Source organism: Erythrolamprus reginae, chromosome 8, assembly GCF_031021105.1.
Source record: "Erythrolamprus reginae isolate rEryReg1 chromosome 8, rEryReg1.hap1, whole genome shotgun sequence".
In the NCBI taxonomy this organism is placed as follows: domain Eukaryota; kingdom Metazoa; phylum Chordata; class Lepidosauria; order Squamata; family Dipsadidae; genus Erythrolamprus; species Erythrolamprus reginae.
This window is the reverse complement of record NC_091957.1, coordinates 47,596,834-47,885,191: the sequence shown is the minus strand read 5'-3', so window position 1 is coordinate 47,885,191 and position 288,358 is coordinate 47,596,834.

Below are 288,358 nucleotides of genomic sequence, written 5' to 3'. Positions count from 1 at the left end.
CACATCCCTGTTCTATCTCAACTAGTTATAGATTTTTTTCACTGCCTTAGTGCTGAAATGTGTATTTTTATTCTCAGAACACAAGGTGGAAAATAGTAAAAAAATAATATAACCTGCTCTCTTCAATCACCCAAAGAGTTTGATGCTTTCTAAGCAGAGGTGGATTTCAGCAGGTTTTGACCAGTTCTGGAGAACCTGTAGTGGAGATTTTGAGTAGTTGGAGAACTGATAATACCACCTCTGACTGGCCCCACCCTCATCTATTCTCGGTCCCCTGAGTCCCAGCTGATATGGTGGAAATGGGAATTTTGCAGTAACCTTCTCCTGGAGTGGGGTGGGAATGGAGATTGTACAGTACAGATGTACAGAACATCCTACAAAAATAGACTAACAACCCTGGGCCTAGAAAGCCTAGAACTACGCCACCTAAAACACGATTTGAGTATTGCCCACAAGGTCATATGCTGTAATGTCCTACCGGTCAATGACTACTTCAGCTTCAACCGCAATAACACAAGAGCATGCAACAGATTCAAACTCAATACGAACCACTCCAAACTTGACTGTAAAAAATATGATTTCAACAACCGAGTTATCGAAGCGTGGAACTCATTACCGGACTCCAATTGTGTCAACCCCTAACCCCCAACACTTCTCCCTTAGACTCTCCACAATTGACCTCTCCAGGTTCCTAAGAGGCCAGTAAGGGGCGTACATAAGTGCACTGGTGTGCCTTTCGTCCCCTGTCCAATTGTCTTTCCTTTCTTCCACCTATCTTATATATGCTCTTGCTTTCATATATCCTCTCCTCCAAGTTCACTCTCACCCTCATTTATATTATCACATGTCTATCTTTCTTCCTATGTATTTGTGTATTGGACAAATGAATAAATAAAATAAAAATAAAGTATCCTGGGACCCACCTCGAAAAGGAAGATGACCTGAGAGCAGATTTTTTGGTACAAGAGGGGAACACCTTTCTCTTGACCTTAGATTTTACCACTATGGGGTCTAGTGTAGCCCCAACATTGATTGACCTGAAATGGGGGCAGATGTGGCAGCCACCACATTGACTGAGCAAACCCAAGCAGACCAATCCTTGAATACAGCTCATCTGTCTGGAATCCACACCACATTTCAAACATAAATACATTAGAAAGCATCCAAAGATACACTTTACGAGAAGAGTCCTCCACTCGTCCACTCGCCACAGAATACCATACACAACCAGACTCAAAATCCTAGGCTTAAAAAGCCTAGAGCTTTGCTGCCTTAAACACAACCTATGCATAACCCATGAAATCATCTGCTACAACATCCTCCCTGTCATTGACTACTTCAGCTTCAACCACAACAATACACAAGAGCATAACAGATACAAACTCAGAATTAACTGCTCCAAATTCGACTGTAGAAAATATGACTTCAGCAACCGAGTTGTTAATGCATGGAACTCACTACCGGACTCTATTGTTTCATCACCAAACTCCCAAAACATTACCCTTAGACTATCCACCGTTGACCTCACCCGATTCCTAAAAGGTCAGTAAAGGGTGTGCATAACTGCACCAGCGTGCCTACCATCCCTGTCCTAGTTTCTCTCTTATTAGTACCAATATTATGTATATAAACAATGTTATTTCTTTGTATACTACCAATAGGTAATTGACAAGATAGATAGATAGATAGATAGATAGATAGATAGATAGATAGATAGATAGATAGATAGATAGATAGATAGTTGTTTTCGTAAATTTTCACAGGTATATGTATGTAGATTGTTCTGGGTTTTGCCCCATGTAATATTTTGAATGTCTATGCGACATTTCGGTGAAATCACATTCACCATCATCAGGCTGAAGTTGTTAGCTTCGTGCTGCTGTAAATCTAGATAGATTAGATAGATAGATAGATAGATAGATAGATAGATAGATAGATAGATAGATAGATAGATAGATAGATAGATGGAAAACAACATCTAGATGACATTTTAAGAAAGGGCTACGTCAGTGGGTCCAGCTATTTATCAAAACATGTCACCTGATATTTATGCAAATATTTGGACTATTTGTAGGAAGTTAATTAGTTAATTAGTATTATTATTCATGAATTTCTGAAGTATTTGTAATTCTTCTATCTCTTCCCTTATCCTGTTCCCCTTCTTTTTCTCTTTCTGTTCAGCCACGGTGACGTAGTGGTTACGGTGCAGTACTGCAGGCTACTTCTACTGCCTGCTGGCTGCCTACAATTTGGCAGTTCGAATCTCACCAGCCTCAGGGCTGGTTCAGCCTTCCATCTTTGGAGGTGAGTAAAATGAGGACCCAGATTGTTGGGAGCAATAGGTTGACTCTATAAACCACTTAGAGAAGGTTGTAAAGCACTGTAAAGTGGTATATAAGTGCTATTGCTGTTGCTCTTCAGCTTTTTCCTGCAGTTCCAATACAGTTCATGCTTGCCATCTCCGAGGAGATCTTTTCTAGTTCTGTCAACTGACAATATCTCTAGCATAATATAGCTAGCTTTTATAGGTTAGATTATTCAGAATCTTTGAAAGCCGGATGAATGCAGGCGTTGACTCGTATGTGTGTTGCATTCATTAATAAGCAATAGGTGCTCCAACATTTGTGGATAATTCCGTATTATGTTGACAAATACGCTAAACGTGAATACTATTTGGCATCTGCTTGTAATTAGCACTACCTACAGTCAGATTTGAAATATGGAATTGTTATGCTAAGTGGGTACGGTATTGTGCAGTGACGGCAGTATGCAGGCAATAAATGGAACTGTTTGACAAGATAGGCCTTCAAAAGGAGAGATTTATACTTTATGCCCGTGAATTTATCAGTCAGAATGCTTAGCTGAAATTTGTTCATGGAAATCTGCAGCCAGGAGGACTGGACAAAGACATATGCTGCTAAAGTATCTGCTGATAATTTATTGCCACTTGTTGAAGTGGTTTGTTTCTCGCTCTGTCCTGTATTGTTTATTTTTATTTATTTTTTATTTATTTATTTTATCCAATACACCATACACATTGAAGAGAATAAACGTGTAGTAATATATATCAAGGAAGGGATAGAAGAAAAGATTGAAGAATAGAGAAGGAGATATATGAAAGGAAGAAAAGATACATGAGATATAGGAAAGACAAATGGACAGGGGACGGAAGGCACACTAGTGCACTTATGCACGCCCCTTACTGACCTCTTAGGAACCTGGAGAGGTCAATCATGGATAGTCTAAGGGGAAAATGTTGGGGGTTAGGGGCTGACACTACGGTGTCCGGTAATGAATTCCACGCTTTTCCAACTCGATTGCTAAAGTCGTATTTTTTATATATTCCTCTGACTGTGGAAAATGGTGGAAAAAGAAATAAATAAAAATGCGCCAACTCAGGAAGTTCAAACTGGCCAAGGAGCTGCTGATACATTTCTACAGAGGAATTACTGAGTATGTCATCTGCGCTTAACTGTCTGGTTTGGTTCTGGAACCCAACAAGACAGACACAGACTTTAGAGGATAAAGTAAGACCTCACCTATCGCGGGTGTTATGTTCCAGACCCGGCCGCGATAGGTGAAATCCGCGATGGGGAATTTATCCTCCTTCCCACCAGCTCCGGATGCCTGGAGGCGAGCAACGGATAACCTTTCCCCCCCACTACTACTTACTTTGAGCCTGAGGAAAAGAAAGGGAGGGGGGCAAAAGAATCGCGGCCCCCGAGCATTCCCGACCCACTGCTCTTCTTTACAGCAGTTCGGCCAAACGTTGTCTTTTTTGCCTTGCCCCGGCTGGAAAGTCCCTGGTGACTGGTTCTTTTTCTCTCTCTCTTTTCTTTTTTTCCCCCTCCACCCGCCCAGCACTTCCTCTTCCGCCCTCGAGCCCAGTCTGGAAATCCCTGCCGCATCGCGTTCCTTTCTTTGCTCGCGCTCGCTCATTCGCGCGCTGCCGGGAGCTCTTTCTACAACCCCAAGCACACCGCCGCCGCCAGCACTAAGTGCGCCTCCAAAGACTGCCTTCTTGGCACTGGCGAGGCGGGTTGAACGAGGGGACGGGCCTCCGCCGGAGCTCAGTCCCCGCCCCGCTCATCATTCGGGAGTCCCGCTGGAATTATTCTAGCGCTTGTTTGTGTGGTGAAATGATTCAAATGAAGCTTCTCTCTGAGCATGAGCTGAGCGCTTGTCCTGCCCTTCCAAACTTCTAAGCGCCGTATCTGTGCAAACGCTGACTTCAAAACCCGCGATGAAGTGAAGCCGCGGTAGGTGAAGCGCGATATAGCGAGGGACTACTGTAATTAGAACTGCAGGGGAAAAAATAAACCAACCTGCCTTCCATTGAGGACTTGTATACTGCACGAGTCAAAAGGAGGGCTGTGAAAATATTTATAGATACTCACATCCTGGACACAAACTGCTTCAACTCCTACCCTCAAAACAATGCTGTAGAGCACTGCATATCAGAGCAACTCGACACAATAACAGATTCCCCCCCCCCAAACACCATTACTCTGCTAAACAAATACAGTGGTACCTTGGTTCTCAAACGCCTTGGTTTTCATACATTTCGGATTTCAAACAAAATTTTCTGCAAAAATTTGCTTCGGTATCCAAACAAAAATTCGGATACTGAACAGAAAATTTTGTTTACTATCCGAAATGTAAGATCTGAGGGGACGAGGTCAGAGGGAATGGGAGTCGGAATCCCGACACACCCCTCCTGGCCGCCCTCTTAACAGCCTCCCAGTCTCTACCTTGTAACTGCTCCAAGCTGCAGGAAAGGTAGGGCTGGCTGCAATACCGGCAGCTTCGGGGGGCTCCTTTCCTCAGCGGTTCAGTTCGGTACCTCCAGGCAGCTGCACCAACTTTTTCCTTCCCGGCGGCGGCGGCTCCGGCGGCTTCCCTACGAGGAGGAGCAGCGTCAGGAACGTCATGTGATGAAGGTAAGCCTCGGAGCCGTCGCTGCCGGGAAGGAAAAAGTTGGTGCAGCTGCCTGGAGGTACCGAACTGAACCGCTGAGGAAAGGAGCCCCCCAAAACTGCTGGTATTGCAGCCAGCCCTACCCTTCCTGCAGCTTGGAGCAGTTACAAGGTAGAGACTGGGAGGCTGTTAAGAGGGTGGCCAGGAGGGGCATGTCGGGATTCCGACTCCCATTTCCTCTCACCCGGTCCCCTCAGATCCTTATCCCATAGGAAACAGAGGAAATACTGTAGATTTAATTGGTTCCCAGCAAGTCAATGGGCTGGGAACCAATTAAATCCATTTCCATTATTTCCTATGGGATAAATTAATTCGGTTCTCAACCAAATCGGTTCTCAACCACACTTCTGGAACGGATTGTGGTCGAGAACCGAGGTACCACTGTAATTCCCTCAACACTGTCAAACTATTTACTAAATCTGCATTACTATTAATCTTCTCATTGTTCCCATCACCCATTTCCTCCAACAAATGATTGTAACGTTGTTGCTTATATGCTTACAATTTATATTGATTGGTTCTTAATATGATTTGATTAATTATTTGTACCCTATGACTACCATTAAGTGTTGTACCTTATGATTCTTGATGAACATAGCTTTTCTTTATGTACACAGAGCATATGCACCAAGACAAATTCCTTGTGTGTCCAATCACACCTGTCCAACAAAATTCTATTCTATTCTATTCTATTCGTCTAGTCTAGTCTAGTCATTAGGAAATCAGGAGATTGCCAAGAAGAGGAAATGTCATTTGGGTTGTTGAGACCGCAGGGAGAAATGGCATGATTGACATTCCAGTATCACATCAAGTTCATTAGTTCTGATGACTCATACTCTGCATTTCCCCCTGAGATGGAAAACTGACAGTTGCTGAATTTACACTGTATCTTTTGATCTGAACGTAGCTTTAGGCTACTTCTGAGGAATGATATTGGTTCTTTGGAAAATAGAGAAGGTGACTAATTAAATTGATGAAGGATGTGGATTTTTCCAAATGAAATGTCTCCCAAGGACTGAGTTCAAAGCTTCTCCTGCAGCCAAGGAAAAATTATGCTGGGCTTCTTCCCCTGAAGCTGAAAGGCAGAGTGAAGGAAAATTCAATGTTTGTATGTTTATAAGATAAGAGGCATTCATAAGTGCACCAGAGTGCCTTCCGTCCCCTGTCCTAATGTTTCTCTTTTACTAGCATCCTGTATATAAATATTGTTATATGTTTTCGTAGATTTTCACGGGTATATGTATGTAGATTGTTCTGAGTTCGGGTTTTGCCCCGTGTAATATTTTGAGTGTCTATGCGACGTTTCGGTGAAATCACATTCACCATCATCAGGCTGAAGTTGTAAGCTTCGTGCTACTGTAGATATAGTTTATATATCTATAAACTATATCTATAAACTATATTTACAGCAGCACGAAGCTTACAACTTCAGCCTGATGATGGTGAATGTGATTTCACCGAAACGTCACATAGACACTCAAAATATTACACGGGGCAAAACCCGAACTCAGAACAATCTACATATTGTTATATCTTTGTGCACCACCAATACATACTTGGCAAAACAAACAAACAAACAAACAAATAAATCTACCAGACAGATTGCAACGTTCCCTTCAAGTTAGAAAAATCATACCAGTTATTACATCCTACACTTATGGCATAGCTGGGTCATTGATCCCAGTGGTCAATGAAAGGAAAAGAGGAATTCATCTAGGCATAGCATGTTCTGAAGTAGATAAGAATATTCTATCCCTTGCAATCTTCTTTAAAATATGGTGGTGGTGCTGCACAGGGGTGTACTTCAAAAATTTTAACAACAGGTTCTCTGCCCAGTTGCTGGGTGGGCGTGGCCTACTCATCCTCCTGCACTACAGCGGGTGTCATGCCCACATGGTGCTGGAGGAAACGAACTTCCAAGGTCTCACCTCGAGGCCTCACCTCGAGGCTTGACTACTGTAACGCTCTCTACATGGGGCTACCTTTGAAAAGTGTTCGGAAACTTCAGATCATGCAGAATGCAGCTGCGAGAGCAATCATGGGCTTTCCCAAATATGCCCATGTTACTCCAACACTCCGCAGTCTGCATTGGTTGCCGATCAGTTTCCGGTCACAATTCAAAGTGTTGGTTATGACCTATAAAACTCTTCATGGCACCGTGCCAGAATATCTCAGGGACTGCCTTCTGCCGCACGAATCCCAGCGACCAGTTAGGTCCCACAGAGTGGGTCTTCTCCGGGTCCCATCAACCAAACAATGTCGCTTGGCAGGACCCACAAGAAGAGCCTTCTCTGTGGCGGCCCCGACCCTCTGGAACCAACTCCCCCCAGAGATTAGAATTGCCCCCACCCACCTTGCTTTTCATAAGCTGCTTAAAACCCAGGCATGGGGGAACTAAGATACACTTTCCCCCTAAGCCTTCACAAATTTATGTATGGTATGTTTGTATGTATGATTGGTTTTTATATAATGGGTTTTTAACTGGTTTTTTTTAGTATTGGATTTTGTTGTACTGTTTTACTGCTGTTGTTAGCTGCCCTGAATCTGCGGAGAGGGGCGGCATACAAATCCAATTAATAATAATAATAATAATAATAATAATAATAATAATAATAATAAGTCCCACAGAGTGGATCTTCTCCGGGTCCCGTCAACTAAGCAATGTCGCCTGGCGGGACCCAGGGGAAGAGCCTTCTCTGTGGCGGCCCCAGCCCTCTGGAACCAACTCCCCCCAGAGATTAGAACGGCCCCCACCCTCCTTGCCTTTCGTAAACAACTTAAAACCCACCTCTGCCACCAGGCATGGGGGAATTGAGATCCTCTTTCCCCCTAGGCCTTTACAATTCTATGCATGGTATGTATGTATGTATGTATGTATGTATGTATGTTTGGTTTTTATATTAATTGATTTTTAATCATCAATACCAAATTACTATTGTACACTGTTTTATTGTCGCTGTTAGCCGCCCCGAGTCTCTGGAGAGGGGCGGCATACAAATCCAATAAATAAATAAATAAATAAATAAATAAATAAATAAATAGTAGTAGTAGTTTGGGGCAAGAGGCTGATTCTGTAAACGGCTTAGAGAGGGCTGTAAAGCACTGTGTAGCATTTAGACTAAGCATTTAGACTTATATACCGCTTCAGTGTTTCTACAGCTCTCTCTAAGCGGTTTACAGAATCAGCCTCTTGCCCCCAACAATCTGGCTCCTCATTTCACCCACCTCAGAAGGAGGGAAGGCTGAGTCAACCTTGGTGAGATTTGAACTGCTGAACTACAGGTAGCAGTTAACTGAAGTAGCCTGCAGTGCTACACTCTAACCACTGCGGCACCTTGGATTATATAAGTCTAAGTGCTGTTGCTCTTTGCATTAAAAGTTTTAATTCATTTTAACTATGAACAGTATTCCAGTAAAAAAAAAAATGGAAGTTTTACAAAGAACCCAAGAGCAACCAACAGCATAATAGCAAGTAAAAGAAGCAAACAAAAAGAAAAGGCAAAGTTTAGAAAGAAAGAATAAAAAGAAATAGGAAAAAAAAGCTTCTGATATCTTTGCTTGGAGCAAATACAAGTACAAATTACAACATCTTCCTTTACTATAACCAATGCATTGGAAGGAAGGAGGATAACAGATAAGATAGATAACCAAGAGTAGAAACTGGCCATTTGTGATTTCAGGGAAGAAGAAAAAAGAACAATTTGTGATAGCTGTGCTTACTCAAGGGAAAAATTGTCCCCTACTGTACCACATCTACCAATTACTCTTTGAGTTTTCCTAATAAGAGGCTATGCAGATGATGTCTGCAACCAACTTGATAAAAGTGTTTGAGTATTTGCTTGCAATTTGGTCTTTTCTTGAAAGAAGGGAGGGAGGGGGGGAGGGAAGGAAGGAAGGAAGGAAGGAATAGGTTCTCAGGGAGTAGACTTCTTAATGAAGTGTTCTATACATAATAAAGAATCATTTATGAAGTTGATGATCCCATATAGGAACACTGAGACTTGTCAGGGCATAGACAATTTTAGTGAAACCTGCCTTACATTTCTTCGAATTTTCTCCCCCTGGGAAGGATGTTTCTGCCTTTTCCTGTTCTTCCCAAGGGATTCTTAAGAGCCATTTCTCTTGGCGTTGCTTTTGAGCTTCCTTTCTTGCTGGCTATATCGGAGGGTGCTTTTGCTATTGTTGTTGCTGTTGGTGTGTTTGTTTTGCGACACAAGTTTCTATCACACTGAAGACTCCCCGACAGACTATATTTCCCAATCTCAAAAAAGCCAGGGTTTAAAATACTTACAATGTAATGAAAATAGGAGAAGCTGAGATTCACGCAGACTGCTGGAGAGACGATTGTGCTATGAAAAACAGGACATCCACACACTCTGTAGAGTGCAAGAATATCGTACTCGCAGTCCCCGAGAATGATTTCAAAATGATCTCCTGCTTTGAAAGGTATTAAGGGGACCAAACAAAGAAAAACACAAACAGGTTTTCTGAGCCTCTGCGAAAGAGGAATTCTGAGTTTGCCACTTAAGAGCACATCTCTGTCAATCTTGTTTTCCTTCTCCAGGCATATAAAATTTCATGTTCTTTTTCATTTATATTAGAAATGTGTCGGATGGGCATGTTCTAATCCAAAAAAAGAACTGAGGAATCATGGCTGTCCTTAGGCTATATGGTCAACTAAACCAAGATGCTAGTGACTGTTGTGATTCAGCCTGAGGCTGCTCAGGGACCGGCTGTGTCTCTGCTGGCTCCATGCCCGGAGGAGGATGACAGCGAAGAGGAGGGGGCTGAACAGTCGGACGGGGGAGAGGAGAGTCAGGAATGGGATGAAGGAGAACAGCATGAGAGCCCCGGGGGGGGGGCTCTCCCCAGCCAGTAGCTTGGAGTCATTAGGTGATGATACACAAGCTGTCATTGACATGAGACAGAGACGTTCAGAGCAACGAAAGGAGCAGTTAAAGAAATATTTTCACCATTGAATTAGAAACAGCTGGGTTTGGGTGTGGTCCTCATCAGCAGGGTTTAAAAGGCAGGCAAGGCCTTGAAGCCATGTGGAGTGTTATCAATTGGAGTTGCTGTTTTGATTCTCAGCATCTCTGATCTTGGCTTGTGGCCTCGCAGTCTGGAAGACTCGTGGGAGGCGTCTGTTTGCTATCTACAGCTTCGTCTTGGCAGCAAAAATCTGGTATTGCTTCAGCGTTTTTCCTGTTTGTAAGGACATTTTCTGTTACCTGTGTTTTCCTTGAATTATATAAACTGCCTTTGCCTTTTACCAATGTGTCTGGCTTCTCTTTTTGGGTTGGTATTAGCTTCTGGAGTGACCCAGACAGAACGGTGACAATGATGCAATCAAACCTCCAGCCATCAAGATTGGACTATGTGAGTGAGAGTGAACCTATGGCACGGGTGCCACAGGTGGCATGCGGAGCCATATCTGCTGGCAAGCGAGCCGTTGTCCTAGCTCAACTCCAACATGCATGTGTGTGCCAGCCAGCTGATTTTTGGCTCACACAGAGGCTCTGGGAGGGCATTTTTTGCTTCCAGGGAGCCTCTGGGGGGATGGGAGATGGTGTTTTTACCTTCCCCTGGGCCCAGGGAAGCCTTTGCAGCCTGGGGAGGATGAAACAGGAGCCTACTGAGCCCACCAGAAGTTGGGAAACAGGTCGTTTCCAGCCTTGAAACAGGTCGTTTCCAGCACATGCTCAGAAGCAAAAACCGTCAAAATCTCATTGACATGTGCATCTCCTCGTAAGAAATCTCACTGGGATGTATGCGTGCACACATAACACACACAAAGCTGCACACGCAGCTCAATTTTAATACCGGTGCAGCGCCCTTTACCTTTACGGTAGCAACCCGCTACTGGTTCCCCGCCTTCCCAAACATCCGGTAGGCCTGGTTTTCGCCCTACCTGAGCCTCTATGCACACCCTGCACTTACCTGCATCCAAAATGGGCCACGTGGGGACTCCCGGGAGGGGCAGTGAGGGCGGGGTGGGCAGAGCAGGGCAGGGCAGGAGTGGCATTTGGGGGTTCTCCGAACGGCACAAAATCTTAGCTATAGGATCTCACAAATCCCTGCGAACAGTCCATCCCTGAGTACAGACCATAGCAATAACAGCTAGACTTCATACTGCTTTGCAGGTTTTCAGAATCATTGTATTTCCCCCCAATGAAATCTGGGCCCTCATTTTACTAACCTTGGAAGGATGGAAGACTGTGCTTCCATCTTTCAGCTGCTCAGGGTAGAACTCCTGGTTGTGAGCGGAGTTAACCTGCAACCACTGCACCGCCAGGGCTCTTTAAGAGTAATAATGTCTGTGATTGAATGGGTTCTTTGGTTTCTAACTATTGTGGGGGGTTTTATATTTCATACTTTTTTTTTGTTTTTCATTTCAACTTTTTAGAAACAAGTTTTTTTGTCCACAAATATTAAAGATGTTAAGACAGAAGGCTCCTAAGGTGCTTTTCAATCATTTCCACTGAGGTCAACAGGACAAAACAAGTCCTTCCTTTTTCCATATCTAAAGTGAAGTTGCATTTTAAAAATAATTCATTCATTCATTCATTCATTCATTCATTCATTCATTCATTCATTCATTCATTCATTTGATTTTTATGCCGCCCTTCTCCTTAGACTCAGGGCGGCTTACAACCTGTTAACAATAGCACTTTTTAACAGAGCCAGCATATTGCCCCCACAATCCGGGTCCTCATTTAAATAGTTTTGTCCTATGTTTCCGAGTAATATGCAGATCAGACTCTTTTCAACAGAATTGTGAGATCATAATGATGGGCCGAGGTGGCGCAGTGGGTAGAGTGCGGTACTGCTGACCACTAAAGCTGACTGCTAGATCTGCAGGTCAGCGATTGAAATCTCATCACCGGCTCAAGGTTGACTCAGCCTTCCATTCTTCCGAGGTGGGTAAAATGAGGACCCGGATTGTGGGGGCAATAGGCTGGCTCTGTTAAAAAGTGCTATTGCTAACAGGTTGTAAGCCGCCCTGAGTCTAAACAGAAGGGCAGCATAAAAATTGAATGAATGAATGAATGAATGAATGAATGAATGAATGAATGAATAAATAAATAATTTTGATGCAGACCCTTTTAACTGAGTGCCTTTTTGATCATTTTGGGGAAAGGTCTCTTGATCCAGGGTCTAAAAAAGATGGTCAAAGATAACTAGAAGAGCAGAATTGCAGAGAATAAAGATTGCCCAACAAGTTCAGATTTCTCTGAACCTGGGAGATTTGGGAGCTTAACACCGTGGCTTAACATTGCACCAGCTTTAGCCTTTCTACAGTTTAATCTCTCTGTGCGAATGTTGCCTACAGAACATTTGGAACAAACCTTTGGGGAACAAAGTGGGTTCTTTTCTGCCTTTGTAAAGAAAGGACATAAAAAGTAGGAAAGCAGTAAAACTTCATGAAACAAAGCTATACATCTAAACAAGACACAAAATAAAAGACGCTCAGAAGTCTTGGTGCAGAGCTGTGTTAGCAATTAGGCAAGATAGATTTCACACCAGATGCTTAGCTTAAGTCAGATTTAAGTGAAAGAGAAAACCCAGCGTTACCCAAAATTCTATATCCTGTGTGCAGAAATTCCCCAAGCTAAATTATTCCTGTGTTAGAGGAAGTTCAAACTTTGTTTAAATTCTGTATCCAATCCAAGAGATTGGACAGCCATCCGTCAAAAGAGAGGGATTTAGGGGTAGTGGTTTCTGACAGTCTCAAAATGGGTGAGCAGTGTAGTTGGGCGGTAGGAAAAGCAAGTAGGATGCTTGGCTGCATAGCTAGATATATAACAAGCAGGAAGAGGGAGATTGTGATCCCACTGTAGAGAGTGCTGGTGAGACCACATTTGGAATACTGTGTTCAGTTCTGGAGACCTCACCTACAAAAAGATATTGACAAAATTGAACGGGTCCAAAGACGCGCTTCAAGAATGGTGGAAGGTCTTAAGCATAAAACGTATCAGGAAAGACTTCATGAACTCAATCTGTATAGTCTGGAGGACAGAAGGAAAAGTGGGGACATGATCGAAACATTTAAATATGTCAAAGAGTTAAATAAGGTCCAGGGGGAAGTGTTTTTAATAGGAAAGTGAACACAAGAACAAGGGGACACAATCTGAAGTTAGTTGGGGGAAAGATCAAAAGCAACATGAGAAAATATTATTTTACTGAAAGAGTAGTAGATCCTTGGAACAAACTTCCAGCAGACGTGGTTGGTAAATCCACAGTAACTGAATTTAAACATGCCTGGGATAAACATATATCCATCCTAAGATAAAATGGAAAAATAGTATAAGGGCAGACTAGATGGACCATGAGGTCTTTTTCTGCCGTCAGTCTTCTATGTTTCTATGTTTCTATCCAATATTTCAGGGGCTGCCACAGAGAGGAGAAGGCCAACCTATTCTCCAAAGTGTCTGAAAGTCAGACAAGGAAAATGGATGGAAATTGAATAAGCAGAGATTCAACCTGGAAATAAGGAGAAATGGCAGCGAGAACCACCAACCAATGGAACAGAAGTTGCCTTCAGACGTTATGGGAGTCTCATCACTGGAGACTTTCGAGAAGAGATTGGACAGCCATCTGTCAGAAATAGTGTAGGGGAGTGATGGCGAACCTATGGCGAACCTATGGCACAGGTGTGAGCCAGGCAGCTGATTTTTGGCTCATTCAGAGGCTCTGGGAGGGCGTTTTTGGCTTCCAGAGAGCCTCCGGGCAGATTGGGGGAGGTCCTTTTTACCCTCCCCTGTCTCCAGGGAAGCCTTTGAAGCCTTGGGAGAGTGTAACACAAGCCTACTGGGTCCACCAGAAGTTGGGAAACAGGCCGTTTCCTGTCTCCAGAAGGCCTCTGAACTAAATGAACTACAGTAATTGTCTCCTGCAAACTCCACTCCCCTTTTGCGTCCATTTATGCTCTATGGGAGGTGCCATTCTGTGTCCCCTGAGTCAACCTCTGTTCCTTAATTGTTCCCTTCTCCTGACAGCTCAGCGTATGTGCACATAGTTGTTCTTCAGCCCCACTTATCTCTGACTCCAAAGGTAGCGGATAACTGTCAGACAGCCCTGGCTCCATCTCTGCCTCCAACACAGAACACTCATCAGACTTCCCCAGACTCCAGGACTAGCCCATGTTCCTCCCCAACCTCCTCATTGTGCAAGTCTGCCACCAGCTCTGCCTGCAGGCCATAACATCATTGCAGTAGTTGTCATTTCTAATAATCAACGTAGCTTACCACAGTCCAATCTATTTTGAATAGAATAGAATAGAATTTTTATTGGCCAAGTGTGATTGTACACACAAGGAATTTGTCTTGGTGCATATGCTCTCAGCGTACATAAAATATAAATATACATTTGTCAAGAATCATGTGGTACAACACTTAATGATTGTCATGGGGGTCAAATAAGCAATGGAGAAGCAATATTAATAAAAATCTTAGGATATAAGCAACAAGTTACAGTCATACAGTCAACATGGGAGGAAATGGGTGAAAGGAATGATGAGGAAAAACTAGTAGAATCGAAGTGCAGATTTAGTAGAAAGTCTGACAGTGTTGAGGGAATTATGTGTTTAGTAGAGTGATGGCGTTCGGAAAAAAACTGTTCTTGTGTCTAGTTGTCTTGGTGTGCAGTGCTCTGTAGCGACGTTTTGAAGGTAGTAGTTGAAACAATTTGTGTCCAGGATGTGAGGGGTCAGTAAATATTTTCCCCGCCTTCTTTTTGACTTTTTGTAGGTTAAACTTGGAATTTCGCAGTTAGTGGCTATCCAAGGTAACTATGCAAATTTGCTTTGCAAATTTCATGGTGATAGTGGATCAATGTTTTGTTGGTTTGGTTTCAAAACTTGTATTTTATGATGGCATGGGCAATTACAATTTGAACCTCTTTGAAAGTAAACCACAGTTTGTTCTGTCTGGGTCCCCCCAGATGCCAACACCAACCAAAAAGAGTATCCAGACACACTGGTAAAAAGCAAAGGCAGTTTATATAATTGAAAGCAAACACAGGTAACAAAAACTGTTCTTACAGACAGGAACACTATGAAGCTTCACAGAGGTTTCACGAAGGCCAGGCAATAAAACAGGATTCTTCCTGGCAAAAACAACGCTGGAGATAATAAAACCCACGCCTCCCCCAAGTCTTCCAGACTTCTAGGCCACAAGCCAAGATCAGAGACGCCAAGAATCGAAGCAAGGTCACAGGACTCCCAGTTGATAACTCTCCACAAGACTGTAAAGGCGGGCCTGCCTTTTCAACCCTGCTGAGGAGAACCACACCCAAAACCAGCTGTTGCCAATTCAGGGATGGAAATACCTTTCTAATTGGCCCCGTCTTTGAGCTGCACGTCTCTGCCTCATGTCTATTATAGCCTGTGCGTCTTCATCCAAGGAATCCAGGCTACTAGCTGGGGAGAGCCCCCCCCCCCGGGGGGTCTCAGGCTGCTCTCCCTCCTCCTCTTCCTGACGTTCCTCTCCCCCGTCTGCCTGATCCTCCCCCTCCTGTTCACTGTCCTCCTCTGGGCATGGATCCGGCAGAGCTCCAGCCGGTCCCTGAGGAGCCTCAGGCTGAATCACAACACAGTTTAAACACAAGGCTTGTTTATGAATAATAGAGTGTATAATATATATCTTCCTTTGTGGGGTAGTTTACTTTCCCTTCCAAGACTCTTGCTGAGTTCCCACATTTCAGAATATACTACGACACTGCTAACATTCAGGAATTCCTTTGGGAAAACACTAACTGCTTAGGGGAAACCAGCCAGCAGTAAAATGTTGGCTAACATTTTGGCTTATGCAAGGGAAAAGTTAAGGCAATTGTGATGATTATGCTATTCAGACAAGGAATGTCAAAATTAAAGGACAGGTGAGAAATGAAGCTTGAAGCCATAAAGAAAGGATGAAGAGGTTGGTTATTACCTTTAAAACCTTACATGGCTTAGGGCCAGACTATCTTCAGGACTGCCTTCTACCATATAGCTCCCAGCGACCGATAAGGGGCCAGTGTCAGCTGGCGGGGTTGCGGGGCAGAACCTTCTCTGTGGTGGCTCCGACACTCTGGAACCAGCTACCTCCTGAGATTCAGACTGCCCCAATCTACTAGCCTTCCAGAAAGCTGTAAAGACCTGGGCTTTTCCAGCAGGATTGGGACTGTTGATTGGATGTTGTACCATCAAAATCTGGCCATAACTGGCAAGTGGAATTTTTTGTTATTGTTGGTCTTAAATTGTTTTTTTTAATTGCTTTTTAAAATGTCCTAATACAGTGGTACCTCTACTTAAGATCTTTTCTAGATAAGAACTGGGTGTTCAAGAGTTTTTTGCCTCTACTTAAGAACCATTTTCTACTTATGAACCCGAGCCCGGAAAAATTTCCCAGGAAATTTGAGAGCAGCACGAAGGCCCAGCCAGTTTCCTGCCATTGTGTGTACTTTGAATATCTCACATAAATTTGTGTGTGAGTGTGTCCACCCATAGATCTACGAATCACAGGAATCGAACATATTTCATCCCATGCTTCTTTTTCTTGCTGTGTCGGCTCCTTAAGAAGTTGAGTGCATCTTTGATAAAAGGACCCATAACCTTCAAGAGGTTTCCCATCTGTTTCTTGATGAACTTTTACACAGAAGCTAGTAAATTCGGAAAAAATCCATGTTCAGTTTGCCACTGCAGTTTTTAAAATGCGCTTTGATGACTTGTTCAGATTGCAAGCGGGGAAAAAAAAGAGTGTGCGATACAATAAAAACAAAAAGAAACAAAGAAAATCAATGTGCTTCTTAATTAAAGCAGGGCACAAACGGCTTCTTCAAATTCTTTGGAAGTTGGGCCAGAAAGGTTAGGTAGACGGTTTCTCAGAATTTTTACAAGGGAAGAAAAAATTTCCCACGTTGCAGCAGAGTTTTCACAGTGGTGGTAGAACTGCAACAAACTTTTAAAAAAGAATACTTTAGAGCAGAGGTCCCCAACCGCCGGTCCGCGGACCAGGACCGGGCCGTTGGGGGTTTTCAGCCGGTCCGCGGCGGCGCTGCCCTCCCGGCAGAGAACATTATGCAGGACGGGGTGGGGCGTCGGGCGGTGACGCAGCCCTCCACACTTCTCCACAGGGCGGGGAGAATCAGGAGGTTCCTTTGGCGGCTGGGGGCTGCCTGGCTTTGTGATTTTGGCTGGGGGGGGAGTTAGGAAGGTCCTACTTCTCCCCCCCCAGCCAAAAATTCAAAGCCTATCTGCTGGATATGGGCGATGAGTGGGACAGAGTGGCGCGGAAGCCTCTTGCAGCAGCTGCCACAGCCACCGGCTTCGGCACCGTTCGTCCCGCCCATCGCCCGTATCCAGCAGAAGCTGCTGCCCGAGTGCTCTTGGCCGGCGGGATTCAAAGTGCTGGGGTGGGGGTGTCCTGACAGCCCCCCCACCTCAGTGCTTCGCCTCCCGCTGGGACACCCCCCACCCCAGCACTTTAAATCCCGCCGGCCAAGAGCACTCGGGCAGCAGCTTCTGCTGGATACGGGCGATGGGCGGGACGAACGGCGCCGAAGCCGGTGGCTGTGGCAGCTGCTGCAAGAGGCTTCCGCGCCGCTCTGTCCCACTCATCGCCCGTATCCAGCAGATAGGCTTTGAATTTTTGGCTGGGGGGGGAGAAGTAGGACCTTCCTAACTCCCCCCCCCAGCCAAAATCACAAAGCCAGGCAGCCCCCAGCCGCCAAAGGAGCCTCCTGATTCTCCCCGCCCTGTGGAGAAGTGTGGAAGGCTGTGTCACTAAGCTCCACCCCTCCATAACCCCACCCCCATATGACCAAAGCCCCCCCCCCACACCGGGCCGTGGAAAACTCGTCTAACTTAAAGCCGGTCCCTGGTGCTAAAAAGGTTGGGGACCTCTGCTTTAGAGAATAGGTGGGGCCAGGGCCAGCCAGAGGTGATTGAATGCTGAACTATTCAAAATTTCCACTACCGGTTTGACAGAACCAATCAGAACCGGCTGAATAAAGTGTTTGTGTTGATGGGAAACATTGAAAGAATACTGTGGTTATGCTCTTCAACGGTGAAGGGTTGCAAAAATTTTTACTACCACACTATTTGTGTTGATGGGAAACATTGAAAGAATACTGTGGTTGTGCTCTTCAACAGTGAAGGGTTGCAAAAAAAATTTACTACCACACTATGGGCATAGCTTATTTTGTGGGTGTGGCATGCCAGCAATGTGAGCAGGTGGGAGTGGTTTGATGATCATGTGACCGGGAGATGGATTAAAAGCAGCAGTGGGCTATGAGCCAGAACACTAAACTGAGCTAGCCACCGCGGCTCATAACCACACACGGAAGCAAAAAAAACCTCACTGAAACACGGGCACACCTGCGGTTCTATGCGCAATTTTGTTTCCTCCATGGGTACAGCAGCAAAATTGCGCTGGTCCCGCAAGAAGCTACAATACAATTCAATTCAATTAAATTTATTAGATTTGTATGCCGCCCCTCTCCGAAGACTCGGGGTGGCTCACAACAATAATAAAAACTATTCCAGCGAAAAACAAATCTAATATTAAAAAGCACATAAAACCCTATCATATTTTAAAAAGCAAACAACATATACATACCCAAACATAAATATAAAAAAAAGCCTGGGGGAAAGGTGTCTCAACTCCCCCATGCCTGGCGGTCTAGATGGGTCTTGAGTAATTTACGAAAGACAAGGAGGGTGGGGGAAGTTCTAATCTCCGGGGGGAGTTGATTCCAGAGGGCCGGGGCTGCCACAGAGAAGGCTCTTCCCCTGGGGCCCACCAAACGACATTTTTTGGTCGACAGGCCCCAGAGAAGGCCAACTCTGTGGGAACTTATTGGTCGCTGGGATCTGTGCGGTAGCAGGCAGTTCCGGAGGTACTCTGGTCAAAGCCGCAGCGGCGAGCACAATTTAATGTTCCGGCTCATAGCCTACTGCTGCTTAAAGGTCATATGAATGGCTTAAAGGTGGCCAACTTGACGTCATTCACGTCAAAGTTTTGGGTTAGGGTGCCTGGTCTCTCCTCACCTCAAAAAGTTACAATTTCCCTATCTATTTACCATTACTGAACATCCAAAATATACTATTTAATTCTATGTACGTATGCCGTATGTGTATATACATATTACACACAGGCACACAAAAATATACATTATCTCCTATATAAACTGTATGTGTATATACATACACACGCACGCACACACAGATCTTCTAAAATTATACACATTCAACCTCATTTACTGCGATAGGAAAAACATACCCAGAGCCCAGAAGGGAATTTTTGAAAAAAATCATTTCCCCCCCTACCGGTTCTGCATACCTGACCGTACCCGAAGGAGCCCTCACTGCTCTGCACCCTCAATTGGCCCACTGGGAAATCACCTTGAAAGATCTCATCTTTTGCCTCATTGCAGCCAAGTGAAGAAATAAGAAGCTGGGATCCTTGTCTAACAGGTTTTGCAATTTGTCCCAGGTAAATCCTAATAACAAGTTTTATCTTCCCACACCGTGACATATTTTATGTTGCTTTTTGTACGGAGAAGCGTATCTTCAGGGTTCCCAAAATGTGTTATTTTTTTACTCTTATCTAAGGTTGCTTTTACCTATAAAACACCAAGCGAAGGCTCTATGCTGTTTGTAGCACCACAGGAAGCTACACTCAAGAGCGATTAACTAGGGAAAAAAATATATATATATTTAATCTTCATCTCAGGTAAATCACTGTTTTATATCGCCACCTTTATTTTTAACTTGAGCACGGGGATTCTTTTTTTTAAAGTAACCCTTCTGTTAGTTTGAGATAAGGCTGAGGTCTGAGATTAACCAAGTTTGCTCAAGGTGCTTATTGGGTTTGCAAAAAATACTTGTTATGGAATTAAGTAGAGAATTTTCTGGGTTTAAATAGCAATAGCATTTAGACTTATATACCGCTTCACAGTGCTTTACAGCCCTCCCTATAAAGCACTGTGAAGTGCAGAGAGCCAGCATTATCGCCCCCCAAAATCTGGGTCCTCAGTTTACCGATCTTGGAAGGATGAGTCAACCTTGAGCCTACTGAGATTCAATCTGCGAAATTTGCAGGCAGCCGGTGATCAGCAGAAGTAGCCTGCAGTACTGCACTCTAACCACTGCACCACCGAGGCTCTTGAACTAGTAGTGGGTTGCCCCTGGTTTGGACCGGTTCTTAGAACTGGTAGAGCCAATGATGGGAGGCTCCGCCCACCTGCCTGGGACACTTTCGCACATGCGCAGAACACGTGTATGCGAACCAGTGGCAAAATAATTTACAACCCGCCAGTGGTTTGCACGAAGGTCTGAATGATCAACAAGGCAGATTCCTGCTGGTTAAACCAAGTGAAAAAATATTAACAATAGCCACGCTTTGCATGCTGTAGGAAATAAAGTTCAGGCTTCAGCTCACCCTACCTGCGGGTTACCAGTTAGCTGAGGTTACCCCAAAGCTGTGAGTTTGTGAACGGAGTCAATTTATAAGTGGGAACTGCAAGTCCTCAGCCTATGAAAAATCTGTCTGCAAAGTCTGGGATATTTTAAAAATTTCCACTACTCTGTAACATGTATCTGATTAATGTTTTATAATCACAAACAGTATCTTATCGACAGTGTGTCCAAGACAACCCATACCTGGTGCAGTAAATTAGAACTCCCTTCCCTTCTTCTCCCCTCCCTGCTTCAGACTCTCTTTTGCCACTCCACTGCCTTGCCCTCTCCTCTCCTTTGTCCCTCATCTCTTCCTTCCCCTTTCTCGTCTCCTTTTCTCTCCCCTTCCCTCTTTCTTCCCTTCTTTCTTTCTCTCTCTTCCTTCCTTCCTTTCTTTCTTTCTTTAATTTCTAAACCGCTCAACCCCTTGCGGACTCAGGGCGGCATACAACAGTTTAAAAGAATCAAAACATTAAAACTCCAGAATAGAAAAGAAACATTCATTCTACTTGGGCGGAGCGAGATGATACAGCTCAACGGCTTCAGGCCTGCCAGCAAAGCCAGATCTTTACGGCTTTCCTAAAGGCTGGGGGGGTGGGGGGGTGTTCTCCTAGCCTTCCTCTCCCCGCTTTTGTCTCTCCCTTTCCTTTGCCTCTCCCCTTCTCCCCTTCCTCTCTCCTCTCTTGTCCCATCTCTCTCCTTTCCACTTCCCCTCCCCTCTTCCCTCCTCTCCCTTCCTCGCGTCTCATTTCTTTCCTTCTCTCTTTCCTCTCCCCTGTCATGTCTCACCTCTCCCCTCCCCTCCCCTACGCTATTAACTATCTCTCTCTATATATATCTATCTATCTATCTATCTATCTATCTATCGCTATCTATCTATCTATCTATCTATCTATCTATCTATCTATCTATCTATCCGATTTTTATGTCGCCCTTCTCCTTAGACTCAGGGTGGCTTACATGTTAGCAATAGAACTTTTCAACAGTCAGCATATTGCCCCCACAATCCGGGTCCTCATTACAATGCTATGCTATGCTATGCTATCCCCTCTTTCAATTCTCCTCTGCCTCTCTCCTCCTTTTCCCTTTTCCCCTCCCTTAGCCTTTCCTCTTCTCTCCCCTCCCCTGCTTTATCCTTTAATATTTTGTTATCACAAACATCTCCTTTCCAACAGCATAACTAAGACATCCATACCTTGTGCATGTAAATAAGAAATCTTCAGTTACTTCCATCAGTAACTGCACATATATTTATATACATTTTTAGAAATCATTTAGTTTACAATCTTCTGCAAAGATTTATAAATGTCTTAATAAAGTTTCAACGATGCAATTTCAAAATAATAATAATAATAATCCCTTCCCTTTCCCTCCCCTCCCCTGCCTTTCCCTCCCCTGTGAAAATGAGTCCATTTGTGGGGAAACGTAGAGGATCTCAAGACTCTCATCCTTCTCTAGCCCTGTTCCAAGATTCCCCCCCCTTCTATTTTAACTGCAACACAAATATCAGAGGCTCAGAATGGTCAAATAAGACACTCGCAAATCTATTTTGCACTTTTTTACCCTTTGCAATACCTTGAACAAATTTATTCTTTCCCAAATAGCCCTAGTGGAGCACTGCGGAAGGGGGAAATGCATAAATGTACACCAAACAGTATCTAATGTTTGGGTATCTTTGGCCAAAAGTGTCCTCTTTGTGTGTGTGTGTGTGTGTGTGTGTCTGTGTGTCTGTGTATGTGCGCACATGTCATAAATATTTAAAAGCACAAGTATATCGACTGATCTCCCACGCTCCTACAGAATTCTATTTGGTCAGGTATTGTATGCAACATATGTCTTTGAAGTTACATCTTTCACCTGAATAACTTGCTCATGTTGTTTCTGAAAGCAGTGGTGGGTATATTAATGCAGAGAGTCCAAATATAGCATTTGGAGAGACACGGTTGAATATTCTGCAATGTGTAATCGTGTCAATGCTGGGAGTCAGGAAGCTTTTTCCGGCCATCCCTGGTGTTTCAATTAGGACGTTGCAAAGACAGTCCTATTTTCACTGGAGAATTTGTTAGAGATGGTAGAGAAGCATTTTAGATAACAAAACCAACCCACCCCCACAAAACAACAGGTAGACATTCTTTGGTATATTTCTCTATGCAAGATCAAGTCAAAATTCATCATATTTTTATGATGGGAGCTTGAGTTAAATTTTATAATATCACCGACACAAAATTGCTTTATTGCAGACTCTTTTTTGTGTGTGTTTTTAGCCATTTCCAATCTATTCATCTTTCAGTGGGCTGGGTTTGTTTAAAAAGCAAAATATAGCAAGACTTTAGGGGGAAAAAACAAGCTTGGCTTTTACTTTTCATTTGGATTTTCCTTTTGTAACAATACATATTTTGTTGTGTGTCATGGGACTCCAGTTTTGTCTCCAGGCCCAAAACTTGGGTCTTGTCTGCATTTTCATTCTCAGGAATAATGAAATGTAAACGTCAACAACGATTTGTTTTCCATTGAACTTTCTTTTCTTTTTATTTGCATTAAAGAGAGTTGTTGATATTGATGCTGGTAACATTTTATATCTTATCCGGTTCCCCTGAGACATTAATTTGGCCAACTTATTTTCTTGCTTTACTTTCTTGTTAGGTTCATCTCAGCACTGGGTTCAGTGGTAGAATTGTGTACACAGTATATGTCTGCTTTCTTACCAGAGATCTGATTATCTTTTAATTTCCTTACATAGTTCCCTATTGGGGATCAATTTACTTTTAAATTGCTTCCAGTTTCCATGGTTTTCAAATGGCTCATGCTAAGAAACACATGATTTGAATTATTTTATGCTGGATTTGTCTTACTATGCAGTTATTTGTTCTCTTTCTTCTTCCTCCAGTTCCCCCTCCTCCTTTTCTTGTTCTTCTTCCTCCTCTTCTCCTCCTCCTCCTTCTTAACTTTCTCCTTGTTCTTCTTTCTTCTCCCCCTTCTCTTCTTCCTCCACCTTTTCCTTGTTGTTTTTCTTCCTCCTCCTCCTCCTCTTTCTCTTCCTTCTTCCTCTTCCTCCTCCTCCATGATATGTGAACTTCCTTTTCTCCTTTCAAAAGTTTTGACTTTTTAGAAGATGTTCTGTTGGGCTCTCTGGTACACTCCTCACAAAAATTCACAGGTACAAATTTCAGACACACACACGTTTGAAAATTCAAAACAATGTTCTTTATAATGAAAATTCACTTAACCTAAGCCCTCTTTTGGTATAGCAAAGAGCACTCGTCTCCAAACAAACTGGTAATTTGTACAAGTCCCTTATCAGTTCTGTGATACTTAGCTTGCAGCTGTGAGGCAATTCACAGTCCTTCTTCTTTCACAAAGTGACACACACTTTGCTCTGGTTTAGTTTCAAAGCGGGGAAAAATCAGCACACAAAAAGTCAAAGTCAATAAAGCAGTCATGAAACACAACAATCAGATAATCCTCCACAATGGCCAAACCCACAGGCTGCAATTTATAGCAGCCTCACTAATTACCACAGCCCCACCCAACCACAGGTGGCCTCATTTTCTTTGATAATCTCTCAGTTGTTGTTGCCTATGCATCGCTCTCTGCATGCGTGGCTGTATCATTAACTCTTGTTCTGAACCCAAGGAGAAGCTAGATAATTGATCTCCTTCTGAGCTGTCTGCCACACTCTCCTCCTCCCTGTCACTCATGTCTTCTTGGTCAGAGGAGCCTTCATCAGCAGATTCGACCGGGGGCAATACAGGCCTGCAGCATGTGGATGTCTCCCCCACATCCACAGTCCTTGGGGCAGGAGCTGGGCCAGAGCTAACCACAACAGAAGATACTACATCTTCTATTTCGCTCTACCCTAAGCAGAAGATTATACCAACGTAAAGAGATTAAATTGTTTTGATAACGAATGGAAAATATTTATACGTTTGAAATATGGTTGATAATTGCACAGAGTAAAAACAGTGCTTCTTCGTTTTTCTCGAACAAATCTGCCTATTACCAACCCCACCCCATTTCATCCGTTGAAAGGCATTCCAGGAGTGACTATTTTAAAGGAGAGAGACGTAACTTTGCTCCTTTTGAAGATAGCATGATGATATTCAATGGTTCATTTTAATGTTTCCCCTCTCCCAGGCTGGCTTAGAGGTAGATATGTTAAAACCTTTGTGAAAGATTAGGAAATGAAGGCATGTTGGTGAATGAGACTGTGCCGAATGTCTGACGAACAGACACAAGAGCTGTTGAATGAGCCTTATTATAACAGCATAAAATATTTAAGCTTAATGTTGTAATTTCAGTTATTGCTTGGTTCCATATGCCGGAGCATACATTGTAATTTTATTTTATAACTTTGTTTCCTTTTCTGAAATTGTTTCTTTTAATAGACGAAAGTAGAAACTGATCACAGGTAGTCCTCGACTTACAACAGTTCACTCAACGGCCATTCAAAGTTAACAACGGCGCAGGAAAAAAGTGGGACTTGGGACCATTTATTTCACAGTGACCACCTTTGTGGCATACCCACAGTGCCATGATCAAATTTTAGACGCTTGGCAACCGGTTCATACTCACGACTGTTGCCTTGTTTCCCAAGTGTCACGTGGTCCCAAAGTCAATGGGGGAAGCCAAATTCACTTAACAACCGATCAGGAGTGGGGGACTCTTCTCATGAAATATCTCTGGACTCAACTCAATTGTATTAATGTCCGATATGCAGTGTGGGTTCCAGAGAGATGAGCTGTATTCAAGAATTGGTCTAGCAAAAGTTTTGCAGGCCCTAGTTTGCAATGCAGAATTACCGGAGAAGAAGCTACACAAGATTAGGTTAACAACTTTTAACGCCTTTTTGGCAATGTTGTTACAGCGGACTCTGGGAATCTCGTCAGGGAGATAGATGCCTCTTCTTTGAAAGCTGCTGCTTGAGTGGGGAGTTTTTAAGAGAAGGAAGAAGGAAAGAAAGAAAAAGAAAGAAAATAAAAAAGATAAAGAAAGCAAATCCTGCTAGTAGACTAGATTAGATTTATTGGATTTATATGCCGCCCCTCTCCGCAGATTCAGGGCGGTTCACAACAATGGTGAAGAACAATACATAGTAACAAATCTAATATTTAAAAATCTAGGTTACAGTTTTAGATTAAAAGTCCAAACAAAGAAACCCCAATATATAAAAAACAACACACAATCAAATCATACCCAAAATCTACATGGGCAAAGGGGAGATGTTTCAATTCCCCCATGCCTGATGGCAGAGGTGGGTTTTAAGAAGTCTACAAAAGGCAAGGAGGGTGGGGGCAATCCTAATCTCTGGGGGGAGATGGTTCCAGAGGGTCGGAGCCACCACAGAGAAGGCTCTTCCCCTAGGTCCCGCCAGACGACATTGTTTAGTCGACGGGACCCGTAGAAGGCCAACTCTGTGGGACCTAACCGGTCGCTGGGATTCGTGCGGCAGAAGGCGGTCTCGCAGGTATCCTGGTCTGATGCCATGAAGGGCTTTATAGGTCATAACCAACACTTTGAATTGTGACCGGAAACTGATCGGCAGCCAATGCAGACTGCGGAGTGTTGGAGTAATGGACGGACAAATGGAGTTGTCCTTGGGAGGCAAAACCCACAGCCACTCCGTCTTATCAGGGTTGAGTTTGAGTCTGTTGACACCCATCCAGGCCCCAACAGCCTCCAGGCACAGTCACAAAGTAGACAAATGTTTGTTTATTTATTTATGTTTATGTTTATTTAGATTTGTATGCCGCCCCTCTCCGCAGGTGGGTAGGTGGGTACCATTACCCACATTCAGTATTGGGTTCTTACCTGGGCAAGGTGGGAGGGGTTGCACCGGTAGCAGAAACAGAGCTCTGGGTGACTGGGGTGCACTTCGGAGCATGATTTGGCATCTGTGCACACACAAGAAGCAAAATTTCATGAGGATGTACGCGAGAGAGAGATTTCAGTGTTTTTCAGTGATTTTTTGCATGCGCGGAAGCAAGAAAACCACCAAAATCTTCAGTGCCCACGTGTCTTCTCGCAAGATTTGCTTCCTGCTCATGCGTATAAGCCATGTATCACTCTGACATGCGCAGGCACATTCCTCTCATCTGGAACTGCACGCATCAGGACCAATAGCGGCGGTAAGTTGGAACCCCTGTCTGCCCACATTCCTCTTTTCTGTCTCACCTTTCACCGTTCCAGGTCCACCTCCAAATTGTACATGAATTAGATAGGTTTCACTCGAGAGAAAATATTTGGGACTCAGAAAGTTGGGAGAGAAAGAGCTCACTTCTGTGGACTCCCCATCATGTAGATTAGATTAGATTAGATTTATTGGATTTATATGCCGCCCCTCTCCGCAAACTCGGGGCGGCTCACAACAAGGTAAAAACAATACATAATAACAAATCCAATACCCACCAATCGAATTACAATTTTAAACTAAAAAATTCATAGAAAACAACCCCAAAAGATTAAAAACACGCATACAGTCAATCTAACACCAAAACAACATGGGCAAGGGGGAGATGTTTCAGTTCCCCCATGCCTGACGGCAGAGGTGGGTTTTAAGGAGTTTGCGAAAGGCAAGGAGGGTGGGGGCAATCCTAATCTCAGGGGGGAGCTGGTTCCAGAGGGTCGGAGCCACCACAGAAAAGGCTCTTCCCCTGGGTCCCGCCAGACGACATTGTTTAGTCGACGGGACCCGGAGAAGGCCAACTCTGTGGGACCAAACCGGTCGCTGGGATTCGTGCGGCAGAAGGCGGTCCCGGAGATATTCTGGTCCGGTGCCATGAAGGGCTTTATAGGTCATAACCAACACTTTGAATTGTGACCGGAAACTGATCGGCAACCAATGCATACTGCGGAGTGTTGGAGTGATATGGGCATACTTAGAGCAGCCCATAATTGCTCTCGCAGCTGCATGTCCAGTATTCGATTTGTTTCTGTGCAGTTTTAAAATCATACCAGCTCACTTAGGGTCAGAGATTGGTAAGCAAAATGTGCAATTACAATTGGCATCATGGGACATAATTTAAGTCACTCCTAAGTTGAATAATATTAATATTCAGAATGAAGCTTCTCCTAAAATTGAAAACCTCTGCTCATACCATGACTCTCCCAGGAAATGTATAGCCGTGTGATTTTTAAAATCTAAATGCTACAAGACAGTTTCCAACTGGTATCAGTAATGCTAGATGGTCTATATCAAAAATTCAAAACTCGCGTCAGTTTGACGACTGACCTTGCTTTTGATCAGCTATGTTCGGGGTAGAATGAGAAATCTGAATGTGGGGAAAATCCATGGGGGTAGAGGACATGTTCAGGGATCTCTGAAGACAAAAATATAACACTAGAAAGAAAAACATAGCCCTACATTTGGTCCCATAGAGCAGAGCTTCTTAAAGTGTGGTTGCTCAATGCTCTCCCAAGGTCAGTGAAATCAAATTTGTCTAATTTTGATGAGGCTTGCAAAAAAATGAGAATAATGTCCCTCTTCTCATTACTATTTATAAAAAATAAAATAAAATATATTTATTAAAATATTGAGATTTTTGTTTATGAAAAATGTTTTATTTATGTTAGTGTATAATAGGTTTAGATATTGTTGTTTTTCTAGGATTCTATAAATATTTGATGAAGACATCAATTTTAATTTTTAATATGATAAATATTGAAAATATAAGCCATACAAACAAAGAGCTCTTTTGTACCTTCCATAATTTTTAAAAGAGGGAAGGAGTTCTAAAACATTTAAGAAACTGCAGTTGTCAAAATCTTTCATTGCTTCTGGTCTACATAGAGATACAGTGATCCCTCGATTATCGCGAGGGTTCCGTTCCAAGACCCCTCGCGATAATCGATTTTTCGCGATGTAGGGTTGCGGAAGTAAAAACACCATCTGCGCATGCACGCCCTTTTTTTCATGGCCGCGCATGCGCAGATGGTGGAGTTTGCGTGGGCGGCGGGGAAGACCCAGGGAAGGTTCCTTCCGCCGCCCAGCAGCTGATCTGCTCGGTAGCGCAGCAGCAGCGAGCAGACGAAGATCGGGGTTTCCCCGCCGCCCACGCAAAGGGGAAACCCCGATTCGGCTCCTCGCTGCTGCTGCGCTACCGAGCAGATCAGCTGCTGGGCAGCCGAAGGAACCTTCCCTGGGTCTTCCTCGCTGATGCCCCCGCTCGCCCGCCCGCTCGCCCGCCCGCTCGCCCGCCCGCTGCCCGCCACCCGCCAGCAAGAGGGGGAGAGATAGAGAAAGAGAGAGAAGGAAAGAAAGAGATGAGAGAGGGAGGAAGAGAGTGTGAGAGAGGAAGAAGCAAGATAGAGAAAGAGAGAGAGAAAGAAAGATGAGAAAGGAAGGAAGAGAGTGACGTCATCGGCTGGGAAAAATCGTGATATAGCGTTTTGCGAAGAACGAGATCGCGAAAATCGAGGGATCACTGTAAACCATATTTACACACCGTTCAAAAGACACCATTGAAAAGCTAAGAAGGGAACAAAAAGACCAGATCATTACCTTTCCCTCAGTCTAGAGCCAGATAAGTAGTGATTAACACCAGACAAACAATCAGGAAGAAAAAAATACCCAAATCGAAAAATTACCAGCATTACGAACCCGGAAGTTCGGCAAAAGTTCGGGGTTCGGAAGGTTGCTGGGAAGCCCCCCAGCCCGACTGTGACCTTTTGAAACAGCCGGGCGGCTTCCCAGCAGCTTCCCGAAGCCGAACGCCAAACCCGAACTTCCGCGTTCAGCGTTCGAAGGCTGCTGGGAAGCCGAGCGGGTGTTTTAAAAGGTCACAGCCAGGCTGGGGGGCTTCCCAGCAACCTCTCAAACCCCGAACCCGGAAGTTCGGCAAAAGTTCAGGGTTCGGGAGGCTGCTGGGAAGCCCCCCAGCCCGGGTGTCACCTTTTAAAACAGCCGGGCGGCTTCCCAGCAGCCTCCCGAAGCCGAACGCCAAACCTGAACTTCCGCGTTTGGCGTTCGGAGGCTGTTGGGAAGCCCCGCCGCCCGGCTGTCACCTTTTAAAACAGCCTGGGGGCTTCTCAGCGGCCTCCCGAACGTTTGGCGTTCGGGAGGTCGCTGAGAAGCCCCCAGGCTGTTTTAAAAGGTGACAGCCGGGCGGCAGCGGTTTTTTGGCGGGTTTTCTTTTTGGTTGCACGGATTAATTGACTTTACATTGTTTCCTATGGGAAACAATGTTTCGTCTTACGAACCTTTCGTCTTACGAACCTCCCCCTGGAACCAATTAGGTTTGTAAGACGAGGTATGACTGTATTATAAACTGGTAGCAATCCCATTGATAATCTTTGCTACTTGGGTAATGCAAGCAAACAATCAAACTCAGAGGGCACTACAAACTTTACAGGGTTATACAGTTTTGTAGTAGATTCCCAGGAGTTCAGAATGAATCATTTTCAGAATCTACATGAGCTACTGCCGATTAAAAGTATGCATGCAACCTTATGCAGTATCACTAGTCCAGTTACATTCCGCTAGGTTAGACATATATATAAAGATGTTTTCTAAATTCATGAGGGCCCTCTTAAAATAACTCTATTAATTACAGGAGGATCCAAATCACTCTAGCCATCAAACCAAAATCAAATCCTTCCGTAAAATGCCATAAAAGTGATAAATGCTTTTAAGTTACCCGTTGTTCCAGCAGATCATAGGAGGCGACACGCTTAAATTGATGACTCAGTCATTACACTTATCGCGGTGTGTTGGGTTGGTAATGAATGGATGTTACGTTAACAATTGCAGTGCATAAAATGTCTTCAATAGTTGATGATCAGTCATGGTAAGATGAATTCACTACTTATATTTCTTTTTAAAAAGTGGCCGCCAAATATGCTGAGAAAGGAAAATAAAATGCTCAAGTAATAATAAGAGGTTGCTGGTAGGTATAATGGTGTCTCAAGAGTTTAGCTATTGCACAGATTTTGCCATTATTCTCCAAATATTCCTATTCAGCTCTAATGACTCAAAACATCAGGTTAAGCATCATTTTCTTTTGATTATGCTTCCTTAAACTATAAAAGAAAAAAAAATCTACAACTTTGTCTACAACTTTCAGAGGAAAATCTCCAATTCCTTCTTAGCTCTTCCAGGCTGAATCCTCTCCCAAATGGACTTTTGTATGGTATCGCAGGGTGAGGCACCTTACGAATGATTTAAGTTGGCCCAGATACTGGGCGAGGAGCAATACAATTATCCTGCAGATCTTCTTGGCAGGCTGGTTAAACCATATGGCCACTCATCTTTGCCAATCTTTATGGAAATAGGGCTTCAAGATCATGCCATTCTGGCTGAGCACGATAATAATAATAATAATAATAATAATAATAATAATAATAATAATTTATTGGATTTGTATGCCGCCCCTCTCCGCAGACTCGGGGCGGCTAACAACAATAATAAACACAACATGTACAATCCAATAATAAAAAACAACTAAAAAACCCCTACTATAAAATCAAACATACACACAAACATACCATGCATAACTTGTAATGGCCTATGGGGAAGAGCTATCTCAGCTCCCCCATGCCTGGCGGTATAAATGAGTCTTGAGTAGTTTACGAAAGACAGGGAGGGTGGGGGAAGTTCTAATCTCCGGGGGGAGTTGGTTCCAGAAGGCTGGGGCCGTCACAGAGAAGGCTCTTCCCCTGGGGCCCACCAAACAACATTGTTTAGTTGACGGGACCCGGAGAAGGCCAACTCTGTGGGACCTTATCGGTCGCTGGGATTCATGCGGCAGAAGGCGGTCCCTGAGATAAGACCATCACACCAAAATTGCACATGTAGGGCTTTAAAGGTCATGACCAACACTTTGAATTGTGACCGGAAACTGATCGGCAGCCAATGCAAGCCACGGAGTGTTGAAGAAACGTGGGCAAATCTTGGAAGCCCCACGATGGCTCTCGCGGCTGCGTTCTGCACGATCTGAAGTTTCCGAACACTTTTCAAAGGTAGCCCCATGTAGAGAGCGTTGCAGTAATCGAACCTCGAGGTGATGCCTGCTTAGAACACTCCCGGAAGAGAAAATGGCCTCCCCCCCTCCTCTCCCTCTTTCCCCCTCTCTTCTCCCTCTCTCTTGCCTCTCCCTATCTCCCACTCTTCTTTTTCTCTCTCTCTCTTTCTCTCTCTCTCTTCTCTTTCATCCTCCTCCCTCTCTCTCATCCATTCTGAAAATTATGCACTATGAAAATGCATGTCCAGAAATAGAAGAAAACCTGAGTTAAGAGCATACAAAATGACTCCGCCTGGATATAAAATAAACTATGTTACATTTATTTTATTTATTATTTATTAATCAGATTTGTATGCCGCCCCTCTCCGCAGACTCGGGGCGGCTCACAGCAATCGCCATACAATGTAAACAAATCCAATATTTAAATTAATTTTAAAACACCACAAGTTAAAACCAATCATACACACTAGCATACCATACATAAATTTTATAAGCCTAGGGGGGAAGGAACATGTCAATTCCCCCATGCCTGACGACATGCTCTCCATTGGGAATAATCAATTAATGGTTGTTACAAAATGAATGCTCAAGTCCACCAGGTTATCCTACCATTGATGTCCCTCCTTTTCCTTCAACTCTGCAGAACTGCAGACTTTCACAGGGCTTTGGGACTAAATTAGATAGGTCCATGAAAATATGCATGACAAGATTTGGAAAGGAATAGGGCTATTTTTCTCTGGTTAATCTAGAATGTGCAAATTAGGATAGGTTGTGTAAATCATGTAGAAAAAATGATTTGTTCAGGATTGTGGTAAAGTATTTATTGATCTCCAGAGGAGAGATTCTTGGTTGACCTAAAAAGCTTAAAATGGTCATTTTGAATGATTCATTTATTCTTTTGCTAACCTCCTAAGTGCCAAACATTGTAATTCAGTGAAAGAAGATAGTCGCAAGAGGGAGGGAGAGACAGAAAAAGGAGAGAGAGAGGGAAAGGAGGAGGAGGAGAAGAGGAAAAAGAAGAAGAGGAAGAAAGAGAAGAGGAGGAGGAGGAGGAGGAGGAGGAGGATAAGGAGGAGGAGGAGGAGGAGAAAGACAACAATGACTAAAGTGTTATTCCTGCAATTGTTGGCTAGATCTACAATATGGTTTGATTTCCAGACTGCACATCTGGAAAACATTTACTCATATATAAACACATATCTATCATTTTCTCCGGAGCATGTTCCTTTCTTGACCCATACAAATGGAAGATGTGTTAACGCTGCTAAAAGCTTATTTCAATTTTCATGAAGCCATGTTTTTACTTGTTGTGCAAAAGCCCGAAAGAAAGAGCCATGCACTTTAGAAATATGTAGGAAAGCTCCTTTGGAATCTTGACCAGTAATGTCATTCATGTACATCTGTGTGTCAAATGTGAAGGCTTGTTGGAAGTCAATGAATGATCCCCTGATTTTAAAAAGAAATGAAATAAAACTGAAATGCAGCCAAGGGAAATTGTGCTTCCAGAACTGAAATGGCTCAATGGAAGAATGCTTTATTTTTTTTTCCCTTACTCCCCGCCACCCTGGGTTTTTTTAGAAAACTGACTCTTCATTCTCTTTTTGAACCAGGAAATATATTTATTTCTTGTGATGGATTTATATGGCCCCACAACTGGCAAGAGCCACGGTGGTTCAGTGGTTAGACTGCAGTACTGCAGCGTAATTCTGCTGATTTCCAGCTGCCAGCAGTTTGGCAGATCGAATCTCACCAGGCTCAAGGTTGACTCAGCCTTCCATCCTTCCGAGGTGGGTAAAATGAGGACCCAGATTGTTGGAGGGAATATATGCTGACTCTGTAACCTACTTAGAGTGGACTTTAAAGCACTGTGAAGCAGCGTATACATCTAAATTCTATTGCTAAAAGTGACTCATTACTGAAAGCTTTCAAGAAGAGAGTGGACTGCCATCTGTCAAAAATGATGTAGGGTCTTCTGGGTGAGGAGTTGGTTTAATTTTTTTTAATTTCTTTTTAAGCATATGGTTAATTTTACGAGAATGTTATAGCTTACATCCTATGTAACTACTAATTGTTATTCGCAATGCCTTTCAAGAAATTTAATGACACTGCTTCTAGAATTTGGGGAATAATTGACCATTGCCAGAGCTGATGGCAATGTATATTTATGCGTTGTGTAAAAAAATTAAGTTGGCTAATATGTCCTAAATAATCATAAGGAACACATCGCAGTTAGGACATTTGACTGGCATCACAGAGATTTGCGTTGATGTCCATCTTGAATCAATTCACATTGGCTTTGGCCTTTGGATCAGTCTGTGTTGACCCAGATCATGGCGCTAAGATAACACAAACAGCTGGCAGTTCAAACTGGCCCTTTTAGTGTTCCAAATCTCCCCCAAACAAACCTCAAACAGCCTCTGGTTGCAATTAATCCAGCCTAGCTTTGTCTGCCCCTATATAGAGGGCATTGCAGTAATCAACCCAGGGTTGGGTTCCTGCTGCTTTGGACCAGATCGCTCGAACTGGCAGTCCTGATGGTTTCACGGATCCAGTTCAGTCAATGCCAGTCCATGGGCACCACCATCAGTGGTGAAGATAAGTGGAACCCATACCTCCTTTCCCAGTTTCCTCCAAGATCTATGGAGCTGCCCTCTCACTCGCTATTAGTTCTTGTTCTAGCTCATCTTCCACCGCAGAGACCGATTTTGTCCAGGGCCTGACACAGTCACCCTTTCTCACACTAACCTACCTCACTATATATATATATATATATATATATATATATATATATATATATATATATATATATATATATATATATATATTTATTCCTGGGGGCGTGGGAGAATGAACCACTAGAACTGTCAAGCCGGTGCAAAATTAACAGCTTGCCACACTACCTATAGAAGGCCTGGTGTGAGTGGTTCAAGGCCATCCCATGTCCACCCACCTAGGTGGAAGCGGAAGGAGGACTTGCCACACTGGCATAATCTGAGTGGGCAACATGAGAAATTTGTGGGTGGGGGACAAGGGATGTGAGCTTTCAACTGAGTGGGAAATTCAGATATGGTTTTCCCGGTGTAAGTGCCAGGATGGCTCCGGCAATACATTGGAACTTTGAGAAGGACTTTGATTTGGACTCTGATATAACAACAACAACAGAGTTGGAAGAGGCCTTGGAGGTCTTCTAGTCCAACCCGCCACTTAGGTAGGAAACCCTACACGGATGGTTATCCAACATCTTCTTAAAAACTTCCAGTGTTGGAGCATTCACAACTTCTGGAGGCAAGCTGTTCCACTGGTTAATTGTTCTACCTGTCAGGAAATTTCTCATTAATTCTAAGTTGAAGTTTTAGTTTCGTTTGGATGCTACCTGGAACCTTGACAAGAACTGGTTTCTGGACAAAAGAAGGATTGTAAAGCTAACCAACAAATGGACAAATAACCATGCCAATTCATCATCCCTTTCTTTGATTATCAGAAAGCTCCAACTTTGATCTGCTTCAGTAGCATGTTTAAAACATCTCTTCCTGACTAATGTGACACTTCATTAGCACTGTTGGTGATGGTCTTTTTTATACATTTCATCAAGGTTCCTTTGGGGGGAAAATGAGAAACGTTTCATCTTGCTAATAATGATTATTAGCCACGATGTTTATGATTAAAATTGATTAATTAACCATTGTGACATTAAACACTTGAGATCTGAAGCGTTTCATGCACGGGAATGTTTTGCTCGGTGAAAACGAGACAAGGCTTTTCAATGCAGGTACAGTTGGTTGAAAAGGATCAGTTTAAAGTCTGGATATGCATCTAGCAACCCACAGAAGAAAGGGCACAGCTGGAATATAATCTTCAGATCTGTATAAAGCCTGTGAGTGCAAAGAAAAGGATGAGTTTGTTTTCCCCATCACGACAGTACAAAAAAAGGAAGAAGCATCCTTTTTCCTGTTATTGTTCTCCGTATATTTGAAACCTTCTCTCTTGCCTGTTTTTGGTCCCTTCTCCATTTCCCCCCCTACTTATTATTCTGTTTGCTTTTGCCAATGAAAAAGCCACGCAGACCTTTCTACAGTGCCTTTACAACTCTCCAAACAAAACCTCACATTTTATCCTGGCTTTATGTAAGGTGGTTTTTTTTATCCTTCCCAGGAACACCAGCTTAAAGCATCTTTCATTAATTGAATCTCTCCACAAAAGCAAGGGGGGGGAGGTGGGGGTGGAAGAAAAGGAAACCAAATCTTCTTTTTTTTCCCCCAATCTCCGAACTTGTCTGAATCTCCAGATTTATTAGAGCAGAGAAGAGTTTATTGAATGCTACAGCTGTTCCTTGTATGATACTTTGTGTTTGGGTGCTGGTAGGTATTTATAGCTAATTAGTGAAGTTTACACACCATCAAACTGTAGGGGAAAGGAAAGCTAAACCTTATGGAGTTACAAGCTGCCAAAATTTCACAATAGAAGTGGCTTCGGTTCAAGAGTGCAGCATGGGACGCTCATTATCCAACCTGTTAACTATATCTGGATATATATTTTTTTTACTTCCCCTGTACAAATTAGAAGGCTAAAAACACAAAGAACTTCACCTGTTACATCTTGAGCAAAACCTGGATAATTTCATGGTATTTATTGTTGCAGGTTTGTCCTGGGAATCAAGCTGTGTTTAAGTTAAGAGGAAGTAATATTTGACTTGCTAATGGCTAGCTGTTAAAACTTTCAGGTTGATTTAAAAAATAATAATAAGTATATAGATATTAGAGGCAAAATTGCAGGTTAGAAATGGGTTGCGGGCCATATATAAGAAGGACATCGATGATACTTTCTCAAACTCCAATACCATAAAATTGGACCCCAAAACTCCATGTCAACTGCTGGTGTCGATCCACTACATGTGTATTTCTGAACATTTCTCATGATGCTGTAGAGACACGTTACACATTTTGTACACGATTCTTCCAGGCAATTCTCTTTTTTCAAACATAATGTACTTTAGATTCAATTTTCTTCAACATAGGCACTGATGCAAATTTTCTTCCTTCCACCCTTTTGCCCCCAATTGCAAGCAGAACAATAAAATCCTTGTCATACGGCTGCGCTTGAGAATCCAGAAAGGGTAAGTTATATTGTGTGTGTGTGTGTGTGTGTGTGTGTGTGTGTGTATGTGTGTATGTATGTATGAGTCTACGGAGAGGGGCGGCATATAAATCTAATAAATAAGTAAGTAAGTAAGTAAGTAAGTAAGTAAGTAAGTAAGTAAGTAAGTAAGTAAGTAAATAAATAAATAAAATCTATGTATGTATGTGTAACCCTACTTAGAGGAGCACAAAGCCAATAATTTCAGCCTGAAGATGGTGAATGTAATTTTGCCAAAACATCGCAAAGACGCTCAAAATATTCCATGGGAAAAAAACTGAACTCACAACAATGTACATACATATAACCATGAAAATCTATGAAAACAAACTAGATAGACAGATGATAGATAGATAGGTAGGTAGGTAGGTAGGTAGGTAGATAGATAAGGTAGGTAGGTAGGTAGGTAGGTAGGTAGGTAGGTAGATAGATAGATAGATAGATAGATAGATAGATAGATAGATAGATAGATAGATAGATAGATAGATATGCTGTACACAGATGACACCTGCTATATAGTAGGTGAACTATGAATTTTTACACTTGTAGAGCTACACAGCAGAAGTTCTTAGTTTCTAACAATGGGACGATGGGAATGAATTCAGCCATAGCCCAAACCTATTTTTACACCTTGGTTTATCTATAAAGAAAGGATTGCCTTCTTTTGTTCCTTGTATTCATCACTTCTCCTTTAGGATTCATCACCTCTGCAGAGGTCAAGTTTTCACGGTGTAGCTCAACGCTTTCGGTTCTGACGTACCATAATTGATTCACCTTTCCAAATGGAAGGGATTGTTTGGCTGACCTAGATTTTCTTAAGTTCAGGCAGGTGCAAATATCTCTTTATTCATTCGGGTGATGGAAGTCCTTCTTTTTTTTGCCATAATATGCAATAGGACTAGACAGTTGTTGCCAGCTAAAGAGGTCAACCGAGTTATCTTACTCAATGGCCCTTTGTGTTGCTCATCTGGCCTTGGTTACAGCAAAGCATCACTTTATCATTGTGGATTCCACCAGGATTATATCTGCCTGCCCTCTAAAGCATTTCATTGCCCATAGTACTACTTTCTTTTGGTTTTCTGATGTATGTCAGGAAGTGAATACCTAGGCAGGAATAAGGACTTCATCACCCCCAGTGAGTTTCAGATGGCAACTGACTACATGAAAGATAATCACAGCTCTTGCATATTTACAGAAATCTTTTCAGCTTTCAGGATTTGCCATTTGTCATTTGCAATGTTTTTCTTTTAATTTCTCTCCCTCTCTTGTTTACTGTTTGAAATTCTCTGGGCTCAGGGGCTAGGTGGGTTCTAATTGTTTTTATTATTACCAGTTCTATGGGTGTGACCTATTTTGTGGGTGTGGCTTTAGGGTCATGTGATTGGGTGGGTGTGGCCAACTCAATGTCACTCATTTTTACCGAGTCACATGAGCCCCCTCCAGCCACTCCTACTCAGGTTTTGTAGCTCTCAGTGTTTTCTTGTAGGTCTCTCTCTCTCTCTCTCTCTCTCTCCCTCTCCCTCATGTCTCTCTTTTGCTCTCTTTCTCCCTCTCTCTCTCTACCTCATTCTCTCCCATCTCTTTCTCTCCCCTCTCCCATCTCTTTCTCCCTCCCTCTCTCCCTTATCTCTTTCTCTCCCCTTCCCTCCCTCTCCCCATCTTTCTCCCTCTCTTTCATCCTCCCTCTTTCTTTCTCTCCCTCTCTTCTTTCATTCCCCCCTTCTCTCTCTTTCATCTTAAAGACACTCATTATTCACATAGTAACTATTACCTCCAGGCATAATCATGAAAAATCATAGGAGTTGTATTTTATCCTTTATAGAAAGCATCATAAATTAGTTTTAAGATTGGATTTGTATCATATTGTATTTTGTTCCTGTTGTGAGTGGCTCCAAATCCTCGGAGAGGGGCGGTAATAATAATAATAATAATAATAATAATAATAATAATAATAATAACAACAACAACAACAACAACAACAACAATAATAATAACAACAATAATAACAACAGTTACTATTACTATTACTATTACTATTACTATTACTATTACTATTACTATTATTAATAATATTAATATTATTATTATCATGGAGTATGGGAGAAAGTATTCTAATGTAAAATGCCAAATTAAGAATAAATAGTAAGATACAGATTGTTGTATCAGGATTTGGGGGGGGGGATTTTCTCTCTCTCTCTCTCTCTCTCTCTCTCTCCCTCCCACCCTCCTCCTCCTGCTTCTACCCATCCTCCTCCTCCTCTATCATTCCTGTGTAGACATGAGACAGAGGAGGGGATAGAAGCAGAGAAAAAGAAGCATGGCTAGGCAAAGCAATAGAAAACAGCTGCAGGATCAACAAAAGCTGTCAGGCCCTGAAAGGATAGAAAACTGAGTCAACCTTGAACCAGTGAGGGTCAAACTGCTGACAGTCGGCAGAATTATCCTGCAACAGTTCAGTACATTCTAACCACTGGGCCACCGCAGCTCAGATATTGGACATGTCCTCAGAGCACAAGTAGCGTCAGCAAGCTTGGAATGGTAGAATTTGTTAATGTAAGACATTATATTGGGCATCGCCTTTGACAACTGCATTAGATTATTTCATGGAGTATTGATGCTTGCTAGTTCTGGTGGCTATGAATTGCCTTGTTAGAGGCAACGCACGTCTGAAAATCTGTATTGATATATATGAATACAAATAAGGAGGTGATATCCTGCCTGTGGGCTTTTCAGAGCTACACTGTTATTGACCAAGACAACATAGATCCATCAAGAGACGTAATATGTCCACAAGCTCCTGTTGTTACCTGGCTAAATGGCAAAACGTGTACATAATGGAAACTTAAGACGGATAGAGAATTGCAAAGCAACACCACAACTGTATAGAAAAAAAATCCGTCCCCATTGCAAGTAAGAAACATTGACTTAAGTACTCGTCAACATGTATTATGAAGGAACGGCTTACCCTGTTATGGGGGAATTCAAAAATTTTCTACCGTGTTTCCCCGAAAGTAAGACAGTGTCTTACTTTCTTTTTACCCCAAAAGCCCCACTACGTCTTACTTTCGGGGTATGTCTTACATTGGGAAAAAATTGAAAGGGTCGCGTTCCCGAAGGCATCTCCCCAGAGTCCAGAAGGGCACGCGTGGAGCCGCAGACGCGTGTCGGGGAAGCGTGTGTCTGGAGGGGAGGAGCCGCTCTGCACAGTTGGGCAGCCCCACCTGCTTGCCGGAAAGGAGGCGGGCGCAGCTCCGGCCGCTCGCCTCGGAGCCGGTCGGCCTCGCTGGCCGCTTGCAGCCGAGCCTCGGCAGGGGAAGAGGCGGTGGCGCCGTGGCGAGGCGAAGGCGAGGGGCGCACGGGGAGCTTGGAAGCGACGTCATTGGGCTCCCCCCTGGCAATACCCCCGTGTTTCCCCGAAAGTAAGACATATGTCTTACTTTCGGGGTACGGCTTATATTAGCCGACCCCCCTGAAACCCCCGATACGTCTTACAATCGGGGGTGTCTTACTATCGGGGAAACAGGGTATAACTCATTGAAAACATGAATCAAAGGGTGGCAGTGATCCAATGAACGGTTTATTTATTTCCAGAAAGTATTGAGGAAAATGTGTATACCACAGTGTGAAATCCTGTTTATCTGCAATCAGAATGCTGTGTGTGCAAGCCTTATTTTATCAAGATGGATTTGAAATAATTGGAAAGGAATGTAAAGGGTAACTGAAAAGGTCAGGGCATAAACTTGTTTCCTTCACAGGAGAGCTTAGAAGATTTGACTTTGTCACTCTGGGGGAGAGAGGAAAAAATGACATGAAGTCATTCATTCAAGGCAGGTGACCGCATTGGTGAGGCCAGATTCAATTTTCTAGAGAAAAAAGAATCCTACACCTCTGACTCTTGTGAGTTATCTTTCTAGGAACCCTTTAGCTCCCCTTAGACATGGTATTCTTGCATTTACAAATATATTTATATTTATCTCTATATAAGTGTGGTTGCTAGCTCTAAACATCAAAAACATCATCAAAAAAGCACAACAAAGAATGTTCTTTCTGCACCAGCTCAGGAAGCTCAAACTGCCCAAGGAGCTGCTGATACAGTTCTACAGAGGAATCATTGAGTCTGTCATCTGCACCTCTATAACTGTCTGGTTTGGTGCTGCAACCCAACAGGACCGACACAGACTTCAGAGGAGAATCAGAACTGCAGAAAAAACAATTGCTGCCAACCTGCCTTCCATTGAGGACCTGTATACTGCACGAGTCAAAAAGAGGACGGGGAAAATATTTACTGACCCCTCACATCCTGGACACAAATTGTTTCAATTCCTACCCTCAAAACGTTGCTACAGAGCACTGCACACCAAGACAACTAGACACAAGAACAGTTTTTTTCCGAACGCCATCACTCTACTAAACAAATAATTCCCTCAACACTGTCAGACTTTCTACTAAATCTGCACTTCTATTCTACTAGTTTTTCTCATCATTCCTTTCATCCATTTCATCCCATGTTGACTGTATGACTGTAACTTGTTGCTTATATCCTAAGATTTTTATTAATATTGCTTCTTCATTGCTTATTTGACCCCTATGACAATCATTAAGTGTTGTACCACATGATTCTTGACAAATGTATATTTTATTTTATGTACGCTGAGAGCATATGCACCAAGACAAATTCCTTGTGTGTCCAATCACACTTGGCCAATAAAAATTCTATTCTATTCTATTCTAAACACCTTGCTTTACTTCCTACGTTCAAAGTGTGACTGTTTTAATCAGCTTTTCTTCAAGGTTGGATCTTGAATTTTCAGAGTTCTTACTGAAGGAGAGCCTCCGTGGATAGAAGATGTTCTGTGATGGAGCCAACTTCTATGTATGGAAAAAGGTTCAAATAGGACTAATGAACTTCTCCTAACTCTCTTTCACTTTCCTAAATACTGAAGGAGGGCTTTTTTATTCAGGTAGACTATTACCTCTAGGTGTTCAATATTGTCTATGCCATCAACATGACTCCAAAGTTTCAGCCACCATTCCTTATTTGTTCCATATCTTAGACAACCTTGACTGATATTGAAAGATGAAGCAAAGTTGAATCAAGTTAGTGTTTGAAAAGAAGAACCAGAAAATTCCAAAATTGTAGACCGGATTGGGAAGCTTCCAAAACCCCCCAAGAGAATGCAGTGACTATCTTGGACCTGGGCAACCTAGAACTATGCCACCTACAGTCTGACCTTAGTACACAAAATTGTCTGCTACAACATCCAACCGGTTAATGACTACTTCATCTTCAACCATGATAATACATGGGCAAACAATAGATACAAACTCAAAGTAAACCGCTCCAAACTTGATTGAAGAAAATACGACTTCAGCAATAGAGTGGTCAATGCCTGGAATAAACTACCTGGCTCTTGTTACATCCTCAATCCCCCCAAACTTTAACCTTAGATTGCCTACAGTAGACCTCACCCCATTCCTAAGATGTCTGTAAGGGGGCATGACTAAGTGCCTTTCGTAAGCTACTTAAAACCCACCTCTGCCGTCAGGCATGGGGGAACTGAGATACTCTTTCCCCCTAGGCCTTTACAATTTTATGCATGGTATGTCTGAATGTATGTTTGGTTTTTACTTTAATGGGTTTTTAATTGTTTTTACTATTGGATTATTGTGTATATTGTTCTATTATTGTTGTTAGCCACCCCAGTCTCCGGAGAGGGGCGGCATACAAATCCAATCAATCAATCAATCAAGTGCCTACTGTCCCTGTTCTACTGTTCCCATTATTCATTTCTTATGCATATACGTTACCTGTTTATACTTATATGTTTATATGTTATGTCCATACGTATAATCATTTTCTCATACATGCTTGGCAAACTAAGCAAACAAACAATCTTCATCTCATAATCATTGGAAGAAATAAGAGACATTAAATTATAGATCCTTCCTGAATCCCTGCATATGTTTGCCACTTTGAAGTTTGTCTTATTACTCCTGACTTCGACACTGTAAAGGCAATGCTGGATTCTGCCAATACTTAACCTTATCTGCAGGTTGACTCTAGATTAAAAAGGAGCAACGTCTAGGATTCCATGTTTCCTAGTAGTCTCATAGAGCTATATTAAAACAGAGATGCCTATTTTCAAAGCTTAGTGAAAATGAACAAAGCAACATCCAATTTTTTAGATTTCTTCATCTCCCAAATGCTTTTTTTTGGGCAGCATATACAACATTAGCTTAACTAAATCAAATACCCAAGAAATAAACACAAACCAACCGATAAAGAACTACTGAACTATATTAACCAGTGTGGCCCAGGCCAGATGGTCCAAATGCTATGGAGAACAACCAGGTCTTTAATACCTTATGGAAGGCTAACAAGGTTGGATCCATCTTATTCTATCAGGAAGGAGCTGCCACAAAGAAGGCATGATTCTGGGATTCAAGATGATGATGATGTTCAATGTCACTGAAGAGACTTGGAGCGCATGTCCTCTCTGCTAGATCTAGAGATAGGTAATCCTGCAAATATCTAGCAGTGTTGCCTATCCCTGCTTATCATATGTCTTGATGAAATTCAAACTCACCCTAATCTTGCTCTTCTTCACAGTTATTTGACGTATTTTCCACTGGTGGGGTTGTTAAATTCTCAAGATTTTATCCCAAATACAACAGAGGTTGTTGCCAAAAAAGCACAGAAACCATTTTCCTGCAGAGGAAATTCTTGTTTTCAGCTTTGTCTGTCTGTCCTCCACTCCCTCACTTACAATTCAGGAAGTAAAATATGCAATATTCTTCACATGTCCTGTTATTTATTGAATATATATACAGTGGTACCTCTACCTGAACGCTTCTACTTATGAACTTTTCTAGATAAGAACTGGGTGTTCAAGATGTGTTTGCCTCTTCTCAAGAGGCAAAACCTGAGCCTCCAAAACTGTAATCAGAAAAGGCAGGGAGAAGCCTCTGTGGGGCCTCTCTAGGAATCCCCGGGAGGAATCAGGGCCAGAAAAGGTAGGAAGAAGCCTCTGTGGGGCCTCTCTAGGAATCTCCTGGGAGGAAATAGGGCCTCTACCCTCCCTGTGGTTTTCCCAATCGCACACATTATTTGCTTTTACATTGATGCCTATGGGAAAAATTGTTTCTCCTTATAAACTTTTCTATTTAAGAACCTGGTCACAGAACAAATTAAGTTCATAAGTGGAGGTACCACTGTAGTTGTGTTAAGCCCAGCTAATGTGAAACTAACCTTTAGATGACCTTAACTATTAACTTCAACTAATTTGGAGAGAAACTTAGATCCTTCATATTTGGGTGGGCTATTTCAAGTATTATGATTGATTGAGGCCCTGTGGACCCAGATTATAAATTACAGGGATTTGCCTGTTGTTCCTCAGTCAATAAATGCTGTTGTATCTATGCTGGTCTGTTCTTGCCTATTGCAGCCTATTACACAACACGTGCTATTGATATTTTGGTTATTTATATTCTTTCCTTGTTTCTCTCTCCTCCCTTGCTGTATTTTTCAAAAAGCTTGGGGAAAGAGTAAATGTTTCTTCCCTTGAAATGGGAGAGCAGAGGTGGGTGTTAATTTAGATAGAACACATTGGCAAACAATATAATGCTACTAGCATTGCAGTAAATAGAAATCTGTTCTACATCTTGGATAACAGAGTGCCAGCATTAAATAGATTGAGCAGTTTGCTAAGAAAAGATCCAAACCACTTTGAGGAGGGCTCTTGCTCAATTGGCAATCATTCTACAGGCAGTTGCTACTGATTTAGCACCAGGTAGTCAATCAGAATTCATAATTCCAAACAACTGTGAAATGCAGCTGAGACACTGGCTTTTTCTACTTGATTGTGCTTGTGTGTGTGTGTGTGTGTGTGTGTGTGTGTGTGTGTTTGCCTTTGCATGTGTGCATCTGTGTTTTCCTTAGGGGGGGAAAAAGATCAAGAATGTTGGAAGAAATAAGAAAATCTCATTAGAGGAAAATGTGTTGCATTTGTCTTCTTTCACCAAAATATGGTTTTGATATGCTCATCAACACTCGTTCTTTGCAATAAAGGAGCTACACGTGAGCTGCTTAGTGAGGATCAGAGCAAAAACGAATCTCAATTCCACTTTTTGATGAACAGAGCTGCAACTGACATTGAACGAGGCTGCTTTAGATTGGTTGGCTCTATATTGTCTGATATATTTACAGATAATGGTATGTAGCTTCCTGTGCAATCACATCCTGGAACAATTTATAAAAATAAATAAAAAAACTTAAACCAATATTTAAAACCTGCATACATGGAAAGAAGGCAGGGGCTAAGCAAAACAGAGCCAAGCTATTCAACTAATAGTAATACAGTGGTCCCTCAATTTTCGCGGGTTTGAACTTCGCAAAACGGCTATGCCACGGTTTTTCAAAAATATTAATTAAAAAAATACTTTGCTGTTTTTTCCCCTTTACCACGGTTTTTCCCGCCCGATGACATCATACATCATCGCCAAACTTTAGCCCTCCTTTAATAAATATTTTTTTTAATAAAATTTAATAAATAAACATGGTGAGTAATAATCTAAATGGTTGCTAAGGGAATGAGAAATTGCAGTTTACGGGTTTAAAGTGTTACGGGAAGGCTTGTGATACTGTTCATAGCCAAAAATAGTGTATTTACTTCCGCATCTCTACTTCGCGGAAATTCGACTTTCGCGGGCGGTCTCGGAACGCATCCCCCACGAAAATCGAGGGAACACTGTATAAGGAAAGTCTGAGTGTTCCAGGGATGAAATCAAGCAAGTTTTGACAGGTTCTGGAGAACGAGTAGCCGAAAGTTTGAATAGTTTGGAGAACCAGCAAATACCACCTTTGGCTGGCCCCAGGGTGGGGTGGGAAAGGAGATTTCACAGTTTCCTTCCCCTGCCATGCCCACCAAGCCACGCCACGCCCACCAAGTCTCACAGAACCAGTAATAAAAAAAATGGATTTCACCACTGGAGTATAAGCCCAATTCCCCCATTGTATAAAACATTTTTTTTAAAGTAGAGAAATTGACTAAAAGCTATGAATACTACAAACCTTGTCATCTCTTCAAAAGGTGGTGAAAACTACAATAGCGGTTCTTTACACGCCAAACTACACCTGAAAACTATGAAGTCAGGTGCTGAGACTCAATTCTTCGAGAGAACCAGGCTTCCTTATTTATCCATCCTAAAAGAGAGCTTAACTTGGTATTTCTTCCCTGTCTCTCTTTAGTAATGCCCAGTTGTCATTTATGAATGTCATCAAAAACTATAATTCCAGAAAATATCCAGGCCTGATTTAATGGGGAAATGTTTGCTTTGGGAACAAAAGATTCCAAATTCAATCATTCGCCTAACCAAAAAGTTATCAGGAGGCCTCCAATTCCAAATTGAAGAGTGAGTGCCAATCAGAAGAGACAACTGGTCACCGGACACCTTCCTCTTCCTCTTCCAGATATGTATAATGATGAATAGGCAGTGACTATTGAATCAATTATTGTTCAGAGGCAACACGTGTGCTAAGCAGAAGTGTCCCATGACCTCTCAATGATTCCTGTCTATGTTTCTTTCCGGTCTTCTTCTGGTAGCACCTGAATGACAGGGCAATATTTATATGAGGAATATCCCAAGTTTCAACAATAGGATTGAAGAAAATCTCACTTGAAATCCTGGATGGAAGAACAGATGGAAAGATGAAAAAGGTAGGAAATGATCAATGAAGAAGAGATTTCAAAGTTCAGAGACATTAAGAACTGGTAGAAGTTTCCATGTTTGTAAATAAAAAGTGATGCTGTATTCTCAAATCATTCCACTAAGAAATATAGTCCATTACAAGGACTTCAAGGCAGGTAATGGAGATTCAGATCACGCATCATGTTTCTTCAGTGTCTCTCAATGAGCAATATCCTTTCTTTTTGCTCCCTACCTAGGCATTACAATAATCAAACAAACTACACTGCTTTCATAATAAAGCTGAAATATGTAAGTTTATGCCACACGCCAGTTCTTCCTTTTTCATTTCTTGTTTTCCATCAGAAGTAGAAATAAATTGAAACTTTTTCAAAAGACTATAAAGGAGTAAACCATATTTTATCACACTGCTGAGATTAAAAAGTATGTGTTCATTAAAAAAACTGAACATATGTCCAATCTGTTCTTCAGGAAGTTCAAAGAAAAGATTTGTTTGCTTCCTTATCCTTATATATCACATATACTATAAGAATTGCTGACTGAAGATTCTTCAAAAGAACTTGGAAATATCCTTTTTGGTTGGTCGGCTTGTTTCTGGATGAAGCAACTGATCGGACACTCTTCTTGATGAGATATTTCAGAAGCCACAAGTTTGTCAACAGCATGTTTAGTAATTCTCCTTCCTTAGCAAATTGGAATGACTTCTGTTCTCCCTCTATCCTTCCATTCTCTTGTGTTGTTTGGTAAGATTCAAGGTAATGGTGTTGAAGTGAGGCTACAGATAATATGTACTTCCAGGGAGAAGCTGCTGGGGGTTCAGAAAAACCTCTCGCTAAAATTCAGTGCATGTTGTAGTTGGCTTCAGGCCAGTTCCTGTAGCTGGGGATTTTGATGTGGAACAGTGGGAGTCATCTGTTTATAGAAGACTAGTGTGGGTGTAGCCAGATGTCTCAGACAATAAAGTCGAATCACAGGCAAAGGAAGGCAGTGAGGAGGAAGAGACAGACAGGGGAATGGGTGCAGCCAGCCCACCAGCTAGCTCCCCAGGTAGAGGGTCCTCGGACTCAGAAAAGGAAGACATCATGAATAACCCTATCATGAATCCCTGTGTGCGCAGGATCTTGGGAAGGCCGGAACAGCTGCGCAAGCGTAGAAACAGATACTGGAGTGCAGCTGTTCAGAGTTTAATTACGCCGCTGAAACCCTGATAAATAAGGGAGGGTTGGAGTGCTGGGCGTTTATCGTTGGCATTTTGAAAGAAGATTGTGCAGCGTGGTTTGCATTCTGTTTTGGTTTCTGTGAACTCTGTCTTTATTGGCTCATCAATCACTCCTTGGCTCTGGCACAAGACTAAGCGGGTCAGGTGAACTTTTGTGTGAGTAACTCTAAACTCTTGGGACTCGTAAAACAGTAACTGGTTTTGCATTCAAGCAGGCATTTAGCCTTTGTACACAAAAGAGACTTTTTTGATTCAACGGGCCTCCTGTCGTGTGTTTGACTTAATTCTGGGCTCGTGGGTGGCTAATTGCATTAGCCATGCAGAACAGTACAGTTTGGAGAAACCCAAATCCCACTCTGTGGTGGCCCTGCCCAACCCACCCTGTCCCTTCAGGAGTCTCCACGCAACCTATTTTGGATGCAGGTCAGTGAAGGGCAAGGTTGAGCTACGCACTCAACCTCCACTGCTGGTGCGGTTGAGCGCACATGTCTGGGTGATTGGCAAGCACACGCCAGCATCCAGTGGACGCGTGCATGCGTTGCAGTGAGATTTGGCTTCTGCGCATGTGCAGGAAGCAATTATTACGAGAAGACCACGGGCATGTGAGATTTTGGTGAAAAGGGGCCGAAAAATAGCCGAAATCTCTCTCTCGCACATCCTCTCGCAAGATTTTACTTCCTGAATATATGCAGAAACCAAATCTTGCTTTGACGTGCACACCCACCCACTGGTCACCTGGAGCTGTGCGTGCAGTTCGATTTCTGCTACCAGCGCACCACCACCAGGTAGGAACCCAGTACTGAAGGGCATGCATGAAAGCTCAGGAAGGCAAAAACCAGGCCTTCAGGAAGTTTAGGAAGGCCAGGCCTGTTTTCGGCCTCCAGAGGGCTTTCAGAATCTGGGGAGGCAATTTTTGTCCTTCTGGAGGCTTGAGGAAAGCCTCAGAAGCCCAGGGAGGGGGAAATGGACTCCCTCGCCATGATGCAGGAGGCTGATTAGGCCATGCCCACCATAGCTATGCCTACCCAGCAACCAGGCAGAGAAGCCCACCCATTTATTTCCCTATCTGCAAGGTAAAAAATAAAGGAGTGAATTGTGAGTGCAAGGTGTGGAAAAATCAACTAACAGAAAAGTAGATTTTATTGCACAGTCTGGCACCCAAGAGCAAATCTTCCTTTTGTCACTGTTTTATAATCTGTCACATGATACAATGACCAGGTAATAAATCATAATTGTGTGCCAAGAAGCAAGGTTGGGGAGAAAAGCTTTAGTGTCTGCAGCCGTCTCTTTTGTTAATCTAATCTAATATTCAAAAGCTGACTATAAAAGCAACAAGCAGAGCACACCAAAGATGTTACTAGAAGAACATAATTTTTGATAAGGGTAAAATGAGCATTTGCTATGAGAATGAACGTGAGATCGTGAACAAACATCAAACCCAGTTTAAGAGCTGTGACAACCCTCAGAGACTATACAATGTCTAGATCTTGTGCTCTACCAGATCTCCTTTAAACTGCATTAATGGAGAGTTGAAAAATATGTTTTTTTCTTTCTTTATCAAAGAATGATCTCATAGAAACATAGAAACATAGAAGACTGACGGCAGAAAAAGACCTCATGGTCCATCTAGTCTGCCCTTATACTATTTCCTGTATTTTATCTTACAATGGATATATGTTTATCCCAGGTATGTTTAAATTCGGTTACTGTGGATTTACCAACCACGTCTGCTGGAAGTTTGTTCCAAGGATCTACTACTCTTTCAGTAAAATAATATTTTCTCATGTTGCCTTTGATCTTTCCCCCAACTAACTTCAGATTGTGTCCCCTTGTTCTTGTGTTCACTTTCCTATTAAAAACACTTCCCTCCTGAACCCTATTTAACCCTTTAACATATTTAAATGTTTCGATCATGTCCCCCCTTTTCCTTCTGTCTTCCAGACTATACAGATTGAGTTCATTAAGTCTTTCCTGATACGTTTTATACTTAAGACCTTCCACCATTCTTGTAGCCCGTCTTTGGACCCGTTCAATTTTGTCAATATCTTTTTGTAGGTGAGGTCTCCAGAACTGAACACAGTACTCCAAATGTGGTCTCACCAGCGCTCTATATAAGGGGATCACAATCTCCCTCTTCCTGCTTGTTATACCTCTAGCTATGCAGCCAAGCATCCTACTTGCCTTTCCTACCGCCCGACCACACTGCTCACCCATTTTGAGACTGTCAGAAATCACTACCCCTAAATCCTTCTCTTCTGAAGTTTTTGCTAACACAGAACTGCCAATGCAATACTCAGATTGAGGATTCCTTTTCCCCAAGTGCATTATTTTACATTTGGAAACATTAAACTGCAGTTTCCATTGCTTTGACCATTTATCTAGTAACGCTAAATCATTTACCATATTACAGACCCCTCCAGGAATATGAACCCTATTGCACACTTTAGAGTCATCAGCAAATAGGCAAACCTTCCCTACCAAACCTTCCCCTATGTCACTCACAAACATATTGAAAAGAATAGGACCCAGAACAGACCCTTGTGGCACACCGCTTGTAACCTGTCTCTGCTCAGAATACTCGCCATTAACAATAACTCTCTGATGTCTATGCTTCAGCCAGCTTGAAATCCACTGAACTATCCAGGGATTAAGTCCAATCTTCACTAATTTATCTATCAGCTCTTTATGTGAAACCGTATCAAAGGCTTTGCTGAAGTCCAGATAGGCAATATCCACGGCACCACCTTGATCCAACACCTTTGTGACATAATCAAAGGACTCAGTGAGATTAGTCTGACACGATTTGCCTTCAGTAAAGCCATGCTGATTTGGGTCCAATAAGTTATTGTTTTTTAGATGCTGATTTATCCTCTTTTTGAGTAGAGTCTCCATCATTTTAACTACAACTGATGTCAAGCTAACTGGCCTGTAGTTACCAGCTTCTTCTCTACTGCCCTTCTTGTGGATAGGCACAACACTGGCCATTCTCCAATCCTCAGGAACATCTCCTGTTAACAGGGATTGGTTAAACAAATCAGTCAGGGGGGTAGCAATGACAGATCTGAGTTCTTTAAGAACTCTGGGGTGGATGCCATCTGGACCCATTGCCTTATTTATCTTTAATCTTTCAAGTTCTTCTAAGACATCGGCTTCTAAGATCACTGGAGCTGAATCTGTACAGCTGGAAGCAATGCTATATCCCTCTATAGTATTATTTTGTAAGGTGTCTTTTGAGAAAACTGAATAAGGTCCAGATAACGGTATGGTTACCAATCTTCATTTGCGGGTGGGCGGGGGGGGGGGGGGCAGTTTCCAGTCTTTTCCATCAAGAGAATGCAAATAGCTATAATTCCACTCTTTTTCAGCTCAATTGGGTGAAAATTGCAGGCAAACGGGAACATCTGATGAATGACATAGGGTATCTTCCATGGAAGTCAGCATAGGAATTCTGCTTCAATTACATTTCTAATTTTGCGGGACAAAACGCAATGGATCGTGCACTCCTGAACTTCTTGCCAGAGGGAGCATCATTTTCCTGTCTACCTTACTCATGGCTCTAAGTCCTTCAATAATACATATATCCATTTCATTATAACTCCATGTAAAATAGATGGAGATTTAATGCAAGGACATTTAAAAAATAATTGCTTTAGGAATAATTACAGATGCATGCTCTTTCATGGGGAAAATCATCATATTTTTCTTATTTGGCAGCATTAAAGAAAATGTGAATGCACAAAGCTAATGAAAACAAAATTAGTGTGTCCAGCTGTCTAACAGAGTATCAATGCTAGATATCATTTTGCACGTAGAATAGTCTCATAGAAGGAAGGAAAGGAAAATATTTATTATAGAATCTAGGAATAGAATGCTACACCATCTGAACACTCATGCCCTTATCACCTCATGGTTAGATTACTGCAACACGCTCTACATGGGGCTACCTTTGAAGAGCATTCACAGACCACAACTTGTCCAGAATTCAGCCGCATGAGCTGTTGTGGGCACCTAGGTGCACCCATATTACACCAATTTTCTGTGGACTGCACTGGCTCCCGATTGGTCTTCGGGCGCAATTCAAGGAGTTAGTAATAATAATAATAATTTATTAGATTTGTATGCCGCCCCTCTCCGAAGACTCGGGGCGGCTCACAACAACGATAAAAACAATATTATAATGGCACAAATCTAATATTAAAAAACTAAAAACCCTATCATAATTAAAAACTAAACAGCACATACATACCAAACATAAATTATAATAAGCCTGGGGGAAAGATGTCTCAAATCCCCCATGCCTGGCGGTATAGGTGGGTCTTAAGTAGTTTACGGAAGACAAGGAGGGTGGGAGCAGTTCTAATCTCCGGGGAGAGTTGATTCCAGAGGGCCGGGGCTGCCACAGAGAAGGCTCTTCCCCTGGGGCCCGCCAGACGACATTGTTTAGTCGACGGGACCCGGAGAAGGCCAACTCTGTGGGACGTTATCGGCCGCTGGGATTCGTGTGGTAGCAGGCGGTTCCGGAGGTACTCTGGTCCAATGCCATGGTCATTACCTTTAGAACCCTACATGGTCTATGACCAGACTATCTTTGAGACCGCCTTCTAGCTACATAGCTCCCAGCAACCGATAAGGGGCCAAAGAGTTGGTCTTATCTGGGTCTCATCAGCTAAACAATGTCAGCTGGCAGGTCCCACAGGGCTGCTCCGAATCAGCTACCTCCTGAGATCCAGACAAGTTAGAAAGAGTGCAGAGGAGAGCAACAATGAAGATTAGGGGACTGGAGGGCTAAAACATGTAAAGAACAGTGGCTGGAAGTGGGTATGTTTAGTCTGATGAAAAGAAGGACTAGAGTGACATGGTATCTCAGGAGCTGCCACAAAGAAGAGAGAGTCAAGCTATTCCAGGGGACTGGAAACTACAAAATATGAAGAAGAGTTGTGTGAACTGGGTGTGGCCAGTCTAGCGAAGAGAAGTGTTCTGGTATAAGCTCAACTTTTCCCAGTCAGATAACTCAGCACAATAAGGTATCACAGATCATTTTATTACAGGCATTCTCACAATAACTCAGTTATGATGCGATTCTTCTGCAGTATACTCTTTCCCATTGTGCAGATAAAAAGAGGTTGAATTGACCCCGGCTCTAGGTGTAGCATCTACATGCTGGCTGGCTTAGTGAGTGAAGACAAAAGACCCACTGGAATGTTCTCTCCAATTACTCCTCATCCCGAGTCAGAGCCAATAGGAATACACAAATGTGGTCACATGTAAAACTACATTACCCATAGTGCAATTTCACTACATTTCCCCTAAGGCAATATCTTAAAGAAACATGCCTAAATACAGTCCAACTATCTCTGTCTCTGGGGACAGCACAAGAAGGACCAGGGGAGACATGATAGCAATGTTCCAATACTTGAGGGGCTGCCAAGGAGAGGAGGGGGTCCAAGGCACCAGAAGGCCAGACAAGGAATAATGGATGGAAATTGGAAATCTGGAAATAAGGAGAAACTTTCAGGCACTGACAGTGAGAGCAATCAACCAATAGAACAGCTTGCCTGCCGAGGTTGTTATACCTCCAACACTTGAGACTTTCAAGAGGAGATTGGACTGCCATTTGTCTGAGATGGATTTTTGGCTTGCACAGAGGCTCTGGGAGGGCATTTTTGGCTTCCAGAAAGCCTCCAGGGGGGATGGGGAGGACGTTTTTACTCTCCCCGAGTTCCAGGGAAGCTTTTGGAGCCTGGGGAGGGTGAAACACAAGCCTACTGGGCCCACCAGAAGTTGGGAAAGAGGCCATTTCCAGCCTTAAGAGGGCCTCTGGGAGTTGGGGCAAGCTGTTTTCATCTTCCACAGGCATTGAATTATGGGTGTGGGCACTCGCATATGCACGATACTGTGCGCCCATACTCTTTAGGCGCCTGCGGGAAAAAAACGTTTGCCATCACTGGTGTAGGGACTCGTGCTTAAGCGGGGGGGGGGGGTGAGGTGAGGGGGGCTTCCAACTCTAATAATCTAATTTAATCTATTCTCCCAAGCACCTGAGGGCAGGACATTTATTTATTTATTTATTTGTTTGTTTGTTTATTGTTAGAGTTGAAAGGGACCATGAAGGCCATCGAGTTCAACCCCCTGCCCAAGCAGGAACCCTATAGCACACCAGCCAAGTGGCAGTTCAATCTTCTCTTAAAAATGTCCAGAGTGTTAGAGTTCACAACGTCCGCTGGTAGGTTGTTCCATTGGTTGATCGCTCTGACCGTCAGGAAGTTCCTCCTTATCTCCATGTTGAATCTCTCCTTGGTCAGCTTCCAGCCGTTGTTCCTAGTCCGGCCCTCTGGTGCCCTGGAGAATAAAGTGATCCCCTCCTCTCTGTGCCATCCCCTCGTATACTTGTAGACTGCTATCATGTTCGCTCTGGCCCTCCTTTTCTCTAGGCTATCCATGCCCAGTTCCCTCAGTCTCTCTTCGTAAGTCTTGGTTTCCAATCCCTTAATCATCTTGGTTGCTCTTTTTTGCACCTTCTCCAGAGTTTCAATGTCTCTTTTGAAGTGTGGTGACCAGAACTGAATACAGTACTCCAGGTGTGGTCGGACTAGGGCGTAGTAGAGTGGTATTAAGACTTCCCTGGTCTTGGAGTGTATTCCCCTGTTGATGCAGCTTAGGATTGTGTTCGCTCTTTTAGCTGCTGCTGCACATTGTTGAAGCAAAGGGGGGGGAGCTAAACAAGGAGAGGAAGCATCTTTGAACTAAGGAGAAATTTCCCAACAGTATGAACAATTAACCAGTGGAACAGCTTGCCTCTGTAAGTTGTGAATGCTCCAGCACTGGAAATTTTAAAGAAGAGATTGGACAGCCATCTGCTTATCTTCCTGTCTGTCTGTCCTGTCATACATTGCATGTATGAGGAAAAAAATAGGGTTGGTGCACATTCTGTCTATTAAAAGTTCATTCTTCTGGTTCTGTTTTCCTTTTTCCCATCCCAGACTCTGACCTTCCACATGGCCTAAATAATATAAGGGAGAGCTAATGGCAAACCGCTTCCTTAGAGACCGGCAGCAACATTTGTTAAAAGCTCGGCTTAAAGCTTAAATTTGCTTCATCCTGTGAAAGTTGTCCCGCATGTTTATAGCATAACTTCAAACCTTGATCCTGTCTAAATCTGCTTCATCTCTTTTTTGCTTCTGCTGGAACATCTCCGCTGTTTATCTGCTGCAAATCCTGGCAATTTCACTACATTTGAGCAGCCCTACTACTGTGCTTGGTTTCCCTCCGTCCTTATGTTGAAATTCTTGAAAGTCATACACAACCTCCCTTTTGAATTCTATTCTCCTTCCAGAGGCGAAAACTGAATATCAAGAGCCCTACAAAACAAGATACACTCCTTGGGTTTTGTCAATTGCATTCCAAACCGCATGTCTATTGTCTAAGCTTGTACATAAAGCATGCTAAGAACTATTATATGCATCGCGTGTTTTATTATTGGCACACAGATAGCAAATCCCCTCTTCGGCACCGCAAGCCACAGTACAGATCTGAATAGTTGCAAATAGATACGGATATTGAATGAACACAGTCGACTTTTGTAGTGTAAATTCGTACCTGAATCACGACATGATAGCTGTGTTTTCTGCTCTTGGCTGTACTGTATGCAACCAGTTTGAAACCATCACAGTATCTTATTTGAATTTTGCTAACGCATTTATTTGTTAGACTTGTATGCCACCCAACTGGTCTAGAGGTGACTCTGGGCAACTTGCAAACATTAAATAAGGTGTCTCCTTCTACATTCCATTTTAAGGATCCTACCGTAGCTTTGAAGATTTCTTGGCTTTAACACCAGTTAATTAGACTGTCCTCCCTCTCATATTTATCTCATGGAGAAAGATTAAACTTTCAGAACAACATTTTTGGGAGTGAACTTTGAATTGACTTCTATCTATCTATCTATCTATCTATCTATCTATCTATCTATCATCCGTCTATCTATCTGTCTATTTTCTACTGTATTTTTCAGAGTAGAAGACACACCTTTTTCCTCCCTAAAAGAGGCTGAAAATTTGGATGCGAATGTAGCCTTTTCGAAGCTTTTTTTCTCAGCCCTAACTAGGTTCTAACCATCTTCCAGGCTTCCTACTGCCTCCGAAGGTTTGTTCCAGCCCTAAGTCTCTGCAGGCTTGTTTTCATTCCTACTCCCTCTGAAAAAAGGCTATCTATCACCTATCATCATCTAACCTCTATCATCCATCCATCCATCCCTGTCTGTCTGTCTGTCTGTCTGTCTATCTAACTATTCATCCATCTGTCTATAATTATATTGGAGTTTTTTTCTTTAAAGTCTTTTAGTCATATTAATTGGATTTTAAATGTATTTGCTATGTTATTTTAATATGTTGTGAGCCACTCGGAGTCCTCGGAGAGGGGCGATATACAAATCCAATTAATAAATACGGTAATAATAAATAAATAAATAAATAAATAAATAAATAAATAAATAAATAAATAAATAAATAAATAAATAGCTATCTAGCTACCTATCTTTCTATCTATTATCTGCCACCTATCATCATCTAACCTCTTTCATCTATCCATCCATCCACCCACCTACCAACCCACCCACTTACCCATTCCTCTCTGCCTGCCTGTCAGTCGGCTGATTGGTCAATCTAGTGATCTAGCTATATAGCTAGCTAGAGAGAGAGAGAGGGAGGGAGGGAGGTAGAGAGAGAGATGATAGATAGATAGATAGATAGATAGATAGATAGATAGATAGATATCTATAATCTATCACTTATCATCATCTAACCTCTATCATCCATCCATCCATCCATCCATGTCTGTCATTCTGTCTGTCTGTCTGTCTTTCATTCAAAGATCACCCTGAACATTTAATCTTTCTCCCCGTATCCCAATTTCTAGTTAAATTCTCAGGGGAAGCCTGTTATGTGCTTCCTGGCTCCAAATAAGCTCATCAGAAACCACCAGTGAAAGAAAGGACACTAAGAAAATGTCAGTCTACTTTTTTGGGGGCTTCATCTCAGAACAAGAGACATTCATTCTACTAGATCAATGATATCTCTTTTCCTCCTTAACAATCATCGCCAAATCTGCCAGGCTGCGTTCTAGACATGCAGTGTGTCTTCAAAGGATTTCTCTGCAGTTTTCAACATTGTTTTGGAGTTCTTCCACCTGTGTGCTTTCATCTGAAAAAGTCGATCTTCTCGCCAGCTCCACCAACTACTTTGTTCTGTCATGTTATTTGGGCTGAACATGGGACTTCCTCCTGGATCTGATTGTGTCGTGCTTTGGAAAAACGAAAGCGTACCAGAGGAACACAATGTCAAAATGCAAAGTTAAAAGATGAAGGAATGAAGGGAAACAGTGTAAACAAAGACTGTAATGAGGAGGTTTAAGGATGCATCTGCTTTCATCTGAAAGAATGTCATCTTCCATTTATTTATTTATTTATTTATTTATTTATTTATTTATTTATTTATTTATTTATTTATTTATTTATTTAAACAAGCATAGGATTGTAGTTTCTATAAGCATAACATAAGTAATGATAAAAGAAGACGACAGTAGGACAGGGGGTGTAAGCACAATGGTGCGCTTAAGCACGCCCCTTACAAACCTCTGTAAGTCAATAAAACTATAAAACTCTGAGGTCAACTGTAGACAATCTGAGGTTAAAGATTTTGGGGTTGGGGGAAGAAACCACAGTCAGGTAATGAATTCCAGGCATTGATCACTCTATTGCTGAAGTCGTATTTTCTGCAATCTGGTTTGGAGATTGAGTGAATGGCAGATTGGAGTCTTTATGGATGGCAAACATAAAATCAGTGGTAATTTGGTTTCTTTGACGGACTGTCATTCCAAAGTCTTTTATTGAAGATTGGTCATATAAAAAAAAAAATACAATGTGACCTCTATAGAATACTACTTTGTGTTTTCAGGTTCCTTTCCTAGAACATTTTCATATTGTTCCATATTTCAAGGTCTCGCCTAGGATAGATGATTATTGATTCAGAATTTTTGACTTCTGCTAGGAGTCTTTTCATTCAGATATATATATATATATATATATATACACTGTATATATATTCTCTTACAACCTAGTGTCAAACTATTTGAAAAGAATTGGTGCTCATTGTTGCTGTTGTTTTTCAGTTCAAACCAGTGCTTTAAATAAATCCTGCTATTATGACAAACATTACAATTACATCCATTCTAAACCTGTTGTTGTTGTTGTTGTTGTTGTTGTTTTTGTTGCTATATCAGTCTCATTTGTGGGGCCAAAGTATCTCTTGCTTCCCTGCATTGATTTAGCAAGAGTTAGTACCTCTGGTTTCAACTTTACTGCTGTATGCTCTATTTATAGTAAAAGAAAGAAAGGATAATGTTTTCTGCAACGTGAAAATGTCTCCAAGCTCATCTCTTTGCATAAATACAGTAAGCTGAACGTTAAAGTGAGGTATGAACAGAAGTAAATTGACAACCCCTATACACTTGAAATTTGGGGCTACCTTTACGGATTTCATTAATGGTGTATCAATATAAAAATGTCAAAGACTGTAAGACAGAAATGAACAGGCCCGCCACTGTTGCTATGGGAACTTTCAGTTCATATGCTGACTTTTCACATTGACTAGTACTAGACAAATCAGCAGAGTGGATGTGTCATTGTGAGGTTTATTGAGCAGCAAAAGAAAAAAAGTGAGCTTTAAAAAAGAAAAGACAAGAAAAAGAAAAACCTGAAGCAGGAAAGAGAAAAATCCCAAAGCTGAAGACTTTCCAATTTTCAAGTTTAGAACAGATTGAATGTTCTGAAGATCTTTGAACAGAACCTGCTGCAATTTTGTTAATGTAAAGAGGGGACATTAAGGAAAGGTCCCGGGCTTCAATCTGTGTTAAAAATTAAACATTCAGGATACAACGCAACATTAAGATGGAGGATATGGCAAAGGAAATGGAAGCCGAAATAGTATGTTTCAGATACTTAGGTTGAATTATTGCACTGCCTGAAAACTAGGAAAGTTGTGTCAAAGGATTTATGGAAAAGGTAAATGATGGGGGAGAGCTGCAAACAGATATGACAGTAAGGTCGAAAGAGATCAGGGTGCTTTTTTATACACACATACAGTCTAGGTCAATAAAAGCCATTTATTAGCTGCTAAATAGCAGTATTGATCTCTCCCTGACTGAAAATACCCACTAGATGTAACCTTTTAAAGTTTTCGGACGCACACTGCTTTGTTGTTAAGTACAGTAGAAACCAAGTCTCCCCTGTCTGCCTAATGGGAGATTGTCACACTTTTACACACATCCTCTTGTATACAACAGCTCAGCAGGAATTTTGTGAGCTGTAGCAAACCTCTTGCCTGGGAATATTGGCTGGATATTGTTTTGTGACCACAAAAGAAAAGTTGGTGGAGAATTGCAGTGGCCTTAATGAAAAGACTCAAAATCCTTTTGCCGTTTCCTAGAAATTGTGCCCAACTACAATAATTCTTGCCTTCTGCAAACAAACAAACATATCATACCTATTATGCATGTTCCATGGTCATAATAGCCTGTATCTGTCTTCAACGGTGAAAGGACACAAGGCAACCAAGATGGCTCCAAAACCATTGGCACTACTCAAATGACCCTAAGGACCCAGATAAAATTTCACATAGCCTCAATCTCTCTAAAACAATGCAAATGACCAGCTGTCTGCAAGGAATATAAATCCTTCCATTCCCCACTATCCTATCAGAGCTGAAGAGGCCTCTTGGTTGAGAAGTGAAATGTCTAATTCTATATATTGTAACAGCTGCAAGAATTGTTTATGCACAAAAATGGAAAGACCCACTGACTCCTGGTGATAAGGGGATAATTTAAAAAATATATATGAATGTGCAGAAATGGACTGATTAAGTATGGAATCAAATGATCAAAGGGACTCAGATTATTACTCAAACCTGGACAAAGTAGTATAAATGGACAAAAATAAAGAAATGCAAATTCACAGTAAGAGATGGAATATTATAAAGCATTATATGTACAAATGTATAAATATATAACATATCAGTATAAATGTAAATAAGGTGACCAATCCTCCTCCTTTAGGGAGTCTAATCCTTCTTTTGTAGGTTCTGTCCTTCCTTGAAAAGTGTTCTCTTACCCACCCTCCTTTTCAATATTTTAAAACTAATCTATTAATCTCTGTATTCAGAGATGCTGCGCCGAACTGTTATGCATCATATGATGGTACAGTTCAGAAAGACGCAATTATGAAACGCATGCCCAGGGCACAGGAGAACTTCATGTGTCTAGCACTTGTCTCCCACCATTGTCTCTATATTATACTTCGTGTTTACTTCTAACAGAAATACAAAATTATTTCTTTCTCAGTGAATATTATACTCAGGAAAGTACAATTCATTTTTTATTAATTCATTAATTCAATGTGCTCAACCTAAGTGTAAAAGGAGAAGAGTAGCATACAAATCTAATAAATAATAATAATAATAATAATAGTAGTCGTAGTAGTAGTAGTAGTAGTAGTAAAGTTTTATCGCTTTTGTTGTACAAATCTAATGAATACATAAATAAAATTAAAGTTTTAGTTTTAATTATTAATTTTATTTATTCATAATGACATAAATGTTTCATTACGATGTACTTTTTTCTTAATTTTTTCCATCCCTTTTCATTGTAAAATAATTGGTCACCTTAAGGTAAATATGGATGTTGACCCAAGTCAAAGTACAAAGATGTAAATATTTTAAAAAATCAATTAAAAATATGACCAAAAAAAAGGCATTTTTGGAACGCTGAAAGTGCTTTTTCCCACCCCATCTAGAAACTAATTTTTACAAAGATCTAGGTAGCATATGAGCGAAGCTAACTGATAAAGATGACTTTGTATACAGAATTCTTCATGTTAGGAGGAGATGGCCTTTCTGATTAGACTGAGGATTCCTTTAAGCTCTACACTAGTCTAGCAGCCAATGATAGAAATACCGTATTGTAACCAAAGTACATCTGGCAATGGTGGTTTGTTCAGACAATAATACAAGTCAACATGTAGCAAAAGGTATCATTTATGAGATATACAATATCTCCATAATCTTACAGAGTAATTATAATACAGTCCATCTTCTTCAAACAAAGCAGGTACATATAGCATTACATATCTCCTTAGTATGGTATTACATATATTATCTCATTCGCACACAGCAGATATAATAAATATAGCACTTAGCATTAGCACACAGCTTGTTCTCTTGTTAATACCCCATATAATACAATCCTAACACATAGTAGGTGCTAGACCAAGTAGCACAGAGCTTAGTCTATTCTACATAGTATCTTGCATACAGCTCAGATATTAATACTAACCAGTAACTAACATTACAAGATAAGGCAGCAAAAACAACACAATGTAACAAGAGCTCAATAAAATGTAACAAGGGAATGTAACAGAGAGCAATACCTCTGTCTCCCTTATATGACTAAATTGCAGCCTAGCTCATAATTGCCACCTAGCTCTTAAAGTACAGTAATGCCACTATTTTCTCCTACCATACAATGCTGGTTTATCTCCATATATTGGAAACCGAACCAATATAGTAGGTGGTACTGACAAGCCTCCTTTAGGCAGTATGTCAGCTGGCCAGGGTATTGCCACCGTGTCTTAGGCCACAGCGAAAAAGGCTCCCTTCAGGAGCTCAGCTACTCTATTTTGCAATGCCTGCCATTCACGCCAAAATGGTTCTGCTCTCTTACCTGCTCACCGGGGCTGCCCTTTCCGCAATCCACAAAGCTCCTTGCTATAGCCGAAAATCTTCCCTTGGAGCCTCCGAGATCTTCAGAGAACCATCTGCTCTCCTCATAGGACGAGAGGCCATTTTGAATGAAGAGGTAAGACCCATGGCCATTTTGAATACATTAACTCCCATGCCATGTGGCCGACGGCCATTTTGGATGTACCAGGAAGTTGTGGTGGCCATTTTGGAGGTGTTAATAAGGGCAGAGGCCATTTTGAGCTGCCTCTCTAGGCCAAGAGCAGCCAGTTTGGATGCATTTGTATGGGCGGCCATTTTGAATGTAACTAACATATGGCGGCGGCCATCTTGGCAGCCATTTGGGATGCACTTGTGTTGACGGCCATTTTGACTGTACCTGACTTATGGCGGCAGCCATCTTGGAAGCCATTTTGGATATACATGTATGGGTGGCCATTTTGAAGGGATCTGACTTATGGCTGCGGCCATTTTAAACGTACCATCTTATTTTTTAAAAAAAAAGAAGACAAAGGGGAAATGGAAAATAGTACAGAAAAATAAATTAACATGTGATAAAATAATATAAAATTATGCAAAAATAAGGAGAAATTAGGAAAAAATTCACCGAGCACTGGGATAGTGTTAAAGCATTGGGCCAAGAATTTCCTTGCTACGCACTGCAAAGAACTGTCTTCAAATGCCATGCACCTGCATTTAATTCTGACTATCATTAAGGTGACCCAATGCAACGCAGTGCGAATGCAACTCTGCAGATTTGCAATGCAGGACATTGCAACATAGCAAGTCATATGTCGCAATGCACCATACTTCTGTGCAAACCTTACAATCATGCAAACGCTGAAATGAACTGAAATGCATTGCAATGTCTTTCTCATTACTGATACCTAATATTTTCAACTAGAAATTTGATGCATTGAAATCTGAGAATTTCCTGGAAGCCATATATTCTGGGTTTATTCTATTGAATCTTTACACATCAGGCGTATTTATATGGCCTTCATTCTGCTGAATTTTCAGAGAGTTATTGTCCAACACACTAAGGCAACAGCTAATAATCCAATATACCACTTCAGTACTATATGGCTTCTTAAGGTGCTACTGTAAAAATAGAGTATAAACAAAATTCTATGCCCTTAATATATGTAGTATACTTGCCTAGCAATACAGACCCAGTGAGGTGATTGGTTGTGCCAGGAGGCGGGAGAAACTGGAGCCTCCTATTGGCCAGCTATTGTGGGGGCCGGGTATATAAATATCCTGTCAGTTACCTGTTGTTTTGTTCTTGCATTCTGTGTTCCGACTAATAAACTGCACTTGTTAATTACTCCGACTCCTTCATAACAATTTGGCGACGAGGATTTCTTTTTTCTGTCCATACCTTCTTCCTTACCTAAGGACAGATTAATCGTGAGTAACATGTCCACTCAACTCACGTTCGCCCCATTTGACCCCCAAGCCGAAACTTGGGATTCCTACGTGGCAAGGTTTGACTGTTTTCTTATTTCGAACGGGTACACAGAAATTGGGGGCGACCGGAAGAGGGCATATTTTTTAAGCTTTTGCGGCACGGAAATGTTCGAGACTGCTCGGGCTATTTTTGCCCCAACCCTTATCCACGACGTGCCTTGGGATGTTTTTCTTACTACCCTCCAAGATCATTACGCCCCCGCCCCCTCCCGTTGTGCCCGCCGGTACAAATTTTTCCACCGGAACCAACTGGAGGGCGAGTCTGTGAACGATTTTGTAGCTGCTCTCCGGCGTGCCGCCCTTTACTGCGAATTCATTGATTTAGAGGACTACCTGCTTGACCGTTTGGTCTTTGGCGTAAGGGACGGGCGCCTGAAGCGCCGCCTTCTTGCCATCCAAGATCTGTCTTTCAAAGTCGCCCTCGCTGAGGCGAGGGCTTTCGAAATGTCCTCCCAGTCCTTGGCCGCTATGGATGTGGTTGTCAACGCTACTACCGCGGCCCCAGCTAAGCAGCTCGCTCAATTGCCGCAGGACTTGGAATCGGCTTTGACTCAAGAGGAGGAGGTCTGCCGCCTGTCATCATCTAGGCCCCGTGACGCTCCTCCTGGCCGGCCCCGCCCGCCTCCCTCTCCATGTCGTGGCTGTGGCGGCGATCATTTCCGGGTCGCCTGTCCCTTTGCGGAAGTGACGTGTCGTCGTTGTGGAGGCCGTGGGCATATCGCCCGAGCTTGCCGGGTTCGCCGCCCTTACTCCGCTTCGGCCAATTCCGCCAAGGATCAGTTCCCTTCGGGGTCCAGGGCGCCTCCAAGGGACCAAACGTATAGACGGTATGATTGTAATGTCGTTTTCTCCTCAGCTTCTTCGTCCAGCCGCAGCCGTCCGTCGGGAGCTCCGAGTGAGATTGCCGCTACCGGCCCATCGGGGGAGAAGATCTGCATGTCCGTCGTTGTGGGTCGAACCCCGTGTTCTTTCCAGGTGGACACGGGCTCGGCCCATTCATTGGTGCCATGGTCGACCATCAAGAGATGTTTTCCTCGCCTGGCAAAACGGTCCCTCTCTGCTTTCCCTGTAAATCTTCGGGATTACCAGGGGTCCCAGATTCCGGTTGTTGGGCAGGGCTCATTTCTTGTTCATTTCAAGAAATTTTCGGGTCGACTGCCGCTTATTATTGTGGATGGACCTTACTCTAATTTGCTGGGCCTGGACTGGTTTGGTCCTTTGGGGTTGTCAGTCGCTGGTGTTAATCAGGTGTCCAGGGGGAAGGCGTTCTCTGAGTTAGCATCTCTTTTTCCAGATGTGTTTGATGATAATTTGGGGTGTTATAAGGGGTCCCCTATTTCTTTTGGGCTGGATCAATTGGTTCCCCCGGTCAGAATTAAGCCACGTAGGGTCCCCCTTGCATTACGCCCCAAGGTGGACGCCGAGCTAGACCGCCTCGTAGCCCAGGGCGTTCTCGAGCCAATTGACCAAGCCACCTGGGAGACCCCTATTGTGGTGGCTGTAAAAGCGGGGGGTGGAATACGGATTTGCGGTGACTATAAGTGTACCATCAATAGAGCATTGGGCCACCACTCTTACCCGGTGCCCGTGGTGCAACATCTGTTACACTCTTTGGGGGAGGGTACGATTTTCGCTAAACTCGATCTCTCCCAGGCCTATCTGCAACTCCCTGTGGACCCCCTGGCTGCTGACGCACAGGCAATTTCCACTCATAGGGGGGTATTCCGATGCAAACGATTGCAGTTCGGAGTGTCCACGGCCCCGGGTATTTTTCAAGCACTTATGGAGCGGTTGCTTTATGGCATCCCTGGCACGGTGCCATACTTCGATGATGTCTTGGTCTCCGCCCAGTCCGAGTCCGAACTTTTGACACGGGTCAAAATGGTCCTCTCAAAATTCCATGAATCCGGTCTTAAACTCAAGGCGCACAAATGTATGTTCGGGGTGCCGCAGGTGGAATTTTTGGGATTCATCATAGACAGGAAGGGAATCCATCCCACTCCCGAGAAGACCAGGGCTATTTGGGAGGCCCCTGCCCCACAGTCCAAAGCGGAGCTCCAGGCCTTCCTAGGGTTAGTGAACTTCTACGCGGTATTTATCCCCCATAAAGCGTCTTTGGCCGAGCCCTTACATAGGCTGCTAGACAAAAATCGGAAATGGGAGTGGGGCCCCCGGGAGGCTGATGCTTTTAAGGCGGTAAAGGAAGTCCTCACGTCCAACACGGTTCTAGCGCAGTATTCCCCATACTTACCTTTATTATTAACCTGTGACGCATCCCCTTACGGGGTCGGGGCCGTACTCAGCCATAAGCTGGCTAATGGCTCCGAGGTACCATTGGCTTTCTTCTCGAGGACACTGGCCAAAGCCGAGAGGAATTTCGGTCATATTGATAGGGAAGCCCTGGCCATAATCGCCGGAGTTCGGCGCTTTCATGACTACTTGTACGGCCGACCGTTTGACATCATAACGGATCACCAGCCACTACTCGGCCTCTTGTCGGGCGACCGCCAGAGCCCCCTCATTTTGTCGCCTAGGATGTCCCGTTGGATTGTGTTCTTGGCCAACTACTCCTATCACCTGCGGTACCGGCCCGGTCGCAATATTGCCCATGCGGACGCCCTGAGCCGTTGTCCCTCGCCACAATTGCTGGAAGACCCAGCCCCAGCATCATCCGTATTAGCCATCACGGATCAGCCCTTATCTTTGTCAGCTTCCGTCATTGCCGCTGAGTCCCTTCGGGATCCTTTGTTGTCCACTGTCCTACAGTGGGTCTTAAGGGGGTGGCCCCCAACTGCCCCCTCTGTGGAGTCTACCCCATTTTTTCGTTGTAGGGCTGAACTCACGGTCATCCAAGGGTGTTTGTTGCGGGGTTGCCGAGTGTGCATTCCCCCATGTTTAAAAGAAAGAGTACTTTCCCTGTTGCATAAAGGACATCCTGGAGTGGTGAGAATGAAGGCCTTGGCCAGGGGTTATGTTTGGTGGCCCGGCCTCGATCGGGACGTGGAGCAAAAGGTATCCCAATGTTGGCCCTGTCAAGAACATAGACCTTCCCCGTCCCGGGAAGCCCCGTTAGTTTGGGAACCGCCCGCAGGCCCCTGGGGAAGGGTTCATGTTGACCTAGCGGGACCCTTTATGGGCCAGATGTTCCTTGTCACCGTAGATGCGTACTCTCGCTGGCTAGAAGTCAACATATTGCATTCAACAACTTCCCAGGCAGTTATCCACACCCTTAACACTTTGTTTGCGACTCACGGCTTCCCGGACTTGGTGGTCTCCGACAACGGCCCTCAATTTACTTCAGCCCAATTTGAGGGGTTCTTGGCTAAGGGGGGAATCCGCCACGCCCTCGTAGCTCCCTGGCACCCCGCCTCCAACGGGCAGGCTGAGCGCATGGTGCGCACCACGAAGGAGGCCCTGAAGAAGATGACCCGGGGCACTTGGCAAGAAAGGCTTGCAGAGTTCCTTTTCGCCCAACATACCACTCCAACCGCTCCTACAAACAAGTCACCAGCCGAGATGCTCATGGGCCGTAAGCTAAGAATCGCCTTGGATAGGTTAAACCCCACTTACTCTAGGGAGCCCTCGTGGCCAGCCCCGGGGAGGTCATTTGGCATTAATGCACCCGTTTTTGCTCGGTCTTACAGTGGTGTGGCCCCCTGGGTGGCTGGTAAGGTCACGGGAATCAAGGGACCCAGGTCTTACGAGGTAGAACTCTCCGATGGGAGAGTGTGGCATCGCCATATAGATCAATTAAGGAATCGCTCAGGTACACCTCCCACCAATGGCCCTATCTGCGACCTGGGGCAGAATATAGGGGAGGAGAACGTCCCCGTGCTTCCTCATGCTAGTGAACCGGCCCCCTCAGAGGAGTCCATGCAACAAGATTTCTTGAGCCCTGGGATCCGAAACGAGGGCCTGGAGGGCGTGCATCCCTCAGCAGAAGTTCCACTACCCCGTCGCTCGGAGCGGGTGAGGCGTACCCCCAGTTATTTACAAGATTACGTGGTCTCCAACGTAAGGGGGAAGGGGTGTAGTATACTTGCCTAGCAATACAGACCCAGTGAGGTGATTGGTTGTGCCAGGAGGCGGGAGAAACTGGAGCCTCCTATTGGCCAGCTATTGTGGGGGCCGGGTATATAAATATCCTGTCAGTTACCTGTTGTTTTGTTCTTGCATTCTGTGTTCCGACTAATAAACTGCACTTGTTAATTACTCCGACTCCTTCATAACAATATATTCCCCACTATCTAAAAAATAAAAGCCTTTATATAAGCAGTTATATTTTAGCAAAGGGATTGGGTCTTGTTGTTGTTTATACCATAACATTGTGCACTAGTTACATTTCCATAATTATTTGAAAATTATACTACAATTAGAGATACTGTATTAATAATATTAGCAAAACATACTTTCAAGACATCTAAATATATTTGGGGTGGTTTAAAATTTCAAAATCTCTTAAGCGAATGAAATAGGCTCAATTTGCATTTTGATGTTCAGTCCAAAACTATGTTGCCGTTAGCACAGCCAATTTTTTAGATTAATTAGGCAAAAATATTTTTTTTTCATTAAATAAGGCAGCTTATCCAAATGAACTTTTAGTTCAGGTCACCTTGCAGAGAATTCTTGCATTTCTGCAGGTTTGAAAACATGTCAGAATTATATTTAAAACAAACCTCTACAGTATCTGTCAACCACAAAATGGAATATTTCTTATCAGCTTAAACAGAAGCAGATTTTAAAGTCTATAGAATATTCCACCCACCACAATTTTCAGCCCATACAAATAAAAAACACACACGTAGGTTTTATTATTATTCCTTCCTGCAAACAGGGTAAAAAGACAAAACTTGGTCATCATTATAGATCAGATTTGGTCATTTTTATTGATTCAGTTCTTGACCAACAAGAAAAGCATCATTGATTTATATATTTGGAAGAACCTTTGAGAAAGAAATAGGGAACTCACCTTGGCCATTTCATATAAGGAAAATCTTTATAAGATGTTCTACAGATGGCATTTCCTATGCATGACGTTAGCTAAAACGGGCCCAAATCTCTCACCGATGTGTTGGAAATGCAAAATAATATAAGGGACTTATTACCACATGTGCTGGGAATGTCTGTGGTTTTTTGGAATAGGATAAAACAATGGTTGGAAAAAGTATTAATGTTGAAGATAGAGCTAAAACCCGAACTTTTCCTATTGGGTATTTCTATAGATAAATATGATAAGGGAACAATATACTTAATGTTGCCTATTTGACTGCTGCTAGTTTGGCTTTTGCACAAAAATGAAAGAGCAAAAGAAAACCCCTCAGAGGAAAAGATACTGCATAAAATATTGTCTTGTGCTGGAACCGACAGGCTTACAGTGGAATTAAAAGATAAGAATGAATTGGAATACTTTGAAATCTGGGATAAATTGCAGTTCTGGTGGAATCGAGGAAGACTGCCGTAGTGACAAGTTGAAAATGTATATATTCTTATGTTAGCGAATAGGGAAAAAAATGGATTTAGCCTGCTTTCTAGAGAGTCTCCTAGTTTCTAGCCTGGTATCTTAACCTCTAGATATAACCTCTAGAGCAGTGTTTCCCAACCTTGGCAACTTGAAGATATTTGGACTTCAAAGGGGAATTCTGGGAGTTGAAGTCCAGATATCTTCAAGTTGCCAAGGTTGGGAAACACCAGTCTAGAGGTATAACCTCTAGCTATACAATTTGAGACAAACACTTTTTGAAAGATGTGGAAGTAGGAATGGATTTCCACAGAACAAAATGCAGACTACAGGAACCAGGCGCATTGCTCAGGTGATCCTGAGGACATAGATAAACCTCCAAAGGCAACCCTCTAAAAGGATGCAGATTATCAGCTGTCTTCAAGGAATATAAACCCGTCCATTCCCCACTATCCAGTCAGAGCTGAAGAAGCTGCCTGGATGATAAGCGAAACATCTTCAAAGAAAAAAAACAAGTCCAGTTGTCTCCTGAAAAATCACCTGTGGGACAATCATAACCTGGATGACTAAGAATCTCTACACGCTCTTAACTTCTAGAGCAGTGTTTCCCAACCTTGGCTACTTGAAGATATTTGGACTTCAACTCCCAGAATTCCCCAGCCGGCGAATGCTGGCTGGGGAATTCTGGGAGTTGAAGTCCAGATATCGTCAAGTGGCCAAGGTTGGAAAACACTTTTCTAGACTAAACTAGATCTCCAGTAATGAAGAAATTGCAAATTATGGAAGGATCATGAAATATCCTGGATATTTGTTTGTTCATTTGTTTGTTTTGTCAAGTACATATTGGTAGTGTACAAAGAAACAACACTGTTTATATACATGATATTGGTGCTAATAAGAGAGAAACGTAGGACAGGGATGGTAGGCACTTACGTACGTTTCCGTTGTAAAAAAAAAGTAGCTGTTTAGAAGTGCTCATTCCATAAATCACACTATTTTTAATCCTGTATCTAGGTAAACTCTAACTTGCTTAGAGTTTACAGGTACATAAGAGCAAAGAGACTTCAGCGAATAAACAAATACATGTCAGATCAGATGTCCTTGACTGTTTGATCATTTTCTATGCGATCTTTTACCATTTTTTATTTACAAATGATAAATGCAAATGATGTTGATACTTTTGATCTTTGATCTCTTTCAGAAAGGTGGGAAGAATTTCATTTCAACTGCAATGGGGATTTTTTTTTTGCTCTAAAGTTGATGAAACCAATGTTACCATTTCAAATGCATATCCACGTCATTTACCCACAACTACTATTCACCTGTCATTTTCAGATAGCATATTAGTATCTCATGCTGATTTTTTTTATCCCCCCAAAATGCTCATGGGGTTATCAAATACCTCCAGAAGTTGTGGGTGTTCCAACACTGGAGACTTTTAAGGAAGAGACTGCACAACCATTAGTCTGAAATTTGGGGTTTTAGATAAACTAGATTTAAATTAATTGGATTAGGATGTTGCATTGTTTTTTATATGTTGTAAGCTGCCCCGAGGATCAAATTAAAAGACTTTTAAGGTTCCTCAAAATTCCTTCCAATCCTGTTATTTTGTTATTCTGTGTTTTGTTTTTTTGTTATGTTTTGATGAAGATTTTGTTTTTCTAATGCATACACTCCCACAACCAGGAAAATAATAAAGAGACTGTGATGGACATTTCATCTAAAAACATACTTAATGAACTCAATCTGTATAGTCTGGAGGACAGAAGGAAAAGGGGGGACATGACTGAAACATTTAAATATGTTAAAGGGTTAAATAAGGTTCAGGAGGGAAGCGTTTTTAATAGGAAAGTGAACACAAGAACAAGGGGACACAATCTGAAGTTAGTTGGGGGAAAGATCAAAAGCAACGTGAGAAAATATTATTTTATTGAAAGAGTAGTAGATCCTTGGAACAAACTTCCAGCAGACGTGGTTGGTAAATCCACAGTAACTGAATTTAAACATGCCTGGGATAAACATAGATTCATTGTAAGATGAAATACAGGAAATAGTATAAGGGCAGACTAGATGGACCAGGAGGTCTTTTTCTGCCGTCAGTCTTCTATGTTTCTATACTTGATGATGGTGAAAACAAGAAAGTTTTTGCTTAGTTAGGTGGCCTTTATGTAATGCTGGATAGACACATTTTGTTGGATTTTTTTTTTAAAAAAACCCTTTTTTTAACCAGTTCTCCTTCACTTTGCTGAAAGAAAAATTGCTTTCAATATTTCCCCAAAGGAGAAAAAAGGGGGTTATTATAGTTATTTAGCTTCCAGGTGGCCAAACAATATATGGGCGAATGTCTTGTCTTCCATTAGACCTCAGATCTTCAACAATCTGTAGCTTTCAATTCCAAGGGAAGACACCATGTAGTGGTGTCCGTGTCACCATTAAAGTCTGTTCCTTCTCTTGAGAAATTGTTTCCGTACAGAAATTTGGAGAAATCATCCATTTATCTGCCTACAAATTTCACAGAAGCTATTTGTGCTAAGCACTAGTGTTATCTCTTCACGGTGATGGTGCTTAATGTTATTTCTAATGTGGGCCATTTAAGGGGTCGATAGACTAGCCCAGTGTTTCCCAACCTCGGCAACTTGAAGATATCTGGACTTCAACTCCCAGAATTCCCCAGCCAGCATTTGCTGTTTGGGGAATTCTGGGAGTTATTATTATTATTATTTATTGGATTTGTATGCCGCCCCTCTCCGCAGACTCGGGGCGGCTAACAACAGAATAAAAACAGCATGTAAATCCAATACAAAACAGCTAAAAAACCCTTAATTCTAAAACCAAACATACATACAAACAATCATACCATGCATAAATTGTAAAGGCTTAGGGGGAAAGAATATCTCAATTACCCCATGCCTGATGGCAGAGGTGGGTTTTTAGGAGCTTGCGAAAGGCGAGGAGGGTGGGGGCAATTCTAATCTCTGGGGGGAGTTGGTTTCAGAGGGTCGGGGCTGCCACAGAGAAGGCTCTTCCTGTCTTGTTTTGTTGACGGGACCCGGAGAAGGCCCACTCTGTGGGACCTAACTGGTCGCTGGGATTCGTGCGGCAGAAGGCGGTCTCATAGATACCCTGGTCCGGTGCCATGAAGGGCTTTATAGGTGATGACCAACACTTTGAATTGTGACTGGAAATTGATCGGCAACCAATGCAGACTGAGGAGTGTTGGTGTTACATGGGCATTTCTGGGAAAGCCCATGATTGCTTTCGCAGCTGCATTCTGCACGATCTGAAGTTTCCGAACACTTTTCAGAGGTAGCCCCATGTAGAGAGCATTACAGTAGTCGAGCCTCAAGGTGATGTGGGCATGAGTGACTGTGAGCAGTGACTCCCGGTCCAAATAGGGCCGCAACTGGTGCACCAGGCGAACCTGGGCAAAAGCCCCCCTCGCCACAGCTGAAAGATGTTTCTCTAGTGTGAGCTGTTGAAGTCCAAATATCTTCAAGTTGTCAAGGTTGGGAAACACTGGACTAACCAACCGAGTTCAGAAATGAAAGAGTTCCTCATAAGAGTTTAGCATGGAGCCGGTTCCAAACATACCTTCTAAATATATAGGGCACATATGTGCAAACATATCAAACAATTAATGAGATTCCAGCCATGCTGTACTTCCCCAACCCTGAAATTCTGACTCTTCAGCAAGCTCACTGTAGGCACTCATAAAATTAAATGTTTCCACTCCATCTATTTTTCATAGCATTTGCAATTTACATGCAGCACCCGGTTAACCTCCTGACAAAATAGATTTAGCTTTCATGGCCAATACATTGCTTCTTGATTTCAGGTCAGAAAATTCATCTGTTTAGGTGGGAGAAACCTGGCATTTTTTTCACGCACAAGTATCTGGCTCAGAGTTCCATGTTCTTAATGCTTTCTGCCTCCAATTGTTTCTACTGATTAAACCTTCCAATTTTCCCGAGCTTGAGAAAGATCTTTGACATAGTTATAATCTGCTTTCAGTCTTTCTCCACTTCTTCTTCAACTGCTCGGAAAGTTAAATCTACTTTGATTCCTCTCTTATTCTATAATTAAGACGCCAGACTAGATGGCTAGAACCAAAAAATGCAAAGGAGGTGAAAAAACAACATTCCATTAAAAAAAAAAAAATGAAAAAGACATAGTCCCATAGATTTATATTTTCAGCAGGGTTTTTTTTTGGCAGTAAACGCAAACTATATTTGTAAAAAAAAAATGGCTGCCAAGCCAATTACTCATACGCAAGAATTGGAAATTGATGATGTGTGTTTTAAAGAAGACGTTGGATGAGAAGGGAAATCTCCATTAACTCTTGTATCGGTTTCAAGGTGCGAATCTGTTGGAGATTTGAATTCAGCAGAAGTTCTTGTTGCAAAATATGTTCCTGAAGATAAAGCACAGTGCTGGAAAAAATCTCAGTAATGAATTAGCAGAACATCCCATTAAAGAAGCAAAATGCTCATAATATGTTTATCTTGGATGCAGGCTATGCGATTTAGACAATCAGGCAATGAATGCTAGTAGACGTTTATAATATTTGGAGTAAAAATTAGATTTATGAAAAGAGGAGGGGGGAGGAGAGATCCAGGAAGTCCCCCCCTTTTTTTCTCTTAAATACAGAACTCATTTAATGAATAATAAACCAGGTGAGAATTAAATGTATGCAAAAGCCATTCCCCTCACTTCTTTCTCACCATTTGCCTTGCAAGTCAAAACAGTTCACATGTGTGAAGAAATGTTGCAAACTCCAAGATAACAGTTGTAATTTCCAAGATTATAATTTCATAACACAGACTTTCTACTAATCGTATCCCATGTGTTTGAGATGCTCAGCTATAAACCTCATCCTGAGGTTTATTCATGCACCGAATCCTGAGGATCCTGTGGCAGGATAAGGTGCCCGATGCAGAAGTCCTCTCCATTCCCACCCTGCTGATGAAAGCCCAGATACGCTGGACAGGTCATGTTGCTAGGATGCCAGGCCATTGAATCCTTATTTTATTTTATTATTTTATTATTTTATTATTTTATTATTTTATTATTTTTTTAATTTAATTTAATTTAATTTAATTTAATTTAATTTAGATTTAGATTTAATTTAATTTAATTTAATTTAATTTAATTTAATTTAATTTAATTTAATTTAATTTAATTTAATTTAATTTAATTTAATTTAATTTAATTTAATTTAATTTAATTTAATTTAATTTAATTAATTTAATTTAATTTAATTTAATTTAATTTAATTTAATTTAATTTAATTTAATTTAATTTAATTTAATTTAATTTAATTTAATTTAATTTAATTTAATTTAATTTAATTTAATTTAATGTTATTTTATTTTATTTTATTTTATTTTATTTTATTTTATTTTATTTTATTTTATTTTATATTATATTATATTATATTATTTTATTTTATTTTATTTTATTTTATTTTATTTTATTTATTTTGTCCAATACACAATGAGAGTTTTAGTGGGTATATTTATTACTTAGATTTGTATGCCGCCCCTCTCCGAAGACTCGGAGAGTCACGCACACACACACAGTAAAATACATGATGAAGGTTATAGAGGAGATACTCATAGTAAAATATATCTAAGAAAGAATAGAAAAGAAGATACAGTAATAGAACATATCAATGAAAGAATAGAAGAGATATAGGAATAGAAGAAAGGAATAGGAGATATAGGAGAGCAATAGGACAGGGGACGGAAGGCACTCTAGTGCACTTGTACTTGCCCCTTACTGACCTCTTAGGAATCTGGATAGGTCAACCGTAGATAATCTAAGGGTAAAGTGTTGGGGGTTTGGGGATGACACTATGCAGTCTGGTAATGAGTTCCACACTTCGACAACTCGGTTACTGAAGTCATATTTTTTACAGTCAACTTTGGAGCGGTTAATATTAAGTTTAAATCTGTTGTGTGCTTTTGTGTTGTTGTGGCTGAAGCTGAAGTAGTCGCCGACAGGCAGGACGTTGCAGCATATGATCTTGTGGGCAATACTTAGATCTTGTTTAAGGCGTCTTAGTTCTAAACTTTCGAGGCCCAGAATCGAAAGTCTAGTCTCGCAGGGTATTCTGTTTCGAGTGGAGGAGCGAAGGGCTCTTCTGGTGAAGTATCTTTGGACATTTTCAAGGGTGTTAATGTATGAGATGCGATATGGGTTCCAAACAGATGAGCTGTATTCAAGGATGGGTCTGGCAAAAGTTTTGTAAGCTCTGGTAAGTAGTGTGAGATTGCCAGAGCAAAAGCTACGTAGGATTAGGTTTACAACTCTTGAAGCCTTCTTGGCTATATTGTTGCAGTGGGCTAGGATGCCAGGCCATTGCATCCTCATTTACAATAAACTATTTACTAAGTCTGCACTACTATTACTATTCCTCCCACCAAAATTTTGCGTCCCTGACCGTACCTGTAGGAGTCCATCACTGACTTGCACCATCAATCTATTAATTCCCCTTTCCTCCAGAGGCTTATTTGTTGCGGACACCACTCGGCAGAGAAAGCAGAACCAAGTATTCCTTGAAATAACTCTTTGATAGAAGAAGGCCTGCAGAGAACAAGTATTCGCATTTTAGTTTGGGGCCGTTGCCATTCCCTTTTGAGAGATATGTGGCTTTGTAGGGCGAGCACATGGCTGCCACAGGGAATATGCAGTGATGATAACACCGTATGCGGCAATGATATAAATTTATATCCAAACTGTATGACAATCAAGCAGCATTGTCACCTCATGCCGTGCGGTAAATGAAAAGATCCTTAAAACGTACGAACGAGCCCCCAAACTATTGGTGCCTTATGCAAATGAGGTAAGTTTTGTAATTGCAGGATTTTTTTCAGTGCGGATCAGGCAATATAACCTCTTTTTCCTTGGTTCCCTAGGTGCCTTCTACATTATTAATATTGAGCAAAATGAAAATGCCTTTGTTCGAGAAATGCTGAAGAATAGATTTGAAAAATAAATAAATTCGAGCATACACAATTGTCCTAACCTGTACTGAAAAGCAGGACAGATCCAAACAATCAGGCAAAGGAGAGAGTTACCAAAAGGAAAAAAAAAATTGTCAAGGGTAATTCAGGGCAATTTTCCAACGTTACCATTTATGGAAATATTTAAAAACAATGCTTTAAAATTAATAATAATAATAATAATAATAATAATAATAATAATAATAATAATAATAATTTATTGGATTTGTATGCTGCCCCTCTCTGTAGACTCGGGGCAGCTAACAACAATGATAAAAACAACGTGACAATCCAATAATAAAACAACTAAAACCCCTTATTTATAAAACCAAACATACACACAAACATACCATGCATAACTTGTAATGGCCTAGGGGGAAGGACTATCTCAACTCCCCCATGCCTGGCAGTATAAATGAGTCTTGAGTAGTTTACGAAAGACAGGGAGGGTGGGGGCAATTCTAATCTCCGGGGGGAGTTGGTTCCAGAGGGCCGGGGATGCCACAGAGAAGGCTCTTCCCCTGGGGCCCGCCAAACAACATTGTTTAGTCAACAGGACCCGGAGAAGGCCAACTCTGTGGGACCTTATCGGTCACTGGGGTTCGTGCGGTAGAAGGCGGTTCTGGAGGTAATCTGGTCCAACGCCATGTAGGGCTTTAAAGGTCATGACCAACACTTTGAATTGTGACCGGAAACTGATCAGCAGCCAATGCAAGCCACGGAGTGTTGAAGAAACATGGGCGAATCTTGGAAGCCCCACGATGGCTCTTGCGGCTGAGTTCTGCACGATCTGAAATTTCCGAACACTTTTTCAAAGGTAGCCCCATGTAGAGAGCATTGCAGTAATCGAACCTCGAGGTGATGAGGGCATGAGTGACTGTGAGCAGTGACTCCCTGTCCAAATAGAGCCGCAACTGGTGCACCAGGCGAACCTGGGCAAACGCCCTCCTCGCCACAGCCGAAAGATGCTCTACCCACCGTACACATTCAGCACTACAGCTCAAGACTAAGAATAATGTAGCAGAATAACAGAGTTGAAAGGGATCTTGGAGGTCTTCTAGTCCAACCTCCTTGTCAGGCAGGAAACCTGATATTATTTTAATGAAGGTTAAATGATCATCTAATTTTAATGAAAAGAAGGACCAGGGGAGACATAATAGCAGTGTTCCAATATCTCACGGATTGCCACAAAGAAGAGGGAGTCAACCTATTCTCTAAAGCACCTGAGGGTAGAACAAGAAGCAATGGGCGGAAGTTGAACAAGGAGAGAAGCAACTTAGAACTAAGAAAAAATTTCCTGACAGGTAGAACAATTAACCAGTGGGACAGCTTGCCTCCAGAAGTTGTGAATGCTCCAACACTGGAAGTTTAAAAAAAGATGTTGGATAACCCTTTCTCTGAAGTGATGTAGGGTTTCCTGCCTAATTGGGGGATTGGCATAGAAGACCTCCAAGGTCCCTTCCAACTGTGTTGTTGTTGTTGTTGTTGTTGTTGTTATTATTATTATTATTATTATTATTATTATTATTATTATTATTGTCAATACAACACAGCAAACCAGATCACTATGCTTGATTTCATATTTCATCACCAGTCGGGCGCTTCCCAAGCACCTAGGACTGCGTGATGTAGCGGCGAATTATGTTTGCCGATCCCAGTAAAGCGGCCTTTTGCAATTGACAGATGAAGATTTTGTCAATTCCGATGGTTTTCAAATGTCCGCTGAGATCCTTTGGCACTGCGCCCAGCGTGCCAAGTACCACTGGGACCACTTTCACTGGCTTATGCCAGAGTCGTTGCAGCTCGATTTTTAGATCTTCGTATTTCACTAATTTTTCTAGCTGCTTCTCCTCAATTCTGCTGTCCCCTGGGATTGCGATGTCGATGATCCATACTTTCTTTTTCTCCACAATCAGGATGTCTGGTGTGTTATGCTTCAGAATTCAGTCAGTCGGAAGTCGGAAGTCCCACAGTAGTTTTGCTTGCTCATTTTTGACCACTTTTTCGGGCTTATGACCCCACCAGTTCTTTGCTACTGGTAAATGGTAGTTCTGGCACAAGTTCCAGTGGATCATCTGTGCCACAGCATCATGTCTATGCTTGTAGTCAGTTATTATTATTATTATTATTATTATTATTATTATTATTATTATTATTATTATTATTATTATTATTATTATTATTTCAAGACAAATGGTTGTCCAATCCCTTCTTAAAAGCTTCCAATGTTGGAGCATCCATTCTGGAGGCAGGTTTATTCCACTGATGAATTGTTCTAAATGTCAGGAAATTTCTCCTTAGTTCTAGGTTGGTCTCTGATGCTCGCTGGGCTTAGCGGCTTTCATGCAGAAGTCTCATTACCTAAACTAATAACATCATCAGGAAAGTTTGGGTGATGAAGAAAGCTGGGGTGGCGCAGTGGTTAGATTGCGGCAATGCAGGCCACTTCAGCTAACTGCTAGCTCTAGTTCAGCAGTTCAAATCTCACCACTGGCTCAAGGTTGACTCAGCCTTCCATCATTCCAAGGTCCAAATGAGGACCCAGATTGTTGGGGACAAGGGGCTGGTTCTGTTAACCGCTCGGAGAGGGCTGTAAAAGCACTATGAAGCAGTATATGCTAAAATGCTATTGCTATGAATCATCTGCAAAAAAAACCCAAACACAACCAAGCTCAGATAGAACCAAGGAGTCTACAATAGGTTTAAATGTTTTCCTCCTTATCTAAGATCTCATCCAATGGTGGGATAATGCAACAAAGAAAGTTTTTGGAAGACCAGATATGATCCCCCCTCCCAATCCACTTTTCCTGCCCAATACTGAAGAATAAATAGTTTTAAAAAATGCCTTTGAATGATTCATGTATTATAATAATGAACTATTTGTTAAAAAGACAAATAGCTCCAATGATATTCTTGTAATGCCACCCTTACAATAGCCATCATCTCCAAATCAGTAATGTGCTATTTTTTAATATTAAAAAAGCTTCTGTAGTAGCACAATAAATTACAGCAAAAAACATTATTGCAATGGATTAAATGATTAAATTATAGCGCGCCGATTTATTTTACTCTGAATGTAAGATTTTTCTTCTTCACTGGACTTTGAGCATTTTTTTTTTTTACAGCCCAGTACTTGGCACATCAATTTCAAAGTAATCAATATTGACTTTTTCAGTAATATATTAGTTTAACATTTATTTACTTGTTTTGCATATAGCAGAAATGCTAATATGTTATATAAATAAGCCATATTTTTCCTCCTGCTTCAAGAAATGTTATTAGGATAATCATCTCTGCTCATTCTTCATAGTGAAATAATAACATTTCACTGCGGGCGTCTTCCTTTAGAAAACCGACAAGAAACTTCTTTAAAAATGAATAAATGAATGAGAGTAAAGTTTTGTAAATCCTTGATCTTCATGCAGAGGAGATTAAATTAGTCTGGTACCCCATGGTCACCTGAAAGGGATTCTGGTTCTCCTAGGATCCTATTCTGTACATATGAAGGAATTGAGGTGGCACAGTGGTTAGAGTGCAGAAGTTAGAGTGCAGTACTGCAGGCTATTTTAGCTGACTGCTAACTGCAGTTTGGCAGTTCAAATCTCACCGGCTCAAGTTTGACTCAGCCTTCCATCCTTCCAAGGTGGATACAATGAGGACCCAGATTGTTTGGGGCAAGAGGCTGACTCTGTAAACTGCTTAGTGCTGTGGTTAGCTCTGGCCCTGCTCCTGCCCCAAGGACTGTGGATGTGGGGGAGACATCCACATGCTGCAGGCCTGTTTTGCCCCCGGTGGAATCTGCTGATGAAGGCTCCTCTGACCAAGAAGACATGAGTGACAGGGAGGAGGAGAGTGGGGCAGACAGCTCAGAAGGAGATCAATTATCTAGCTCCTCTTTGGATTCGGAACAAGAGTTAATGATACAGCCACGCATGCGGAGAGCGATGCATAGGCAACAACAACTGAGAGATTATTATAAAAGAAAATGAGGCCACCTGTGGTTGGGTGGGGCTGTGGTCATTAGTGAGGCTGCTATAAATAGCAGCCTGTGGGTTTGGCCATTGTGGAGGATTATCTGATCGTTGTGTTTCATGACTGCTTTGCTGACTTTGACCTTTTGTGTGTGCTGATTTTTCCCCGCTTTGAAACTAAACCAGAGCAAAGTGTGTTTCACTTTGTGAAAGAAGAAGGACTGTGAATTGCTTCACAGCTGCAAGCTAAGTATCACAGAACTGATAAGGGACTTGTACAAATTACCAGTTTGGTTGGACACGAGTGCTCTTTGCTATACCAAAAGAGGGCTTAGTTTAAGTGAATTTTCATTATAAAGAACATTGTTTTGAATTTTCAAACATGTGTGTGTCTGAAATTTGTACCTGTGAATTTTTGGGAGCAGTCTACCAGAGAGCTCGACAGAACACTTAGAGAGGGTTGTAAAAGCATTGTAAAGCGGTATATAAATCTAAGTGTTATTGCTATTGCTAATTCTGCCAACTGCCTGCAGTTTGATCCGGACTGGCTCACAGCTGACTCATCTTTTCATCCTTCCATGGTGGGTAAAATGAGGACCCAGATTGTTAGGGGCAATAAGCTGACTCGGTAAACTGCTTAGCTGCAAAGCACTGTGAAGTGGTGTATAAGTCTAAGTGCTATTTATCTATTCACATTTGCACGCTCTCAAACTGCTAGGTGGACAGGAGCTCACTCCATCACATAGCACTCAGGTCTCAAACCCAAATAGTCAGCGTTCCAGCTGACAAGTTTAGCATGAGCCATGGTGGCACAGTGGTTGGAGTGCAGTACTGCAGGCTACCTCTGCTGCCTACCTGCTGCTTGCAATTTGGCAGTTCAAATCTCACCAGGTTCAAGGTTGACTCAGCATTCTATCTTTCAGAGGTGGATAAAATTAGGAAGCAGATTTCTGGGGGAAATATGGGGACTCTGTAAACTGCTTAGAAAGATCTGTAAAGCACTATGAAACATATACAAATCTAAGTGCTATTGTGCTTGCTTGCTTCCATCTGTCCGTCTTCCCTTCCCTATCCATCCATCCATCCAAGCGCAAGGTTGACTCATCCTTCCAAGGTGGGTAAAATGAACCAGATTTCTGGGGACAATATGCTGACTCTGTTAAACTGCTTAGAGGGGGCTGTAAAAGCACTGTGGAGTGTTTGTTTGTTTCTTTGTTCATCATTCATTCATTCATTCATGCATTTATTCATTCATTCATTAATTTGTTCATTTGTCCATTCGTTTATTTATTTATTGGATTTATATGCCACCCTTCTCCAAGAATTCAGGGCGGCTTACAGCATATCTCTATCTATCTATCTATCTATCTATCTATCTATCTATCTATCTATCTATCTATCTATCTATCTTTCTATCTATCTATCTATCTATCTATCATCTCTCTATCTATCATCTATCTATCTATCTATCTATCTATCTATCTATCTATCATCTGTCTATCTATCATCTATCTATCTATCTATCTATCTATCTATCTATCTATCTATCTATCTATCTATCTATCATCTGTCTGTCTATCATCTATCTATCTATCTATCTATCATCTGTCTGTCTATCATCTATCTATCTATCTATCTATCTATCTATCTATCTATCTATCTATCTATCTAACTAACTATCATCATCTGTCTTTCTGTCTGTCTTTCTGTCTGTCTGTCTATCATCTATCATCTATCTATCTATCTATCTATCTATCTATCTATCTATCTATCTATCTATCTATCTATCATCTGTCTGTCTATCATCTATCTATCTATCTATCTATCTATCTATCTTATATCCATACACACTATAAATATCAAAAAATCCAATTAATTAACTAATTATTCTAAAAAACTCTGATACCATTCAAAATAACTCATTCCCATATAAACCTAAGTGCTATTGCTCCCTTTAACCACTGAGCTGTTGTGCTCCCAATTCTGTAGATTCATGCAAATTTAATGGAGTCTCTAACTAACCTGGCTCAGCACGTTGTGTCAGCCAGCCCATGCCTTTGACCATTGCTTTTGCTCTCTCTCTTCACAAATCCCTTGACAAACCTTTTTATCAATTAATAGCCAATGTTCCTGCAGAGAAGTAGGCCACTGCAAAGTTTCAGCCTTCCCAAGCTTTTGAACTACGGATCTTTTCGGCTTAAGCCATCATGTCCATAATGCTAAGAATTAGCATTAGGTCGGATAGATCTGGAAGGCTCGTAATGGGATAAGCCCTTCAGACTGATCAGCTAAGCAACAATCGCTTGCCATTAGCAATGCTGGCATGGGCTCAAGAATGCGGACAGCAGAAATCTGGGGGGCAACAGATTACCAGCTGTCCAATATAACTCACATGAATGCAGCGCAGTAGCTTAGATATATACATGATTTCCAAACACATATGTAAGGTGCAGAAGTGGGTTCCTTATCTTTTCCTATTTGCAATTTTGCTTCCGCGCATGTGCGGAGGGATGATTTTCCTTCTGTGCATGGTCAGAGAGCCGAAAATTGCAGAAAATTAGGGGGGTGGGAAGCTGACGGCGTGCACAGACTGACAAAGATAGACCATCACACCAAAATTGCACAATTGGTGGGCCATTACTAGAGCGGTGTACTAGACCCACCTTGGGACTGAAGGTTTCCTCCTCTTTGGGGCTACCAATGCGCCCTCTGCAGCTGTCGCGGCCGCGTGTGTATCCAGCAGGCGAACGCATGCCTGTCGACACGAGGTTCAATTTCTGCGCATGCGCAGCAAGCAAAATATCGTGCGAGGGCGCACACAAGAGCGAGATTTCAATGATTTTCGGTGAAAATTGCTGAAATCTCACTCGCACGAGCGTCTTCACATGAAATTTCGCTTGCTGTGCATGGGAAGAAGCCAAATATCACACAGGGGCACACGTGCGTTATGAGCAGTGATGGGCTCCTACAGGTACGGGCAGGTGCGCAATACTGGTAGCAAAATTTTGGTCAGGTACACAGTACCGGTAGCAAAATTTTGAATTTTTTTTCCCCTTCTGGGCTCTGGGTATGTTTTTCCTATTATTATTATTATTATTATTATTATTATTATTATTATTATTATTATTAATTGGATTTGTATGCCGCCCCTCTCCACAGACTCGGGGCGGCTAACAACAGTGGTAAAACAACATGAACAATCCAATTAATAAAAACAACTAAAAAACCCTTATTATAAAAAACCAAACATACACACAAACATACCATACATAACTTGTAATAGCCTAGGGGGAAAGGATAACTTAACTCCCCCATGCCTGGAGACAAAGGTGGGTCTTAAGTAATTTGCGAAAGACAAGGAGGGTGGGGGCCGTTCTAATCTCTGGGGGGAGTTGGTTTCAGAGGGCCGGGGCCGCCACAGAGAAGGCTCTTCCCCTGGGGCCCGCCAAACGACAATGTTTGGTCGACGGGACCCGGAGAAGGCCAACTCTGTGGGACCTTATCGGCTGGGATTCATGCGGTAGAAGGCAGTTCCAGAGGTATTCTGGTCCACTGCCATGTAGGGCTTTAAAAGTCATTACCAACACTTTGAATTGTGACCAGAAACTGATCGGCAACCAATGCAGACTGCGGAGTGTTGGAGTAACATGGGCATATTTAGAGAAGCCCATAATTGCTCTCGCAGCTGCATAAGCAATGCCCACAGTGTGGTAGTAACAATTTGGGTAGCCCATCACTGGTTATGAAGTGCCCACCACTGCACCTCTGGTAAGGTGGCCCCACCTGGAGAAGAAAGCACCTTATTCCATCCATTTAAGCAAAATATCAGAAGGAATCATGACAAAATCCAATCCGGACCATGCCAGTCCAAGAAATATTGTTTTAAAAAAAACACAAGTTGCTTTCTAGATATAAACTTTAATTTTAGAAACTGCATTAAAAAAAACCACCTACAAAAGCATATAGAAATAGTTCAGTAATTTATGTACACCGCCACTCTAATTACCATACATCCGATCCACGTTTATTATTTGATTGTGATTTAAGCAGCAATTTGACATCCCCATATTTTACATGGGCATTCTCATAAATCCGGAAAAGCAGGTCTGAATCTACACTAATACACTAATTCTGCAGGATGAAAACTTAAGCTCCTCAGGTTCACTGGCAGCAGTGTGCGTGGGTGTTATAGATGTGTGTATGTGGCTGTGTGTTTTGTGTTTTAACGAGAAAAATGGAAGCAAGTTATCTTAAGGGGGATAGGAATGAACAAAAACTCCTTAAGTTCTCTCTACAAGTCAAGACTAGATCCAGGAAGCTCGTTTATCTTATTTATTGATCATCTAGATTGATACTCAAATAAGTTTCCAGGACAGCCTACAATAAAATATTTAAAACACCATAAAATTTCATTTAAAGTAGTAACTGTGTCAAATTTGCTTTCCTAGTAAAAAAGGAAAGCAGTGAAAATAGACTGCTACAATTTAAAAAAGCCTTCAACTACTAACATCTCCTGAACAATGATTCCAAACACAAGTATTACTACTGAATAGCTGCTCCTGCTAGTAAATTTGCAACACATTCCTGGATTTTGGAGGTGGGGTGTGGGGTGGGGAGGGGTGGGGAGGACTGAGATTGGGGATGGCACTGCAAAATCTTCTCTTAATAATCTCAAAGAGTGGAGAGGTGTCAGATTGTTCTGTGTTCTAAAAGTTACTGTATACAGTATAATGTTTTGGTCACACAAAGTGATAAGACAGATGCTAATAACATTATACTGAATAAGTAAACACTAGCCCTTTCATTTTAAAAATGAATCTTGCAAATATTATAAGGATAACTCAATAAAATAAAAGTAATATGAAATAAAATAATATTTCATGTTACTTTTGCTCCTACCAATATGGGCAAAAAGGCATTGAAAGTTGCTGGTATATTATATGTGTCTGTGCCTGTATGTGTCTGTGTTTGTATCTGTGCCTGTATGTGTCTGTGTGTGCGTACACACACATATAGATACATACATGCATACATACATGCCTTCTACCGCACGAATCCCAGCGGCCGACAAGGTCCCACAGAGTTGGCCTTCTCCGGGTCCCGTCGACCAAACAATGCCGTTTGGCGGGCCCCAGGGGAAGAGCCTTCTCTGTGGCGGCCCCGACCCTCTGGAATCAACTGCCCCCAGAGATTAGAACGGCCCCCACCCTCCTTGTCTTTCGCAAATTACTCAAGACCCACCTTTGTTGCCAGGCATGGGGGAGTTAGGATATTCCTTCCCCTAGGCCATTACAAGTTATGTATGGTATGTTTGTGTGTATGTTTGGTTTTTATAATAAGGGTTTTTTAGTTGTTTTATTAAATTGGATTGTTACATGTTGTTTTTTTATCATTGTTGTTAGCCGTCCCGAGTTTGCGGAGAGGGGCGGCATACAAATCAAATAAATAAATAAATAAATAAATAAATAAATACATACATACATACATACATACATACATACATAAATTACATACAGTGATGGGTTGCCAAATTTTTTGCTGCCACACTGTGGGCATGACTTATTTTTTGGGTGTGACTTGATGGTCATGTGACTGGGTAGGAGTGGCTTGACAATCATGTGACTGGGTGGTGGCTTAAAGGTCATGTGACTGGGTGGGAGTGGCTTACCGACCAAGATAAATTTTCTAATAGGTGCTTGGACTCTTTTTCAGTTGATTAAGTCCCTTTAGTTGAATAGCCACAAAAAAGGACAAATGATAGACAACATTATTTGTTGAGGAGCACAGCAACATTTTAAAGTTTTGTAGTGAACCCACAACGTTCAGTATGATAACAGATTAGGCAAGTAGCTCAATTTTCTTTAATTGTTATAAAAGTTCAGTTCTAGATAATGATTAAAATGATTAAAACGTTTATGGGTAAAAAGATACTATTTAATTATTTCCAATTTTAAAAGCAATTAAGGATCATACTAAGGTTCTAGAGAAGGAAGGACAATAAAAAAACTATTAAATATTCGATAAATAGTGCATAAATTTACTACCCCTACTGCCCCCTCGCCTCCGTGGGGGCAGCAGCCCATTACTGCTTAAATACATACATACATACATACATACATACATACATACATACATACGTCAACTAAACAATGTCGTTTGGCGGGACCCAGGGGAAGAGCCTTCTCTGTGGCAGCCCCGGCCCTCTGAAACCAATTCCCCCCAGAGATTAGAATAGCCCCCACCCTCCTTGCCTTTTGTAAGCTCCTTAAAACCCACCTCTGCCGTCATGCATGGGGGAACTGAGATATTCTTTCCCCCTAGGCTTCTACAATTTATGCATGGTATGTTTGTATGTATGATTGGTTTTATAACAAGGAATTTTAGCTTTTTTAGTATTGGATTGTCACATGCTGTTTTTACCACTGTTGTTAGCCGCCCCGAGTCCATGGAGACGGGCGGCATACAAATCAGATAGATAGATAGATAGATAGATAGATAGATAGATAGATAGATAGATAGATAGATACATACATACATACATACATACATACATACATACATACATACATACATACAGCAGTGGGTTGCTCCCAGTTCAGCCCGGTTTAAGAACCAGTAGTGCTGGCAATGGGGGGCTCCACCAACCCAACCATGTACATGAACCAGTAGTTAAGGGTTTTAGAACTCAATACTGATATATACATAGAATGACAGGTCTTATAGTTATTGTCCAGTCTCTTCTTGAAAACATCCCATAACTTTCAGAGGTAAGCCATTGTACCAATTAATTGTTACCACTGCAAGTAACTTCTCCTTAGTTCAGCTTCTCTCCTTGATTAATTTCTATCCATTGCTTCTTGTCCTGCTTTCAGGTGCTTCAGAAAATAGGTTGACCCATTCTTCCCTGTGACCGCCCCTCAAGAACTGGTACCTATTATCACATGTGGTGGACGTGCTCAATGGTTAAAAAAAAATGGAAAAAAATTAAGAATATGATAGAGGAAATTATAGGAGGGAAAATATCTCTGAAACCAGAACTCTTCCTCCTTGGAATAATTAGACAGAAATTTACTAAAAACTATAGACATTTAATATTACACATAACGACAGCGGCAAGAATAATATACGCACAAACTTGGAAGCAGGAATCCGTCCCAACAATGTTTAATTTAATAGCAAACATCTACGAAGTAGTAGAAATGACTAAACTCACACATGAATTACAGGACAAGGATATGGAGGACTTTCATAAAACTTGGGACAGATGGTATATCTGGATTGCATTGGTTTCTAAATTGGGTTTTTTTAAATTAACTTAAATATTAGATTTGTTTACATTGTATTATTATTGCTGTGAGCCGCCCCAAGTCTGCGGAGAGGGGCGGCAAACAAATCTGATTAAATAAGAATAATAATAAATAAGAAAAAAACAAACTAAAAGAAAAGAAAAATGGGAACTAAAAAACTAAATTTAGAGAGAAAATTAAATTGATATTAAGAGGAAATGTTATTAATACAAAGCGTTACTATACCATTGAGAAAATGAAACAAAATGGATATACTAACAGGAAAACCAATAGGTTGTATATATATGTAATAACTCTTAAAAGGAAAATATTCCTTTTTTGTACTATGTATGAGTTGCAAACCAATTACGCCACTATTTAGGTGGTGCTGATACTAAACTATGATACCAAATATTCCATGTATAAAGCAAGATGCTTTATTTATTTATTTTGTATGTTATATGTTTATATTGTTGTTTTATTGTCTCTTTGTCATCTTTTTGTTTTAATGTATATATTTAATAAAGTATTTTTTTTAAAAAAAGAACGGGAAGACTGCTATCATATCTCCTCTAGTTCTTTTCTTCATTAGACAAGACATACCTGGTCCCTTCTATCATATGGTTTCGCTTCCAGACCCTTATCATCTCTGTTGCTCTTCCCAACACTCTTTATATAGTCTGTGGCTGGAGTAAAATGAACTTACTCCCCCATTCATTTCTGTTGCGATCCACGTCCTCAGCTCAAGGGCATGATATATGCACAGAAATATTTTCACTCCAGCCAATTTTCACTCCACACATTTTTTTTCCTCCCACGTAACAATCCCAGGATAATATGCATATAGATATTATACCGATAAGGCAGCTAAAACTCACAAGCTTGCCAAAGAGGCTAGTATATCCGCATTTTAAATCTTGCTGGAGTAAAAACTAGGATATTTATATTAATTATTACTATGACATGCTTCAAGTTGACTTACGTTTTGCAGACAATTTTTCAAAGTATGGAACTGCTGGCTCACACGAGTTATTACTCCAACTTTTACAGATTGTTTCCATCCGTCCGTCCTGTTTTCTTTAAAAAATTGAGAAGTTTTGAATGCTCAAAAATTTGAGCACAGGGTTGGGAAAATTTAAAAAAAAATGTATATCCATTTTCAACACTCTCTTGCAAACTACAGCTAAGCTAATCCAGCGATTGTGTCTGAATTGTGGACTTCTCTTAAGTATTGTGTGACTTATAGAAAAACACCTAAGGGCAGGACAAGAAGCCACAGATGGAAACTAATCAAGTGCAGAAGCAACTTAGAACTAAGGAGAAATTTCCTGACAGTGAGAACAATTAATCGGTGGAACTACTTGCCTCCAGAAGTTGTGGATGCTCCAACACTGGAAGTTTTAAAGGACAGCCATTTGCTTGAAATGCTACAAGGTTTCCTGCCTAAGTAGTGTTCTGCCTGACCGGCCTCAAGCAATGATTAATGGTCCAGAAAAGAAGGTCAGACACACACGTGGGGAGTTAGTCAGCAAACCTGTATTAAACAGTAAAGAAAAAAGTCTAAAGCAAATGGTCCTTACTTTCAGGAGTAACAAAGAGGATTCATTGCAAATTCAGTCAGTTACAAACTTCAGTGAAAAGCCAACAAATACACAAGTCACGGAGCATAAATAGTCCAAGAGTCTCTGAATATTCACAGCACAAAAGCAGCAGCTTGTCCCAGAGTGTTCAACTCCCACAACACTGAGTTGAATTACAAGAGCAGGAACTTCAAAGCAGGAACAAACGACCCCACACAAACCACCCAGATAATCAGCCACAGTTTGCCTTGGCCCCGTTCCCTTTTTATGCTGTTAGCCCTCATTAAGGGAACCACACCCAGCCCAGGTGTGCTTATCCTACTTCTTAAAGCGATCCCTTATTTGCAAGGCCCTACGGTTGCGTAAATTGATGTATTGTCCTGCAGACCAGCTGAGAGAGGATAAACTATCTGATGAATTGCCAGCCCCTTCCCCTGAACTGTCTGCCAATTCTTCCTGGCTCTCTGCCCCATCTTCCTTACTGATGGCTACATCTTCCTGGCTGTCAGCTGCATCATCCTGGCTGTCAGCCAGGCTTTCACAGTCACTGTGTGCCATGTCTCCTCCATCTGTGGGGGCAACAGCTGGCCCAGGCCCAAACACAACAAGTAGGGTGTTGGATTAGAAGATCTTCAGGGTTCTTCCAAATCTGTATTTCTAGTCTGTTCTGTTTTTTTATGTACACTGAGAGCTTATGCATCAGTGACAAATTCCTTGTGTGTCCAATCACACTTGGCCAATAAAGAATTCTATTCCATTCCATTCTAATTCCATTCCATTCCATTCGGCAAGAAAAGTTTACACTGAAGGCATGGAATACCAAGTATCTGTTGCACTTCACCAGAAGAGCCCTTCACTCCTCCACTCGAAACAGAATGCCCTACGAAAGCAGACTATCAACCCCTAGGTCTAGAAAGCCTAGAACTACGACACCTAAAACACGATCTAAGTATTGCCCACAAAATCATATGCTGCAATGTCCTGCCTGTCAATGACTACTTCAGCTTCAACCGCAACAACACAAGAGCACGCAACAAATTCAAACTTAATATTAATCGCTCCAAGCTTGACTGTAAAAAATTATGACTTTAGCAATCGAGTTGTCGAAGCGTGGAACTCATTACCCGACTCAGTAGTGTCAACCCCTAACCCCCAACATTTCTCCCTTAGGCTATCCACGATTGACCTCTCCAGGTTCCTAAGAGGTCAGTAAGGGGCGTACATAAGTGCACTAGTGTGCCTTTCGTCCCCTGTCCAATTGTCTCTCCTTATCTCATATATCATATATATTTTCTTCCTTCATATATCTTCTCCTCTATTTTTATATCTTCTCTTTATATATAATACTTCATGTCTATTCTCTTCAATATGTATTGTGTATTGGACAAAATAAATAAATAAATAATTTTTTTTAGGGTAAGAGTAAATAAGCACAATAAGTACAGCAAGTACATAAGAAACAGATAATTTCATTTGCTAAACATCCAGTGTAAGTGACTCGTGCTATCATATTAACCATTGTATTGCTATTTTATTTAATGTCTTATAGACTAAGTCTGGTCCAAGTACTTTAAAAAAATTCAGCTTTATTAATTTACTTCAAGGGGCAGTTACAAGGTAAAATGAACTTAGAAGCAATTCTGTATGCTGAATAAAGAGGAATATGACTACTTTTGTAGACTACGTTCTTCCATACAACCTGATAATTCTTGATGCTACTTATAAATGATTTGAAGGGGTTGGGAAATACAATCAATCTACACCAGAGATTAGAATGGGAGAGGAGGAAAAAAAATACCGTTTAAATCAAATTGCGAAGGAAGATCGGCTTGTTGGATCTCCGTTTCCATGCTTCTAAATCAGATAAAGCCAAAATGCTCCCAGTTCCTTTGTCTGTTAGATAAAATAAAATTTGAAAGAAAAAAGAGGAGGGGGAATGATAAAAAAAAAAGAAACCTACCACCAAGCAGAAGTGGAAATTTTCCAGGGGAAAATCTAACCTGAAAGAATTGCCAGATACCTGTCACTTTCAATCACTTCCTTTCCCTCTAAATAGTTTGAGTTTGTCTTCAATTGTCTCTTTCCAGTTGAGAAAATATATAGCTTCCTGCACTCAACCCAGTGTTTGATTTCAACAAATAAATCGTAAACATTGCAGCTTCTCTAAACGGCGTCCTTATTTACAGTAAATAATTTTAATTTGAAGCAAACCCTCTATAGGGAAAGGAGAATTTTGTCAGTCACCATACGAAAACAGCCTTTTAATCTCAGGAGTCTTTAACGCACTCCTGTTTCTTTTGTTGTTTTTCAAACTGTCTTATTTAGATGAACTGATACTTTTCTTCCATGTTGCTTTCATGAATCACACAGTGCAATATGTTTATTTTTGGGATATATATATGTAGATTGTTCTGAGTTCGGGTTTTGCCCTGTGTAATGTTTTGCATGTCTATGCGACGTTTCGGTGAAATCACATTCACCATCATCAGGCTGGAGTTCCAATCTTTGTGTTTTTGCAAATGAATATTAGCAACTGACATTTCTTCTTAGCATGTAGTGTGGGGGTGGAGATTTGCTTTGAATGTAGCAAATAGATTGGGTGACTATGCTTCCGTGATCTGATTGGTTGGTGTAATCATGGTTATAGAAGGAATGGCATGAAGATTATGAAGTGTTTTGTTTAAGTCTGATTTCCAAATATAAAATTCTAAAATCATAATAATTAAAGGATTGACATATTGATTATAATGAGGTGTTTATTTTGTTTAAGGCTGGTTTCCAAATCTCTGGCAGGCGCGAGGTATCATCCCTTTTATTTAAACAAAAAGATCTTTTTTCAATTTCAATAGCTTCTAGAGAGATTCTTTTATATAAATTCTCTGTTTTGTGGAGTAATTTAGTTTTTTCAAAGTCAATTTCGTGCCCTGTTTTTTTAATGTGCTGGACAAGGGAGGAGGTCTTCTCCTGTTTCTTGACTGCATTCATATGTTCTGCCATGCGCTGGCTCACTCTTCGGTTAGTTTGTCCAATGTATGTGGCTGCACATGTTTTGCAAGGGATTTCATAGATACCTTGGTATTCTAATTGGATTTTATCTTTGGGGCTCCTTAGGATATTAGATATTTTTTGGTTAGTGCAAAATGAGGTTTTGATGTTATGTTTTTGTAGAATTTTACTAATTTTATCCGTGGTGCCTTTGATGTAAGGAAGGATGGTGGTGCCATTGTCCTGTTCTTGATCTTGTTTTTTGGGGGGTGTCTCTTTATTGATTAGGTTTGTTATTGTTTTCTCTTTGAATCCATTAGAAATTAGTACATCTTTGAGTTTGTTCAATTCAGTTTTTAAGTGCTCATGGTCAGCTAAGCGTTTGGTTCTGGTGATGAGAGTTTTGGCCACTGAGGTGATTTGTGCGGGGTGGTGGTGTGAGTGTGCATTTAGATAACGGTTGGTATGGGTTTTCTTTTGGTAGATAGTATGTCCTAGGCTGCCATTGGGTTTTTTATAGACCAGTACATCTAGAAAGGGAAGTTGATCATTGATTTCTGTTTCCATAGTAAACTGTATTTTGGGGTGTAGGCTGTTGAGATGAGTGAGGAAATTGTCTAGTTTTTCTTTACCATGTGGCCAAATTACAAAGGTATCATCAACATATCTCAGCCAAAGTTTGGGTTTGTATTTGGCTTGCTCTAAAGCATTATTTTCGAAATATTCCATATAGAGGTTGGCTATGACAGGTGATAGAGGTGATCCCATGGGGGCTCCCTCTATTTGTTTATATCTTTGTTCATTATAGATGAAGTATGTATTGGTCAGGCAGTGGTTGGTAAGGTCTAGGATATATTTGGGGGGTTTGTGTTTGTCTTGGATAGCTGTCAAGGCTTCTGTAATAGGTATTTGTGTGAACAGGGACACGACATCGAAACTTACAAGTAGGTCATCGGGTTGTAGGTTTTGTTTTTTAATTATTTGTATAAAGTATATATATATATATATATATATATATATATATATATATATATATATTGCTGCACGAATCCCAGCGACCAGTTAGGTCCCACAGAGTGGGTCTTCTCTGGGTCCCATCAACTAAACAACGCCGCTTGGTGGGACCCAGGGGAAGAGCCTTCTCTGTGGCGGCCCCGGGCTTCTGGAACCAACTCCCCCAGAGATTAGAATTGTCCCCCACCCTCCTTGCCTTTCGTAAGCTGCTTAAAACCCACCTCTGCCGCCAGGCATGGGGGAATTGAGATACTCTTTCCCCCTAGGCCTTTACAATTTATGCATGGTATGTCTGTATGTATGTTTGGTTTTTTATAATAATGGGTTTTTAACTGTTTTTATTATTGGATTATTGTTATATGCTGTTTCATGTTGCTGTTAGGTGCCCAGAGTCTCTGGAGAGGTGCGGCATACAAATCCAATAAATGAATGAATGAATGAATGAATGAATGAATGAATGAATGAATGAATAAATAAATAAATATTTTTAAAAGAGGGTTCTTTACTTGATGCTTCAATCAGCAGAGATTTACTGAAGCAACCCTTACTGATTGAACTCTTGAGGGTGCTAAATATGAAACAGTATTTTCTAAATTTCTTAGGAATGGATTAGTATATTTAAAATAAGGGATGGGCTCAATTGCTCAGCAGTTAAAGTCTCTGAGCTTGGAGAATTTGAGAGTCAAGCTCTATGCAACAGAGTAAGCTCGCATTCTTGTCCCAGCTCCTGCCTATCAAGCAGTTCAAACCAGTGGTGAAATCCAATGGTTTTTTTTTTATACTACCGGTTCTGTGGGTGTGGCTTGGTGGGCGTGGTATGACTTGGCAGGCGTGACTTGGTGGGCATGGCAGGGGAAGGATATTGCAAAATCCCCATTCCCTCCCACTCGGTGGGGAAGGATATTGCAAAATCTCCATTCCCATTCTACTCCAGGAGAAGAATATTGTAAAATCTTCATTCCCACCCCACTCTGGGGCCAGCCAGAGTTGGTATTTGCCAGTTCTCCAAACTACTCAAATTTTCCACTGCTGGTTTTTCAGAACCTGTCAGAACCTTATTTATTTAATTTATTTTTATTGGTCAACAAACCTGCTGGATTTTACCTCTGGTTCAAAAGCAGGAAAATGGGAGTAGATTAATAAGTAATTAAAATTGCTTACTTGCAACCTATGACAATCATTAAGTGTTGTACTTAATGATTCTTGACAAATCTATCTTTTCTTTTATGTGCACTGAGAGCATAAGAACCAAAGACAAATTCCTTCTGTGTCCAATCACACTTGGCCAATAAAATTCTATTCTATTCTATTCTATTCTACTCTACTCTACTCTACTCTACTCTACTCTACTCTACTCTACACTATCACTTTGGTGGGAAAACAACAGCTTATAGTGTGCTGGCCATATGCCCACATAAATTTAATCCTGGCTCCCTCGGTCAAGGAATGGAGATGAGCATTATGCCCTAGAGAAGGACACAACTGACAAGGAAATTTTTATATTTAAAATAGTTCCTTCTTTGTGAGGCTTAATCCTATGTATGCTGCTCACAGCCAATAGAATTCCCAATGGATGTGTACAATAGCCGTTACATACAAATCCTCTACAATGGTGATCTTTTAGAGCCAGTTATTATTTACCGTACTTGTTTATCACACTAAATAACATAAATAAGAACTTTCTTTTATGTGACTATTCTATCACAGCTTTATTAAGCAATTACATGTATTAACTCAACCTTGACATTTATCTCAATCACTTGGGAGTTGACTTTTGGACAGTGAAAATGAGTGCATAATCAAAAGACTTATTGTTTGGCATGGAAACAGGAGCATATGGCTCCAACTACTTAGCGATGTGCAGAATTGATGAATACACAGGGTTATTGAAAAAGAACGAACCACAATTTCACGACACACTATTTTATTAAGGAAAAGTAATACAAAACTCCAGCCAAGTCACTAGTATTCTACTCACCATCAACTTTTATTTCCTGTCTTACAAGTGTTCAATGTGGCCACCAACTGCAGCATGAGCCACGCCCACAGTGTGGTAGTAAAAATTTTGGTAGCCCTTCACTGATCCAACCCCTGAAGAGACCACTGTATACCACGATTCTGGACAAATGTCTGTCGAATCCTTTCTTGAAAACGCCCACTGTTGGAGCTTCCACAACATCTGGAGGCAAGCTGTTCCACTGATGAATTGTTCTTGCTGATAGGCAATTTTTCCTTAAGTCTAAGTTGGATCTGTCTGTGATAAACCTCCAATCCATTATTTCTTGCCCTGCGTTCAAATTATTTGAATAATAGGTTGCCCCCCCCCCTTCTCTATGTTTATGTTTATTAGATTTGTATGCCGCCCCTCTCTGTAGACTCGGGGCGGCTCACAACACAATGAAAACAGTTTATAACAAATCTAATAATTCCCACAGCCGACTTACCGGCCGGTGGGGTTTGCGGCGATCGGCAGTGCAGGAGGCCGCCATGTTGGGGGCGGAGTCACGGCACCCACGTTGGGGTGCCGTGATCACGTGGTGCGGTGCGTGGGCACCGATTGGCCGGGCGAGCCAGGCAGCCCTATAAAAGGGGGCTGCCTCGTTGCGCAGCAGTCTCGCCCGGAGCATCGTGAGGCACCCACCCACCCTCCCTCTGTTACAGGGTGCATATGATGGGTCGCCCTCCGGGGGGCCGAGTAGGAATTTTTTGCAGTCGCAGCAGAATTGGACGAGCTGCGATTGTTTTTTCGCCTACTCCACTCTGTGCGTGGGAGTGTGGTTAGGGGGTGGCCCCACCATCTAGTGCCCCCCCCTTAGGGTCACTGGGGGGGAGGGGTGGCCGATAGGGGGCGGAAAATAAAGTAAATAGCAACTGGTGATCTCCTTTAGGGGCACCTCTACTGAGGTGAGGGGCGAGCTCCTTCTCGGATTACAGGGCTCGACCGGCCTGGGTTCGGGGAGTGGGTCGCTCCTGTGGCTTGCTTGCTGGAGTTTAACTTAGACCAGTAGCGAGCCATCCCACACGCCAGGGGTGGCGTAGTAACGGTGCAGGGGGTAGGTGTAGTTTACCATGACCCGCACCCAGTTTCAAGGAGTTTTCGCCCGAGGGTTGCTCTGTCTGAATTGGCTTAAGTTAATTCCGCCCCCATTTGATTTTTGCACCCTGCAGGTCATGTGGGGTTAATGGTTAAATAAGTTAATCGGTTAAGAAGTTAAGTTGTTTGAATAAAAAGTGACCCCGTTATACCCACACCTTGTGTCCGACTATTACTCCGCCTGCGCCGCAATTTACAATTTAAGATATTTTTAAAAACCCCATTATTAAGCAGACATACATACAAGCATACCATACATAAATTGTATAGGCCCAGGGGAGATATTTCAGTTCCCCCATGCCTGACGACAAAGGTGGGTTTTAGGGAGTTTACAAAAGGCAAGGAGGGTAGGGGCAGTTCTAATCTCTGGGGGGAGCTGGTTCCAGAGAGTCGGGGCCACCACAGAGAAGGCTCTTCCTCTGGGACCCGCCAAACGACATTGTTTAGTTGATGGGACCCGTAGAAGGCCCACTCTGTGGGACCTAATCGGTCGCTGGGATTCGTGCGGCAGGAGGCAGTCTCAGAGATATTTTGGTCCAATGCCATGAAGGGCTTTAAAGGTCATAACCAACACTTTGAATTGTGACCGGAAATTGATCGGCAACCAATGCAGACTGCGGAGTGTTGGAGTAACATGGGCATACCTAGGGAAGCCCATGACTGCTCTCGCAGCTGCATTCTGCACGATCTGAAGTTTCCGAACACTTTTCAAAGGTAGCCCCATGTAGAGAGCATTACAGTAGTCGAACCTCGAGGTGATGAGGGCATGAGTGACTGTGAGCAGTGAGTCCCGGTCCAAATAGGGCCGCAACTGGTGCACCAGGCAAACCTCTATGACAGTCCCTCAAATATTTGACTACTATCATGTTATCCCTAGCTCTTCTCTTTGTTAGACTAAACACACCCAGCATCCCTCTCTCCTGGGAATTCAGACTTGTATACTCCATCACAAGTTCATACAAATGTGAACCATCTCCTTGCTCCACTCAACATCTTCAATAGCTTCCTCTGGATTAAGTCATATTTATTATTTAGCCAGTCTTCCAAAAATGTAGCATCTTAGGCGTGATTTATGATTATAACTTAGAAGGACCAGAATTTTCAGCCAACCTGGCTAATACACCTGGGGAAACCTAAATTGAGAAGCCTGCCAGATAGAGTCCATCTATCTCAACACTAGCTAGAGTCTATGTCAGTTGGAGTGGCAGAGAAACACCATAAAACAAAATGAAACAAATGCATGGATTAAGTATTTTATAGAGCCACTCCAATCACAAAATAGATGTGAGCGGCGCAACAAAATCCCTATTTGTAATGCAGGTTGGACTGAAACTGCACAATATAAATTCATTAACTGACATCTATAACAACGAAAAATATACCACCAGCAGCTAAACCCCAATCAAAGCCACTTCAATTCCACAGAGTCTGTTGGAGTAACTAAATCTTCATAGACTTTCTGAATGCCCTCGGGGAAGAGTGCGTTTGAAAGTCTGGAGAGATATTATTCCAAAGGAGCAGAACAGCTGTAGATATATAAAAAGGGAAGGCAAAGAGGAAACAAAAAGTCAAAACAATAATACCAGCTTTAGACTGTAAACGGGAAGCTGGTTGATGGGTTTTGAATCTTTCCTTTCTACCTTCACAGATGCCTGCTTGCAATTCTACAGGATGTAACATCTTGTAGGATTAGGTTTTGCAAGTGAAAGGTGGACAAACTCTTCTTGAGTAAGGAGTTGCCAGGAACAAAAGAGGCAACAGTTGCCTCTGGGCTTGAGTGACAAAAACCAACATAATGATCAAGTCAACTTGTCCATGTTTGTATCACTCAATGGTGCACTAAGCCCATTTTATTTTTTTAAAATCTAATAACATTGTTCCTTTCCTTTCTTGGGGTTTGCTCTTATTCCCAACCTGCTTCTACCTTTAATTTCTGCCAGTGTCACCTGGCATTATTGATATACACTCATCTTCTCTCTCTCTCTCTCTCTCTCTCTCTCTCCCTCCCTCTCTGTGTGGGCAGCTGGGATTGCTATTCCCAGTTGCTACTGATGCGCTGCACATAGCTTGGTTTAGTTTAGTTTAGTTTATTTAGATTTGTATGCCGCCCCTCTCCGAAGACTCAGGGCGGCTAACAACAATGAAGAAAACAATTTATTTATTTATTTATTTATTCTTTGTCCAATATACAATACATATGGAATGAGATAAACATGAAGTAGTATATATAGGGATAGTAAGTAAAAAAGAAGAGGAGTGGATGAGAGGGAGAGAATATATAGGATATATGAGAAAAGGAAAGGTAATTGGACAGGGGACGTTAGGCACATCAGTGCACTTATGTACGCCCCTTACTGGCCTCTTAGGAACCTGGAGAGGTCAATCGTGGAGAGTCTAAGGGAGAAATGTTGGGGGTTGGGAGTAGACACTATAGAGTCCAGTAATGAGTTCCACGCGTCAACGACTCGATTGTTAAAGTCATATTTTTTACAGTCAAGTTTGGAGCGGTTAATATTAAGTTTGAATCTGTTGCATGCTCTTGTGTTGTTACGGTTGAAGGTGAAGTAGTCGTTGACCAGAAGGACATTGCAGCATATGATCTTGTGGGCAATTCTAAGCTTTCAAGACCTAGGATAGTTAGTCTTTTTTTCGTAAGGTATTCTGTTTCGAGTGGAGGAGTGAAGGGCTCTTCTGGTGAAATATCTTTGGACGTTTTCGATAGTGTTGATGTCTGAAATGTGGTGTGGGTTCCAGACAGATGAGCTGTATTCGAGGATGGGTCTGGCATAGGTTTTGTAGGCTCTAGTCAGTAGTGTGAGATTGCCAGAGCAGAAGCTAATATTAAAAAGTACTCTTTTTTTTTTCAATTCCCCCATGCCTGACGACAGAGGTGGGTTTTAAGGAGCTTGCGAAAGGCAAGGAGGGTGGGGGCACCTCTGATATCTGGGGGAGCTGGTTCCAGAGGGTCGGGGCCGCCACAGAGAAGGCTCTTCTCCTGGGTCCCGCCAAACGACATTGTTTAGTCGACGGGACCCGGAGAAGGCCAACTCTGTGGGACCTAACCGGTCGCTGGGATTCGTGCGGCAGAAGGCGGTCCCGGAGATATTCTGGTCCAATGCCATGAAGGGCTTTATAGGTCATAACCAACACTTTGAATTGTGACCGGAAATTGATCGGCAACCAATGCAGACTGCGGAGTGTTGGTGAAACATGGGCATGCCTCATGTCTCATTTGTGTGCATGCCCCCAGCATGCGCCCAAACCTCATGAGGGGACACACACGTGTGCAAGACAGATTTTGGTGTTTGTTTGTTTTGTTTTTTGCTTTTGTGCGTGCGCTTCCTCAGGAGATTTTGCTTCTGTGCATGTCCACAAAGCGAAACATACCAACAAAATTAAAGGGAAAGTATGGTGGTACCCAAAGGATTGTCACCAGAGCAGTCGTGTGCAAATTGGGCAATCTGGCGGCCGCTACCTGTGTTCAGTCTCCTACTGCACCGGTAGTGACCCATTCCTGGTGTGCAGACAACAAGATTGCTCTTTGTTTTCTTTTGTTTTATAGTGGCATTGATTCCAGTGTCTACAATGCAGCGTTTGCTGTTGCCAAAGTATCAGAATGTCAAGTGCTCTGGATGGAAGGACAGATGGACAAATGGATGAGTAGATGAATGCAGCGGTGAAATGCTCCTGGTTTTTTTCATGCCTGTCGGTTGTCGGAGAGACGGTTGTGAATGGAGCACCTGGACCAGTGATGGGCCCCACCCAGTACGGATGGGATCGGCGATCCGTTAGCACTTTTTGATGGGTTCCGGAGGCCGGCCTGACTGCACATGTGCCCAACATGTGTGCGCATGCCTCTGTGCAAGATTTTGCTTATGCGCATGTGCCCGAAGCGAAATCTCATGCCAGGATGCATGTACAGGTGAGATTTCAACAATTTTTCACCTCTTTTTGCTTCTGCGCAAGCAAAATATTGCACGGGGGTACACACACACATGTTGGGTGTGCACACAACCACGCCGGCCTGAGAATCCTGTACCGGTAGGGAAAAGTAAGTGGAGCCCTTCACTGGCCTGGATGCCACCATTTCAGTTATTTTATGTGCTGTGCATGCACCGAACTCTTTGCAAATGCGCAGAGAGTAAAAGACCTGAAATGGTGGCATCCAGGTGGGTGGTGGAGCCTCATGCTCCCTTCGTTGGTTTATGGAATTCACTTCCAGAAGAGGTTGTGACAGCTGTCAGCCTGGATAACTTCAATGTAGGATTAGACAGATTCATGGATGCCAAGTGTACTGGTGGTTATTGAAACGGATGTCCAAGTGCCGCCTCTATGTTGGTTGAGGCAGGCAGGGTTCCTGTTTGTTTGTTTGTTTGTTTGTTTATTTATTTATTCCAATTTATTCCAATATTTTGAGTGTCTATGCGACGTTTCGGTGAAATCACATTCACCATCATCAGGCTGAAGTTTTAAGCTTCGTGCTGCTGTAAATATGTTCCATATTTACATATTTACATATTTCCATACAGAGCTGGAAGGGATCTGATCTGATAGCTCAAACTTCTAATTCTCTGCCTTACAAGGCAGAGTCCACCGGATCAAATCCCAGTAAGGAAGGGTGTGGCTAGCTGATGAGGCCAGAACAAGGCCGAAATGGGACCATCCTAGTCTCCCTTAATTTTAAAATTCCAGCTAAAAAAACATTTGAGAGTTAGCAGTTGAGCCACCGACATAAAAAAAAACACACACACACACACACACATATATATGTATATGCATACATACACATAGTAAAATACATGATGAAGGTTATAGAGGAGATACTCATAGTAAAATATATCTATGAAAGAATAGAAAAAAAGATATAGGAATAGAAAAAAGGAATAGGAGATATAGGAGAGCAATAGGACAGGGGACAGAAGGCACTCTAGTGTACTTGCACTTTGTTGGGGGTCAAGGGAAAGGGAGGGTTTTGCCTTCTCTTTCTGCTCAAGATCCCCAGGGACATTTGGTGGGCCACTGTGTGATGCAGAATGCTGGACTCAATGGGCTTTGTCCCGATTCAGCATGGCTCTTCTTATGTTCTTATGTTCTTCATGACTGGCTGTCTGATGATTGACAGGCACAAGCATTTCACCCCTGGATGGATGGATGGTTGCATGGGATAATGTTCTCACAGGTAAATTCTGGTGTTATTCACTTAAAAGTTGTTCCACATAGTCAAGATTGCTAAATTAGTGGTAGACGACAAAACAATCATCGACTGGATGCTTTCCCAAGTTAGTTGCATGAAGAGTCCCAACAAACACGTAGCTTTGGAAACCGACTTTGCCAAGAAAGAGCTTGTTTTCTTTGTAGCACTTAGTGAAATGAACTCATTCTTTCTCATTTTGCTTCTGTTGCATTACTCCATGGGAAACAAACCTCTCTTTTAGCTCACATGCTGCTAGTAGTACAACTTGCCAAATGTGTTTCCGCGTGTGTGAGGGTAGGCGAGCAGAATAGGCTCAGGTGGTCCTAACTGCAATTTATACATTATACCCTAGATGAGCATTGAAAGTATAATATCCAGATATGCAGATTCCAAACTTCTCTACAATTACCCAACTCCTTCAAGTAGTGCCAAGATAAACAGAAATTAATATGGGTGGAGGGAAAAAACATAAGAAATAGCCATTGACGGTGCCAGATATGTCAATGGCGCCACCAATCCAAAGAGAAGGAGGGTAGAAAAAAAACCCAAGCAGATAGGTAAATATTCAAAGTACCTTCAAAGAAGGCTTTGCAATTATTCACAGCCAGCTAGGTTTGAAAAAATGAGCCGGGATATTTTCGTTTGTCCATGAATTAATTTGCATTGGATCAAAACTGTGTTGTGGTTAGCTCTGGCCCAGCTCCTGCCCCAAGGAATGTGCAGGTGGATGTGGGGGAGACGTCCGCATGCCGCAGGCCTGTTTTGCTCCCAGTGGAATCTGCCGACGAAGTCTCCTCTGACCAAGGAAGTGTGAGTGACAGGGAAGAGGGGAGTTTGGCAGACAGCCCAGGAGGAGATCAATCATCTGTATCATCCCTGGATTCTGAACAAGAATTAATGACACATCCACGCATGCGTAGAGTGATGCATAGGAGACAACAACTGAAGGATTATTACAAGAGAAAATGAGGCCACCTATGGTTGGGTGGGGCTGCTGTAATTAGTGCTACAGATAAAAGCACAATTAAGTTCATAAGTAGAGGTACGGCTGTAGTTGTGTTAAGCTCAGTTAAAGTGAAACTAACCTTTAGATGACCCTAACTCTTAACGTCAACTGTTTTGGAGGGAAACTTAGAACATCCATATTTGGGAGGGCTCTTTTGAGTATTATGATTGGTTAAGGTCAGGAGTAGATTCCTACCGGTGTGGTCAGAGCAGGCATTTTGGTAGCAGCCTGCTGATGATGCAATTTAGGTGTGATGACTCTGGTGCTGTCTTTCCCGGTCTGTGTGGAAAGATAGTAATACTATCTATAGAATAATAGATATAATGTCAGATAGCAGGCAGTGAACTTAGATACCAAAATCAGACATCAGACATCTGCTGCACGAATCCCAGCGACCAGTTAGGTCCCACAGAGTGGGTCTTCTCTGGGTCCCGTCAACCAAACAATGGTGCTTGGCGGGACCCAGGGGAAGAGCCTTCTCTGTGGCAGTCCCGGCCCTCTGGAACCAATTCCCCCCAGAGATTAGAATTGCCCCCACCCTCCTTGCCTTTTGTAAGCTACCGTATTTTCCGGCGTATAAGACGACTTTTTAACCCCTGAAAATCTTTTCCAAAGTGGGGGGTCGTCTTATACGCCGGATACTGATTCCGGATAGCTGGCGAGGCGCCGGCTAGAGGGCTGGATACCACCGCTTTGCCGCCGCTCCCGCCGCCGGCTTTGCTGGGGTTGAGCGCCACGCCCGGCGGCAGGAACTGCCGGGGGGTAGCCGGCGTAACGAGCCCTTGCTGCAGCTATCCGCCGCTTCTTCTCCGCCTCGCCTCTGCTACTCCCGCCGCCGCCTTTGCCTCTTGCCCGGCGGGGAGAGCAAAGGTGGCGGCGGGAGTAGCGGAGGCGAGGCGGAGAAGAAAGAAGCGGCGGATAGCTGCGGCAAGGGCTCGTTAGCCGGAGCGTACGCCGGCTACCCCCCGCAGTTCCTGCCGCATTGCGCTTTCCTTTCTCTTGAGCTCGGCCCGACGGCGCGTGCTTCACCCGTCGAGCCTGCTGGTGATTGATCTCGCTTGTGAAAGCGCCTTTTCCTGGTGCAACATCTGAACCGAAGTCGAAAGGGTAAGACAGCGAGGGGATCTTTTTTTTTAAGGCTGGGCTGTACGGACCCGGGATTTAGTAGTTTTCCACCGACTCTGTACCCAAAGCTCCGCCTTGTACCACTCAGAGCTGCAAAACACGTGCTATTCATTTATTTCATTCATTCATTTATTTATTTGTCAAAACGTGTACAAAAATGTGTATTCAGGTACCAACTTTTCCCTGCTCCCTAGAAGAAACCCGCTGCAACTTATTCACTAGTTTTCATTCATGGATGAGTCGAAAGTGAGCTTAAAGTTTACAATTAGGGAATGCAAACAAAAGAACTACTCATTAGAAAATTGCACCTGCAGGATTTCTATTTATTAAACTTCTTGTAAACAAACAACATCTGATCAGTAGATTTAAAGACCGCTACTTTTTAATTATGCTTAGTGCTGGTTCTCATTTGTGCAAGAAATAAAAGCAGGAGAGTGTAAACTTTGATAGGGGTGGGGTTACACAAAAGCCTATTTGGCTAATTTGTGGCACAATTTATTTATTTATTAGATTTGTATGCCACCCCTTTCTGAAGACTGAGCAGCTCACAAGAGTGTTGTCTGAATTCACTCAATGTATGGGAAAATCAGTGCAATTAGTTAGTCATCAGTGTGGCTATGTGGAAAGAGAAAGAGAAAGCTGGCACCAGGTTGCGTAGTCTTATACGGCGAGTATATCTCAAATTCTATATTTTAACTGGAAAAGTTAGGGGGTCGTCTTATACACCCAGTCGTCTTATACGCCGGAAAATACGGTATTTAAAACCCACCTCTGCCGCCAGGCATGGGGGAATTGAGATATTCTTTCCCCCTAGGCCCTTACTATTTTATGCATGGTATGTCTGTATGTATGTTTGGTTTTTATAATAATGGGTTTTTAATTGTTTTTAGTATTGGATTATTATTGTATGCTGTCTTGTTATTGCTGTTAGCCGCCCCGAGTCTTCGGAGAGGGGCGGCATACAAATCAAATCAAATCAAATCAAATCAAATCAAATCAAATCAAATCAAATCAAATCAAACCAAACCAAACCAAACCAAACCAAACCAAACCAAACCAAACCAAATCAAATCAAATCAAATCAAATCAAATCAAATCAAATCAAAATATTATCTACCCTCTCTCTCAATGTCACTAAATAGTTAAGGGGCACATAGATATCTGAAAGATTGCAACAATCACTTTATGGAACCATGGAATCCATGAGAATAGTGGTGCAAACTTGAACATTAGTTTTGGGGAGAAGCAATGGAATTTTTTAAAAAAATCTAAAATCTGAACACAGAACAGCTGTGGAATGCTTGAATGTCCCATACAGAAAGTTCTCTCCACCCAGCAATCTACATGGAAAATCAGCCGATGGGATTCAAAATTGTAAGGGGGGGGGGGGAGAGAGAAGCAGAACAAAGGAGCATAACAGGGAGAAGACGGTGTAAAACCTTATGAACCATTTTTTTTAAAAAAAATCATCTGGACTACACTGCTGTTGAGGGCTGCACTTGTTTGATTTATGATTAGTGCTTGTGAACTCTTGACATTAGCTGAGGCGGAACAAAGTTTTGTTTCTGTGCTTTTAGTTGAGGAGTTAGAGGTTTACTCAGGGTTGTGAGAGTTCAGAGGATGATGGAAAGCCTGCATACTCTGGCTGAGAGGGTTAGGAATACAAAGATGACTCTCCTTCCAGTCATGAAGTAGTCCAGTTAGTATTCTTCTCACTGGACTGGAGAAAGTTTGCTGTAGATGCCAGAGAGAAGAGTAGAGTAGAGTAGAGTAGAGTAGAGTAGAATAGAAAAGAATAGAATCGAATAGACATGGTGCACCAGTTGCGGCCCTATTTGGACCGGGAGTCACTGCTCACAGTCACTCATGCCCTCATCACCTCGAGGCTCGACTACTGTACATGGGGCTACCTTTGAAAAGTGTTCGGAAACTTCAGATCGTGCAAAATGCAGCTGCGAGAGCTATCATGGGCTTTCCCAAAAATGCCCATGTAACACCAACACTCCGCAGTCTGCATTGGTTGCCGATCAGTTTCCGGTCACAATTCAAAGGGTTGGTTATGACCTATAAAGCCCTTCATGGCACCGGACCAGAATATCTCCGGGACTGCCTTCTGCTGCACGAACCCCAGTGACCAGTTAGGTCCCACAGAGTTGGCCTTCTCCGGGTCCCGTCAACTAAACAATGTCGTTTGGCGGGACCCAGGGGAAGAGCCTTCTCTGTGGCGGCCCCGACCCTTTGGAACCAACTCCCCCCAGATATCAGAGTTGCCTCCACCCTCCTAGCCTTTCGTAAGCTCCTTAAAACCCACCTCTGTCGTCAGGCATAGGGGGAATTGATACTTTCCCTCCCCCTAGGCTTATAAAATTTATGCATGGTATGCTAGTATGTATGATTGGTTTCTAAATTGGGGTTTTAAATTAACTTAAATATTAGATTTGTTTACATTGTATTATTATTGCTGTGAGCCGCCCCGAGTCTGCGGAGAGGGGCGGCATACAAATCTGATTAATAAATAATAAATAATGAATGTATTTATTGACGAAATCATGAGACATGATGCAAATACAACTGTTTTTTGTGAAGACAAAATTTGCATGTAATTAAATTAATTAACAAAGAGTGTCCTGAAGGCGGTTTAAAAAACAACAAGAATAATAGAAAAGATATTGATAACCAAAAAGAACAATAGTGAATGCCAATGATTTCTATTTGCCAGAAAATAACTTGATATTTGATAAGATTGAAACTTTCCTCTCCCCCCAAGAGGATATTGATGAGATTTTCTTTTTATGTTATTTGTAATTTTGTAACTGTTCATGGTGCTTTTTGTTTTGTTTTGTTTTGTTTGTTTCGGTGTGTATGTTTCTTCTTTGTGTGTTTTGCAAATATTGTAAATATATCAATGTATATACTTTTTTGACTATACAGTGATACCTTGTCTTACAAACTTAATTGGTTCCGGGACGAGGTTCTTAAGGTGAAAAGTTTGTAAGACGAAACAATGTTTTCCATAGGAATCAATGGAAAAGCGATTAATGTGTGCAAGCCCAAAATTCACCCCTTTTGCCAGCCGAAACACCCGTTTTTGCGCTGCTGGGATTCCCCTGAGGCTCCCCTCCATGGGAAACCCCACCTCCGGACTTCCGTTGCCAGCGAAGCACCTGTTTTTGCGCTGCTGGGATTCCCCTGCAGCATCATAAAAACACGGAAGTCCGGAGGTGGGGTTTCCCATGGAGGGGAGCCTCAGGGGAATCCCAGCAGTGCACTAACAGGCGCTTCGCTGGCAATGGAAGTCCGGAGGTGGGGCATCCCAGCTGCGGCGGTGGGTTTGTAAGGTGAAAATAGTTTGTAAGAAGAGGCAAAAAAATCTTAAACCCCAGGTTTGTATCTTGAAAAGTTTGTATGACGATGCGTTTGTAAGACGAGGTATCACTGTACCTTTTAAAACAATTTAATACAAAATACTTTTTAAAAAAGAATAGAATAGAATAGAATAGAAAACAGAATGGGAAGGGACCTTGGAGGTCTTCTAGTCCAATCCCCAGGAACTCCTACACCACTTCAGACAAATGGTTACCCAATCTCTTCTTTAAAACTTCCAGTGTTGGAACATTCACAACTTCTGGAGGCAAGCCAGTCAGTCCTAGAGGAGATCAACCCCGGCTGCTCTTTAGAAGGCCAGATCCTGAAGATAAAACTCAAATACTTTGGCCACCTAATGGGAAGGAAGGACTCAATGGAGAAGAGCCTGATGCTGGGAACGATGGAGGGCAAAAGAAGAAGGGGGAAGACGGAGAATGGGGTGAGTGGATGGAGTCACTGAAGTAGCCGGCATGAGCTTAAATGGACTCCAGAGGATGCTAGAGGACAGGAAGGCCTAGAGCAGGGGTAGGCAAAGTGGGCTCTTCTATCACTTGTGCACTTCAACTCCCAGAATTCCTGAGCCAATCACGCTAGCTCAGGAATTCTGGGAGTTGAAGTCCACAAGTCATAAAAGATCCAACTTTGCCAACCCCTGGCCTAGAGGAACATTGTGGGTGGATCAGACATGACTTCGCGACTAATATCAACATTAATTAATTAATGTTCTGTATGCTTCTTGGTCCTCATTTAGAAAAAACTTACTTACTTACTTAACTAATTAATTAATTAATTAATTAAGCTTCTTATAAATGTGGACCGAGAAGCACACAGAACATAGCACATAGTTATTGATATTTTTTTTGTCCTCCAGGTTTGTTACTCATCACATGCCTCCTATTTGCACAGATTATCTCGGAAGTGTTGAAGGGTTCCCAAATAGAAAAGCCGCATTCTTGCACAAAGTTCATCTCGGTGTGGTCTTATGCGACTGACAGTTTTATAAGCAAAGAACTCATTAAAAATGCTACAGAGAGCAGATGACTGATTGTTTTAACTTCATGAATCAAGGGATTTTTAGGCACCTGAGGAGTGATGTTTATTTTTATTTTTTTACACTCCTTGATGGCTACTTCCATCTGGCTGGGGAGGTGTAGGGCTTCCTGCTTGGGCCTGGGGTTGGACTAGATGACCTGCAAGGTCCCTTTCAACTCTAATAAAATAAATAAATAAATAATTTCCCCTTTTTATGGCTCAACAATAGCTCAGCTCATCAGCGAGTCTACAGAGAGGGGCGTCATACAAATCTAATAAATAAATGAATGAATGAATGAACGAACGAACGAACGAACGAACAAATGAACAAACAAACAAACAAACAAACAAACAAATCACATAGAGGGTGGGTTTTGAGTGCTGCCACATTTTCAAGCTGCACACACGCATGTAAATCGCGGAAGGTTGTGTGGACATGCAGATGCTCATATTTTTAGTGCTGGTAGGTAAATTATGTGAATCCCACCAGTGCTGGGCTGTACCCGTTAGGGGCCACATGGCAGTGTGGTAGCAAAATTCATGATGCACATGCAACTGTGCATCCCCTATGTGTGCACCCATGCTCCCCGTGTGAGATTTGGCTTCTGCGCATATACCACAAGTGAAATCCCACATGAGGATGCTTGCGCAGGCAAGATTTTGCCTATTTTTGGCAATTAACTTTTGCTTCTGCGCATGCACGAAAGCAAAGAAATCACCAAAAATAGGCAAAATCTCATGTGCCTCAGCATCCTCATGCAAGATTTCATTTGCGCAAAAGTCGAACCTTGCACTGGCACGCATGTGTGCATGTTCCAACATGCGCACAGGCGCGCTGGTCTCGGAGAGTGCACCAGTACAGTGTTCCCTCGATTTTCGCAGGGGATGCGTTCCGAGACTGCCCGCGAAAGTCGAATTTCCGCGAAGTAGAGATGCGGAAGTAAATACACTATTTTTGGCTATGAACAGTGTCACAAAGCCTTCCCGTAACACTTTAAACCCCTAAATTACCATTTCCCATTCCCTTAGCAACCATTTAGATTATTACTCACCATGTTTATTTATTAAAGTTTATTTTTTTAAAATGTTTTTTAAAGGCAGACCAAAGTTTGACAATGACATATGACGTGATCGGGCGGGAAAAACCGTGGTATAGGGGAAAAAACCACGAAGTATTTTTTAATTAATATTTTTGAAAAACCGTGGTATAGACCTTCCGCAAAGTTCGAACCCGCGAAAATCGACGGAACACTGTACTGCAAAAGACAAGTTGTCCTTCACTGAATCCCACCCTTGATAGACCCCCTACTTAAAAGCTGGAGATGTTTTCAAAAGTCAAAGGCTCAAGCTCGTTCAAGATATTTGTGCAGAAATGAAGGGTCCACCGCCAGGGAAATCTAGACGCTTGGTCATAATTGAAAACACATGTCTGGTGGAGGGACACCTTCTGTCATTAAAAATGCAGAGTTTGCTATCCAACCAGAACAAGCATCAACTTTGGAGGTAGAAAACCTCTTTATGAATTCCTGTGGAATTCAGGCAAATCTCTTAGGTAAAGGCCAACCTTCTGACACTCCCTGGAGTAAGTGGGTTGATTGTGATGTTTTTGGTGCCAGCTGCTAGACAGATAAAAGTCTATAAGCCCTAAGTAACGGGGGCAGCGCTAAAGGGGAACAGCAGGGCTGAGAAAGCAGATGCACACAAACTTTTTGATTCCGCTCATTTGTGGAATGCTCCCCATTTAGAATAGGGAGAAGCTTTTGATACATAATCCATTAGTAAAAAAGATGGCAAGAGAGAGAGAGAGAAAGAGGGAGGGAGAGAGAGAAATCAGGAGAAAAAAATAAAACGTATTTGCTGCCCTAGGCATGTACTAGTTTGCTATCCTGTTCAGGTTGCTTCATTCAGCTGTTTGTATTTGGGGTTTAATAAGAAGGTAAAAAGAGAAAGAAAAAAAAGGAGAAAGGGAAGAGAAGAGAAGAGAAAAAGAGAGTGAAGAAAAGAGAAGGGGGAAAAAACCTTTCCAACATCATTTTTTTTTAAAGTTCCACTTTTTTCCATTGATAATGTAGTTCTCTGAAAAAGAATAATCACAAATACTTTTTTGTTGTTGTCGTTGTTCACTGCTCCTATCAGCCTTCTGCTGCACGAATCCCAGCGACCAGTTAGGTCCCACAGAGTGGGTCTTCTCCGGGTCCCGTCAACTAAACAATGCTTGGCGGGACCCAGGGGAAGAGCCTTCTCTGTGGCGGCCCCGGCCCTCTGGAACCAACTCCCCCCAGAGATTAGAATTGCCCCCACCCTCCTTGCCTTTCGTAAGCTGCTTAAAACCTACCTCTGCCACCAGGCATGGGGGAACTGAGATACTCTTTCCCCCTAGGCCTTTACAATTTTATGCATGGTATATCTGTATGTATGTTTGGTTTTTTATAATAATGGGTTTTTAACTGTTTTTAGTATTGGATTATTATTATATGCTGTTTTATTACTGTTGTTAGCCGCCCCGAATCTGCGGAGAGGGGCGGCATACAAATCCAATAAATAAATAAATAAATAAATAAATAAGTAAGTAAGTAAGTAAGTAAGTAAGTAAGTAAGTAAGTAAATAAATAAATAAATATTTTAATTAAAGTTAAAAAACTTCCCCCGCGAACATTGCCTGCGAGAGCTACATGCTATGTAACCTTACTTTCTGTATAACTCTTGTATAGTGAAAACGACTTGGAATGGATAGCAATGTTATCTTTTTTAAAAAACAAGGGGGACTTACACAGCTTTCTTACCCTGGCTTTAAGACCAATGAAGCAGTTGTGGGTGAATCTCTTATCTGAAAGTTATGGGCCACAATCCACAATTTTGGACCAGTGTGGATTGGTAGATATTTTGAAACGTTTCAGTCTAAGACTGCAAAAGAATGATTTGCCCCAAATCAACCATTCAGCTTCTTGAGCCTAAGGTGAGATTAAAACTGAGTCTCCCACCTTTTAGTCCAACATCTTAATTTGTTAGTTAATTGTTACTATCATCCTACAAATACACACACGCTTAGTATCTACACATCTTCTTGTACATATTTCCTCCCCATAATTGTTTAGCTGCTGGGAGCAATACTAATCATATTTAAAGATAAATAGTGCATTTATTTCAAACAGAACCTTAATTTTTTTGTAAGATAAATTCCTTTAGGAGAAATCTGTTGAGGATCCACCATGGATGGAGCCAGGCCAAGCAATGAATGGAACCAGAATTAACTAGGTGAGGGTCTCATTTGGGGGTTGATATCTCCCTCCCACCCACCATGGTTTTTCCTTCTCTCTGTGAGCTGAGAAAGGGGGCAGATAGCAATGATTGCCTTGCCAAAAAGTTCTGAAGTTTAGCCAAGGACTGCATGAAATTCAATTTGAAATATGCCTGTGGTCGTAGGGAAAGATCTTCCCATGCATAATTTGGAATAACGAGGAAATCTGTAGGGGCTCATCAGAAAATCCTCCTTGCTCCGTTAGTGGGAAGCAGCTGCGTTTTCCCGGGTTTTATGACGCGATCGATCAAAAGAATGGATCTGGGTTGCATCGAAAATACATTCTGAAAGCTCACCGTCTCCTAAAGGTCGCTTTTGAAATGATGAAACATACCAATTCCACGCCCAAAAATAAATAAATTAAATACATCAAAATTGCTCAAGCGACCCCCCAGAACTAAAAGCCGGTTCGCTGAAGCATAGATTCAGAGGGGGTCTTAACAAAGCATGGACTCCAACTCCCAATTAATTGTTAAAATCATTCCAACTTCTGAGATTTAACGTGGGAAGGCAGGAGGCCCCCCAAAAGATATTTATCTTCTCCCAATGTACAAGGCTACATTGTCAACAAAGTCACGAGTCTCCACCTTTCGTCATCGCATCACAACACTTCTTTTTGAAGCCATTTTAAAAAGAAAACTCTAAAATAATGCTTGCTTGCTAACTTACTTACTTCGCACATTTATTTATTTATTTATTTATCAAAATATATACAAGATTTAATTTATTTAATTTATTTGTCTCCCATAGGACTCAGGGCGGCTTATAACAATAAAAAACAACACAATGGTACAATAATTAAAAAGAAGAAAGCCCCATAACTCTAACAAACCCAATTATAACAAACACACACACCAAAAAAACCCCTAACCTAACAAACACCCATACCAAACAAACGTGATTCGGGCACATCTGTTGTTAAAGTTCACGGCCCCCAGGCCTGTCGACAAAGCCAGGTTTTAACAGCTTTTCGAAAAGCCAGTAGAGTGGGAACATGGCATCGGACCAGAATATCTCTGGGACTGCCTTCTGCCGCACGAATCCCAGCGACCAGTTAGGTCCCACAGAGTTGGCCTTCTCTGGGTCCCATCGACTAAATAATGTCACCTGGCGGGACCCAGGGGAAGAGCCTTCTCTGTGGCGGCCCTGACCCTCTGGAACCAGCTCCCCCCGGAGATTAGGATCGCCTCCACCCTCCTTGCCTTTCGTAAACCCCTAAAAACCCACCTCTGCCGTCAGGCATGGGGGAACCTAGACATCTGCCCCAGGCCTATATAGTTTATGTATGGTATGTTGTGTGTATGTCTTTTTAAATTATGAGTTTTTAGATATTTTTAAATATTAGATTTGTTGTACATTGTTTTTATTATTGCTGTGAGCCACCCGTGGCATACCAATCTAATAAATAATAACAATAATAATAACAATAATAATAATAATAACAACAACAACAACAATAACATCAGGGAGGAGTTGGTTCCATAGAGCCGCCGCGGCAACAGAAAAGCCCCTCCCCTGCGGTCCCAGCAACCTACATCATTTAGTTGACGGGACCTGGAGGAGGCCGATTCTGTGCGATCTAATTGTTCTGGTTTCTGGTAGAAGTTTAGTAATTACAAATAACTCTCATTAAATGCATGATTTCATGAATAAAGCAACTCCGTTTATTTCTCTGCTCTCCTGTATTTTCAACACATTCCAGACATCACTCGGTCCGTTATCTCTCTCTTAGCCGCATTTCTCACATTCCTTTTCCTGCTTCACTTAGATAAGATTTATTTCCTAACTACATAGCTTTGAAAAAGACAGAAGCACTGACTAAGTACAATACAAAATACTTGGCTTACTTTAGCGTGGCGAAAACACCTCCATATTTCTTTTCAGCAACGTTGAAACTCCACCCTTCTTCTCCACTAGCCCCGACGTGCCAAATACCTCACTACAATATTTAACCCATTCCTCTCCTTAATATCTTCTTCCAGACCGTTGTTCTCTACGTTTCTGAATCCTTTTGAATTTAGGATTAACCCAGCGAGCATCTGATTCTCCCTCACTAGATCCTGAACTCATAGCCCCATCCTGTGGCTGGCCTCCCACCTGTTCTACTACCTGTAACCACGGGGGCCCCACTACTTCATAAACACTATCTGAATCTGAATCCTCAATATCTTCATCATCCTCCAACTGATCAAGAGTATGTACAACACTAATAGGCCTCTGGGAGGTATGTGGCAGGAGAAGATAGCAGGTATTGGTATAACCATAAACAAAAGCAAAGTAAGTACAGATAAATGAGGACAATGGGACAGTAAGACAGGGATGGTAGGCACAATGGTATGCTTATGCATGCAAATAGTGCGCTTATGCACGCCCCTTACAGACCTCTTACAGTATGGAGTGAGATCGACTATAGCCAGTCTGAGGTTAAAGTTTTTGGGGTTTGGGGAAGAAACCACAGAGTGAGGTAGTGCAGAGTTGACCACTCTGTTACATAACACCGGTTTTATTTTCCCCTGGAAAGCATTGGTGAAAAATCATACAATTTTTTGGTGGCAACATAGTGTAACCCTGATGGCGACATCATTTGCTTCAGTTAGTTCCAGAGTTTGATGGCTGGCTGACTCTCCTTAGGGTATCTAGCTTGATCTTTCCCCTGAGATTTGACAGCCCTTGATCCTGTTAGCCTTTAAAATCTCAGGAGATCCCTGGAGGGTTGGAATCAGGAGGCTGCTGAGCTCATCCTTTGAGATGTGAGATTCAGTGGGGCTGTTCAGTTGGGTGTCTTGGCCTTGTGATTTTCAGTTATTTTCATGGCTTTGTTATATTTTTTTACTGCAGGATATTGTCCCTGAATCCTTCTTGCTAAGATGAGTGTGAGTCCTTGGGATGGAGAACAAGAGACCAGAGGACTTCTTACAAACTTAATTCTTTCCGTGACCAGGTTCTTAAGTAGAAAGGTTTGTAAGAAGAAGCAATTTTTCTCATAGGAATCAATGTAAAAACAAATAATATGTGCGATTGGGGAAACCACAGGGTGGGTGGAGGCCCTGTTTCCTCCTAGGAGATTCCTAGAGAGGCCCCACGGAGGCTTCTTCCCACCTTTTCCCGCCCTGTTTCCTCCCAGGAGATTCCTAGAGAGGCCCCACGGAGGCTTCTCCCTGGCTTTTCTGGTTGCAATTTTGGAGGCTCGGGTTTTTAAGTGGAAAATGGTTCTTGAGTAGAGGCAAAACAATCTTGAACACCCAGTTCTTATCTAGAAAAGTTTGTATGTAGAGGCGTTCTTAGGTAGAGGTATGGCTAGCTGATGAGACCAAAATAAGGAGCTGTGATGTTCCTTCAGTATACCAGGGTGATTCGACACAAAAATGTAACCCTTCCCTGGTACAGAGCTGAAAGGATTGGATACTGTAGCCTAGAGGTTAATTCTCTGCCTTACAAGGCAAAGGTTGCAGGTTCAAGTCCCAGTGAGGGTATGGCTAGCTGATGAGGCCAAAATAAGGCCAAAATAGATCTATTCTAGTCTCTCTTAATTTTCAAATTCAGCTAAAACATGTGACATATATATATATATGTCTTAGCTGACCATGAGCACTTAAAAACTGAATTGAACAAACTCAAAGATGTATTAATTTCTAATGGATTCGAAGGGAAAACAATCACAAACTTAATCAAAAAAGAGACACCCCCCAAAAAACAAGATCAAGAACAGGACAATGGTACCACCATCCTCCCTTACATCAAGGGCACCACAGACAAAATTAGTAAAATTCTGCACAAATATAACATCAAAACTTCATTTTGCACTAACCAAAAAATATCTAATATCCTAAGGAGCCCCAAAGATAAAATCCAATTGGAATACCAAGGAATCTATGAAATCCCTTGCAAAACATGTGCAGCCACATACATTGGACAAACCAACCGAAGAGTGAGCCAACGCATTGCAGAACATGTGAATGCAGTTAAAAAAGAAGAAAAGACTTCCTCCCTTGTCCAGCACATTAAAAAAACAGGGCACGAAATTGACTTTGAAAAAACTAAATTACTTCACAAAACAGAGAATTTATATAGAAGAATTGCTCTGGAAGCTATAGAAATTGAGAGGACCCCCCTTTGCATAAATAAAAGAGATGACACGTCCCGCCTACCAGAAATTTGGAAACCAGCCTTAAACAAAAAAAAAAAACTTCATAAAAATCACCATGTCAATCCTTCTAATAATTATGATTTTGGAATTTTGAAATTTGAAAACCAGCCTTAAACAAAAAACACTTCATAAAAATCACCATGTCAATCCTTCTAATAATTATGATTACACCAACCAATCAGATCACTAAAACATAATCACCCAATCTATTTGCTACATTCAAACCAAATCTCCACCCCCACACTATATACTAGGAAGAAATGACAGTTGCAAACATTCCATTTTACAACAACACGAAGCTTGGAACTTCAGCCTGATGATGGTGAATGTGATTTCACCGAAACGTCGCATAGACATGCAAAACATTACACAGGGAAAAACCCGAACTCAGAACAATCTACATATATATAGATTCTGGATTTATAGATTTCGACCTCATCGAAACGTCGCCAGAAATTTCCAAATCCTACGAAAACAAATATATATATATATATATATATATGTGTGTGTGTGTGTGTGTGTGTGTGTGTGTGTGTGTGTGTATTATATGTGTATGCGTATGCGTATGCATATGTGTGTATGTGTACATATATGTGTGTGTGTGTGTGTGTTTGTGTGAAAAACTCAGCTTTCACCCATGAACTTTGAAGTTCTTTTAATTTGTCTTCTCATAAATCAAGACTGGTTTTCTGAAATGAAGCGAGCCAGTGGTGGACTCTATACACATGTGCTCAGTCTGATAATTTTATTCCATTTTGTTTTGTCCCCCTACTGATGTTTTGTTTATTTGGGTGGTTTTAAATGCCTTCCAGTTAATGCTGCTTGGCTACCAGAGACATTTCCTATTCCTAAATCCTGGCTGCAGGGAATGGAATTAAAGGAGCCAGACTTTCACAGATGAATGCAGAGCAGCAATACAACATATTCACTGGTAAATTAAACTTGTTTAAAGGAACTGTACAAATGGTGTGTGCAGTAAGACAATCATGTTTTGTCAAAATCAGAGGAATTTACAACCTGATTCTGCCAGGGCTGTGCAGAAAGTGTGATGGTAAAGTCTTTCTTTTTCCTTTTTTCCTTCCTCTCCTCTCTTCCTAAAGTGTAATATAGGATATATATACATATTAGATTGGCAAGATTCAGGCCACACCACCAAGAGTGCCGACATGGTCACTGGAAACAGAGAATCAGTATAACTACACTATTGATGTTATGTAGTTTATTTGTTTTTTTTATTTATATGCCAACCCTCTCTGAGGACTCGGGGCGGATTATACCATATAAAAGAAAACAATATAATACAATGTCCTAAATCTAATTAATCTAAAATCCCCAATTATTAAAAGTCCGGAATTCCCACTCAGACCACAAACATACATAGCATTCATTGGTCCCCAAGCCTGGTGGCATAGAAGAGTCTTCAGGCTCTTATTTATTTATTTATTTATTGATTGATTGATTGATTGATTGATTGATTGATTGGATTTATATGCCGCCCCTCTCCAAAGACTCGGGGCGGCTAACAGCAATCATAAAACAGCGTACAGTAATAATCCAATACTAAAAACCATTAAAAACCCCTTAATATAAAAAAACAAATATACATACAAACATACCATGTATAAAATTGTAAAGGCCTAGGGGGAAAGGGAATCTTAATTCCCCCATGCCTGGCGGCAGAGGTGAGTTTTAAGTAGCTTACGGAAGGTGAGTAGGGTGGGGCCAATATGAATCTCGGGGGGGAGCTGATTCCAGAGGGCTGGGGCCCCCACAGAGAAGGCTCTTTCCCTAGGACCCACCAAATGACATTGCCTAGTTTACGGGACCTGGAGAAGGCCAACTCTGGGGGACCTAACCGGTTGCTGGGACTCATGTGGCAGAAGGCGGCCCCGTAAGTAATCTGGTCTGATGGGCTTTATAGGTCATAACCAACACTTTGAATTGCAACTGGAAACCAATCGGCAGCCAATGCAGTCCGCGGAATGCTGGAGTTGCCACTGAGCAGACAATAGCCAGAAAAGACCCACCAAAATTCAACATTACAATATTCCTCATTGTTTATCCCATTCTTAAATGACTTGAGAGCTGCACTCATTCAGGGTTGAAGTTAAGCGAGCTTTGCTATGGATGAAATATTATTGTGCCACCAGTGAAGAAATCTTCCTTCTGAACTCAAAGTATGATTCCCGGAATAGGTAACGTCCAGATGAGAGGTGAGAATTTGGAATGAAAATCTGCCCACAACGAATTTGAAATGGATATTATCCAGAATGACTTGCAAGAGATTGTGGATGGCTTGGGAAATAAATGACAAGAATAATAAACAATCATGGATGCAGGTAAGTTTCAGGGCGTCCTGGAAGTTTGGGGAGGGTGAAAAATGGGACTACTACACTGTTTCTGAGTGGTCTAACACATGGCAATTCCAAATCTCAACTAGCAAATGCTCTGTCCTACACATTGGGAAGAAGAATCTGAACTCCAAATACGAACTGAATAATCAAATTATCACAGATAATCCCCACTCGGTTAAAGACCTTGGTATATTAATAACAAAAGATTTAAGTGCCAAAGCCCACTGCAACAATATAGCCAAGAAGGCTTCAAGAGTTGTAAACCTAATCCTATGTAGCTTCTGCTCTGGCACTCTCACACTACTTACCAGAGCTTACAAAACTTTTGCCAGACCCATCCTCGAATACAGCTCATCTGTTTGGAACCCATATCGCATCTCAGACATTAACACCCTTGAAAATGTCCAAAGATACTTCACCAGAAGAGCCCTTCACTCCTCCACTCGAAACAGAATACCCTACGAGACTAGACTTTCAATCCTGGGCCTAGAAAGTTTAGAACTAAGACGCCTTAAACAAGATCTAAGTATTGCCCACAAGATCATATGCTGCAACGTCCTGCCTGTTGGCGACTACTTCAGCTTCAACCACAACAACACAAGAGCACACAACAGATTTAAACTTAATATTAACCGCTCCAAACTTGACTGTAAAAAATATGACTTCAGTAACCGAGTTGTCGAAACGTGGAACTCATTACCGGACTCCATAGTGTCATCCCCAAACCCCCAACACTTTACCCTTAGATTATCTACGGTTGACCTATCCAGATTCCTAAGAGGTCAGTAAGGGGCAAGTACAAGTGCACTAGAGTGCCTTCCGTCCCCTGTCCTATTGCTCTCCTATATCTCCTATTCCTTTATTCTATTCCTACATCTCTTTCATTGATATGTTCTATTACTATATCTTCTTTTCTATTCTTTCATAGATATATTTTACTATGAGTATCTCCTCTACAACCTTCATCATGTATTTTACTATGTGTATATAGATATATACCCACTAAAATCCGCATTGTGTATTGGATAAAATTAATAAAAATAAATAAATACTGGTAGTTCAGAAAATGAGCCTACCAGAAGTTCAGAAAAGTTCAAAAAAGTTCTGGAGCCCATGGGGGGCAACATTATCCCTCCCCTTGCCCTGGTGCAGGAGGCTAACTAGACCATTCCTACCCAGCAACTGGGCAGAAAACCCCTTGCTAAAATTTTTGAAGCCCACCCTGTCTGGTTTACATGTTGATAGGACCAACCCTACCAGGCCTCCGAATAACTCAGTAAGAATTGCAACTCATTAAGAATTGTAGCTGATATCTATTTTTCATGAGCTTTTGATACTTCAGGAAATTGTGAATTCTGATACACACCCCCAGTCCTCCTGCTCTATATCAATCAGAATATAATTGCTTACTGAATTTTTCGCCCGAACATTTCAAAGCGATTCTCAGCACACCAAAAAAGGCATAATAGAAATGCAATAGAAACTGAGCAAACATATGTATTTAAGTATTTACACGCAAGCTAGATGTTCAAAGATATAAATATGTGAATGTTTGCCTGAAAAGTCAAGCAGATTATTATATTTGAGCAGATTCATTGTTTAACACAGGCTAGGCTTTATGAATGACCGAAGTTTAAACAGAAAGAATCTCATAGATCCCATCGCATATAGAGAACAGCAGAGCAGAACAATGACTTGCTACATACAAGAAAGAATTTCCAAATAAATTCTATATCTCTGTGCTTAGTGTGAGACATCAGAAAAGGCAGAAGCAAAATAGAACTTTTAAAGATAAAAAGGATGTCGTCTAGACATTTTGGGGCCTATCACTCTTGAGTGAAGAAAATGCTTCCAGTTTTGGTATGATTACATAGGAACCTGCCTTCTCTGCAAAGTTACACTAAATAAAAAAGGGAATAGTAAAACTCTTTGGCAGCTTGGCCTGCCAGAAATGACTTCATGCACTATTGAAAATAGAATTGCTACTCTTCCAATGAGAATAAAGGATTGCACTTTAAAAATAGCCCTTTTAAATTTTTTCCCCCTTTCTTGCTGAAAGTGATGGGCAGTTAGAATATCCGGGTAGGACTGGCTGTGAAAAGGCTTGATTGAAAGGAAGAATGCAGAACAATCCGAAGTGACAAATACTGATATTTAGATCCTGTGTGGGTATATTCTAGAAACACATAATTAGATCTATGTTGAAAAATTGGATAGGCTTTTTTTTAAAAAAAAATTGCTGTATTTTGGTTTTTCTTTGTGCTAAACAAATATGAAAAAGGTAGACATGCCAACCAAGTAAGAATTCCAGTGGATGGCAGCCAGAGAGGGAGACAAAAGCAGAGAGACAAAAGCAGAGAGACAAAGCAGAGAGAAACTCATTCATTCATTCATTCATTCATTCATTCATTCATTCATTCATTCATTCATTCATTCATTCACTCACTCACTCACTCACTCACTCACTCACTCACTCACTCATTCATTCATTCAATTTCCACCAACCTCCATTGGGCAGCCTGTAATTTGTTCCATGGCAATATTTTTGTCTTAAATTTTATCTTACAAATGGAAAATCTGAATTATTATTCGACAGATGGATTACAATTCTCACCAATGGATTCTATTTGAACATCACCATTGGTTCCAATGGCAGCATGTATGGTAGTTGCTGACTATTGCAAGGAATTATCAAAGAAGAAAGATTAAGCCATGAAAATAAAAATCCATTTGTCATCTCATTCAATTTGCCAAGTCAAGTGTTTCAAATACATCCTAGATGAATAAGAGGCGTAGGTGGAAGTTTTGTCTGGTTCTATTAATAAAAAACCCCAAAGGTGCCACCAATCCTTTTGGAATTGTAGACCTGTATCCTGCATAATACAATTGCACTAATATACAAATTAAAATGCTTGATTGTGTTTTTAATTTAATTTAATTTCATCAATTTGACTTCTATCCTGACCAATCCCTTGGGACTCAGGGATTTTCTGACCACTTTCAGAAGTTACTGGAATATCGGAATGCACCTGTCTACTGGATTGTTTATAAGTGAGAAAGTAGAAGTAACTCTACTGGGAGACTCAAAAGATCCACCAATTTGCTTTAAATTGCTGAATTGGCCAGAAACAGCTTCATCCTAGAGAATGGAATAGAATTGCAGAGCTGCGAAGGATTCAAAGATAGACAATCACTGCAGGAGTGAAAAAAGCCCAAAAGCCAAACTTTTTTAGTGGAAAAAGCCAAAAAGCCAAATTTTATTTCACACAGCCCTTCTTTTATAATCCACTGTTTTCTATGACCTAATTCAGCCAATACACATGCACAGTTTTGCATGATGCTGTAATTCATAAACATGCCAATATATCATAGATAATGCTGTAGATATAATGAGGGAGTTTACAGATTCAAAGTCACAATTCAAAGTGTTGGTTATGACCTATAGAGCCCTACATGGCATCGGACCAGAATATCTCCGGGACCGCCTTCTGCCGCACGAATCCCAGCGACCGATTAGGTCCCACAGAGTTGGCCTTCTCCGGGTCCCGTCGACTAAACAATGTCGTCTGGTGGGTCCCAAGGGAAGAGCCTTCTCTGTGGTGGCCCCGACTCTCTGGAACCAGCTCCCCCCGGAGATTAGAACTGCCCCCACCCTCCTTGCCTTCTGTAAACTCCTTAAAACTCACCTCTGCCATCAGGCATGGGGGAATTGAGGCATTCCCCCCTCCCCCAGGCCTATACAATTTATGTATGGTATGTCTGTGTGTATGTCTGGTTTAATAATGTTTTTTTTTTAAATTTATTAGATTTGTTGTGAATTGTTTTATTATATGTTGTGAGCCGCCCCGAGTCTACGGAGAGGGGTGGCATACAAATAAATAAATAAATAAATAAAAAAATAAAAAAATAAAATAAATAAATAAATAAATAAATAAATAAATAAATAAATAAATAAATAAATAAATAAATAAATAAATAAATAAATAAATAAATAAACAAACAAACAAACAAACAAACAAACAAACAAACAAACAAATATAAATAAATAAATGAACAAATAAACAAATATAAATAAATAAATAAACAAATATAAATAAATAAATAAACAAATATAAATAAATAAATAAATAAATAAATAAATAATAGATAAATAAATAAATAAATAAATAAATAAATAAATAAATAAATAAATAAATAAATAAATAAATAAATAAATAAATGCCTTTGAGAAAACCTTGACAATTAGGCAAAGGAATGTGTTTGATGGTACCACCTAGCATGCTCATTAAAGCATCCAGCACTGTTCGTTCTTAAGAACATGAACTTTTCCTGACCTTTCCAGGCCTACCTGAGAACTGCAAAGCCTGAGCAAAAGCTCATGATAGCATAATGTGAACTAAGCACCCATATGCGGCCTTGGTCATACCTGGGCATGCCCAACCATATGGCCTTTGACCTACACAAGGAATACTGAATAGAATAGAATAGAATGGCTATTATCACTTTGAATGTACTCTAATCAGCAAACATTCAAATGAAATTTTGTGCATGGAGCTCTCAAATATTGTACCACAATATCACTGTTGTAAACTATATTGTGGATTGAAATTATGTATGAACTAATCCAACTGTAACTTATTCAACCATGCATGTCTCTCCTCTTTGCAACCTATGAGATTTATGGGTCTTATGAATATGTGCCACACTGACCAATCCCTAAAGCTACTGATGAAGGATTAGTGCTCATCTGCCTTTTTAGTCTTCAAATCTGGGGCTACACTTTGAGTTTGTTTACAGAAAACAAACAAATGAGTATTTTCAAAGCACTTTCCTGTGAAATTAGTCTACAACCTCTGTCGTCTTGTTTTCACAGTGCAATGATCACCTAATTGTTTTGTTTATTCCTCACATACAAACACTTGTACAATTTCTACGTTAATTTTTTAAAAAAACAAATTCACTTCTGTCCTACCTGTCTTACTTACATCTCACCAGGACCACTTCTATCTGTCTCTTAAGGTAAGAAGACACAGAATCACTAAAAGCTACCTTCTGGGGTTCATAATCTTCTTGAAAAGATTTTACTTGAAAATAGTGAATTTTAAAATGTGACGCTCTGAGCTAACTTTTTGAAACCCTGCTGAGATGTTGCAGGGGAGGGAAGGTGAGATTCGGTCTTCCAGCAAATGATTTCTAGCTAAGTTCTCACAGCAACCTACATAATGTGAAAACAAAGTGAGCATTTTGCATTGCAGGGTACAAGGGCACCCATCCGTTGATGGAGAATGCTTACCAAACAACACCTCCACATTAAATCACATGTTGCTATCTCGTGTTATAGGAGCACAGCTGTTGTGTTTGTTCATCTAGATTCAGGGTTCAGATCAATTCATTTATTTTTATTTATTTTATTTATTCATTTGTCCAATACACAATACATATGGAAGAGAATAGACATGAAGTAATATATATATAAAGATAATATGTAAAAATAGAGGAAAAGATATATGAAAGGAAGAAAATATTAGATTAGATTAGATTAGATTTATTGGATTTATATGCCGTCCCTCTCCGCAGACTCGGGGCGGCTCACAACAATGGCAAAACAGTACATAGTGACAAATCCAATACCCACCAATCCAATTACAATTTTAGGTTAAAAAATTCATAAAAACAACCCCAATATATATAAAAAACAAGCACACAATCAATTAAACACCAGAACAACATGGGCAAGGGGGAGATGTTTCAGTTCCCCCATGCCTGACGGCAGAGGTGGGTTTTAAGGAGTTTACGAAAGGCAAGGAGGGTGGGGGCAATCCTAATCTCAGGAGGGAGCTGATTCCAGAGGGTCGTAGCCACCACAGAGAAGGCTCTTCCCCTGGGTCCCGCCAGACGACATTGTTTAGTCGACGGGACCCGACGAAGGCCAACTCTGTGGGACCTGACTGGTTACTGGGATTCATGTGGTAGAAGGCGGTCCTGATATATGAGATAAAGGAAAGACAATTGGATAGGGGACGAAAGGCACACTAGTGCACTTATGTACGCCCCTTACTGACCTCTTAGGAAGCTGGAGAGGTCAATCGTCAATTCAATTCAAACCTTTACTGTCAGAGTAAAACTTGTGTACAATATGATTGGCTAAGCCTTCCTTTGTGCACCCCCCCTAACCAGGTGTTTCTCAATTATTTTCTGTTATGTGTCCCCGCCCGCAGGAAGAAGTAAACATTTTGTGTGTCCCCCAACTCTTCGCCGGAATGATTAGTTGCAATTTTTCACTGAAAAAACTCAAATGGTTTCTCAGCGTGATTGGGGTGTTTAAGTGACGCCTTAATTTATTTGGCTTCATGCTGTCCACTGCCAACATTTTTAGGCACCGTAAACATAACGGTCTTTTCTCGTCTACTACCGTAGTCGCAGTGAAGCCAAGTGCTACATAAGCTTCGCCATATTTCCTCATCTTAGCTTTTTGGAGACTTAAGTTTGTCTCATTATTTCTGTCTCTCTCCTCCTTTCTTTTCATCTCTGTTAAATATTTTTTCCATGGTGTATCTTAAGGGTTTCTTATATGCATTTCATATCTCCTACTCTGTGATGTGTGCCATTGTTTGATGCAAAAAAATCCCTACTCCCTGCAACAAAAAACCCCACATTCCTCAGGGTCATAGGCCCTCCACACACACCCCCGGGAACCCTGCCCCACTATTAGAGAAACACTGCCCTAACCCAATAGAGATTAGAATTCCCCCCAGATATTAGAATAGCCCCCACCCTCCTTGCCTTTTGTAAGCTCCTTAAAACCCACCTCTGCCGTCAGGCATGGGGGAACTGAGATATTCTTTCCCCCTAGGCTTCTACAATTTATGCATGGTATGTTTGTATGTATGATTGGTTTTATAACAAGGGTTTTTAGCTGTTTTTAGTATTGGATTGTCCCATGCTGGTTTTACCACTGTTGTTACGGAAGTGGAGTCTCCCTTGGGCGTTTTGGGCCACCTGGGTTGTGTTGATCATTGTGGGACCTCAGCCAGTACCTCACTACTTGCATCTTGAGGTCTGAGAAGCTTGAGTGGGCAATTTCTGGCCTACCGAACAAATCAAGCTCAGAGGTAGGTCCTCTCCCGCTCATTAATTCTTTTCTCTCTCTCTTCTCAGGCTTCCGGTCCTTTTCTTTCCAGCTCCAGCTCAGAATATTTATAAAGTGCTCCTTTCTCTGTGTAGAATAAAGGAGGGAGCCATCATCCAGTCAGCAGTCTTTTGACTTGGAGGATTTTCACTCCATTAAAGTCTCTTCTCACACCATTCGGTCTACTAAAGTTTGATCCCTCGCGTTGTTGTTTTGTTTAGATTTGCTCTAGACGTTGATTAAAGTCTAACCTCCTAAATTGACTTTCGAGTTTAATTCTGAATATGGCAGCTATTTGGAACGCAGCAAGAACCTTTGTAAATAAACCCACCGCTCAGTCTTGGATGCGAGAATATCGCTGGTTCTTCTCTTTCATTTTCTGGGATTCTTCCATGCATTATCAACGTATCCTGTTTTTTGACCTTGCATTTGTTTATGGCTGCCATAATTCTTCCCCAGAACTCAGTATTTGATTGCTGTTCTGCATTGTTGACCCAAAGATTATATGTAGACCTTTTTGAATCTTCTTCAGCCGCATCCATCATAATTACAATGGCAGACCATCTAAGGAGGTAGGTCAAAACCCAAGAACCTCTCATATTATTCTTCATGTTAGCTAGCATGTTCAGTTTCTCCTCATTAACCATGATTGGAAAATTTAATTAACATGTACCATCGCACCTTCACTGGATTGTTAATGAAGGTGTTAAATAAGGCAGGACCCCATGAAAACACCCCACTTTAAACACCACAATTTGGCGTGGAACCATTTCTCATTAGGATGTGTTTTCACTGAACAGGCCATTTTAAAATCTAAGTGTCAGTGCTCCATATCTAAATCAAATTGAATTTAATTTTGCAAGTAAAGATTTTTGTATCCATGGTTTTGCCTGGACCCAGATAAATTACACATTCTTTCATCCACTAATTTTGTAATGCTATCAGAAAAAGCAATCAAGCTGTGAAGATTAGTAATACTCCATGCTTGTTCTCCACTGGACCATGGAAGATCAGTCACTTAAAAAATCTGAATCTCTATGTTATCAAAGAACTGCTGCTACACCAGCCTGGGGACTGATTAATTTTTTAAATATTATATTGGTTTAATTCATTTTCTCAAATATGCAGGGAAGTCTGACTCAACTTTAACTGTTGAGTAGATATTTCTTATTTAATATAGTTACCCACTGTTTAAAAAAATCATAATATTGGGTGGTATGGTGCATAAAACCACGAACTATCCCAACATATCAGATTTAGGTCACCTCGTGAATAGGTAAATTAGATATTTCAAGACTTTGGAGTATTATGTGGTTGAAAACCTATATCCAGGCACCTAATAACTCTTGAGCAACTTATGAGAACAATAAGGCAATAAAATATTAATAAATACATCTTTTTTAAAAAAGAGGGGGAACCCACTCTAAAAAGAATTGCTGCATTAAAATATTTAATTTCTGATCAATCCATTGTGTTGGATATCATCTGCCAGTATTTATTTATTTATTGGATTTGTATGCTGCCCCTCTCCGCAGACTCGGGGCGGCTAACAACAGTAATAAAACAGTATATAACAATAATCCAATACTAAAAACAGTTAAAAACCCATTATATAAAAACCAATCATACATACAGACATACCATGCATAAAATTTTAAAGGCCTAGGGGGAAAGTGTATCTCAGTTCCCCCCATGCCTGGCAGCAGAGGTGGGTTTTAAGCAGCTTACGAAAGGCAAGTAGGGTGGGGGCAATTCTAATCTTTGGGGGGAGTTGGTTCCAGAGGGCCGGGGCCGTCACAGAGAAGGCTCTTCCCCTGGGTCCCACCAAACAACATTGTTTAGTCGATGGGTCCCGGAGAAGGCCAACTCTGTGGGACCTAACTGGTCACTGAGATTCATGCGGCAGAAGGCGGTCCCTGAGATATTCTGGTCCGGTGCCATGAAGGGCTTTATAGGTCATAACCAACACTTTGAATTGTGACCGGAAACTGATCGGCAACCAATGCAGACTGCGGAGTGTTGGTGTAACATGGGCATATTTGGGAAAGCCCATGATTGCTCTCGCAGCTGCATTCTGCACGATCTGAAGTTTCTTCACAAACTGTAATACAATTAATTTGTGATCATGAGTGTTGTGATATTTCCTTTTGTTCTTACCCCAAATGGCTATACTGGGATTTGTAGGGAATTATAGGCAGTCTTGGGTTTGATCTGTATCTTAATATTGGACAAATATGGAACTTATCAAGCACAGGATTCTAATGTTTCTCCTGGATCTTGGCTGAGAATAGATATATTGTTTTGCTAGATAGAGATATCTTCCTTCTCTAAAAGGTAAAGGTTCCCCTCGCACATATGTGCTAGTCGTTCCCGACTCTAGGGGGCGGTGCTCATCTCTGTTTCAAAGCTGAAGAGCCAGCACTGTCCGAAGATGTCCTCGTGGTCATGTGGCCAGCATGATTCAATGTCGAAGACGCATGGAGCACTGTTACCTTCCCACCAAAGTTGGCCCCTATTTCTCTACTTTTTATGTGCTTTTGAACTGCTAGGTTGGCAGAAGCCGGGACAAGTAACGGGAACTCACTCCACTATGCCGCACTAGGGATTCGAACCACTGAACTGCTGACCTTTCTGATCAACAAGCTTCAGCTTCTTAACCACTGAGCCACCACGTCCCCATTTCTACCCTTCCTTCTCTACCTTGTCCTAATTGAACATGGGACTATATATTCAGTCTTCTAATGAAATGTGTAGGAATTTAAACTATTTAGGTCCTGGAAATATGAACTTTATTCCTTTTTAAAAAAAAATTGTTTAATGATCAAAACTAGTAGCAATCCTCTTCTTATACCCTTGTGGTTTCCAGTGAAACAATTGCATGAGAAAACAGTGGCTGGTTTATTCCCACTGCACACAAATTAGAGAAGCAGAAATATTTGCAATAAAAAATACCAGAGGTCATTGCTCCCCAAAAGTCCCATTGTAGCAAAATGCATGCTTCAAATATGATCTGCATGATTTGATGAGAATGAAATATGTGGAGGGTTGCACAACAGTGTCATTCTTAGATTCTATTTGTACAATCACTCAATATATATATTGAAGGGATTGGATACTTTAGCCTAGAAGATAATTCTCTGCCTTATAAGGCAAAGGTTGCAAGTTCAAATCCCAGTGGGTATGGCTAGCTGATGAGGCCAAAATAAGGCCGAAATAGATCTATCCTAGTCTCCCTTAATTTTCAAATTCAGCAAAAAAACATGTGACACATACAGATAGAATTGTTGGCTATTAATAAAATTAACTGCCTTGGAAATGGCCCTGGGTTGGGCCGAGAGGCAAATAAGGAGCTGTGATGTTCCTTCAATACACCAGGGTGATTCGACACAAAAAATATGTAACCCTTTCCTGGTGCAGAGCTGAAGGGATTGGATACTGTAGCCTAGAGGATAATTCTCTGCCTTACAAGGCAAAGGTTGCAGGTTCAAGTCCCAGTGGGTATGGCTAGCTGATGAGACCAAAATAAGGCCGAAATAGATCTATCCTAGTCTCCCTTAATTTTCAAATTCAGCAAAAAAACATGTAATATGTACTCACTATCTCAAAGTTGAATCTGTATATAGGATCCAAAGATCTTCTCACCTGTTGAAGAAGGACAATTCCGAACATCAGCATAAGTCTGTATGTTTTTCACACTTTTGCTTCACAGTTAAGATATTTAGGTAATTTGTTTATTTATTTATTTATTTATTAGTAACATTGGAATGCCACCCAAATCCTAATGAACTCAGAATGAATTTGCATGTGGTGTTAAGCCTAGACTTAGGCAGGAAACCCTACACAACTTCAGACAAATGGTTATCCAATCTCCTCTTAAAAATCTTCCAGTGTTGGAGCATTCACAACTTCTGGAGGCAAGTTGCTCCACTGATCAATTGTTCTAACTATCTGGAAATTTCTCCTTAGTTCTAAGTTGCTTCTCTCCACCCACTGCTTCTTGTCCTGCCTTCAGGGGCTTTGGAGAATAGCTTGACTCCCTCTTCTTTGTGGCAACCCCTGAGATATTGGAACACTGGAGCTTCTTTTCATTAAAGTAGACCTACCCAATTCCAGCAACCGTTCTTCACAGGTTTTAGCATTAACTCAAGATTTGAATCACTTTTTTTCAAGCCTTGATGGACCACTCTGCAGGAGGCTGACATCACAGCCTTCTCCAGGGGTCCACAGACCAGAGATTGAGAACCACTATCCTGCGGTAAAAACAAACAAACCCTACATATGTTAGGGTTGATTGACAGTGGTGATTGATTAGATTAGATTAGATTTATTGGATTTATATGCCGCCCTTTTCCGCAAACTCGGGGCGGCTCACACAACAATAATAAAAACAGTACATAGTAACAAATCCAATGCCCACCAATCTAATTACAATTTTGAATTAAAAAATTCATAAAACAATCCCAATATATATAAAAAAACAGGCACACAGTCAATCAATCAAACGGCAAAACAACATGGGCAAGGGGGAGATGTTTTAGTTTCCCCCATGCCTGACGACAGAGGTGGGTTTTAGGGAGTTTACGAAAGGCAGGGAGGGTGGGGGCAATCCTAATCTCAGGGGGGAGCTGGTTCCAGAGGGTCGGAGCCCCCACAGAGAAGGCTCTTCCCCTGGGTCCCGCCAGACGACATTGTTTAGTCGACGGGACCCAAAGAAGGCCGACTTTTTGGGACCTAACCGGTCGCTGGGATTTGTGCGGCAGGAGGCGGGCCCGAAGAATCTAACCTATACTTAAATCTGTCCAAAAGAAGTTGTTAAACTCCACCCCATTTCTTTCCTAAGTTTTCTGTTACGTTCATTATTCAAAGGAGTTGTCACAGTGAACTCATCAACGAAATTGTGCATGTAATGTTACCACAGCTGAAAGGAAATAAAAAGAAGGGCAGTGAAACCAAAGCATTTAACTTAGCCTCTGAGCATGATAGAGCCTACTATAATTAACCAACTTGTGATATCTCTAGCAATTGTAATTCCAATTATTTGCTAGCTGAAGGCAAATTTCCCTTCTCCAAGTTAGGAAATCATGTAAATAGCCTAATTAATACCATTTGCCTTATGTTCTTCTAAGAAAAACAAAAACAAATATGTCAATTTTTTGAATAAATAGCATGCCATAAACTATTTTTTTTTAAAAAAAAAAATCTGTTAACAGTCACTTTGCAGAGCAAATATTGCTGACTTTTTTTCCTCCCCTCAGGATTTTTATGCAATTCAGCATCATTTAAAAACATCAAAACTGCTCCACCCAAATATCACCTCAGCTCTGGCCTGTATTGCGATAAAATAGAAGGCATCTTTTTGAGGTTGAAAGGATTAAAAAAAGGTTATTTTGTAAATTCAACTGTGACTATATGTACAAGGAGAGGCCAAGAAATACCTGAAAAACCAAATCAGTATCTATCTCATTTTTAATATCAAGGGATTTGATCCCAACTTAAAAAAATATTTTAAAACTTTCATACAGTTCTGAGAGGAAGGGACAATAAATACCATTTCACCTCTGCCTGGTATGGATTGAAGAGATAAATTTACTTATAAAGTCTTAAAAGGCTTACAAACCTTATACATGCTTTGGCATGTGTTAATGTTGGGAGGGGGGTTATGTAACCTGGCAAGGATAGTATAATAAAACCTTATAAAATTGTTGTGGTTAGCTCTGGCCCAGTTCCTGCCCCAAGGACTGTGGATGTGAAGGAGACATCCACATGCTGCAGGCCTGTTTTGCCCCCCAGTGGAATCTGCTGATGAAGGCTCCTCTGACCAAGAAGACATGAGTGAAAGGGAAGAGGAGAGTGTGGCAGACAGCTCAGAAGGAGATCAATTATCTAGCTCCTCCTTGGATTCGGAACAAGAGTTAATGATACAGCCACGCATGCGGAGAGCGATGCATAGGCAGCAACAACTGAGAGATTATTATCAAAGAAAATGAGGCCACCTGTGGTTGGGTGGGGCTGTGGTAATTAGTGAGGCTGCTATAAATAGCAGCCTGTGCGTTTGGCCATTGTGGAGGATTATCTGATCTTTGTGTTTCGTGCCTGCTTTGCTGCCTTTGACCTTTTGTGTGCTGATTTTTCCCCGCTTTGAAACTAAACCAGAGCAAAGTGTGTTTCACTTTGTGAAAGAAGAAGGACTGTGAATTGCCTCACAGCTGCAAGCTAAATATCACAGAACTGATAAGGGACTTGTACAAATTACCAGTTTGTTTGGAGACCAGTGCTCTTTGCTATACCAAAAGAGGGCTTAGTTTAAGTGAATTTTCATTATAAAGAACATTGTTTTGAATTTTCAAATGTGTGTGTGTCTGAATTTTGTACCTGTGAATTTTTGGGAGGATTCTACCAGAGAGCCTGACAGAACATAAAATAAAATTAATTTTTATTCCCATCCTCCATTATCAAATGTGCAGACTTCTTCTTCCTAATGTTATTCCCAGGGTTCATTAAAAAAAATCCCTCCTTCTAAGAACCCTGAAATCCCTTAATTTGGGGCAGAGTAAGGGCAACTGGATAGAGATGAGCATTTACTGGCTGGTTGCCCTTCCTGACGCCATGTGGATTTCAGAGCAGATTTTTTTTATTTGCGTCTGAAAATAAATATTTCTTCTTCCAGATAAATATTTGCTGCTACGTAAGATTGATTCCTCCAACTAATGAATGGGAAACAAGTGGCCACCACATTCGCGGAGAATTCCCAGTGACCGATAAGGTCCCACAGAGTTGGCCTTCTCCGGGTCCCGTCGACTAAACAATGTCATTTGGCGGGCCCCAGGGGAAGAGCCTTCTCTGTGGCGGCCCCGGCCCTCTGGAATCAGCTTCCCCCGGAGATTAGAACTGCCCCCACCCTCCTTGTCTTTCGTAAATTACTCAAGACTCACTCATACCGCCAGGCATGGGGGAGTTGAGACACCTTTCCTCCCAGGCTTCTTTATATTTTGTTTCATGTTTGGTATGAATGTGCTGTTTGGTTTTTAAATATATGATAGGGTTTCATATGCTTCTTTTAATATTATAATATTGTTTTTATTGTTGTGAGCCGCCCCGAGTCTTCGGAGAGGGGCGGCATACAAATCTAATAAATAAAAATAAAAATAAAGTCTTCAGATTTGAACACTGCCGTGTTTAAGAAATGTTGGATTAGAGCAACATATGGTGTCATAATAAACCATAATCTAGTTTGGGTTTGGTTTGCCCTAAAAAACAAATCTACCTGTTGTGTCTTCTATGAACATTTATCCTTCTTTCCATTTATCCTCCCTTTTCCAGGCCTACATTCCTTCTCTTTTTTGAACTGGCATGGTTTTGCCTTTTTGAAAATTTTATCCTATGGGATTTCTTTATCAAGAAAAGTAGATGGCAAATTTAATTGAGAACTGGGAGATCTCCAATCCATCTGGACTCAACTGGCAAGAAACTCGCTTGTTTTTTGGACAGACATCTTTGCGATTTGAGATTTTGGAAAAGAAAAGAAAAAATCAGTTGCTTTCCCAGACGAGAATATAGTCATGTAAGACCTTTGAAATTCTTTCAAAAAAAATATGTCCAGAAATAAAAATACCATTTCCATCCCCCACTAATTCGTAAATCCAGTTAAATCAAACTTTGCCCTGGCCTGTACTTGGTGGAATATCTTATATTTCAAGAACCCAGTATGCATCCCACATCCCTTTAACACTCAATTGTTTTGACACCAAATGACTTCTTAAGAACTACCATGGTTGGGTTGGGTGGGTCTAAGAAAGTATTAGCAAACCTACAGTGGTACCTCTACCTACAAATGCCTCTACTTACGAACTTTTCTAGATAAGAACTGGGTGTTCAAGATTTTTTTGCCTCTTCTCAAGAACCACTTTCCACTTACAAACCCGAGCCTCCGAAACTGTAACCAGAAAAGGCAGGGAGAAGCCTCCGTGCGGCCTCTCTAGGAATCTCCTGGGAGGTAACAGGGCCAGAAAAGGCAGAGAGAAGGCTCCATGGGGCCTCTCTAGGAATCTCCTGGGAGGAAACAGTGCCTCCACCCTCCCTGTGGTTTCCCCAATCGCATTATTTGCTTTTACATTGATTCCTATGGGAAAAATTGCTTCTTCTTACAAACTTTTCTACTTAAGAACCTGGTCACGCAACGAATTAAGTTCGTAAGTAGAGGTACCACTGTATTTCCAAACCAATATAGTTTTGCTAAAGGCTGGGGGACAGCTGATTTCTCAGTTGTCCTACTCCCAAATCCTTCCCAATTTACTGAAGTCATGATAATCTTCTGCCTTAATATCATTTCATCACCCTTCCTAGTTCATCTAAAGGGTGTCAAACTCAAAGACAGATTCAGCCAGGGGTGAGTTCCTCCAAGTTCGGACCAGATTGTCCGAACTGTTAGAACCTGCAGATGATGAAATTTTGGCATCCGGTTCTGTTTGTGCTCACCACCATTTTTTTTTTCTGATTCCCCCCCCCCCCTGTGTTTGGATGGCTTCTCCTCACTTTGTACTTTGAAAAAAGTCTTCCTACATGCCCCTGGATTAATAACGACCTTTATTTCTTCACCTGAAGCACAGCTGATCAACTGATCATGGTTGATCAGCTGTGTTTTGGGCTGAATCTATCTTTGCATGTGCAAAAGTGAAATTGCATGAGAAGATGTGCGGGCAATGTTGCAATGTGAATCGGTGGAAAAGTTAAGTGGAACCCATCCCTAGATTCAGTGCTTAGAAACATAGAAACATAGAAGATCGACGGCAGAAAAAGACCTCATGGTCCATCTAGTCTGCCCTTATACTATTTCCCGTATTTTATCTTAGGATGGATATATGTTTATCCCAGGCACGTTTAAATTCAGTTACTGTAGATTTACCAACCACATCTGCTTGAAGATTGTTCCAAGCATCTACTACTCTTTCAGTAAAATAATATTTTCTCACATTGCTTCTGATTCTTTCCCCCAACTAACCTCTGATTGGGCCCCTTGTTCTTGTGTTCACCTTCCTAAAAACACTTCCCTCCTGAACCTTATTTAACCCTTTAACACATTTAAATGTTTCGATCGTGTCCCCCCCTTTCCCTTCTGTCCTCCAGACTATACAGAGTTCATTGAGTCTTTCCTGATACATTTTATGTTTAAGACCTTCCACCATTTTTGTAGCTCGTCTTTGGACCCGTTCAAAGATTAGATCTGCCCCACGGGGCTGCCATGGAAACAATGAAGGACCACCCTGCAATGCATCTTCCAATGAAAACAAAGCTTGTAGGACTCCTGAGCTCCATTTTTGCTGGCAGAAGATTGCAGGAGGCCATTACAGCTGAAAACGAAGCTTGGGAGCCCGTTTTCTCAAAGAGAGCACTTGGATCACCACAGGCATCCCCGACACAAGTGACATTGAGCTGGCCATGCCCTCTGACGTCCCCCCCCACCGAGGTCAAACACAACCCTTGATGCAGCCCTCAATAAAATCAAGTTTGATACCCCTGTTTTTGCCATTGTTTGCTCCCTTAGCCAGTGTTCCCTCTAATTTTCTTGGAGAGTGGGTGGAAAAGTATAGTGTCTGAGCGGCAGTCCCTTCAGGACTGGGCGGCACAGAAATAATAAATAAATAAACAAACAAACAAACAAACAAACAAACAAACAAACAAAAAACCCAGCCTGTTTTGCCTCAGAGAATTTCAAAATAAAATACTGTACTGTGTGTCTATAACAGTGAGCTCATAATAGGGCAACTCTATCAATATCAAAATGCCACTTAAATAGTTGAGCTAGTTTCAAACTAGATTTTGATTTTCTTTCTCTCTTCCTTACTCCCATTCTTTTTCTTTCTCTTTTCCTTCCTCTCTTTTTTCTATCTGTTTCTCTCTCTTCCTCTCTTCCTCTCTCTCTCCTTCCCTCTCACTCTTTCCCTCTCGGCTTCTGGGCAGGTTTGGAAAACTCTGAGTTGATGATGATTTTTAAGTGAGCGATTGCTCACTGCTCAGCTTAGAGGGAACTATGCCCTTAGCCCCAAAGTGAAATATGAAAAAAGTGTGAAAATATGAAGTGACCAGCAGGGCAAAGTTCTAGCTGATGTGTTAGGAGATGCTTATCACATTGACCTTAATGAGCTCAGGAGTGTTTGGAAGACTTCAACGGTAGCTTCATCAAAGTATTTTCCAAAACAAAAAACCCCAACAACCCTCAACAATCTTTTGCGCACACATAAATATTTTCACTTGCTTCACATGAACTTATCTTGTTTTGATCCGTTTTTCCTTTGTTCCGTGTGGGCTCTTTTGTTTGACCAACATCTTCCCCTGCAAAAGGTATCTCTTTCAACTTAATTCTACAAATAATTTAAGTGTTTGCCCTTAAGCTGGATTTGAAAATAAGGAGGCTTGTGATGTTTCCAAAGATGGATTGGCTTCCAAAGCTGAGCCTTATTCATCAGATGTGATGAATTCATGCTGAATCAATTGTTGTCTATAGAGGTCCATGAAGGGGAGGTCGAAGGGGAGCGCTCAATATGTCTTAGAAGCAGTGAACCTGGTCTCCAGATAGAGCAATGACGAATAACCCCGCAATGATAATTTGACCATAATAATCCTAACGAGCAGATCGTTCCGAGTTTTATTTATTTACAAGGTCTCTCTGGGCTCTTCTTTGGGGACCCTGTAGTGCCTTGAACAATTGATTTATGATTCACTCCATCTGCAGTTAATCTGAGTGGGTGGCGGGGAAGAATCCTATTTTCCAACCAAGCAAAATCAAGACAATGTGCTTGTAACCAAAGCATCTTTCTACCCTTCAGCAATCATAGAAACATAGAAACATAGAAGTCTGACGGCAGAAAAAGACCTCAGGGTCCATCTAGTCTGCCCTTATACTATTTTCTGTATTTTATCTTAGGATGGATATATGTTTATCCCAGGCATGTTTAAATTCAGTTACTGTGGATTTACCAACCACGTCTGCTGGAAGTTTGTTCCAAGGATCTACTACTCTTTCAGTAAAATAATATTTTCTCATGTTGCTTTTGATCTTTCCCCCAACTGACCTCAGATTGTGTCCCCTTGTTCTTGTGTTCACTTTCCTATTAAAAACACTTCCCTCCTGGACCTTATTTAACCCTTTAATATATTTAAATGTTTCGATCATGTCCCCCCTTTTCCTTCTGTCCTCCAGACTATACAGATTGAGTTCATTAAGTCTTTCCTGATACGTTTTATGCTTAAGACCTTCCACCATTCTTGTAGCCCGTCTTTGGACCACTTTTGCATTTCTTCCCCTATTGTTAAAAGAAAATTAAAACTCTCCTCTTAATTCTTCCACCAAAGGTGTGTTTCAATTCAATTCAATTCAATTTATTAGATTTGTATGCCGCCCCTCTCCGAAGACTCGGGGCGGCTCACAACAATAATAAAAACAGTATAACAATGGAACAAATCTAATAATGAAATTATATTAAAAAACCTCAACAATTTAAAAACCATACAACACATACATACCAAACATACCAAACGTAAAATATAAGAAAGCCTGGGGGAGATGTCTTAATTCCCCCATGCCTGGCAATATAGGTGGGTCTTGAGTAACTTGCGAAAGACAAGGAGGGTGGAGGCCGTTCTAATCTCTGGGGGGAGTTGATTCCAGAGGGCCGGGGCCGCCACAGAGAAGGCTCTTCCCCTGCGGGCCACCAAACGACATTGTTTAGTCGACGGGACCCGGAGAAGGCCAATTCTGTGGGACCTTATCGGCCACTGGGATTCATGCGGTAGAAGGCGGTTCCGGATGTACTCTGGCCCAATGCCATGTAGGGCTTTAAAGGTCATTACCAACACTTTGAATTGTGACCGGAAACCGATCGGCAGCCAGTGCAGGCCACGGAGTGTTGTAGAAATGTGGGCGAATCTAGGAAGCCCCACGATAGCTCTCGCGGCCGCATTCTGCACGATCTGAAGTTTCTGAACACTTTTCAAAGGTAACCCAATGTAGAGAGCGTTACAGTAGTCGAACCTCGAGGTGATAAGGGCATGAGCAACTGTGAGCAATGACTCCCTGTCCAAATAGGGCAGCTCCAAAAGTTTCAGCTTTTCTTCTGGCCTGTGAACACCGATGAAAATAAACTGTATTTATTCCTGGACCTCACCAGCCAGCAATGTGGACCAAGAAAGGAGAACTAAGACGAAGCTGGAAGGCGATTCTGTCTTAAATGTTTTTATTCATTCAATTATATTTATTTATGTTCTGCCCATATTGTATATGGTATTATATTTATATTCTGCATATATCATGTTATATAGCTGCAGTATTGCTATCATCATTCTCATCTTCTCTATTATCTCCTCCTATTGGCATCACTACTACAATTATTATTAATCTGTTGCTTTGCATGCATGTATGTATTTAATTATTTATTAGATTTGTATGCCGCCTCTCTCTGAAGACTGTATGTGTTTGTTTGTTTTGTTTGGTCAAGTAAATATTGGTGGTACAGTAGTCCCTCGCTATACCGCGCTTCACCTACTGCGGCTTCACTTCATCGCGGGTTTTCAAGAAATATTAATGAGAAAAATCATTCGCGGATCTTCGCTGGTTCGCGGGTTTCTGAGGAAGTCGATCGGCAGATTTAAACAGCCCGCGGAACTCGATCGGTTTTTCAAAAAATATATATCTAAAATTGTAAATACTGTATTTAAATACTGTATCTAAAATAAATACTGTGTGGGAAGGGTTTATAAACACTTAAAACAATGAAAACTTACCAAACAATTACAATATAAATACTTAAATAAGTACTATCAGTCAATAAATTCCCCATCGCGGATTTCACCTATCGCGGCCGGGTCTGGAACGTAACACCAGCGATAGGTGAGGTCTTACTGTATACAGAGATATAATAAAATTGATATATATATGATAGTAATAAAAGAGAAACATTAGGACAGAGGACAGAAGGCACCCTGGTGCACTTATGCACGCCCCTTGTACACTCACAGCTTCTGCATAAGAGACACACTTGGTTAAATAAAGTGTTCTGTTCTATTCTATTGTGTCCTATTCTATTCTATTTTCTGTTCTGTTCTGTTGTTCTGTTCTGCTCTACACTCTACACTCTACACTCTACACTCTACACTCTACATCCCATTCCATCCCATTCCATCCTTTTCTATTTTCTGTTCTATTCCATTCCAGTCCCCTTGCCTATTGCCTATTGCCTATTGCCTATTGCCTTCTGCCTACTGCCTACTGCCTATTCTATTCTATTCTATTCTATTCTATTCTATTCTATTCTATTCTATTCTATTCTATTCCATTCCATTCCATTCCATTCCATTCCATTCCATTCCCCTCCACTCCACTCCACTCCACTCCATTCTTTCCCCCATATTCCCTATATTCCATATTCTAGTCTGTACTCTGTTGAAGCAACTCTGGGTGATGTATAAACCTGCGTCACAGCACCCTGCGTGAACAAGACCATAACATCCTGGCTGTGGTAGAACTGATTCTTCTGCAACCAAGCAGTTGATTGATTTACTCTTTTCATTCGACCATGAATCGATTGTCGTCTGGCCCTTCTAAGAGCCCAGTCAATAGTACTCTCTGTTGTTTTTTTAAAAAAAACCATGCCTGTCCTCTGAAAATAGATTGGGAAAAAAGCTTGATTAGCCCTCAGCCATCTACCATTTTTTTATGGATGATTAGGGATTTCAGCCCAAGTCTTCCTGATCCGACTCCAACATTCCAGCAGTTAGGAGTCTAGCCACAGCATACTGCAAAAGCCTCCCTTGGCTGATACAGAAAGTAGGCCATCTGTCTACTCTATAAAGGGAGCTCCAGTAAAAAGTCAGCAAAATGCAAGAACTAGTAAGGTGCAGCTGGATGCAGACTCAGTTTGGGATCAAAAAGAGCTGGGTTGGAATTTTTCCATTTGCTAGAAAATGCACCCTGTACTCTCTCCCCCGCCCCCATAGAAACATAGAAGATTGACAGCAGAAAAAGACCCCATGGTCCATCCAGTCTGCCCTGACACTATTTCCTGTATTTTATTTTAGGATGGATCGATGTTTATCCCAGGCACGTTTAAATTCAGTTCCTGTGGATTTACCAACCACGTCTGCTGGAAGTTTGTTCCAAGCATCTACAAATCTTTCAGTAAAATCATATTTTCTCACGTTGCTTCTGATCTTTCCCCCAACTAACCTCAGATTGTGCCCCCTTGTTCTTGTGTTCACTTTCCTATTAAAAACACTTTCCTCCTGAACCTTATTTAACCCTTTAACATATTGAAATGTTTCGATCGTGTCTCCCCTTTCCCTTCTGTCCTCCAGACTATACAGATTGAGTTCATGAAGTCTTTCCTGATACGTTTTATATTTAAGACCTTCCAGCATTTTTTTGGCACCTGTCTTTGGACCCGTTCAATATTATCAATCTCTTTTTGTAGGTGAGGTCTCCAGAACTGAATGCAGTATTCCAAATGTGGTCTCGCCAGCGCTCTATACAGCGGGATCACAATCTCCCTCTTCCTGCTTGTTATACCTCTAGCTATGCAGCCAAGCATCCTACTCGCTTTCTGACTGAGCACACTGTTCACCCATTTTGAGACTGTCAGAAATCACTACCCCTAGATTCTTCTCTTCTGAGGTTTTTGCTAACACAGAACTCTCTCTCTCCCTCCCTCTCCATCTCTCTCTCTCTCCCTCCCTCTCCATCTCTCTCCCTCTCTCCCTCCCTCCCTCTCTAAGCGGTTTAAAGAGAGTAAGCCTATTGCCCCCCAACAATCTGGGTCCTCATTTTACCAACTTTGGAAGGCTGGAAGGCTGAGTTAACCTTGAGACTACTGAGATTCGATCTGCCAAACTACTAGCAGCCAGTGGATAGATGCCTATCAGGGAAGATCGGCCTGCACTGACTGCCGATTAGTTTCCGGTCACAATTCAAAGTGTTGGTAATGACCTATAAAGCCCTACATGGCATCGGACCAGAATACCTTCGGGACCGCCTTCTGCCACACGAATCCCAGCGACCGATAAGGTCCCACAGAGTTGGCCTTCTCCAGGTCCCGTCGACTAAACAATGTTGTCTGGTGGGCCCCAGGGGAAGAGCCTTCTCTGTGGCGGCCCCATCCCTCTGGAATCAACTCCCCCCGGAGATCAGAACCGCCACCACCCACCTTGCCTTTCGTAAGCTATTGAATACCCACGTATGTCATCAGGCATGGGGAAATTAAGATACCCCTGGGCTTATATTGTTTATGTATGCTATGATTGTGTTGCATGGTTTTAATAATGGGTTTTTAGCTGTTTTTTAATATATCGGATTTGTCACATTGTTGTTTTTGTTGTGAGCCGCTCTGAGTCTCCGGAGAGGGGTTACATACAAATCTAATAAATTATTATTATTATTATTATTATTATTATTATTATTATCAATTTATTTATTTATTTATTAATCAGATTTGTATGCCGCCCCTCTCTGTAGACTCGAGGTGGCTAACAGCAATAATAATACAATGTAAACAAATCTAATATTTAAGTTAATTTTAAAAACCCCAATTTAAGAAACCAATCATACATACTGACATACCATGCATAAATTTTATAAGCCTAGGGGGAAGAGAAAGTCTCAGTTCCCCCATGCCTGACGACAGAGGTGGGTTTTAAGGAGCTTACGAAAGGCAAGGAGGGTGGGGGCAACACTGATATCTGGGGGGAGTTGGTTCCAAAGAATCGGGGCCGCCACAGAGAAGGCTCTTCCCCTGTGTCCCGCCAAACGACATTGTTTAGTTGACGGGACCTGGAGAAGGCCAACTCTGTGGGACCTAACTGGTCGCTGGGATTCGTGCGGCAGAAGGCGGTCCCGGAGATATTAATTATTAAGATTTAATTTGAACGCTTGACCTCCTCCACTTTTATTATTTAAAATTCTAGAATTCCACTCTCCTGAAATAATATGACAAATCCTGTTCACACTCTCCTTTCTTCCACTCATATATATACACACTCACAAGAAAAATGTAGACAGGCATCAACGTTTCATAATCAGCTTCTCTTTTCTCTTTCACCTCCTTCTTTCTTTTACGCATTTCTATCTCACAAGCCATAAAACCCTGGCCTGGCTTTAGCAAAATAGTATTTTTAGTTAGATAATCATTTCATTTATGCATAAAAGATTGCTTTTTTTTTTTTTTGGAAAATATATGAGCCACTAAAGCAAGATAGGAGAAACATCATAAACTTACTTTCCTAGAAGACAGTCGCTTCAGATATGGCTCCCTCCAGCTTCGCGGTTTTAAAGTCAGAAAGTGGCACTTCAGAACTCAAGATTTAAAGCTTCTTTTTTATCCCACCCCCAACACTAAAAAGTAATGAAAGCCTTTTTATTATGCAGAGCCTATAAACAAATTTGGGAATCAGTTCAAACGCTCAGTGCCTTGAAATGTCACCACTCGCTGAACATAAAAGAATTTTATCAACTGAAATTCACTGGAGAAGTTTCCGAGAGCCAATATTTATTGACTGGTCATCTTTTATTTTTTAAAAAAGGTTTCTTTTTACCTTTATGATTTTATGGGTTTGTAAATTGCACTCTCTGCATAACAGAAGCAGAGCTTCGAAAGAAAAATATCATTCATATATATATGAATATATATATGAATATGAATATATATATATCGAAACAGAAGACTACAGCAAAAGAATAACCATGGAAGCCATCTAGATAGAAAAAAAATCCCCAATATATGAACAAGCGGGATGATACTTCCCGCCTACCAGACATCTGGAAACCAGCCCTCAAACGTATCCCAGCCATAGAAACTGAAATCAGACTCAGAACACACATTGCAAAACAATCAAGTAGCCTGCAAGCTTCAACTACTCAGGATATCACGCCTAATCTACAACCATTAACTAATCAGCCTACCTCAGTTACATCAACGACCCCAGGTATTACCCCACTGACTCACCAGGAAGTTTCTACACAGCAGGCAATTGCTGAGCCATCAAACCACACCCAGCCACCAGTATTTATAGAAGGAAGGCAGCTCAGGTCTCGCTGTGTTCGCCCTAGAACAAGGACAGAAACACCAGCCTGAAGATGATGAGTGGCACCTCGTCGAAACGTCACCAGAAATTTCCAAATCCTACACGGGAAGAAACCCGAATATACCAAGACCATCATCATACCTGTACCCGTGAAAATCTACGAAAACAAATATATATATATATATATATATATGTTAAATGTTTTTAGCTGGAATTTTAAAATTAAGGGAGACTAGGATAGATCCAGTCTCCCTTAATTTTAAAATTCCAGCTAAAAACATTTAACACATACAAAATATAGTTTGTCGGCTATAAATATATTACTGCCTTGCAGTGGCCCTGGGTTGGGCCTAGAGGCAAAAAAAGGAGCTGTGACGTTCCTTAAAAATATACCAGGGTGATCCGACATAAGAAATATATATATATATATATATATATATATATATATATATATATATATATATATATATATATATATATATATCACATGTTTTTTGCTGAAATTTTAAAATTAAGGGAGACTAGGATGGCACCATGTTGGGCCTAGAGGCAAAAAGGAGCTGTGACGTTCCTTCAATATACCAGGGTGATCCGACATAAAAAATACACACACATATACATTACCAGACTCCGTGGTGTCAACCCCCAACATTTTTCCCTTGGACTTTCCACGGTTGACTTCTCCAGATTCCTTACAGGTCAGTAAGGGGCGAGCATAAATGCACCAGTGTGCCTTCCGTCCCCTGTCCAATTGTCTCTCCTATATTTTATATATCTTTTCTCCCATTCATATATCATTTCCTCTACTCTTCATTGATGTATTCTATTCTCATATCTCTTCTTCTATCTCTTCCCTGATATTTACTACTACACGTTTTTATTCTCCTATTCTGTTCTGTAAACAACATGTGCACAACAGCATGTGGAATTGATTGCTAATCAGTGTTGCTTCCTAAGTGGACAGTTTAATTTCACAGATTTACTTGGAGTTATATTGTGTTGTTTAAGTAATCCCCTACGTATGTATGTATGTATGTATGTATGTATGTATGTGCATACATACATATACAAACTCAAAGGTGAGCATGTCATTAAAATTAAAGAGCAATCAAACATTATGTGATATGCAAAGGACTTTTCGTTTATTGTGTAAAGCCAAGTTAGGAAGGAATTTCTCTTCCTGGTCAGGGGGAAAGAATTGTGCTATTGTTGGGGTACTTTTACCAAATTGGGGTACTATAACCCAACCCACCCTTTTCTTTAAGTCTTCATGCTAACTAGCTGGTCTACTACAGTTGTTTCTGCCTCCCCCACTCCCCCAAAAAAGGGCCGAACCCAAATTGGGAGAGATCCAGGTTTTCAACTCTGTCCATGAAAAATCTTCTATACCACCATACAATACAGGATTTCACTTTAAAAAAAAAGAAAAGAATGCATTTGCCATCATCAACTTTCAGAAGAGGGAAAACAATCGTGACAAGGTGAGAAATAATGGTCGAGAAATGTTCTCTTTAAAAAATCTACAACCCCTTTTGATATTGTCCTATTTTGCCCCAAAGTGAAGCAGCTGCAGTTGTTTTGATGTTTTCTCATTATTGCCCAAGGACATTTTTTTCTTCTTCTCAAAACTGCATCTTGAAATTCAAAGCAGCTTGAACAGAATCTCCTGAGTCTCAAAGCAGTGGCTCCAATTGAGCCATGATTTGTTTTTGGGTTTTTTTTGAAACACCAGTCAAAATCAAGTAAGAATTGATTTTGCATCACCCTAATAAACACGGTCACAACACTTGTTGACTCCAGAGGAGCTTCGGCAAAAGGCACATGATTGGTAACCAGAGAGAAAAGTTAGCAAGCAGCTCTTATCTAGAATTACTTTCTACAATGCTTTAGGAAGCTCTTTATCTCCTCCATCAATATACAGTGGTACCTCATCTTACGAACGCCTCTTCTAACAAACTTTTCAAGATACGAACCCGGTGTTTAAGATTTTTTTGCCTCTTCTTCCGAACTATTTTCACCTTATGAACCCAAGCAGCTGCTGCTGGGATGAAGGGGTTTCTTTTTTCCCTTTTTTTGAAGAAAGAAAAGGGAGGGGCAGCTTGGAGGAGTAAAGATTTTGCATGCTTGCACAGGCACTGAAACAGTGTCTTTTTAAGAAAGAAAAGGGAGGGGCAGCTTGGAGGAGTAAAGATTTTGCATGCTTGCACAGGCACTGAAACGGTGTCTTTTTAAGAAAGAAAAGGGAGGGGCAGCTTGGAGGAGTAAAGATTTTGCATGCTTGCAAAGGCACTGAAACAGTGTCTTTTTAAGAAAGAAAAGGGAGGGGCAGCTTGGAGGAGTAAAGATTTTGCATGCTTGCAAAGGCACTGAAACTGTGTCTTTTGAAAAAAGAAAAGGGAGGAGCGCCCCCCTTGCCTTTCTTCCTTCCCACACACCCTTTAGCCTAGCCTTGCTTCTTCCACCCGCCCCCTTTAGCTGCTCCTCCCTGCCCTCTGTTCACCTCCCTTCTAAAGTTTGGGATTTTCCTGAAGGATTTGCACGCATTATTTGCTTTTACATTGATTCCTATGGAAAACATTGTTTCATCTTACAAACTTTTCACCTTACGAACCTCCTCCTGGAACCAATTAAGTTCGGATGATGAGGTACCACTGTATATTGTTTTTATCACTGTTGTGAGCCACCCTGAGTCTGCGGAGGGAGGCGGCATACAAATCTAATAAATAATAATAATAATAATAATAATAATAATAATAATAATAATAATAATAATCATGTTATTATGTCTACGAATCATGTTGTGGCAGTGGTAAGAGTACAGTACTGCAGGCTACTTCTGCTGACTGCAGGCTGCAGTTCGGCAGTTCAGTCCTCACCAGCTCAAGGTTGACTCAGCCTTTCATCCTTCCGGGTAAAACGAGAACCCAGATTGTCCGGGGCAATAGGCTGACTCTGTAAAATGCTTAAGAGAGGGCTGTAAATCACTGTGAAGTTATATATTGCTCAAAAAAATAAAGGGGACATTCAAATAACACATCCTAGATCTGAATGAATGAAATATTCTCATTGAATGTTTCATTTGCACAACTATTCCATTTGCACGACAGCATGTGAAATTGATTGTCAATCAGCATTGCTTCCTAAGTAGACAGTTTGATTTCATAGAAGTTTGATTTACTTGAAGTTATATCCTGTTTTTTAAGTGTATATATGTTAGTACAGGGTACATGGTTGTTAGGGATTGCCATTGTAAACTGCATATTGTAAACTGTACCAAACTTGTACTTAAAGAGTTAATGTGCACTTAAAGGGTTAACTTGTACTCGAAGAGTTAATCTTCAAGGCTGTTTTGTCACTTCCTCATTGAAGCTATAAAAGCTCATTATTTTGCTCGGTCACTTCCTTTACTTTTGCCTGAGAGATGGGGGAATCGTGTTTAAGCTTCGTGCTTGCATAAGCTTTGTGCTTTTATCAATATTGTATTTAAGCTTCGTGCTTATTATCTACATTGTATTTTGCTTTGTGCTAATCCTGTAATTGCTCAGTGCGTATTATTCTGCATTTGCTTCGTGCTTATTCTGGATTGTTTATATTTTGTTTATATGTAAATAATACTTATTTAACTAAGTCTGTGTCTTGGCTTTATCACACATCCATGCTCTGTTAAAATTCTCTGCTCGGTGTTGTCGAAGGTTTCATAGCTTAGCTAACCGAGACAAGCCAACAATATAAGTCTAAGTGTTATTGCTATAGCCCTTCCTTCCCTCCCTCCCTCCCTCTCATCCACCCACCCAGTGGTTAGACTGCAGTACTGCAACAGCAATAGCACTTAGACTTATATACAGCTTCACAGGGCTTTACAGCCCTCTCTAAGTGGTTTACAGAGTCAGCAGATTGTCCCCAACAAGCTGAGTACTGGTGAGATTCATTCTGTCAAATTACTGGAAGCCAGTGATCAGAAGAAGCAGCCTGCAGTACTGCACTATAACCACTGCACCACCACGGCTCACAAGCTACTTCTGCTGACTGCTGGCTGCAGTTTGGCAGTTTGATCCTGACCGGCTCAAGGTTTACTCAGCCTTTCATCTGTCCGAGGTGGGGAAAATGAGAACCCAGATTGTTGGAGACAATAGAGTGACCTGTAAACCTCTTAGAGTGGGCTGTAAATCACTGTGAAGCAGTATATAAGTCTAAGTGCTATTTATATGGCCTTCCCTCCCTCCCTCCTCCTTCCTTCCTCCCTCCCTCCCTCCTCCTCCTTCCTTCCTTCCTCCCTACCTTCCTTTGTTCTTTCCTTCCTTCCTTTTCTTTCCTGCTTTCCTCCCCCTTCTCTGAGATCCTTGCTTAATTTAAAATCCTTCCTCCCTCTCTCCCTCCTTCCTTCCTCCCTTCCTTCCTCCCACCCTTCCTCCCTCCCTCCCTTCCTTTGTTCCTTCCTTCCTTCTTCCCTCCTTCCCTCCGTCCTCCTTCCTCCCTCCCTCCCTCCCTTCCTTCCATTGTTCTTTCCTTCCCAGTAGTTGGAATTTGCAGGCTAACTCTGCCGATTGCCAGGGGATTGAACCTGACTGGCTCAAGGTTGACTCAGCATTCCATCCTTCCAAGGTCAGTAAAGTGAGGACTGAGATTGTTTGGGGCAATGTGCTGACTCTGTAAACTGCTCAGAGAGGGCTATAAAGCACCATGAAGCGGTATATAAGTGCTAAGTGCTATTGATATTGCTATTAACACAGAGATTTAACACCTGTTAGCCTGATGGAGTAATGACAATTTGTTGTTGCAAATGCTAAACTAAGCACATTCCAAGAATGAGCTCCGAGATTGTGCTATCTGAAAAGTAATCCACTGTTGCAGCAATCGATACGAAGACAAGCTTTGGATCATCTTGTCTTCCTGTGTTTGCTTTTTTGGCATAATCCTGGGATCGATGTCCAATTCCACACTGCCTTTGTTTCAGATATCCCCCCATTTTTCACCTTGGAGAGTTCTCAAGCAAGGAACAACAACAACAGGAACAAGGTGGAGACAAAAAGGTTGCAAGAGTTGTTAACCTAATCTTATATAGCTCCGTCTCCAGTAATATCACATTACTAACCAGAGAATACAAAACATTCGCTAGACCAATCCTTGAATACAGCTCATCTGCCGCATATCGGACATAGTAAATACATTAGAAAATGTCCAGAGATATTTTACTAGAAGAGCTCCCCACTCCTCTAATCACAACAGAATACCTTAGACAACCAGACATGAAATCCTGGGCTTAGAAAACTTAGAACTACATCGCCTTTGGCACGATTTAAGGATACCTCATAAAATTATATGCCACAACATCGTTCCTGTCCATGACTACTTCAGCTTCAAACACAACAATACACGAGCACACGACAGATACAAACTCAATGTGATCCACCCCAAAGTTGACTGCAGAAAATACGACTTTAGCAACAGAGTGGTTAATGCCTGGAACTCACTACCTGACTGTGGTTTCGTCACCAAACCCCTAAAACTTAGACTGTCCACTGTTGATCTCATCCAATTCCTAAAAGGTCAGTAAGGGGCGTGCATAACCACATCAGCATGCCTACCATCCCTGTCTTAATATTTCCTCTTATCAGTACCCATTTTATGTATATAAACAATGTTATATCTATGTATATTACAAATACGTACTTGACTAAATACATACATACATACATAAATGTAAAATGTCCTATTTTTGAGATGGCTTAATTGATATTGTCCATTCTTTAATTAAGCAAGACAAATCTTCATCATTTTCTGCTCCCTATAATAACTGTAATAGTTATCAGTCCTCGGAGAGGGGCGGCATATAAATCTAGCTAGCTAGCTAGCTAACTAACTAACTAACTAACTAACTAACTAACTAACTAACTAACTAACTAACTAACTAACTAACTAACTAACCAACCAACCAACCAACCAACCAACCAACCAACCAACCAACCAACCAACCAACCAACTAATAACTGTTTGATTGTTTGATTGTTTGATTGTTTGTTTGTGTTGGAAGGGACCTTCTAGGTCATCTAGTTTAACCCCTCACCATTTCGGACAATTGGCAGTCTAGTCTCCCATTGAAAGCAATTCCTTCCCACAACCTCCACAGGCAAGCTCTTCCACTGGTTGATTGCTCTCACCATCAAAACGTTCCTCCTTATTTCCAAGTTAAATCTCTCTTTGGTCAGTTTCCATCCATTATTCCCTCGGCTGGCCTTCTGGTGCTTTGGAAAACAGCCTGACCCCCTCCCCTCTCTATGGCAGCCCCTCAAGTATTGGAACACTGCTATCATGTCTCCCCTGGTCCTTCTCTTTTCCAGACTAGCCATGCTCAGTTTCCATGAGTTCCCAAAGGAAGAAAAGAAAAAAAACGACATAGTGTTTAGACTTTTATGTTGCAGGGATTCCTCCCAAGAGAAGCCGTCTATTTGGTTCTCAGAATGATATCAAACTCAGAGCCATAGTAAATATTTGCCTTTGGGAATTAGCTACAAAGTCAGAAGACCCAGGAGAGTATCTCCATTGTAACCTTTATTTATTTATTTATTTTATTTATTCATTTGTCCAATACACAAATACATAGGAAGAAAAATAGACATGTAGTAATATATATAAGGGTAAAGTGAACTTAGAGGAGAGGATAAATGAATGAAAGAAAGAAAATATATATGATAAGTGAGAGAAAGGAAAGACAATTGGACAGGGGACGAAAGGCACACCAGAGCACTTATGAACGCCCCTTACTGGCCTCTTAGGAACCTGGAGAGGTCAATCGTGGAGAGTCTAAAGGAGAAATGTTGGGGGTTAGGGGTTGACACAATTGAGTCCGGCAATGAGTTCCACGCTTCGATAACTCGATTGTTGAAATCATATTTTTTACAGTCAAGCTTGGAGTGGTTCGTATTAAGTTTGAATCTGTTGCGTGCTCTTGTGTTGTTGCGGTTGAAGCTGAAGTAGTCATTGACCGGGAGGACGTTGCAGCATATGATCTTGTGGGCAATACCCAAATCGTGTTTTAGGCGCCGTAGTTCTAGGCTTTTTAGGCCCAGGATTGTTAGTCTATTTTCATAGGGTATTCTGTAATTGTGCCCGGCGTATCTTGAATTACACACGTGGAGGATGGATCGGTATAAAGGTTCTAATTAACTTGCACACCTTCTGATAAGGGTTCTTTATTATCTCTGGGAACAAGTAACATTTGCCTAAGGCCTCGGTCACTCTTCCCTTCTGATGTCTTCTGTTTCATTTCATGATTTTGTGGCCGCATTGCCATGGCAATTTCCAGTTAAGACACCAATATTTTATCCCAGTTTGTAGGTACCCCAAACCCCTCTGGACTGTTTTTGCTGTGACTTGAAATGCCTGATACTTTTTAACTCCTAATCAATATCCATTTATGTCTAACAGTCCTGTTTTCCAGATCCATGTCTCTTTGACCTAGGTTACAGTTCTTGCTCAGCTTTGAAATCATACCTTGCTGGGCTTAAGGGCACTTCAAGTGGTGTGGCAACCATCAAAGGAGGTTTTTTTTAAAAAAAATTACTTGCAGCCACGCATTCGCCAGCACTCATCAAGAGAGTTGTTTATAAATGTAATTTTTGAAGGGGAGTGGGAGAAGAAAACAAATGATTAACAATATACGCCCACATCTAAAATCGTGGGACACGCTAGGTTGAATGTCAATGGAAAGATCACATTGCAAAGCTCTTTCGCATGATACGTGGAATTCCAATTTTCTGAGAAAGGCATGAATACTGAATATAGTCAACTCAACAATAACAGCAACAGAGTTGGAAGGGACCTTGGAGGTCTTCTAGTCCAACACCTGCTTAGGCAGGAAACCCTACACTACTTGAGGCAGATGGTTATCCAACATCTGCTTAAAAACTTCCAGTGTTGGGGCATTCACAATTTCTGGAGGCAAGCTTTCCCAATGATTAACTGTTCTGACTGTCAGGAAATTTCTCCTTAGTTCTAAGTTATTTCTCTTCCTGTTTAGTTTCCACCCATTGCTTCTTGTTCTACCCTCAGGTGCTTTGGAGAATAGGTTGACCCCTTCTTCTTTGTGGCAACCCCTGAGATATTGGAAGACTGCTATCATGTCTCCCCTGGTCCTTCTTTTCATTAAACTAGCCATGCCCAGTTCCTGCAACCATTCTTCATATGTTTTAGTAATGGATACTGTAGTTCAATAACATCGAAAATACCCAGATTCCTCTCTCCAAGTATATGTTAATATTTCATAAATTAAATGTATGAATAATTAAAATAAATATTCTTCCCTTGGCAGGAATTCGTCCAGATGTCTCTAAGATACATTCATACTTATTTTTTTCCCATTACACCTTTTATTATTGTTCTTAAACCCGAATATTCTGAAACGCCAATAACTAAATAAGGAAAGGGATGAACAGTTTCCTTCTATCCCTTCATCATTTCTGCATTTTTCACTGTTGCATTGGACATGACCCATGTCCCTCTTATAATGATGAACACAGATAGGAAGTTGACTTAGATTAGAATTCTGACATGCCTTAACTTTAGGGTCCCATCTCAGCCATAGCTGTCACTTATATGTAATGTACTGTATATAGGACTGACTAGGCAAGCTTCCAAAATTCTGAATTTCTTCTCAGAGTTTGAGAAGAATTGCCCAAATTACCTGGCCTTGTTTGAGGAGCCGTAATGATGCATTAGGAGTTTTCTATTATTCCACTTCTCATTATTGGATTTTATATATTGTACAGGCCTGCAGAGTTGTGCTGTACTAATCATAAGAAACTCTTTTCTGCTCCCGTAGTAAAAATTCTATTGTAACAATAATTCAAATGATTAACAGCTGGTAAATCTCACCGATGTGCATTGATAAAACATGGTCCCCTGCACAAAGAGTCAGATGAAAATACTTTTTATCAGGATGTAATTCATCCAGCACGTAATTCAGTTCTGGTCATCGCAATATAGAAAAGATGTTGAGACTCTGGAAAGAGTGCAGAGAACAGCAACAAGAATTATTATTATTATTATTATTATTATTATTATTATTATTATTATTATTACTAATTAGATTTGTATGCTGCCCCTCTCCATAGACTCGGGGCGGCTCACAGCAATGATAAAATCAATATATAATCACAAATTTAATAGTTAAACTCTAAAATAACAATAATACATTTAAAAAAGTCTAAAAAACAAGGAACCCCAATATATAAAAAACATAACATACAATCATATCATACACAGAAAACTACATAGGCAGGGGGAGGTGTTTCAGTTCCCCCATGCCTGACGACAGTGGTGGGTTTTAAGGAGTTTACGAAACACAAGGACGGTGGGGGCAGTTCTAATCTCTGGGGGGAGTTGGTTCCAGAGGGCCGGGGCCGCCACAGAGAAGGCTCTTCCCCTGGGGCCCGCCAACCGACATTGTTTAGTTGACCGGACCCGGAGAAGGCCAACTCTGTGGGACCTTATCGGTCACTGGGATTCGTGCGGTAGGGGTAAAATACTCCGTCTCCACTCGCGCCTGTCAGTCATCAGAGAGCCAGTCGCAAAGGAGGATGAGGCTTCACCCACCCGCCCAGATGATGCCATTTGGGTTCTTCTTTTACCCTCTTCACATGCACAGAAAGTTTTGTTTTACATGCACACAGAGTAAAAGAACCCAAATGGTGGCATCTGGGCAGGTGGGCGGAGCCTCTCGCTCCCTTCGCGACTGGCTCTCCGACAACGGACAGGTACGAGTGAACTGGGAGCATTTTACCCCTGATTAGGGGGCTGGAGGCTAAACATAGGAAGAAAGGTTACAAGAATTGGGTATGTCTTGGACAGGGATGTCAAACTGGTGGCCCGCGTGTTAGATGTGTCACAAACAGGCCATGTCCACTCCAGATCCACAAATGGGAATAATATCACCTGATGGCAACATCAGTGGTGGGTTACTCCTGGTTCAAACCGGTTCTATAGAACCGGTAGCGGGAATGTCCCCCTGCTGGCCAAACCAAGAATAAATGGTTTTTGCTTCTGCGCAAGCTTGGTTTTCTACACTGCACATGTGTGTGCATCTGTGCACATGTGTGGCATGGCCATTCATCATGCAATGCACATGTTCCCACATATTGTGGAAGGAAATGAATTGGCGGTGAGGTTAGATAGAACCCACCTCTAGTGAATTTGACACCCATGGTCTTGGGTTATGCCTAATGAATAAAAGGACTAGGAGAGACCAGATAGCAGAGATACAATATTTGAGGGACTACTACAAAGCATTTGAAAGGTAAAACTATGTTCCAAAGCACCAAAAAGGCGAGATGAGAAACAATGGATAGAAACAAATGAAAGAGAGAAGCAATCTAGAACAATATAGAATGGTGAAAGCAATCAATCAATAGAACAATTTCCATCAGAATTTGTTGATACTCCATCACTGGAGGATTTCAAAAAGAGACGACCAGGAGTAGGCAAAGTTGGCTCTTCTATAACTTGTGGACCTCAACTCCCAGAATTCCTGAGCTAGCATGATTGACTCAGGAATTCTGGGAGTTGAAGTCTACAAGTCATAGAAGAGCCAACTTTGCCTACCCCTGGACTAGACAATCTTTTATCTTAAATTGTGTAGGGTCTCCTGTTCGAGCAAGGAGTTGGATTTGAAGATTTCCTAGGTCCCTTCCAACTTTATTATCCTTTGTTCTATTTTGTGCAGTGTATGGATCAGAGCGCACAAAATAAATTTGATGCAATTTCATGAATCTTCTATTTCTCCATCCTCCTCCATGATAGAATTTGTTATATTGCTGCATCAGTACAAAAGCAACTAAAACAGAAATAATAATAACCCATCAATCAATCCCTTTTCCCCCCCAAATGGAAGTGTTACGTTGTGCGAAACCTCAATTAGTAATATGCAAAAATAGAACATTTGGTTGGTTTCCTTTAAGGATTTCCTTAAATTTGATAGTAATTACAATCTAATTTCTACTTCAAATCAGGAAGTAATAAGACATGCATAATAGATTCCAAAAGGCTGTTAAAATAATTACCTTCTCGAATGGATAAAGGGAAAATATTCCTTAGAAATGAATAAATTGGGTTTAGTAATTTGGGCCATGCTTAGGTCATATTTTTTTAACTTTTTTTAAAAAAAAGTATTAATTTTTAAAAGAGAAAAAGAAAAAAAGTGAATGAGCATATATATTTTCCTTCTGTCTTAATTTTCAATAATCTGTTCAGTAAGACTGAGGATTAAGCTGGGTATTACTCGAGATTTGTGAATGTTTCTGCATTTTTAAAAAGGGCATCGAGTTGCACAGAATGGATTTGTGATGAATAAATTGTAACAAATAAAATAGATAACAAAATAAATACAAATAAAATGGATACGGACTGGAGGTACATCTGTCCAGGCCTCCACTGTAGATCTTGAGTTCAAAATTATTGGTTGAGTCCTTTGAAAAATAATGGGAACAGCTCTCTCTCTCTCTCTCTTACTCATTCTCTCTCTCTCTCAATCATTCTCTCTCTCTCTCAATCATTCTCTCTCTCTCTCTCACTCACTCTCTCTCTCATTCTCTCTCTCTCTCTCCCTCACTCATTCTCTCTCTCTCTCTCACTCATTCTCTCTCTCTCTCTCACTCACTCTCTCTCTCATTCTCTCTCTCTCTCTCACTCACTCTCTCTCTCATTCTCTCTCTCTCTCTCACTCACTCTCTCTCTCATTCTCTCTCTCTCTCTCCCTCACTCATTCTCTCTCTCTCTCTCTCTCTCTCTCTCACTCATTCTCTCTCTCACTCACTCACTCTCTCACTCATTCTCTCTCTCACTCGCTCATTCTCTCTCTCTCTCACACACACACAAACACACACACAATGTATGTGCACACACCACAACAGAATTCTTACTAACTAACCTGATGACTCCTCCCCTAAGCATCTGTTGATTAACTCATGTAAACAGAGCTAAGTGAATGACTGAACCATTTACAGAAGCAAAACAATTCATTACCAAGATGACACCTTTAGCTCATAGCAGTCAATTAGTGAAGCAAAAGAATTGTGACACAAAAGCTACTGTGAACACACAAAGCTGAATCTGCTGATGAAGTCTCACCATTATTGATTCCCACATCCATGTTTTATTTCTTCAGAGAAAATGCATCATCCCCTTCCCACCCCCCATGTAGCTGGATGGAGTGAACAAAGGGGTTGAAGTTTCATTTTCAAGAGGACTGGTGAACATGCTACAAAATGGGTCTTGTTTGTTTATGGCCTGGGAGGACTAAACTAAAAGGGGCAATTTCCTCTATTAACCTCTCTCAAAATTAAGGATAGCAGATCGAAGTGATCATTAAGGGCTAATAGCAATGCACAATCGATGGATGGATGGATGGATGGATGGATGGATGGATGGATGGATGGATGGATGATTGGATGGTTGGTTGGTTGGTTGGTTGGTTGGTTGGTTGGTTGGTTGGTTGGTTGGATGCATGGATGCATGGATGATTGGTTGGTTGATTGGTTGGTTGGTTATTTATTTATTTATTGATTGATTGACTGGATTTGTATGCTGCCCCTCTCCGTAGACTCGGGGCGGCTAACAACAGTAATAAAAACAGCATATAAAATTTCCAATACTAAAACAGTTAAAAACCATTATTATAAAACCAAACGTACATACAGACATACCATGCATAAAATTGTAAAGGCCTAGGGGGAAAGGGTATCTCAGTTTCCCCATTCCTGGCGGCAGCGGTGGGTTTTAAGAAGCTTACGAAAGGCAACTCTCTGGGGGGAGTTGGTTCCAGAGGGTCAGGGCCGCCACAGAGAAGGCTCTTCCGCTGGATCCCGCCAAGCGACATTGTTTAGTTGACGGGACCCGGAGAAGACCCACTCTGTGGGACCTAACTGGTCGCTGGGATTTGTGCAGCAGAAGGCGGTCCCGGAGATGGTTGGTTGGTTGGATGGTTGGATGGATAGATGGATGGATGGATGGAAGGAGATAGAGAAAGATAGAGTGATGATAGATAGGTAGATAGATAGATAGATAGATAGATAGATAGATAGATAGATAGATAGATAGATTTCCTACATTTTCTGCTGGATTCTTGTCTCTAATTATTAACCAAGTTGCACTTTGTTCTACTTCCAAATAAATACAAGCAGACTTTTGCTTGCAGACTTCCGCTCAACTTCCCCTAAACACAGTGAAGTATAAATTGAGATTAAGGAAAGTTTCCCAAGGAGTGGGTGTGCTAGACGAGGCAACAATTATGACTTGATCAATTTACACTTGGTAAATGAGTATTTGATCATCGGCCACCCATATCCTTGTTTGGGGTGAAAAGGTTTTGTGAGAGCAATTGATATCCATTCCTTTATTCATAATCAAGTTTATATCTGTTATTTTATGCATAGTTGACAAATAAAAATAAATAAATATTTTAGTAGCCTTCTCCAATTCCATTTCTCGTTCTGAATGGAGGATAGTTTTAAAGTGAGACAGACAATTTGCAATATGTTGGGAAGCTTTACACTATCAGATAAACTAGCTTTTTAAATATATTGTTTTATTCACAGTCTTTAATCCCCACAGAGCTATCTTTCCTGAGAAATAAGATAACTATCTCTAGTGCTAATTAAGGAAATGCTTCCATGTAGATAATATTCAAATACCAATGTATTCTCAATTCCGGTAGCATGTGAGATGTCTTCGATTCAAACTCCAATAATTATTTTAAAATGAAGCTTTTTAAAAGAAAAAAAAAAAGCAGGGAGAAGTATGAACCTGCCAGGAAAATGAAAGAAAATAATATATATTTGTGGAGGGGTTTTTTAAAGTGTAGGTTTGCAACTGCTGGGAGTGCAGCATGGAAATATCCAATTTTGCTAGAGTGAGTAGAATATGTGAATTTCCATGTTGTGTTTGCATTACAGTATTCACACATTATATGATTTCCAACAAAAGCTACCCAATGTGATGAAATATATAATTTGCTCATTTTAAAAAAATCCACATTGTGCATAGATTATGGAAATAGTCTCTATTTTTTTTCCTTTTCACTTTCAAGCCAACATTTTCTATAATTTTTCACCGCATGCTTTTCATCCAAAAAGCAATGTTTATAATAGAATGAAACAAAGGCTTAAAGGGGTGGGGAGCCTGCATTTCATAGTCATGTGCTTTCGGTTTTCTAAATCCTTCCTTCTCCTCCTTAATCCAGGCTAAACAAAGGATTTCTTCAGGAAAATTTGACCATTTATCTCTTGCAGGCACAGATTTCTGACGCTGTTTAAAGCAGTGAAAAGCATAGCGGAAGTGTGGAATTTGCTTTCATCAGATGTAGTGATGGGCTTCAGATTAGATAATTTTAAAAGAGAGCTGGATAAAGTTGATGGAGGAACAAAAATACACCTGGGTGGCTGTTTAGTATCTCCGACATTAGACGCAACATATTTTACAGATAATTTTTGTGCAACAAGAATGGAAAAATGTCCCCTGTTTTGTGGTGTATCCTTGACTGCATCTAGGGTTCTAATTCAACGACTGGCTTTCTTTTACTGCATTCCAGGAAGGAAAAATGAAAGAAAATAAATATATACTCCAGAAAAAAGAATTGTGAAGACTTGAGGGCATTCTTTAATGACAAGAATTATTTCAGCCAAAAAAAAAAAGGTTTACAGTTGCCCTAGAGGACAGTTCTCTTTCCAGTTTTAAATTACTGGAAAGCAGATGAGCAAGTTACTATTAGGAGAATTTATGCAATTAATGATTGAGAGGTAATGGTCCAGATTAGCACTGAACTCTTCTTCACCAGATATTTTCAAGCAGGATTTGGAAGGTTGTCTTTTTTTGGTGAAAATGATAATGCTCCACTTAGACCAGTGTTTCCCAACCTTGGCAACTTGAAGGTATCTGGACTTCAACTCCCAGAATTCCCCAGCCAGCATTCGCTGACTTAGACAACAACAAATACAATTTCAGGGGAAAATGTAAGCTTTCTAGATTCTAGATTCCAGCGGCCGATAAGGTCCCACAGAGTTGGCCTTCTCCGGGTCCCGTCGACTAAACAATGTCGTCTGGCGGGCCCCAGGGGAAGAGCCTTCTCTGTGGCGGCCCCGGCCCTCTGGTATCAACTCCCCCCAGAGATTAGAACTGCTCCCACCCTCCTTGTCTTCCGTAAACTACTTAAGACCCACCTATACCGCCAGGCATGGGGGATTTGAGACATCTTTCCCCCAGGCTCATTATAATTTATGTTTGGTATGTATGCGCTGTTTGGTTTTTAACTATGATAGGGTTTTTAGTTTTTGGTTTTTTTAAATATTAGATTTGTGCCATTATAATATTGTTTTTATTGTTGTTGTGAGCCACCCCGAGTCTTCGGAGAGGGGCAGCATACAAATCTAATAAATTGAATTGAATTCAATTCAATTCAATTCAATTCTACAAGGTTAGACAAGAAAAACAAAATGCACAGGTACAATATATTTATTTATTTATTGGATTTATATGCCGCCCCTCTCCGAAGACTCGGGGCGGCTAACAGCAATCATAAAACAGCGTACAAAAATAATCCAATACTAAAAATGATTAAAAACCCATTAATATAAAAAACCAAACATACATACAGACATACCATGCATAAAATTGTAAAGGCCTAGGGGGAAAGGGAATCTTAATTCCCCCATGCCTGGCGGCAGAGGTGGGTTTTAAGTAGCTTACGAAAGGCAAGGAGGGTGGGGGCAATTCTAATCTCTGGGGGAGTTGGTTCCAGAGGGCCGGGGCCGCCACAGAGAAGGCTCTTCCCCTGGGTCCCGCCAAGCGGCATTGTTAAGTTGACGGGACCCAGAGAAGACCCACTCTGTGGGACCTAACTGGTCGCTGGGATTCGTGCAGCAGAAGGCGGTCCCTATGTGGTACTTTGCTCAATAGTAGCAACTGGGAGAGGGATCCTGCAGTCCTAGTGGGCTGGACATGAGCCAGTCATGCGAAGCAGCTGCCAAAAACAGCCAACACAGTCCTAGGCTGCATAAACAGAGGGATAGAATCAAGATCACGTGAAGTGTTAATACCATTTTATAAGGCCTTGGTAAGGCCACACTTGGAATACGGCATTCAGTTTTGGTCGCCATGATGTAAAAAAGATGTAGAGACTCTGGAAAGAGTGCAGAGAAGACCAACAAGGATGATTAGGGGACTGAAGTTTAAAACATACAAAGAACAGTTGCTGGAGTTGGATATGTCTAGTTTAATGAAAAGAAGGAGACATAAATAGCAGCGTTCCAATATCTCAGGGACCGTCACAAAGAAAAGGGAGTCAAGATATTCTCCAAAGCACCTGAGGGTAGGACAAAACAATGGGTGAAAGCTAAACTAACGAGAGAAGCAAACCTAGAACTAAGGAGAAATTTCCTGACAATTAGAACAATTAATCAGGGGAGGAACAGAAGTTGTGATTCACAACTTGTGAATGTTCCAACACTGGAAGTTTTTAAGAAGATGTTTTTTATTTGTTTGTTTGTTTGTTTGTTTGTTTGTTTGTTTGTTTATTTATTTATTTATTTATTTATTTATTTATTTATTTATTTATTTATTTATTTATTTATTTATTTATTTATTTATTTATTTATTTATTTATTTATTTATTTATTTATTTATTTATTTATTTATTTATTTATTTATTTATTTATTTATTTATATGTCGCCCCTCTCCGTGGACTCGGGGCGGCTAACAACAGTGATAAAAACAATATATAGCAATCCAATATATAGCAATATATAGCAATCCAAGAATAAAACAAGTAAAAAACCTTATTATAAAAACCAGACATACATACTGACATAAACTGTAGAGGCCCAGGGGGAAAGAACATCTTAGTTTATTTATTTATTTATTTTATTTATTATTTGGATTTGTATGCCGCCCCTCTCCGAAGACTCGGGGCAGCTCACAACAAGTGAAACAACTAATAATAATCCAATTAATTAAAATATTTAAAGATTTAAAAAACCCCATATACTAACAGACACACACACAAGCATACCATGTATAAATTAAACGTGCCCAGGGGGAGATGTTTAATTTCCCCATGCCTGACGGCAAAGGTGGGTCTTAAGGAGTTTACGGAAGGCAGGAAGAGTAGGGGCAGTTCTAATCTCCGGGGGGAGTTGGTTCCAGAGAGCCGGTGCCGCCACAGAGAAGGCTCTGCCCCTGGGGCCCGCCAACCGACATTGTTTAGTTGACGGGACCCGGAGAAGGCCCACTCTGTGGGACCTCCATGTCTGACGGCAGAGGTGGGTTTTAAGGAGCTTACAAAAGGCGAGGAGGGTGGGGGCAATTCTGATCTCTGGAGGGAGTTGGTTCCAGAGGGCCAGGGCCACCACAGAGAAGGCTCTTCCCCTGGGTCCCACCAAACGACATTGCTTAGTTGACGGGACCCGAAGAAGGCCCACTCTGTGGGACCTAATCGGTCGCTGGGATTTGTGCGGAAGAAGGCGGTACCGGAGATAATCTGGTTCGGTGCCATGAAGGGCTTTATAGGTCATAACCAACACTTTGAATTGTGACCGGAAACCGATCGGCAACCAATGCAGACTGTGGAGTGTTGGTGTGACATGGGAATATTTAGGAAAGCCCATGATTGCTCTCGCAGCTGCATTCTGCACAATCTGAAGTTTCCGAACACTTTTCAAAGGTAGGCCCATGTAGAGAGCGTTACAGTAGTTGAGCCTCGAGGTGATGAGGGCATGAGTGACTGTGAGCAGTGACTCCCGGTCCAGATAGGGCCGCAACTGATGCACCAGGTGAACCTGGGCAAACTCCCCCCTCGCCACAGCTGAAAGATGTTTCTCTAATCTGAGCTGTGGATTGAGGAGGACGCCCAAGTTGCGGACCCTCTCCGAGGGGGTCAATAATCCCCCCCCCCAGGGTTATGAACAGACAGATGGCATTGTCCTTGGGAGGCAGAACCCACAGCCACTCCGTCTTATCAGGGTTGAGTTTGAGTCTGTTGACACCCATCCAGACCCCAACAGCCTCCAGGCACTGGCACATCACTTCCACTGCTTCACTGACTGGACAACCATTTCTCTGAAGTAGTGTAGGGGTTTCTGCCTGGGCAGGGAGTTGGACTAGAAGACCTCCAAGATCCCTTCCAATTCTGTTATCCTGTCCTATGCTATCCCATCCCATCCCACCCCAGCTTTCCCTCATCTTAAGATGGTCACCATTCTTATTCTCAGAACAGCATCTTGGATAATGAGCCTAACATCTGGTTGCAAATTCCAACCCAGGCTGCCTCCTTCTAAGCACAACACCCGATGAATTTCGGCATATTTAATTCTCTCGGCATCGAGAAACTGTGAAATGGAAAATTAATAATCAATTCATAACAAAGCAGAACACTCACTAGATGTGTTGGCAAGGAAGTGCTTTTGCCTGGGTCTCAAGATGATGATGCATTATACATAAACCTACCATCCTGGCAAGGAACAAAATTTAAAACCAACTAAATGAACTGCTCATCAATAGTAATTAGGCCACTCTTCTATTTATAATTAATCTATTAATATGCGGTAAACAAATATGTTCTGAGAAACAAAACAGCAATGAAGTTCATCTCTTAAAAAAAAAATCTCCTAGGTTGTAGGCAGACTTGAGACATCTTTCATGTTTCCACTGATGTCAGTTGCCCTGTTTCTTCTCAGACGGGAGATACTGCTATCTCAAATAAAAGAAGGATTACACCAGGGATCGGAATATGCTCATATGTAGAGATGGGGGTCTTTTCATGGATTTGACGGCAGCCCACACAAACTGAAAGGGGGACAGTTTAGGTGATCCATAATACTGAGTTGTCTATGGTATATTATCCTTAAATGAACATTAAGACCAGGGGAGACATGATAGCAGTCTTTCAATACTTGAGGGGTGTTCTGTCTGGGTTACTCCGGAAGCCAAGACCAATCCAAAAAGAGAAGCCAGACACACCGGTAAAAGGCAAAGGCAGTTTATAAAATTCAAGAAAAACACAGGTAACAGAAAATGTCCTTACAAACAGGGAAACGCTGTATCTTCAAATATCTCCACGAAGGCAAAAGTCCATGCAGCAATACAGGATTCTTGCTGCCAAAACGAGGCTGTAGATAGCAGACCTACACCTCCCACGGGTCTTCCAAACTGCTGGGCCACAAGCCAGGAACAGAGACGTCGAGAACAAAGCAGGTCACCGTAACTCCAACTGATAACACTCCACATGGCTTCAAGGGCTTGCCTGCCTTTTAAACCCTGCTAAGGAGGACCACACCCAAACCCAGCTGTTCCTAATTCAGTGCTGATAATACTTCTTTAATTGCTCCTTTCTTTGATCTGAACGTCTCTGTCGCATGTCAATGACGGCTTGTGCTTCATCACCTAATGACTCCAAACTACTGGCTGGGGAGAGCCCCCCCCCCGGGGCTCTCATGCTGTTCTCCTTCGTCCCATTCCTGACTGTCCTCTCCCCCGTCCGACTGCTCAGCCCCCTCCTCTTCCCTGTCATCCTCCTCCGGGCATGGAGCCAGCAGAGACACAGCCAGTCCCTGAGCAGCCTCAAGCTGAACCACAACAAGGGGTAGCCACAGAGAAAAAGGGGTCAAGCTATTATATTTATTTATTTATTTATTTATTTATTTATTTATTTATTTATTTATTGGATTTGTATGCCGCCCCTCTCCGCAGACTCAGGGCGGCTAACAACAATGGTAAAAGACAATACGTAACAATCCAATTTAATAAAACAACTAAAAAACCCTAATTATAAAAAACCAAACCTACACACAAACATACCATGCATAACTTGTAATGGCCTAGGGGAAGAAATATCCTAACTCCCCCATGCCTGGCGACAAAGGTGGGTCTTGAGTAGTTTGCGAAAGACAAGGAGGGTGGGGGCGGTTCTAATCTCTGGGGGGAATTGATTCCAGAAGGGCGGGGCCGCCACAGAGAAGGCTCTTCCCCTGGGCCTCGCCAAATGACATTGTTTGGTCGACGGGGCCTGGAGAAGGCCAACTCTGTGGGACCTTATCGGCCGCTGGGATTCGTGCGGTAGAAGGCGGTTCCGGATGTATTCTGGCCCAATGCCATGTAGGGCTTTAAAAGTCATTACCAACACTTTGAATTGTGACCGTAAACCGGAGTGTTGGAGTAACATGGGCAAATTTAAAGCCCATGATAGCTCTCGCAGCTGCATTCTGCACGATCTGAAGTTTCCGAACACTTTTCAAAGGTAGCCTTGTTGCCTTGTGCAATATGATTATGATATTCAAACTGGAATTCTTTTCAGTTAGAACAAAATCATCTCAGTTCCATAGTTTGTCTGTTACTTCTCTCGGATCATTTTACGTCTTTTAAATTCAGCTAAATACAAAGCATAGATGGTCTGCAATGAGTTTCCAACTCTCCCCCTCTCTGTCTTTTTTGTAATTGGTTCCTGCCTAATGAATCAAGCCTAAAATATGATTAACTACCCAGGGAGGATCATGTAGAGAAGTTTATGACAATTTCCATTTCTTTTCCATTTGTACAACTCTTGAATCCCCCCCCCCCCATTAAAAACCCGTTATTAAAAGTTGGTAAATATTGAGGCAAACTCTTAGGAATAAAAATACTAATGGAGACATCTGAAATATTTAGAAATGGAAATAGTAAAAGCAAGGCAAACAATAACAAATATAATAACATTGATGGGGGAAGACTGAAATAGATTGTGCAGGGTAATGTGATAAATATTTGAACAGTAGAAAAATTACAATCTAATTCCACTCCCAGCTGAAGCAACTGCTTGTATAGCTACAATGTTAGAATCATGTACAAGGAATATAGATTTTGTGTTTGGTGTCACCATATTGTGGTACAAAAATTGAAAATGGCCTTTATAACTGGTCTGAAGGAGCCCCTGATTTGCATAATTAATTTCTGGAATTTACTGCTAGAGGATGAATAATTAACTTACACGGTTTGTTTTAAAATCCATACAGATCTACCACTAGTTATTAGTCATGAAGGACAAATCAAGCCTTCACTTTAGAAAGGCAATAGGCTATTCTGATGATTAGATTATCAAATGCACAGTTTATTTGCCTGATTTATAGCCCAGTCTTCTGAGGTTTTGCAGGGCGTGTAATATGGTGCTAAAAATGGCATTAAAACAAATTGAAACAAAAGCAAAAATGTTAATGTGGGATAATTAACAAGGCAGTCCGATAAAGTTACTTTTAAAACAAATTCTATTGGTCTTACTTGCAGGCCAGTGGATATTAGCTGCATTTTAAAAACGCTATGGTGGAAAAGTAGAATAAAGTAGTACATGAACATCAGAAAACTCCAAAATTAATAAGTCTAAACTCTTTTTTTCCTTCCTTCCTTCCTTCCTTCCTTCCTTCCTTCCTTCCTTCCTTCCTCCCTTCTTTCCTTCCTTCCTCCCTCCCTTCTTTCCTCCCTCCCTCCCTCCCTCCCTTAGAGTGAAACTGATTTATTTATTAGATTTGTATGCCGCCCCTCTCCGGAGACTCGGAGCAGATATTATGTTAGGTTAACAACTCAGCTTCTGATGGTTTGGAACATTGTCTTCTGTAGACAATAAAACTTTAGACAATAAAAATAACCGCAGAAAAAACATATGTTCTAGAATTAATGCACAGATGGACAGACACGTTTCAGGTTTTGAAATTTCCATCAGTTTTATAGCAGCTTAAAAGAAAATGCAGAGGAAGCTAAATTCATCGACATCTGCAGGTTTTCCTAATATCTACATAGATTGGCATGCAATTTTCTCCAACAGTAGAGTTTTTAAAATTGGGATTTTAAAAAGAATTACAATTACAGTGCATTTTGGGGTGGGGGGTGGGGAGGAAGGGGAATACTGTTGAGTAAATAGAATTCTTTATTGGCCAAGTGTGATTAGACACACAAGGAATTTGCCTTTGGTGCATATTTTCACAACAATTTTGTAGAGTTTCCTCAAAGGCCACCTGTAATTGTAATTATTTGGAGTGTGCGAGCAAACTTAGAGAGTTACCTTGAAGTGAAATGGGCAGCAAACTAATCTAAATCAAATCAAACCAGCCAATCAATCAATAAAATTTAATATTCACATTACTTGCTCCAATCCCGAGCAACCTGTGCTTTTGTATCAAGCGTCACCTATATTTCTTAACATTCAAATAAATCTGCTATAAACTTGAATTTATTTTTATGAGCTTGAGGAATTATAAATAACCATTTAAAAGTATATTGATTTAGTGATCATTTGTAATAAGACACCTGTGGTGTCTTGACAGTAATTCATTGCTTGAGAATATCAGTCAATATGGGATTGCTAATAATGTATATGCAGAGCACCCATAAGTTATTCTAAGACTAGCCTAATCATATATTGATCAGGCCTGTGAAAATGTATCCACTACGTAAATCTCGGGACTTTGAAGTGTATACTTCATTGATTTACACAGTTCATTTCAACTTAGAATTTAGGGAATTAAAATCCTGTGAATTCTCATCAGTCAACGTTTGTGGGAAAAGTTTGATTAAACAACGTAGCTGTACTGATAAGGCCAAGGGTCTCCCAATTCTGTTGTGTATCTTGGAAAGGAGGTTACGGGATCAAAACCTTATTTGGATTCTAATGATTTTGTAGGATTATTCTGCTCTGGTAGAACACAGGATTTTTAGCTGAAGTGGAAGGCTGAAAATCTTTAAAAGACTTTTTAGCAAGGCAAAAAGGACAAGTGGAGAGCCCAGTTTCCATTATTTATTTGTTTGTTTGTTTATTTTAGTTAGTTAGTTAGTTAGTTAGTCCAATACACAATGAGGGATTTAGTGGATATATATATATATATATATATATATACACACACTGTATATATATATATATATATATACACTGTATATATATATATATATACACTGTATATATGACGGTCTTGGTATATTCGGGAAGAAACCCGAATATACCAAGACCGTCATACCTGTACCCGTGAAAATCTACGAAAACACACACACACACACACACACATATATATATATATACACACACACATACATACATACATACATACATACATAAATATACACTCACTAAATACACACACACACACACACACATAGAAACATAGAAACATAGAAGACTGACGTCAGAAAAAGACCTCATGGTCCATCTAGTCTGCCCTTATACTATTTCCTGTATCTTATCTTAGGATTGATATATGTTTATCCCAGGCATGTTTAAATTCAGTTACTGTGGATTTACCAACCACGTCTGCTGGAAGTTTGTTCCAAGGATCTACTACTCTTTCAGTGAAATAATATTTTCTCACGTTGCCTTTGATCTTTCCCCCAACTAACTTCAGATTGTGTCCTCTTGTTCTTGTGTTCACTTTCCTATTAAATAGTAAAATACATGATGAAGGTTATAGAGGAGATACTCATAGTAAAATATATCTAAGAAAGAATAGAAAAGAAGATATAGTAATAGAATATATCACTGAAAGAATAGAAGAAGAGGTATAGGAATAGAAGAAAGGTATAGGAGATATAGGAGAGCAATAGGACAGGGGACGGAAGGCACTCTAGTGCACTTGTACTCGCCCCTTACTGACCTCTTAGGAATCTGGATAGGTCAACCATAGATAATTTAAGGGTAAAGTGTTTGGGGTTTGGGGATGACACTATGGAGTCCTTGAGTTCCTCGCTTCGACAACTCGGTTACTGAAGTCATATTTTTTACAGTCAAGTTTGGAGCGGTTAATATTAAGTTTAAATCTGTTGTGTGCTCTTGTGTTGTTGTTGTTGAAGCTGAAGTAGTCGCCGACAGGCAGGACGTTGCAGCATATGATCTTGTGGGCAATACTTAGATCTTGATAAAGTAACTTCATTTGTGTCATATATGTTCAGCTACAACACTACTTACTCAACCTGAAAAATCAAAGCACTGATCAGGTAGGATCCGATCGTGTATTGGTGGTGACTATCATGTTAACCCATGAATGTCCTGCTTGCTTGTTTGTATCCATAAAATCCGCAGGGTTCAAGGATGACTCAAGGAAAACCATCAAGTTGGACCTGATTAGAACTTATGGTATATGTTTTCATGGTTTTGGAAAGGTACCAAGTTTATCATGCAGCTTTCCTATGATGGGTCAGGAAGGATTCAGTCCTTGTGTCAGGAGCTGAATGTCAATCCTGAAGTTGACCTGGGTCAGGGGGAGGCAAAGTTGGCTCTTCTATGACATGTGGACTTCAACTCCCAGAATTCCTGAGATAGCATGATTGGCTGAGGTGTTCTGGGAGTTGAAGTCCACAAGTCATAGAAGAGCCAACTTTTCCTACCCCTGATCTGAGTGAAGCCATCGTGTTGTCACATTGGAACGAGGGAGAGGGAGAGGGGGATTAAAGATAGCGTGTAATCAAAATAAGATACTTTCTCAAGACTTTCTCCTGGGAACTAAGGACATTCTCACACCTGGTTGAGGGAAGGAAGAGTGATGTCAGTGGACGCTTCAGTCATTGAACCATGTGACTGTTTGTTTGGGGTTGAAGGACAAACATTTACTTTTAATTAGGTGAAAACTGAGAGACCCTTCAGAGTTGGTTTTCACCAGATATGTGCCAATATGATATTTCCAATTCAACTTTTCTTTACCTGCCTTGGACATCTTGCTTGCAATGGACTTTATTACTTCGAAAGAACCCTGTCATTGAATTTGCAGAATATTATAAAGTTTAATTTTATGAGTATACAGAAGACAGTAAAAAAAAAAATCTCCTAAAGTTTTAACAGAAGCAGCTTAATAGCTTACTTAGCTGATTGAATTCTTTACATCAATAAAAACAATATTTTCAGAATGAATGGATTGCCTATAGACTTTGTATGGATCCATATATGGCTCATTTATACAAAGTATAGAAGGTTAAAAAGCATGATTGTCATCTACATATATTAGAGGTAAACATATGCACATATTAGTGTTTTGGATAATTATATATGCAATCTATTTTTTTTACTGTACCTTTTTAGTGTGTGTTGTATTTTTCCCACTTATTTTAAAGCATTTGTTTCATATTTTTGATAAGGCATCTTTGTTTCCTTCTTGTTGTTTTTCTTTCATTTCATTTATTTATTCATTTTCATTTATTCATTTGTCCAATACACAAATACATAGGAAGAAAATAGACATGTGGTAATATATATAAGGGTAAAAGTGAACTGTCCAGTCAACGAAGCAGTGGAAGTGATGTGCCGGTGTCTGGAGGCTGTTGGGGCCTGGATGGGTGTCAACAGACTCAAACTCAACCCTGATAAGACAGAGTGGCTGTGGGTTTTGCCTCCCAAGGACAATTCCATCTGTCCGTCCATTACCCTGGGGGGGGAATTATTGACCCCCTCAGAGAGGGTCCGCAACTTGGGCGTCCTCCTTGATCCACAGCTCACATTAGAGAACCATCTTTCAGCTGTGGCGAGGGGGGCGTTTGCCCAGGTTCGCCTGGTGCACCAGTTGCGGCCCTATCTGGACCGGGACTCATTGCTCACAGTCACTCATGCCCTCATCACCTCGAGGTTCGACTACTGTAATGCTCTCTACATGGGGCTACCTTTGAAGAGTGTTCGGAAACTTCAGATCATGCAGAATGCAGCTGCGAGAGCAGTCATGGGCTTACCTAGGTATGCCCATGTTTCGCCATCACTCCGCAGTCTGCATTGGCTGCCGATCAATTCAAAGTGTTGGTTATGACCTTTAAAGCCCTTCATGGCACTGGACCAGAATATCTCCGAGACCGCCTTCTGCCGCACGAATCCCAGCGACTGATTAGGTCCCACAGAGTGGGCCTTCTCCGGGTCCTGTCAACTAAACAATGTCGGTTGGCGGGCCCCAGGGGAAGAGCCTTCTCTGTGGTGGCCGTGACTCTCTGGAACCAACTCCCCCCAGAGATTAGAACTGCCCCTACTCTCCCTGCCTTCCATAAACTCCTTAAAATCCACCTTTGCCGTCAGGCATGGGGGAACTGAAACACCTCCCCCGGCATGTACAATTTATGCATGGTATGTTTGTGTGTGTGTTTGTTAGTAAATGGGGTTCTTTTTAAACTTTTAAAAATATTTTAAATTTATTTGGATTTGTTACGATTTGTTGTATCTTGCTGTGAGCCGCCCCGAGTCCGCGGAGAGGGGAGGCATACAAATATAAATAAATAAATAAATAAATAAATAAATAAATAAATAAATAAATAAATAAATAAATAAATGATAGGTGAAAGAGAGGAAAGACAATTGGACAGGGGACGAAAGGCACACCAGTGCACTAATTACTTTTTTAAAGTTATTATTTGAAAAGCAACAAACATTGTATAAAAATCCAGATATACAGGAACCTTCTCTCTGACTTTTATCAGCACAGGAAAATTTAACAGCAAGCAGGAAAAACTGGGGAGATTTGAAAAAGGTTGCAGGTCTTTCATACCTACACAATCCAGTCCTATTAAAACATTTTTACAGTTCATTTCTAACACAGAAAACTGCCCTCTTTAAAATAATAATTAGCCAACTGGAAAGTCAAACCTGATGTGTGTGTGGATGAGGATCATAAGCAAAGTGTTCTCAGTTAAGACTCCTGATTTTCCACAAATTGAAAAAGCTATTTCTTCTAGTCCTGTATTGATGCTATTGCTATTGCTGCTTTTTCAGAGATTGGAGTGCAGTTTAAACATCTTTCGAGATGTGAGCTAATGTCATTCCTGGCTCATATTATCCTTCCCCCCCCCCCTTTTAATTTGAATATCAATGCACATATTAGAAAAGGGTATATGTCATATCTCATGAAAGGTAAAACATATCTCTTGCTCAAAAATACATGCTCTTGAAAGTGCACACATTTGAAAATTGGCACATATGCTCAGAATAAAACAGAAACATTACGCTTTATTTATGAAGAAGCACTGCAACATTTTGCAAAGTTAAACTTCACGTCACATGAAAAGGAGGAGGGAAAAAAATCCAATTTATCTTACAGCCAGCACACCAAAATGTCAGCCTGGTTATTTATTTATTTTAATGATATATACCTTCTCTAGAAATGAATAGTAGCGACTAGATGAGAAAATAAAATCCAAGTAAAATGGCATGTTTTTTTTTTTTTTTTGGAAAATGCAAGACCAATCTAAAGGATATGTTAACGGCAGTATCACACTTGAATTTGATCCACTTAGTATTGATCAGGTAGATAATAAAAGTCAGCGGACTTTGTACTTTGGTCTATGAAAGTAAATTGCATAAATAAATACAGTATATGTGTCTTGTATAAATGGAACTGTATGTGTACTCCCACTTCCACTCCATTCTCTACGATATAATAAAATTAACACTGGAGAGTTTTAGCCCAATATAGATTCACTCTTGAAATTATCCCATGTAGTGAGATGAAACTAATTTAATTTATTCCTTTCTTCTTTCTTTCCCCATCTCTGATACCTTTATTTAAATTAAGATCCTTCCTTCCTTCCTTCCTTCCTTTTTTCCTTCCTTCCTTTTCTTTCTTTCCTGCTTTCCTTCCCCTTCTCTAAGATCCTTGCTTAATTTAAGATCCATCCTTTTCTTCTTTCCTTCCTTCCTTCCTTCTTTCTTTCTTTCTTCCTTTTTTCCTTCCTTCCTTTTCTTTCTTTCCTGCTTTCCTTCCCCTTCTCTAAGATCCTTGCTTAATTTAAGATCCTTCCTTCCTTCCTTCCTTCCTTCCTTCCTTCCTTCCTTCCTTCCTTCCTTCCTTCCTTCCTTCCTCTCCTCTGAGATCCTTTTTTAAAATTAGGATAGTAAAAATGCTGAAAATAGCCACCCCACTAAAAACAAAACATAGGAGATAAATTTCTTTATACTTCTCCTTAGCTTTTGTTTCAATCCAAAGGCATAACATTTTGAAAACAACAACAATGAACAATAACAAACCTGGACATAAAGCAGAAATTTGTTTGTTCTATTATGAAATTGTGTCAATCTTGTATATATTTTTTTCTGCAAGCCCCTTCTTTCACATTTCCATATTAACCTGTGAATTTCAAGTGGTGTTGGGTTGATTCCCACCCCCTCTGCTTTCATCCTGCCTAAGGGAAAGTGGGAGTTGTAATTTTCTCCAGAAATTTATTGCTTTCTAGTGCATTAGTAAAGGTACAATCCTAGACTGAGAAATAAAAATCATCTCTTTCCAACATTTTTATTTATTTATTTGTCTGTCTGTCTGTCTGTCTGTCTGTCTGTCTGTCTGTCTGTCTGTCTGTCTGTCTGTCTATCTATCTATCTATCTATCTATCTATCTATCTATCTATCTATCTATCTATCTATCTATTTATTTAGTTATTTAGTTATTTATTTATTTTGTCCAATACACAATAATACACAATGAAGGGTATAGAAGATATAGTAGAGAAGAAATACGAGATATTACGATAAATACAAGGCATGGGGGAACGGAGATATTCTTTCCCCCTAGGCCTTTACAATGTATGCATGGTATGTTTGTTTGTATGTATGTATGGTTTTACAAATAAGGGTTTTTAACTATTTTAGTATTGGATTTACATGCTGTTTTGTACTACTGTTGTTAGCCACCCCGAGTCTACGGAGAGGGGCGGCATACAAATCCAATAAATACTGTAATAATAATAATAATAATAATAATAATAATAATAATAATAATAATAATAATAATAATATAGGAGAGACTATAGGACAGGGGATGGAAGGCACTCTAGTGCGCTTATGTACGCCCATTACTGACCTCTTAGGAATCTGGAGAGGTCAACCGTGGATAGTCTAAGGGTAAAACGTTGGGGGTTAGGGGATGATACTATAGAGTCCGGTAAGGAGTTCCACGCTTCGACAACCCGATTACTAAAGTCATATTTTTTACAATCAAGTTTGGAGCAGTTAATATTAAGCTTGAATCTGTTGTGTGCTCTTGTGTTGTTGTGCTTGAAGCGGAAGTAATCTTTGATAGGCAGGACATTGCAACATATGATGTTGTACTAACATGGTGGATATTAATGTTTCATTAGAATGGTCCATCATGTTCAACAATGAGACATTCATTCTTCTTCCTGAGTTGTCAATATATCCGCAAAGATAAAAAGATGAAAATGATTGTACTTTTGGCATTTTGGCAAAAATAGTTAAAATAAGCTTGGTGTAGGTGTTGTGGCCTGCCAAAATATTCCCGTTGTGCAACATATTGGACACGTTTGTGATCCCCTTATATAGAGCGCTGGTGAGACCACATTTGGAATACTGTGTTCAGTTCTGGAGACCTCACCTACAAAAAGATATTGACAAAACTGAACGGGTCCAAAGACGGGCTACAAGAATGGTGGAAGGTCTTAAGCATAAAACGTATCAGGAAAGACTTAATGAACTCAATCTGTATAGTCTGGAGGACAGAAGGAAAAGGGGGGACATGATCGAAACATTTAAATATGTGAAAGGGTTAAATAAGGTTCAGGAGGGAAGTGTCTTTAATAGGAAAGTGAACACAAGAACAAGGGGACACAATCTGAAGTTAGTTGGGGGAAAGATCAAAAGCAACGTGAGAAAATATTATTTCACTGAAAGAGTAGTAGATCCTTGGAACAAACTTCCAGCAGACGTGGTTGGTAAATCCACAGTCACTGAATTGAAACATGCCTGGGATAAACATATATCCATCCTAAGATAAAATACAGGAAATAGTATAAGGGCAGACTAGATGGACCATGAGGTCTTTTTCTGCCGTCAGTCTTCTATGTTTCTATGTTTCTAAGTTCATTTCTTGCACAACTGTTTCGGAAATATCAGACACGATTAGCTAAGGATAACTGAGCAAAAAAAAAAAAAAGAATTCTTGGGGAGAAACCCGATATCAATTCTATTCCTTCAAATTAAAATGAGCAAAAATATGGTTGGCTGCATTAGGATTGATTTGGTATTGGAATATTTTGGGGGGGAGGGGAGCAAAAGGATCCTGCAATTTAGGAAGGAAGGAAGGAAGGAAGGACGGAAGGACGGAAGGAAGGAAGGAAGGAAGGACGGAAGGAAGGAAGGAAGGAAGGACGGAAGGAAGGAAGGAAGGATGGAAGGAAGGAAGGAAGGATGGAAGGAAGGAAGGATGGAAGGAAGGAAGGACGGAAGGAAGGAAGGACGGAAGGACGGAAGGAAGGACGGAAGGATGGAAGGAAGGAAGGACGGAAGGAAGGAAGGAAGGAAGGATGGAAGGAAGGAAGGACGGAAGGAAGGAAGGAAGGAAGGAAGGAAGGATGGAAGGAAGGAAGGACGGAAGGAAGGAAGGAAGGAAGGAAGGAAGGATGGAAGGAAGGAAGGACGGAAGGAAGGAAGGAAGGATGGAAGGAAGGAAGGACGGAAGGAAGGAAGGAAGGAAGGATGGAAGGAAGGAAGGACGGAAGGAAGGAAGGAAGGAAGGAAGGACGGAAGGAAGGAAGGAAGGAAGGAAGGACGGAAGGAAGGAAGGAAGGAAGGAAGGACGGAAGGAAGGAAGGAAGGAAGGACGGAAGGAAGGAAGGACGGAAGGACGGAAGGAAGGAAGGACGGAAGGATGGAAGGAAGGAAGGAAGGAAGGATGGAAGGAAGGAAGGACGGAAGGAAGGACGGAAGGAAGGAAGGAAGGATGGAAGGAAGGAAGGAAGGAAGGAAGGAAGGACGGAAGGAAGGACGGAAGGAAGGAAGGACGGAAGGAAGGACGGAAGGAAGGAAGGAAGGAAGGACGGAAGGAAGGAAGGAAGGACGGAAGGAAGGAAGGACGGACGGAAGGAAGGAAGGACGGAAGGAAGGACGGAAGGAAGGAAGGAAGGACGGAAGGAAGGAAGGATGGAAGGAAGGAAGGAAGGAAGGACGGAAGGAAGGACAGAAGGAAGGAAGGAAGGAAGGAAGGACGGAAGGAAGGAAGGAAGGAAGGATGGAAGGAAGGAAGGATGGAAGGAAGGAAGGATGGAAGGAAGGAAGGAAGGAAGGACGGAAGGAAGGAGGGAAGGACAGAAGGAAGGAAGGATGGAAGGATGGAAGGAAGGAAGGAAGGATGGAAGGATGGAAGGAAGGAAGGATGGAAGGAAGGAAGGAAGGACGGAAGGAAGGAGGGAAGGAAGGAAGGAGGGAGGGAAGGAAAACAGATGTCTTTTTTCTAATGTAAACTTAAGTGAGGATCTTTTCCTGAATATTTAGCTGTCAGTTAAACCCATTGATTTATTCCATGTGGTCTCTTGTAATTTGCTGTCAGGTAGGTAATTAACAATTTAGATGAGTATCTATAGACCAGTTCTTTGTGTGTCGATGTGATAGTTTTTTTCTAATTTTCAGAGGGAGGTAGTCACCCTTGCGTACTTTTTTCACTGCCAAGAACTTAATTGGTATTTATAAAACTTCTTAAACAAAAAGTATATGCTGAACAAGACGGCAAGTTTTGCTGGATTGTTCACGGACTCACATTCACACTTGTATTGGCAGCCGTTGCTGAAAGACACAGATGCTCTGGCATATAAGTGCTATTCTTTCTGCTTATAGGACGACACTGAGACATTAAAATAATGTCAAATTATTAACTGCCAACATGTGCTAGCAAACGAGCCTCGCTAAACCATTTTCGACATTATATTTGCCTACGAAACGTGGCTGAATGCATCCCTCCCTGATCCCATTATTGTAGAACAAAACTATCCTGTTTACCAGTCTGATTGAGAACTCTAAAGAGGAGGCGGTGTTGCCATCTTTTATAAAAAGTCCTTAAATCTAAAAAAACATTGATACATACTGTTGTGGTTAGCTCTGGCCCAGCTCCTGCCCCAAGGATTGTGGATGTGGGGGAGACATCCACATGCTGCAGGTCTGTTTTGCCCCCAGTGGATTCTGCTGATGAAGGCTCCTCTGACCAAGAAGACATGAGTGACAGGGAGGAGGAGAGTGTGGCAGACAGCTCAGAAGGAGATCAATTATGTAGCTCCTCCTTGGATTCGGAACAAGAGTTAATGATACAGCCACGCATGTGGAGAGCGATGCATAGGCAGCAACAACTGAGAGATTATTATCAAAGAAAATGAGGCCACCTGTGGTTGGGTGGGGCTGTGGTCATTAGTGAGGCTGCTATAAATAGCAGCCTGTGGGTTTGGCCATTGTGGAGGATTATCTGATCATTGTGTTTTGTGCCTGCCTTGCTGACTTCGACCTTTGTGTGCTGATTTTCCCCGCTTTGAAACTAAACCAGAGCAAAGTGTGTTTCACTTTGTGAAAGAAGAAGGACTGTGAATTGCCTCACAGCTGCAAGCTAAGTAACACAGAACTGATAAGGGACTTGTACACATTACCAGTTTGTTTGGAGACGAGTGCTCTTTGCTATAGCAAAAGAGGGCTTAGTTTAAGTGAATTTTCATTATAAAGAACATTGTTTTGAATTTTCAAAAGTGTGTGTGTCTGCAATTGTATCTGTGCATTTTCGGGAGGATTCTACCAGAGAGCTCGACAGAACACATACAAATTTGCTCTTCCTGAGTGTTGTGAGCACTCCTTGTCCACCTCAGGTCATGTCAGATTCTGAGGAGGATGAGCCAGGCCCCTCTGGATACCCTGAGCCAGGGGGTTTGCCAGCCAATGCAGAGAGTGAGAGAGAAAGTGACCTGAGTGAGCCTGAGGAACCACTAGAGGGGGCTGATATGAGTGGTCCCAGTCAGAGGATGAGGAAGACATTAGAGTGGAAAGTCAGTGGATAGACCCTCGCTATAGGAGATTGTTGAGAAGGCGAGAGGAGTTGCATAGTAAAATGTATTAGTGTGCAGACTTAGCCTCTTTGGGGTATGAAGTCACTTCCAGGGGTATAAAGGCAATGGATCTTGGGAAATTGGGTGAGGTTTCAACGTTGTTCAATGGAAGAGATGTGAGACTGGGGCTGTGCTTGAACAAGGAAACTCTGGAGAAGGTGCAGAAAAGAGCAACCAAGACTTACGAAGAGAGACTGTGGGAACTGAGCATGGATAGCCTCAAGAAAAGGAGGGCCAGAGCGGACATGATAGCAGTCTACAGGTATACGAGGGGTTGCCACAGAAAGGAGGGGATCACTTTATTCTCCAGGGCACCGGAGGACCGGATGAGGAACAACGGTTGGAAGCTGACCAAGGAGAGATTCAACCTGGAAATAAGCAATAACTTCCTGACGGTTAGAACGATCAACCAGTGGAACAACCTACCAGCAGACGTTGTGAACTCCAATACTCTGGACATTTTTAAGAGGAAATTGGACTGCCATTTGGCTAGGATGCTATAGAGTTCCTGCTTAGGTAGGGGGGTTGGACTTGATGACCCGCATAGTCCCTTCCAACTCTAACAATCAATCAATCAATCAATCAATCAATCAATCAACCAACCAACCAACCAACCAACCAACCAACCAACCAACCAACCAACCAACCAACCAACCAACCAACCAACAAACAATCAAACAAACAAATAAAAAGGCTTTAAAACCATGATTTCTCCCTCAATAAAAGACATACTCTGCTGGATGATTGTTGCCTGGGACTTCGGTGAGCTAATTCATATGCTTAAATGATAAATGGACTTGTTATCTAAGGAATGCTGATTATTTGTTGCCTTTCCCAGGCATTGTTGACATTTAGCTCCGAAGAGAAAAATAACTCCTTTTTCCCTTGCCATTCAAAATCTAATTTTTGTTATGTGTGCTTGTATCAATAAAGAGCTTGGTTTTATCATAAAAGAAAGAATTTTTGAGTCAGTAGGTTTGCTCTGAGGGCTGTGCACAGAACACTGAGACCACAAACTGAGAGCTATCTCTAACATCACCTTATAATTTCTACTATGTTACAGAGTCCCAGACTGCAACATTGAACATGTGAATAACGTAACTTAACTGTCCTAATCTCCAGGGCGAGCTGATTCCAGAGGGCCGGGGCCACCACAGAGAAGGCTCTTCCCCTGGGTTCCACCAGATGACATTGTTTTGTCGACGGGACCTGGAGAAGGCCAATTCTGTGGGACCTAATCGGTCACTGGGATTCGTGCGGCAGCAGGTGGTCCCGGAGGTATTCTGGTCCAAAAGATAAATCTTTCAAGGCCAGCACCCTACCCAACCTATAGTCGCTAGCCATGGTCATCTCTACCCAGTGATGGGCTCCTATGGGTATGGTCAGGTACGCAGAATCGGTAGAAAACTTTTGGTCAGGTATGCAAAACCGGTAGAAAAATTTTGAATTTTTTTCTTTTTTTTCCCTTTCTGGGCTCTGGGTTTGTTTTTCCTATCACAGTAAATGAGGTTGAATGTGTGTCATATTAGAAGAGCTGTGTGTGTGTGTGTGTATACATACACATACAGTTTATATAGTAAATAATGTATATTTTTGTGTGCCTGTGTATAATATGTAGGTACACATATGGCACATATACATAGAATTAAATAGTATATTTTGGATGTTCAGTAATAATAAATAGAGAGGGAAATTGTATCTCTTTGAGGTGAGGAGAGGCCAGGCACCCTAACCCAAACCCTTGACGTGAGTGACGTCAAGTTGACCACCTTTAAGGCAGTCACATGACTTTTAAGCCACCTGTCACATGATTGTCAAGCCACTCCCACCTGGTCACATGGCCGGCAAGCCACACCCACAAAAGAAGCCACGGGCACAGTGTGGTAGTAAAATCTTTTGCAATCCTTCCTTGTCTTTATCTTCAAAATGGAAGACCCCAGCCTAGTTGAAAATTACGGACCAATATTTTTATGTTGCATCGTCTTCAAAGGCGTGGAATCAATCATTAACCAATCCATTACCCTCAACTTAGAGACAAGAACTTACTCCCTCACAAACAATTTGGTTTCAGAAAAAAAATTACCCTGCAATCTACAACTTCTACACTGTAAAAACATATGGAGTACACAACTCAATCAGGGCAAAGCAATAGACACGATTTACATAGACTTCTGCAAAGCCTTTGACTCAGTGATACATGACAAACTACTTATAAAAGTAAAATCCTATGGCATTTCTGGACTCCTGCACTAATCAATAACTCCACTCCTGTCGAGCAGGCAAGTGGTCAAAACAGGAAGTGCTTTATCAAACTCTGTACCTGTTAACAGCGAGGCAGCTTTTTAGGATCAACTCTCTTTATTCTTTATATAAATGACCTTTGTGATAATATAACAAGCAATTGTGTCCTCTTCACAGATGATGTAAAACTATTCAACACCACCAACAATACTACTACCCTTCAAAAAGACCTTGACTATATATCAGAATCTGTACCAAACATGTGGCAATTTCAAATCTCAATCAACAAATGCTCAGTCTCACACAATGGCAAAAAATAATCAGAACACAAAATACACACTAGATGATCACGACCTTGTTGACGATCCTCACTCAGTAAAGGACCTTGGGGTACTCATTTCTCACGATCTAAGTGCCAGAGGCCACTGCAAGGGCATTGCTAAGAAGGCAATGCTAAAACTGGTTAATCTAATCTTGCGTAGCTTCTTCTCTGCTAACATTGTACTTTTAACCAGAGCTTGCGTGCTTGCTTGCTTACAACAAAATATAAAAATGCAGTTAACAATAAAAAGAAGTCCAATATAAATTAAAACAATAACCCCAGTAAAACATGTGCTAGACCAATTCTTGAATACACCTCATCTGTCCGGAACCCACCCTACATTCTTTCTTTCTTTCTTTCTTTCTTTCTTTCTTTCTTTCTTTCTTTCTTTATTTATTTATTTATTTATTTATTTATTTATTTATTTTGTCCAATACACAATACATATTGAAGAGGATAGACATGAAGTATTATATATAAAGAAAAGATATAAAAATAGAGGAGAAGATATATGAAAGGAAGAAAAGATATATGAGATATGAGATAAGGAGAGACAATTGGACAGGGGACGAAAGGCAGGCTAGTGCACTTATGTTCGCCCCTTACAGACCTCTTAGGAACCTGGAGAGGTCAATCGTGGAGAGTCTAAGGGAGAAATGTTGAGGGTTAGGGGTTGACACTACTGAGTCCGGTAATGAGTTCCACACTTCGACAACACGATTGCTAAAGTCATATGTTTTACAGTCAAGCTTGGAGCGATTAATATTAAGTTTGAATTTGTTGCGTGCTCTTGTGTTGTTGCGGTTGAAGCTGAAGTAGTCATTGACAGGCAGGACGTTGCAGCATATGATTTTGTGGGCAATACTTAGATCGTGTTTTAGGCGTCGTAGTACATATCCAAATTAGTACAATTGAGAACGTCTAGAGATATTTCATGAGACTAGTACTACATTCCTCTGTTTGCAACAGAAGTTGCCTTATGCTTTCAGACTTGAAATTTTGCATCTAGAAAATTTAGAACTACATCACCTTTGATCTGACCTAAGTGTAGCACTCAAAATTATATGCTACAATGTCCTATCTTTTAATGGCTACTTCAGCTTCAACTGCAACGATATACATTAGAGAAACATCTTTCAGCTGTGGCGAGGGGGGCGTTTGCCCAGGTTCGCCTTGTGCACCAGTTGCGGCCCTATTTGGACCGGGAGTCACTGCTCACAGTCACTCATGCCCTCATCACCTCGAGGCTCGACTACTGTAATGCTCTGTGCATGGGGCTTCCTTTGAAAAGTGTTCGGAAACTTCAGATCGTGCAGAATGCAGCTGCGAGAGCTATCATGGGCTTTCCCAAAAATCCCCATGTTACACCAACACTCCACAGTCTGCATTGGTTGCCGATCAGTTTCCGGGCACAATTCAAAGTGTTGGTCATCACCTATAAAGCCCTTCATGGCACCGGACCAGGGTATCTACGAGACCGCCTTCTGCCGCATGAATCCCAGTGACCGGTTAGGTCCCACAGAGTGGGCCTTCTCCGGGTCCCGTCAACAAAACAATGTCGTTTGGCGGGGCCCAGGGGAAAAGCCTTCTCTGTGGCAGCCCCAGCCCTCTGGAACCAACTCCCCCTGGAGATTAGAATTGCTCCCACTCTCCTTGCCTTTCGTAAGCTCCTTAAAACCCACCTCTGCTGTCAGGCATGGGGGAACTGAGATATTCTTTCCCCCTAGGCCTTTACAATTCATGTATGGTATGTTTGTTTGTATGGATGTTTGGTTTTTTAGTTGTTTTAGTATTGGATTTATATGATGTTTTTTTAATTACTGTTGTTATCCGCCCCGAGTCTACGGAGAGGGGCGGCATACAAATCCAATAAATAAATAAATAAATAAATAAATAAATAAATAAATAAATAAATAAATAAATAAATAAATAAATAAATAAATAAATAAATAAATAAATAAATAAATAAATAAATGGATGGATGGATGGATGGATGGATGGATGGATGGATGGATGGATGGATGGATGGATGGATGGATGGATGGATGAATAAATACAATACAATACAATACAATACAATACAATACAATACAATACAAGCTTGGAATGTAGATCGTCAGAGATAAGTATACCTAGATCCTTAACAAGGTGAGGATCACCTGTTAGATCAGTGCCACTTAGCTTATACTTGACATTCTGATTATGTTTACCAATATGTAAGATTTGAACATGCTATAGGAACCAACTCTGCCTATATGATAATTGCATGAAAATTCATTAAGTAAGGGGTAGAAATAGGCATGTCTACCATTCATGGTTCACATGAAGTCAACAGCACTGGCAAAGAACCCAGATTCCAGATGTTTTAATGTAAACTCCTGATGTTTCCTGTTGTGTTGATTCAGACAGGGTCTCTGCTATGAAATTCTATAGTATTTCATTTCTCCTCCGATCTTAAAATCCTTTATTTCCCCAAATTCACTATTAAACAATCCATGAGCATCGGCTAGTGGGCTAGTTATAGAGCCCCACTATCATCCTATAGTTTTTCTTAAGAATTCTTGTTTCCTTTTACAAATCTTGGGGGTTATATCAGGTTTGTAAAAATCCTTTACCTTCTGTATATCTGTTGAAATCTTGGCTGTCTAACTACTGTCCCTGAATATTGTGAACGGCATCAATGCTATTAAAATTGATTGCTCATGTTATGACAATTCTTTTTTTCTTTCTCCTTCCTTTCCTTTTTTTAAACGTTGCATCTGTTTCAATTATAAGTCTAAGCAAAAGGATAAACCGAGCTATATTGCAATGATGTATTATTCTGGGAGTCATTTGAGCATAAGAGGAGGGTATAAAAGCTAGGAAAGGAAAGAGAAGCCCGGCATGTGAAATTTGGGTCTCAAGAAAAATCTGTGCTATTTAACAACAACAACAAAAATCAATTTGCTTCTCTGGGTTTTTTTATTTTATTTTAAGGTACAAGGAAGACGTGAGTTCCTGAAGCCAATTTTGCCTAGAATATAAATAAGTGAACTTAGTTGAGCTCCTCTACTGGGAAGATTTAAAAAGTCATTATCCAACAAATCCATAAACAATAATGAAAACATTAAATGACAGTGACTGGGTATGTCTTAACTGTTGATAACTGTTACATATGATGAATGGCTAAGGGAGCTAGGTTGAATAGAATAGAAGATAGAAAATAGAAAAGAATAGGAAAATAGAACAGAATACAGACCAGACCGGACCGGACCGGATCGGAACGGAACAGAACAGAACAGAACAGAACAGAATAAATATTGGAATATAGAGTAGAATAGAGTGGAATAGAGTGCAGTAGAGTAGGGTAGAGTAGGGTAGGGTAGAGTAGAGTAGAGTAGAGTAGAATAGAATAGAATAGAACAGAATAGAGCTGGAGGGGACCTTGAAGGTCTTCTAGTCCAGCCTCCTACTCAAGGAGGAGAACCTATACTATTTTAAATAAGTGATTGTCTATTCTCTTTTTAAAAACCTCCAGAGATGGAGCATCCAAGATTAAGTACATTTAATCTACTGGAGATAACCATGAAGGGAGATCCCATAGCCACCTTCCAATACTTTTTTTGAGGGTTAGTTTTTTAAGAAAAAGATTTAACAACCTTTTCTCCAGGATAAGTATAAGCACTCTTGCCTTGGGCAAAGGTTTGGATTAGAAGACCTCTAAGGGTCCTTCTCGTCTAACGTTCTATAAAATGCAAACAATTCCAGGTTAGAGAAGAAGAAGCCAGGAAGCCAACTGCCTTGGTGGAGAAGACATCTCCAATCCCTGGAGTTCAGTGCAGTCTACAGTCTGACCACCTCCTTTTCCTTCTCCTTTTCCCTCCTCCAAGCTCCATGGCTTAACGGATAGAGAATAGATCATGACACTTCCTAAGATGGGCTGAGCAACAAGAGCCTCATCTTTTAATAGCTAGATGAATGTTGAAAATTGTGGGTTAATTAATCTGTGTTTTGTTTAAATGTTTCTCTTTTCAATTTTCCCATGGTGTGAAAGTCCCACATTAAGGTTCTGCAGAAATGTTAATACCTCCTACTGGGTAAATCTGTTTTAAAGTGTCCTTGATGATACTAATGTGAGACTGCCGAGTGTATCTTCAAGCAATTCATTGTAGGGACAGCTGTACCAAGTGAACCTAACTTACTTGTAAATTTCCCTCTTATTGATTCGGCTCTTTAATTAACATTTGACTTTTTAACCAGATTTTGTTTTAAATACAAACAATGGGGGGGGGGGAAACCCAAAACCTAGAGGAAACCTTAAATAATTACTCTTCTCAATACTACCTAAATGTACGTTCTCACTTCTTCTTTTATAATGTGCAGTTAAATACATAGGAGGAAATCTATATGGATTTTTCCCCACTCCTGCTTCATGTTTGCTTGGTAAATAATGTGTTTAATGGCTGGCTGAATACCTTGAGGCACCATTTCTTTGGCTCTCCTTGCAATAAAAGGGTAACTATCAAACATTCTTTTCATATCGGCAACTAAGTTCCTTCTAAAACAAGGAAGCATTAGCATACTTCATGATTCAATTCTTATGGAGATAAATGTAAGAGTGACTTCAGACTTTATGCTATGCTCCAAGCTCATTAAGGTAGATGCCTTCAGTGAATTTTAAACGTGTTAAATAGGCTCTAAAGGTATGAAATCGGACAACTCCTATGCAACTTTGTGGAGGATAAAATGGTCATTGGCTCATAATCACAATAAACGCCTAAAACACGATCTAAGTATTGCCCACAAAATCATATGCTGCAACGTCCTGCCTGTCAATGATTACTTCAGCTTCAACCGCAACAACACAAGAGCACGCAACAAATTAAAACTTAATATTAATCGCTCCAAGCTTGACTGTAAAAAATATGACTTTAGCAATCGAGTTGTCGAAGCGTGGAACTCATTACCAGACTCAGTAGTGTCAACCCCTAACCCCCAACATTTCTCCCTTAGACTATCCACGATTGACCTCTCCAGGTTCCTAAGAGGTCAGTAAGGGGCGTCCATAAGTGCACTAGTCTGCCTTTCGTCCCCTGTCCAATTGTCTCTCCTTATCTCATATATCATATATCTTTTCTTCCTTTCATATATCTTCTCCTCTACTTTTATATCTTTTCTTTATATATAATACTTCATGTCTATCATCTTCAATATGTATTGTGTATTGGACTAAATAAATAAACAAACAAACAAACAAACAAACAAACAAATAAATAAATAAATAAATAAATAATGAATGAATGAATAAATGCATGCATGCATACATACATACATAAAGCAAGCAAGCAAGCAAGCAAGCAAGCAAGCAAGCAAGCAAGCAAGCAAGCAAGCAAGCAAGCAAGCAAGCAAGCAAGCAAGTAAGTTATGGACTATTTGAAGACTATCATGAGTCAGAAGTCCTTCCTTCCTTCCTTCCTTCCTTCCTTCCTTCCTTCCTTCCTTCCTTCCTTCCTTCCTTCCTTCTTTCCTTCCTGAAAATGATAAAACCAGATTTACAGAGTTTTCTGATTCCCTTGAAGGCTCTTCTTTGTTTCTATTTTACAGAATGAATTGCAAAAGACTTTCCATATATCAAGATTTCCATAAGGATTCTTCTGAATTTCTTCTCTTCTAATCCTACCCAGGAGTTTCAAATTCAGAAGATACCCATCGCTTCCAGCGTGGAAGTAAATGTTAGCAGACATCCATATTTTTTTTTCATTCCTGGATTCTAATATTTTTTGGAGAATGCTCTGGAATTGCCCCAATTAGTCACAGCTTGAGGTTCTATTGTTGCTTTGTGTTTTCTTTTACGTGAAATAAGCACTCATATACATTGAGAAAACACTACAAAAGGGAGAGTTTATATGTTCACAGTTAGCAAAACATATTTTCTAACATGTTTTACCAAGTGTAGACACGTATAAAAGAGGACAATCAGGCAATCTTACTGCAATCAGAGAAATATCGTTCTTTTACAAGGTTTTTGTAATGTGCATGGATTAGAATGTATATGGAACAGTGTTTCAACTCAAAACCTCACGAAATTATCCTAGCAATTGAGGAGAGATGTGGTTGTGAACTTAAATTCCTGTGACTTAGTTCCATCAATTCATTGAATCCATTCACCAGCATGATGGCAATATTTGTAACAACAACAACAACAGCAACAACAAATCACTTTAACATTCATTCATTCATTCATTCATTCATTCATTCATTCATTCATTCATTCATTTGACTTCTATGCTGCCCAATCCCAAAGGGCTCAGGGCGGCTTACAATAGCTGTACAAATATAAGAATAAGTACAAAACAGTAAAAGGAGTCGAATAGTTGCCTGAGATTAAAACATAACAAACTAAAAAACCCATAAAAAGTTATTATATAAAAAAAAGAAAAACAGACTCATATACATACACACCATTCTTACAGTTGTCCATCAAGCTGTAAATTTAACATCATTTAGGATATCAAATATCAAAGAAGTTCCACAAGAGAATTGGGCTAGTAGTTAAATCTAACGTGCCCCCCCTTTTTTTTTCTGATGTTCAACTGAAATCTATGTACAGTGATACCTTGTTTTACAAACTTAATTGGTTCCGGGACAAGGTTCTTAAGGTGAAAAGTTTGTAAGACGAAACAATGTTTCTCATAGGAATCAATGGAAAAGCGATTAATGCGCGCAAGCCCAAAATTCACCCCTTTTGCCAGCCAAAGCGCCCGTTTTTGCACTGCTGGGATTTCCTTGAGGTTCCCCTCCATAGGAAACCCCATCTCTGGACTTCTGTGTTTTTGCAGTGCTGCAGGGGAATCCCAGCATTGCAAAAACAAGTGCTTCGCTGTCAACGGAAGTCTGGAGGTGGGGTTTCCCATGGAGGGGAGCCTCAGGGGAATCCCAGCAGCGCAAAAACGGGTGCTTTGCTGGCAACGGAAGTCCGGAGGTGGATCATCCCAGCAGCGGCGGTGGGTTTGTAAGGTGAAAATAGTTTGTAAGAAGAGGTAAAAAAATCTTAAACCCCGGGTTTGTATCTCGAAAAGTTTGTATGACGAGACATTTGTAAGACGAGGTATCACTGTACTTGTCAATTAAACTCCTTGGTATTTTTCTGTCTTCTGAAACATTCCTGATGTCAAGGCTCCTAGTAAGACCCCCAATGAAAGAAAACTCAGAGGCTGGAGTCTCCTCAAGGTTCCATTTTATTAGAGACGTCATATTGACACATGTGGGAAAACCAGAATTTGAAAGCTTCCAGTTTTCCACACTCAAAATAAAGTCTAAGTCCCTTTCACCTGCACCAAAATGTCCATCACATTGTCCAATAAATGCACTGTCCCAACTGGAGATGCCCCCCAGGGACCCCCCCCCTCCAGGGTCAGGGCAGCGTGACCTTGACTCTCGGAGAAAGGAATATTATTTGGATTATATCTCCCTATTCACACAATCTCTCCCCCTCCCCCCCAAGTTTCCCACCACACTAAATGTGGCAGGCCTGAAGATCCAAGGCCCAAGATAGTTTCCGTTAGTATGTCAAAGAATTATGTATAATATTCCTAAGACAAAACTATACAGAGCAAATATGGTGGTAGTAGATAGTTAGCCAATAACCTAGACGAATCCAATTCAAGTATAACTATTATTTACATACTGTATATCCAATAGAATAGTCAATAACAATCCAAGTCATTCACAGAGACATCAATCAATCATATACAAATACAAATTGAGATCAGAACACACAGTTCTTTACACACAGCAATTCTACAATAATTCTCCCCGAGAGGAAATGCTGCTGGCTCTCTCTTATGGTGAACAGTACCATTACTCTTAAATAAACATTATCAAACATACATTGTTGGTTAATTACATATTGTAGCACCCAGCTAGTTAAAGTTTCCAGGTCTGAGAACTGAACTATTCTACCCTACAGACAGTTGGAAACAGCCACCATCATCTTCTTTTAACAACCCCATAACCCCTTGTGGGTTAGAGTCTCCACAACTGAATGGAGCTAGAAGAGCGTTTTATTGGCTGGATGCCCTTCCTGTCACCAATGCGGAGTTGATATGCCACAGCTATATTCTCATTGTGCCCAGAGAGAGAAATATCTGCCTCTGCCTAGGATTGAACTCACAGCCAGGATTGTGAGGTGAGAACTTTACCTCTAGGCCACTGCACCACTCCTGGAAACATTCCTGGAAATAGCTGCCATAGCCTCTCCATAGTCTTCTTTTCTCTAACCAAACATGCTCCATCTCTCGCATTGGTCCTCATAAGTTTTCCTTCAGGATTCGGTAGGACTACTTATCCCCTGTAGACATCAACCAGTTTTTCAATGTCCTTCCCAAAATACAGTGCACAGAACTGAGTGTACTATTCCGTAGAGACGTCTAGAGAAGCGATGGAGGAAGAGTAAGTCCAAATCCGATCGAACACTTGTAAGAGCTCACATTAAGACTTACAAAGTGGCGCTCAAGGCAGCAAGATGCGCGTATCATGCCGCCTTGATTTCATCAGCGGAATCCCGCCCGGCCGCTCTGTTTAGGGTGACCCGCTCCCTTCTTAACCAGGGGGGAGTTGCAGAGTAGTGCCGAGGATTTTAACATGTTTTTCGCTGATAAAATCGCTCAGATCCGGGCGGACCTCAACTCCAAATGGATAACAGAGTCGACTGACTCAAGCTCAACCCGGATAAGACGGAGTGGCTATTGGTTCTGCCTCCCAAGGACAATTCCATCTGTCCGTCCATAACCCTGGGGGGGGGAATTATTGACCACCTCAGAGAGGGTCTGCAACTTGGGCGTCCTCCTCTATCCACAGCTCACATTAGAGAAACATCTTTCAGCTGTGGCGAGGGGGGCATTTGCCCAGGTTCGCCTGGTGCACCAGTTGCGGCCCTATCTGGACCGGGACTCACTGCTCACAGTCACTCATGCCCTCATCACCTCGAGGTTCGACTACTGTAATGCTCTCTACATTGGGCTACCTTTGAAAAGTGTTCGGAAACTTCAGATCGTGCAGAATGCAGCTGCGAGAGCAATCATGGGCTTCCCAAGACATGCCCATGTTACACCAACACTCCGCAGTCTGCATTGGTGGCCGATAATTTCCGGTCACAATTCAAAGTGTTGGTTATGATCTATAAAGCCCTTCATGGCATCGGACCAGGATATCTCTGGGACCGCCTTCTGCCGCATGAATCCCAGCGACCGGTTAGGTCCCACAGAGTTGGCCTTCTCTGGGTCCCGTCGACTAAACAATGTCATTTGGCGGGACCCTGGAGAAGAGCCTTCTCTGTGGCGGCCCCGATCCTCTGGAACCAGCTCCCCCCAGATATCAGAGTTGCCCCCACCCTCCTTGCCTTTCGCAAGCTCCTTAAAACCCACCTCTGTTGTCAGGCATGGGGGAATTGAATTTTTTTCCCTTCCCCCTAGGCTTATAGAATTTATACATGGTATGCTTGTTTGTATGATTGGTCTCTTAAATTGGGGTTTTTTAGATTATTTTTAATATTAGATTTGTTACATTGTCTTCTTTATTGTTGTTAGCCGCCCCAAGTCTTCGGAGAGGGGCGGCATACAAATCTAATAAACAAATAAATAAAATAAATAAAGTCCAGTATAGAAGAGAAAGAAATGATGACTTCTTCCTTCCTTCCAATATCATTGGGCATATACATTATTTATAGCAATTGTACCCCTAACAAAGATTTCCATTTCTTTTCACTTTGTTAACTGCACAATAATTCCGAGAGGAAAATGTTTTTCTGAGTGTAATTCTTGAGTTATACTAGCTTCACTTCCTTGGTTTCACCAACTGCCAATAACGTTAGAGATAAGTAGTTAGATGAACCTTCCATCTGTGCTACTTTGTGCAAAAACAGTGCCATCTGCAACATGCAAAACTGATAATTGAAGGTATTCCAGCTAGCTTTCTGGAGGGTGAACCCCAGTCAGTTCAAGATTACTTGCGATGAGTGGAGAATTATGGGACTTCTGATCCATGCACCAGCTGACGCACAAAACAGAAAAGCAACATTGTAGAATTGTGGCCAATCAATGCTTGAGACCCGGATGTGTAAATAACTGTATCAGGTATAAATAACTACCCTCAGTCTCCAAGCAAGTTCAGACTATTTATTACTGTCATTCCATTCTATATTTGTCGGCTGTGAAACCGAATGGAGCCAGTTTTTAATTAAATCTTGCTTATTGATTGCAAACAGATTTAAGGAAATATAAACGAAGCACATCAACAAAACGAAACTATCTTATTAAAAAGATATTTCCATCCGCTGATCTTACAGATGTTTCTGTGCTTGAATGATGTAACTGATGATTCTTATCCGGGAAGAAATATTTACTTCCAAGCAATCTTAAATAGCTCACGAGCAACAGAGAGATGAGCAAGAGCCTCAAACGTGGCATATTTGCCCACTATATTTAACTCTGCCCGTCCTCCAGTGAAACTTGTTGTGTGAAAATTCCATTGTAGGTCTTGTCTTCCATCTACCCCAGTCACTGCTTTCAAAGGTTCAGTCCAACAAGACTGACACAAACTTCAGAATGTCCTGCAACGTCCTGCCTGTCGGCGACTACTTCAGCTTCAACCACAACAACACAAGAGCACACAACAGATTTAAACTTAATATTAACCGCTCCAAACTTGACTGTAAAAAATATGACTTCAGTAACCGAGTTGTCGAAGCGTGGAACTCATTACCGGACTCCATAGTGTCATCCCCAAACCCCCAACAATTTACCCTTAGATTATCTACGGTTGACCTATCCAGATACCTAAGAGGTCAGTAAGGGGCGAGTACAAGTGCACTAGAGTGCCTTCCGTCCCCTGTCCTATTGCTCTCCTATATCTCCTATACCTTTCTTCTATTCCTATATTTCTTCTTCTATTCTTTCATTGATATGTTCTATTACTATACCTTCTTTTCTATTATTTCTTAGATATATTTTACTATGAGTATCTCCTCTATAACCTTCATCATGTATTTTACTATGTGTATATAGATATATACCCACTAAAACCCTCATTGTGTATTGGACAAAATAAATAAATAAATAAATAAATAATCAGAACTGCAGAAAAAACAACCTGCCTTCCATTGAGGACCTGTATACTGCATGAGTCAAAAAGAGGGCAGTGAAAATATTTACTGACCTCTCACATCCTGGTCATTTCAACAAAACGATGCTTTCGAGCACTGCACACCAAGACAACTAGGTACAAGAACAGATTTTTCCCGAACGCCATCACTCTGCTAAACAAATAATTCCCTCAATGCTGTCAAATATTCATTAAGCCTACACTACTATTATTATTAGTCTTCTCATCCTTCCTACCCGCCATCTCCTCCCACTTATGACTATGACTGTAACTTGTTGATTGTATCCTTGTGATTTATATTAATATTGATAGTTTCTGATTGCTTATTTGTACCCAACGACAATCATTAAGTGTTGTACCTCATGATTCTTGACAAATGTATCTTATCTTTTCAAAGGTCCCAACTTTGTTAATCTGTTAACACTGTCGTGAAAAATGCAGTTGCTTAGGCGGTCAAGGGGACAAAATAATTACAGGAAAATATTAGAGATTTAAAAAAAAGCATGGGATTCTATATTGAATAAATCCTGATACAAATAAGTTACATCATGATTGGGTGAGCTGAACTGGAGACTCAATAGGTCAAGCGAGACAATTCTGGAGAGAATCTGCCCATTTGTTCACAACATGTTGACACCACCTAAAGACATTTCATGATCAGTCAATCAATGGATCAATCAATCAAGGGTAAATACAATATTTCCCCAATTTCCATGAAACTAATTGATTTTCTTCAGACTAGGTATGCATGATAGTTATAGTGAGCATATTTTCTTGGGGGAGCCATAATGGCCCAGTGGTTAGAGTGCATTACTGCAAGCTGCTTCTGCTGACTGCTGGCTATAGTTCACCAGTTCAAATCTCACCACCGGCTCAAAGTTGACTCAGCCTTCCATCCTTCCGAGGTGGGTCAAATGAGGACCCAGATTGTGGGGGCAAGAGGCTGATTCTGTGAAACTGCTTAGAGAGGGCCGTAAAAGCACTGTGAAATGGCATATAAGTCTATGTGCTATTGCTATTGCTATAGTCTGATAAAGGGACCAATATGAAAGAGGATCATAAAGATAAAAATAATACAGTGGTACCTCTACTTACGAACTTAATTTGTTCCGTGACCAGGTTCTTAAGTAGAAATGTTTGTAAGAAGAAGCAATTTTTCACATAGGAATCAATGTAAAAGTAAATAATGTGTGCGATTGGGGAAACCACAGGGAGGGTGGAGGCCCTGTTTCCTCCCAGGAGATTCCTAGATAGGCCCCACGGAGGCTCCCCCCCCCGGTTTCCTCCCAGGAGATTCCTAGAGAGGCCCCACGGAGGCTTCTCTTTGCCTTTTCTGGCCTTGTTTCCTCCCAGGAGATTCCTAGAGAGACCCCACGGAGGCTTCTCCTTACCTTTTCTGGTTCTGTTTCTTCCCAGGAGATTCCTAGAGAGGCCCCACGGAGGCTTCTTGTTGCCTTTTCTGGCCCTGTTTCCTCCCAGGAGATTCCTAGAGAGGCCCCACAGAGGCTTCTCCCTGCCTTTTCTGGTTACAGTTTCGGAGGCTCGGGTTTGTAAGTAGAAAATGGTTCTTGAGAAGAGGCAAAAAAATCTTGAACACCCGGTTCTTATCGAGAAAAAAATTGTAAGTAGAGGCATTCTCAGGTAGCGGTACCACTGTACTAACAAACTGTTAAACTTATTCCCATTCTCAGATACCTCAATGTAAATTGAACACTGCTCCTCTACAGTCATCATGGAATGGAAGAATAAAGACATAGCTTCACTAACATATATCAGATACTGCATTATTCAAAGTATCCTTCTGAAAAGTGAATGCAAATACTTTCTCTCAAATTGCAGGCATTTACGAAGGTGGACAATTTATATATATATAATGTTGTGCTATCACAGAGCTGCATTCCAATCTACAGCCTACAAAGAATTATTTTTTTTAAAAAAAGGTTTTAAAAGGCAAAAAAGACTTGCATCAGCTACAGTCAGTATTCAAGAGGACTGCAGCATCCGAATGATGATAATAATTGTCAACCATCTCCTCCAATGCTACCATTAGGGGAGAAGGGTAATTTGGCATAGTTTAATCTTTGAGGTCAGTGTGGCTAAAGAAACTCAGTTCTCTTTGTCACTTGCAGCGATCTGCTGATTTGCCCTCATGAATACTGTGATGAGTGATTAGCTAAATAGCATCTGCACAATTATAGGTCGATAAACATGCACAGATTTGCCATTAGATAGTAGAATGGAGAAAGAGGAGGAGGAAGCGCCCAGCAAGAGAGGCAGCGTGGAGGAGAATGCTGATGAAAACTTGTCAGTTCTTGAAGTTTTTGGAAGAGAACAGGAGAATCTCTCTCCCTCCTTCCCTCCCTCCCCCCTCTCTCATCTATCTATCCCTATCATTCTATCTCTCCATCATCTACAGGTATTGTCTGTCTGTCTCTACCTTCCTCTCTCTCTTATGTCTGTCTGTCTGTCTGTCTGTCTATCTGTCTTCTCTTTCTCTTTCTCTCCAATGTATATATCTATCATTCTATCTCTCTATCATCTATCATCTGTCTGTCAATCATGTATCTGTCTGTCTGTCTGTCTACCTCTCTCTCTCTCTCTTACCTTACCTACCTACTTACCTGTCTATATCTATCTATCTATCTATCTATCTATCTATCTATCTATCTATCTATCTATCTATCTATCTATCTATCTATCATCTCTCTCTCTCTCTCTCTCTATCTATCTATCTATCTATCTATCTATCTATCTATCATCTCTATCTATCTATCTATCTATCTATCTATCTATCTATCTCTCTCTCTCTCTCTCTCTCTATCTCTCTCTCTCTCTCTATCTATCTATCTATCTATCTATCTATCTATCTATCTATCATCTCTATCTATCTATCTATCTATCTATCATTCTATCTATCATCTATCATCTGTCTGTCTATTATCTATATATATATATAGATAGAGCTGGAGGGATCAAGGTCTGGTGGCTCAACTGCTAACTCTCTGCCTTACAAGGCAGAAGCTGCCAGATAGAATCCCAGTAAGAAAGGGTGTGGCTAGCTGATGAGGCCAGAACAAGGCCGAAATGGGACCATCCTAGTCTCCCTTAATTTTAAAAATTCCAGCTAAAAACATTTGATACATACAGAATATAGTTGTCGGCTATGAATAAATTAACTGCCTTGAAATGGTCCTGGTTTGGGCCTAGAGGCAAAAAGGAGCTGTGACGTTCCTTCAATATACCAGGGTGATCCGACATAAAAAAACATATAGCCCCTCCCTGGTACAGAGCTGGAGGGATCAAGGTCTGGTGGGTCAACTGCTAACTCTCTGCCTTACAAGGCAGAGGCTGCCAGATAGAATCCCAGTAAGAAAGGGTGTGGCTAGCTGATGAGGCCAGAACAAGGCCGAAATGGTACCATCCTAGTCTCCCTTAATTTTAACATACCTGCAAGAGCCATAGTTCCTTTTGTTCCTCAGCTAGGGTCTCTTTTAAAGAATGAACTGACCTTCTCTCCAAGGTTGCCATGGAATCTTTCTTGCTAATGAACTCTTCAAATTTAGAGTTTTTGTGGTAGAAATTTACTACTAATCAGCAAGAGTGGCAAGCTTGGAAGACTTTCCTGCTCACTTTTCCTCTTTCTCTGTCCCCCCCCCCCCGAACAAGCTATAAAAGATACACCAAACTGCATGGAAGTGAGGTGTGCTGCAGGTATGGCCCATAGACCAAAGGGAAAAGCCTGGACAGAACATTCGACAGGTTGAGGTTTCAACCTAGCCGGTCCTGATGAACTTCTTAGAACAGTTGGAGTGCTGTGTCATAGTTCTTCAAACTGCTTCTGTCCCATCTGGGAATGGAATGGAGTGGAGTGGAGTGGAGTGGAGTAGAGTAGAGTAGAGTAGAGTAGAGTAGAGTAGAATAGAATAGAATAGAATATTTGAATGTAGAACAGAATAGAACAGAACAGAAATTCGAAAGAATAGAATAGAAATTAGAAATAATTTCATTTCATTTCATTTTATTGGATTTGTATGCCGCCCCTCTCCGTAGACTCGGGGTGGCTAACAACAGTGGTATAAACAACATGTGACAATCCAATACTAAAGTAGCTAAAAACCCTTATTTTAAAACCAATCATACATACAAATGTACCATACATAAATTGTAGAAGCCTAGGGGGAAAGAATATCTTAATTCCCCCATGCCTGACGACAGAGGTGGGTTTTAAGAAGCTTACGAAAGGCAAGAAGGTTGGGGGCTATTCTAATCTCTGGGGGGAGTTGGTTCCAGAGGGCCGGGGCCACCACAGAGAAGGCTCTTCCCCTGGGTCCCGCCAAACGACATTGTTTAGTTGATGGGACCCGGAGAAGGGCCACTCTGTGGGACCTAATTGGTCGCTGGGATTCGTGCGGCAGAAGGAATGGAATGGAATGGAAAATATGTGGAGTGGAGTGGAGTGGAGTGGAGTAGAGTAGAGTAGAGTAGAGTAGAGTAGAATAGAATAGAATAGAATAGAACAGAAGAGAATTCTTTATTGGTCAAGTGTGATCGGATACACAAGGAATTTGTCTTTGGTGCATATCTTTTAGGGCACATAAAAGAAAAGATACAATGCGTGATTCTAGGAAATGTGCTTGTTCATTTGTTTGTTTATTATTAATTAGATTTCTATTTATTTATTTATTTTTATTTATTATTTGGATTTGTATGCCGCCCCTCTCCGAAAACTCTATGCTGGCCTTCTCCACAGACTCACTGCAAAATAAATCAGCCCCGTTGAGCAATAGTGGTATATTTCCAAAACTTGGGAACAGTGCAAGATATTTTTCAGTTATTCTGTGCAGGTTTATCATTTGTACATTGATGTTCTATCATATATATTTTATTTTTATTGTAAGATGTTCTGGGTCTATATCCAACTGGCAGTGTCAAGTTCAAAAATGATCTGGAGGACATATTTAATATTTCCTTGGCTTTTGCAGATTGTTGTCGACTGTTAAAGTTGCAGTCTTTTTTCCAAAGATTTTGTTTCTAGGGTTTTTTTGTGTGGGTTTTTTTTACGTGACTTTATGCCAGTGATGTTTTTGCTACAAACTTTTCATCCTGAACATATTAAAGATTTTGGAAATAACATTGGGAATACATTCAGTTTAAAATTGGAATAAGTTCATCCCTCCAGCATTGTCCTAGATCATTGCCTCTGGAGTCCTGTGAATATTTAACTCAATAGGAAATAGGAACTATGTTAGAAGTTTCTGGCTAAAAGGAACATCAAATTATTCAGCCCACCCTCCCCGGATGTTGATAATTCCTTCTTCAAAAACAGAATATCAAGACAGAACATAGAAACATAGAAACATAGAAGTCTGACGGCAGAAAAAGACCTCATGGTCCATCTAGTCTGCCCTTATACTATTTTCTGTATTTTATCTTAGGATGGATATATGTTTATCCCAGGCATGTTTAAATTCAGTTACTGTGGATTTATCTACCACATTTGCTGGAAGTTTGTTCCAAGGATCTACTCCTCTTTCAGTAAAATAATATTTTCTCATGTTGCTTTTGATCTTTCCCCCAACTAACTTCAGATTGTGTCCCCTTGTTCTTGTGTTCACTTTCCTATTAAAAACACTTCCCTCCTGGACCTTATTTAACCCTTTAATATATTTAAATGTTTCGATCATGTCCCCCCTTTTCCTTCTGTCCTCCAGACTATACAGATTGAGTTCATTAAGTCTTTCCTGATACGTTTTATGCTTAAGACCTTCCACCATTTTTGTAGCTCGTCTTTGGACCCGTTCAATTTTGTCAATATCTTTTTGTAGGTGAGGTCTCCAGAATTGAACACAGTATTCCAAATGTGGTCTCACCAGCGCTCTATATAGCGGGATCATAATCTCCCTCTTCCTGCTTGTTATACCTCTAGCTATGCAGCCAAGCATCCTACTTGCTTTCCCTACCGCCTGACTGCACTGTTCACCCATTTTGAGACTGTCAGAAATCATCACTAGCTTCAGCTATAACTTTAGATGTGAGATGAGCACTTTGAAATTCCAGGTCTATTTGCAAGTTCCTAAACTCACTTTTTTGGGAGGCCTCTTCTCGTGAAATAATGAGCCGAGGTGGCCCAGTGAACAGAGTGCAATACTGCAGGCCAGTAAAGCTGACTGCTAGATCTGCAAGTCAGCGGTTCAAATCTCATCACCGGCTCAAAGTTGACTCAGCCTTCTATCCTTCCGAGGTGGGTCAAATGAGGATCCGGATTGAGGGGGGCAATATGCCAGCTCTGTTCAAAAGTGCTATTACTAACATGTCGTAAGCCACCCTGAATCTAAGGAGAAGGGCGTCATTTAAAAATAAATAAATAAATAAATAAATATTTCTAGACTCGCTCAATTGTATTCATGTCTGATATGTAGTGCGGGTTCAAGACAGATGAGCTTCATTCGATAATTGACTTAGCAAATGTTTTGCATGCTCTCATATACCAGAGCTTACAAAACTTTTGCCAGACCCATCCTCGAATACAGCTCATCTGTTTGGAACCCATATCGCACCTCAGACATTAACACCCTTGAAAATGTCCAAAGATACTTCACCAGAAGAGCCCTTCACTCCTCCACTCGAAATAGAATACCCGATGAGACTAGACTTTCAATCCTGGGCCTAGAAAGCCTAGAACTAAGACGCCTTAAACAAGATCTAAGTATTGCCCACAAGATCATATGCTGCAACGTCCTGCCTGTCGGCGACTACTTCAGCTTCAACCACAACAACACAAGAGCGCACAACAGATTTAAACTTAATATGAACCACTCCAAACTTGACTGTAAAAAATATGACTTCAGTAACCGAGTTGTCGAGGCGTGGAACTCATTACCGGACTCCATAGTGTCATCCCCAAACCCCCAACACTTTACCCTTGGATTATCTACGGCTGACCTATCCAGATTCCTAAGAGGTCAGTAAGGGGCGAGTACAAGTGCCCTAGAGTGCCTTCCGTCCCCTGTCCTATTGCTCTCCTATATCTCCTATACCTTTCTTCTATTCCTATATCTCTTCTTCTATTCTTTCATTGATATGTTCTATTACTATACCTTCTTTTCTATTATTTCTTAGATATATTTTACTATGAGTATCTCCTCTGTAACCTTCATCATGTATTTTACTATGTGTATATAGATATATACCCACTAAAACCCTCATTGTGTATTGGAATAAATAAATAAATAAATAAATAAATAAATAAATAAATAAATAAATAAATAAATAAATAAATAAATAAATAAATAAATAAATAAATAAATAAATAAATAAATAAGTAATTAAGTAAGTAAGTAAGTAAGTAAGTAAGTAAATAAATAAAAATAAATAAAATAAAATAAAATAAAATAAAATAAAATAAATAAAATAAAATAAAATAAAATAAAATAAATAAAAATAAAATAAAATAAAATAAAATAAAATAAAATAAAATAAAATAAAATAAAATAAAATAAAATAAAATAAATAAAATAAATAAAATAAATAAAATAAATAAAATAAATAAAATAAATAAAATAAATAAAATAAAATAAAATAAAATAAAATAAAATAAAATAAATAAAATAAAATAAAATAAAATAAAATAAAATAAAATAAAATAAAATAAAATAAAATAAAATAAAATAAAATAAAATAAAATAAAATAAAATAAAATAAAATAAAATAAAATAAAATAAAATAAAATAATAAAATATCTCACCAAAATTGGACGTGCAGCTTCAGCTATCAAAAGTTAGCCCTCTCTTATTTTTCTAATTGAAATTTAGAGGCATTGTTGTCATGCTACTCCCTGGCCACCAGCTGACTGATCATTTTGACAACATTTGGGAGACTATGCAATAGATGTGACACTGTTGACTAATGACACATGGTTGCACCAGCGCTGTGGAGACAGGAAGTAGAGCGGATGAAGCCTGAAAGGGCCATGGCTTTGCTCTTTGAATGAAAGAAAGGGAGAAGAGGGATTCTCATTTAAAAATGGGGGCAAAAACATTCATTAAAACGTGCGATGCCGGAGTCAATGCCTGCCAAATATTTGACTTCAATAAAGGAAAGGCCTGTGAAACGCTACAAGAAAACAATGCAAGGGAAAGATCAGGTTTTGTCTGGCACTTTTCAAAATTATTTCAGACTCTTGTCTCTACTCTTCCCTTCTTTTTTATCATTCTGCTTCTGGGCAGCTGCCTCTATCCATTTAAATTTTCACACATTGTGTTATTTTACCTACCCTGAGTTATTCTCAAGCTGGTTTGCATATAATTACCAAATTAAATGTGCTTCAAGAAAGTTTCAGAAACATTACTGTACCCATATACCCCATATTTTCTAAGTACAAGAACCATTTTCCACTTACAAACCCGAGCCTCCAAAACTGTAACCGGAAAAGGCAGGGCCTCTCTAGGAATCTCCTGGGAGGAAACAAGGCCGGGAAAGGCAGGGAGAAGCCTCCGTGGGGCCTCTCTAGGAATCTCCTGGGAGGAAACAGGGCCGGAAGAGGCAGGGAGAAGCCTCCGTGGTGCCTCTCTAGGAATCTCCTGGGAGGAAACAGGGCCGGAAAAGGCAGGGCAAAGCCTCCGTGGGGCCTCTCTAGGAATCTCCGGGAGGAAACAGGGCCGGAAAAGGCAGGGAGAAGCCTCCGTGGGGCCTCTCTAGGAATCTCCGGGAGGAAACAGGGCCGGAAAAGGCAGGGCGAAGCCTCTGTGGGGCCTCTCTAGGAATCTCCTGGGAGGAAACTGGGCCTCCACTCTCCCTGTGGTTTCCCCAATCGCACGCATCATTTGCTTTTACATTGATTCCTATGGGAAAAATTGCTTCTTCTTATAAACTTTTCTACTTAAGAACCTGGTCATGAAACAAATTAAGTTTGTACGTAGAGATAGCACTCTATTAGGTATTTTCTAGTGTCCTTAGGGAGTTGGGAGGCAAATAAATAAATAATAAATAAAATAAATTGTATTTTTTCACGGTGTATTTTTTTTTTGACTGCACATTTTCAACTAAGATGCATTTTTCTCTCCATAACAACAATTTCTGGGAATCTTTCCTTGGCGCAGCCAATTCCATTGGTCCTCTCAGCATCTACTTGCCCGTAAAAAGAGCTCCCTACTGTCCTTTATTATGGAGGTGCTATCTGATTGAGGCTGAAGCATAAGCCAGACTCTGGGACTATTTATGAAAATAAAGCAGTTGGAAGCAGGAGTTGCAGCTCAGTTGAAAACAGTGGGAATCTTCTGCCTGCTCTGTAATGTCGTAATAGGTGAGCACAATAGGTAGGAAAGATCAATGAGAAATTACATTCCTGAAGAGAAGAAAGCGTTGAAGGAAACCAAGGCATGGAGGCCTGGGAGTGGATAGATTAAAATGTTCTGGGAAAGCCAGATATGATTCTATTCTTGAATAGGAGAGATTACAATGAGACGATGGGTCAATGTCACAGTCCAGGATTATTATTACTTATTATTTATTGAATTTGTATGCCGCCCCTCTCCGCAGACTCAGGGCGGCTAACAACAGTGGTAAAACAACATGAACAATCCAATTAATAAAAACAACTAAAAACCCTTATTATAAAAAACCAAACATACACACAAACATACCATGCATAGCTTGTAATAGCCTAGGGGGAAAGGATAACTTAACTCCCCCATGCCTGGCGACAAAGATGGGTCTTAAGTAATTTGCAAAAGACAAGGAGGGTGGGGGCCGTTCTAATCTCTGGGAGGAGTTGGTTCCAGAGGGCCGGGGCCGCCACAGAGAAGGCTCTTCCCCTGGGTCCCGCCAAGCAGCATTATTTGGTCGACGGGACCCGGAGAAGGCCAACACTGTGGGACCTTATCGGCCACTGGGATTTGTGCGGTAGAAGGCGGTTCTGGATGTATTCTGGCCCAATGCCATGTAGGGCTTTAAAGGTCATTACCAACACTTTGAATTGTGACCGGAAACCAATCAGCAGCCAGTGCAGGCCGCGGAGTGTTGCAGAAACGTGGGCGAATCTAGGAAGCCCCATGATGGCTCTCGCGGCCGCATTCTGCACGATCTGAAGTTTCCAAACACTTTTCAAAGGTAGCCCCATTATACAATGTGTCCGATGTTAAAGTCAGCACCTTGAAGTGTCAAGGACCATAGTTTAGATGGTCAGGTCAAAGACTTGGCTTGGGCTAGAGCAGTGATGGTGAACCTTTTTTCCCTTGAGTGCTGAAAGAGCATGCACATGTGCAAACGCGCATGCACGAGTGCCCACACTCACAATTCAATGCCTGGGTAGGGCAAAAACAGCTTCCTCCATTCCCTGGAGGCCCTCTGGAGGACAGAAATGGCCTGTTTCCCAATTTCTGGTGGGCCCAGTAGGCTCGTGTTTCACCCTCCCCTGGCTCCAAAGGCTTCCCTAGCTTCGGGGGAGCGTAAAAACTTCTTAAAACCCACCTCTGCCGTCAGGCATGGGGGAACTGAAACATCTCCCCCTTGCCCATGTTGTTCTGGTGTTTGATTGATTGTGTGCTTGTTTTTTATATATTCTGGGGTAGTTTTCATGAATTTTTTAGCTTAAAATTGTAATTGGATTGGTGGGTACTGGATTTGTGACTATGTACTGTTTTGCCATTGTTGTGAGCCGCCCCGAGTCTGCGGAGAGGGGCAGCATATAAATCCAATAAATCTAATCTAATCTAATCTTCCCTATCCATCCCCCGGAGGCTCTCTGGAAGTCAAAAGCGCCCTCCCAGAGCCTCTGTGCAAGCCAAAAATCAGCTGTCTCGCACACACATGCATGTTGCAGTTGAGCTAGGACAACAGCTCATGGGCCAGCAGATGTGGCTCTGCATTCCACCTGTGGCACCTGTGCCATAGGTTCGCTATCACATTGAAATGGATTGACATTTAGTCAATTTAAGGCAATGCATTTGACTTGGTTAACCTCTGTGCTTCCAAAGCTTTCTGCCTTTTAACACATTGACACTGCAGCGTGATGACAAGTTTTGGGTGGGTTCCGAGGACCTGTATAAAGATGTCCAATGCACGAGGACTAGGCAATGGGATGCCAGATGGTCCACTTTTGCCTTCTGTTCCATAGAGGCTACAGGCTTTGTTAACCAATAATTGTACATAGTAAGCCTCATGATATCCTACAATGATTTCACAAACTAACCCTATCAGATGCAAATGGCATCCATGATGAACCCCTGCCTTTCCATCCTGAATACTCCATGATTACCAGTACGGAGGTTTCTCCAATTGCAAGGATTCTCTGAAGATGAAGAGAAGGCTCTGTTAACAGAGGGATACGTGAAGTGTTAATACCAGTTTAGAATACCTTGGTAAGGCCACACTTGGAGGACTGCATTCAGTTTTGGTCGCCACGATGCAAAAAAGATGTTGAGACTCTAGAAAAAGTGCAGAGAAAAGCAACCAAGATGATTAGGGGAGGCTAAAACATATGAAGAATGGTTGCTGGAACTGAGGATGTCTAGTTTAATGCAAAAAAGGAACCAGGGGAGACACGATAGCAGCGTTCCAATATCTCAGGAGTTGCCACAAACAAGAGGGAGTGAAGCCATTCTCCAAAGCATGAGGATAGAACAAGAAGCAATGGATAGAAACTGAACAAGGGGAGAAGCAACTTAAACTAAGGAGAAATTTCCTGACAGTTAGAACAACTATTCAGTGGAATAGAGGTTCTGAATGCTCCAAACACTGGAAGTTTTTAAGATGATGTTGAATAACCATTTGTCTGAAGTGGTGTAGGGGGGTTGGACTAGAAGACCATTATTGTTGTTGTAGTAGCTGTTGTTGTGGTTGTTGTTGAAGTTGATTTAGAGCTAGAGTAGATTTGGAATTAATGAATGTACATCATGCCCTTTCTCTTATGCACTTGGGTTGCTGGAAGATCTGTTTAGACGTCTCATCACATCTACTCTAGAGTCCAGATGTCCTCCTCCTACCCTTACCCCTAGCCCTCCTCTTCCTCTTATTTATTTTATTTATTTATTCATTCATTCATTCATTCATTCATTTATTTGATTTGTATGCCGCCCCTCTCCGCCCCTCTATTTATTCATTCATTCATTCATTCATTCATTCATTCATTTATTTATTGGATTTGTATGCCGCCCCTCTCCGGAGACTTGGGGCGGCTAACAGCAATAATAAGACAGCGTATAACAATAATCCAATACTAAAAACAATTAAAAACCATTATAATAAAAAACCAAACATACATACATACAGACATACCATTCATAAAATTGTAAAGGCCTAGGGGGAAAGGGTAAGGGTATCTCAATTCCCCCATGCCTGGCGGCAGAGGTGGGTTTTAAGTAGCTTAAGTCCTCTTCCTCCTCTTCCTCTTCCTCCTCCTCCTCCTCCAGAGCTAGTCTAGATGATTGCCTCAGAGACTGGTATAACCAGACAGCTTTGCTTTGAGATTTTCCCCATTCTATTTAATGGGAAATGAACCACGGCCATCTCAGCTTCTGAAAACATTCCAGCAGCCCCATCTGTCACTCAGAGGCACTTTACAATGGTGGAAGTTGTTTTCTGGGAAGCTAGCTACAGGCAAAATAAACTAAAGCTAGCCTTTGCTTAGCAGCCCAACGGTACAGGTTGAAGCTACCATAGCCCAGGAGGACTACATCAAAGAGGAGCAGCTTAGCAAGTGCTTCTGTAGTTATACAAGTGTTGAGAAAAAGCCCTGCTTTTGTATATGCAAGGGGGTGGCAGAGTCGTGAGTCACTTCAAACTCCTGAGAAGTTAAGAGTTGCTACCGATACAACCGGGTGAGGAAGGAAAACAACAAAACGAAACAACAAGCGGCAGACAGCTCATGATTTACAAAGAAGATGCTATTTTCATTTTGAGAAGACTGTCGTTTCTGTTTGGGAGGCAACCTAGGTGAGCAAAGGGCTGGACCCCACTTTTTATTTTTATTTATTTTTCAAAGAAAGGCTGCAGCCATTTTCATGCACGGAATATTTATGGCCAGAATTTGGCATTCAGAGCCATGATGTTTCTCAAGGACCGTCTCGTAATTCACAATGGATAGAAACATTCCCCCCAGACACTTGTTCAGGTGCTTTTATTTTTTATTTTTTTTATCTTTTTGAGTCTCTTTATGGAAGAAAGAACACAACCACAATATATATATATACAGTGATGCCTCGTCTTACAAACGCCTCATCATACAAACTTTTTGAGATACAAACCCAGGGTTTAAGATTTTTGTGCCTCTTCTTACAAACTATTTTCACCTTACAAACCCACCACCACCGCTGGGATGCCCCACCTCCGGACTTCTGTTGCCAGCGAAGCACCCGTTTTTGCGCTGCTGGGAGCCTCAGTGAAATTGCAGCATCACAAAAACACAGAGGTCCGGAGGTGGGGTTTGAGGACTTTGGTGTTTTTGTGATACTGCAATTTCACTGATGCTCCCTTCGCTGGGAAACCCCACCTCCGGACTTTTGTTGCCCACGAAGTGCTCGTTTTTGTGATGCCGGGATTCCCCTGCAGCATCACAAAAACACAGAAGTCCGGAGGTGGGGTTTCCCATGGAAGGGAGCTTCAGGGTAATCCCAGCAGTGCAAAAACGGGTGCTTCGGCTGGCAAAAGGGGTGAATTTTGGGCTTGCACGCATTAATCGCTTTTCCGTTGATTCCTATGGGAAACATTGTTTCGTCTTACAAACTTTTCACCTTAAGAACCTCGTCCCGGAACCAATTAAGTTTGTAAGACAAGGTATCACTGTATATATATTTTGCCCGAGTTTTCGGAGAATGGCAGCATACAAGTCTAAATAATAATAATAATAATAATAATAATAATAATAATAATAATAATAATAATAATAATAATAATATACATTGGTACCTCTACTGAAGAACTGAATTAGTTCCATGACCAGGTTCTTAAGGAGAAAAGTTTGTAAGTAGAAGCAATTTTTCCCATAGGAATCAATGTAAAAGCAAATAATGCATGCAAACCCATTAGGAAAGAGATAAAAGCTCGGAGTTGGGTGGGAGGAGGAGGAGGAAGAAGAGGAGGAGGAAGAAGAAGAGGAAGACAGTTGCTGCCCAGAGTGAAGGAAGTGTTTCTTTTCTCTGGGTGCTGACAGAGGTTTATTCCCTCTCCAAGTGCCCAGAGAAAGGAAAATGCTTTGTTCGCTCTGGACTACCAAAGCCTCCTTAAGTGCCACCAAAAGGCTCCTCTGGCAGCCCATAAAAGCCTGAGATTGGTGGGATTAAAGGGGGAATGGCGGGAAACTGGCCGGGCCTTCGTGCTGCTCTCAAATTTTTGGGAAATTTTTCCAGGCTTGGGTTCTTAAGTAGAAAACGGTTCTTAAGAAGAGGCAAAAAAAATCTTGAACACCCGGTTCTTATCTAGAAAAGTTCTTAAGTAGAGGTGTTCTTGAGTAGAGGTACCACTGTATATAAATGTCTACATGTACAAATTACAAGAGAGAATTTTGACCACGAGGATTATAAAAACAAATACAAATATATAGTTTTTGCATTAATAGGTAGCTGATGTCTTAGTTGAATATAAAAGGAGAGAACAGTACAACACATTAATAAAATAAAAAGGGAAAAGGTAAAGAAGAATTAAAGAAGAGGAGAGGAAAGAAAAGAAGAAGAAAAGAGAAAGAAAAGAAGAAAGAAAAAGGGAAGGAAACTGTACATATAGTATATACAACAGAGACAAATCAACCTCTTTGTTGATTATCATGTCTCACAACCTTTATAGACATTACAATTCTCTTAATTACTGGTATTTTTGTGGTCATTGGTTTTTAAGGGAGAATGGGAAGTTTTATCTCATAGAAACATAGAAACATAGAAGTCTGACGGCAGAAAAAGACCTCCTGGTCCATCTAGTCTGCCCTTATACTATTTTCTGTATTTTATCTTAGGATGGATATATGTTTATCCCAGGCATGTTTAAATTCAGTTACTGTGGATTTATCTACAACGTCTGCTGGAAGTTTGTTCCAAGGATCTACTACTCTTTCAGTAAAATAATATTTTCTCATGTTGCTTTTGATCTTTCCCCCAACTAACTTCAGATTGTGTCCCCTTGTTCTTGTGTTCACTTTCCTTTTAAAAACACTTCCCTCCGGGACCTTGTTTAACCCTTTAATATATTTAAATGTTACGATCATGTCCCCCCTTTCATTGGTGTTATCTAGTGAGTCATTTGTGTATAGTTTCATACACAATTTCTATCCTACTGTGGTAGAAGTTGTAGAATGGAAGTTTAGATAGTAGGTTCTTTTGTAGTTCAATCAAGTTTTTGGAATCTTTTTTTTTGGTCTAGCCAAATGAACCATTTCTCCCAGGCTTTTTAAAATTGTGATTCTTCTTTATTTTGCAATTCAACAACTGCACTTGATCAGGTGCTTTTAAAAGCCTTTTTTTGGGGTGTGTGTCTATGTTACGTGAGTCATTAAGGTCAGAACTACGGAGGTGGATGAGCATGGTTTTCATAGTTGAGATGCCAGACTGAAAATCCAACGCATCTAGTTCAAAGCCTGCTGAATAATTTTGCCTGAGGTCTTGGCATTAAGAGATAATGCTAGACTTGGAGTGTAGAAAGCTTCTCTTAAAGTATTTGCTGTTTGTTTGCCAAGAGTCATTGGACATGATCGGAGTAGCTCTCCAAGTAAAGTACTTCTCCATCAACTGACACCTATCCTTCTTAAGGTAAGATGCAATGGACTGAACTAGGGACATTAAGCATACAAACTATGTGGTTGGGTCACAGGCTTCCTCTTAACTGTAAACCATGTTTTTGTATGCTTGAATAAGCCTATTCCGACTCAGGACTAAGCTTACTTACAGGCAAGATATTCCATGAAAAATTCAGACCTTTAAAAAAAAAAGCAAGGTAGAATTTGTTCTTGGGTTTCAAGATGCTATAGTGGGAGGTATTTTTTAAACCTCGGTGGGCATTGGAGATGAACACCCTTGTATTATAAGCTAAGGCTAAAGTTGAATCTGTAAAATAAAATTATGTGTTTGAGATTCAGTAGAAGGGCCTGTGTACTGCATATGGTGAAATCCCATTTATCATGTGCCAGTGGATAAATAGTACTAATATAATGAATCGCATCTATTAGTTAAGAATAGATCATCCACAACTTGCTTTATGTCCTATAATTAGCACGGGACTAAAAGGTCTGTGTAAGGAATGAATTTGACAAGACAAGCATTAGTAAATACGAGAAACAGGGAAGCAATACAGTATATCACCATAGAAGCAGGTTCTGGAGAACCTTGTAGTGAAAATTTTGAATAGTTTGGATAATTGGCAAATACCATCTCTGGCTGCCCCCAGACTGGGGTGGGAATGGAGATATATATTTGTTTGTTTGCTTGTTTGTTTGTTTGACTTGTATGCTGCCCCTCTCGGTGGACTCAGTATATCAAAAATTAGTGTACAATATAAACATTTAAAATTCAATTAATATAACTAACCATCCTAAAAACCCTGGAACCTTTAAAATCATTCATTCACATTTGAACAACAAGCATACATCACACTTGTCGGCCAGAGGCTATGATCTAGTGTCCCCAAGCCTGGTGGCATACATGGGTTTTCACATTTTTCCAGAAGGTGAGGAGGGTTGGGAGAAGTACCAATCTCCAGGGGCAGCTGATTCCAGAGGTCCGAAGCCCCCACAGAGAAGGCTCTTCCCCTAGGCCCCGCCAAGTGACATTGTCTAGTTCAGGGGGTAGGCAAAGTTGGCTCTTCTATGATGTGTGGACTTCAACTCCCAGAATTCCTGAGCTAGCATGATAGGCTCAGGAATTCTGGGAGCTGAAGTCCAAAAGTCCTAGAAGAGCCAACTTTGCCTACCCTTGGTCTTGTTGACAGGACCTGGAGAAGGACGACTCTGTGCTACCTGACTGGGACTCATGCGGCAATACACTTCTCCCAGGGGTAGGTGTGGGAGGGAATGGAGATATTGCAGTATCTTTCCCCTGCCATGTCAACAAAGCCATACCATGCCCACCAAACCAGGCCCATAGAACTGGTAGTAAAAAAAATTTGACTCCATCACTGTATAGAAGAAATAACAATTCAGGGCATTAAAAAAACCCCAATAACACTCAAGTATCCATTGATTCACAAAGAGGGTCGAAACAGGTTTAGAATTTAAATCTTGGAGCAAAGTCTTTTTGTAGACTTTGACGTCTACTAAACATCTTGAGATGAGAGCTCCATTTCTTTCTAAAACAAGGCAGCTAATCTTGCGCAGCTCTACCAATGAGTCTTCTGACAAATAAAGCCAATTGTTGAACAGGGAACTAAATGTTTAGAGAGCTATGCCTGCTGTGAAATTAAATATTTGACCCCAACGGTTTTTGTTTTGGCAGTTAGTAGAAAGGAAGGATGGAGAATTGCGAAGGGAGGCTCAAAATATGATTTTGAGATGAGAAAGAACTTGCCATTAAGACAGAAAGAGAGAACCGAGAGATGAGAATGACAAAAACAAAAAAAAGAGGATAGTTTAATTCTGGCTACTGTCAACATGTCACTCCCACAATATTTATGCAAAATTTGACAGGGTTCTGATCATAATTTGTTTGAAGGCTGGAGCAATAGTTGGCTCAATATATTCTGGATTCTTTGAAACTTCTCTTCCTAAAGCATGGAGGTTGATGAAAGCACTATTAGGCTCACAATAACTCTTACAAAGGTAGCCAAGTTGAACTCAAGGCTTGTTGATTCCATGAATTCAGCCACCTGGAGGCTGGAAACTTCTGGTGGGCCCAGTAGGCTTCTATTTCGCCCTCCATGGGGGAATTGACATGTTCCTTCCCCCTAGGCTTATAAAATTTTTGTATGGTATGCTAGTGTGTATGATTGGTTTTTAACTTGTGGTGTTCTTAAAATTAATTTAATATTGGATTTGTCTTGTATTGCTGTTGCTGTGAGCCGCCCCGAGTCTGCGGAGAGGGGCGGCATACAAATCTGATTAAACTAAACTAAACTAAACTCCCCAAGCTTCCAAATGCCCTCCGCCATACCTCTAGAGCTCTCTGGAAGCAAAATATCCCCTCCCAGAGCCTCTGTGCAAGCCAAAAATCAGCTGGCCAGCACACACATGCACGTTGGAGCTCAGCTAAGACAAAAATTTGTGTGCAGGCAGATATGGCTCCACGTGCCACCTGTGGCACCCATGCCATAGGTTTGCCATCACTGGACTAGACAGCCACTTTGTCTGAAATGATTGAGCAAGGGGTTGGATTAGAAGATCTTCAAGGTTCTGTTCTGTTCTGTTTTGTTCTGCTCCATTCCATTCCATTCCACTCCATATTGCCAACTTCAGATCGTGCAGAATGCAGCTGCGAGAGCAATCATGGGCTTCTCAAGGTATGCCCATGTTACACCAACACTCCGCAGTCTACATTGGTTGCAGATCAATTTCCGGTCACAATTCAAAGTGTTGGTTATGACCTACACTTCATGGCATCGGACCAGAATATCTCCGGGACCTCCTTCTGCCACATGAATCCCAGCGACCGGTTAGGTCCCACAGAGTTGGCCTTCTCCGGGTCCTGTCGACTAAGCAATGTCATCTGGCGGGACCCAGGAAAAGAGCCTTCTCTGTGGTGGCCCCGACCCTCTGGAACCAGCTCCCCCAGGAGATCAGAACTGCCTCCACCCTCCTTGCCTTTCGTAAAGTTCTTAAGACCCATCTCTGCCATCAGGCATGGAGGAACTGAGACATCTCCCCCGGGCCTATACAGTTTATACATGGTATGTTTGTGTGTATGCTTGCTTTTAATAATGGGTTTTTTTAGTGTTTTTTAAATTATTAGATTTGTTCTTACATTGTCTTTGTTATTGTTGTGAGCCGCCCCGAGTCTATGGAGAGGGGCGGCATACAAATCTAATAAATAAATAAGTAAGTAAGTAAGTAAGTAAGTAAGTAAGTAAGTAAGTAAGTAAGTAAGTAAGTAAGTAAATAAATAAATAAATAAATAAATAAATAAATACATATTTTCCATTCCATTCCATTCTATTCTTTCTAATTTCTATTCTATTCTTTCTAATTTCTGTTCTGTTCTATTCTATTCTATATTCCAATATTCTATTCTATTCTATTCCATCCCATCCCATCCCATTCCCGATCTCTTTATAAATTAGCACTCTTCCTTCGGTGAAGAGAGTGGGGGGAAAAAAGTCAAAATTAGCACAACGTAGGTTTCCTTTAATGTTTGCACAAGCCCCTTTCTAACTGCAAACCGTCTTGTAAAGCCCATTCCCATCCATAAAGGAACCCAAGGGCTCTTTACCGGTGATTGAAAGAGATTCAGCTTTGGCCTCATCTAATTCCTTATCTAATTATCTGACGTGCAGTGCAGCTTGAAAACTAATTGGCACTGTTGCCATTCCCCACCTCACCCCCGTCCTTTTCTTAAGGCAGATCCAGAGACAAACTCCTCTTCCCATTTGGCATCTTGCTTGACTCACTTTGCAGAAGAAATAAGTAATTTAAATTTAATTGAGTGCATTATCGCTAGGACAATGAGACCTTTACACACTATTAGTGCAGACACTAAGACAAGAAATCCCCCCCCTCTCTCTCTCTCTTGAGGATTTGAAAGGGGACACAAGAGGAACGGAGTTATTTGCAGTACGGTAAATCCCTTCCTTGCCACGGAAAGAAATTAATATCTGTTTGGAATATCCACTAAGCCGCAGGACGTAATGGGGAATTTGCATCCTTACCTCGATATAGCCTTGAAGACTTACGGCTGGTTATAATGCTTTAGAGTACTTCATGGAAACAAAAACAAAAAAACATTCTCCAAAATAGAGCAGCTGTTAAAAAGGACATTGTTTTTTTCTTTTTGCAAACTTTTTTCCTCTTTTTTGTCATATGAAAAAGGTCTTCCATAAGGGATATTTCTCGGAGACTCTGATCTAAAATCTAGGCCATCTATAGAACTCTAGAATTTGATCATCAAGGTGAGCGCTGAAGAATCTTAACCCTTAGAAAACGGATTATGTATCTCTATTGCATTTTAGTTTGGGAACTGCCCGGAAGACGTTTTCTCATATGTAACTGGCTGACAATCTGGTAATGAAGGTTTATTCAGAAATGTCTTTGTATCTTTGTATTTGCTGTGAAATAGATAGGTAGGTAGGTAGGTAGGTAGGTAGGTAGGTAGGTAGGTAGGTAGGTAGATAGATAGATAGATAGATAGATAGATAGATAGATAGATAGATAGATAGATAGATAGATAGATAAGAGGCACCTATCTTTTTTGGGAAGAAAAACAAGTCCATCTAGTCTTCCGTGTTTTAAGGTGTGTGGTTTTTTTCTTTAAAAAAACACAACTCATGCAGATACTGTATTTCATCTCAGCAAAACCTTACAAGCTGTATTTCAGATCGAGGAGCCATTGAAATATGCATGAACCTCTCTGCCCAAGGATAAGCTGGGAAATTTCACAGCATTGTTTTTCTTCCTTGAAGATCTGCTTTGAGTGTTTTGCTTGAGGCTCTTCAAATCATCTTCAGGTTTTTGTATTTGGGTGTTATAGTAACATGCATGCAAACACGCACACACACATACATCAGTGGTGTGGTGATTTATTAAAACACGTGAGTAGACTTATGTGAAAAGAAATTGGTATTGCTTCAAGATGGAAAGCATAACTTATGTTCTGTTCGGGTCTATTTAAATAAATAAATAAATAAATGAATGAATGAATGAATGAATGAATGAATGAATGAATGAATGAATGAATAAATAAATAAATAAACAAACAAACAAACAAACAAACAAACAAAATAAAATAAAATAAAATAAAATAATAATAAAATAATAAAATAATAAAATAAAAAATAAATAAAATAAAATAAAAATAAAATAGAATAGAATAAAATAGAATAAAATAGAATAAAACAAAACAAAATAAAATAAAATAAAATAAAACAAAATAAATATTTGGTCTGAAATGACATTTGAGATCCTGTACAATATTTTTTCTGGGAGATCTGATTAAGTGAGAGGTTCTTACTATGAGTGGGTTGGGTTTTTTTTTTAGTTTTTGCTGAGCGCAGTTACTATACAGATGCACTGTTTTGGGTCTATTGGACCCAAAGAGTTTTACGGGTCTGAAATCAAGATTCAGACCTGCATAAGTCAATTAATCACAAGTTACTGATACAAGTTACTCATACTGTGTTCAGTTCTGGAGACCTCACCTACAAAAAGATATTGACAAAATTGAACGGGTCCAAAGATGGGCTACAAGAATGGTGGAAGGTCTTAAGCATAAAACGTATCAGGAAAGACTTAATGAACTCAATCTGTATAGTCTGGAGGACAGAAGGAAAAGGGGGGACATGATCGAAATATTTAAATATGTTAAAGGGTTAAATAAGGTCCAGGAGGGAAGTGTTTTTAATAGGAAAGTGAACACAAGAACAAGGGGACACAATTTGAGGTTAGTTGGGGGAAAGATCAAAAGCAACATGAGAAATTATTCTTTTACGGAAAGAGTAGTAGATCCTTGGAACAAACTTCCAGCAGACGTGGTTGGTAAATCCACAGTAACTGAATTTAAACATGCCTGGGATAAACATATATCCATCCTAAGATAAAATACAGGAAATAGTATAAGGGCAGACTAGATGGACCATGAGGTCTTTTTCTGCCATCAGTCTTCTAAGGGAGCTCGCGAGGGCTGCACACGGTCTTTCCCAGCTCCGTTTTCGCTGGCAGAGGGTTGCAGGAGGCCATCCCAGCTGAAAAACGGAGCTTGGGAGCTGGTTTTCCCTGGCAGGGGGCTTGAGTCCCTGATGATCAGGGGGAAATGGAGATTTTGCAGTATCCTTCCCCTGGAGTGGAGAGGGAATGGAGATTTCACAGCAGTGATGGCGAACCTATGGCACGGGTGCCACAGGTGGCCTATGGAGCCATATCTACTGGCACACGAGCAGTTGCCCTAGCTCTGCATGCGTGTGCCGGCCAGCTGATTTTTGGCTCACACAGAGGCTCTGGGATGGCATTTTTGGCTCCCAGAAAGTCTCTGGGGGGGATGGGGGAGAGCAGGGAAGCCTTTGGAGTCTGGGCAGGGTGAAACATAAGCTTACTGGGCCCACCAGAAGTTGGGAAACAGGCCATTTCCTGCCTCCAGAAGGCCTCCAGGAGATGGGGGAAGCTGTTTTTGTCCTCCCCAGGCATTGAATTATGGGTGTGGGCACTCGCGCATATGCAATGGCGCATACCCATGCTCTTTCAGCACCCAAGGGAAAAAAAGTTTGCCATCAATGTTTTACAGTATCCTTCTCCTGCCATGTCTACCAAACCATGCCCACTAAGTCTCACCCACAGAACCAATAGTAAAACATTTTGAATCCCACCACTGGAGCCAACCAGGTATGAGGAATCCATCAGGATTCAGACTACAGTTGGTTAGCTAATTTAAGACTCGGACGCACATATTTCCTTGTAATCGAGACAAGCCTTGAGAAACCCACATTCTGTAATAGACCTTGGAATACTAATATCGAATGACCTAAGTGCTAAAGCCCACTGCAACAATATCGCCAAAAAAGCCTCTAGAGTTGTTAACCTGATCCTACGCAGCTTCTGCTCAGGCAATCTCACACTACTCACAAGAGCCTACAAAACTTTTGCCAGACCCACCCTAGACTACTGCTCTTCTGTCTGGAACCCATACCACATCTCAGACATCAACACCCTTGAAAATGTCCAAAAATATTTCACCAGAAGAGCCCTTCACTCCTCCACTCGAAACAGAATATCCAACGAAAATAGACTAACAATCCTGGGCCTAGAAACCCTAGAACGACAGCGCCTAAAACACAATTTGAGTATTGCCCACAAGATCATATGCTGCAATGTCCTACCGGTCAATGACTACTTCAGCTTCAACCGCAATAACACAAGAGCACGCAACAGATTCAAACTTAATACGAACCACTCCAAACTTGACTGTAAAAAATATGATTTCAATAATCGAGTTATCGAAGCGTGGAAGTCATTACCGGACTCAATTGTGTCAACCCCTAACCCCCAACACTTCTCCCTCAGATTCTCCACGATTGACCTCTCCAGGTTCCTAAGAGGCCAGTAAGGGGCGTAGATAAGCGCACTGGTGTGCCTTTCGTCCCCTGTCCAATTGTCTTTCCTTTCTTTCACCTATCTTATATATTCTCTTCCTTTCATATATCCTCTCCTCTAAGTTCACTTTCACCCTCTTTTATATTATCACATGTCTATCTTTCTTCCTATGTATTTGTGTATTGGACAAATGAATTAAAAAAAAATTACTTCCAAGTGGATTTGAAAGAGTAAGTACCTGGAAAGTGATGGATGGGAAGCCAAGATAAAGCCTTGTCCCTGCCTCAATTATCAGAAATTGTCTCATTAGTTCTACTCCCCCTTTGAAGCAGGAAAGGAAGTCCAGGTGTCAAACTCTCACGCAACAATTAACACAAAGTAAGATTCTTGAACATGATTATTAGGTATGAATGGAGGTGTAGAAAAGAGATGGAATTTATGAATAACAGAGCCTGGCTTAGCTTGTATGAATGAAAATGTATCCTATCCTAAACGAAAGACTAGATTATAAATTGGAATTAAAACCAGAAACATATCTACTGGGAATAATAAGAGGAAAACAACCAAAATCCCATTATTACTTAATTATACACATACTAACAGCCGCCGGATTAGCAATTGCACAAATGTGGAAGAATGAATGGTAATCAATAAACTACTGGATTGCACAGAAATGTGCAAACTCACTCTAGAATTGTGAAATGAGAAAAGGAAAGAATTATATATCATATGGGAGAAACTATATATGGCTTGAAAAAAGGAAAAGTTTATAAACCTACAAACATTAAAACTGTGATGAGAAATATATGTATTTACTTATATGCAATTGGTATATTTACATTAAAAAACCTACTAAGAATATTACACTGATGACAAGGAAGCAAATATTAGTGAAATGTTATTAATAATGGTATATGTTTTTTTCTTCACATTATTTGTATTATTTGTATTATATTGTATTGTTTCTTTTCTTAGTTTTGTTCTTTTGTTACACGTTGTTCTGTCGAGCTCTCTGGTAGAATCCTCCCAAAAATACACAGATACCATTTCAGACACACACACGTTTGAAAATTCAAAACAATGTTCTTTATACCGAAAATGTAAATAAACAGAGCACTCTTTTTGTATAGCAAAGAGCACTTGTCTCCAAACAAATTGTACAAATTAGCAAGTCCCTTATCAGTTCTGTGATACTTAGCTTGCAGCTGTGAGGCAATTCACAGTCCTTCTTTCACAAAGTGAAACACACTTTGCTCTGGGTTAGTTTCAAAGCGGGGAAAAATCAGCACACAAAGATCAAAGTCAGCAAAGCAGTCATGAAACACAATGATCAGATAATCCTCCACAATGGCCAAACCCACAGGCTGCTCTTTATAGCAGGCTCACTAATGACCACAGCCCCACCCAACCACAGGTGGCCTCATTTTCTTTGATAATAATCTCTCAGTTGTTGTTGCCTATGCATCGCTCTCCACATGCGTGGCTGTATCATTAACTCTTGTTCTGAATCCAAGGAGGAGCTAGATAATTGATCTCCTTCTGAGCTGTCTGCCCCACTCTCCTCCTCCCTGTCACTCATGTCTTCTTGGTCAGAGGAGCCTTCATCAGCAGATTCCACCGGGGGCAAAACAGGCCTGCAGCATGTGGATGTCTCCCCCACATCCACAGTCTTTGGGGCAGGAGCTGGGCCAGAGCTAACCACAACACATGTGCTCATCTTTTTGTTATTCTTTGTTTTTATGTTTGCTTGTCAAATAAAAGAAAAGAAAAAAAGATAAAACGTAAACTAAATATACGCTAACAGATAGGGGAGAAGTTTTGACACTGACAAAATATAAAACTTTGAATATCTTTATCGGATTGTCATCAACATTTTTCTCAATTCAATCGGACCTTAATTCAAGTGTAGACTAGGAAAAATATTGGAAAAACCGCGGCAACCATAGGCCGCTCAACCATCAATCTAAGATGTTTAGAACTGTTAGAAACAGTTCACTGGGGGGTGGGGGAGAGCATGGGGGAAGGAAGAGTTAAAAGGTAACAAATTATGGAGACAGAACGTTTTAAAAATTTAATTTTTTCTCTTGGTATTTTGTTCGGTATTGATATGTATGTTGAACTGATAAAATTTATTCAAACGGAACAATTATATGATATAAATATAATAAGACCATGTGATTATATGTCGACATGATGACGCAAAATACGATGTATCTACTCTTCCTCCCTTTGTATATTTTTGTAAATTTAATAAAAATTATTTTTTTAAAAAAATAAATAAAAGAAAAATAAAAGAAAAATAAAATGTATCCTATCCATGGGCCCTTACAACAATCCCATTTTCATAAAGTCAAATCGTGTTCAGCAGGCAGCACATGCGAACATATGAATTGAATCTCTAATGTAAGTTCTTAGAAATGGGACGAGGTAAGTTGAGTTGAGATGGATATACTTAGCTTTCTAAAGCTGCGTGCCAATTTCAGCTATAATGAAATACAGAGGAGAACCACTTTTACAAAGGGGCAGAGGGGAAATTAAGGTTTTTACCTACTTGGCTGCATTAAATTTCAACAAAAGGCAAGTTGGCGAGGAGATCAAATAGCTCTTCCTCTGTTTTACTTTTTTGTCTCGATCCATTTTTAGAAGGTGCTGGAGGCAAAAGTGGGTCTTTCCTATTGAGTTTCCTTTTATTTCTGTCTCTCTCCCCCTGGAAAGAAACAGTTCCTCTGATATCAGTGAACAAGAGAAGATGGAAGGAGATCTTTTGTATTTAACAAGGAACAAGGAAAGGTTGTTAGATTATCATTTTCCAAAGAGCGGTTTAGAAATGTCAGAAAACCATGCCCACCTGTACAGCAAGCAAAAAATATCCACTTCCCCATCTTTTTAGCTTTTCTTAAAGCTTCTCTTTATTAGGAGAGGACTTGCTACAAATTATAACTACATCTTGTGGGTAAATAAGCATTGTCTTCTGTATTGTTTTGTGCGGGGCGGTGGTGACCCCTCAGTTTATACAGTATTTGTATTAAGTAAATACTGCATTATGCCAAAAAAAAATTAAGGAAATGGGTTGTTTTGTTCAGATATATACAAGAGTGTAATCCAGCAGATTCTGGACAAATGGTAGCAGAAATTTTGAGTAGTTCAGCAAACCGGTAGCAGAAATTACACACATACACACAGAGTTACATATTTTTGCTGATAAGTGAAAAGAAAGCCTGTTATAGATCTATTTCAACCTTGTTTGGTCTCATCAGACAGACATACCCTTACTGGGATTTGAACTTGTAGCCTTCTGCATGCAAGGCAGGATATTAACCTCTAAGCCACAAGCCTGCTTCTGTATAAGGGTAGAGTTATATGGTTGTTTTTCTGTCAAAATATATATACATACAAACATACATACACATATACATAAACACATCATGCACACACACACACAAACACACACACACACAATATCATATAGTATATAGTATAAGGTCCCACAGAGTCGGCCTTCTCCGGGTCCCGTCGACTAAACAATGTCGTCTGGCGGGCCCCAGGGGAAGAGCCTTCTCTGTGGCGGCCCCGGCCCTCTGGAATCAACTCCCCCCGGAGATTAGAACTGCTCCCACCCTCCTTGTCTTCCGTAAACTACTTAAGACCCATCTATACCGCCAGGCATGGGGGATTTGAGACACCTTTCCCCCAGGCTTATTATAATTTATGTTTGGTATGTATGTGTTGTTTGGTTTTTTAAATTGATAGGGTTTTAGTTTTTTTCTTAATATTAGATTTGTGCCTGTACAATATTGTTTTATCGCTTGTTGTGAGCCGCCCCGAGTCTTCGGAGAGGGGCGGCATACAAATCTAATAAATTATTATTATTATTATTATTATTATTATTATTATTATTATTAAAATCCAAGAAGTCCTGGAAATATATGTGGTAAACAAAGCAGCTCTAGTAAGCTGAATCAATTGCTCAGGAGTCTCTTTTTGTCAACAGAATACTAATTCAAATGTTGACCAACAACATATATCAACAATACATGGCTAAAAATAAAGGGCATATTTCTCTTTCTTGTGTTGTATAATAATTCTTTGTCAATCCACCCAGGTATGAAACTCTGCAGTTTTTGATGTCTTGATAAATTCCACAAACAACAGCTGCAGTCAAGAACATGTACTGTATATTCTTCGCAACTAATGACCAGTCTAAAGTTATGCTTTGGATAATTGGCATCGACTTGACAACTGACAATTATCTATGATAATAAAGGAGGGATTTTTAAAAAATCCTAATAAACAAATAAATCTCCATGTATCTTCACTCATTATGGTGGAGTCAATAGGTGTAACTTAATCATTGAACATGTATCGTGCATGGAAAAATCTCAAATTTAACTTCCAGCATTGCTCATTAAAAAGCTAAGCGTGAGACAGGAGACACACATAGGGCACATACACACACACCATTGTAAAACAGTGTGTGTATGTGTTTGTACAAGAGTGTGGCGATACATAGAATGTGATGGGATATAGGAGGGAAAGGGTACATTCCAGAGAACAAGAGACAACTTAGTTCAGATGGATTGAGAAAGAAAGTTTAATGGCTCTCTACCTATATCTGTTATCTTATATGAGTTTTGCAAATAATAGAATAGAATAGAATGGAATGGAATGGAATAGAATAGAATAGAATAGAATAGAACGGAATAATAAAATAAAACATATCAGTCAGTACTAAACCACAAGGAAATATAATTAAACCCGGCACAAGGCAATGTCACCTGTATATTATTCTTTCTTTACAAAGTGTTTGACTATTGCCAGCCTATTTTGAACAAAACATTCACTTATTATGAAGCTGTTTGTGAATTCTGAAAGCAGATGTATTTCTTTCCTGTACCCAACACTTTTTATCTTCTGAAGTTTGCTCAGCATTTGGGCAATTGTGACTAAATACTATGACAGAGAAATACCTTGTTCAGTTTCTTTTTTTTTTTAAAAAGAAAAAGTCAAAACTGCAATTCTTATAAGCTAATCTCTTTGATCAACGCCGTTGTCAAAATTTCAAATTCACCACCATCTGAGACTTATGGAAAATTTAAATTCTTCCCGTCATATAAGGTTTTATTGTATCACAAACTTCCTTAAGCTATATTTGATGTTTTATTAAGAACTCTCAATTCCCCTAATAAGACAACTTTCACCATATATTCATCTCTATGGACAATGAAAAGAAAAAATGTGCAAGAGACTTCACGCCTTGTTCTCGAGAAGAATGCGTACACAATTTTCGCGGCTTGTTTTATCAAAGCCATCCCAATTATAGATTGGCTACAATTTGCTCCCAGGTGAAAATCCCTGGGCAATTTCAGAAGTACACTCAGCTTCGCTTTTGAAATGGCTGTACATCACATTTCTCAAAACTTCAAATAGCTTTCATGTGTCATCTAAAATGGCTTTAGAAAAAGATTGAGAAAAATCGTCCCGTTGAAACACTGGGGGGTTGTTCTCAGTCTTGTAAATCCCATTTCTTAAAACATAAGTTTAAAATCATCTCCCTACCACCATCACCCTTCCCCACACAAAAAATGGCTTTCCAAACTAAGCACAAAATACATTGGTAAAAAGTAGTACAGATGGCAATGTCTCTTTTAGAACAAGAAACAAATGATTACCATATTTTTTGGAGTATAAGTTAGCTCTGGCCCAGCTCCTGCCCCAAGGACTGTGGATGTGGGAGAGACATCCACATGCTGCAGGCCTGTTTTGCCCCTGGTGGAATCTGATGATGAAGGCTCCTCTGACCAAGAAGACATGAGTGACAGGGAGGAGGAGAGTGTGGCAGACAGCTTAGAAGGAGAACAATTATCTAGCTCCTCCTTGGATTCAGAACAAGAGTTAATGATACAGCGACGCATGCGGAGAGCGATGCATAGGCAACAACAACTGAGAGATTATGATCAAAGAAAATGAGGCCACCTGTGGTTGGGTGGGGCTGTGGTCATTAGTGAGGCTGCTATAAAGAGCAGCCTGTGGGTTTGGCCATTGTGGAGGATTATCTGATCGTTGTGTTTCATGACTGCTTTGCTGACTTTGATCTTGGTGTGCTGATTTTTCCCCGCTTTGAAACTAAACCAGAGCAAAGTGTGTTTCACTTTGTGAAAGAAGAAGGACTGTGAATTGCCTCACAGCTGCAAGCTAAGTATCTCAGAACCGACAAGGAATAATTTGTTTGGAAACAAGTGCTCTTTGCTATACAAAAAGAGTGCTCTGTTTATTTGCATTTTCGGTATAAAGAACATTGTTTTGAATTTTGAAACGTGTGTGTGTCTGAAATTGTATCTGTGCATTTTTGGGAGGATTGTACCAGAGAGCTCGACAGAACAATAAGACACACCATTTCCCTCTCTTTAAAAGTCTGATGATTTGGGTTCATCTAATACTCTGAATGTAGGTTCCCCCCCCCAACCCTAACTAGCTGCTAAGGATCTTCCCAGCTCTTACCTTGCAGTCTCTTTCATCGTTTCTCTCTGCGAAGAATGTTTTCCAAGCCCTAAGTCTTTGCAGTTTTTTTTAATTGCTCTAACTTGCTCTGAATAAATTTGTTTCCAGCGTAACCAGGTGCTAACGATGTTCCCAGCTCTTACCAGCTTGCAAACTCTTACATTGTTACTCTCTGCAAATAATGTTTTCCAAGCCCTAAGTTTTTGCAAGTTTTTTTATTGCTCTACTTGCTCCAAATGTTTATTTCCATGTGTTAATGATGTTCCCAGCTCTTACTGGCTTGCAAGCTCTTTCATTGTTACTCTCTCTGAATAAGGTTTTTCTAAAGCCCTAACCAGGGGATAAAATAATGTGCTGAAGCTGACCACACTAAGGATGCTAGCGAGATGAATACCTGGTAAGGAAATACTTTTTCCTATTTTCCGCCCCCAAAACTAAGGTGCATCTTATACTCTGAAAAATATGGTATTTCCCAAAATTTATAGGCACAAAATCTGAATGGACAATCTCTCCAAATACTCCAAGGAAAAGCAGAAAAATCTCATAATTTATCAAGACTAGGATTCCTGAAGAGTGGAGAAGGGTTCAAAGATAGACAAAGACCATGCAGGAGCGAATGAATCCATCTTTACTTTCCACCCAGCTCTCTCATAATCAGTGTTATCTCTACTCTACTTCAGCCATGTACATGTGCAGTTTTACATGATGTGATAACTTGTATACTGTTCTGCCTGACTGGCTCAGGCAATGCGTAATAGTCCAAGGAAAAGAAATCAAACACACACGTGCTCTTCTAATCAGCAAACTTGTATTAAATAAACAAAAAAGGGTTACTCAAAACAGTTCTTAGTGTCCAAAAACAATGATAGTGCAAGGCTTACTTCAGCCGCATACAAAAGCACAGGAAAAAACAAACAAAGACAACCTGGAATGAGCAAAGACGTTTAAGGAGTCCTTTTGAATCTTTGAAGGAAACAGCAAGTCCCAGAGTTTTCACCTCCCACTTGTCTGAAAAAGCTGGGTTGAAAACTCCAATGGCACGGAACAGAAACTTCAGAGTAGGAACCACAAAATAACACAGATAAACAGCCACAGTTTGCCTTGGGCCTCTGTTCCCTTTTATCCCTTTAGCCCTCATTAAGGGAACCACACCCAGCCCTCAGTATAAGAACCACACCCAGCCCAGGTGCTACTATGATGACTTGTAATACTCCTTCAGTCGATCCCTTCTCTGCATAGCTCTTCTGCTACACAGATCAATATATTGATCTGCAGAAGAATCCAGAGACGAAAGACTGTCTGAGGGACTGCATGCCAAATCCCCTGGGCTGTCTGCTGAATCCTGCGTCCCAGTGGCCTCGTCCTCCTGGCTGTCTGCCACATCTTCCTGGCTGTCAGCCAGGCTTTTGCATTCAGTTTGTGCCGCGTCTCTCCCATCTGTGGGAGCAACGGCTGGCCCAGGCCCAAACACAACATATACCATGAGCTATGTATCATTGATAATGTTGCAGGTGCAACGACATAACTTTAGACATAACTAGGGAGTTTCTTGGCAGCAGGCAAAGAATATATTTTGATGGTGCCAGCTGGCACGTCCCTCCTGGAACATTTTTTTCCCCAGGCTTGAACTTTCCAGGCTTACCCAGAACCTCTGTGATTGCAATGCCTGAACACAAAACCCCATTGCTAAATTATGCTAACAGCATGATGTGAACTGAGCATCCATATTTGGCTTTGTGTCATATCTGGGCTTGCCCAACCATATGAGATTTGACCTACACAAGAAGTACTACAGATTCCTACTTAGCACTGATAGTACTTGGAACTAGGGGTAAGATGGGGAAACATAAGAAGGATTCAGTAGTGGGTTCTAAAACTCTTTACTACTAGTTCACACACATGCTTGTGTGCACAAACAATGCTACTGGGCACATGAGTGGGTGGGCGGAGCCTCCCTCCACTGGCACTACTGGTTCCTAGAACTGGCCCAAACCTGTTGTGGTCCACCAGCAGCCTGCTGTGGCAGCAGAGTCGGACAGCGAGAAGACTGGAGTGGAACCCGGGCCATGCCTGGAGTTGGGAGAAGGCTCAGTGCCAAAGATAGCGATTCAGACAGGGCCAAGGACAAAAATAGTTGTCTGCATTGGTTACCGATCGGTTTCCGGCCAAAATTCAAAGTGTTGGTTATGACCTATAAAGCCCTTCATGGCATCGGACCAGAATATCTCCAGGACCGTCTTCTGCCGCATGAATCCCAGCGACCAGTTAGGTCCCACAGATTTGGCCTTCTCCGGGTCCCGTCGACTAAACAATGTTGTTTGGCGGAACCCAGGGGAAGAGCCTTCTCTGTGGCAGCCCCGACCCTCTGGAACCAACTCCCCCCAGATATCAGAGTTGCCCCCATCCTGCTTGCCTTTTGTAAGCTCCTTAAAATCCACCTCTGTCATCAGGCATGGGGGAATTGAGATATTCCCTTCCCCCTAGGCTTATAAAATTTATGCATGGTATGTCTGTATGTATGATTGGTTTCTTAAATTGGGGTTTTTTTTAACATTACTTTTAATATTAGATTTGTTCACATTGTCTTTTTACTGTTGTTAGCCGCCCCGAGTCTACAGAGAGGAGCGGCATACAAATTTATTTTTATTTATTTTTATTTATTTATTCTTTGTCCAATATACAATACATATGAAAGAGAACAGACATTAAGTAATATATATAAAGATAGAAAGTAAGAAAGAAGAGAAGTAGAAGGAAAGGAGAGAAAATATATGATATATGAGATAAGGAAAGACAATTGGACAGGGGACGATAGGCACATCAGTGCACTTATATACGCCCCTTACTGGCCTCTTGGGAACCTGGAGAGGTCAATCGTGGAGAGTCTTAGGGAAAAATGTTGGGGGCTGGGGGCTGACACCACTGAGTCCGGCAATGAGTTCCATGCTTCGACAACTCGCTTGTTAAAGTCATATTTTTTACAGTCAAGTTTGGAGTGGTTAATATTAAGTTTGAATCTGTTGCGTGCTCTTGTGTTGTTGCTGTTGAAGCTGAAGTAGTCATTGACTGGAAGGACGTTGCAGCATATGATCTTGTGGGCAATACTTAAATCGTGTTTTAGGCACCGCAGTTCTAAGCTTTCAAGATCCAGGATAGTTAGTCTGTTTTCGTAAGGTATTCTGTTTCGAGTGGAGGAGTGAAGGGCTCTTCTGGTGAAATACCTTTGGACGTTTTCGAGAGTGTTGATGTCTGAGATGTGGTGTGGGTTCCAGACAGATGAGCTGTATTCGAGAATGGGTCTGGCACTCTAGCCAGTAGTGAGAGATTGTCAGAGCAGAAGCTACGTAGGATCAGATTAACAACTCTGGAAGCCTTTTTGGCGATATTGTTGCAGTCAGCTTTAGCACTTAGGTCATTTGATATTAGTATTCCAAGGTCTTTTACTGAGTGCGGGTTGGCTGCGAGAATTTGTTTATTCAGTTCATAAATGTGGTTTGGATTCTTTTTGCCGATGTGGAGGGTAGAGCATTTGTTGGTTGATATTTGAAGTTGCCAGGTGTTAGACCAATCTGAGACAAAGTTGAGGTCTTTTTGGAGAGTGAGTGTGTTGTCAGTGGTGTTGAAAAGTTTCACATCGTCGGCAAAAAGCACAGAGTTGCTTGCAATATTATCACAGAGGTCATTGATGTATAGGATGAAAAGAGTAGGACCTAGTACGCTGCCTTGGGGAACGCCGCTTTTGACAGGGACGGGGGAGGAAATGGCGCTTCCGATTTTGACATTAATAAATTAATTAACTAATTAATAAATAAAAATAAATAAATAAATAAATCTTTGAGGAAAATAAAGACAAGAATTAAAACGATATCTTGGTGGTGATAAACCAAAATAATAAAGGAAGTATAGCTAACATTTGCCTACGTACATCATATCTCAGTAATACTAAGCATAGTGCAAATATAAAAGGCTGATATCAGGCACCCTGGGTCCCATGGGATTGGGTGGCATATAAGTCAAATAAATTAAATTTAAAATATTTCTGTAACTCTGTTGCCTCTTGGTCTCTCTCTGTCACTCTCAATATTTTATCCCTTTACTTGTTGAAAAGCTCAAGTGAAGGTTCTTTGCTTCGTTGACATATGGCAGTTGTTTAATAATTGAAATATTTAATATCCAACATGGCAGGATTGTCAGCACACGGGGGCGAATATTTGTCTCCAGACACAGAGCAATACACGAAGATCCGCCTTGGTGAACGAACAGTTTGTAGAAAGGTCACCGTGCAATTACGCTCGAACCTAAATGTTTTCCTTGCTGATGTCTGTGAAGGCAGGGTGGCTGGAGGAGACTGGCAGCGTCTCGGCGCTAAAGCAACGGTTGAGTAATGTAATCCAGGCTAAGTGAGCTGTGCATTTTTGAGTCTATCTGGGCACATATATTGCACAAATGAAAAGCTATTGGCTCTATAACGGGAAACTTTTTCCGCCCTTCATCAACATTCCTCAATTGTAATTCGGAAAATGCACATTTCTCCCTCTAGAAGAGATTGCAAAATAAATCAGATGAACTAAATCAGTGCTGAGTTATTATGCACTTGGTTGGAGGCAATGCTGCAGTCTGGAAGGCTCTAAAGCCTGTTGATAGTTAACAGATTCTCTTCTTTTCTCTCAATTAGGAAAACTGATTGGTTGTCCTACTTGTTATTATTATTATTTATTAAAAATTGTTGGACTTCGCTGGTCAGAATATTGATTTTATGGACGATGTTCCTTCAAAGTCACACCCAGCCAGCAAGATATTTCTCCCTTTCCCCATCCCACAAATTGAATACAAAGCAACGAAAATGATTAAAGATCTGGAGACAAAAGCATATGAAGAATGGGTTGCGTGAATTGGGTATGGCGAGTCTAGAGAACATGGGGACGCAGTGGCTCAGTGGCTAAAGTGTTGAGCTTGTCAGTCAGCCCTCATCACCTCGAGGTTCGACTACTGTAATGCTCTCTACATGGGGCTACCTTTGAAAAGTGTTCGGAAACTTCAGATCGTGCAGAATGCAGCTGCGAGAGCAATCATGGGCTTCCCAAGGTATGCCCATGTTACACCAACACTCCGCAGTCTGCATTGGTTGCCGATCAATTTCCGGTCACAATTCAAAGTGTTGGTTATGACCTATAAAGCCCTTCACGGCATCGGACCAGAATACCTCCGGGACCGCTTTCTGCTGCATGAATCCCAGCGACCGGTTAGGTCCCACAGAGTTGGCCTTCTCCGGGTCCTGTCGACTAAACAATGTCGTTTGGTGGGACCCAGGAGAAGAGCCTTCTCTGTGGCGGCCCCGACCCTCTGGAACCAGCTCCCCCCGGAGATTAGAACTGCCCCCAGCCTCCTTGCCTTTCGTAAAGTTCTTAAGACCCATCTCTGCCATCATGCATGGGGGAAGTGAGACATGTCCCCCGGACCTATACAGTTTATACATGGTATGTTTGGGTGTATGTTTGCTTTTAATAATGGGTTTTTTAGCGTTTTTTAAATTATTAGATTTGTTCTTACATTGTTCTTGTTATTGTTGTGAGCCGCCCCGTGTCTACGGAGAGGGGCTGAAATCAAATCAAATCAAATCAAATCAAATCAAATCAAATTGGTCAGCAGTTCAGCGGTTCGAATCCCGAGTGCTGCGTATCGGAGTGAGCTCCTGTTACTTGTCCCAGCTTTGGCCAATTTAGCTGTTGGAAAGCATGTAAAAAAATGCAAGTAGAAAATTAGGGACCACTTTGGTGGGAATGTAACAGCGCTCTATGCACCTTCAGCATTCAATCATACTGGCCACATAATCATGGAGATATCTTCGGACAGCGCTGGCTCTTCGGCTTAGAAACGGAGATGAGCACTGCCCCCTAGAGTCAGGAATGACTAGCATGTCATTGCTTATTTGACCCCTATGAAAATCATTAAGTGTCATACCACATGATTCTTGACAAATGTATATTTTATTTTATGGACGCTGAGAGCATATGCACCAAGACAAATTCCTTGTGTGTCCAATCATACTTGGCCAATAAAATTCTATTCTATTCTATGTATGTGTGGGAGAAACTTTAACTTTAAAGACTGAACAGCAACCTATCTGAAATGGTATAGGATCTTGTGTTTTAACTAGAAGACCTCCAAAGCCTCTTCCAGCTCTACTTGGATGGATGGATGGATGGATGGATGGGTTGACTTTGATTAATCAGAAGAAGGATTGTCCAATTCCTTGGATGAGCAATGCGCCAATGATTAATCTAGTCTGGATTTCAGCAAGAGATCTCATCTCAGCTTGTGATGGAGTGTGATAAGATTTCTAAAACTAGTTTCCTTCCTCTTTCTGCTCATTTCTGCACATTCGCATTTCATTTAAGCAGTATTATCAAAGAGACAATTACATCCATTCTCGAAGGAGCCATCTCTTCCCACCATAAAATATGACTTAAGTAATGAATCAAGCATAGCATTAGCATATGGCATTTTGGGGTCTATAGTTCTAGGAAGACTCCCAGCTGATGGACACCCTGGGATCCTCTTTGAAAACCTGGCTAGAAAATACTAATTTAATTGCCCACAGTGTTTCTTAGGAGATGTTCCTCTGCTATAGCATTGTGGAAAATGAACATGGTTGTTTCAAAACTCACGATTGCCTCCATTGCCAGGTACATTTTAGGAGACTGGCAGAAAATACACATTGACATTCTTGGCTGCATTAGTAGAATAGAATAACAGAGTTGGAAGGGACCTTGGAGGTCTTCTAGTCCAACCCACTGCTTAGAAAGGAAACCCCACACCACTTCAGACAAATGGTTATCCAACATTTGCAAACATTTGGGGAATGGATATATATTGTTGTGGTTAGCTCTCGCCCAGCTCCTGCCCCAAGGACTGTGGATGTGGGAGAGACATCCACATGCTGCAGGCCTGTTTTGCCCCTGGTGGAATCTGATGATGAAGGCTCCTCTGACCAAGAAGACATGAGTGACAGGGAGGAGGAGAGTGTGGCAGACAGCTTAGAAGGAGAACAATTATCTAGCTCCTCCTTGGATTCAGAACAAGAGTTAATGATACAGCCATGGATGCGGAGAGCGATGCATAGGCAACAACAACTGAGAGATTATGATCAAAGAAAATGAGGCCACCTGTGGTTGGGTGGGGCTGTGGTCATTAGTGAGGCTGCTATAAAGAGCAGCCTGTGGGTTTGGCCATTGTGGAGGATTATCTGATCGTTGTGTTTCATGACTGCGTTACTGACTTTGACTTTTTGTGTGCTGATTTTTCCCTGCTTTGAAACTAAACCAGAGCAAAGTGTGTTTCACTTTGTGAAAGAAGAAGGACTGTGAATTGCCTCACAGCTGCAAGCTAAGTATCACAGGACCGATAAGGGACTTGTATAAAATACCAGTTTGTTTGGAGACGAGTGCTCTTTGCTATACCAAAAGAGGGCTTGGTTTAAGTGAATTTTCATTATAAAGAACATTGTTTTGAATTTTCAAACGTTTGTGTGTCTGAAATTTGTACCTGTGAATTTTTGGGAGGAGTGTACCAGAGAACCCGACAGAACATATATGAACTGCTTCCTTTGGCGGACTGGGAAAGTTCATAGAAAATAATTTACCATAGTCATTGTGATCAGCTGTTTCACTTAGGGGAACTAAATATTATTCAAAAAGGGGAAGGAATAAAAGGAAAGGTCACACAAACAAGTTCCAGAATGAAAGACCCATCAATTCCCTGGTAATTTTGTGGAAAGGAAATAGAAATAGAACGTACAATAAATGTATTTACATATTTAATCATGGCGATTTGTTTAATAGTGCCAAAGGTTTGGCACAAGTCGCATCCATGAACCTCATTTGGGAATAATTTGCTTTCAGATATTTTGCTCTGGATTTGAGCTAAAAAGAAAAGTCTACATGGAATACAAAGGGCATTTGCTATTGTTTCACTGTTGTTATTTAAGGTTAATTGTTTCCCAATTGGTCTTTTAGTTTTCTTTCTTTCCTTAAAAAAAAAATATCACAACACATTTAAAACCAAATACCCAAAAGGCACAGATGGGGGATGCCTTTGCTTGGACTGGAATAACTATTTGAGGGAAAGTTATTTATTTGGTTTGTTTGTTTGTTTGTTTGTTTGTTTGTTTGCTTGCTTGCTTGCTTACTTACTTACTTACTTACTTACTTACTTACTTACTTACTTACTTACTTACTTACTTACTTACTTACTTACTTACTTATTAGATTTGTATGCCGCCCCTCTCCGTAGACTTGGGGCGGCTCACAACACAATAAAACAGTTCATGACAAATCTAATAATTTACAATTTAAAATATTTAAAAAACCCCATTATTAAGCAGACATACATACAAACATACCATACATAAATTGTATAGGCCCGGGGGAGATATCTCAGTTCCCCCATGCCTGACGACAAAGGTGGGTTTTGAGGAGTTTACGAAAGGCAAGGAGGGTAGGGGCAGTTCTAATCTCTGGGGGGGAGCTGGTTCCAGAGAGTCGGGGCCGCCACAGAGAAGGCTCTTCCCTGGGGCCCGCCAACCGACATTGTTTAGTTAACGGGACCCGGAGAAGGCCCACTATGCCTGACGACAGAGGTGGGTTTTAAGGAGCTTGTGAAAGGCAAGGAGGGTGGGGGCAACTCTGATATCTGGGGGGAGCTGGTTCCAGAGGGTCAGGGCCACCACAGAGAAGGCTCTTCCCCTGGGTCCCGCCAAATGACATTGCTTAGTCGACGGGACCCAGAGAAGGCCCACTCTGTGGGATCTAATCAGTCGCTGGAATTCGTGCAGCAGAAGGCGGTCTCGGAGATATTCTGGTCCGATGCCATGAAGGGCTTTATTGGTTGTTTATTAAATTTTTGTGGTGCCCACCCCTCCAAAGGTGACTCAGGGCAAACTATGTTCAGCCCTTATATTGCCACACCAGTTTGATCAATTCTCTCTGTCAGGATATAAAGCTGAAGTAATATTACAAGTACAGTAGAAGTCATGGTGCTCCAGCAGAATGATGCAATCTGTACTATGATCTGATTGGTCGGTACATGTATATAACGTAATACACCATTTTTCTGGGTGTGATCTGGTTTGATGGCTTGGTTTAGTGGTTTAGTATAGTGTGGTCTGATAGTGGTTGGTTGGTTGGTGGTTTGTTCTGTAGTATAATGTAGAGTAAATAGTTATTTTTTGATACTACTGAAGAAGTAAAAGAGCCTTGTAAAGAAAGAACTCCTGCTGTTGTGTCTTTATTGAGAAAATTACCTTGTTCCTTTAAGTAAAATTAAATAAACTACTCTAAAATCGTTAACTATGTTAAAAGTCTTCGGAGAGGGGCAGCATACCAATCCAATAAATAAATAAATAAATAAATAGATAGATAGATAGATAGATAGATAGATAGATAGATAGATAGATAGATAGATAGATAATAAAAATCAATTGTACCCATTCAAACAGCAACCATACATAACATTTGTCGGCCACACCGCTTGGGTCTAATCACCCCAAGCTTGTCGGCATAAATGAGTCTTAAGACTCATTTAGGCGAGGAGGGTGGGGGCAGCATGAATCTCCGGTGGGAGCTGATTCCAGAGGGCTGGAGCCCCCACAGAGGAGGCTCTTCCCCTACGTCCCGCCAAATGACATTGTCTAGTTGACAGCACCTGGAGAAGGCCAACTCTGTGGGACCTAACCGGTCACTGGCACTCAATGGTATTCATTCCTTCACCCGAAGCACAGCTTTGTGTTTCGGGTTGATTCTTGCTACCGAGCATTCACGCCCATGAAACATTGAGATGTGAACTGATGGTGGAGGTCAGTGGAAACCATTCTGATTTTGGCCCACTGCATTTTCAGACTTCAGAAGCACAGCCTTTCTGGTTCCCTGGAAGAACTCCTTCTGATTTGCGTTTCATAGCCCAGAAAAATCCACTAGATTTGCTTGAGCTAATAGGTCTGAATTTATTTATTTATTTATTTATTTATTGGATTTGTATGCCGCCTCTCTCCATAGACTCGGGGTGGCTAACAACAGTGGTAAAAACAACATGCAACAATCCAATACTAAAACAGCTAAAAACCCTTATTTTAAAACCAATCATACATACAAACATACCATACATAAATTGAAGAAGCCTAGGGGGAAAGAATATCTCAATTCCCCCATGCCTGACGACAGAGGTGGGTTTTAAGAAGCTTACGAAAGGCAAGAAGGGTGGGGGCTATTCTAATCTCTGGGGGAGTTGGTTCCAGAGGGCCGGGGCCACCACAGAGAAGGCTCTTCCCCTGGGTCCCACCAAACGACATTGTTTAGTTGAATCTTAACAGTGGCAAATGTATATCAATGCCCATTCTTTCAAGGGGGCTTTATCCCTAGCTCCAGGAGGACTACCGCTTCAGGATATACAGTGATGGGTTGCTACCAGTTGGGACCAGTTCTTTAGTACCAGTAGCAGAAATTTACCACTGGTCGCCGAACCGGCAGTGATTGGCAGCGATCCACGCTCCTGAACCCATCCTCTGGTTGCTGCGGCTTGCAAAACAAAAACCCCTGTGCATGCACAAAGGCTTCTGCAAATGTCCAGAGGTTCATTTCCAGGTGTTTCCTGTGATGAGATGGAGGCGCACACCTGAGCTAAGCAAAACTTGCATTTCCAGTAGGGAAGGTAAGTGGAATCGACCCATGTTCAGGAAGCTACAGAAGATACCAAAAAGGAGATCTACACTTCTTTCTTTTTGTAATCCCAAGTTTTATGTGTGAAGAATAATGGATTTAAATTACAGGAAGATCATTTCTGATGGAAGCTTCCAGACAATTTAAAAAGAGAGAGAGAGAGAGAGAAAGAAAGTTGAACAAACGGTCAAGAACAGTCTTCATGTGATGTGTTCAAGACCAGACATTTTTTAGGGTCCGAAGGTCATTTGTCATTTGCTGCTTCCAAATCAAGATTACATTTTGAGCAAGAGGCGAGGAAAAATACAGCCACGGTACTTAAGAACAGCAGGCAAAGCTCAACCCGTAACAAATTTAAAAGTTAACTTTTAGAGAAACTTAGGAGAAATAACAGCACCTTTATTGAAAACCTCCCCTCGTTTCACTCTCAGACATACATGCTTGGGAAATGATTGACATCTCCCTTTGAACAAGCAAATCCTTGATGATATACCTGTCTAAACTTCCTCCGAGTTACTTAAAGTTCTTCAAGAAAACCAAGGTATTCATTTAGGATCCTTGGCATTCATTTGCCAAGAGGTGTTTAATTCATCATATTTTTTTTCCACATGAACACACAGATCAAAAACAAACGATGTGAAATTCCATATATTCCAGTTGCTACATTTCTGGACACGTTTGCTGTTTTTAAAAATTTGCCCTCCAAAATGGGGAGAATGGTATAATGAAGCAATCGATATTATGAGGTGTGTTTTTTTAAGTTATAGCATTCCAAATAAGCTCTTTTCCCCTAGGGTTATAATAAATACCCAGGGTGCCTTTTTAACGATACCTTACATCAGACTTATATAACCTTACCAATTTTATATATAATAAGAGGGATAAAGGTTATTCCTGGAGATTGACAGGCTTACTTAGTGCCAGAAGCAATTCTTTAAAAATGTCTGGAAGTTGGAGGTGGAACAGACTGCTTTCCAGCACAAGATTCAGGAGATAGAAGTTCTCTATAGAGATGGAAAAGCATTGGCTGCCAATTGTTTATCAAACAGTGTTTAATTTTTGAGCACTAAACAGATTAGGATTATTTCGTCTTCCTTTAAAATCTTCTCTGGGTCTACAGATGCAATAGCAATAGCATCCTTTTTTTTGGTTTGCGAGCCAAAGAGGTATGTGCGTGCATTCTCCGGGACCGCCTTCTGCCGCACGAATCCCAGCGACCGGTTAGGTCCCACAGAGTGGGCCTTCTCCGGGTCCCGTCGACTAAACAATGGCGATCAATTATCTAGCTCCTCCTTGGATTCAGAACAAGAGTTAATGATACAGCCACGCATGCGGAGAGCGATGCATAGGCAGCAACAACTGAGAGATTATTATCAAAGAAAATGAGGCCACCTGTGGTTGGGCGGGGCTGTGGTCATTAGTGAGGCTGCTATAAATAGCAGCCTGTGGGTTTGGCCATTGTGGAGGATTATCTGATTGTTGTGTTTCGTGACTGCTTTACTGACTTCGACCTTTGTGTGCTGATTTTTCCCCGCTTTGAAACTAAACCAGAGCAAAGTGTGTTTCACTTTGTAAAAGAAGAAGGACTGTGAATTGCCTCACAGCTGCAAGCTAAGTATCACAGAACTGATAAGGGACTTGTACAAATTACCAGTTTGTTTGGAGACAAGTGCTCTTTGCTATACCAAAAGAGGGCTTAGGTTAAGTTAAATTTCAGTATAAAGAACATTGTTTTGAATTTTCAAACGTGTGTGTGTCTGAAATTTGAACCTGTGAATTTTTGGGAGGATTCTACCAGAGAGCCCGACAGAACAGAAGGGAGGACAAAATATCTTATTACCAGAGAGTAAGATAAACTACTTGCCATGACAGGGCTTGATCTTTCTCATTCTCAAGTCCCTGAAGGAAAAGCAAGATCATTGCATTGGCTGCCGATCAGTTTCCGGTCACAATTCAAAGTGTTGGTCATGACCTTTAAAGCCCTACATGGCTTTGGACCAGACTACCTCCAGAACCGCCTGCTACCGCACAAATCCCAGTGACCGATAAGGTCCCGCAGAGTTGGCCTTCTCCGGGTCCCATCGACTAAACAATGTTGTTTGGCAGAACCCAGGGGAAGAGCCTTCTCTGTGGCGGCCCCGGCCCTCTGGAACCAACTCCCCCCGGAGATTAGAATTGCCCCCACCCTCCCTGTCTTTCGTAAACTACTCAAGACTCATTTATACCGCAAGGCATGGGGGAGTTGAGATATTCCTTCCCCCTAGGCCATTACAAGTTATGCATGGTATGTCTGTGTGTATGTTTGGTTTTATAATAAGGGTTTTAGTTGTTTTATTATTGGATTGTCACATGCTGTTTTTATCATTGTTGTTAGCCGCCCCGAGTCTACGGAGAGGGGCGGCATACAAATCCAATAAATAATAATAATAATAATAATAATAATAATAATAATAATTATTATTATTATTATTATTATTAAGATCAAAAACTATCAAATACACCAATAAAGCTTGAGAAAATCCAGCAGTATGGGTGGAATTCTGTTTATGATTATTTTCAGTCTTTCAATAAAGCTTGCGTACAGCAGTCCTATCATCCATCCATCCATCCTTCCTTCCAAATTTGTGTGAGCCCTTCTAAAAATACTGTGTTTTAAACTTCCCTTACCAGCAATAATGAGAACAGGCTCCATCCAATTATTACTATCTACACTGAATCCAGATTTGATGGACTGGAAGAAAAAAAAGAAAGAAATCTATGTCACAGATTTCTTTTTAAACACCTCTACAACCCACTGACTCACTACAAAAACCAAGTATGGAAAACCTTTCATTTAATCCTGTCCAACTGGAGAACAATGCATTCAAAGGCTTGTCTGAACAGCTATGGAGGCTTTGACAATCCATTCCCCAACTTGTGCAGTTCATAAACAGTGGGTTAGATAAGAAGGAAATAATTGTAGTTAAGGAAGTTCATGCTGTATTGATATAATAGTGAGTGCTGCCAGGGTTTCATTACTGCTTCATATCACTCCTCTGGAAGGTTTGCTTGCAGGGAAAATGGTGGACGAGAGTGACCCATTGCTTGTCAAGCAATTGCAAAATAAAAGAACGAGATAACTACTATCATTATTTCAGTCTGCTTCGGAGGAGTGACAGGAAACATCAGACAACAAGGGAAGGAGGGCGCCTATTCAACAGGATTTCATGGGCTACGCTTTTCAGGGCAGCTCATCTTCTCTTCAAGAATCTAATTACATGAAGGAGGCGATATCAACGTCTGAAGCTGGTTGTTGCTGCACTAATTGGCAACAAAACACAGGTGGCAAAATCCATAAAAGAACAGGGCGGCATTGGTTGACCCTTGAAGGTCTCAAAGGTGGGGAGACGAGCTTCTATTTTAGATGTATGGATGTCCTATTAGCATGAAGTGAAGAAGCCAGAGGGAAATTAATTCATCACACCTTCAATAGTTTTTTTTTAAAAAAACAATAACATTTGCCCAGGTTCGCCTGGTGCACCAGTTGCGGCCCTATCTGGACCGGGAGTCACTGCTCACAGTCACTCATGCCCTCATCACCTCGAGGTTCGACTACTGTAATGCTCTCTACATGGGGCTACCTTTGAAAAGTGTTTGGAAACTTCAGATCGTGCAGAATGCAGCTGCGAGAGCAATCATGGGCTTCCCAAAGTATGCCCATGTTACACCAACACTCCGCAGTCTGCATTGGTTGCCGATCAATTTCCGGTCACAATTCAAAGTGTTGGTTATGACCTATAAAGCCCTTCATGGCATCGGACCAGAATATCTCCGGGACCGCCTTCTGCCGCACGAATCCCAGCGACCGGTTAGGTCCCACAGAGTGGGCCTTCTCCGGGTCCCGTCGACTAAGCAATGTCGTTTGGTGGGACCTAGGAGAAGAGCCTTCTCTGTGGAGGCCCTGAACCTCTGGAACCAGCTCCCCCCAGATATCAGAGTTGCCCCCACCCTCCTTGCCTTTCGCAAGCTCCTTAAAACCCACCTCTGTTGTCAGGCATGGGGGAATTGAAATTTCCCTTCCCCCTAGGCTTATAAAATTTATGCATGGTATGTCTGTATGTATGATTGGTTTCTTAAATTGGGGTTCTTTTTAACATTACTTTTAATATTAGATTTGTTCATATTGTCTTTTTACTGTTGTTAGCCGCCCCGAGTCTACGGAGAGAATTTATACATGGTATGTTTGTATGTATGAGTGGTTCTTTAAATTGGGGTTCTTTAGATTGTTCTTAATATTAGATTTGTTTACATTGTCTTTTTATATTGTTGTTAGCCGCCCCGAGTCTTTGGAGAGGGGCGGCATACAAATCCAATAAATAAATAAAATAAATAAATCGGTCGATCCCAAGTCCTTAGAAGAACTCAATGGGTAGACAAATATGCCAAATCCAGTCTAAACATCTGGCTGACCATACCAACCCAAAGTATATTAAAAGAGTTTAAGTTTGAAATTGCTAAGTGGTAAGTTCCCTCAATGATGTTATCTTGGCTGTAAAACATCTCTCTAGTGAAGGTATCTGCTAAAATTCTATGGAAAGTGTTGACTAGTCAGGCAGGTGTAGCTAACAGGAATGAGGCAGATTCAGCAGTAACAAAACAATAACCTTTATTTCAGCACCCACAGAAAGAACAGAGAATAGTGACTTGGCAGCTCCCTTTAACAGTGGAGCTGTCAAGCTCTAAACCAGCAGTAGGCAAAGTTGGCTCTTCTTTGACTTGTGGACTTCAACTCCCAGAATTCCTGAGACAATCATGCTAGCTCAGGAATTCTGGGAGTTGAAGTCCACATGTCATGGAAGAGCCAACTTTGGTTACCTCTGCTCTAAACCAATAGCAGCAGGGCTTTATTTTCCCACTTTCTTGCTGCCTGCCTCTGAACCAATCAGGGTCAAGTGGCAGCCAGCACGGTCATAAGTATGAGGACTCAACAGAACGGTATTACAGTGTTCCCTCAATTTTCACGGGTTTGAACTTCGCAAATAGCCTATACCATGGTTTTTCAAAAAATATTAATTAAAAAATACTTTGCAGTTTTTTTCCTATACCATAGTTTTTCCCATCCGATGACGTCATACGTCATCGCCAAACTAATAATTTTTGCAAATAAATAACAAAAAAAAAATTCTTGTTAATAAATAATTATGTTTATAAATATCAGGATCACTAAGTGCCTTACTCAAATGTGAGTACCAGTAATAATGGTGAGTAAATGGTTGTTAAGGGAATGGGAAATGGTAATTTAGGGGTTTAAAGTGTTACGGGATGGCTTGTGATACTGCCCATAGCCAAAAATGGTGTATTTACTTCCGCATCTCTACTTCGCGGAAATTCGACTTTCGCGGGCGGTCTCAGAACGCATCCCCCGCAGAAATCGAGGGAACACTGTACTGGATTACATTATTCTCTGCAAGCCAAAATTGGTGCTTGTCATTTGTCCATGCCTTACTGGCTTGTATTTTTGCCCTGCCATATTTCAGGAAAGTCCAGTCGTGCATTGCCCATAATATTACACACCTTAAATCAGAGACGCCCTTTGGGCTAAGCAAATATTTGATTTGGACATTTATGTTAATTTGCCATTTGATTGGCATCGCAATCAAATCTCAAATCAATTTCCTGCATCAAAAGGTTGGTTCATCCTGAAACCTCAAATTGAATTTTTTGGCTTTGGAAGCAGTCAATCAGTTGGAGACGTCTTTGCACACGAGCCGAAAATCTTTTTTCTTCCCCAAATAAGTCAACTTGCCATGTTAGATCAATCCAATATACACATTCAGTGATCTCCCGGAGTGGACATATCAAGACAAATTTCTTCTTGAGACCTGCATGATGTCTGAGCAGAAGAAAATTGAACCTTGAATGGAACCTTCTCTGCCCAAGAGTAGCTGCATCAAAATGATAGTTTAGTTTACTTGGCAGCTTATTTTTCCCCGTCATCACAAGGTTTGAGAATCCCTGGCCTCTTTCAGTCAGTTTGTGTTCATATCTTTCCTATTTGTTCGTTCCAAGACAGAAGGACTTTCATTAATATTACATAAAGTTTGAATGATTTACCAGAATCTGGACCCCAACAGATGGTGTTACTTAACATGCTACATGCACCATCCCAAAACTGCAGTGTGACTTTTAAGACTATTTAAGGTTATTCCTTATAGCATGTGGTGACAGACTGAGTCAGCTAGCTAATATCACATGTCGTATTTCTGCACCATAAAATACTGTAGTTGGGAAGTCATTTTCATAAAGATAATGTCGACTGAGAGAAGTCAGCAGCAGAGGTGGTAAATAAATGAATGATATCTTAATTAGGTGATGATAGACAACAAGAGAATATGTTTTTAAAAAATCAAGAATTTGGTACTCACAGTTACCATGGTTCTAACTTCACTTTTAAATATAGCTCAGCAGACATTCCTGTTAAGAAAAATAAAGAAAAACAACCTTCCTTAATACAGTAAAGCAATCTGTGGGTGTAGTAATCACTTCCCTGAATCATAAATGTTCCAGGTTTTAACCTATAGTTCAAACACAGTGGTTCGCTAACACATTTTCACAGCCTCACCAAAACAACTTTGAATCAACAAAATTTGGAGTCAGTGAGAAGACCAAGGATTTATATATATATATATATAAATCAATTGAGAATTAATGAGCATCCATTTAGAAATAAAAGCCATGGTTACTTATTTTTTATATATGATTACAGCTGTGAGAATATTGTGCAAACTGGAAAATCTCTGAAATACCCACAAAGGAGGAATGGTTGATGAAGATGATGGCAAAATTTACTTTTTTGATTACAGCAAGGTCATTAAGTACATTTGTCAGTGACAGGAAAACTTTTATGGACTTTTGCTATGAAAAAAAGAGAAATGGACTTCTAATTTAGGGGTTTGAAGGTTAGAAAGAACAGCTTATGGGAACAAAAATGATATTTTTTTTCTTTCCATAAATAATGATAAGTGAACCAACATGTTTACCGTCCCTGTTCTAATGTTCCCATGTAGTCAAAATCATCTCATGTATTCATTATTTATACTTTAATGTAATCTTATACATGCTTGACAATAAACAACAAACAAATAATGATTAGGGGGCTGAAGGCTAAAGCATCTAAAAATCAGCTACAGGAATTGAGTATAGAATAGGATGGGATGGGATGGAAACATAGAAATATAGAAGACTGACGGCAGAAAAAGACCTCATGGTCCATCTAGTCTGCCCTTATACTATTTCCTGTATTTTATCTTACAATGGATATATGTTTATCCCAGGCATGTTTAAATTCCGTTACTGTGGATTTACCAACCACGTCTGCTGGAAGTTTGTTCCAAGGATCTACTACTCTTTCAGTAAAATAATATTTTCTCACGTTGCTTTTGATCTTTCCCCCAACTAACTTCAGATTGTGTCCCCTTGTTCTTGTGTTCACTTTCCTATTAAAAACACTTCCCTCCTGAACCTTATTGAACCCTTTAACATATTTAAATGTTTCGATCATGTCCCCCCTTTTCCTTCTGTCCTCCGGACTATACAGATTGAGTTCATTAAGTCTTTCCTGATACGTTTTATGCTTAAGACCTTCCACCATTCTTGTAGCCCGTCTTTGGACCCGTTCAATTTTGTCAATATCTTTTTGTAGGTGAGGTCTCCAGAACTGAACACAGTACTCCAAATGTGGTCTCACCAGCGCTCTATATAAGGGGATCACAATCTCCCTCTTCCTGCTTGTTATACCTCTAGCTATTCAGCCAAGCATCCTACTTGCTTTTCCTACCGCCCGACCACACTGCTCACCCATTTTGAGACTGTCAGAAATCACTACCCCTAAATCCTTCTCTTCTGAAGTTTTTGCTAACACAGAACTGCCAATGCAATACTCAGATTGAGGATTCCTTTTCCCCAAGTGCATTATTTTACATTTGGAAACATTAAACTGCAGTTTCCATTGCTTTGACCATTTATCTAGTAATTGACCATTTATCAATTGGCATAGAATAGAATAGAATGGCATAGAATAGAATAGAATAGAATAGAATAGATTAGAATAGAATAGAATAGAATTCTTTATTGGCCAAGTGTGATTGGACACACAAGGAATTTGTCTTTTTTTGCATATGCTCTCAGTGTACATAAAAGAAAAGATGTATTTGTCAAGAACCATGTATGGTTATCATAGGCCTTTAAGAAGAGACTGGACAGCTATTTGATTGAAATGGTATAGAGTTTCCCATTGAGAAGGGGGCTGGGCGAGAAGACCCCCAAGGACCCTTCCAATTCTGTTATTCTATGTTCTATGTCATTTTAGAAAGAGAGGGCAAAATATAAATGTATTTATAACCCCAACAGGTAAATCAGAAACCACTTCTATCTTGCTTGACCCAGCCAATTGGCTACTAGTTCATTATCATTAAAAGTGGGTGTATTATTTCTTTGGCATCTCAGAAGAAGAAAAAAAATCCATCTGTATCCACCTATATCCTTGCTCTCTGCTGCAATCTCAATTTCAAATGCAATCATTCATAGCTTAAACAAATTCATTTTCCCCCTTGTTTTCCCATATGAATATTAATTGATTTCTCTGTTAGTATAAGCTTTGCAGATGTTAGGGTCAACACGTTTCTCACTTCATATTTTTTTCCTGGACGTTCACACACAAGGCCTGGAAAAGAAATCACTGCTTGAAGTTTATAAAGAGAGATTGAAAACCTCGATTTGGGCGTTCTTCATTTTCCACTGGCAATTTCCAGGCCTTATTTCCTATTGCTGTTCTGTCAATCAAAATGCATTCTTTTGTTGTGATGCCCCGAGCTGCTGTGTGTGAAAAGATTTGGGGATTATTAGGCAGGTCTTCTAACATATGAGAGGCAGATTGCTTAATAAGATTTGCTCAGTAAATACAGGGTCGCTGAACAATATTAACAGACACATGAGGATTGCTAAGCAATTCACTTAGCAGAGGTCACCCTCCCTCTCTGGGAAGAATGTATTTGGAGGAATGTAAATATATACTTTTGACAGAAGACTAGGTCAACAATGACTAAACTATTTCTGCTTTGCATTCCTAATCTGTCTCTCTGGTGGGTTTTTTGACTCCCAAATTCAGACCACAAAATTATAGTGCTAGGAAATCACCACGTCACCTTGCTTTATAAATTGCCTTTAATATGAAATACAGTAGCAGCATCTCTGCCAGTTTTGCCCATAAATACAACCCAGGAGTCATAGCAATAGCACTTAGACTTATATACCGCTTTACAGTGCTTTACCGCCCTCTCTAAGCGGTTTACAGGGTCAGCATATTGCCCCCAACAATCTGGGTCCTCATTTTACCCACCTTGGAAGGATGGAAGGCTGAGTCAACCTTGAGCCTGGTGAGATTTGAATGGTCAAATTGCAGGCAGCTGACAGTCAGTAGAAGTAGCCTGCAGTACCACACTTTAACCACTGCACCACTATGGCTCATATCATCTCTTTTTTCATAGACTTATCTTAGAACAATGTACAAATGTTTATCATTGCTAGTGGTCTTACATTTATACAAGCACATCAAAGCATAGAAGAATGCCATTGTTGTGCTGGCTGGCAAGATTGCGGGGAGGGGGGTTTAATTAAAAATAATCCACATTTCTAAAACAAATATTTTTAGGCTTGCCTTGTGCACAGACTAGAAAGTTTAAAACAATGCTTTCATATTATTCTTATATTTATTTTTAACACTGATCTTTACACCCTTACAACTCTACATAAACCTACTTGAAAATTTGTTTTCTTGAACTTAATCAATGTTAAGGGATATATGGGATCCAATGGCGTTAATCTTTTGCACATTTTAGTGAAAGTAAATCTCACTGAAATAAATGAGTATAAATTGCCACCGATGGATGATAGATAGATAGATAGATAGATAGATAGATAGATAGATATGGATGGATGGACGAACAGATGGATGGATATAGATAATAGACAGACAGACAATCAATAAAGATAATTAGATAATAGATGATGGTTGATGGTTGATAGATAGATAGCAGATGATAGTGACAGATACATAGATGAAATATGGGTAGACATATGTAATCCTCCATTTATTTTCTCTCTGTGGATGTTCTATAGCCATCAGGTTTTAAGTCTCCTTTTGAAAATTAGAAGACCTCGCATGAAGATGAAAAGGGGGAATTATTGTCTCCTGCCAAGATATATTTGCACTGATACTAAACTTCCTGTGTGGGAGCCACAGGTAAGAAATCACTCATCATTCCAGTTTGTTATAACCAATTTGCAACCCTTCCTCCCCAAAAGCCACCCTGCCTTTGAATGAAGTGCACAAATTGTTTTGCAGAAGAAAAACCCAACCTGTTGAAACCTATTTTGTGCTGCTGATCACAAGCAAAAGACAGAATCTCCACCTTTTGAAACCCCTCAATAAAATATTAGCACTAGGTAACTGATTACACATATCCTCTTTGAAAAAAGAGTTTCCAATGTCCAGGGACTGAGCCCTGAGAAGAAATATGAATGCATTTCCACATAAAAAAATAAATCTCGAAGAAAGATAAAGCAGAAGACAAAGACATCTGAGAGAGAAAGTTAAAAGAGAAGAGCTGTCATCTATACAGATGACCAACGTGAAGGAATAGATCTGAAAGACTAATTGCTTTTTCTCCAAGCTTGAAAAATTGTCGGGGATGGGTGGGTAGGAGGAAACGTATGCAAATGAGCCCTGGTGGGAGTAAAATGGGTTTCCACTGTATAAAGCTTGCTAATTCATCCATATCTTGGCTGACGATTTCAGGTTTATTACATACAAAGTGTGCATGAAGAGAAGATGCCACAAACTTGACCTTGGCTTTTGCACTGTGAGGCAATGTCAGGACCTTGGAGAGCTCACCGCCAATTAAAATTATAACCTGGTTTCCCAGCAGGAAAGATTTTGCGCCACCACTTTATCAATGATCAAGTGACCTTAAGAAGGGCCTGGAGGGCCAGATAATCCCTTACCTCTGCTGAACATAGGTTTAAAGAACTCTCGTCCCTTTCTAAAGTCCCTGTAAGATACATCAGACACAGTGTAAGGGATATTCCTGAAACATAGTTCTCTGATAATGTAAATATTGCCTCCTCAAGTTACGAAGATGAGAAAAATGTGCTCAGGGCTTTACTTGAAAGGTGACCTTTGGGTCATTTTTCAGGATCTTGCTGAGCTCCTGGTTCTTAGAGGCACAACGGTGGTAGCTCAGGAAGCTCAAACTGCCCAAGGAGCTGCTGATACAGTTCTACAGAGGAATCATTGAGTCTGTCATCAGCACCTCTATAACTGTCTGGTTTGGTGCTGCAACCCAACAGGACCGACACAGACTTCAGAGGAGAATCAGAACTGCAGAAAAAACAATTGCTGCCAACCTGCCTTCCATTGAGGACCTGTATACTGCACGAGTCAAAAAGAGGGCGGGAAAAATATTTACTGACCCCTCACATCCTGGACACAAATTGTTTCAACTCCTACCCTCAAAATGTCGCTACGGAGCACTGCACACCAAGACAACTAGACACAAGAACAGTTTTTTTCCGAACGCCATCACTCTACTAAACAAATAATTCCCTCAACACTGTCAGACTTTCTACTAAATCTGCACTTCTATTTCTACTAGTTTTTCTCATCATTCCTTTCACCCATTTCCTCCCATGTTGACTGTATGACTGTAACTTGTTGCTTATATCCTAAGATTTTTATTAATATTGCTTCTTCATTGCTTATTTGACCCCTATGACAATCATTAAGTGTTGTACCATATGATTCTTGACAAATGTATCTATTTATTTTATGTACGCTGAGAGCATCTGCACCAAGACAAATTCCTTGTGTGTCCAATCACACTTGGCCAATAAAAATTCTATTCTATTCTATTCTATTCTATCTTTCCTGGTTTTCTCATCAGAGAAAACTGGCTGAACTCTAGGGTTGCATGGACAAATGGAAGGCAAGAGCCAGGGTGGCGCAGCAGGTAGAGTGCAGTGCTGCAGGCCACTGAAGCTGACTGTAGATCTGTAGGTCAGTGGTTCAAATCTCATCACCGGCTCAAGATTGACTTAGCCTTCTATCCTTCCGAGGTGGGTAAAATGAGGACCCGGATTGTGGGGGAAATATGCTTGCTCTCTTAAAAAGTGCTATTGCTAACATGTACTGAACCCTACCTGCTGCACCACCTCAGCTATTATTATTATTATTTTTTATCTTATATCTTATCTTTTCTTTTCTATTATTTTTGCAGAGTCCTTCGGGAGTTGGATGACATATAAATATGTTGAATGAATGAATGAATGAATGAATGAATGAATGAATGAATGAATGAATAAACTGCAGAACTCACTGAAGAATCTCTTGCAACTGAAGCTGTAGCAGAATAGTACAGCCTGTCAATCATGGGGAAAAATGTTTGGGCTTTGGATCTTGAGGCCTACCGCATTTGGTGCTGTGGGAAACTGGGAAGGGGGATTGCATGGAGCTGGGGAGATATGTAGCCAAAATAATATTCCCTGCCCTGCACCTGGAGGGGTGTGACTGGGAGGCATCTCCAATTGGGATGGTGCATTGATTGGACAGTGTGGTATTGGGGCAGGGACTTGGACTTTCTTTTGGGTGGGGAAAACTCGGAAGCTTTCAGATTCGGGTTTACCCAGATGTGCCAATATGACATCTCTAATAAAATGAAACTTTGAGAAAACTCAAACCTGGGAGATTTCTTTTGTTGGAATCCTGACCCAGCCACCAGATGGGAATAATTATTAATAATAATTTATTGGATTTGTATGCCACCCCTCTCCGTAGACTCGGGGCAGCTAACAACAATAATAAACACAACATGTACAATCCAATAATAAAAAAACAACTAAAAACCCTTATTATAAAACCAAACATACACACAAACCTACCATGCATAACTTGTAATGGCCTAGGGGGAAGAGCTATCTCAACTCCCCCATACCTGGCGGTATAAATGAGTCTTGAGTAGTTTACGAAAGACAGGGAGGGTGGGGGCCGTTCTAATCTCTGGGGGGAGTTGGTTCCAGAGGGCTGGGGCCACCACAGAGAAGGCTCTTCCCCTGGGGCCCGCCAAATTACATTGTTTAGTCGACGGGACCCGGAGAAGGCCAACTCTGTGGGACCTTATCGGTTGCTGGGATTCGTGCGGTAGCTGGGAATGGTATATCTAACTCCAGGAAGAGAAGATGGAGCCATGGGAGTGAGTCTTCCCCTATTAAGATTTGTGTCTTGACTTATGCAGCACATACCGCTGTGTAAAAACACAAACTGGTTGAGAAGGGGGGAAAAAAGAGAACACTATTTCATTCTTGTTGGATGCCTTCCAACCGCTTTCCTTAAGTTGCAAAGCACATGCCGTTCTTATTGCTTTAAGTTAAACTTTTAATTGTATTGACGTTTTACACAGAGAAGGTATAAAGGAAATACAGATTCTCCATTCCAATTTAAGATCCCTTGAGAAACCGTGCTAGTCACATTGACTATTTTTTTGGGAGGTTTTTTTTTGCTTTCTTTGCTGTTACTAAGACATTTTGCTGCATCTGTAACCTTCGGACTTGCATAGAATTTTGTTGAACTAATCTCTCACTGTAAGCTTAGAATGGGATCGATTGACGAGTTTCATGCTTTCCGTGCATTTTGGACTATAATAAGACAAACTGTTATATAATTGAAGTTTTTATCTTTATCAAGTTTCTGAAGATAAATGGGAAAAAAAGGAGAAATTTCCTGACAGTTAGAACAATTAATCAGGGAAAGAACTTGCCTCCAGAAGTTGTGAATGCCCCAACGCTTGTTCAGTTCAATTGATGGAATGAGAAACAAAATGTTTTTAAGATGATGCTAGATAACTTTTTGTCTGAAGTGGTGTAGGGTTTCCTGCCTAAGCAAGGGGTTGGGCTACAAGACCTCCAAGGTCCCTTCCAACTGTTCTATTCTATTATATTCTATCCTATTTTACTCTACTCTACTCTATTGTTTAGTTCTGATCCAGAATGGGATTCCATTACCAATTATTAAATCTTCACAATAGTCACTAACTTGCAATTTTTAATTATATATATGTGTGTGTGTGTGTGTGTGTGTGTGTGTGTGTGTGTGTGTGTATATATATATATATATATATATATATATATATATATATATATATATATATATATATATATATATATGACGGTCTTGGTATATTCGGGTTTCTTCCCGTGTAGGATTTGGAAATTTCTGGCGACGTTTCGACGTCGCCAGAAATTTCCAAATCCTACACGGGAAGAAACCCGAATATACCAAGACCGTCATACCTGTACCCGTGAAAATTCGGGACTGGGCGGCACAGAAATAATAAATGAATGAATGAATGAATGAATGAATGAATGAATAAATAAATACTGTGTGTTTATAACAGTGAGCTCATAATAGGGCAACTCTATCAATATCAAAATGCCACTTAAATAGTTGAGCTAGTTTCAAACTAGATTTTGATTTTCTTTCTCTCTTCCTTACTCCCATTCTTTTTCTTTCTCTTTTCCTTCCTCTCTTTTTTCTATCTGTTTCTCTCTCTTCCTCTCTTCCTCTCTCTCTCTCCTTCCCTCTCACTCTTTCCCCCTTGGCTTCTGGGCAGGTTTGGAAAACTCTGAGTTGATGATGATTTTTAAGTTAGCGATTGCTCACTGCTCAGCTTAGAGGGAACTATGGCCTGGGATAACATATATTCATCCTAAGAACATGAATTAATGTTCAAGAAGATACCTGATGCCAAAAACTTTGTGTGAATCCCTACAGAAAAACTATAACTGTCAAACTTGTATATGTGTCTATGAAATGTCACAAGCTCATCTTTTCCTTTATCAGCCCATTCTCCATATCATAATTGGAAATGTTTATTGAAAATTGTCATAAGTGAAGTGAAAGATTGGGTTGTTTTTATTAGGCGACACTACATTTTTCACATACAGTGGTGGATAGGATAGTGGTGTTGTTGTATAGTAAGATAGTATTGTGTACAATTGGTGGGCCACTGTGTGACACAGAATGCTGGACTCGATGGGCTTTGGCCTGATTCAGCATGTCTCTTCTTACGTTCTTAAGTTCAGTCTATTTGCTGTTGGTGTGTGTTCTACCTTCTAAAAAACCCCTAACCAAACCAGTTTCTAAATCCAAGATCTCAGATGCTTCATCTAAACTGCTACTGCTTTTTTTCTGAATACTGAATTCAAGGCTTTCTTGAACATTCAAGCAATCCATTGGCAAAAGCCATAGTTGCAACATGGAGGAGGAGGAGGAGGAAAGGAGGAGGAGGAAACGGCTTGAAAAGAGAATTCTGAACAGAAATTACAGCATGACAGAAAGACAACTCTTGTTTTTTCTTCATCCCAAGGGCTTAATTTATCAGTCAGTTATTCTGCATGGAGCGAACTTCCCTCCCACCTTGAACAATGCCAAGTCATTTACTCCCATTTTGTCTAAGAGGGGCTAGTTTGCCTGCATGCTAATTGTGGATTTCATTTATCCATCAGGTGTCAGAGGATGGAAGGCGGAGTAGCCAAGGCAACTTACAGGTAAGACATAACAAGCTTGTGGAAGACATTAGGAAAGGTGACATCCTTTGCAAAAGCTTTCTGTTTAAACATCTCATTGTTGTGTATTTCACATTGAATTAGGACAAACAGAATTGTTCAATTTATACATGGAAAACAGCTTTGGATGAAATATTTCACAAGAAGAGTCCTTCACTCCTCCTCTCATAACAAAATACCTTACTCCGACAGACTTGAAATTCTCCGATTAGACAACTTACAAATCCATCGTCTCCGTTCTGACTTAACTATAGTTGATAAAATCATATACTAAAATGTCCTACCTGTTAGCCACTACTTCACCTTCAATCGCAACAACACACGAGCACGAAATAGATTTAAACTCAACCGCTCCAAACTAAACTGCAAAAAATACGACTTCAGCAATAGAGTGATCAACGCCTTCTGCCGCATGAATCCCAGCGACCAATTAGGTCCCACAGAGCGGGCCTTCTCCGAGTCCCGTCAACTAAACAATGTCATTTGGCGGGACCCAGGGGAAGAGCCTTCTCTGTGGCGGCCCCGGCCCTCTGGAACCAACTCCCCCCAGAGATTAGAATAGCCCCCACCCTCCTTGCCTTTCGTAAGCTCCTTAAAACCCACCTCTGCCGTCAGGCATGGGGGAACTGAGATATTCTTTTCCCCTAGGCTGCTACAATTTATGCATGGTATGTTTGTATGTATGATTGGTTTTTATAATAAGGGTTTTTAGCTGTTTTAGTATTGGATTGTCGCATGTTGTTTTTACCACTGTTGTTAGCCGCCCCGAGTCTAGGGACAGGGGCGGCATACAAATCCAATCAATCAATCAATCAATCAATCAATCAATCAACAAACAAACAAACAAACAAACAAACAAATGCCTGGAATGCACTACCTGAATCTGTAGTTTCTACTCCTAACCACAAAACCTTTAACCTTAGGCTATCTACAATTGACCTCTCCCCCTTTCTAAGAGGTCTGTAAGGGGCGTGCATAAGCGCACCATTGTGTCTACCGTCCCTGCTCTACTGTTCTATTCTTTTTTATCATTACTTTTTATCATTACTTACCTAATGTTTTATTTGTACAAATTACCATCCTATAATTGTTTGACAAATACATAAATAAAAATAAATAAAAGATAAAGAGAGGGGTGGCTTATTCCAGCAACCATCACCAACAGATTCGTTAACAAAGAATGTGAACGGACAATGTTTTCAGATTTCTCTAGGGTGGGGGTGGGTGGGGTGGAGAGAAATTCTCTATTTATTTCTCAAGGACAGGATATTTTTTTTCCTTCACGGAGATGGCTGCATTGCTATTTGAAAAATAAAAGTCCCACAGGAAGAATTCTGGCTGCTGATATTTCGCTCCATTACTGCTCTAGAGTTGTTTATAATCTGGGCCAAATGGATTTCAGAGGCCAGGCCATGCATGGGACTTTTGGCATTAAGAACTTGCAAAAGAATCTTGCATCCATGTTTGCAAGATTAGCAAGGAAGGGATTTATTATTTATTTCTTTGGGTGAGGGAGAATGAAAAAAACATAAGACAGTTGGAAGAGAGAGTCCTCTCTCCCCCCCCTCTCTCTTTCTCCCTTTCCTCTCTCTCTCTTTCTCCCTTTCCTCTCTCTCTCTTTCTCCCTTTCCTCTCTCTCTCTCTCCACCTTTCCTCTCTCTCTCTTTCTCCCTTTCCTCTCTCTCTTTCTCCCTTTCCTCTCTCTCTCTTTCTCCCTTTCCTCCTCTCTCTCTCTCTTTCTACCTCTCCTCTCTCTCTTTATTCATAGAAACATAGAAACATAGAAGACTGACGGCAGAAAAAGACCCCATGGTCCATCTAGTCTGCCCTTTTACTATTTCCTGTATTTTATCTTACAATGGATATATGTTTATCCCAGGCATGTTTAAATTCGGTTACTGTGGATTTACCAACCACGTCTGCTGGAAGTTTGTTCTAAGGATCTACTACTCTTTCAGTAAAATAATACTTTCTCATGTTGCCTTTGATCTTTCCCCCAACTAACTTCAGATTGTGTCCCCTTGTTCTTGTGTTCACTTTCCTGTTAAAAACACTTCCCTCCTGAACCCTATTTAACCCTTTAACATATTTAAATGTTTCGATCATGTCCCCCCTTTTCCTTCTGTCTTCCAGACTATACAGATTGAGTTCATTCAGTCTTTCCTGATACGTTTTATACTTCAGACCTTCCACCATTCTTGTAGCCCGTCTTTGGACCCGTTCAATTTTGTCAATATCTTTTTGTAGGTGAGGTCTCCAGAACTGAACACAGTACTCCAAATGTGGTCTCACCAGCGCTCTATATAAGGGGATCACAATCTCCCTCTTCCTGCTTGTTATACCTCTAGCTATGCAGCCAAGCATCCTACTTGCCTTTCCTACTGCCCGACCACACTGCTCACCCATTTTGAGACTGTCAGAAATCACTACCCCTAAATCCTTCTCTTCTGAAGTTTTTGCTAACACAGAACTGCCAATGCAATACTCAGATTGAGGATTCCTTTTCCCCAAGTGCATTATTTTACATTTGGAAACATTAAACTGCAGTTTCCATTGCTTTGACCATTTATCTAGTAACGCTAAATCATTTACCATATTACAGACCCCTCCAGGAATATCAACCCTATTGCACACTTTAGAGTCATCGGCAAATAGGCAAACCTTCCCTACCAAACCTTCCCCTATGTCACTCACAAACATATTAAAAAGAATAGGACCCAGAACAGACCCTTGTGGCACACCGCTTGTAACCTGTCTCTGCTCAGAATACTCGCCATTAACAATAACTGTCTGATGTCTATGCTTCAGCCAGCTTGAAATCCACTGAACTATCCAGGGATTAAGTCCAATCTTCACTAATTTATCTATCAGCTCTTTATGTGGAACCGTATCAAAGGCTTTGCTGAAGTCCAGATAGGCAATATCCACGGCACCACCTTGATCCAACACCTTTGTGACATAGTCAAAGAACTCAATGAGATTAGTCTGAAACGATTTGCCTTCAGTAAAGCCATGCTGATTTGGGTCCAATAAGTTATTGTTTTTTAGATGCTGATTTATCCTCTTTTTGAGTAGAGTCTCCATCATTTTAACTACAACTGATGTCAAGCTAACTGGCCTGTAGTTTCCAGCTTCTTCTCTACTGCCCTTCTTGTGGATAGGCACAACACTGGCCATTCTCCAATCCTCAGGAACATCTCCTGTTAACAGGGATTGGTTAAACAAATCAGTCAGGGGGGTAGCAATGACAGATCTGAGTTCTTTAAGAACTCTGGGATGGATGCCATCTGGACCCATTGCCTTATTTATCTTTAATCTTTCAAGTTCTTCTAAGACATCGGCTTCTAAGATCACTGGAGCTGAATCCGTACAGCTGGAAGCAATGCTATATCCCTCTATAGTATTATTTTGTAAGGTGTCCTTTGAGAAAACTGAACAGAAGTAGCTATTGAAATGATCAGCGATCTCCTTATTCCCATTAATGCATGTATTATTCCCGGTACTAAGCTTTGTGATGCTGCAGTTTTTCTTCTTCCTATCACTAATATATCTGAAGAAGGTTTTATCCCCCTTCTTTACAGATTTTGCTATTTCTTCCTCTTTTGAGGCTTTAGCAGCATATATTATCTGTTTCACCTCCTTCTGTCTCATTTTATACACCTCTCTATCAGCTATACTTCCAGACTCTTTATACCTCCTATAGGCCGCCTTTTTTTCATTGACTATAGCCCTTACATCATTGCTAAACCATAGCGGTTTCTTCTTCCTTTTACCTTTAGTTACTTGCTTTACATAAAGTCTTGTGGCTTTTAAGATGGCCTTTTTTAATACAGTCCACTGGGTGCTCGCTCCTGCCATTTTATCCCTCCCCTTTAATTCATTATTTAAATATTCCCCCATTGCATTAAAATTTGTTTTTCTGAAATCCAATACTTTGGTTGCAGTATAGGATTGCTCACAATCAGTTTTTACATCAAACCACAAACATAGATGGTCGCTGCAACCTAAATTTTCTCCCACCTTGACCTCTGAAACCCGATTCCCATTTGTAAAAACTAAATCTAGAATATTCTCCCCTCTAGTTGGTGTCTTAACTAGCTGTGCCATAGCTGCTCCTGTAAAGGCCTCTACTATATTCTTACTTTTGCATATCAGGGCACTGGGGATATTCCAGTCATCATCAGGCATGTTGAAATCACCCATAACCACAATATCTCCCTTTACTGCCATTAGGGTAATCTCATCCACCATCTTGTTGTCATGTTCCTCAGATTGCCCTGGAGGCCTATAGATCACCCCAATTCTAATGACAGAACCGTCTTTATTTTGCATGCAAATCCAGAGGGTCTCCAGATCTTTACATGTATTTTGAATTAGTATTGTTTTTAGACTTTCTTTAACATAAATGGCTACTCCACCTCCCCTTCTCTCTATTCTATCCTTCCTATACAGTGTATATCCTGGTATGGATATTTCCCATTCATTGGAATCCTTAAACCATGTCTCAGTTATGGCAACCAGATCCAAATTATCTCTAGATATTATGGCCATTAACTCACAGAGCTTGTTGCTCAAGCTTCGAGCATTCGTGCACATTACCCGAAGAACATTATTTTCATTATTAGTTTGCCCCTTATCATCAACAACTACATCTATTTTATTTTCAGCTCCCTTTTCATAAGCTTCCGGAAACTGATGTATCCTCATTGGTCGGGGACAGAAATCCTCCACATCTGGTACATCTCTGTCCCCTTTACCTAGTTTAAATGCCTGTCCAAAAAAGCTCTGAATTCCTCATCGAGCACCTGGGTACCTCTGTATGATGGATGCAAACCATCCCTCTTAAACAACTCCCTATTAGACCATCTACTGACATCATGACTTACATAACCAAAACCTTCAGCTTTACACCACTGCCTTAACCACACATTAAACTCTCTGATACAACTTGTTTTACCCTCCTGGCCACAAACCGGTAACACCTCTGAGAATAACACCCTTATTCCCCTCTATTCTCTCCTCTTTCTTCCTTTCTTCACTCTCTTTTTTCTCTCTATTCTCTCCCCCACCTCTATTTCTCTCCATCAATCCCTCCCTCTGTTTTTTTTTTGCTGTATCCAACCTTCAATTTTCAAAACAACAACACTTTCAAAACGTTGCCAATTAATATTGTACATGCAAGGGTGAGCTGAATCCCTCCAAGTTTCAGGACTACTCCAAACTTATTTTTCTCGATTTTCTGTTTCATATACCATATGATTATGACCTATAAAGCCCTTCATGGCACCGGGCCAGATTATCTCAGGGACCGCCTTCTGCCGCACGAATCCCAGCACACGAATCCCAGCGACCAGTCAACTAAACAATGTTGGTTGGCGGGGCCCAGGGGAAGAGCCTTCTCTGTGGCAGCCCCGGCCCTCTGGAACCAACTCCTCCCAGAGATTAGAATAGCCCCCATCCTCCTCGCCTTTCGTAAGCTCCTCAAAACCCACCTCTGCCATCAAGCATGGGGGAACTAAGGTAATCTTTTCCCCTAGGCTTCTACAATTTATGTACGGTATGTTTGTATGTATGATTGGTTTTATAACAAGGGTTTTTAGCTGTTTTAGTACTGGATTTTGACATTCTGTTTTTATCACTGTTGTTAGCCGCCCCGAGTCTACGGAGAGGGGCGGCATACAAATCCAATAACTAAATAACTAAATAACTAAATAACTAAATAACTAAGTAACTAAGTAACTAAGTAACTAAGTAACTAAGTAACTAAGTAACTAAGTAACTAAGTAACTAAGTAACTAAGTAACTAAGTAACTAAGTAACTAAGTAACTAAGTAACTAAGTAACTAAGTAACTAAGTAACTAAGTAACTAAGTAACTAAGTAACTAAGTAACTAAATAAGTAAATAACTAAATAACTAAATAACTAAATAACTAAATAACTAAATAACCAAATAACCAAATAACCAAATAACTAAATAACTAAATAAGTATTTAGTAAGTATATATTTTAATCAGCCTGCAACATTTACTTCTGGACATTAAAAGAGTACGCAGCATCCATTTTATTTTCAGCAGGATTGAGAAGTAGAACAGCTTTAAATATAGTGTGCTGTTAATATTAATATAATAGTTAGTAGGCAATACTGTACAATGAAACTATCATACACTGAGCTGCCAGTGTGTCAATTTGGAGTGTGTGCTAACGATTCTTTGCTCCACAATACTTACTGCTCTTAGCTATTGTCATAACTAGAGATCCGATATTAGCCATACATTATTCATAACATTATGGTAGGCCCTTATCCTGGGCGCGGAAAAACACCTCCATGCGCCAGATGTTATTTCTCATAATTGTTACTTTAAGTTGACATTTTAAATGTCAGACACTTTTAATATTAAACATTTCATTTTAAGCATATGGTGCTGCGGGTACTAAAATTAAGGATCTCACACATCTCAGTGGTGTTGATGTGTCCCAAGAGAAAAATGAACCCGTTCCGAGGCACAGTCTTATGTTGCTATTTCTGGAATCTGCCAGCGCCACGGCACCTGAAATCACGGGCTAAGAATGCAATTGGTTTGGAACAAAAATACAGTGTTTCTTTCTCGTGCGGTCATTTAAGCAGCCGTATTGACTTAAGAATCAAAAAATCATGAAGAATTTGCTAAGGGACATTTTCTTTTATTTATTCATTTGTCCAATACACAATACATATGGAAGAGAATAGACATGAAGTAATATATATATATAAAGATAATATGTAAAAATAGAAGAGAAGATATATGAAAGGAAGAAAATATATATGACATATGAGATAAAGGAAAGACAATTGGAGAGGGGACGAAAGGCACACTAGTGCACTTATGTACATCTTTATTTTATTTTATTTTATTATTTTATTTTATTTTATTTTATTTTATTTTATTTTATTATTATTTTATTTTATTTTATTTTATTTTATTTTATTTTATTTTATTTTATTTTATTTTATTTTATTTTATTTTATTTTATTTTATTTTATTTTATTTTATTTTATTTTATTTTATTTTATTTTATTTTATTTTATTTTATTTTATTTTATTTTATTTTATTTTATTTTATTTTATTTTATTTTATTTTATTTTATTTTATTTTATTTTATTTTATTTTCTTTTCTTTTCTTTTCTTTTCTTTTCTTTTCTTTTATTTTATTTTATTTTATTTTATTTTATTTTATTTTATTTTATTTTATTTTATTTTATTTTATTTTATTTTATTTTATTTTATTTTATTTTATTTTATTTATTAGATTTGTATGTCGCCCCTCTCCGAAGACTAGGGGCGGCTAACAACAATAAAGAAGACAATGTAACAAATCTAATATTAGACAATAATCTAAAAAACCCCAATCATACAAACAAGCATACCTTGTATAAATTCTATAAGCCTAGGGGGAAGGGGGAAAAATTCAATTCCCCCATGCCTGACGACAGAGATGGGTTTTAAGGAGCTTGCGAAAGGCAAGGAGGGTGGGGGCAACTCTGACATCAGTCCCTTACTGACCTCTTAGGAACCTGGAGATGTCAATCATGGATAGTCTAAGGGAAAAATGTTGGGAGTTAGGGGTTGACACTATTGAGTCTGGTAATGAGTTCCACGCTTCGACAACTCGTTTGTTAAAGTCATATTTTTTACAGTCGAGTTTGGAGCGGTTAATATTAAGTTTGAATCTATTGCGTGCTCTTGTGTTGTTGCGGTTGAAGCTGAAGTAGTCATTTTCAACCATAATCTTGGGGGGGGGGGAGAAAAACAACCCCCCACACCACTTGCAGCAATGTTTGCCCCAATCGAATTGCTCATTTGGCAGAGCTGATTTGGGTCAACTTTGCTTTCAAAGGGTGTTTTGGATGGTGGTGAATTCAGCCAATCTCATAATCAATGTGATTTTTTAAAAAAAATAAATTTTATTAATTTTTTAAAATAATAACAGATACACACTTCATAAAACACAGAGCCCAGTGATGCGTGCTCCCACCACCCAACATCATTCATTCAGACCCCTCCACCAAAATGAGGGTGTACCTTTTTTATATCATTTTAAACCAAGAACATTACAGTATTTACAAATTATGTAAATTATGTATTGGCAGTTCTGTGTTAGCAAAAACTTCAGAAGAGAAGGATTTAGGGGTAGTGATTTCTGACAGTCTCAAAATGGGTGAAGAATGCAGTCAGGCGGTAAGGAAAGCAAGTAGGATGCTTGGCTGCATAACTAGAGGTATAACAAGCAGTAAGAGGGAGATTGTGATCCCGCTATATAGAGTGCTGGTGAGACCACATTTGGAATACTGTGTTCAGTTCTGGAGACCTCACCTACAAAAAGATATTGACAAAATTGAACGGGGTCCAAAGATGGGCTACAAGAATGGTGGAAGGTCTTAAGCATACGGAGGGGGGCGGCATACAAATCCAATAAATTATTATTATTAAATTATTATTATAAAACGTATCAGGAAAGACTTAATGAACTCAATCTGTACAGTCTGGAGGACAGAAGGAAAAGGGGGGACATGATCGAAACATTTAAATATGTTAAAGGGTTAAATAAGGTCCAGGAGGGAAGTGTTTTTAATAGGAAAGTGAACACAAGAACAAGGGGACACAATCTGAAGTTAGTTGGGGGAAAGATCAAAAGCAACATGAGAAAATATTATTTTACTCAAAGAGTAGTAGATCCTTGGAACAAACTTCCAGCAGACGTGGTAGATAAATCCACAGTAACTGAATTTAAGCATGCCTGGGATAAACATATATCCATCCTAAGATAAAATACAGAAAATAGTATAAGGGCAGACTAGATGGACCATGAGGTTTTTTTCTGCCGTCAGACTTCTATGTTTCTATGTTTCTATAGAGTGATTCCAGTTTATTCTTTACACCTTGGTCTCGAATTCTACTAACCATATAACCTCTAACCCTACCTCATTGTTCCATCAGTTCTTTTACTTTATTTCCATTAATCATATTCATATTTATATCCATAATTTCAAATTGAATGTGTTCCACCATGTACCGGTACCAATTTTGTATTGTCCATTTCGTTGCATCCTTCCAACCTAAAACTATTACCGGTTGGGCCTTATTAATGTTGTGGTTAGCTCTGGCCCAGCTCCTGCCCCAAGGACTGTGGATGTGGGGGAGACATCCACATGCTGCAGGCCTGTTTTGCTCCCGGTGAAATCTGCTGATGAAGGCTCCTCTGACCAAGAAGACATGAGTGACAGGGAGGAGGAGAGTGTGGCAGACAGCTCAGAAGGAGATCAATTATCTCTCTCCTCCTTGGATTCAGAATAAGAGTTAATGATACAGCCACGCATGCAGAGAGGGATGCATAGGCAACAACAACTGAGAGATTATTATCAAAGAAAATGAGGCCACCTGTGGTTGGGTGGGGCTGTGGTAATTAGTGAGGCTGCTATAAAGAGCAGCCTGTGGGTTTGGCCATTGTGGAGGATTATCTGATCATTGTGTTTCGTGACTGCTTTACTGACTTTCACCTTTTGTGTGCTGATTTTTCCCCGCTTTGAAACTAAACCAAAGCAAAGTGTGTGTCACTTTGTGAAAGAAGAAGGACTGTGAATTGCCTCACAGCTGCAAGCTAAGTATCACAGAACTGATAAGGGACTTGTACAAATTACAAGTTTGTTTGGAGACAAGTGCTCTTTGCTATACCAAAAGAGGGCTTAGGTTAAGTGAATTTTCATTATAAAGAACATTGTTTTGAATTTTCAAACGTGTGTGTGTCTGAAATTTGTACCTGTGAATTTTCGGGAGGAGTCTACCAGAGAGCCCGAGAGAACAATTAATAATACTGATATCTCCTTTGTAATCACCCATTTTATATCCCATAATCAATGGGATGAAAACACATTATCATACAATGGCTCCACAAGTCGAAGTTGGTGAGAACGTGACTTGTTAACTTTGTACATTGAAAGAATATCCATCAGGGGTGAAATATTCCCAGTTTGCTCATCCCTGTCAGTCATCGGAGAGCCAATCGCGAAGGGAGCACGAGGACCCGCCCACTCACCTGGACACCATCATTTGGGTTCTTTTACCCTTTGCGCTTGCACAGAATGCTTGGCGCATGTGTAGAGGGTAAAATAACCCAATTGGCCGCATCTGGGTGAGTGGGTGGAGCCTCGTGCTCCCTTCATGATTGGCTCTCCGACGATTGACAGAGCAAACTGGGAGCATTTCACCCCTAATATACATATAAGAACTCTGTTGGATGGGGCTAAAAAAATCATCTAATTTTGTTTCTCAGGATTTAACCAGACATAAAGGAAGAACAGTTTGGGACTGGTATTTACAACATCATGTTGTAGAAAAACAGCAAATATATACATAGTACATATATACAGTAGTTTAACACCCATACACCTATTCATGCTTTCATTCCTGAATCATTGCTGTTGTGTATAAATTAGAGTTTACACATAAAAATAGAGTTATGCTTGATGGAAGATGGTTACACAAGAAAAACATTTGCAGAAATATAAATAAAAATGTCCTTGAGTGAAAAAGCCCATGAGGAATTATTTGTCTAGCATGTTCAGTGTTAAAAGTTCAAGGCTGGCTGAGAAAACAGGGCTACCTTTTAACCCCTACTTAAATGTATGCAAATATATCTATATCTATATCTATATCTATATCTATATCTATATCTATATCTATATCTATATCTATATCTATATCTATTTCTATATCTATATCTATATCTATTTCTATTTCTATTTCTATATCTATATCTATATCTATATCTATATCTATTTCTATTTCTATATCTATATCTATATCTATATCTATATCTATATATCTATATCTATATCTATTTCTATATCTATATCTATATCTATATCTATATCTATATCTATATCTATATCTATATCTATATCTATATCTATATCTATATCTATATCTATATCTATTTCTATATCTATATCTATATCTATTTCTATTTCTATATCTATATCTATATCTATATCTATATCTATTTCTATTTCTATATCTATATCTATATCTATATGTATTTCTATTTCTATTTCTATTTCTATTTCTATTTCTATTTCTATTTCTATTTCTATATCTATATCTATATCTATATCTATTTCTATTTCTATATCTATATCTATATCTATATCTATATCTATTTCTATATCTATATCTATATCTATATCTATATCTATATCTATATCTATATCTATATCTATATCTATATCTATATCTATATCTCTATCTCTATCTCTATATCTATATCTATATCTATATCTATATCTATATCTATATCTATTTCTATTTCTATTTCTATATCTATATCTTGAACAGTAAAATAGTACATAACAGTAAATTAAATAATCTATGACAGCAATCATCCAGCACTCACAGGCATTCAGCATTTTAACCTCTAAGAGCAATCAGTAGGTAAGCTTTGTGGATGGAATAGATTAGGGTCATCAAAAATCCAGAGTTTTAAATAGAACATAAAAATCAACTTTCCTTAAAACCATGAACATGGTACCTATGGTGTGTGCTGAATTCAATTACTTTTTAAAAAAAATCTATCTATTAAGATCTACCTAACTATCCATAGATAGATACCTTGTTTTCCCGAAATAAGACCCTTTTCTTATATTATTTTCAACCCTGAAATAAGTGCTTAGCCTTATTGCCATACACTCAAAAGCTGATTGGGCTTATTTATTTATTTATTTTATTTTATTTATTTAATTAGATTATTATCAGGGAATGTCTTATTTGGGGGAAAATAGGGTACATAGATGATAGATAGATGATAGATAGATAGATAGATAGATAGATAGATAGATAGATAGATAGATAGATAGATAATGGATGGATGGATGGGTAGGTAGGTAGGTAGGTAGATAGATAGATAGATAGATAGATAGATAGATAGATAGATAGATAGATAGATAATGGATGGATGGATGGATGGGTAGGTAGATAGGTAGATAGATAGATAGATAGATAGATAGATAGATAGATAGATAGATAATGGATGGATGGATGGATGGGTAGGTAGGTAGGTAGCTAGATAGCTAGATAGCTAGATAGCTAGATAGCTAGATAGCTAGATAGCTAGATAGCTAGATAGCTAGATAGATAGATAGATAGATGATAGATAGATAGATAGATAGATAGATGATAGATAGATAGATAGATAGATAGATAGATAGATAGATAGATAGATAGATAGATAGATAGATAGAAGACAGACAGACATACATGGAAGGAAGGAGGGAGGGAGGGAGGAGGGACAGGTATTTAATATTTCACTGTTGAATCAAATTCTTCACTGGGAAAGAAAAGAAGCCATCGGCAAAAGAACAGTCGTTTTAGGGGAAATTGCTCTTTTTAGATAAAGACATCATTGCAGTATATAGGTTTCGGGCATGAGAGATGATGAAATTGTATCCATTTCTCTCTCTGTGAGTTTATATTTCTTTTGCCTGCCACTTGATAGGATTGTGCAGTTTGTAGAATCTTGGGCAGTTTTGCAAATTTTGTTCCCTCGGACTCGTACCACTACTCAAGCCGTCTATGCACACAACCGCTTGTGTTTTCTTGTACTGGATGGTTCAGTAAAAATGATGAAGCTGTGAACGCCGAGAGACTTTTAATAAAACGGAACTTGATATTACATTTTGCCTAGGATTTTTTTCCCCCCTTTTCGGCGCATGTGATTTATGATGGCTGGTGAATAAAAAAATGGTTTCATGAAAATATCTCAGCAGGAGTGGCTTCTCCTTGTTCCCTGTAGGGGAAAATATCGTTCAAACTTCACTATAAATCTTTGAGGGGGGCGCTGAGGGGGAAGGCATAGGGAGGAAAAAAATATTCTTTTTCCTTATTTTCTGCATAGGAATTTATGCCCTCTTCATTCTAAACATGCAATTCTACAGTCTGGGTACATTGCCTTTAAATTGCATTTTGTAAAGTCAAAGAAAATTAAAATATGTCATCAAAAACCAAGTCTGCCTCCTCATGTTCTGCCTCCCTTTCCTTTGAACAAATTCATATTATATATATTCTGTATATGAATCTGAGAGTGGGGAGAGGGAGAGAGAGGGAGGGAGGGAGGGAGAGAGAGAGAGAGCAAGAGAGAGAGAGAGAAAATATATATTTTTGTTTCAACCAAATTCTGCATCTTTCAAGGTCAGGAGAAACTTGCATACATACACACAGAGAGACAAACACAAACACACTTTATGATTCTTTATGAAGTTACATGAACAGGACAATGCCTTCACTCTAAGAACCATCCAAATTTAGACTTTGAAAGAAGAGAGGGTGGGGGGAAAGATTAAAAGTAGAGAGGAATAGGATAGGATAGGATAGGATAGGGTAGGGTAGGATAGGGTTGGGTTGGGTAGGGTTAGATAGGGTAGGGTAAGGTTGGGTAGGGTAGGATAGGGTAGGGTAGGGTTGGGTAGGGTAGGGTAGGGTAGGGTAAGGTTGGTTAAGGTAGGACAGAACAGGGCAGGACAAATAATAATATCAAGGTTCACTACATTAGATCAGTGTTTCCCAACCTTGGCAACTTGAAGATATCTGGACTTCAACTCCCAGAATTCCCCAGCCAGCATTTGCTGGCTGGGGAATTCTGGGAGTTGAAGTCCAAATATCTTCAAGTTGCCAAGGTTGGGAAACACTGCATTAGAGGAATCTAGTTAGGGATTACAAGAGGAACAGAGTCTTCCTCAGAGGGCAAAGAGAAAGTGGAAGTTGGAATATCTTGCGGGCAGGAATAGAGGAAGGATGGCCCTTCCCTAGCTGTTCACAGAGTATATCTACATATAGTTATTGCAAATAATTGCTTTACTGTGGCAAGATTTTGTTTTGTAGGTGAGGAATAAGAAAGTACTCGGAAGTAACTTGCACGTCATTCTTGTTTCATGGGGTTCTTGGGACCTGTAGATAGATGGATGGATGGATAGATTTATTTTATTTTTATTTTATTTATTTTGTCCAATACACAATACATATTGAAGAGAATAGACATGAAGTATTAGATATAAAGATAAGATATAAAAATAGAGGAGAATATATATGAAAGGAAGAAAAGATATATGAGATATGAGATAAGGAGAGACAATTGAACAGGGGACGAAAGGCAGGCTAGTGCACTTATGTTCGCCCCTTACTGACCTCTTAGGAACCTGGAGAGGTCAATCGTGGATAGTCTAAGGGAGAAATGTTGGGGGTTAGGGGTTGACACTACTGAGTCAGGTAATGAGTTCCACGCTTCGACAACTCGTTTGCTAAAGTCATATTTTTTACAGTCATGTTTGGAGCGGTTAGTATTAAGTTTGAATCTGTCGCGTGCTCTTGTGTTCTTGCGGTTGAAGCTGAAGTAGTCATTGACCGGTAGGATGTTTTCAACCATAATCTGGGGGGTGGGGGGAAACAACCCCCCACACCACTTGCAGCAATGTTTGCCCCAATCGAATTGCTCATTTGGCAGAGCTGATTTGGGTCAACTTTGCTTTCAAAGGGTGTTTTGGATGGTGGTGAATTCAGCCAATCAAAGATCTCATAATCAATGGGGATTGACACTACTGAGTCCGGTAATGAGTTCCATGCTTCGACAACTCGTTTGCTAAAGTCATATTTTTTTACAGTCAAACTTGGAGCGATTAATATTAAGTTTGAATTTGTTGCGTGCTGTTGTGTTGTTGAAAGACAGACAGACAGACAGACAGACAGACAGACAGACAGACAGACAGACAGACAGACAGACATGTACGTGCACATGCCAGAGCTGCGGAGCTGCACCTACAACACACTGGTAGTAACGAGAGAGGCAACCTCCACCTGAATATAATATAGGTCGCCCAAATCCTTGGAGAGGGGCGGTATATAAGTCCAATAAATAAATAAATAGGTATCTTATCATTAAATTACAATTGGTGCCAGCCTCAAATGTTAGGCAATAATGAACCTCATGGATAATTAAACCTTCCAAATTAATAAATAAATGGAAAGGAAGTACAGGTTCTATGTTTTTCCCCCACCCCACCCCTCTCTTTTCCTAAGAGATACTTAGGGGATCTCAGCAGGTGGCACAAGAGTTTCCTGCTGGGCTGTTGGAGAGATAAAGGTGAATGGTAGATGTGCAATGATAGGAAAAATCTAATTTTGGCACTGTCTACATAATTTCCAAGAGAAGAGCAGATGAGAATCTGGGAAGGAGACAGCGAGTGCATTTGGGCAGAGCTTACGCTTCAAGGGAAGATCTGAAATCAACCGTACAGAGGGGGCAGACACAGGTCAGTGGATAGATGGCCTCATAAAACAAAAGGAAGCTGTTTCTTAGGAATTACAAATGAAATGGATGACCAGGAAACTTAAAGAACCTTTGCGGTGGTTCTCCTGGAATGCAGAAATGAGAAGAAAATCTCCCTTTCTCTCTCTCTTTCTCTCTCCGTCTCTGTCTCTCGGTGTCTCTGTCTATTTGTCTGTCTGTCTCTGTCTCTATTTTTTTCTTTCTCTCTTTCTCTTACTCTCTCTGTCTCTATCTCACTGTGTCTGTCTCTGTCTCTTTTCTCTCTCCCCCCCCTCTTTCTCCCTCTTTCTCTCTCTGTATCTCTGTGTCTCTATCTGTCTGTCTCTGTCTCTTCTCTCTCTCTCTCCCTCTTTCTCTCTCTTTCTCTTACTCTCTGTCTCTATCTCTCTGTGTCTGTGTCTGTCTCTTTTCTCTCTCCCCCCCTCTTTCTCCCTCTTTCTCTTTCTCTCTCTGTATCTCTGTGTCTCTATCTGTCTGTCTCTGTCTCTTCTCTCTCTCTCTCCCTCTCTCTCTCTTTCTCTTTCTCTTTCTCTCTCTGTCTCTATCTCTCTTTCTGTCTGTCTGTCTGTCTCTTTTCTCTCTCTCACTCACTCTTTCTCTTTCTGTATCTCTGTGTCTCTATCTGTCTGTCTCTGTCTCTTTTCTCTCTCTCTCTCCCTCTCTCTCTCTCCCTCTCTCTCTCTCTTTCTCTTTCTCTCTCTGTCTCTATCTCTCTCTCTGTCTGTCTCTGTCTGTCTCTGTCTCTTTTTTCTCTCTCTCCCTCTTTCTCCCTCTTTCTCCCTCTTTCTCTCTCTGTATCTCTGTGTCTCTGTCTGTCTCTGTCTCTCTCTGTCTGTGTCTTTGTCTCTGTCTGTCTCTGTCTTTTTCTCTCATTCTCCCTATCTTTCTTTTTCTTTTTCTTTCTCTCTCTGCCTCTCTCTGCCTCTATCTGTCTCTCCGTCTCTCTCTCTCTCTCTGTGTGTTTGTATGTGTCTCCCCTCCCCATTGTCTCTCTCCTCCATTCTCAATTATTTAGAGATTTTTGGTGAGTTTGGAATTTGTTCCTTGCAAACAATGGTGAGGAACCAGCAGCATAAACCAACGCTCCGGGTTAGAAGCTGAAGCTAAGCAAGGAGATATAGCTAGTCCAATTGTTCAGTTAGTACTACGTTTGTTAATTTGGTTTCCCCATTGGCTTTGCAGATCAGAAGATCAGAAAAAGTGATCACATGATCCCAGGATAAATGCAAGCATCATAAGTACAAGCCAGTTGCACAGCACCTGCATTTGAAAACATGCCCATGTGGGGGAAAAAATGTTCATAAGTCATTTTTTTCAGTGTCATTGTGACTTTTCTCATTCAATGTGGCTTATTCCTGGTTATTAATACTAAGGGAAGGAGGAGGAAATAACCCTATGACATTTTATGGAGGAATAAATAAGATTGCACTGCATGCCCCCAAGTCACAAAAAAATGTGGCTTAGGGCATTTTTGTTTAACTGACAAAGTTGGAAAATTGCTAATAATAACTATGCGAATCAGACTTCCCAATTTGTATTTGCTTTAACACACAAAAAAAGGGTTATTTGCAAATAGCAGGTTAGGCGCATTTCTCTGTTTATTTATGTTTACGCACGCCATGGGACAGTAACTTTTAATATATTATATACGATGCATGCAATAAACTGCGGTAATTCTTCAAAGGCGGCTGTCCTTGAAAAAAATATTTTTCTTAGGATGGACCACTTGATGCAATGTTTGGTAATGCACTGCTCTTTTGAGATTGGAAACAAATATATGTATACATTATTAAGAATAAAAAGAATCTCTTTTTCAATGGCTTTAGACTTTCAGTATTTATATGTTAGAATGTAAACAGATCAGACCCAGGGTTTCTGTACTAATACAACACAGAGAACTTAGCTATGAGCCGTGGTGGCACAGTGGTTAGAATGCAGTACTGCAAGCTACTTCTGCTGATCACCAGCTGCCGGCAGTTTGGCAGATCGAATCTCATCAGGCTCAAGGTTGACTCAGCCTTCCATCCCTCTGAGGTCCATAAAATGAGGACCCAGATTGTTAGGGTCTATATACGGACTCTGTAAACCACTTAGAGAGGGCTGGAAAGCACTGTGAAGTGGTATATAAGTCTAAGTGCTATTGCTATTGCCTACTGCCAGCAGTTCAATCCTGATGGGCTCAAGGTGGACTCAGCCTTCCATTCTTCTGAGGTCCATAAAACGAGGAGCCAGATTGTTGAGGGCAAGATGCTAACTCTGTAAATCACTTAGAGAGGGCTGCAAAGCACTGTGAAACTGTATATAAGTCTAAGTGCTATTGCTATTGCACTACTATTGAAGTGGTATATACAGTGATGGGCTGCTATGGGAACGGTCAGGAACGCAGTTCCGGTAGCAAAATTTGGAGCTCCACCCCAGAGCATCCAATTTGCACTGAAAGATGTTGAAACAAAATGCATAAGTCATGCCCACAGCGTGGTAGTAAAAATTTTGGTAGCCCATCACTGGGTATATAGGTCTATATGCTACTGCTATTGCTATATAGTGTGATGTAAACTTTCAGAGTAATGCCAGCCTTTGAAGGTAGATAGACAGGAAACACAACCAGATGAGCTAAATCGACTTTATTGTAAGGCTACATTAATAATAATTAATAATAATAATTTATTGGATTTGTATGCTGACCCTCTCCGTAGACTCGGAAATGTGAAAGTATAAAAGTACAAATATCCCACTATCTTCTTTAGAGCCTGTGAATGTAATATGTGGGCCTATCCTTTCTGAGACTCTTTCCTCCCCCTCTTTTAAGGGCTATGCCATCTCTTATTTGGCCATAATGAGCCTCGGTGGCACAGTGGTTAAAATTGAGTGCTCAGGCTACTTCTGCTGACTGTTGTCTGCCAGCAGTTTGATAGTTCGATTCTCACCAGCTTAAGGGTTGACTCAGCCTTCTATTCTTCCAAGGTCAGTAAAATGAGGACCCAGATTGTTTGGGGGAAATGTGTTGACTTTGTAAATCACTTAGAGAGGGCTGCAAAGCACTGTGAAGTGGTATATAAGTCTAAGTGCTATTGCTATTTTATTTGTTTGTTTGTTTGTTTGTTTGTTTGTTTGTTTGTTTGTTTGTTTGTTTGTTTATTTATTTATTTATTTATTTATTTATTTATTTATTTATTTATTTATTTATTTATTTATTTATTTATTTATTTAACAGTAATAAAAAACAGCATGTAAATCCAATACTAAAACAACTAAAAAACCCTTATTGTAAAACCAAACATACATCCATACAAACAAACAAACATACCATGCGTAAATTGTAAAGGCCTAGGGGGAAATAATATCTCAGTTCCCCCATGCCTGACGGCAGAGGTGAGTTTTAAGGAGCTTACGAAAGGCGAGGAGGGTGGGGGCAATTCTAATCTCCGGGGGGAGTTGGTTCCAGAGGGCCGGGGCCGCCACAGAGAAGGCTCTTCCCCTGGGCCCCGCCAAATGACATTGTTTAGTTGACAGGACCCGGAGAAGTCCCACTCTGTGGGACCTAACTGGTCGCTGGGATTTTCCCTAGGCAGCCCCTCTTTTCCCTATATCCAGGGGGCTTCCTCCTTGTTTGCACCAGTTTGCCCGAACAGATAGCGACCCTCTGGTGACCTCACTATGACATCACCAACCTGGTTTGGTCTGTGGTGGTCCGCCATCATCCTTTTTAAACTTTTTCATTGATTTTTTAAAAAATGTATTTTTTCTTCTGTGCATCTGGCACTGTGCATGCAATCAACATCTTGTTTTTGCCTTCCCCCTACCATATTTTTTAGAACTGTGCATGTGTGTGTGTACCCATGAGGCACACCCAGGTGTCATGGGTGTGGTGGCCCGACTCTCTGGAACTAACTCCCACCAAAGATTAGAACTCCTCAAAACCCACCTTTGTCGTCAGGCATGGGCCTATATAATTTATGTATGGTATGTTTGTATGTATGTCTGCTTCAAAATGGGGTTTCTTAACTATTTTAAATTGTAAATTATTAGATTTGTCATGATTTGTTTTATTGTGTTGTGAGCCGCCCCGAGTCTACGGAGAGGCGCGGCATACAAATCTAATAAATAAATAAATAAATAGATAGATAGATAGATAGATAGATAAATAAATAAATAAATCCTAGTCTCCCTTAATTTTCAAATTCAGCAAAAAAACATGTGACATATATATATATATATATATATATATATATATATATGTGTGTGTGTGTGTGTGTGTGTGTGTGTGTGTGTGTGTGTGTGTGTGACATGTTTAAGCTGAATTTGAAAATTAAGGGAGACTAGGATAGATCTATTTCGGCCTTATTTTGGCCTCATCAGCTAGCCATACCCACTGGGACTTGAACCTGCAACCTTTGCCTTGTAAGGCAGAGAATTATCCTCTAGGCTACAGTATCCAATCCCTTCAGCTCTGTACCAGGGAAGGGTTACATTTTGTGTCGAATCACCCTGGTATATTGAAGGAACATCACAGCTCCTGTTTTGCCTCTCGGCCCAACCCAGGGCCATATATATATATATATAGATAGATAGATAGATAGATAGATAGATAGATAGATAGATAGAGAGATAGAGATAGAGATAGAGATAGAGATAGAGATAGAGATAGAGATAGAGATAGAGATAGAGATAGAGATAGAGATAGAGATAGAGATAGAGATAGAGATAGAGATAGAGATAGAGATAGAGATATTTGTTTGTTTGTTTGTTTGTTTGTTTATTTATTTATTTATTTATTTATTTGTGTGTGTGTGTGTTTGTTTGTTTGTTTGTTTGTTTGTTTGTTTATTTATTTATTTATTAATTAGATTTGTATGCCGCCCCTTTCCATAGACTATATATTGTTTTTGTCACTGTTGTGAGCCACCCCGAGTCTGCGGAGAGGGGCGGCATACAAATCTAATTATTATTATTATTAATAATAATAATAATAATAATAATAATAATAATAATAATATTGGGAGGAAGCCAACTAGCAGCAAGGCAAGTTTGAACCCACCCCTGCCTGTATCCGTGGCTTTCCCACAGATTAAAACAATTGTCACATCTTGTTTTTTCTAAATATGAGACCTTTTTCTGGTTGATGATTAAGAAATAAAAAAGTTCAGAGGAGTTTATTGGCGAAGGAAGAATCGATGGTGAATTGTTGAATGTCCCATTTTGTTTCATAAGTGAGTTTTATTATAAATGGACCTTTGAGTGGGTTTCCTTAGTCCGTGACACTGATTGTTTTAACAGACATTTTCTGAAATGAAAGTGAAGTCATTAAGGAGCTGAAGGCATTGCAAAATATGCAGAATGGCTGCAGGCAAGAAAGCTCTAAGAGCTTGGCGCCAAACACTGCCTGCCACTGATTTCACCGTGCAGATCTGTAGGTGATGAGCACAGCCACTTTAGAGAAAACACACTCACCGAGAACGAGAGATGTTCATTCCTTCACATCCCTTCTAATTCCAAATTGCTACTCCCAATTATTTCATGTAATTAACGATCACTACCCATAGCCACGTGAATTATTGGAACTCGGAAAGCCAGTTCGGTGATACTCCGAGGAAAGCAAACAACCAAGCTCAAATCTATAAAGCTAAATGGATAATTACTCTTTACCTTTTCCATTAATCAGTGGAATGGGAAACAAGAAAGGTTAAGTATTACTGTTTACTTTATGTTTATGTCTGTAAACTGAACTCTCTCCATCTCGGGCCTCATCTGCCTAAAGCCATCGGCAAGCATATCAAGTCTGCCTTGTCTCGATTTTAAATTTCTGTTGATGGAAAAGAAGAAATGAACCACGGCACCAATCTCTTTTGATTTCTGGAGCGATTGGTGCTCGCTGAGTTTTATGATTTCTGACCTTGGTAGCACTTATGATGTTTGTTTGTTTGTTTACTTATTTACTTATTTACTTATTTACTTATTTACTTATTTACTTATTTACTTATTTACTTATTTACTTATTTACTTATTTACTTATTTACTTATTTACTTATTTACTTATTTACTTATTTACTTATTTACTTATTTACTTATTTACTTATTTACTTATTTACTTATTTACTTATTATTTACTTATTATTTACTTATTTACTTATTTACTTATTTACCTATTTATTTATTTACCTACCTACCTACCTACCTACCTACCTATCATCTATCTATCTATCTATCTATCTATCTATCTATCTATCTATCTATCTATCTATCTATCTATCTAATTTGTATGCTGCCCCTCTCTGTAGACTCGGGGCAGCTCACAACAGTAATTGAAAAAACAATGTAGAATACAAATCTAATAATTAAAACTAAAAACCCATAATTTTTTAAAAAAACATGCATACAACATACCATACATAAACAATATAGGCCTGGGGAAGTTATATCAGTTTCCCCATGCCTGACGACAGAAGTGGGTTTTAAGGAGTTTACGAAAGACAAGGAGGGTGGGGGCAGTTCTAATCTCAGGGGGGAGCGGGTTCCAGAGGGTCGGGGCCTCCACAGAGAAGGCTCTTCCCCTGGGACCCGCCAAACGACATTGTTTAGTCAACGGGATCCAGAGAAGACCAACTCTGTGGGACCTAATTGGTCGCTGGGATTCCTAGTTACCTAGTTCGATCAAGAAACATCTTCAAGCAAACTGCCAAACCCAGAAGGCACCAAAGACCCCATAGTTTGATCTTGAGCTACAAATATTATCTTCTAATGTTTCTTCATGGGTCTATTCTGTCGGGGTAACGTTTTGCAGAAGCTAGCCCACCCAGATAGCCACAGCAGCTAACCAGCCTGCCTCAGACCAGGATATCAGGAACCTTTATCTTGAAGATAATTGAAGACACTTACTCTTCAGTTGCAAACCTACACTAACTATTTACACCGTAGCTCTCTAGTAGTTAATATACAAAATACTCACAATTCTCTAACCACTATTCTCATTTACAATATATAGTTACAATTCTTCATCTACCATAAACCACCTATTTTCCAAGCCACACACTAAACCATACTAAGACACAATACCTTCAAGCAAGCCACATGCCACACCTATGCAAAGGCACATGATGTACTTTGGTCAGCCAATCAGGTCACCTTTCAATTTCCATATTCACCATGACTAGGCAGTTTTACATTGTTAAAGTTATACGATTCTTCTCTCTCTGCAATTTGGAATATTCTCTCAGGTAGGCCTAATCTTGACATATTCCTTGAAATAAACAGGGAGGGAGAGCCAAATTTTCTACATAGAATTTTTTTTCCCCTTGAGAGCTACTGAGCTACTGTTTTCTCTCACCCCATCCAAAAATAACACTGGTCAACAGAAAAAATCGTTCGCAAAGGTAATATGTCTGTTTTTTGGAGTTTAATGGTAACACATTCCAAGCACTGACCACTCATATGTCACACATGTGACAGAATGGGACATATGAACATGATCTTCACCCTGTTATACTGACTGTTCTTGCATCTGATTAGAGGCGACTGGAAATATCACTGCAAAACGTTTTCAAAGAAAAACCAGAAAGTCCAATTGCTTCTTGAAAAAGCATCTTGGGGACAACCATGACCTGGATGACTGAGAATCTCCATAAACTTTCTTCAGACAGTAGTTAATTAATCCAATTTGGTAGAGCAGTTTAGGCTATAAATTAGTTAACGGCATTGCATCCTCTTCTGAAGTCAAAAATATCAGGGGACGGATGATTTGTTAATAAATGAATAGCACTTGCAGAGCTGCCTAGCAGAAGGAACAAACTCTTAGAAAGTTTTTTTTCTATCTTGAAATATTTACAATTCTTTTTTTGAACTCAGTCGCAAAATGGCCTTTGCGTGATGTGATGTGCTTTGTCTGCACAACCTCCTCACCCCCATGGAACTATTATTAAAATTAAACTGGTTTAGTAGCCTAGTTATTCCTCATAAATTATTATGGTATCATTTAACTCATTACACATGTTCCCAATTTTCTGCTAATTGTTCTTTGAAAGGGAAATGCCCTCATCACCTCGAGGTTCGATTACTGCAACGCTCTCTACGTGGGGCTACCTTTGAAAAGTGTTCGGAAACTCCAGATTGTGCAGAACGCGGCCGTGAGAGCCATCGTGGGGCTTCCCAGATTCGCCCACGTATCTTCAACACTACGTGGCCTGCATTGGCTGCCGATCAGTTTCCGGTCACAATTCAAAGTGTTGGTCATGACCTTTAAAGCCCTACATGGCATTGGACCAGAGTACCTCCGGAACCGCCTGCTACCGCACGAATCCCAGCAGCCGATAAGGTCCCACAGAGTTGGCCTTCTCCGGGTCCCGTCGACTAAACAATGTTGTCTGGCGGGCCCAAGGGGAAGAGCCTTCTCTGTGGCGGCCCCGGCCCTCTGGAATCAACTCCCCCTGGAGATTAGAACTGTCCCCACCCTCCTTGCCTTTCATAAACTACTTAAGACCCACCTATACCACCAGGCATGGGGGATTTGAGACATCTTCCCCCAGGCTCATTATTATTTATGTTTGGTATGTATGTGCTGTTTGGTTTTTAATTATGATAGGGTATTTAGTTATTTTTAATATTAGATTTGTGCCATTGTAATATTGTTTTTATCATTGTTGTGAGCCGCCCCGAGTCTTCGGAGAGGGGCGGCATACAAATCTAATAAATTGAATTGAATTGAATTGAAATAATTTTAGTTCAGTTGTAATGTACTCGTAAGAATCTGGCCCACCTTATTTTCTTTCTTTCGATTTCTTCCTTTCCTTTTCTTTTTCTATACCTTCTTCCCACAATTTCTACTTTTAGTTTCTGTGTTGTGATCAGGTGCCCTTACTCTACATTTTAAATTCCTTTTCTACTTCCCAACACACTTATAGGATAGGTAAGAATCTTTTGAGGACAACTGAACTACTTTTAATTAAAATCTGCATATTTTTCTTTTGCAAATCCTCAGTACTGCTGCCATTCTCCGTGTTATTCGTAAATGCAAAATTTTGACTATGAAACAACCCAACAAAGTCGAACTTTTGAAGGTGCAATATAAATGGATTGTTCTTTTATATGGTGTGAGCTGCCCCAAGTTTTCATACAGGGGTGGGTTACTGCCCGGAGAGGGAGGGGGGGACACAGTGGGGTAGTGAAAATGGACCTCGACCCCAGATCACACAATTTGCACTGGAAGATGTATAAACCACACCCACAGTTTGGTAGTAAAAATGTTTGTAGCCCTTCACTGTATATATGTTTATGTTTATGTATTTATATTTATCAGGGGGCTGGTTCCAGAGGGTCAGAGCCACCACAGAGAAGGCTCTTCCCCTATGTCCCGCCAGACGACATTGTTTAGTCAACGGGACCCGGAGAAGGCCAACTCTGTGGGACCTAACCGGTCGCTGGGATTCGTGCAGCAGAAGGCGGTCCTGGAGATAATCTGGTCCGGTGCCATGAAGGGCTTTATAGGTCATAACCAACACTTTGAATTGTGACCAAAAACTGATCGGCAGCCAATGCAGACTGCGGAGTGTTAGAGTAACATAGGCATACTTAGAGAAGCCCATGATTGCTCTCGCGGCTGCATTTTGCACGATCTGGATTCATATTTATTTTTATATTTATATTTATATTTATATTTATATTTATATTTATATTTATATTTATATTTATATTTATATTTATATTTATATTTATATTTATATTTATATTTATATTTATATTTATATTTATATTTATATTTATATTTATATTTATATTTATATTTATATTTATATTTATATTTATATTTATATTTATATTTATATTTATATTTATATTTATATTTATATTTATATTTATATTTATATTTATATTTATATTGTCTTTTCTTTCATTAATGTATTTCATTAATCCCAGTTCGGGCAAACCCGTAGCAGTGGCCACCAGTGTATTGGAGAACTGCTAGAAGTGACAGCATGGTGCTCCACCCATCTGCTTGGACATCAACATTTTCTTGTTTTTAACCCTCTGCACACGTTCATGTGCAGAGGGAGAAAAAATGTGTGTGACAGTGGCACCCACGCATGCTTCCAAACCAGTAGGTGTTGTGGTTAGCTCTGGCCCAGCTCTTGCCCCAAGGACTGTGGATGTGGGGAAGACATCCACATGCTGCAGGCCTGTTTTGCCCCCGGTGGAATCTGATGATGAAGGCTCCTCTGACAAGAAGACATGAGTGACAGGGAGGAGGAGAGTGTGGCAGACAGCTCACAAGGAGAGCAATTATCTAGCTCCTCCTTGGATTCGGAACAAGAGTTAATGATACAGCCACGCATGCGGAGAGCGATGCATAGGCAACAACAACTGAGAGATTATTATCAAAGAAAATGAGGCCACCTGTGGTTGAGTGGGGCTGTGGTAATTAGTGAGGCTGCTATAAAGAGCAGCCTGTGGGTTTGGCCATTGTGGAGGATTATCTGATCCTTGTGTTTCGTGACTGCTTTACTGACTTTGACCTTTTGTGTGCTGATTTATCCCTGCTTTGAAACTAAACCAGAGCAAAGTGTGTTTCACTTTGTGAAAGAAGAAGGACTGTGAATTGCCTCACAGCTGCAAGCTAAGTATCACAGAACTGATAAGGGACTTGTACAAATTACCAGTTTGTTTGGAGAACAGTGCTCTTTGCTATAGTGAATTTTCATTATAAAGAACATTGTTTTGAATTTTCAAACGTGTGTGTGTCTGAAATTTGTACCTGTAAATTTTTGGAAGGAGTCTACCAGAGAGCCCGACAGAACAGTAGGGGAGGTAAGTAGATTTCACCACTGGTTAGATGGCACAATTTCTCTCCCTAGAACTGAAAACATTTATCACTTGTCACTGAAGACCACTTTATATATTTCAGAAGACATTTTGTCACTCTTTATCTGGAAGACCCAACTATCCCATCATTCTAGGTCATCCTCTCAACAGTGTGCTGGATAATTTAATGCTCCCTGCTCGGACCACAAATAAATTCCTATTAAGAGGACCCATGAGCAAATAACAGATCTCAACAAGCAAATGAACTGAATCCTCCTGTCATTCATTTGCAAATGTGACAGGATATGATTTCTCTTACAAGACAGAGAATAATTATCACAGTGGTGTGGCCCTTCCTGGCAGTTATCATTTATAATAAAATGATACAGTGGAAACATTCACATGGGTGGCAAAATAATAGGGTGACCACTGACTTAGTGAATTGTGATGTGCTTTTTCTGTGCAGTCTGTTTTATCTCTCTCTACTCATCTTTCAGTGAAATAATATTTTCTCACGTTGCTTCTGATCTTTCCCCCAACTAACCTCAGATTGTGCCCCCTTCTTCTTATGTTCACTTTCCTATTAAAAACACTTCCCTCCTGAACCTTATTTAACCCTTTAAAATATTGAAATGTTTCGATCATGTCCCCCTCTTTCCCTTCTGTCCTTCTGTAGCCCAACTTTGGACCTGTTCAATTTTATCCATATCTTTTTGTAGGTGAGGCCTCCAGAACTGAACACAGTATTCCAAGTGGGGTCTCACCAGCGGGATCACAATCTCCCTCTTCCTGCTTGTTATTTTTTTCATGAACTGAAAAGGATTTGGTTTCATATGCAGCCTGTAATTTCCATTCCCAATTGTGTTTATAAGTTGAGAGTCATCTGTATTCAGTTTCTGGCACCTGTTCATAAGGCATTTCTCCTTCTTAACCCATGGAAATTATACCTGAGGATTCGCTGATTTCCCCTCTTGCCAACACAACCCTGCAATTCTTAAATGTTAAAAATACTCTTGCCTTGTTTCTTTTTGATTCTTCTACTGAAAAGCTGTCTCCTTACATTTTCTTACAAAGGGTTTGAACTGTAATGCTCATGTCAGTTTGCATTAATCCCAGAAATAAACAGAACCATTCACTTCAAGATAGGGAGCAATTAGATGCCCCCATTTTTTCCAGAGTGGGATCTTTGGTTTTGTTTCTGTTTAAAATGTAAGGACATTTTGCGGCTGAAAGTGCAGGCATCGTCTAAGAAAAAGCTAGAAGCAAACTTGCCTGGAGTATCTACAACTCTACTGGTGATTTAAAAAAGGTTTCTTTTGTCTGGATGGTGGGTCTTGAACTGGTGGAAATGAGGCAACCAGGCACCATAGAGGCGGATTCTAATTTGATCTACTTCTTCCCATTGTTTGAAGAAGGCCTTTTCGTTTCCCTTTGATTTCTTGGAACTTTTTCTGTGTTTATATTGCAACTTGGACCAAGCATCAACATGGTTTTTTAGCTTGTAGTTTTTAATTAATTAGATTTGTTTATATGCACTGTTTTATATTATGTCTTGTGAGCCGCCCCGAGTCTTCGGAGAAGAGTCCCGAGTCTTCGGCAGCATACAAAGTCCCGAGTCTTCGGCAGCATACAAATCTAATTAATAATAATAGTAATAATAATAATAATAATAATAACAACAATAACAGTAATAATAATAGATGGGTAGGTAGGCAGGCAGGCAGGTAAGTTGGTAGGCAGGTAGGTAGGGAGATATTTTTTTATTTGATTTGATTTGTATGCCGCCCCTCTCCATAGACTCGGGGTGGCTAACAACAGTAATAAACAGCATGTAAGAAATCTAATGTTTAAAATAATTAAAAAACCCTTATTAAAACCAAACACACACACAAACATACCATGCATAAATTGTATAGGCCTAGGGGGAAAAGGGTAGTTCAGTTCCCCTATGCTTGATTACAGAGGTGGGTTTTGAGGAGCTTACGAAAGGCAAGGAGGGTGGGGGCAATTCTGATCTCCGGGGGGAGCTGGTTCCAGAGAGTCAGGGCCACCACAGAGAAGGCTTTTCTCCTGGGTCCCGCCAAATGACATTGTTTAGTTGATGGGACCCAAAGAAGACCGACTCTGTGGGACCTAACCGGTCGCTGGGATTCGTGCGGCAGTAGGTGGACCCGGATGTATTCTGGTCCGATGCCATGAAGGGCCAGAAGATAGATAGATAGACAGACAGACAGACAGACAGACAGAAAGAAAGAAAGAAAGAAAGGAAAGAGAGAAAGAAAGAAAGATAGATAGATAGAAAGAAAGAAAGATAGATAGATAGAAAGAAAGATGGAAAGAAAGAAAGATAGAAAGAAAGAAAGAAAGAAAGAAAGACATATTAAAAGAGTCCTTGTAAGAAAATGAAACTGTAAAAAGCTTCCTGACATGGGCAAATCTAGCCAGAATTTTAAATTTCACTAAAAGGGACAAGTTTGATGGCACATAAATTTCAACTCAATATTCCTCTTTCATCTTTGGTTTGTGGGGAATTTTTTTTTTGCAAATTTATTTAAAAATCTTATTAGGTTTTCTTTGCACATAAGCAAAGCCTTGATCTTTTGAAAGCCTTTGAAAACCTTTCCCTCGGCCTTCGTGTCAGTACCAAAAATCAAATATATTATTCAATCATCGAAATCTAATAAGGCACTTGTAAAGGTGATGTACTGTGTTTATCTGAATGCTGGTTCTTTTTATTTGCTACATACCTATTTTATAATTGCATTTTCCCTTTACCCTCTTTACCCTGGCATTAGACCCTGTATTTTACCTTTATTTGATTTCCTTTGATATGGTTGTAAGACCAATCAATTTATACATTGCTATTACTGATTCATAATGTCACATCTCTAGAGGCTTGAAGCAGGAATCAATTGAGAGAATATCCAATTTGACATATCATGCTAAGTGATAAGTTGGTTTATACGTCTTTGGCTTAGAAGGTCACATAAACCACCCCATTGTAGTTTATTCAGTAAATTACAAATATTAAATCTTGTGGCCTGGGGCAACGTATGAGCTATCTACAGAACTTTGTTTTATTGATACGCTAATTCTCAACCAAAGAACAGTTCTTGAGAAGACTAGCACTGCTGTTGTTGTTAGTTGCGAAGGAAGGACTTGCTGGAGATGGAAGGAAGGAAGGAAGGAAGGAAGGATGGATGGATGGAAGGAAGGAAGGAAGGAAGGATGGATGGAAGGAAGGAAGGAAGGATGGAAGGAAGGAAGGATTGAAGGAAGGAAGGATGGAAGGAAGGATGGAAGGAAGGAAGGAAGGAAGGATGGAAGGATGGAAGGAAGGAAGGATGGATGGAAGGAAGGAAGGATGGAAGGAAGGGAGGAAGGAAGGAATGAAGGAAGGAAAGCAGGACTCATGTCTGGCTCATCACGATCCCATGGACAATATTCCTGCCTCTACCATCCCCTGGAGTCAATTTAAGCTCACACCAACTGCTTCAGTGACTCCATCCATCTCATTCCCTGTCATCCCCTGGTTCTTTTGCCCTCAATCATTCCCAGAATTAGGCTCTTCTCTAGGGAATCCTTCCTTCTCATTAGGTGGCCAAAGTATTTGAGTTCCATCTTCAGGATCTGGCCTTTTAAAGAGCAGTCAGGGTTGATCTCCTCTAGGACTGACCAGTTTGATCGCCTTGCAGTCCAAGGGACTCGCAGGAGTCTTCTCCAGCATCATAGTTCAAAGGTCTCAATTATTTAATTGGGCCAGAATACATCCGGAACCGCCTTCTACCGCACGAATCCCAGCTGCCGATAAGGTCCCACAGAGTTGGCCTTCTCCGGGTCCCGTTCGACCAAACAATGTCGTTTGGCGGGCCCCAGGGGAAGAGCCTTCTCTGTGGCGGCCCCGGCCCTCTGGAACCAACTCACCCCAGAGATTAGAACGGCCCCCACCCTCCTTGTCTTTCGCAAATTACTCAAGACCCACCTTTGTTGCCAAGCATGGGGGAGTTAGGATATTCCTTCCCGTAGGCCATTACAAGTTATGTATGGTATGTTTTGTGTGTATGTTTGGTTTTTATAATAAGGGTTTTTAGTTGTTTTATTAAATTGGATTGTTGCATGTTGTTTTTTATCATTGTTGTTAGCCGCCCCGAGTCTGCGGAGAGGGGGGGCATACAAATCCAATTAATAATAATAATAATAATAATAATAATAATAATAATAATAATAATAATAATATTTGGTGCTCAACTTTTCTTGTGGTTCAACTTTCACAGCCATACATTGCAACTGGGAACACCGTAGCCTTGACTATACAAACTTTTGTTGGCAGGGTGATGTTTCTGTTTTTTAGTATGCTGTCTAGATTTGTCTTAGCTTTCCTCCCCAGGAGCAAGCGTCGTTTCCTTTCTTGGCTTCAGTCCCCATCTGTAGTGATCTTGGAGCCCAGGAAAATAAAAGCTGTCGCTACCTCCATTTCTTCCTTATCTATTTGCCAGGAATTGAGAGGACTGGGTATCACGATCTTAGTTTTCTTAATGCTGAGTTTCAAGTCAACTTTTGCACTCTCCTTCTTCACCCGAAATCAAGAGGCTCTTTTGTCCTCTTATTTATTTATTAGACGACTACATAAGATAAGATTAGATTAGATTAGATTAGATTAGATTTGTAGGCTACCCAATTCCTTTCAGACTTTTCACTTAGAGTGGTATCCTCTGCATATCTCGGAGCGGCTCACAACATGTGTTGTGAGCCGCCCCGAGTCTACGGAAAGGGGCGGCATACAAATGTAATAAATAAATAAATAAATAAATAAATGAATGAATGAATGAATGAATGAATGAATGAATGAATGAATAAATAAATAAATAAATAAATAAATAAATAAATAAATAAATAAATAAATAAATATCTGAAGTTAGTGACATTTCTCCCGGCAAATATTAATTCCAACTTGTGATTCATCTTGCCCCGCCTTGTTACAAATAGCAAAAATAGAAATAATCTAAACTCTCCCTGCATTAATACATGGGAAAAAAGAGCCACGATTCATAGAAATTTTGCAGTCCTGGTTTTTGCACTTCAAAAGAAGTGTCACAACATGACAGACAGACAGATGCCTACTCATGTGATAATACCTTCAATAAACATGAGAGAGATTTCAGCTCAGCATCTCTATAGTTTGCTTGACAAGGTATTAGATGCTACCAAGCAAGGAAAGTCACTAATCTAAGCTCCCAAATCAGGCTTAGAGATTCTTAAATATTCTGTCTCACTCTTAAACTAACAGTTCTGGAGACCTCACCTACAAAAAGATATTGACAAAATTGAACGGGTCCAAAGACGGGCTACAAGAATGGTGGAAGGTCTTAAGCATAAAACGTGTCAGGAAAGACTTAATGAACTCAATCTGTATAGTCTGGAGGACAGAAGGAAAAGGGGGGACATGATCGAAACATTTAAATATGTTAAAGGGTTAAATAAGGTTCAGGAGGGAAGTGTTTTTAATAGGAAAGTGAACACAAGAACAAGGGGACACAATCTGAAGTTAGTTGGGGGAATGATCAAAGGCAACATGAGAAAATATTATTTTACTGAAAGAGTAGTAGATCCTTGGAACAAACTTCCAGCAGACGTGGTTGGTAAATCCACAGTAACTGAATTTAAACATGCCTGGGATAAAAATATATCCACTGTAAGATAAAATACAGGAAATAGTATAAGGGCAGACTAGATGGATCATGAGGTCTTTTTCTGCCGTCAGTCTTCTATGTTTCTATGTTTCTATATAGAGGAGACACGGTAGCAGTGTTCCAATATCTCAGGAGTTGCCACAAAGAAGAGGGAGTGAAGCCATTCTCCAAAGCATGAGGATAGAACAAGAAGCAATGGATAGAAACTGAACAAGGGGAGAAGCAACTTAAACTAAGGAGAAATTTCTCCAGAATATCTCCGAGACCGCCTCCTGCTGCACGAATCCCAGTGACCGATTAGGTCCCAGGGGAAGAGCCTTCTCTGTGGCGGCACCAGCCCTCTGGAACCAACTCCCCCCGGAGATTAGAACTGCCCCTACTCTTCCTGCCTTCCGTAAACTCCTTAAAACCCACCTTTGCCGTCAGGCATGGGGGAACTGAAACATCTCCCCCTGGGCATGTTAATTTATATATGGTATGCTTGTGTGTATGTCTGTTAGTATATGGGGTCTTTTTAAATCTTCAATATTTTAAATTGTCAGATTATTTATGATTTGTTTCCACGTGTTGTGAGCCGCCCCGAGTCTTCGGAGAGGGGTGGCATACAAATCTAAGTAATAAATAAATAAATAAATAAATAAATAAATAAATAAATAAATAAATAAATAAATAAATAAATAAATAAATAAATAAATAAATAAATAAATAAATAAATAAATAAATAAATAAATAAATAAATAAATAAATAAATAAATAAATAAATAAATAAATAAATAAATAAATAAATAAATAAATAAATAAATAAATAAATAAATAAATAAATAAATAAATAAATTTCCTGACAGTTAGAACAACTATTCAGTGGAATAGAGGTTCTGAATGCTCCAAACACTGGAAGTTTTTAAGATGATGCTGGATAACCATTTGTCTGAAGTGGTGTAAGGGGGTTGGACTAGAAGACCATTATTGTTGTTGTTGTAGTAGTTGTTGTTGTGGTTGTTGTTGAAGTTGATTTAGAGCTAGAGTGGATTTGGAATTAATGAACATACACCATGCCCTTTCTCTTATGCACTTGGGTTGCTGGAAGATCTGTTTAGACGTCTCATCACATCTAGAGTCCAGATGTCCTCCTCCTACCCTTACCCCTAGCCCTCCTCTTCCTCCTCCTTTTCCTCCTCCTTTTCCTCCTCCTCCTCCTCCTCCTCCTTCAGAGCTAGTCTAGATGATTGCCTCAGAGACTGATATAACCAGACAGCTTTGCTTTGAGATTTTCCCCATTCTATTCTTTTCTATTCTCCAAAGCACCTGAGGGCAGGACAAGAAGCAATGGGTGGAAACTAATCAAGGAGAGAAGCAACCTATACCTAAGGAGAAATTACCTGGCAGAACAATTAATCAGTGGAACAACTTGCCTCCAGAATTTGTGAATGCTCCAACACCAAGTTTTTAAGAAGATGTTGGATAGCCATCATTCTGAAGTAGGTTTCCTGCCTACGCAACAGGCTGGACTAGATGACCTCCAAGGTCCCTTCCAACTCTGTTATTCTATTCTATTTATTTACGTGCATGCATGTCTAAATAATAGGCTCATAAAGGCTCATGCACTCATTTTAATGAATTGCACATAGTTCTCCAACCTTTCATGGTTTTTTCTCTCTCCTCTATATCTCTTTTCCCAGGCTTAATTGTTATTGTCTGCTTGGGAAGGAGCCCAGAGAACTTTGAAATAAATAAACAAATGGGCCCATCTGTATATGAAGATTACCTTTTAGTTAGCTGCTGATGAAGCTAATATAATGCCAGTAAAAGTCTCTTTTCCTTTCCTTCAGTCTGTAAAGGGGAAAAGGGGAGCTTGCCTATTCTTATTATTTTTGGAATAAGCAGCCTGCCTCACAGGTGTTTTAACAGACTGAGGTTGGTAAACAATCGCTGTTTTTCATATAGTTAGGTGGACAACTTGAAGTTGAGAAACATTGTAAAGCAATGAACACACAGCCATCTGGCGATTCCTTTCTTTGGCTGTTCAAGGGTCAGCATTAGTCTAAATAAATTATGGGCGATGTTTATCACCTAGCACTATTAATTTAACACAGACACATTTGCTTCATCCCGAGGATGCCAAAAATATTTCATGCACGATCCTTTCGGAGGTACCTTCCACCAATTAATATCAATTATGGTTCAGGAACATTGTTTATTTATTTTATTTGTTTTATTTGTCGAGCATGTATAGCATAGTAGTAGTTTGTGTAAACATGACATAAGTAAAAAGTAACAATCAATTTCAGGTCACAATTCAAAGTGTTGGTTATGACCTATAAAGCCCTTCATGGCATCGGACCAGAATATCTCCGAGACCGCCTTCTGCTGCACGAATCCCTGTGACCGATTAGGTCCCACAGAGTGGGCCTTCTCCGGGTCCCGTCAACTAAACAATGTCGTTTGGCAGGCCCCATGGGAAGAGCCTTCTCTGTGGCGGCCCCGACTCTCTGGAACCAGCTCCCCCCAGAGATTAGAACTGCCCCTATGCTTCCTTGCCTTTCGTAAACTCCTCAAAACCCACCTTTGTTGTCAGGCATGGGGGAATTGAGATATCTCCCCTGGGCCTATGTAATTTATGTATGGTATGTTTGTAGGTATGTCTGCTTAAAAATGGGGTTTTCTTAACTACTTTAAATTTTAAATTGTAAATTATTAGATTTGTTATGAATTGTTTTATTATGTTGTGAGCCGCCCTGAGTCTACAGAAAGGGGCGGCATACAAATCTAATTAATAAATAAATAAACAAACAAACAAACAAACAAACAAACAAACAAATAAATAAATAAATAAACAAACAAACAAACAAACGATAAAAGAGGACAATAGGAAGAGACGATATGCACAGTGCTGCCCTTACGCACACCCCTTATAGACCTCATAGAAATGGGGTGAGGTCGACTGTAGACAATCATGGGGGTTTGGGGAAGGAATTACAGGTAATACATTCCTGGCATTGTTCACTCTACTGTTGAAGTTGTATTTTCGGCAGTCGAGGTGGAGCAGTTTACATTCAGTTTGAATCTATTACGTGCTTGTGTATTGCTGCAGTTGAAGCTGAAGGAGTCATTAACAGGAAGGACATTTTGCTATATGAGTTTATTTATTTATTTATTTATTTATTTTATTTTGTCCAATACACAATGAGGGTTTTAGTGGGTATATATCTATATACACATAGTAAAATACACGATGAAGGTTATAGAGGAGATACTCATAGTAAAGTATATCTAAGAAATAATAGAAAAGAAGGTATAGTAATAGAACATATCAATGAAAGAATAGAAGAAGAGATATAGGAATAGAAGAAAGGTATAGGAGATATAGGAGAGCAATAGGACAGGGGATGGAAGGCACTCTAGTGCACTTGTACTCGCCCCTTACTGACCTCTTAGGAATCTGGATAGGTCAACCGTAGATAATCTAAGGATAAAGTGTTGGGGGTTTGGGGATGACACTATGGAGTCTGGTAAGTGAAGTCATATTTTTTACAGTCAAGTTTGGAGCGGTTAATATTAAGTTTAAATCTGTTGTGTTCTCTTGTGTTGTTGTGGTTGAAGCTGAAGTAGTCACTGACAGGCAGGACGTTGCAGCATATGATCTTGTGGGCAATACTTAGATCTTGTTTAAGGCGTCTTAGTTCTAAACTTTCTAGGCCCGGGATTGAAAGTCTAGTCTCGTAGAGTATTCTATTTTGAGTGGAGGAGTGAAGGGCTCTTCTGGTGAAGTATCTTTGGACATTTTCAAGGGTCTGAGATGCGATATGGGTTCCCAGCAGATGAGCTGTATTTGAGGATGGGTCTGGCAAAAGTTTTGTAAGCTCTGGTAAGTAGTGTGAGATTGCCAGAGCAGAAGCTACGTAGGATTAGGTTTACAACTAATGAACTACATTTAGAGCAGATCAGAGGCAGCGTAGTTGTAAATTATCTAATTCAAGTCTTTCAAGTTTGGTGGAGTGAGGTATTTTGTTGCGAGCGGAGGAGTGAAGGATTCTTCTTGTGAAATATTTAGTAAATTTACGGATGACATGATAGCAGTGTTCCAATATCTCATGCATAGCCACAAAGAAGAGGGAGTCAAGCTATTCTCCAAAGCACCTGAGGGCAGGACAAGAAGCAATGGATGGGAACTAATCAAGGAGAGAAGCAACCTAGATCTCAGGAGAAATTTCCTGACGTTGAGAACAATTAATCAATGGAACAGCTTGACTCCAGAAGTTGTGAATGCTCCAACACTGGAAGAGATTTGTCTGAAGTGGTGTAAGGTTTCCTGCCTAACACTGTTATCCTATTTCAATTGTTCCTATGAATATATGCAATCCAACCTACGGTGACATCTATCTATCGATCCAAAATTCTAAACAACTGAAATCTGAAACAATGTCTCTCTCTCTCTCTCTCTCTCCATCCATCATCTATCTATCTATCTATCTATCTATCTATCTATCTATCTATCTATCTATCTATCTATCTAATTTATATGCCACCCACTCCGAAGATTCGGGGCGGCTTACAACATATAGGAAACAATATACATCCTAAATTAATTAAAATTGATAATCTAAAAAAACCTAACAACCAATTAAAATACTCTCATATCCATTCAGTCAACAACCTCACAATACATTCATCATCCAAGGGGTAGCATATAATGACCCCAAGTCTGGCGGCATAAATGAGTCTTCAGACTCTTACAGAAGGCGATGGGGGGGGGCAATACAAATCTTTAGGGGGAGCTGATTCCCAAGGGCCAGGGCCCACACAGAGGAGGCTCTTCCCCTAGGTCCTGCCAAACGACACTGTCTAGTTGAGAGGATGATAATAATAATAATAATAATAATAATAATAATAATAATAATAATAATAATAATTTATTGGATTTGTATGCCGCCCCTCTCCGTAGACTCGGGGCGGCTAACAACAATAATAAAAACAGCATGTAACAATCCAATAATAAAACACTAAAAAACCCTTATTATAAAACCAAATATACACACAAACAAACCATGCACAACTTGTAATGGCCTGGGGGGGGGAGGAATATCTCAACTCCCCCATGCCTGGCGGTGTAAGTGAGTCTTGAGTAGTTTACAAAAGACAGGGAGGGTGGTGGCAATTCTAATCTCTGGGGGGAGTTGGTTCCAGAGTGCCGGGGCTGCCACAGAGAAGGCCCTTCCCCCGGGGCCCGCCAAACGACATTGTTTAGTCAACGGGAACCGGAGAAGGCCAACTCTGTGGGACCTTATCGGTACCTGGGATTCATGCGGTAGCAAGCGGTTCCGGAAGTAATCTGGTCCACTGCCATGTAGGGTTTTAAAGGATCTAGAGAAGGCCAACTCTGTGAAACCTAACCGGTCGCTGGGCAGCATACATGTATAACTATGAAATCGTTTATAGTCCTCATGTCACTACCGTGTTTATCTCAAAAGAAGGCCAGGTCTTATTTTCTTTTGACCCCTGAAAAAATGGCTAGGCCTTCGTTTTTGGAGGGTTCTAATTATTGACTCACCACGCAGCAGTGGCAGCCTCACCCACCCTCACCCAGCAGAAGCCTGCTTGTGGCCCACTTCTTCTGCGGCCATTTTCTGCCACTCACACACATTGCCCCGGCCTCCATTTTGCCTTCAGATGTCTTCCGGCAGGGATATAAAGACAAAATGGAGGCCAGGACAATGCGTATAACAGGCGGAAATCCTGCAGAAGATGATGACGCTAGGCCCCACATCCCCACCCTCGCTTATTTTGTGTACCTCGCTCCATCCCCTGAACCCCAAGGTAGACGGGATCTTAATTGGGGCTAATTTTGTGGGTGGGGATTAATTTGATTGTATGCGCTCAAAAACATGAAAGAGCTCCTTTTCAAGGTGGGCCGTCTTTTTGGAAAAACACAGTATTTAACCAAAATCTATTTCCTTCCACCCAATTGTCTTTTCCCATTCCCAAAGTACTCCCTGTTCTCTGTTCTCATGTATATGGGGCAATAATCAATTTTAACTATAGTAATTTATGATGAACAGGTGTTGTGGGCATTTCCAGACTTGAATGTGCCAAAATATGAAGAATCTGCTTCACTACAGGGACCAACATTTTACTCATTAATGGAGAATAGATTCTTGGCTCAAATATTAGAGGAACTGGCAAAGCACACTCAATTAAACACATCTGAGTTTTGGTGCCCTGTTAGTAAATATATGCATTGGTGAGAATATTTTATTCAATCTGTTGACGAGAAGGCACATAATTTGGGATGAAAAGAAGCCATTCAAATGTAGCTATGAAAAAAAGCAAGATGTCAACAGACTTGTATAATATACCATATTTTTTGGAGAATAAGACGTTCCAGACTATAATAGCATTTGTACTTATATACCCCTTCCTAGTGCTTTTACAGCCCTCTCTAAGCAGTTTAAAGAATTAGCATATTGCCCCCAATAATCTGGGTCCTTATTTTACCCACCTTGAAAGCCGGTGGTGAGATTTGAACTGCTGAACTACAGCTAGCAGTTAGCTGGAGCAGCCTGCAGTGCTGTACTCTAACCAGTGCACCACCCCAGCTCACATTGGTCTAGCACCTGGCAACTTCAAATATCAATCAGTAAATGTTCTACCATTCCACATTGGCAAAAATAATCCAAACCTCATATATAAACTGAATTAGATTAGATTTATTGGATTTATATGCCGCCCCTCTCCGCAAACTCGGATTAACAAAATCTCACAGCCAACCTCCACTCAGTAAAAGACCTTGGAATATTAATATCAAATGATCTAAGTGCCAAAGCCCACTGCAACAATATCGCCAAAAAGGCTTCTAGAGTTGTTAACCTGATCCTACACAGCTTCTGCTCTGGCAATCTCACACTACTCACCAGAGGCTACAAAACTTTTGCCAGACCCATTCTTGAATACAGTTCATCTGTCTGGAACCCATACCACATCTCGGACATCAACACCCTTGAAAATGTCCAAAGATACTTCACCAGAAGAGCCCTTCACTCCTCCACTCGAAACAGAACACCCTACGAAAGCAGACTATCAATCCTAGGTCTAGAAAGCTTAGAACTACGTCGCCTAAAACACAATCTAAGTATTGCCCACAAGATCATGTGCTGCAACGTTCTACCTGTCAATGACTACTTCAGCTTCAATCGCAACAACACAAGAGCACGAAACAGATTCAAACTTAATATTAGCCGCTCCAAACTTGACTGTAAAAAATATGACTTCAGCAACCGAGTTGTCAAAGCGTGGAACTCATTACCTGACTCAGTAGTGTCAACCCCTAACCCCCAACATTTTTCCTTAGACTATCCATGATTGACCTCTCCAGGTTCCTTAGAGGTCAGTAAGGGGCGCGCATAAGTGCACCAGTGTGCCTTCCGTCCCCTGTCCAATTGTCTCTCCTTATCTCATTTATCTTCTCTTCCTTTCAAATATGTTCACCTATACTTTTATATCTTTTCTTCTATTCTTTTCTTTAATTATATTATTACATATCTTTCTCTTCATTGTCTATTATGTATTGGACAAAATAAATAAATAAATAAACAAACAAACAAATAAATAAACAAGTAAATAAATAAAAATAAAATAAAATAAAATAAAATAAAATAAAATAAAATAAAATAAAATAAAATAAAATAAAATAAAATAAAATAAAATAAAATAAAATAAAATAAAATAAAATAAAATAAAATAAAATAAAATAAAATAAAATAAAATAAAATAAAATAAAATAAAATAAAATAAAATAAAATAAAATAAAATAAAATAAAATAAAATAAAATAAAATAAAATAAAATAAAATAAAATAAAATAAAATAAAATAAAATAAAATAAAATAAAATAAAATAAAATAAAATAAAATAAAATAAAATAAAATAAAATAAAATAAAATAAAATAAAATAAAATAAAATAAAATAAAATAAAATAAAATAAAATAAAATAATAAAATAAAATCTCTAGAAATTCAGTTGTGCACCACTTCCACATGGTACCTTACATTTTCATGATGGCACAGAACCAACATTTTTTTTAAAAAAAAATAAACAGAGAATTTGGCCCCACCATTTCTAGGATGTTATGCAGTTGTGACAATAGACAAATGTAATGGTTGTAAGTTTAATAAAGTAGAATGAAGAGGCATACATGCAAATCTCATCACTAGTTCAAGGTTGACTCAGCCTTCCATCCTTCCGAGGTGGGTAAAATGAGGACCCGGATTGTGGGGGCAATATGCTGGCTCTGTTAAAAAGTGCTATTGCTAACATGTTGTAAGCCGCCCTGAGTCTAAGGAGAAGGGCGGCATTAAAAAAAAAAGGAATAAATAAATGAATGAATGAATGAATGAATATTTTTATTCATTCATTCATTCATTCATTCATTTATTTATTTACTTATTTATTTATTTATCCAATACACAAAACATATTGAGGGAAATGGGCATGAAGTATTACATATAAGGAAAAGATATGAAAATGGAGGAGAAGATATATGAAAGGGAGGAAAGATATATGACATATGGGATAAGGGGAGACAAATTGGACAGGGGATGGAAGGCACACTGGTGCACTTATGCATGCCCCTTACTGACCTCTTAGGAACCTAGCGAGGTCAATTGTGGATAGTTTAAGGGAGAAATGTTGGGGGTTAGAGGTTGACACTACTGAGTTCCACGCTTCGACAACTCGATTGCTAAAGTCATATTTTTTACAGTCGAGCTTGGAGCGATTAATATTGAGTTTGAATTTGTTGCGTGCTCTTGTGTTGTTGCGGTTGAAGCTGAAGTACTCATTGAATAAATGAATGAATAAATAAATTAGGTCAAGTGAAGAGTTTTGGCCCATAAAAACAGGGTAGTGTGTTAGGCTTCACCATCTATTCAGTCCAGCTCTCCATCTTTCATTAAGACTTTCTGGAGAAAGTTTTACTTAATCTATACACCCTTGCAGGCCCAGAGGGGTTAAAACAGGAGGAAATGAAGAACTGTCATTTTAAGGAGCCTCTTCACGATGATGCAAATTTCTCTGTTCTCAGAATCATTTTTCCTTCCACCCCATCCTGTGAATAAATATGCCCTTTACTGAAGTGCTCTTCCACTGAGCACTTGAATCATTGTTCCTGAACCAAGTGGAGATGAAACCTTTTTTTTAAAAAAAAAAGAAGACGAAGCTAGTATTTCATCATTTCTCTGATGTGGTATTCAGCCGTTTTGGACTGGTTCGGGTGAACTTGTAGTAGCAACTTGTGGGCAGCTTCACCCACCCGTCCACTTGCCCCGGCCACTATGCTGTCCTATTTAGAAACATTTTGAAGCCATGTGCACGCATGTGTGAGAAAAGCACATGCGCGGAAGTCTGCACGCATGCGCGAAATTTGCAAACCGGTAGGGAAAGTAAATGAACACCTCCTCTACTGAACAACCTGCTGCACGAATCCCAGTGACCAGTTAGGTCCCACAGAGTGGGTCTTCTCCGGGTCCCATCAACCAAACAATGTCGCTTGGTGGGACCCAGGGGAAGAGCCTTCTCTGTGGTGCCCCCGGCCCTCTGGAACCAACTTCCCCCAGAGATTAGAATTGCCCCCACCCTCCTTGCCTTTCATAAGCTGCTTAAAACCCACCTCTGCCGCCAGGCATGGGGGAACTGAGATACACTTCCCCCTAGGCCTTTAAAATTTTATGCATGGTATGTCTGTATGTATGATTGGTTTTTATATATTGGGTTTTTAACTGTTTTTAGTATTGGATTATTGTTATATACTGTTTTATTACTGTTGTTAGCTGCCCCGAGTCTGCGGAGAGGGGCGGCATACAAATCCAATAGATAGATAGATAGATAGATAGATAGATAGATAGATAGATAAATAAACCTAGTGTCACTGTACCCTTTCACTCACAATCCTTCCTCCTACTGGCACAAATAAAAAAAGATTTTTAGAAGCAGTGCTGAAGATTCAAGTCCTTCCATGTTGAATCGCTTATCTCATTAACTTCCCTGGTTCTTTGATTTATTTTGGTGATGTTTCGCTTCACTGTTAGTGAATTATACTCGTTCCTATTCAAACCAACTACATCAGGGGTTCTCAACCTTTCCAATGCCGCGACCCCTTGATACAGTTCCTCATATTGTGGTGACCCCCCAACCATAAGTCTAGTACCAATTCTCCCAACGGAGCTTTAAGCTGATTGGCAGGAAGTTCAGATGGACATTCCCACTGTAAACACCTGATTGGTCGGATTGTAAAAATATGTTCCAAGGGGCCAAAATAGAAGCTTTAGTTCCTAACACCATGGGAAATTTGTCTTTTCCCAGGGTCTTAGGCGACCCCCTGTGAAACAGTTGTTCGATCCCCAAAGGGGTCCAGGCCTCCAGGTTGAGAACCACTGAACTATGTGATCTAGGAAATCAATGTCATTCAATTCAGACCTTCAAATCAATTGGATCCTTTTAGATAAATACGTGCCACTTTGGTTGAGCTCATTAATGGGGACATGATGATTTTACCAGTTAACCTTTTCAATTGGTGCTTCCGTCACAAATTATGACAATGACATTGAAAAGAGCAAGATAGAGTAGTAGTAGTAGTAGTAGTAGTAGTAGTAGTAGTAGTAGTAATAATAATAATAATAATAATAATAATAATAATAATAATGTTTATTTATAATGCCCTTTTGCCACAGGAATCATACAAAAGCTAGGCTCTAAAATTCCTTCATTGTAGGAAGCATCTGTATTTTTTCTGTGTAATGAAGATACCAGCGTTTGAGTATTTGTGTGTGTGTGTTTGTGTGTGTATTCATATTCACATTTTCACACTGGAAAGCAGGAGTGGAATATAGAATCCTTGGTACTCTCTTAGCTTGATTGTTTGCTTTGCAGATATTTTATTACCCAACTACGTAACACTATCAGTGTTAGTGAGTTTGGGGTTTGCTCCACTCCAAAATCCATATTAAAAACATCCATTGTTTGTGGAGATGATGCCTAGAAAATACATGTATTTCTGGAACGTGTGTCCAGAGTAGTATATTAGCAAGTTGTTTTTGTTTTAAAGAAACTTCAGTTGGAAGTAGTTTTATAAAGAGCAAAGATTTCTTAGCAAGCAAGCTGGAGACAAGGAAGGTAATAACATCCAGGAAATTGATCTTCAAATTCATATATCTTTGGGAGCACCATGAACAAAAATTGCCTATAGGAGGACAAATAACTAGATTTTCTCCTTAACAGCTCCATTAAAAACAGGCTGAGTAAAATATTGCATTACTAATGCAGGCAGTAAATTGGAGTGGATAGTGATCTACATATACCAAGCGGACACATTTAAGTATCTTATGATAAACCTGTATGTCTTTTGAATAAAGACATCACACAGAATTTAGTATGTTTCTGTTCAGAACAGGTCTTGGAAATTCATTTTCCAAATTAGGCTTTAATCATTTAATCAGTTAACTGATTGCATTTTACTACATTGTAATCGGAGGAAAAAAAGCACTCTTATAAAAGGCCAGTCTTGGTTTTCAAATCTGAAAGAAGCATCCCTCTGTCCCCCAATACTGGAAGTTTCTCCCTGGTAAAATTCTTGCTATCTGCAATTTCAAACATTTCTAGCATTAAGGGCTTTTATGGCAGAAGACTCGAAGGATAAGAATGGTTTTAATGAATATGTGTTTTAATTATTATTTAATCTCACTGGATAATAAACTGATAGATTAAACCATACTGTCCTAGTTTGTCGAGTTAAAAATTAAATCTGTCCAAATGTGGCATAACTCTGTGTGTGCGTGTGTGTGTGTGTTTAAAGACAGCTTAACAAAGACTTAAATGCCAAAGCCCTGATTTATTTATTAGCTTATGGTAGTGTTCTCCAGGAAAAATTTCCATCAGAGCCCTTGCAAGGTTTCATCATGTTAAAGATATAAACATTATTTTTTAATTAACCTCGTTGTTGTAGCTTTTTTTTTTGAGACAAAAACAATTTTCTTCCTCTTCCTTTCTGCCTACATACACTGCTAAAATATTAAAAATTAAGCAACACAAATATAACTCCAAGTAAATCAAACTTCTATGAAATCAAACTGTCCACTTAGGAAGCAACACTGATTGACAATCAATTTCACATGCTGTTGTGCACATTCAATTTTGTACAGAACAAAGTACTCAATGAGAATATTTCATTCATTCAGATCTAGGATGTATTATTTGACTGTTCCCTTTATTTTTTTGAGCACTATAGCATAAAAGTGAACATTGCTGAACGTGACTAAATACTGTAAATAAGTTGTAAACATTTTTTTCTGTATCACATATTGCCTTTTTGCTCTCTTTTTACATCGGAGATACGAAATTATGACTTTTTTTTCTTTCATCCTTGCTTTCTCCTTGTTAAGAAAATCCTAATATTTTCCAGCTATTTAAGTAGGTCAACTAAATGAATGGAGCTGGTTTGGGCATAGAGAACCGGACAGATATATGCTTCTTTTCAAGGAAAAGAGACCAGTGATGTGGAAATCATGCTGACAATTGAAGAGAAATTGATCTCTTCCTATGAATATCACCTATTATTCAGAATAAATGCATCTCCTCTACTGCCTCTCCCACCTCTTTATTTATTATGACTTTCTGCCCTGTATTTTCTGCTCCCTAAACCTGAATTTAACTAGAAAAGTTTCCGGTAAAGGAGAAAATTCAAATCTTGCTTTCTATTTTTCTTGTGCAAGAATAAGCATGCTGGTTCCATCTAAAGTATGTCAAAAAGTTACTCGCAATTTGAGAGGGAAGGAAATGATTTTTTTTTTTTAGGGTGTTGGTTGTTCCTAGATTTTCTATGGATTCAAGGTGACCAAAAGATGTGTGAAGTGAATCTTTGGTTCTTCTAAGAACTTCTTCCTTTCCTTCCTACACTTTAATTGCAGAATAGGGAAGAAGACATTAAAATGAAATTCATCCCATGGGTTTTTGTCAATCAGGAAATAAGGGCAAAATCACAGCTGGGAAAGCTGTAGAATACTAGAAAGACGATGAATTAAGCAAAGCATTAAACAAACCCCAGGTATTGTGTAAAGGTAAGCCAAATATTGTTGCCAGGTGAAATAATAATAATAATAATAATAATAATAATAATAATAATAATAATAATAATAATAATAATGGAGACAGAAGGACTAATACTGGCG